The sequence below is a fragment of the Pelodiscus sinensis genome, chromosome 6 (assembly GCF_049634645.1).
Source record: "Pelodiscus sinensis isolate JC-2024 chromosome 6, ASM4963464v1, whole genome shotgun sequence".
NCBI lineage: Eukaryota > Metazoa > Chordata > Testudines > Trionychidae > Pelodiscus > Pelodiscus sinensis.
The window spans coordinates 109709582-109997939 of NC_134716.1; the positions used below are offsets into that span (position 1 = coordinate 109709582).

At 43.1% G+C, this 288358-nt stretch overlaps 2 protein-coding genes and 2 long non-coding RNA genes across 15 annotated transcripts; 2 read left to right on the forward strand and 2 right to left on the reverse strand.

The window, feature by feature from the left end:
- Positions 1–45148: 45148 nt before the first annotated feature.
- Positions 45149–159271, reverse strand: MALT1 (MALT1 paracaspase). Of its 9 annotated transcripts, XM_075932620.1 has the most exons (18): positions 137538–137798; positions 131159–131325; positions 105794–105915; positions 104766–104916; positions 95730–95908; positions 95053–95155; positions 94275–94307; positions 92108–92134; positions 81503–81538; positions 75685–75888; positions 62550–62727; positions 59576–59650; positions 57977–58104; positions 55042–55191; positions 52080–52237; positions 50425–50550; positions 48553–48691; positions 45149–48456 (listed from the first exon to the last, which is right to left on the reverse strand). In XM_075932620.1, exons 1-18 carry the CDS (start codon positions 137675–137677, stop codon positions 48245–48247), a joined length of 2328 nt encoding a protein of 775 aa, XP_075788735.1. In that variant the 5' UTR covers positions 137678–137798; the 3' UTR covers positions 45149–48244. The 9 variants fall into 9 exon arrangements, with proteins under 9 accessions (XP_075788735.1, XP_006116610.3, XP_075788727.1 ...); XM_006116548.3 differs by lacking the exon at positions 137538–137798 and adding an exon at positions 159193–159271 and having other exon boundaries at positions 45149–48691; XM_075932612.1 differs by having other exon boundaries at positions 45149–48691; positions 137538–137793.
- Positions 64792–68217, forward strand: LOC142829982 (uncharacterized). The gene is made up of 3 exons (XR_012904971.1): positions 64792–64902; positions 65581–65638; positions 68081–68217. It is a non-coding gene; the product is annotated as an uncharacterized LOC142829982 (long non-coding RNA).
- Positions 143747–225282, forward strand: ALPK2 (alpha kinase 2). 4 transcript variants are annotated; one of them, XR_012904970.1, is made up of 13 exons: positions 143747–144052; positions 160144–161844; positions 186608–186830; positions 187617–190163; positions 191789–191936; positions 194892–195019; positions 195118–195153; positions 200548–200822; positions 200945–201033; positions 205116–205333; positions 207423–207533; positions 210676–210724; positions 223626–223693. XR_012904970.1 is itself a non-coding variant. In XM_075932611.1 (13 exons), the coding sequence occupies exons 3-13, from the start codon at positions 160504–160506 to the stop codon at positions 223840–223842; spliced, it is 5271 nt and encodes a 1756-aa protein (XP_075788726.1). In that variant the 5' UTR covers positions 143748–144052; positions 152305–152418; positions 160144–160503; the 3' UTR covers positions 223843–225282. The 4 variants fall into 4 exon arrangements, 3 of the variants coding, with proteins under 3 accessions (XP_006116612.1, XP_075788726.1, XP_006116611.1); XM_075932611.1 differs by lacking the exon at positions 207423–207533 and adding an exon at positions 152305–152418 and having other exon boundaries at positions 143748–144052; positions 223626–225282; XM_006116549.4 differs by lacking the exon at positions 207423–207533 and having other exon boundaries at positions 143748–144052; positions 223626–225282.
- A 21484-nt stretch (positions 225283–246766) lies between these two features.
- LOC102458974 (uncharacterized) lies at positions 246767–259589 on the reverse strand. Its single transcript, XR_331582.3, has 3 exons — positions 259326–259589; positions 254925–255031; positions 246767–250227 (listed from the first exon to the last, which is right to left on the reverse strand). It is a non-coding gene; the product is annotated as an uncharacterized LOC102458974 (long non-coding RNA).
- Positions 259590–288358: the final 28769 nt, after the last annotated feature.

A 288358-nucleotide genomic window follows, 5' to 3' on the forward strand; every position in this document is an offset into this window, starting at 1 on the left:
AGCTGGTAATCCTCATTCCAGGAGGATATTTAAATCCTGTGCTTCATTTTCAATTTCAGTCGCCCTCATTAGCCTCCCTAGATCGAACTAGGGGGCTAGTGTAGACATACCCTAAAATATTTGAAATACTTATAAATTCACCTTTAAGTCACTTGAAAAATGTTAAAGCTTTTATATTGCAAGCACCAAGTTTTTCCTAATGGGTTAAAAAAAAATAGGTTAAAAGACATCTACATTGTTTCAGCTAATGAGAGTTCCTTCTAAATCATCACATGCTATATTGGGCGTAAAACCTATTCTCTCCCTAGCAGTAGTATTTCAGAAAATCCCTCCCCACCATTTACATTTCTTTTTAAAAAAATCCATACACTGCCTTTATCATTCTTGATTCTTTTTGTGATCTTTTCAGAGTTTAAAATGGACTTCTGAAATTACAAAATTTTCATTCACTGAGACAACAAGAATGGACTGGACAACAAGAGTACATTTCAAACTGGAAATTAACTAAGGCCCAGCTGTTTCAGTAACATCTGTATTGGTTATGAGAACTACTAATACCACAGAATAATGCACCAGAGAGTCTAGTAACGGGGTGTATAGAACCCACACAGCAGCAAGTTAATGAAGAGAGCTATCTCTCCTCCAGCTGTGGCTGAATGGCTGGTTAGCAACCATTCAAAAAAGCTGCAACACAGAGAAATGAGGCAGTTTCTGGAGCAGCTACAAGTCTTCCCACATGTGGAAATTAAACAACCCTGACACAGAGAAGGGGAGATTCTTGCCCCAAACTCTGTGGAAGGAAACCACACAGGAAGTTCACAACTGCCCATAAGTCTCCACCCTACCCCAAACAGAACCGATATTCAATGAAGTAATCTTTAAACTGTACAAACCATTCCCCAAGCCCTGGATGATCCCCAGAGCTGAGATACAAACCACCTTGTCAGCTAGGGCAGACTCAGAGAAGATAGTCTGCTTCCATGAAGGAAAGGAGGGCCATAACAGGCAAGACTTCCAGAAGCGGCATGACATTATGCCACTCGCTAAGTTAGGATTGTAATCCATCCCCATGCATGCCCCAAAAAGAAGATGACCAGAAACCTCATAGGACCCCAGTCCCGGCCCCCGATGACTCTGGTTGTGCATAGACACTGATATATATGGGATCCTAGAATCCAGCAAGATTCACTCAGTTAATGTACTGCCACTAGCCTGCTGCCACAGGGATGTAATGAAATAACCATGCATGTAAATCCAGTTAGCAACAGGTGGCCCAAATGAATCATGTCACCGTCATAACAGTGACATGCTGACAATAGTCATGCATATCGGAAAATATAGTCTCAAGTATACATGCAAAATATGGAATCTAAATTAGCTTTTACCACTCAAGAAACAGATCTTGGAGTCCTCATTGGCAGTTCTTAACATGCAGTGTCAGTCAAAAAACATAACTGAATGTTAGGAGCCATTAGGCAAAGGGTAGATAATGAGACAGTAAATATTATAATGCTACAAAATGAATCCAGGGTACAGTCTCTTATTGAATACTGAGTGCAGTTCTGGTCTCTCCATCTCAAAAAGATATATTACAAATGGAAAAGGTACAGCGAAGGGCAACAATTATTAAGGCTATGGAACAGCTTTCATATGAAGAGGGATTAAAAAGACTGAGACTGTTCCACTTAGGAAAGAGATGAATAAGGAAGGATATGATTGAGGGTCTATAAAATCATAAATGGGATGGGAAGTATTATTTGTCCCTTTACATAATACTAAATCCAGAGGATACCCAAGGAAATTAATAGCAGCTTTAAAATAATCACAAGGAAGCCGTTCTTCACACAATACAAAGTCAACCTGTGGGACTAATTGACCAGCATGTTGTGAAGGTTGAAAGTATACCTGGGTTCAAAAAAGAATTAGATATGTTCATGGAGGATAGGTCCATCAATGGCTATTCGTCAAGATGGTCAGGGACAACTTAATCTCTGACCGCTAGTTGCTGGCACTGGATGACAGGGGATGTATAACTTGATTGCCCTATGCTGTTCATTGCCTTAGAAGCATCTGGCATTGCCATTGTTGGAAGACAGGACTTTGGGTTAGATGGATCACTGGTCTGGCCCATTATGGCCGTTCTTATGTTCAATCGCCAAGAAAGACCATACTTAGCTCTGACAGCTTGAGGCTGGCTGGATTTCTCACATCTGGTACAAAAACTGATGGAAGAAATCAGGGAAGCTCCGTCTAAGATGGAGGAGACCCTAGGAGAACATTCTGCATTTACAAATGAAAATTTGGATAAAATCCAGTAAAGTCAAATGGGAAAGAAGAGTCACCAGGCATGAAGACAAGGACCAAGAGTGGGCAAACACTGTCTTCTGCATGTGAGAAAGTGTTAGTCTGACACAGATGGAAGACAATCTGTCCTGTCCTGACATCTGTGTTGGGAAAAGGATCCCATCTGTGTTTCCAGACAACCTGGTTGGGAAAAGGATCCCATATATGCAGGGAAATTGCTGGATCCCTCTAATTTCAGCATAAAGCAACAACAACGTGAGGTCTTCTGTAGGGTGTACAAAGAAGGAATATCGCTTATAGAGAGTGAAGTGAATCAGCTTGGCTGGGCAGAAAACCCATTCTGAGCTCCAGGGAAATGTTTTACATCAGGTGGCCAAGGAGACTTAAAAGGCAAATTTTACACTCAGTTTATAGTACCTAGGTTGATGGACTTCCCAGGTTCCCTATAACAATGAGTGCTACATGCATGCTCCCTTTTACCTCCGATTTACCCAGTTCCACCTGGTCATGCCTGCCAGCTCAGTAGGTCTTGTAAGGATCAGCAATATTGGATTGGTTACATAAAGCCTTTGCTGTTTCCTGCGGTAGGGGAATTCTCCCACTGAGTTTCCCTTACACCACCAGAGCTGTGTTCTGTGAATACTATAGAGGCTGGAGCCAGGGCCAGAATCCAGTATGCAATGGTTTGTTCTCCCTACAGCAACACGTATAATTAGATTTCTAAAGAGAACTAAGCAAAAGAAAATGAAACAACCCCTCACGCCCCAATCTCAAAAAGAAATATTATAGCCCAAATTAATCATATGCTTTCAAATTGATTTTTAGACTGATTAAGATCTTTTTGACTTTCCCATGAGGATGCATAATCACTCCATTAATATTTGGTGTGTTGCCATGACTCTGAAAGAGATGAGCAGTTTCACCGTTCGGGGTATATTTCAGCTGACATTCCTCTTGATCAGACTGTCCAACAAACTGATGGGTTAATGCCACAGTTGTGCCAACATCATCCACAGAGCCACTGCAAAAATTAGAGAAGATAGTCAGTCTTGCAACTTTTCGGAGAATGTTCAAATAGCCTGTAAGGGGGGCACCAGCTAAAGAAGCCAGCATGACTTTTGAAGCAGGCTTGATAGGTGCTGAAAGGTGCAAGAAGGGCCCAATATGTTGCAAAGATGTTAGACTTAGCACAACACTGGCTGCACACCCACAAGCAGCTGCATTCAAGGTCCCATCCATTTCTTAGTACAGTAACAGAAATATTCTTCCAAGTGTAATTTAATTCCTGGCAAGATTCAAAGGAAGACTGGACCTTTATATTGTTAACAAGAATTGCCAGATTTATAAGGGTATGTGCCAAATAAAAATTTTGGAAGGGAAATAAAACCCCATGTTTTGGGTTTTAACCAATCTCAAGATTATCTCACAACTGCCTGCTGTGGAGTTTTTATCCCTTTCTCTGAAGCTTCTGATGCTGATCAGTGTTGGAGATAGTGGACTAGCTAATCTATGTGCCTGATCTAGTCTGGCATTTCCTGTGTTCTGCCAAAAAACTGGATTTTCAAAAGTGCTTAAGGGCATTTGATGCCCAATATCCACTGAACACAAATGGGAGCTGGGCAGCTAATTTCCCATGATTTTGAAAAACCTCACCATAAAGTCTTTGGATCAGAGCAAGCACCTGAGGGTATGTCTACACTACTCCGCTAGTTCGAACTAGGACTCATTTCACGAGGAGTAACGGTAGTTCGAACTAGGAAGCCTAGTTCGAACTACTTAGTTCGTGCCCCGCTGCACGGGGTTCGAACCAGCGGGGTTTTAAAAATGGCGGCTCCCCGCTTATGCAAACGAAGCCCGGGAAATTCAAATCCCGGGCTTCATTTGCAAGTGCGGTATGCCTACATTACCCTCCTAGTTCGAACTAGGAGGGTAATGTAGACATACCCTGAGTCTGGTACTCAGCCACCTACACAGCCAGGCTATTTAGCAGAAGAAAGCAAAGAAAACCTCACTGAATTAATACATCACTTAGCCTCTATCTTAAACACAAGGCATGTCTACACAGCGGATATGTCTATACAGCGGTTCTATTCCAGGATAACGTCTGTTATCCCAAAATAGCATTCTGTGCGTCCTAACAGCACACCTGTTATTTCAAAATACATTCAAAATAATGGACTTCTTATTCCAGCTCCTGTAAACCTCATTGAATGAGGATTAAGGAAAACGCCGGAATAGCAATATATTTCAAAATTAGTGCTGTGTAGAAAGCACCAAATTTCAAAATAAGCAATTTTGATATAAGCTGTGCCATTCACGTTGCTCTAACTGAGTATCTTATTTTGAGGTACGTGCTATTGGGTAGACATACTAAAAATTTCAGCTGGCTTCTTGATGGCCCATCAAGTTAAACCTCATCTATTCTTCTCCTGGATGAGTCCCTCCCATTACTGAGCATGAATAACTTTGACAATATTGGCATATTGGGAAGAAAGGGAATTTGCTTACATTTTGCAATCCCATATGAACACATATGAAGAAAATCTATACTGGTCATTTCCACCATGCTATCTTTATGCTATCACTTTCTCTTTATGCTATCACTGTAGCCAAGTCTGTTCTACATACACAGTGCAATAGATTGGATTCCCTTGTTTGCCATGTTTGCTTTGTATTGCTTGTATCACACAAAGAGAACCTAAAGCAGCTGAATTCCTTGTATGGAATGGGAATTGCCATTGGTGTGGGTGGAGTGGCTACTCCCCCTCTTACACTGGTACCTCTTCCCTCCAGGTCAGCATGAGAGGAGGGAGAAGGTGTGTCAGGCAGTGGGGAATAAATAAAAGAGCACTGGGAATGTGAATAAGAGCGTATGCAGGGGCCCAGTGGAGAATCAAGTGTAGAACAATTTAAAAAGTCCAGAGACAACAAATTTTACAGCTCCTTCAGTCCTTTATCAGACAGTTTTAGAACTCTGTGGCGTTTTGTCTTCACTGCCACCAGCTAGTGGTGATATTACTTTTAATCAAGGAGATATCGACTATAAAATCCTTTTGGAGACACAGTACTTGCAGTGTTTACCATGAAGTAGCTCAGCAAGGTCAGCTCTACACATCCCACCCTTGACTGACCTCACTAGTTTACCCCACAGTAAAATTACTATGCCTTTCCTCCACAATGTTTTTACAAAGGAATAGCAAATGTACATTAGTTATTCTCTGGTAAAAACACACCATTATTGTCAGTGAAGACAACGTTTGTAGCTGAAGATCTGCTGTGTTAGTAATCAGATTGTGCGTAATGTCAGGCTGTCTTTGGGGAACTATTGGCATACTGTGGAGATTGGTTCTTCTAACGCACGTACACGCTTCATGTTGGTGGCCAGTCCCCTGTTCCTCACAACAGGTCTCATGTCCCCTTGCCCCTTTCTGCTCCCAAGAACCTCTCCATCAGAAGCTCTTTTCCATTCTCAGCCATTGATTCCTGACCACCCAACCTCCTCACTATACTTTACTGCTCAGTTAGCTGATTTTCATTGAATCCTTAAAAAACCCTACTATTTTCCTTCTTGCACCTTCTTTTTGTCTTGCAGAACTCTCTACAATTTCATTACCTGCCAAGACTACAAGAAACAGACAGGCAAATGCCACCATCTTTTTCTAGGTCACCACACAAGCACAAGTTAACCTTCCAAGGATTTGATTTCATTAGAAAACGTTGAAGGCATAGGGGCTGGAACTAGAGATGCTGGGGGAGTTCTGCTGCACCCCCTAACTTAAAGTGGCTTCCACAGTATAAAGGGTTTACAGTTTGGTTTAATGTCTCTCACTATTCAAATTGTTCCAGAACCCCAGTTGAATCCTTAATTTGTGAGTGGATTTGAAATACCTGCAAACACTCGTCTACAGCCCATAACACTGGACTATTGAAGAACTTCTATTTCTACCCACACAGAGGTAGGAAAAGAAAAACCATCAGTTATCCCAAATTGCTTTATTCAGATGGATATTAACTTCTCGCCCCTGCATCTCTATAGAACAGTGACACCTAATGGCCAGTTAAGCCCAGTGTACATGTGATGATTTTGGACACTTTAAAACTAGGACTGGATGGAAATAGAAAAACCCTGTTGAGTTTCTAATAATCATTGGAGAGTCAAATGCTGTGCTCCTGACTTACTGAGGTTGCATTTCAAAGGAAGTTTTACTTAACTCCCTCTTGGCCAAAGATTGCAGGATATGGCATCTAAAGAATTTAATCACTAGAACAAAGTCTCTAAAATAAGAATGTTTAAATATTAGCTGTGTGCGAGTGCACACACATGCTTTGAAAGAATGTTGGAGATGGAGATACAGTTTCTCGCAAACAGCTTTGGGCCCACTCAGACAAAACTCACACTAATATCAAAGGCCTGAAATGACCCTCCTCCCCTACAGCTCTGATCTAATTACCTTTGAGAATGTTACTTCAGAATTTCTTCCCAGTGAAAAGTATCTCTTACCCCTTTTGAACTTCTTGGTTTCCTTTAATAAATTTGTCCACAGTGTACCCACACTGATGGGAAAGAGATCTGAACAGGAAACAATTCATTCCCAAGAGACAGCATACTACTGTACCTTAAAAGAAACCAAAGAAAATGTAAGATGATGAACAAGAGAGCCAAATCAGGTGTCTGTTTGCAGGTATTCACATACCAAGTTGCACTGTTGTATTTTCGGGATTTGCTTGAACTTAACCATCAATGCCCCTATACAAGAAGGGATCTTTATGTTGCTTTCTTATTCCTACCAGCTACTTAAAGGCTCCCATTTGAAAATGGGAGACAATCAGATTCTATGTAGACAAATATTATAGAAGTATATGATCAGGTTAAGATTAGAATTACTGTAAATAGATTAAGGTAATTATTATTATTTTGGTTATGCTAGCATGCCGAAATCCTGAGCAAGACTGAATCCTTCATGTGTTAGGACTATACAAACACATGTTAGGAGACAGTCCTGGAGACAAAGAGTGTACAGTCTAAAAAGACAATACAAAGAAAGGACAGGAGGAAAAGCAAAAGCCGAGAGAAGTGGAGTGGTTTTCCAACATCACAAACAGGTTAGAGGCAGAGCCAGAAATACAGTATCCCCTAGAATCTAGTCCCATAGCTAACCCACTAGAGCACACTGCCCTTCTGAAAACACAGAGATCTTTGCAGCCTACCTCATCTTTGCATGTTATTTGCTACCAGAAATACAGCAACTAAACTTGGGGGATATAGAACACAATAAAATGTCCTACACTATAGTTTTACTTTGATTTGTGTTTTTATTCTGTTGGTTTTTGCTAATATCCAATTACTTTTTTGGATTAAAGATAAAGGTGAAAAAATGTAACTTACTAAAATCATATGAACTCTGTGAGATTCAAAAGCTTGTACTTCCCACCCACAGAAGTTGGGCCAATAAAATACATTACTTCACCCACCTGGTCTCTCTAAATTCACATTAATCAGTTTGCTTTCAATATATAAATATATAATATAAAATAAACTGACAATTTCACCCCTAAAGGTCAAATGCTTTTTGACATGTAACATTTAAAGATTCATTGTACAATTATATAAAAAAATCTGGAGGGCGCTGTGTAGAACTAGCACTATGTAATAGGAGAGTAATCACCTTGTCACTTGGTACAGACTGCATTTGTTTCTCAACATTCAAAAATGTCAATTACATTTAAAAAGCATGAATCTAAGCTTAGAAACCATACAGTTATTTATATATTTATTTTAAAAACCTTATTCAGAGCATTTTTTACGATTAAACATAGGTGAATTATCGAATTAGTGAGTTATTCAACTATACCAATAAAATGGTAAATTGCAGAGCTTATCATATCTGCAGAAACACATTTAAATGCCATAATATAAGTTTTTGCCTCCAGAAAAAAATTGGTTTGACCCCTTGTAAAATCAATTTCCTCTTACACTTTTCATAACAGGCAATAAAAATTATGACACAGAATACAAGGAAGAGCTTAGTTTCAGATAATGCAAATTTGACAGCCCCTCTTATCTCACCTACTTGTAAGCAATAATGTTTGTAACAAAACTAATCATGTGTCCTTATAATTGCCCTGTGCCACATTTCTGATCACCATATTTTTACAGTTTCTTACTACAGCTGCTTAACATTATTTTAGCACTTTAAAATGCCTTACCTAATTAACATAAACATTGCTATGTGTTGTATTGAAATTCTAATGATGCTTTTTATATATCATAAAGATTATTACCCTAGAGTCTAGACATCTTCAGATATAGTAGGCTGATGGAGTCTGATAAAAAATATATTAACATAGATTAAAATAAATTAGCCCTGTTACCTAAGTAGCTTTGTTTAGTTTGGGAATAAATTGTGAAGGCATGAAAACATCTTCTTACTGAGCCACCATTTGCTAATGTGAGCAATAATGTTCATTGATGTCATAGTATCATTTGGATAGATAAAAATATAGTTGACAAATTTCCTTAATATATCTTTGTATAAATACAGGAATCATCATCACAAATGACTGTCAAGAAGACAGTAAGAGTTTAAAAAGTTTGCATTTAGCTGTTTTTAAAAGAAAATGCATTTAAACTATTGCTGGTTGAAAAATGGCCATAATTTTTCATGGAAATTTTTGAGAAAAAAAAAGTGGTTTCAAAATTCCCCAGGAAGAATAATTGCTATTTTTCAACCAGTGCTAGTTTTAGTTTTTAAGCAAGAGATCACTTTTTGAATTTAAATTCAATCCAGGATCTACTTTAAACCCAAACAACCTTGTCCCACTCACTCCATCTTCCCTCCCGCCTCCCATCCTCACTCACTTTTATCAGGCTGGGGGCAGATGGTTCTGGGGAGGGGATGCAGATGCTAATCTTGTGTTAAAGGATTTGGAGTGCCGGAGTGGTTCTGAGCTGAGCCTGGAGCAGGAAGTTGAGGGGGAGGAGGGGTGCAGGCTCTGGGAGGGAGTTCGGATGCAGGGGGACTCAGGGCTAGTGCAGGGGTTTGGGGTGCAGGAGGGGTTCAGGACTGAGGCTGGAGTTTGGAATGCAGGTTCCAGCTGGGTACTGCTTTTCACAGGTGGCTTCTGGGTGGTGGTGCAGTGGGGCTAAGGCAGGCCCTGCCCTGGCCCTGCACCATTCCCCAAAACAGCTCCATCCCTGACCCCTTTGCTCTGTGGAGATGGGGTACAAGGAAGGGGAGGGGCATCTTGACATTAGCACACACACCCCTTTTTCCTGTGCCATGCACAGCAAGCAGGAGACTCCCAGGCATGGGGAGCAGTTCCAAGGCAAAGGGCAGGAGAGGGGCAGCTGAAGTGCTGGCACTGGATAGCCTCCCAGCCAAACCTGTCAGGATCCCCTGTCAAAGGTTCTAGGATCTACCAGTAGTTCCCGATCTACTGGTTGGTGACCACTGCTATATATGTTTGTTTGCATAATTTATTATAAGACATTTTATGATTTGATTATCAACAGATTACAATGATAGGTGAATAATCTCAATTTTCTATTTTTGAAAAATCCACTAAACGTTTCTAAATATATTATGGGGGGGGGGGGGGTAGCAGTGTTTCAAACAAACAAAAAAGCACTGAGGCCAACACTGGGCTGAAATCTTGGTTCCATTGAAATCCATGGCAAAACTCCCATTGACTTCAGTGGGGACAGGATTCCAAATTGGGTCTTCTCCTGGTCACATCTCAGTCAGTTATTTGACTGTAATTGATGAGGCCTGAGAAGGCCTTACACTCATCTTGATGGCATTTCTCTGGTTGGGTGTCACATGATCATTTTTGAACACTGCATTTGTTGATTCAAAAATTTCATGGAATCTTCCAGACCTTTTGGCAAAACCCTGTTGATTTTTTGTGAATGTTAGAAAAACCCAAGGGGGGGAAATGGAGCCTTGGTATCTGGTTAGTAGAGCCAGCAGCTTCAACCATCTCTGTAATTCACTGGAGAGCAAATAAACAGTGGAGCTTCAAATGTTGGCATCCTGGAAAATAAAACAATGGTGGGGGAGCAGAATAGGAAGACTTGAGGGAAAGGGAGGAGAGTAGGACACACAGAATGGAGGGAGAATGTGAGACCCTGGTATGAGGGGGGAATGAGGAGGCTCTGGCATGGGTGAGGAAATTGGGATCCCTAGGGCCCTTGGCATGATGAATAGAGTATTGCAGTGAGTCCTTGAGGTGCAGTGAGCTTGACCTGCAGAAGCAAGGACGTGAGTGACACCATACTGCAAGGATGACATTCCCCAAATTCCATCCCAATCTCAGGACTCTTTAAGTTTCCATAGCCTGTCCTGCATGCTTCCAGATGACACTCCAAGGCTTGATTCCTTACAAACAACTACCTACATCTACCCTCCCACTTGTGAGACTTGCAAGAAAAATATCAGGAAATCGAGGATGCATTTGATACGATAACATGGACCATTCAGAAGTTGCATGTTCATACTAATGGCAGTAGCGCTACTGCACAGGCAGTGGAACCTGCAGCAGAACCTGGACTAACTGAGTAGCTCAAAAGACATGACTTTGCAAACAGCAATCTGGGGCCCAATCTGTCAAACACTCACTCTCACAAGTAATCCTTACTCCCTTGAAGTCAATGGGGCTACTCACAGGAGTAAGGCCTGCTCATGAGTGAGGATTTGCAGGAGCAAGTCCTGCATGAGGGCACTCACATGGCTTCTGGATGACTCCACTGGAGGGGGGATAACCACGCCAGATGGATGTGAATTCAGGAGCTACCATTTCTCTTGCAGCAGCTGCAGCACATGAGATAGCAAGCTCATTCAGCAGCCTCAGCAAGCAGTGGACACACTGATGGGGAAACCAGGGACAGTGCTGGGGACTATGGAAGCAATGGTGGAGCTCCACAAGGAAACAGCCAGCTGGCCCCTCTCCATTTTAACATGGATGCTCCTCAAACCTTGGACCACTAAAATGCTTAGGGCTAACATGGCCACAAACTAGAAACAGAGGGTTAACCAGCTCAAATCCTGACTCCTCTTTTCTAAATGTCATCCTCTAGTTTTGCCACCGCGAATAGCCCCTCATCTTGAAGGTTACACCTTCCACTATTTGTTGTGACCCTCCATTTTATCTCTATGTGGGTACACTTGCAAATCATTAAAAAGCAGGAAAGATAAGCCATTCATTGAAAAATCAGATTAGACAATGTAGATGGAGTCAGCTCATGTCAGTTTGGTTTCTGTGTCCCCACACTGATAAATTGGCCTTTTAATTATTGAAAGCCGTAGACAGATTCACTAACCCTGGTAGTGACAAGTTCTTGCAGTATGCTGTTCATCTGGACATGAGTAAGAGTTCTCTGTGTTAGATCTGTACCCACTGGAATAGGGGTTTGAAAGTCAGTGTTTTAATCTGTGAATTTAAATGGCAAGTCCTTGTGCAAATGATCGAACTCATTAAAAAGTGTTTGCACAACATTTATTTAATGAGAAGAAACAAACAATAAAAGAAAAGAGGGCATGTTAAAAAGCAGCGAAGATGAATCAATACCCAGAGACTGCCGCCATGGGTTCCATATTCTATAGCAGTGATAGAGTGATGATGCATACAGCAAATGAAGAGGGCTGTCACTGAACAGAAATAAGGGCTGTTTATTTCCTGTGAGCATCTGCAGATAAATCTCCAGCCTGGGGGAAAATAATAAAGTGAGTGTCATATCCCACGCAAAAGGGAGCTGTCCTCAGGGCAATGCACCAGAGAGGTTAAACGAACACAAATGACATTTCCAGGGACTTGACCGGGTGATATTTATCAAACACTGCAGGGCATACACCTGCCATTCAGGCTCAAAATGTTTTTTTCCCCTTTCGGAAGTCAGTCTTGTTGCTTTCCACACTAACTATGGCATTGGTGCAAGAAAAGAACATTTTAGTTTTTAGAAAAGGGGAAAAATGGTTCAGATTATGTAGAATTAGAGATGGTCAGGCATTTTTCATCAGAAAAAACCAGTTGACCAAAACTCAAATAAGGAGAGAGGGAGAGACCCATATCCAGAATATCCTGATGGATGTGGGGAGATGCCTAATTTGGAGCAAGAACTTGAACCTGGTCTCTCTCAGTCCAGGTGACTTTCCTCACCAGGAGGCTATCTTAGGTTAGAAATGGGGGGGAAGGGAGGAAAGGGGTTCTCTCTCAGGCTATGTCTACACAATCCATGGAAATGAGCCACTCAGGCTGAAACAATATACTTGGACCAGTGGTGCTTGCACTAGTGCTCTAAAAATAGCTAAATAGGCAGTCCTCTGATGTTACAGCTTGTGCTGGGGTTCTGGCTTTGAAGTCCCAGACTTCAGATCCTGAACTGAATGACAAGACACTGTCTACACAGCTGCTCTTAGAGAGCCAGCAAGTCCTGTTAGCCTGACTCTTTCATCCTTAGCTAGCCGGCTGTCTGCCATGGGCTGTTCAGACATACCCCCTGGCTCTCCTCTTGGCACTACTCCACTTATGTATGAGTATCTTCATTGGGTGAGAGAGCATTCAACTGGGATGCAGTAAATGTAGGGACTTGAACCAGGTTATGGTTGGTAGGGCATGAGGAAGGGAATCTTTCAAAATTTTCACAGGATGGAAAATCGTTTACTACCCAGTTCTTTATGTAACAAATAATAGGCGTACGTCTTCCAAGGAGACCTTACCAAGGCAGCCATCACTAAGATTCTATAAAGGACATGAGGGGAAATTAGTATAGATATTTAGGTTGTTGGTTTGTTTTTAATCTGAATGCACTAGGAAAGCTGCACCTTAAAAGTGAATATCTTGTTTATCTATTTGGGTTACTGATAAGCCCCCACCCTGGTATCCGGGCATTTCAAAATCCTTTAAACTATCTATCTGCGCAACCCCTGGGGAGGTAGGGTAGTGCTACTATCCCATTATACAGACAGGAAACTGAGGCACATAAAGACTGACTTGCCCCCAGTCATACAGGAAGTCTAGGGTTTAGCAAGGAACAGAACCCAGGTCTCTCAAGAAATGCCACTGCATGGCCCCCTGAGAAAAAATAGTTAACTTTCAATGGGAGACTGGTGGAGCAAGGACTGTGTAAAATCTGAGTAAGGATTTCAGGATTTAAATCACAGAACATAAAGTCATCAGGCCACAGAGTGTGTCTCTCTCAGTTAGAAAATGCCATGCTCAGTTATATATCATGATATCAATGGGGAGGAGGTGAAGGCACCAAGTTCCTCCTTATCACATGGTTGATCTGCAGTGGGGTTTTAAAAACAAATGGAAAGGAGATTACCTTAGGGGAAGGGCTCTTCTTGTACCAGGCTGACACAGGAAAGACCTCAAGTGGGCCTTACTCCATAGTTCAATTTAATTCGTAGTGATCAAGAACTTTGTTTTTGGAAATAAACAAGCCTCAAAGAAAGGGATGGGGAAAGATTCATAAAGAGGATTTTTTTTGTGTGTGCGCGCAAATTGGCTTACAGTCAGAATAACAGAACCATTGAAATCCAGTCATCCCTAGGATGGAAGGCAGTTAAGAGCTGGTATACAACACACTGCTACAGGAAGAAGTAGGGAGAGGTACGAGGGGAGACTATGACCAAGAACACTGGGACAAAGCCAATCAGAAAAGGACTATGGGATGTTATGGCCACACATAGCAGAGAACCACAGGCAGAAGATTTTCATTCACACACAGGGCTGGCTCACAACATTTTGGCACCTGAGGCAGGGAGCTCAAATGACGCCCCCATGCCTCCTTGCCTGCCTGTTATGTCTCTTGTGCCCTCCTTCCTCCAGCACAGCTCTCCACCATCTCTGTGCATCTAGAGCAGAGAGAATACATATGCACCCGCAGCAGACACAATTTTCTACATTCTGGGTCCTAGTGGCGTCCCTCCCCTCCCCCCCTAGTCTGGCACCTGAGGCGGCTGCCTCAGTTCGCCTCATAGTAAGACCATCTCTGTTCACACAGTAAACAGCTTAGAATTTAGTTTTGTGTCGGATTTTCGAAAGAGGAGAAGCTGGGCTGACCTTGCAGCGGGTGATGGGTGTCTAGGTATTTCAACCCTGAGGCTTAGATTATTTAGCTACCGCTCTCCAGCTGGGGAAAATCTATGCTCAAAAGGGAAAACAAGATTTATTGCATTAAATAAACAGTCCAAGCCAAACTCTATCAAGGTTTATTTTGTTTAAAAATACGAGCTGAGTACATATTAAATGCTCACCGAATCCATGCTCTCTGGATCAAGCTACACTGTTCCTTTGTTTCAGGGTCTAAAAACATTAGTTTTCTAAAAAGGCATCCCTCCTTCCCCTTCCCTACTAGGTTAGCCAGGCCCTTCAGCCTTAGATGGAGGGAAGAGAGAGCCTGTTGGGAGCAGAAAGGGGCATGGCAGAGCAAAGTTAGGGTTTCCAACTCTCCTGATCAGGCTCCAATTGCAGCAAATGCTTCTAGTCCTTCCGGTCATGAGGGTTCGCAGCCTTAAGCAAAATGCCATTACCTGATCCTCAGTGATGGTAAATGCCGTGTGTGTGTGCGCGCGTGCGCACGCACACAATCGCCTCTCAGAAATCCTCTTGGTTAACAAGAAGCATCTTCAACACATTTCAGGGGGGAAACAATATGAAATTTGACACTAACCACAGCTGTAATGCCAAACTGAAATCAGCCAAATAGCATGCAAAAATAACACTGGTATGACAACCTGCTGTGCTTTTTAGATAACCCACAGATTTACAGAGACATACTGAAAGGTTCACAGCCCAGCTAGGCAAATTATATGAATGTACTGCCCTCTTGTGAACAACTAGGAAATACAATTCCAAAATTATTTTGAAAGAGCATCTTCCTTACACACTATTCCTTACACAGTATTTCAAAATACTCAGCAACATTAAATGAAATACTGGATATTTGCTTGACTTTCCCTCTTCAAGACCCAGCTGGGCCTTGAAGATTCTGGAACATTCTTCTTCCCTCAGGTATATGGGGTGACAAGATATACCAAATAGTCCAAAGATGTTACAAGTTTAAAATTCTAACTTTTAGCAAGAAGTTTTTAAAAAGAATTAGATTGGCATTGTTTTAGCCTTCTCTGCATTAGTGGTTTGATAACAAGGTATGGATCATACATGGACAGAGGACATGCAGTGACTCACTGGCAGTCAAGAAACAGAACCCAAATCTTCTGTCTCCCAATCTTGCGCTCTAAACATTAGACTACACTTTCTACATGGGCTGTTGAATTTCTTTTTCTTGGAACCAAAGAAACAAATTATTATGCTAAACAATAAACCCTGGTTGCATCAGTGACTATCTAAACTAAAGGTAGGCTCCTTAGTCTATATTCAGACATCTGGTCTTATTTTCAAATGATCTTGGAATTGAATGGGAACTTGAGTTTAGTAGTTTTGAAAAAGCTGACCAGTTATTTAAGAGTCTAACTTTAGGCAGACAGTTTTTAACGTCTTAGCTCAAATCTTCTCAGCAGCTTGAGGGTACGTCTACACTGCATGGTATTTCAAAATAATTAGCACTACTCCGAAATAATTTAGTCCGTGTCTACACAGCAGGCAGTTATTTCGAAATAGTTTTGACATGCTGTCAAGCTGGAGGACTTCTTAATCCGACTCCTGTAACCCTCATTGTACGAGGAATAAGGGAAGTCGGAGGAAGAGTGCTCTATTTTGAAGTGCTGTGTAGACGCTCCCTATTTCAAAATAAACTATTTTGAAATAAGCTACGCACCCTGAATGAGAAGAGCATATATGAGAATTTAGACCTTATTCAGACCTTATATAAACTTTTACTTTTTTTTCTTAAATGGGTTTAATCTTAAGAATAATTGTTTCTTCTCAAGGTGAAGAATACCAGAGATAAGCAGTTTGTCTTATATCCCAGTTTCAAATTAGAAAAATGTAAAAAACAACAAATAGTCTTGCATTACCTTGGAAACTAACAAAACATGTAGATGGTATCCTGAGCTTTCGTGGGCACAACCCACTTATTCAGATGAATGGAGTTATTAAAGGTCCAGTTTCTAAATAAATAGGGGATGGGGGAAGGGTGAGGAGGAGAAAAGGAGAAAAAAAGGGAAAGAAATTAATGTTAATGCTAATTGTTCTTGAGTACCCATTGTTTGTTTTTATGTCATTAGGATGTGGAATGGAGTGTGCCATCTAGCCAATTCATACCTCTTTTATAGGAAAAAAACTTGTAAATGAAGTTAAGTTCTAAGGCTTCCCTGTGGAGTTGGCTTGTGAAATTGGCCTGAAACAATACAGTGACTCTTGATAGCCATTAATGAGTTCCCTGGGCAAGTTAAAATATTCCCCAACAGGACTTGCGGGACAGGCTAATCCTTGCCTACAGACAACCCCCCCCCTCCCAACCTCAAACAAATTGGGGTGAAGCAACCACAGTGCATATCTTTCTTTCATTGAAAAAGGGGTTTGATATCTTTAAGAGCTTTCTCTGTATAAAAACAAAAAAAATGTTGTGCAACACTTCAGGGTGTGTCTACACTTGCTCCCTAGTCCGAACTAGGGATGCAAATGAAGCATACCGAAGTTGCTAATGAAGCGCGGGATTTAAATATCCCATGCTTGATTAGCATATTTGCGTCTGGTCGCCATTTTAAAAATCCACTAGTCCGAATAACTCGCTGTATGTTGACGCGGTATTCCAAAAGAAACCCTTTCCCTTGGATTAACTGTTATTCCTCATGCAACGAGTAACAGTTAATCCGACGTAAGGGGTTTCTTTCGGAATACACGTGGCAAGTTAATTTGGACTAGTGGATTTTTAAAATGGCGACCGGACACAAATATGCTAATCAAGCACGGGATATTTAAATCCCACGCTTCATTAGCAACTTCAGTATGCTACATTTGCATCCCTAGGTCGGACTAGGGAGAAAGTGTAGACATACCCTTAGAGACTAATAAAATGTATAAAACTTGTGCACAGGGTAAGACAGATTTATTTGGAGTTCTGGTTCCATTTTGGGATTCAGTTCCTGTGTACTATCAATGGCCTTATAGCTGAGCCCTCCCAGAACTGAGCTACTTCAGTGTCTGTGTTGCTCTGCAAGGAGGCGGTAACCCCAACTCTGTGCCTTGGATGGGGGAGACCAGAGCTTCTGACCCAGCAGGATAGGGTGGTGCGGAGCTCCGAAGGGCAAGAAGGTGGGTATTAGTGGCTAGATCAGCATACAGGGTGACAGCCCCCAGGGGGACCATTGACACCATGCAAGGCACTGCATTTAGCCGTATGGAGTGGAAATCCACCAACCTCATAAAAAAAGACACAGGACTCCTCATCACTTTTGCAGATTCAGACTAACACTGCCACCTCTCTGATACTTAGCTCTAAGGGGATTTCTGTGATCCAACTCATCCCAGAGGTAAGGTTGCCAGCCCTCCAGGTTTGCCCTGCTGTCTCCAGGAGTTAAAGATTAATTTTAAAGGCTGTGTCATTTGATGGGATCTCCAGGGATACATCTGACCAAAACTAGCAACCCTACTCTAGGAGGAGAGGGTCACAGGCTTGGGATCTGTAGTGTTCACAGCAAATATTTTTAAAATTGCAGACATAAGGGAGAATTTCCAAGTTAGTGCAAATTAAGGATGATCCCATTCAAACCTGACTGGACAAAATTGCATGGCTGCAAGCTAGGCTTCATGCTTCATTTGTCTGAAGGTCTGATCTTGAAGGTCAACAAATTACCTGAGGGAAGAATAATGTTCCTGAATCTCCAGGGCCTTCTGGGCTTTGAGGAGGGAAGTCAAGCCATCAATAAATAGTTATAGCCGACAGTCATGTGTTTTACTTGATTTTATTTTTGCTTGTTATTAATAGATTTAGCGTAATTTATAGAATGGATCGTGAGGCACATTTCTTTCAATAAATAATGGTGGGTAAGAGACCTTTGAGAATCTCTGTGAATATTAAAGGCTCAGCCCAAAAGCCTGACCTGCTCCCACTAATTAGCCTTTGATTTTTTTAACTACCAAAGAAAGAAAATTCATAAACTGCAGGGACTCTGAGATGAACTGTACCATAATTCTTATGCATCTGTCATGGAAGAGTTGGGCACAAACCAGTGTTACATTTGTATGCCTCTAAATTGGCCCCAATGTACATGTAAATGTATATGCAAATTAGACAACCCACAGGCTTCTGGCAAGAGGCCAACTCAGCCTGTGGAGGCAAAATGCATGTGCTGCTGGAGTGAATAGCCACCTACTGTGCTTTTTAGACAGGTTTCAATACAACCGTTTTCCCCGTCTTATTCTTCAGGAGGTAGAGGATGCAGCTGCATGCTCACACTGATATAACTATTGAGTTCTATGGGGTAGGTAAAGGCAGATGCAGATTCAACATTTCTACTGTTCATATCACTTATACCCCTTTCTGCCCCTGGTTTCCATTCAGAGATTTTCTATCTTTACCTCCCTCTCCTCTTAAGAAGCTTTAAATAATCAGTGATGTCAATATCTAGTCTGGATCATAGCTCAGGTTTGCTTTGAGATACACTGAATGCCCTCATCAATTGGACTCAACACCTTCATAGAGGCACCTTACAGGATCAGACCCTTTGTTAGTAAAACTGCTTCTGTTTAGTCACTACAGGGAATATGAATGCACAAAATCTCTGTCCTACACACACAAATCAAAAATGGCTATTTTTAAAGGGTGTTTACAGATTTGTCCAGGGTTACATGGAAAATGTGTGAGAGAAATAGGAACAGAATTCAGATCTCTTGATTCCCAGAATTGTTCTCCTATTTTTGGCTTGAGTGTTAAAATTCTCAAATTTAATATTGGACTTAATAGACCTTTTTTGCTAAAGAGCTGCTTCAAACAATGAGGCTAGAAAATTCTAGCTTTCGGTGCATAATCTTGATATTGGAATAATTGGGCATATGACAATGGGAGGCAGTGTTGCATCAAAATTATGTTATGGTGGCTTGCAACACGGTGAGGCGGAATAGTGAAATCTAAAGTTAATATGTATCTAAATTTGCTGCATATAATATCTATGCTATTTGCATCTAATTTCCTTCTAATTTGCATATATGCATACAAAAATATGCAGCCCTCACTGACATTAACAGCAATAGCAGTAGGTGAAAATTAGATTTTTCAGATGACAAATGCCAAGGAAAAGGACGAGCTGTTAAATTATACATTAGATGAGATGGAACAAAATAAATCCTTTAGAGGGAGTTTTTTTGGTGCATGTGAAGCATGTCAGATTGGCAGAAGGAAAAGAATGTGCTTCGTTTAAACCCTCTGCAGATTAGAGAGCAGCATGAACTCTCCTGTGCTGATTTGCCCTTAACTTTGACCTGGATGGATCTAGTCTCCACTTCCATTCACTCCTTTCCCGGTGTGCTAATTGTACATTCTATGATAGAGAAGCCACTCAATTAGGAACTGAAGAGAGGTCACTAACATTTCAAACAACCCATCTTTCGAGCTGTCAGATGATGACTTCTGATGGCTAGCTCCATGAACCAGAGGCCAGAAGTTCTGTGTATATGTGCGAGAGGTCCCAGGTTCAAATCCTGGACGAACCCCACTTGTAACTACCACCAAGGCACATTTGAACTTGGGACCTGACTGTAGGAGTCTCTACCCTCTGAGCTAAAAGCGAGCTGGCTCCCAGCCCATGCAGTAGAGGTCTCTTGATCTTAACTGTTGCAGTGGTCTAGGTGCCACTTGCAGTACTCAGTAACCACATTAGGTGTGTGGGTTACAAATGCACCAGTGCCAGTCCACAGAAAACAGAGGATTCTGGTATGGTAGTTCTTGTGTTCTTTCTATTCCTTGCAGCACACTGTGTTCAATGGCCCAGGTCTGCATCAATTCCCCACTATGTCTTTTAGGCTGTACAGACACTCAGGAAGACATGATTGTTGCTTTAAAGAATTAACCTAGACATCCAACACTCTGGTCATCTGAAGAAGTGGACTGTGCCCACGAAAGATCATGATACCATCTACATGTTTTGTTAGTCTTTAAAGTGCTACCAGACATTTGTTGTTTCTAAATAGCTCAGTGCACTATTACAGCGTGCGTGTTACACAAGTTGCTATATCACCTACTCATCTTGCATTCCAGATTGATAGAATCATTACATGTGTTTTTCTTCAGCAACCATAGCCTGGGAAGCCAGTACTTTTTTGGGTAAGATGCCAACTTGTTCTCGGGGAATCTCAGTGTTCACTGAGGAGAGGAACAAATGTTCAGTACTAGGTTTTCCTCCATGAACATGCTGTTAGAGCACAAGGGGCCTGCAAGGAGTTAGTGGTGCACCAGTTGGCCCAGAGATAAGTTGGAGCAGTCATTGGAGAGCAGGCCCTGTTGTGTTCTCTTATGCCACGCATGGGGGGAATTGCAGCTGGCACAGGAAAGGGATGGCAGGTCTTCTCAGTTTTACTCCACCTGAGAGTTTCCTCCACAAGGAGAATTCTGTGTTGGCCACAATACAACTACTTAGCACTGTCTATAGTATACAAATCTAATTGCCACCGGGCAGAGTTGAACCTGGGACCTCTAGAGCTAGTGCAAGAGCCTCTACAGCTTGATATATGAAGCCAACAGGCTTGCAGCTTAAGCTGTAGAGCTCCCTTGTTCTTATCTCACTGTAAATGGTCTAAGGGCCACTACATGGGACAGTGAACCACACTAGATGTGTGGGTTACATAAGCACCCATAGCTGACTAGAAAAATACAGCCCTTAGCCTCTGGAACTGCAAACAAACCTGATCTGTGTGCAGATGATGCAGTAATAACTTGCAGCAGCATCTCAATAGAGGCCAAGAACAGTCATTTAAACCTCAATATTGTGAACTATTTCATTCCTGTCTGAAGTGCGAGAGGCACGAGGAAAGATCAGATTATGAAAATCTGCCTAATTTGCTAAGTGCTGTGTCTTGTTTGGGTGCCACAAGTGGATGGAGCTTGCAATACACAGAGCCCTTGTGAGAGCATCACAATTCCCCTGCTCCACTCCACAGAGTGACCATTAGAGCCAGCAAGTCACAGGAGAGGAACAGAGCTCTTGGAGGGCATCTAAAGTCACCACTGGATAGCAAAGCCCAAAGCACCCAGCCAAGCAAGGGAAGCAATCAAGCCTCACCAAGATGGAGCAGAGCCCAAGTTGCCTACTGGAGCCAAGGGTGCATATCTGAGTCCCACTGCATGGGAGCCAATCTCAAAGAGCCCAACAGAACAGGTATGGCCCTATTTATGATAGCTGCATAATCTTCATGCCCAATGCAGTGCAGTTCATGCAGGCAGGGCTTTGATAAGCACCATTGGGGTTTTTAAGTCCGATCCATGGACACCAGCTTTATGCTTGCTAGAACTGATCAGATTTTTATACTCTGAGCTCTCTCCATCCCATCACACTTGTTTCTATTGCTTCTAGAGGACTTTATAGATGCAGATTACTCTCCTTCTCTCTCACAGACAGTCTCTCTCTCTCCCAATTGATTTTGAGTATTTGTTGTGAATTTTAATAAACATTTCAATTGCATTTAAAAAATACCTATGGTGAACTCCTCACTTTATAAAAGAGTGTACTAGGCCATGTGAGGTCCCGTGCCCCAAATTCAAATTACACCTTCCTCCAGAAAGGAGCAGTGAAAGGAAGTTCTCCAGGCCTGACTAGAGAGGCTGCACAGAAGCAGCCAATCCAAGCCCAGTAAAAAGGAGTTTCAGGGCCTTAACAGGTCATTTTCTACCTGGGACCAGAGGAACAAGGAATGATGCCCCTGCCTGGCCAAAGGGACAACCAGAGATAGATTCTGGCAGAACTTGCTGAAGCTGGGAGATCAAGTACCTGAGAATGAGGTAAGGGATGACAGTAAAGGGGCCATGTGGGTAGAGGCCCAGAGAAGCAGCAATCCACGGGAGGGCATGGTATATATGACTATTGTGTACAATGTCTCTGGGTTGAAACCTGGAGAAATGGGCAAAACTGGGTCCCCACACTGGCGAAGTGGTATAAAACTCAAGTCTAGTTTGGAAGCAAGGGCTGAATTTAAAGGACCCAGGGCTGGAGAAGAAGACCCTGGTCAGGGGAGATAGTTTTGTTGGACTCTTTGCTACTCTGAAAGCATTGTTGCATGACCTGGTTGGAGGGATGAGTCACTGAAGGCCCCCCAAACAAGACTGGCAATGTAAGGGAGGACCAAGAGCTAGAAGAGGCCTGCAGAACTGCATGCAGCAGCAAGAGGTGCTCAAGAGGTGACTGTCACCTGTAACTTACCTGAAGACACAAGAAAAAACTGTTCATCAAAGACATGGCAAACAGCATATACAACTGTGTGAATTAGCCAACAAATTTAATAAAGCAGAGGGGAAAATATAGACACCTTATATTGTTAAGGAATTAAGTTCCCTTCCATTATCATCCACCAAGGAAAGAAAATGGACTGCCAACATCTCTATTACACAGAGCACAAAGGGATGAATTTAATCTACAGCAGCTCCCTTGGAAGAAACAAACAGCCCTCCTTGCAGTTCAGAAATGAAGCATGCTAAGAACAAACACAAAAGTGATGGATGTTAAGGGACGTATTCTTTTCAAGCAAGATAAAATTGTAGACAGGATATTAAAGGTTAAAATGTCCTGCCCATGTAACTGAACACCATGTTGTTGACATCTTCCAGCAGTTGTGTTCATGGATCAAGACTAGTTGGCTGGCAGTTGTTCCTGTTGAGTTTGAAATGTAATTTTAAACAGATAGTGCGAACCTTGGGCCATGATGCACCATTTGAGAGAACAAGTTGCCAGGCACATACACTCTGCACGTTACTGCTACGTGATTTTCCTCTTATTAATTTTAGTCAGCCACATGGAATTTTTTTAAACACTCACAGGTGGGTCATTTATCTTCACTTCTAAATGAAAACTTACAAACTTACAAAAATCCTAAGCAATGTCAGTATCATACTGTGATAAATGTGGGGCTACCTAGGCCTTCTTGACATCTTGCTGCACAGCAAGTAACTCACATCAGCAATGAGGCTGGAACTCAAGTTTTTCCGTTCTAAGAACACAGGCCCTTATGACAAGCTAAAAGAGAATCTCCCATTAGCTGTGTAGGGGCTATGAGAGACGGATTCACAGGTCCCATTCCCTCCATATACACTGCCTAGCTCATTTCAATACAGAAAGTTAAGCACCACATTTTCAAAAGATTTGAATGTGAAACTTTGATGCAACTTCAAATTCTGGAAGGTCAGAGCAAGCAATAGCTCAGAGCAGCAAAGAACTTTAATTTAAAAGATCTTTTTAGATTTGTACTCCTGGAAGGTCTGACAACTCTGTCCCCTACTGTCCACTGCCAAAACCAATGTCACAGTCATTAAAGCAACACAGCGTCCTTGGAAATAGGAGGCTAACATTGCTACCTCTTTGACGGTCTCTTGAAAAGCAGAGAAAGAATGTGCTTTAGCCATAGCAAGTGTAACATATACAACAATTTACTTTTAGACCAGTTGGGGCACTACAACACAACTCAAAAGTTTCTCATTCCACTCATGCTCTAGATTAGAGAGCACTCACTACATTTTGGGAGAGAGTGACTGAATATAAGACAAATGTCTCATGATAGGTTAAATTCCTCCCTTTGCCCTACCCCATATGTTTTAATAACTAAGAACCTACGTACATGTAAGATTCTATAGCTGCAGTCACAGCAGTATCTCTGGACATAATTATGCTGTAACTAACACCATCTTGAGACACACATGCCTTGCTGTCACCACACAATGTTTCAAACAGCCCCATCTTGGGCCATAAAGGGGGATCAAATTGTATGTAATCATGTTCCTAAATCATGCTACAGACTTACTAAAAGACAATGCGAACAATTCAGAAACATGGTTAATTTGTCATTCACACCTGTTTACACCCTCAGAGCAGACTGTGTTAACATGTCAGTGCCTGCCATGTTGTAGCCACAAGTACAGCTATTTTCTAATCAATTATTTCCACTCCGACCAGGTCTGCTAATCAAAGAGCTCTTTCGAGCTAATTTCTTTGTAGATGCAGTGTGGAAGCAGAGGTTACAATAGTCTTTCATATAGCACACAGATGGGTATAAAGCAAAATCTGTCAGGCTCTGAGGGTCAGCCAATCTCTGTTTAATGGGCTGTAGAGTACTGCCTAGGGGGCTGTAATTAACAGTCCTTATAAAACAGGTGTAGCATATGCTGATAATCTCAAAACACTCTTCCTGCATCATTCGACTAAGCCCTGGGAGGGAAGGTGTATTTTGTAGATTTCTCACATTTCACAGAGGGGAAACCAAAGCATGAGAAATAAAGGTCAACATTTTCCCATATGGCCTCTGCTTTTGGGTCCTTTGATGTTTTGGTGCCAGTGGTAGTCTTTCGAGGGCTGTTTTTCAGAGGTGCAAAGTACAGCTGCCACTGCCTTCAGCTGAAAGTAGAGCTGGTTGAGCACTTCTGAAAATCCGGCCCTGGGTGTCTAAAACTGAGCATCCAAAAACCGAGGTCCTTTTTTAAGACTTTGCCTTAAATGACTTGCCCAAGATCACACATTAACTCAATAACAAAGCTCCTGCCTCCTATTCCCATGATGTTTTTCCTAAACATAGGTGGGCCTCTAATAAGCAGAGGTTTCTATTACCTTGGAAACAATACATCATATAGGAACATAAGCCAAACAACAGCTAGATGTTACAAATGGTGCAAATGTGTACTCTGGGAGTTACTTAATGATGAACGAGTCTATACGCCAAACAGATCATGTTCAATTTTTATTCATAACTGTAGCTAAACTAACAAGAGTGTCAGAGGTTTCAGAGGGGTAGCCGTGTTAATCTTTAACTGGAAAAACTTAAAAACCAACAAAGAGTCTCTAAGGTGCTGCCGGACTAACAAAAAATGTAGATGGTATCATGAGCTTTCGTGGGCACAACCCACTTATTCAGATGGAGTGTGTCTGGCAGATTCTGTCATGAGGTAGGTAGCCTGTCCCCCCATGGGAGATTGGGCAGGGTGCCTCACCCCATAATCTGGCCCCGGCTATAGCCTCTATCAGCCAGATGTTATGACTCAGGGGCCTGGTCTCTAGTGCCCTCAGTCAGTAAGGCCCTATGCTTAGTCTCTAGTAACCCCCATCAGCGGGGCCGTAAGACCAAGTGGCCAAGTTTATAGCACCCTGGTCTGCAGGGCGGTAAGGCACAGTGGCCAAGTCTCTATTACAATAGATTCACCCCTCTCTGGGGATCAAGTGAGGTGGGGGTAGGGAGGTCCAGGCCATCCCTCTCTACTGGGCCCCAGCCCAGGGCCCTGTCAGTAATAGGTGTATCCCACCACTGGCTCAGTGGGAAATCTGCCTGAAACATGCCAAGCTCATCGGGAGGCCTCCAGCTCCCTGCCCTGGGCTCTTCCTACCCTGGCTGCTGGCCAGCATGTTCCCTACCTGTGTCCTCCTGGTTAGTTGCTCTCCTGGTCACCTGTTTGCCATGATAGCTGCTGTTGTTGTGGTGGCAGTGGCTGTTGCGGAGGTGGTGGCGATGGTTGCTGATGCTGCTGCTGCAGCGGCGGCGGCAGTGATTGCTCCTGGGTTTGGGCAGGAGTTCCTTCCCCTCCCATGGTCAACCCTGACTGAGCTGCTCCCCTGGCTTTTATACTAGGCCAGTAGTTGGAGCATGTCCAGCAGAGCTGTGGGGGAGGGGCGTTCTCAGCCCAGCAGGCCTGGTTAATCCCTCCCCGGCCAGTGCGGAGTTGGTACACCCCGTCACAGACTCCAATTGTGTGGTCACCAGGATTCCATAATTTTATCTTCATTTCTCCTGCCAGAATTGTATGGGACTTGGGCATTGAAGTTAATGGATCCAAATCTGTTCTTGATACATCACAACTGAAGTTAGGAGTTTTACAACAGGGATTAATCTGGATCATTGAGACAGCAGCCTGGGCAGTACCTTCCAAAACTTAGCTCATGTAAAGGCAGTCACTTGAGTGAGGTTAAAAAAAAAAATTATGCGTGCTGAGATGCAGTCAAATTTTGCACCCAATTTCACTTAGTGGCAGCGTGACTAATTCAAAGGGGCTGCATGAAATTCAAGTCCATATAAAATATGATCCAGAAACAGAAGCATTGATGTTTGAAAATGAAGTACTAACAAGTATTTAAACTGCTCTTGCAATCACGGCCAGGCCAAGGCCAAATGGCACCCTACGCAAGGAACACCTTCAGCGCCTCCCTCCATTTGTTAAGCTTTTGAACACCTTATTTTGTATTGCATTTGTAATTCACTTCATGAATTTCATACACAATTTATCCCTGTCATATAAGAAGGTACATTTTCAGGCTAGTATCTGTATATCTGTATTCATGGGAAATATAAACAAATAAAAAGCAATAATTTTCTCGAAGCTCATAGAAACTTTTTAAGAATAACAGAAATGTACTAACATCAAGAAGTTGTACAGTGTACCAACATTGGTGGGACCAATATTAAATAGCATAACAGTAGGTGACAGCCTTCAAATGTTAATCCTAATGCTTTAGTTCAAAAGGTCTCTTTTCTTGGTTTTGCCCTTGCGAACTGAAGTACAACATCAGAGAGCTCCAAAGCCTGGCCAATGGCATTTTCAAGTGACAAAATGAATCCATATACAGAATACCTGAAACATTTTACTTCAAACATTTTATTTTCCTCACTCCCACCAAGCTTGGCACTGCAGAATGTTACATGGGTCGCCTGCCCTGAATCTAACCCGCTTGCACTGGGAGTTCTGCCATGCAGCCCAGCAATATATATTGTTAAATTTTAATAAAACAATAATACATAATCTAAGAACATTGTGGACTACTGGGGGCGGAGCGGGAGAGTCAGGGGAATGGAAGAATACCTGTTGAAACTCAATCAACTCTATTGACTATTCCCCACACCTAGTTAAATACAGACATAGACCACATTGCTGGAATAAGTACAGAACTCCTTGGATTATGTGATGAAACCAAGTAGAGGTACATATTACTAAGAGATTCTTCCTCCCTCTGGCAAGCTTCCCTCCATTTTGGGCTCAAAAGCAGACACTATATATCATGGCAATCTTGAAAGACATCATGACTTCAGACAGCACTTTCATTGGTTAACAAGGGAGCTGGTCCCAGTATGCCCAGTGTTACATTTTCCACACTCATCAAATAGCAGCCACACAGTTTCCATTATTATTATTTTAGACTAAAGGAAAACAACTGAGAAATTCAAACTCTAATGGATCGGGAATTCTTTGTGCACATCTCCTCTGTCTGAGGCTGCCTCAAAACAGCACAGAAAGTGGAGGCCAAGGCGTAGAGAGAAGCCTAGTGGAAATTTAAAAGTGCAGTACACAGAAAAACACTTATATCACAGTGTCAGTTTCACACTCCACACCCAAAAAGGAATTAGGATTCTGAGAAATATAGCTGGGCAAGACATGGTCAACAACACCTTGAGTAACTGAGCCTAATTCACTTCTGTAACCCCATTCTATGCTGGCCTAGCCCCACTGATGCAATGCAATTCTTCCTCATAATGAACCAGAGCCATCCCTGGGGGGCACAGGGCAACTCCCCAGTGCCTCAACTACGGGGCACAGGCCAAGCCACCCTACTGCAGGTCCTCTCCCCACCTCTGCTCCACTCTTGCCCTTGGTTCAGACCTTCCCACGAGCTCCGTCCTTGCTCTGCCCCAGCTCCATCCTCTTACCCACTCTCCCCAAGCAACGCGAGCTGGGCATTACTTGGGGGAGCCTGGGACAGGGCAGCAGCAGGGTTCAACCCCTCCCCCTGCTCTAATCATGGGAGCAGGAGAAACCCTACAGCTGGCTCCTCTCCCAGTCCACTGCACTTCACTTCACTGTGGTGGCAGGAAGCAGAGCATCCTGGGGCCCGGGCCGGCACGTTCTGCTTTCTGTTGCCATGGTGAAGACAAATGCAGCAGGCCAGGAAAGGGCTGCGCGGTGGAGCAGAGCAGAGCAGGCTGCTGGGTGGCTCCATCTCCAGCCACTGTGGTGGGGAGGCGGCCCCTACTGCTATCCCCCACCAGGCCCTCAGGTTATCCCTTAGGTCCCATCCACTGGATGGTTGAGATGGCAATCTGCGCCCCCCCCCCCCCAAGCCTAGGGTCTGGGGTAGACACCCTGGACCATCCTTTCGATGGGACAGCTCTGTAGAGAACTATTTGAAGCATTAGCAAACCCCATTGGTGAATGCAGAGAATATTCAGCTCATCAAAACTCAGCTAAGGAAAGAAGTTAAAGTATGTAGGTTCAAACACCAATATAACCTTCCAATATAGCGAAAGAAAAAGTGAAAGAAGATTGAATTATACAGATGCCGTCATCACTGCCTTTCACACTTCTTGAAATGAAATGTTCCTCTTTTTTTAAAAAAAGTTCCTTTTTGTTAAAGTAATTATTTTCCCTTCCACCTGTTCTGCCTTATAACCATCTTGCTTGTTCCTTAGAGCTTGTTTGCACTTGAAATTCTGTGATGTACCAGTGTCGCTCTCAGCTGCAAACCCTACCTGCGCCTTTGGGGGGTGTTCTCTTGTCAGTGCAGATCATCCATCTTCCTGAGAAATAATAGCCGTGATTCAGAACCTTGAAGGAAGGGATAACAATGAGGGCAATCTTGTAGAAAAGGTGCCACTTCTCATCAGAGCTTACAGGTAACTCTACCCAGCTTCATATTTCATGCATGTCTTTCCCACCTACGTTTGTGGCTTGGCCCATTTCCCAGCATCAAGAATAAATGTACAAAATCTGTTTATTGGAACTATGACTTTTACCGGCTAAGGGTTTCCCTCTCAGTGCAGTGGGTGTAGCTCTAATTCTGCATAACAATAAGCAATAATAATGATAATTTGCTCCATTACAGCATCTTTTATCTGAACATCTCAGGCTCTTGTGGAGTAGAGAAATATTTACAGATATTCTGTGGGAGAAAGAGAAACAATTTGTTCCTGGGAATGAAATCAGTATCATAGCTGGGGACAGATCCCAGAAATCCAACACCTGCTGTACCAAAAATAATCACTGTATCATAAAAGTGCCTCTTCTTCCACAAACCATTTGCAGTTAAGATACAATGATGACTTTCACAGGCAAGTCAAAAGGGGCTTTGATACTGGATATCAAAATTATATCACTATTGTTGGTGCATATTAATTAATTAATTATATTATATTTTTTATTTCATTTATTTTTTATTTTATCATATCATATCATATCATATCATATCATACATTTAGATTATTTAAATACTTAGTATCTGGAAGCACATTTTATAAGTCAGCTTAGTATCAGGAGGTATGTACAGTGTCATATATTAGATACGTGTCATACTTGTTTCAAATGATAAGAAAATCACAAAGTTGCCAATATGATGAGTAAATTATTTCTAAGTAAAATCGGAAAAGGAAGTCATAGTCATTTCCTCCCACATACTTTTGTTGCTTCTCTGTGTAACAAAAGTATGTGTGGAGAATGGTTGCTGTGGTAACACAAACCCCACACTAAGAGCGGTTGCTCATGTTGGCTGTGCATGGAAACAGAAATGATGGGAAAGGGTTGTGGGTTTTTTAAAATGGTTTTTAAAATAAACCTAGTGCAGATAAACTGGGGGCAGCAATACAATATAAATAAAAGCCATTTAATACAACGAATGTAGAAAGATGCTTACTGTATCCATAGTCAACTGCACTTAAACTGAAATAGCTAGCAAACTAAGTAAAAAAACCAGAATATCAAAAATTAATAAATAATCCCTCCAAAACCTACCATCATTCAGAGACAAACTATCATTGTTTGCAATGTATTCTAGGAAATAGATAGAGTTGACTTTGTACTATTTGAAACTGGGGTTTTGCATTGAAAGACAATATGCCCATAATATTCAGTAATTAGTGACAATGTAAAAGAAGTTCTGATGCCTAATATATGGAAATTGCTACAAAATTTAACTGGCTGAACAAGATGAACGAAAACGGTGACAGCTATGCAGTGGAACCTGGCTGAGGCAACCACTGAGGGATTGCTGAACAGAGGCAGCCCACTAAAAGGGAAGACAAAATTGTACTCGTATCGGAGGAGATTTTGGGGCAGTCTCTAAAAGAAGGAGGTAGATTAATAGCAGTGGTTGCTTGCAGAAATACATAGAGAGTAACTGTGAAATGTACATGGGGGTGAGGTTTTTGCAGAGATTCAGATGATCTCTCGTTAAGTAGGGAGAGCACGTGGGTTGTGTAGTAACACCTTGATGTTGCAGGAAATAATATCAGTGATTCAGCAGGTGTAACTCTGTCCTCTGACTCAGTGCAGTACCAACACCCCACAGTGCGGGAAGTGCCATCTTTTGTCTTGAAATGAAACTGACGTCTGTTTGCCTGAGGCCATTAAAAACCCACAATATCAAGGAGGCTCAGCTGGGAAGAGAATCATTTTCTGTATTCCAGTAACTCCAATATTAATTCATACCTACTGGCTCTGTGGCTGTGTCCTACACTAACTGGTGCTTTACGTAAGAAGCCTCCCAGTCTGCATTAAACCAAAGGTGAGATTAAAGCAATTCTTTACCCAGTCCCTACAACCAGACTTAACCTCTAACCAGACTCCACCTGTTTTGAGTTCCAATCAGACGTTAATGACATTTGGTGCCTTTGCTAGGTGGCAATTGTTTTGCCATCTCTCCTGGTGTTAAATAGTTACAAACACCATAGGAGAGATCAGTGATGGGCAGCAAGAATCTTTCCTGTTAAATCTTCCTATAGCACCATAACCTTAGATGCCATTCTATGGAGGATTCAAAATGACACATATCCTACCCCTGCCCCAGAACACATGTCTAAATTAGAGAAACCAGGAACACTGAGCAAAGTAACAGCGAAAGAGGTGTACATAGTCCTAGCAATGACAGGCTAATTCATTGCTGGTGCTCTAAGTTATTGTGCTTCCCATTGGCTACTTCTCTCCTGTACTAAGGTATACAGAAGGAGGCAGGGAAAGCAGGACTAAGCACCAGCATTAACATATGTGGATAAGACAGGGATAAGCTAAGGCTGAGGGTACCTACAACTAAAGATCCGAACTCCATGATTCCCAAGCCATCCACTTCCAGGAAGGAAAGGAAGTAATAAATATTCTGAGAGATTGGTCTTGCAGAGTTTATGAACTCTGTCAGCTTTGCCCAAACAAGCTTGAATTAATTTATTAAACCCCCTATTTTAAAACTCTAAGGCTATGTCTACACTGCAGGCTTTTTGTGCAAGAATGGCTGTTCTTGTGCAAAAACTTGTAGAACGTCTACACTGCACGTGCATGCTTGCACAAGTAAATGTACAGTACAGTGTCAGAACAGAGGGCTTCTTGCGCAAGAGTTATTCCTCTCCCCATGAGGAATAAGCCCTCTTGTGCAAGAAGGCAGTGAGGATGGGCAACAAGGGTTTCTTGCACAAGAAACCCCTATGGCTAAAATGGCCATCAGAGCTTTCTTGCACAAGATAGCGTCCACACTACCATGGACACTCTTGCACAAAAGCACATCTCTTGCGCAAAAGCACATGGCAATGTGGATATGCTCTTGTGCAAGATCTTTTGCGCAGGAACTCTTGTGCAAAACAGTTCTTTTGCAAGAAGCCTGCAGTGTAAACATAGCCTAAGTGCTTTCAGAAACACATAACATACATGCTTTTAAAATAAAAAAGCAAATGCTATGACAAAAAATCAGCTCCAACTGTAGTATAAAATTCTATTGTAGCTATATTTAAGTTAGGATAATGTTGTAATAGTGGGGGAGGTTTACACTTCCGATATTAGGAAAAACTATTTCACTAGGAGGGTATGTCTACACTACAAAGTTAATTCGAACTAACAGGCGTTAGTTCGAATGAACTTTAATAGAGGCTATACATACAAACCACTAGTTGGAATTTAAATCAAACTAGCGGAGTGCTTAATTCGAAGTAGGTAAACCTCATTCTACGAGGAGTAACGCCTAGTTCAAATTAAGTAGTTCGAATTAAGGGCTGTGTAGCCACTTAATTCGAATTAGTTGGAGGCTAGCCCTTCACAGGTTGTCCTGGTGGCCACTCTGGGCACCACCAGGGAAACTCTTCTGCCCCCCTCCTGGCCCCAGAGTCCTTAAAGGGGCACGGTCTGGCTACAGTGCTTGTGCCAGGTGCAAGCCTGTCAGCACCCAGCCAGCAGACCCTGCACCTGGCACGGCATGAGCCAGCCACCTGCTGCCACTCAGCCCTCCGCCTCTTCCCAGGACCAGGCTGGCGGCTCGCAGAAGTCTGCCCAGGGCTGCAAGAGGCAGGTGCCCGCCTGGCCTACTGAGGAGATCGTGGACCTCATCGAGGTTTGGGGGGAGGCCTCCAATGTCCACAATCTCTGCACCAGGCACAGGAAAGTGGCCGTCTAGGGCAGGATAGCTGCCAGCCTGGCCACCAAAGGCCACATGCGAACCCAGGAACAGGTTTGCTTGAAAATCAAGTTGGTCTAGTGAGACCCCCCTGCCCCTGAACCCTGAGCTTAGAACATAAGAACATAAGAATGGCCGTACTGAGTCAGACCAAAGGTCCATCTAGCCCAGTAGCCTGTCTGCCGAGAGCGGCCAACACCAGGTACCCCAGAGGGGATGGACCGAAGACACTGACCAAGCAATTTGTCTCGTGCCATCCATCTCCAGCCTTCCACAAACAGAGGCCAGGGACACCATTCTTACCACATGGCTAATAGCACTCCATGGACCCAACCTCCATGAATTTATCTAACTTCTCTTTAAACTCTGTTATAGTTCTAGCCTTCACAGCCTCCTGTGGCAAGGAGTTCCACAGGTTGACTATGCGCTGTGTGAAGAAGAACTTCTTTTATTAGTTTTAAGCCTGCTACCCATTAATTGCATTTGGTGTCCTCTAGTCCTTATATTATGGGAACTAGTGAAGAACTAATGAAGAACTTTTCTCCACACCACTCATGATTTTATAGACCTCTATCATATCCCCCCTCAGTCTCCTCTTTTCTAAACTGAAAAGTCCCAGTCTCTTTAGCCTCTCTTCATATGGGACCTGTTCCAAACCCCTAATAATTTTAGTTGCCCTTTTCTGAACCCTTTCCAAAGCCAAAATATCTTTTTTGAGGTGAGGAGACCACATCTGTACACAGTACTGAAGATATGGCGTACCGTAGTTTTATACTTCCCCTCCTCCTTCTTCCCCTGGCTTCCCCCTTCCAGCTCCCTCCTCCCAGGTTTCCCCCTCCCCTCTCCCACCCTCTCTCTTCCCCTCTCCCACCTCCTTTTCCCAGTCTCCCCAGAGGTTAATCCCCTCCCCCCCAGTTTTGGTAAATAAAGAGAGTTTCTATTTTTGAACACACGTATCCTTTATTTTTTGCATCAGGAAGGGGGGCTAGGGAGGGGTAAGTGGAAGGAGGTGAGGGAGGAATGGGGCACGAGCCCCCAATGGGGAGGACTGGAGTGGCTCTGCAGGCTGCTCGGGGTGGAAGCTCTCCTGCAGGGCCTCCTGGATCCTGACAGCCCCCCGATTGACCCCCCTGGATGGCAGCCTGCAACAAGTGCAGCCGGGCTGATGGCCGAGTGCTGTGATGTGCCGAGTGTGGGCACTCTGGGCACTCCAAACCAGGACTGCTTTGCTGTCCCTCATTGAGGTAGACAAGCAAGCGGGGAACCCCTGAGAACTGTCTGTCCGGGGTGGGAGTCGGGTCCCTTTAAGCACAGCCCTCGGCTAGCCTGAGGCAGCAGCTCCACGCTCTAAGTCCTAACCTGATGCCCTGCTGGCACTGTTTCCAGCCAGCCTTAACTTCGGTTCAGGGTCCGCTCAATGTGGACATTCTATTTCGAATTAGCAAAACACTCATTCGAATTAGTTTTTAGGTCTAGATGCACTAATTCGAATTAGCTTATTTCAAATTAACTAATTCGAATTAAGTTAGTTCGAATTAGTGCTGTAGTGTAGACATACCCAGAGAGTGGTGAAGTACTGGAATGGGTTACCTAGGAAGGTGATGGAATCTCCATCCCTAGAGGTTTTTAAGTCTCAGCTTGACAAAGCCCTGAGTGGGTTGATTTAGTTGGGATTGGTCCTGTCTTGGACAGGGGGTTGGACTTGATGACCTCCTGAGGTCTCTTCCAGCCCTACGATTCTATGATTCTGTTATTCTAAATTGCTTATATTTGTATCTGTCATTAAGGACAAGAACAGACCCCTATGATTATTATTTTAACTCAGACTTGACATGACTATTGTGCAAAAAGATAAGCATCTGTTAAAACTGTAACTTGATGTCCTTGCCCAAAGGTTTATATTGTTTCTATGTTAATGAACGCTCCCTGTTGTATGAATGTGGAATGTGTGTGTTAGGAGATAAGCAGGAAAGCCATCACCAGATATTCTAGGGAAGGACCAGGACAGATGAGTTGCCTCATCAAAACATGAGAAGGGGAAATATTGACGACTCTGAAGGAAGAAGGCAGGCAGGAAAGCTACGCTCAAAACCAGCAAAATGGGTTGATTTAGTTAGGATTGGTCTTGCTTTGGGCGGGGGACTGGACTCGATGACCTCCTGAGGTCTCTTCCCGCCCTAGAATTCTATGATTCTATAATAGATGAAGGATGAGAAGAACAACTTGAGAAAACACGCACTCATCAAGACAGCATGATGATGCAAAATCCACTGGTACCAATGGAAAAAAACAGCTATAAGAAAGGGCTACACTGCCACAGACTATATCTGCCACTTCCACTGGGATCTCAGCCCATGCTGAAAGGAACCCGCTCCTGATCCTTGTACTTCCTTAGCTTGGGCGACTAGTGAAGGCAAGCAATAGATGGGTACAGTAGACTTACGATAATCCGGAACCTACAGGATTTAGGTGGTGGCTGGATTATCATATATGCCGGACTATCAGGAGGTGCTATAAACTGGTTATATATATACTGTATACATTATATACTGTATATAAAGTGTTCTTAACCCTTTTTATTGTACATACTGTATACAGTATACTGTAATGTTTTAGTTTTTTTAAGCCTTTTTTACCCTTTTTGCTCAGTTCAGCTGCTGCCGCTGTTACCTTGTGACTCTTTTTTTGCTGAAGCTCACTCACTAGGCTCTTGCCATTTTGATGCCAGACTATCAGGAGTGCCGGACTATTGGAATTTTACTGTAATTATAAACATCAGCTGCTGAGAGAGAAAGAGAGAGGCTTTTCTATTGTATTCTTAATAAACTCGGCATATAGCCTTTTCCCCTGAAAAAGATCCCAAGTGCTTCTTATAAGCAGGGCTCACCAAGTGGCGGTGAGTCCCACTCGCCAGCCACGCAGTTTCGCGCGGTTCTGCATTCGGCGCATGCGCAGATCGTTCTATCCTCTTGCCATAATCACCAGATAGCTTCTACCCCATAGTCAGGGGGGCAAAAACTACACATTGTCACCAACCAGAAATCCCCCTTCAGGAAGACATTCCTATTCAGGAAGTGGACTTAGGCACATGGTTCACATTGTGTGTATACTTCACTCCCAATTAAGTCATTGTGACTTAAGCTTGGGTTTATAGTTAAGTATATGTTGAGGAGGGGTTGCTGTTTGGTTTTGTTTAGCTATTTATTTAGGAAGTATTAATAGGTTTGCAAATCTTTGACATGCAAATATGAGATACAAAATAATCATTGCAACAGTAACTTTTGTTTTAAAGATATTATACAGGAATAGAGTCATCAGATATCTCTTTAGCAGAGTATTACCATATTACAACATGAGTACCATTACCACACCTATGAAATCAAACGTTAAGATATTGAAAAAATGGGCAGATGTTGTAGTATAAGTATACAATTAACGCTACCTTATTGATTAAGGAAATATTTGTGTGTTGCAAAGAAAGGCCCTGATGAGCAAACAGAGTGAAGGCCTTGAAAATAAGTAATAAGGCCAGAAGGAATAAAGGAGGGAGGATATCTGCTTCAAAGAATAACTAATGAAATAAGGGGAAGTTTCTAAAAAGAGTGCCTCTGACCAATAGGGATGACTATCAAAGAGAATCTATTTTTAAATGAGCCCACATTGCTCTTTCTGAGCCCACACACCAGTGATAAAGTCTATGTGAACTCAGGTACTCTTCAAGGACAGGGTCCGGTTGCGGCCCCACCCTGCCTTCCGAAGGTGGTGTCTCACTTTCATGTGTTTTTCACCCCATTCCCACGCTTCAGGTAAGGAACAGGTGTTACACATGTTAGATATCAGGAGAGTCTTAGCCTTTTATGTGAAAAAAACAAAGCCCTTCTTCTGTAGGTCTCCACAGCTCTTTGTAGCAACTGCAGAACAGCTGAAGGGGTAGCTGGTCTCTGCACAGAGGTTTTCCTCATGAATTATGTCCTGTATCAAGGAGAGGCATGGTCTGGCTGGGGTGCCAGGGCCTTCCCTCACAGCCCACTCTACTAGGACCCAGGCCTTCGTAGCTCAGGTCCTGATCCTGGACATCGGCAGGGCTGCCATGGGGATCTTTGATCCACACCTTTGCCAATCATTATGCACTGGCCCACCAGGCTACGGAGGACAGAGCCCTGGGTAGGGCTGTCCTCCACTCAGCTGAAGGTTAGAACTCTGACCCCACCTCCTGTGGTTTCTGCTTTGGAGTCACCTACATGGAATGGACATGAGCAATCACCTCTGTAACTGTTGTTCTTTGAAATATGTTGGCTCATGTCCATTCCAAATCCTTCTTGCCTCCCATTCTTCGGAATAGTCTGGTAAGAAGGAACCTAGAGGGTGGAGGGCCATCAGGGGCATATATTAGCCGATATAGTGGCACCACTCTAGGGGAAAAGACTCTAGGGGTCTTAGGGGAAAAGACTTCTGATGACATGTGCACACAGCTTGTGCACACCTGGAATGGACATGAGCAACACCTCTTGAAGAACAACAGTTACAGAAGTAAGTAACTATTTTTTATTTTTATGAAGATAATTTTTATTTTGGATTTCTTAAAAGAGGGATTGTTAAAATGTATCTGTTTAATTTTTTTTAGTAATTTTTATAAATGGGAATTCCATCAAGTGTATATTTTTTCTTCCAGCCCTATGAATTCTTAGCATTTCCTATGTTTTAACAAAAAAGGGATATAAGTCAATATGGTTTCCAATCTCATTATCTTCTAGTTTTCAAGTTTTATGCATTGATTTAGCTGTGCCAAAATAGAGCACTACTCCAAATTTCCCCATTTTATCACTTTTCTGAGAAGCAATCCTATCCTAGGTTCTTCCTCTTTTCCTGGCTCATCTTGGTTCAGTCTTCCAACACTCACACAATTAGGTCAGTTTTGAGGACTGTACTTGATTTTGTCTCTTTTCTGTTTATTTTTATAAGAGGAAGCTGAATACCAAATTTGGTGTTCCCTCTTACTGTTTAGGAGTTCTTGATCAAACAGACAAACTCTCCAAAATATATAGCAGATCAGGGCTACTCAACTTTGGAAGCCCTGGGGACCACAATGATACTCACAACACATACTGGGGGCTGCAACTTAAGTGTGGGTGCATATACATGCAAATATATATGGAAATATATACAAATAGCTTCTTTCACACTGATGGGCATGTGAATATAAAGCTGTGGTCCCCAACGCGGTGCCTGCGGGCGCCATGGCACCCGCCAGGGGATTTCTGTGCGCCCGCTGAAACATCTGGGCTGGCCCCACCCCTGGCGCGCGGCACATGCATGGTGCCGGCTCCAGGCACGGGACGCATGGGCGGCCCCTCCCCTGGGCGCGCGGCACATGCGCAGGGCCGGCCCGGGGCGCATGGGCGGCCCCAGCCCTGGCCCCAGGGCACATGTGCGGTGCCAGCCTGGGGCGCGTGGCTCGTGGGCGGCCCCGGGCGCGCAGCACATGCGCAGTGCCGACCCCGGGCGCATGGCTCGTGGGTGGCCCCACCCTTGGGTGCGCGGCGCATGTGTGGCTCTGCCCCCGTGTGCCCGGCAAGTGAGTGGCTCTGCCCCCGGGCGCCCGACAGCCACGCAACGTTGGGGACCACTGATATAAAGCATTTCCCACAATGCCCCGGCACTCCCTGGGGCTAGAAATGCTGACACCCTGTACCCATCTGTCCCAGCCAGCCTGTCTGCTTGTGTCTTTCAATGCTCACCCTGCCTGGGAGACACCGCACCATTGTGGAGCATGTTCCCAGAGGAGGCCATGTTTAAAAGATCCCCCTGCGGGCCGCGTGTTGAGCCCCCCCTTAAACCCAAAGTGCACCACGCGCTGCAAATAAATGGGCCATGGACCGCAGCCCTGTACTAGATGAATGATCCCTTTAAGACATAGCTGTTTATATCTTTTAACAAACAAGCAATGTCGTTGCCAATTACTGACTTCACCACCTCCTCCCGGGTCCACCAGTCCAGGGATTGAAGAACGCGTGGAGGGACTGTCAGCACCTGTCCCAGGAGAACCTGTTCTTAAATGAGTCCAGATTGCTCTTTCTGAGCCCACACATCAGTGGTAAAGTCTATGTGAGCTCAGGTGCAATGGGAAAACTATCTAAGAGAATAGTCTTAATCCAGATAAGATTTACCACCACCCTTTTCCCCACAAGACCTTTCCTCCCCTTCTTGCTGTCCCAGGAGTGGAGGGAGGGGCTGAGAGCCCACGCCAGCCACAGCTACAGAGGGCACATACGGAGTCTGGTGTGCTGAATCACGTGTGTGCGGGCGGCTATGAACCCCAAGAGGTGCGTGCAGATTCTGGCTGTGGTCATAGGGAATGCCCTTAAGGCCAGGATGGCTTCCCTGATAGTCAGGAAATGGGATCTGGGTAAAGAGGTACCAACATAGAGTCCAGACGAGCGCCCACAAAGTATGTCCTGAGTGGGGACAAGGGAGACTTAGCCACATGCAGGAGGAGGCCCAGCTCCGAGAAAAGTTCCTGCACCAAAGCAATGTGTGCTAGCACTTGATTCAAGCATAAGGCCTGCACCACCCAGGTCTCCATTTCTTCTGAGGCACTGGTGACTGGGACCAGTGCTGAGGCCTCCACAGCACTGGAGAGGCATGTGAATGGGTTGGTGCTTCTTGCACCGAAGCTGGTGCACTGCGGGTTGTCAGTGCCAGGTCTGATGCCAATGCTGGGCAGAGAGCAGTTTCTATGAGTATGATCTTCAAGCGGGACTCTCTTTCTTGCTTGGTTCATGGTTCCAGATTTTGCAGGACTCCGACGCATGGGCTTCTCCGAGGCACTCATGGCAGGCTTTTGGGGGGTCTCCACAGGGCATAGGCTTCTGACATTTAACGCAGGGCTTGAAGCCTTGGGGCCCAGGCATTCCCTCCTGAACCTGCTGGCACAAAGCAAAATTCCCACCTAAGTAAACTACTAAAACTTAGCAGCTACTTAAACTATTTACAACTGAATGAAGGACTAGAAAGCTAACTAACAACAGAACTATAAAGGGGTGAGTACTGCAAGGAGTTCTTGCTAAGCAAGAGCAGAGCAGGTTCCAAGGACTGTCAGGAGCAGAAAGAAGGAACTAAGGGGGTGGAGGGCCAGCAGGGGTATATATTATCTGATATAGTGGCGCCACTCCTGGACGTTCCCCTGCTGGCCTAAGGGGGGTTGCTAATGGAAAAAACATCCGATGATGCGTGCACACCCACATGGAAGGGACATGTGCAATCACTTGAGGAACACTGCATTTTTTAAAAGTAAAATTATATAAACCAAGTATGTACATTTTCTTGTTATTTTCCAAAAGAGCCCTTAATTGAACAAAGGACCTGAGCAACACCAGGTAAATATTCTAAGTATTTAGGTATTTACTGATACCTGCCTGACCACGTTGAAGCCGACCAATATGGTTCTAAACACCCCAGGGGTTAGTTATTTCTTGGTCAAATGCATGTAAATGTTTGGTTAGTGTCTGGATGTGGTACATTGCCTATTATTGAAGCTTTTTAGGAATGTTTAGAGCAACCGTATGAAGTAGCATTTTGACTTAGGATTTAATAAAAGAATTGATGGTTAAATTGGTGATTCCCCATATTAGTAATTTCAAATATTAACAAGGGGGCTATGGCCCCTGCTCACTATGCTCTCCAACGTCCCTCTCTCAGGAGGTAGGCAACCCTGGCTCTCCCCCCAGCCATTGGGTAGGGTTGGGTTGTGGCCGCTCTGGCCCTTTCTCTCCCTCCCCCCCGGCTGTGCCAACATGGTCCCTTTCTCTCTCTCCCCCCCCCCCACCCTCCTAGACCCTTTCCCTTCCCCTCGGCCCAGGTCCTTTCTCTCCCCCTCCCCACACCCGCCCCGGCCCTCCACCCCGGCCTAATGCAACCCCCCACTCTGTATGGGGAGATTTCAGCAAATCCAGTAATGTGCCTGAACCACTATTGCTTACTGCTTGAACTTTAGCAACTAAGCTAACAGGCCCAAAATAGGCCTAGATATCATGACCAAGTCAGGGAGGGGGAAGAAGGGAGAGTTTGGGTGCCACAGAGGCAGCAGCTTGACCCAGTGTCCTTCCTTAGGCCCAAATCTCTAGTGAAATCGCTGAGCTTTACATTAAGAAAAACAGGAAGTTTATCTAAATGCCCTAAGACATATATCTGTCAGGGCCCCCAAGCATGGAGTCTCTGAAAAAGAAAAAAATACATCTGGTTAAAATGATGATCAGAAGAAAACCTCTTGCCTAACCTCTAAAAAGTGCTTGCCTAACAAGTTTTTGAGTGACATGTTATTGTAATATTAATGGATAAATAGGGAAGGAAAGTTTGAGTTAGGGGGGACAATTTTGGGAACACTTGGAGGGACGCCTCGAGGACTCTTCACATCTGGATGCATCTTTGTCCCCACTGGCAGATGGAAGACTGGCCATCGGAAGCCTGCTCGGTGTCACTCGAAAGCCAAAATCAACTTAGGTAATTATCGAGGGTGGGAGTGTTTTACTAACCTGTTGAGGACGTGTGTAAGTGCTTGAGACTAAGTAAAGTTTAGCTTTAAGTGAAAGCACTCTTGTGTTGTCATGTTTGTACCATCCATCCATCGGTTGGACGACCGTATCTCCCCTGAATTATTTCCTGACACCACCTCACAGAGAGTAAAAGTTACCAAGAGGTTTGGGTTGAAAGAACGCTGGGTAACAACTCCTGCCCCCCGGCTGAGGCCACGCCAGGCTCAGCTCTGCCCCCAGTGGCCGGAGAAGACCAAGGCTGCAGCACCCCAGCCCCAGCTCTGCCCCTGGCAGCCAGAGAAGGCTGAGGCTGCAGCACCCAAGCCCCAGCTCTCCTTGTGGCTGCCAGAGAGGGCTGGGCTGGCACTGAGTGAGGCTTGGCTCCAAGGACAAAGGAGAAGGGTTGGGGGCTGAGCTTTCCCCGGCCATGCCCATCCACCAGCCTGTGGATGCTGTGACGTGATATCACTCTGTCATCCCACAGGAAAATTTTTTTCATCTAGAGAGAGATTACAACAGATGCCCTTTTAAAAACTTTGCAGGTGAATGAATTTAGATGTCTAAGTAATCGTACCTTAGACTTTATTTCCTTCTGTGCTGTTGACACATTGGACAGTCCAGTTCCGTCAGAGATTAGTCACTTATTCATTGTAGTACTTCCTAGGTGGAGCAAGCATCTGTCAGTTCTTCCTTGAGTTTCCTCGCAAACTCTTTCCTCCCTTAAGTACCCAATTCAAGGCTTTCTTATCATGTCTCTCATCTTCCATAGTGTTTGTCCCACCCCCCTGAGAGCCCACCTCAGTGATTTAAAGGTAGCATGTACATTTTCATTTTCCAAACAAAACCATTAAGGACATGAGCAAAGTCGGGCAAATCTTCTAGTACTGAATAAATGGCAACCAACTATGTGTCTATGAGTCTTCTGTCTGTTTTGCAGAATATGTAATTAATGCATAACTACCATCTCCTCCATTCATTGAACCATTCCTCTACAGTTGAACTACTTGCAAGATGCCCTTTGCAAATCAAATAATCTTGCTCTGTGGGACCAAATAGGTCATTTTCTCAGTGAATCCTCCATCTGGAGACTCTCTTAACTCTTCCTCGATCTATTACAAGGCCCTCCTCTCTCAACTCAGGATGAGTAGACTGCAGCATATCACGCGAGGGAAGTGCTGGTCTACCAAGCAGGTCTACCAAGCAGAAGGACTTAAACCAGCTAGAGCTTGTAAATTCTTTGATCAGGAGGCATAATGAAGCCAAATGACCCTAACTCCAGTCTCCATAACCCATTAGAGTTTCAGTGATGTACCACAACCTGAATAAATTTTTCAAACAATTTGAGGGTTTTACGCTTCTTGGGCACTAGAGTGAGTTAACAGCTTCAGTTTAGACTGATTACAAATTAATGGATGACAGTTTGGAAAGTGGTAAAGATCAGATCTTTAAAGATATTTAGTTGTTATTCTGCCCAGCACTGCAGAGCCTAACTGATTTAAGAGCCTAAATATAATTTCTTCAAAGGATTTAGGTACTTGAACCACAGTTCCATCAACTTCCAATGGGATTTTGGCTTCTAAGGCTGTGTCTAGACTACATGCCTCTGTTGGCAGAGGCATGTAGATTAGACACATAGGCAAAGGCAAATGAAGCCGCGATTTAAATGATCGCGGCTTCATTTACATTTACATGGCTGCCACGCTGAGCCGACAAACAGCTCATCAGCTGTTTGTCGGCTCGCGCGCTAGTCTGGACACTCCCCTGCCGACATCAAAGCCCTTTATCGGCAGCCCCGTTATTCCTCGTGGAATGAGGTTTACCGGGGCTGCCGACAAAGGGCTTTGATGTCGACAGGGGGAACGTCCAGACTAGCGTGCGAGCCAACAAACAGCTGATCAGCTGTTTGTCGGCTCAGCGCGGCAGCCATGTAAATGTAAATGAAGCCGGGATCATTTAAATCGCGGCTTCATTTGCCTTTGCCAAAACAACAAATCTACATGGCTCCGTCGACGGAGCCATGTAGTCTAGATGTACCCTAAGTGTCTAAATCACTTTTGGAAACTGTATTTAAGTCTAGTCAGTTGAATATTGCAATGCTGAGTACAATAATAGATAAATACTTAGACCTGGTTGGAGGTTTCCCAGTGGAATATTTTCCCTTTGGATAATGCCCATTTGAAGTCAAAATGCTGTGTAGGAAGATGCCAAATTCAATGAGCCTTCTGATACATTTCTGTCAGGTTTCCATCTAGCTTACCCAGCTGCCCACTGCCCTCCCCAACAGCTATAGCTGTGCTCCTGGAGGGGAAGCTTGAGAGGCATCCAGGGAGCTTGGGATAGCATATTTCATTTCAGAAACACCGAAAAGCATCCCCCTGCAGCAGCATTTTCATGGTTTTTAAAAAATATTGTAGAATTTCACTTCTGAAATATCTCTCTCCCCGTCTGGATTTCCCCATGTTCTTTACTCCTTGTCCTTATTAAGGATACAATGTTTTCCAAAATATCAGGTTTTTTTTTCAAATAGAAGTGAAATTCAATTTCCAGCTAGTTCTAAAGGTAGTTAGTTACCTTTCCTCCCCACATTTCCCTAGTGCAAGGAAGGATCAGAAAATGAGGCATTTCCTGTGGAGAATTTAGACTTTTTGTTCAAAACCTGGCAAACAATCTTCTAGCTTTTGTGAATAAAAAACCAAATTTCCATGGAAAGCTGACATTTTCCTCCAACATTTTCATTGAGTTAAAAATCCAAGTTTCCGTTCAGCTCCACAAGTTACTACCCTTGTTTTAAAGAGGTGGAAACTGAGGCTCAGAGAGATTATCTCACCTGTCCAAAGTCATACAATACCCACAAATAGCTGGGAATAAGACCCAGAACTTGACAATCAGTTCTACTTTTACATTGCTAACTGGCACAACCTCTAAAGTGGAAGAAGCAAATTAATTCTGTACCTAATCCAAAATACACATAAGATGTTAAAAAAAGTCAACATTTAGAAGTTGAAGCTAGACAAAGTCAGACTAGAAACAAGATGTAAACTTTTAAACAATGAGGGCAATTAACTATTGAAATAATTGATCGAAGTTATGGTAGATTCTCCAGTATAGACATTTTGCTCCCCATCTTCCACTTGTGGCTGCTCGTCAATGGTCAGTTTCACCTCAAGCAGACGGATCTGCCTTTCGAGACCATTCCTGTCATGAGCTAGCTTATCTTGTAAATGTGTATAAGTATGCATGTGTGCGCGCACACGTATTCATACGGGTTTTGTCTAGTTCTGACCAATTTAATAAGTTTTATTAAATAATAATTTGAACATCTCTAGCACCTTTTATTCAAATATCTTAACCAACTTTATAGGTATCAATTAAGCTGACAGGAAGTCAAGAACTTTCATTCTCATTGTAGATAGGGGAATTGAGGTACAAAGATGATAAAGTCTAAGTGTGCAAACATGGTCTCCAGTTTTGGGTGTCCAACTTGAGATACCTGTAGGGGCCTGATTTTCAGGAGGTACCGATCACATACAACTCCAGCTGAAACTAAGGGGAGTTTCATTCCGATAGTCAGGCTCTCCCCCTCTCTAAAGTTGACCAAAACCAGACATCCAAAAATACTTGTTAATTTTGCAGAATTGGAAATGAGCCGTGAAGGAACAGACAGAGTTCCTCTTATTTGTATGACTGTTACCAGAAGATACAGCTGCTTTTCTTAATATTAAGTTCTCTTTTTAAATTACTATTCCATTATCTATGATTTGCACTGTCTTTAAGTTCAAAAGGAAGAGAAAAGGAACACAAGTTACTAATGAATCTTTTTGTGAATTACATTTTATTGCAACAGTAGCAAACAATTAAAAATTGTAATAGGAACAATAAAACAATGACAGACTTTTAACTAAGTACCCTATTAAACTAGATCATTTGCAAGCTATGATTTTCATTTAAAATTTAGTTTATACAATATATACACAAGTATATTTCAAAAATATTTTTTTCACTGTTTTATACTCCTCCAGAGAAGACTAAAAGTGCAAGTCCATTTGCATTTATGTTAAAGTTACTTGTCATCTAGTAAATAAATACATTAATACAGAGGTAACTAACATGAGGGAATAGCCATCTATCAACACAGATGAATTTATAGATTTCCATTTCTTTTTCATTAAACTCCTTCACATAATAATGCTATGTATCATTTTCATGTGGGATTAGAAACATTAATATTTCTACCTTCACGTAGAATTATCATATATAGAGTCTACTCAATATTCCAGACAAAATATCAGATGGAATTTGTTTTATAGAATTACAGATCTTGTAACTCCTCCCTTCTAAATTATTTCTTTATTCAATGACATCTTATCTGAAAAGCTTGGCTGTATTTCACCTAAACCTGTGCAGCATTTTAAACCGAATTTTAAAGTAGCTTCTCAAGAGCAATAAGCATTTATTCTTACCAATGGGCCAGCCTTTATTTTTTCCTACCTTTTCATTTATTGTGAAGGTCTGCAAAAATTTTACCAATGCAGAAACTATTTCATAATTGCATACAGTGTATAAAGGAAAAAACCGAAAGGCACAGTTACTCAACCTGATAGCATCATTCCTCTCCAGTAAAATGATGTTAATTTATGACTATAGATAAGAATCCACTTGAACAGTGATATCATGCTTTTTTTCAGAGCACCAAGATATTTTATGACATCTTTAAAAACCTCTCCCTTATTGCTTTGACACTAGTTTCCAGTCACACACATTAAATTATGGCTAAGTCCCTGAAGCTTTAGTTCTAGTACTGAACATGAAACGTGTTGTCGTGCAGTTTACTGAAGCAGGACAATTTTGTTGACATCAACAAAATACACACAGGTGTGCTGGTGCACTGTAAATTTCAAGGTTGGTACCTAAGATGGAATGTTTGTGCAACCGTGACTCTGCATCTCGCACCTTTTGAAGCCAGAGTTGGATGAGATTCTTATCCTTCAAAACACTTAGATGAGTTTGCCTTAGTTAGCTGGGAACTGCACATTTGTGCAGAATGGTTTTATTTGGAAAATAGAATGGAATTAGTTCTGGCCTGGAGGGGATTGTGCAGAGCTCCTTCTGTAACAGCATGGCATGTGCATGTATGATTCCAGAGCAGAGCCTGGTATCCAGGAGCATCATTCATATATTTTAGTGCAAGTCTTTACCCAGCCATCAGACATAAGGCACAAAGTGCTCCTGCTTTTACCAGGTCTTACCAGACTGATGGCAGGCCTCTACGTTTTATGTGTGCGCTCATATTAATGCTAAACAAACTTAGGACTTAAATTTATCCTCATATCTCTACTCTAAAATAAATAAGGTAATGCTTATTTAAAAAAACTACTTGGTACTCTTGGAGAGGAAATGACCATCTCTTCAGAAATCAGTTGGAAACAAAGTTGTAACACTTTGGAAGAGCGTCAAAATATTTGATCAAAAAATGAAAGAAAGAGTTTCTCAGCACTGCAAAAATCTGTAGTGAGGCATCCATCATGATTTTGTAGTTTCATTTTACCTCAATGATTTGTGGTGCAGTGTCCTTAATAATTGGTGATATTACTTTATCTGCCCATTTCCCCCTTTCCGACCAATTCTGCTTTTTATATTTCTTGCACTGAGCTTGGGACTACTGCTCTTCTGTCATTTGCTGGATTCTTCCAAGCACTGGACATCAAGGTTCCACAGAAGGCTGCTGATAAATAGCAGAAGGTTCACAAAAGAACGTGAAAATGATTAAAGCAGTATTTGAAAACATGCCTTAGAGTGAGAGACTCAAAGAGCTTGATTTATTCAGTTTAACAAAGAGAAGGTTAAGGGATTACTTCATCACAGTTTATAAGTATCTGTATGGGAAACAAATATTTGACAATGGGCTTTTCAGTTAAGCATTTATAACAAGATCTAACATATTCTGTTTCAAATAAGAATGATTTTGGGGAAGTTCTATGTATCATATTATAAAGGAGGTTAGACTCGATGATCACAGTATTACCTACCAGTCTTGGAATCTATAAATGGTATTAAATGCCCAGCTTGCACACTTTTTAAAGAAATGGAAGTTTCCATTTTTAAATAAGTAGAAAATTGGAATGTTAAACTCAACTAATGATGCAGGTTAGAACAGGAAAATCTAAAAAACCTATTTAACATTTAGTGATTGCTATGCTATTTTAATTCTCTGTATATATAAATATAGCTTAGTTTCATTAATGTGAATATTCTGTTTACTGCTTTCCTTCATTACTGCTTATCCCTTTCTCTCTCTCCTCCTCTAACTACTATTTTTTCCATTTTGTTTTTGCACAGCTAAACCAATCTCTTTGTCAACTATAAATAAAGATTAGAAAGAGGTATATCATGCAAGACTTTTAAGACTGGAATGTCATTAGACACACACATCAAGATTAGCTGAGGAGATTGAGGCTTCAGTATTCTTAGAGAGCCTGTGATACAAGAACAAAGCCCATCTACTCCCTACCACAAACATGCAACTTCCTCTCAATGTTCCACACTTGTTGCTCTCTTCTTTTGCAGCCATAATAAGGTGCCTGCTGGTTAGCTCCTAGGGGGCTCCCATGGACCCAGTTCATGCTTCTCTTCACTCCATCTCTCTTGCCACCAGCTCCCCATGATAACCCCACACTGCCCTCACCACTGAAATCAATTCAGGGATAAAGAAGTTGTTTATATTCCATTCTCATCTCTTTGGATCCACAAAGTTTCCCAGGAGAGAACACCAACCCACACCCAATCCACAATTCCCAGCACTACCTTTGTACTTGTTAAGCCCCTTCTCTCCAAACAAACACATTGTTGAGAATGTACAGCCAGTGCTTTAGCTCAGGACTGATGCTACTGTACATTCTGCAGAGATCACAGCTATTGCTTTTTAGACAATCTGAGGCTGTTGGAGAAGCTGAGTCCCAGGTCAACAGTGTCATCAGTCGTCTCTACTGGTATATTATTCTCTCTTATGTGGGATGAGTTATTCCATGCTTCTCGTCTTGAAGTTATATTCAAAGCCATAATGCAATGGCATGCTTCTGGCTGCCTGAGATGGTCTGAATGAGCAGAGTTTGGATGGTGAACACCTGGATAGGAATTTGATTGACAGTGATTGGGTGAGAGGTAGTATTCAGCTGCCACTGGAGTGGATGCTTGGGCAAGGAAAGGTCTGTCAGACATACAACAATTTTTCTTGAATCCATGATGAATGCCTAATTTAGCAATAAGAGGCTTCCCAACATTAACCTCCTTCCTTTCATCAAGGGAATCCTCTATTCCAGGATATTCATAATGCAGACAAACTGTGAAGATCAAGTGCTCCTATGAATGACAGACAATAAAATTACTTCTTCTCTCAAAAAGGCAGTGAAATAAATTTTTTAAAAAGTGATTCTCTGAGGTGGCAATTAACACATTTTAAGTAAAATCACAAAGACATAAGTACAATTGTATAAGTGCTAATAGCTTTGCAGTTACATGTATGCTACACACACCGGGCCAAATTCTGCACTGATTTACATTCTCACTGGAATCAATGAGGCTGAAAAAGATGTAAACAAACTCATTGCAAAATTTTGCACACTCATTTCATAGTATACCTAACTATACCTAAGTATAACCACCCTGGGATTTCTTGTCCCCAAATCTTCCTCCTGTGCTCTTCAAGATTTCCCTCATCCTATTCTCTCCCCTCAACCATGTGCACTAACTGTTTCTTTAGCAGAACACACTTTACCCATCCACAGTATGGGTGAAATTCTGTTAATGAAACAACTGTAAAAGCACTGGGGCTACATCTACACTGCAGCCTTTTGTTGGCAGAGACAATGCAAATGAAGCACTCATTAGCATTTGTTGAGCTGTAATTTGCATATTCTCTGCTGATGCTTTTTGCAGAAGAGGTTTTTGGCAAAACCAAGTAGGATAGACGGGGCCATTTTGTGCACAAAACCCCTTTCGCGCAAGATCTCTGATGCCTCAAAAAAGGAGGTATAAAGGATCTTGTGCAAAAGGGGTTTTTTTTTCCCCACAAAACAGCCGCATCTACATTGCTTGGTTTTGCACAAAAACCTCTTCTGCGAAAAGTATTGGCAGAGAATATGCAAATGATGCTGCAACGAATGATAATGAGCACTGGCTGCAGTGTAGACGTAGCCCCAGTGGACCCTGGGAGGAGTATTACAGATACATTCACTTTCTTCCCCTCCAAACTTCATTTGAATTTTAGGTAACCCAATTCAGCAATATCTTTCCACCACAAAAGAAATAAGAGCGTACAGTGCCATGTGCACCTTGCTTGAAATGAATATGGGTTACTGGGGTAACTATCTCATGGGTTATCCTGATTTATAAACCTGCTGGCAGCAGGATAAGAAGGTACTCATCACTATGGCACTCTTCATCCCATCCACCTGCACAAACACTCCAATATTTTTCTGTTTCTAAAAGTGTTTGTGCTACGCTCTGGTAGATCATATACAGTAGAAATGCTCAAGTCATGAAAATCCTATAGTCCACTTCTAATCTTTTAACAGCAACAATTAACTATGCAGAGTAAGAGTACTTTTAAAACACAATGGTTTAAGGGCATAGGTTAGGATGCAAAGAGGTTATATATAACATTTCTACTTTTTATTAATAACTTCAATTTATGTCTCTTCTTTATGGCATAAGTTTGCTTAGTGATCAAACAGACATGGAAACATGATATGTACAAGGTGCTGTGATTCCTCCAGAGAAGTCAATTTATCATTCAACCTATAGGGAACATTTTCCAGAGTTGTGTTTAAAAGGGACATGTGGAATAATATGATTTCACATTCTCTGGCTTGCTCTCTCTCTAAAGTAGAACCAAGTCACTGAAGTGTGCTCTTAGCCATTCTCTTTCTAAGCAGCTAGAATGAATGTTTGAGTGAGTATGCTTTGGACAATTATTGAAAATATTCAGTATATGTTATATCAATTACATATAGAATCTAGCTCTTTTACTAGAGTTGTGCAGCAACTGTACTTTATAAACAAATGGGTGAAACGAGAAATAACACATTAGCCACCTTTAGTTTCTGCAGTGAACTTAGTCTAGTGTAGAGACAGTGTTTGGGAAGATCCTTTGATACTAAATAGCTGCCAGTTTCCTCAGGAGTCCCTTTATTTGCCTCTTTAGGATCTACATCCAGGTCCTGTTACAAAAAAAAAAGTGAGAACTAAGTTGCAGGTATAAAAACTAGTAGAACATTGTGAAAAGGAAAATAAAAAGGAACGTTTAGATTTTATGTGAAATAGCTTAAGATTTTAGTTCAACTTGCAACTTTTATTTCTACACAATTTATTAAAATTTAAAACAAACGTAGTATTTTCTTTTTCTTAACAAAAAATTTCACATACAATATTCAACTGATATTAGAAACAGTCACCGAGGCTGCATAATACGCCAGTCACATGGAGGAGTGCTTGTTTGTGTTTCATCTCTTGCATTTCTAAATTACAACTCGAGGTAGATTCCTGCCCCATGTCTTACAATTTTAAAAAAAGGGCAAGTTTTGTTTTCCTCCCTTTTCTTCTCCCATCACGTATTTCCTCCTCTCTCTAGTCATCACTGTTACACGTCAAACTAAGAGGTCAAAACTCAGTGTATTGTCAAAAGCAGCTGGACTGCTACCTATTACCACAGCTAATAGCATAAACAACAGAGCTTTCGTCTTCTAGATTTGAGTATAGTAAGGTAGCATTAGAAGAATTTATTAGTTTCCCTTAAATGTGTCATTTTCAGAGTACAATTGTTCTAGTAAATTTTGATAAATTCAAATTAAAACACCATTTCTTGCACGATGCCCTGGTGTTCTTGTGCCTATTTCAGGGAAGTAACAATAATCTTGGCATAATGAAATAAACAAGTCAAAACAAAAAATGTGGTGTCCAATAAGATATAGAATAAACTTGATCACTTAAAATCTTGGCTTTGTCTATTAAGGCCTGATCTATCTTTGGATATAAAACGGCAGACCCCAATACTAAGGTTCAGCCATTGATCTGTATGGGGCTCTGATCATGAGCTTCTTATTGCAGGATCAATCTGCAATAAGAAACTTATCTGCATACTCTTAATACCAGGTGTGCTGAACACTTTACAATATTATATATGATAGCACTATAGTAATAGTACCATAGGAGAGAAAGACACTTAATATGTTAATTCACAAATAGGTAATTCTCTTTACAATCACTATTTAGACAACACCAAGAGCAAGCCAGGCACTTTGAAAGAATAAGAAAACACGGCTAGAGAGTTTATAATTTAAAAGTTCGAATCCTGCAATTCACTGTACTCTAGCTACAGTGACTAGTGGGGATCTGTGAGGATAGTAGTGCACTTGTAGGTAGTGACTTGTAGGAGCGTGGCCTAAGAGATCGATTCTTTGAGGTAGTGAGTGTTCTCAGCTCCCATTGATTTCAACAGGCACTACAGGCATTTAGTTCCATGTAGGACCCAGCCTAATTTAGATCTAGCAAATAAGAGAAATCAGAATGTGATGGGAAGGGGAAGAATAGATTTTCAGCAAGATAACAGGATTTGTTTTATATATGCAACCTGCTTGGTTCAGAATTAAATCCCAAACCCCAAAAGGCATAGTCTGGCACAAGAGCAGAAGCAGATAGCCACTAAGTTAAATACAGAGCAATCACTGAAACAGAAATAGGAAACACTTACAAGCGGGAAGTCTGTAACATATGCTTTGCAAAGTGATATTTCAGGAGGTTTCTTTACTATCCTTGTGTAGATGATCATGACGTTGGAAAATTCGGCTGCAAACCCCAGCTGAATTTGAACACCGCATTTAAATTCAAGATACATACTTTCTGGGAGTTCTGCAAATAAATATTTTGGAGGAACAGATTTAAAATATTCTGATGGAGGCCTAACATGCATCTGCCATTGTTTTAGCAATCTAAAATTATGTTTTCTTCCCTTCCTATTACTAACAAACAAACAGTAAATTGCTGACGCTGTGCTGTAGAGCTACCTCTTCAACTCACCTTACAGCAGTGGTCTCCAACCTTTTTACACCCAAGATCTCTTTTTAAATGCCAGGGCAAGCCAGGATCTACCCCATCCCTTTCTTGACCCCCCCCCCCCCACCCTCTCCAAAACTTTCCACAGACTACCCATTACTAATGGAAACTCACCATTAATTACATAATTATACCTGAGCCATTTTGCTAGTGCTGCAGCTGGGGAGAACGATTTAATTTAAATTATTAAACAAATTAAGCATTTTAACTTTCTCATGATAGTTGATCAAACTTCATCTTAAATAAAGTAAAACATCACGTCCAACACAAAAACTTCCTATGTTTTCTTTATTTATGGCAGGTGTGGGGAACCTTTTTTGGGTTGGGGGCCATTGACCCACAGAAAAATCAGTGAGGGACCACACAAGTGAGAAGCAAAAAAACTCCTCCCCAAACCCTCAACCCTCACTGATGTGGCCCCCAACTGAGACACCTCACTCTTCTGGCATTCCAGCCCCCAGAGGTGAGAGGAAGGGGCAGGGAGGACTGAGGTTCAGGGCTTCCCGTAGGCCAGATTTACGTTTCTGGGGTTCCAAAGTTAATGGATTTTATGGAGCCCCACAGGCTCTGGGGTGGAAACAAAAAGGAGGGGCTCAATATGTGGGACAGGGCTGCCAGCGAGTGGGATAGGGAGGTGGGGTGCAGGGTCCGGGAGGGAGGTTAGTGGCAGGAGAGGGTATGGGATGGGGGTACGAGAAGGAGTTTGGGGGCGAGAGGGGGTTGGGGCAGTAACGCAGAAAAGCTGAAAGGGTGAAAATGCAACCAAAAGCTATTTGGGGAAGGAGGCAAAGAGGCTGTATCAATAGAAGAGGCTTTTGTCCAGGTCAGGCACAGAGGGGTGGCCCAAGGCTGGCTTCAGCCAGGCCAGGCACAGCGGGGCACTGGGGAAGGGGCTCCCTGAACCTGCACACAGCGTGGCCGGGTGCAGCAGGGCACTGGGAAGGTGGCTCTCTGACCCCATACACAGCCTGCAGAGAACAGCGTGGCCTAGCCCTGTCTCCAAGGCACTACATGTGCCAACCGCCCAGCCCTCTCCCAGAGCAGGAGGCAAGAGCGGGGATGCACAGCACACCTCTTCCCCTCTTCCAGCTTGCAAGTTAAAAGAGGGGCAGCCACTCTTTGACCCAGCTCAGCTGGAGTACGGCGCATCCTCGTGGGCCACAGCTTTCAGCCTGCCGAGGCTGTACCATGATCCAGCTGGGCTGGATCAAAGAAGGGCAGCCACCCGGGCAGCAGCCATGCGGCCACTTGGTCGGGCGGCTACCCCTCTATGATCCAGCCCAGCTGGAGTGCGGCGTAACCTCAGCAGGCTGAACGCCGTGGCCAGCTGGGCTGGAGCAAACAAGGGCAGCCACCCGGGCTGGTGACCACTGCTGTACAAGCACCTTTCCAAATGGGATACAACTAGAGTAACATTTTGCATGGCTAGAATAAGAACATAGCTATATAATACTGATGTAGCTAGGTTGACAGAGCCCGGTAACAGGGATGCAGGTCATGCTGACAGAAAGGTTTTTAGTGTCAGTGTAGAAATGTTACCTCCCCATACCATGTTGACGAAAGCTCTTCTACTGATATAGCTATATCTACGAGACGTGCTGCTGACACAGTTATATGAGTCGCACAGCTATGCTGATTTAGCCTGTATACTGAAAGTACTTGATCCAGTCAAGTTAGCTTAGGGGCTTATCTTAGAAAGTAACACTGTACCACTTCAACTATGCCTTTATAATTACAGTGGCCTTAGTCTGTACACAGTTACACTTTGCACACAGGAACAGAAATAGAAATTGTAGGGGTATAGAAATATATCAATAAAACAAAAACAAACAAACAAAAATCCTGTTTACATTATGTCTGTGTCTTTGGTGGCCCACAAAGGTTTGTGGATTTTTTTTCCTATGCATGAAGCAAGGCCTACAATAAAAAGGAAAAATTTCAGAGAATCGAGTAGTGCCTATGAAAAACCGCCGGCATTCCTAGTTTTAACAGCAGAACCAGCACATTTCTCTATTCTGTGCCGATTTTAAAAATAGGCACAAGGATGAAATCACTAAACCACATAAGTATAAAGTGCAAATTGGGGGTACATGTTCAAATTCCACTGACTTTCAATAGATATTGGATACGATATAATCTGCAAGTTTGTAATAGTGGCAAAGGGTTTAGTAGTCTGATCATTTTTCTTTCCTCTCCAATTTTCTCAAATACATTACAAATAATTCAGTTCCACATTCAAACCTATCAGGAAAAATATTTAAAAATTCTTGTTTTTTAAAAAAGGGAAGTCAGGGATAATGTCTGGTATGCTGCTCTTGAAGTTAACTCACCTGAAGTGAATTTGGCATCTCTTGTTTCTCATAAAAATTTCATCCAGAAATTGACCCAAGCAAAAACCTCCCAGAGCCTCAAAACTCTGTATCTTGGGAACATTTCTATTCCATATAATATAGCCAATGAAAAAAACCCAACACTAAGGACTAGACACTATGCCCAAATATATTTTCAATTGAATTATTGATGCATATCAAGTGAGACAAAGGACTATTAATGAAATTAATATTTTGGAAGGTGTTTTTTGGAAGAGATGTTTACTGTACCATGAGCTTTGGCCCACTGTAAGTTTCGTGCCAGGGACTCTGCAGATGATCCTGTTTGCTGAATGGGATCAGTTAATGCTCTCTTCTCAGATAAACTGCTGCGAATCTCCAAAGCCTGCTTGCCTTTGGTAAGATGACATTTACCCATATCTGAAGATAAAATGCAAATAGTTTTCTAGGAATCAAAGCTGCTAAAATTATAATGAAAGCAGTTACATAATTAGTGAAAGCTGAAAGTTAGCATGAAAGATTCCTCAGGGAAATGTTTTTTGTTTTCTGTTTTTCAGCATGTCTCCACATTTAAGAATGTGACTAATGTTAACCTTATTAAGTCATATTCTTCAGCAGTGTGCTGAATGGAAACCTTTAAAGATCAATGAAACAACGTAAGCTCACTTTTTCTTTTTCAGCTGTTTTTGCTGTGTTTAAAATTAAATCTAATGGGTAAAGAGTGATTTGAATTAAAATCAAGCTTTATAATTATGAATTTATATATGTGGATGACTATTCAAGTTTGGGATTAAATATTATATCTATTATTGAACAATGGCCTATGTATTTTCCTCTGGAATGTAATATTTCCATACACGATGAATATATCAATTCACCTAGTCCAATACGTTGTCTCTGACAATAATTAATTATTCTATCACATTACGTGTTGTGACCCATACATAATCTGAACTAAAACATCTTCAAGCTAAGAAGATGTGCTTCATTCTCTTCTCATGTACATGGGTATGAACACATTACTTTCACCACAGTTATTTTAAAATTCCAGCCAGCATGAGAGGAGAAAAAGACCCTGCATCTTCATTCTGTGCACTGTGTCTTCCTTTGAAACTACGTAAGTGTTAAAATAGTAAGTAAGAATCAGCTTAAATCCTGAAGTCGGTAATCATCATTTTAAGATATATAATAGCTAAATCTCTTATTTGTCTAAAATACAGGTCAAGATTTTCTTATGATGACAGTCCTGTGCATGTACAAAGCTTGCCAATAAACTTAAAAAAAATATTAAAACAGTGCCCTACCATTCCATATTTTCATATCTAATTAAACAGAAGATAAGCCATGTGGGAAAAAAATGTAAAATAGGTGATGAACTAACAATTGAGAAGTAACTATCATCTATAGATCCACACTTTAGTGGCATGGGTAAGTCATACGCCAATTGGCAGTGACAACATTGTTTATCATGCAGCATATGTGCACTTCATGTGCTTCTGCTGCAGCTAGTGACACAATCATCATTTCCTTTTTCTCCCTGTATTGCTGGTACATTCAAACTGAATTGTGTCAACTCTGGTAACATTTTCTACAGTCTGTCTTGTCCATGGCATACCAATTTGGATGTATATTTGATATCTGGTTTGGACATTTCTGATTTATGAATCCTTGTCACATATGGACACTGAGCCAAATTGTGTATTCACTTACAATCCTGGTGCCTCACTGAGTTCAATATGCAGGTGGAACTGATAGCAAAATGTGACCCATTATCCAGATTGTAAATGTCTAGCTGTTGGGAGATCTGGACATTTTTATTGAGAAGCCAGAGGATTTTTGTTAAAAAAAATCTGTGCATATAATCCAACATGTAAATGCACTTGTCTATCCTATGCTTTAAGAGAATGCTCACAACTAAGACAGTCTCTTCAGTGCTCGTCACTCAGGCAATATTCCCATCAACAACCAAAGGCTATTAGCCAGGGGATAAAATGGTGTCCTTGGCCTCTGTTTGTCAGAGGTTGGAGAGGGATGGCAGGAGACAAATCGCTTGATCATTGTCTTCGGTCAACCCTCTCTGGGGTACCTGGTGCTGGCCACTGTCGGTAGACAGGATACTGGGCTAGATGGACCTTTGGTCTGACCCAGTACGGCCGTTCTTATGTTCTTATGTTCTAACTAGAGAGCTTTGCTTCAGTGACAAAAGCTGAATAGGGTCCTTCATTGTAGTCTAGTCATAAATAATGGTTATGTCAACAAATGTGGCACTGATACGATATGTGGCACATAGGATTCAAGCATAATTAGTCTGTCTTCAGGTTAAGTTAATTGGGATAGCGGTCACATCCTGAGACCACATGACCCAGGAGAATTATTTTCAGTGACACTCATCTGTAAAATCTGATGAGAGTTGTATACTCACAAAAATTCAGAGTAAGAACAAGCAATGGGCTTAAATTACAGCAAGAAAAGTTTAGGTCTAGGTTGAACATTAGGAAAAAACTTTTTTTAACTGTCATGGTGGTTAAGCATTGGAATAAGTTGATTAGGGAGCTGGTGGGAGGCTCTCCATTATTGGAGATTTTTAAGAGCAGATTAGGCACACACATGTTAGGGATGGAATAGATAGATGGCTCTTGGTCCACCCATGAGTGCAAGATAGTGGACCTGATTACATCTCTAGTTTCTTTCCAGTTCTATGATTCATATTATAGTTGCTCATCAATAGCAGAGTTATTATGGTAAGGGCTGCTTCTGAAATGCTTCAAAGTTAAATATATGCCATTTCTGTCTCACTTTGTAAAAATGAAAGCCCTTTTTTGCATAATAAATCCTAGTCACATTCAGAAATATTGGATATTAAACATACTTTATCCTTTATGCACTTAAAGATTTTCCTGCAGGGAAAGCCTTAAACATGCTTCAATAACAAGATTTGAAGCAACAATTGAAATATAAACTCATACAACAAACTACCTTTGAATGGATAGCACCTTGTGTCCCACAGGAGCAGGTCAGTTTACAGACAGGGATTTTATTACACAAGAGATAACTGCATTTTGATGGTGTGTTTACACAATGCAGTAATAAGAATTTAGAGAAGTGAAGAACACTCAGTGTAGAAGAGAAGATTTAGATAAGAAAGAAAAAAGGATTTTTGTATAAACTGGAACTTAAGGAAAGCTTAAATTCAAGTTGCTTTTACCTTCTGCAACTTCATCAAGAAGCACAGTAATCTTCTTGTCTTCCAACATGCGTTCCTTCAAGAACTTCATGAAAATCCCATTGGCTAACCCAGAGTGCTGAATTTCAAAAGCTTCTGCTCCTTGGCATCTTTAAAGTATAATAAATATAAGTAAGAGTCGTAAAATGAGACAGACAGTGATAAATTAATAATATTAATTAATAATAAATTATGTATCAATGTGAAAAGAATGCTAAATGTGAAATAAGAAACTGCTGTATGAAGACTAGTCTGGTTTTAGAACCTAATCAGTCTGGTCGTCACAGAAATGTAATATATATTTACAAACTATTCATTTGTGAAGAGTTCAGAATCACCACCATATCACAGGAATGAGGCAAGATCAACCTAAAGTACAATATTATTCCTCCTTCAACAAATTATCTTGGAGGACAGTCCCAAAGCTGTGCCTGAAAAATGTTAACAGTGCAAATTCCATCAATACCTACCATCGTGTGCAACACTTTGGCAAAACTCTTGGCCACTTACCAGCTGAATACTTTTGTATTTGCCATATTAAATCAACAATATAATCACTTCAGAATACTAGAATTACAGAATTAACTTTGGGTATGTCTACACTTGCCCCCTAGTTCGGACTAGGGAGGCAAATTTAAATATCCCGCGCTTGATTAGCATATTTGCAGCTGGTTGCCATTTTAAAATGCTGGTAGCCTGAATTAACTCACCGTGTGTGGTAGTCCGATCCAAAACCCTTCCCTCAAATTAACTGTTACTCCTCATTGCATAACATACTATCTGTAACCGGACCATTTTCTATTCATGATAGAAGCAAGCTTTTGAGCTCCACAGAGTTGTTTTTAGCTCAACAGAATTTGGTCCAAAAAAAGATACTTGTCTTTCTTATGTCCACCTTGTCTTTCTTATGTCCTGAGACCAACATGGCTACAGTATGACATGAGACATATGTCATAGTTCAGGGCAACTGCATCTGTATTCTCCCTGTATAGTTCAGAAAAGGTCATCACGCTCAGCTTCAGGTTTCTTTGGGCATCTCCTCTTTTAAGTGGATATATGCATCTCCCTTCCTCCCGACTAAGCTAGTTCCAGGTTGCACAGCTCTCTGATTATACTGTGATTTCCCCAGCAAAGTCAAAATAAAGCACTTCAGTGTACATACAAACTACAGCAACCGGAGAGTTTCTCCCATTTCTATAATTAATCCACTTGCCTCAGAGACAATAGGTAGGTCAAAAGAAGAATCTGTCCATCAATCTTGAATCATCTAACCAGGAGTTAAGTCATCTTAGCAATGGTCACTCAAGGAGGTAGATTTGCCATACATCTGAGTGACACACTTTGGTCGATCTAACTTGTTTAGACCTGACCATAGCCAGTACATTTCTAACATATCAAGATAGAATTAAGGGCAATTTTAATCATTCATGTAAACAGCCCAGTGATAGCATAAGAATACATATTAGAGATGCGTTACTGGTGCTCTTACTCTACAGAATAGGCTATTTTTTAGAAAAGGTCAACTAAATGACCACAACAGTTCCTTCTGGTCTTGAAATGTGGTGGGAGAAGCTTCCTTACGTTGCATATCCAAAAACGATGTTAGCTGTAACCTTCAGGGCATCCAAGATTAGAATGGTATCATCATACTCATTTCTATAACAAATGGAAACAAAAGTTTAGAACGTGAATCCGACACCACAGTCACACAAGTATTGCAGTATATATTTCATGGAAAGCAGTTAACTTTCCAAAACCGGGACTGAATCCACCAATGGAACAGGTCCTATATGAAGAAAGATTAAAAAGACTGAAACCTTTCAGCTTAGAAAAGAGAAGACTAAAGGAGAGCTATGATAGAGGTCTATAAAATCATGACTGGTGTGGAAAAAGTGAATAAGGAAAAGTTACTTACTTGTTCCCATAAAAAAAGAACTAGGGGTCACCAAATGAAATTAACAGGTAACAGGTTTAAAACAAACAAAAGGAAGTTTTTCTTCACACAGCGCATGATCAGCCTGTGGAACTCCTTGCCACAGGAGGCTGTGAAGACCAGGACTTTAACAGGGTTGAAGAAAGAACTAGATAAATTTAAGGAGGTTAGATCCATCACTGCTTATTAGCCAGGATGGGTAGGAATGGTGTTCTGTTAGAGGCTAGGAATGGGTGATGAGAAAGGGATTGCTGGGAGATCCCCTTTTCTGTTCCCTTCCTCTGGGGCATCTGGCATTGTCCACTGTCGGAAGACAGGATACTGGGCTAGATGGACCTTTGGTCTGACCCAGTATGGTCATTCTTATGTTCTTATGTTAATGAAAAAACAGACAGAATTAACTGCATTAACATTTTCATGAAAACAATACTGAGACACAGCCAAATACGATACATTGGCAAGATGATAGCACCTCATATTAATTGCTGTTGAATTTGGCCTCAGTCTAGCAAGAAGAGTCTTTGAAACAACTGAAAACTGCCAGTCATTTTAGGCTAATGGAAACTTGATGAGTTTTCCTTTCATAATGCAACATCAGCAAGGCTGAGATGTGAAAATCTGCCATAGTTCTTAGAGACATATTTTTAGTTCAGTCAGTAGAATGTGATGTTTAATTGAGTTATTAATGTTGCATTAATAATGAAATTCACAGGCTCTGGAATCACTGTAGCAGTCACGAGGAGTAATCTCTCTGGTAATAAGTCACCAGGACCAGATGATACTCCCTCAAGAGTTCTGAAGGCACTCAGATTTGAAATTGCAAAAATACCAACTGTGATATGTAGCCAGATGACTGGATGACAGCTAATGTAACACCAATATTTGAAAATAATTTTAGAGGTGATCCTGGAAATTACAGGCCAGTAAACCTAACTTCATTATCAAACAAACTGGCTGAAACTATCTCTGTGTTTTGATCATTCTGTTATTTACTATAAACGCAATATGCTGGCAAAGAATCAACCCAGCCTTTGTAAAGGGAAATCACACCTGAGGGTATCAACAAACATATGGACAAGAGTGATTTTGTGGCTATAGTGTGGGATATTTTTTGAAAGCCTTTGACAAGGTTCCTTATCAAAGGCTCTTAAGCAAACTGTATAGTCATGGGATAAAGAGCAACATGTTGCCTATCTTTTAACCTATGGTGGGAATAGAGTATCAGTTTCAAAATGGAGAAAGCTAAATAGAGGGGTCCTCCCAGGATCCATATTTGGGCTAGTGATGTTCACCATATCGATCAGTGATCTGTAAAAGCAGGTAAAAAGTGAAGTGGGAAAGTTTGCAGACAATACAGAATTATTCAAGACAGTTAAACCCAAATCAATATTTATCATCTCGCTGTTTCACAAAACTGGGTGATTGGGTGTTGATAAACACACAGTAATTGACACTGGAAAACATGAAATAGTGTGACCTAAATTAGCTGTTACCACTCAAAAATGATCTCCAAGTCATCATGGATAGTTCTCTGAAAATATCGGCTCAACATGCAATGGCAGTAAAAAAACAAAAACACCTCCCCCCGCAAACCCTTGCCGAAGGTTAGGACCAATCGGGAAAAGTGAATGGTGAGGCAGAAAATATCATACAGTAACTATGTAAATCCAAGCTACACCCACACCCCGAATATCACATGCCTTTCTGGTCACCCCATCTCAACAAAGACAGTAGAATTGAAAAAAGTACAGAAAGGCAACAAAAAGTATCAGGAGTATGAAACAACTTCCATATCAAAAGATATTAAAAAGAGTTGCACTGTTCAGATTAGAAGAGAGATGACTAAAGTGGAAGGGGATATATTAAAGGTCTATATTAAAGGTCATGAATGGTGTGAAGAAAGTGAATAAGGAATAAGGAAGCATTATTTACCCCTTCGTGTAACACAGGAACCAGGGGTTACCTAAGTCAACATAATGAAGTACTTCTTCACATAATGCACAGGCGACCATCCTACTAATTATCAGGGGATGTTGTGAAGGCAACCTCTGCTGACTTCACTCTCTTCTTCTAAATTTTACCTAGCTAGTCTGATGTTTTAGTATGTTTCTCTTTAACCTGTTGAACTTTATGCAAAAATACATAGTAAGCTGAATTACCAACTTTATGTTTTCACATGGGGTCTGATACAAACCACAATTCAGTCAACTGAAAGATTCCAATGACTTCAATAGGATCTCTCAAATCTCTCAGAACTCATTGGCACTAGAAAGTCTCTGTAACTTCCATCCACTTAATTACAGTACTTTCAAAAATATTTATAGTATGAAGTTTCACATGTGGTTCTAGCTTCCTCTCTGTCCCTTATGATTATTTGGTGTTGGTTTATTGGGTTTTTTTGGGGGGAAGGTGGCTGGATTTTGTTGTTTTTAAGTAGACTCCCCCCTTCTCTATTGGCAATTTACTGTTGCTATGGAAAAGCTAATGAAAAAGAAGACAGTTTCACACTTTGTGTCTGAAAGCAATGAGTTCTATGGTCACCCTAGCCTTCCTCACCCTCCCAGGGAACTGATTAATCCACAGTTACAATTTACAGTGATAATTTCAAACTAGAAATCTTACCTTTTTCTGCACATATCCAGTAAAAAGACATTGAGCCCGGTCTCTTTTTCCTGCATAAGTTTGAGTATATTCTGCACACACAAACAGTTTGCAGACCGATAGGGATTTGGGGCATCAACAGGAACCATAAAACTGTTTCCATAGTTTTCATAGCCATGGCCAGCATAATATAATAAACCTATAAGGAAAAAGCCAAAATGATTATATGGCATATGTACACACACATTTGAAAGCCACCACTGAGTGCTGAAGCCAGAATTTTATCCACTACATCTACAGTATGTGAAAAAAAATCTCAGAGGAGTAGCCATGTAAGTCTGTAACTTTAAAAACGAGTGGTCCTGTGGCACCTTAGAGACTAACCAAAATATACAGAATCATGAGCTTTCGTGGGCAACACCCACTTCATCAGATGAACTGGAGTACAAATAAACAGAAACCAAGAGATATATGTAACAGCAGCAGAAATACCCGCCAACTGTAGGACCTGTGTTAATAAGGCTAATTAAGTGGGCTGGATGTGTCCCATACACAACTTTTGATATGGAAATGCAGATGTTAATGGCAGGAGAAACTGGCTTTGAAATGCGCCAGCCAATTATTGTATTTGTTTAAACCCAGTGTATTGGTGTCAAATCTGTAGATAAATTCCTGGGAATCTGCTTCCCCGGGATTCCAGGGATGGGGATGCTCAGGCCCAACTCGGCGAAAAGCACCATGCTGCGGGTGGGGAGACTGCTCCAGCCAGCCTAGGTGGAGCACTTCTTGCCTGCACCGTGGTGCTCTGGGCCTGGTGGGGCTGCAGCTCACTCCTCATCCGCCACATGCGACACGATATAGCTGGAGGGCTGCTCCAGCCTGGCCAGGCCTCCAGTTAACTAGTTACCCCAGTAAGCATGCCAGTAAGGCTGATGCTTACCATTAACCCTTTACATCTCTACATCTGATATCAAATGTTGAAGGGATGCTTCAAGGGCGTCTTTGTGTGGTTTAGGAAAGAATACCAATAAAACTCTATGGACTCATTAACGTGGAACACATAAGTCGCTTTTAGCAAAAATTTCCAGTGTGGACATAATGTGACTCCATCCTTTCTGAAGATAGTGTTTGCCATAAGGCCTGCTATTTCTCCCACCTACCTGGCCAACATGATGCTACCAGGAATGCTACCTTTATGGATATGTGGAGAAAGGAGCACAAGGCAAAGGGTTCAAATAGAGTTCTCAAGGCAGTTAAGGTCCTAGTGTGGTGTAGGGTTCTGGATATCTGTAAGAAAATATTTGGTGATCATATGGGAAAAGATGGATGAGCCATCTACCAGTTTGTGAAAGGCTGTGATAGCCTCTAGGTGAACTTTAAGGAAACTTAGGGATAAGCCAGATTTGTGAGAGCCAGCATGTAGTCAAGTATTGTAGAGAGGGGTGCCATGGTAGAAGACAGTTGGTATTGCTAGCACCATGTGAAGAATCTTTCCCATTTATATAGGTAACTATATCTCACTGTGGAATTACAACTATTGAGTAATATTTGTTTTACTCTGTTGGAACAGGTTTCTTCTCCAGGTCAGAACTACAAAGCAGCCATGCTTTGATCAAGAGTTGCTGGATTTGGGTGCAATGTGTAGCCCCAGTGTTGTGATAAGAGAGCCAATAGTTGGAATAGTCTACATGGATTGCACAACACAAGTCGTATTAAGTAAAGAAACCAGGTCTGTTTGGGTCTTCTTGGTGTGATGAGGATAACGTATGCCTGGTCTGTGCCTATCTTTTGTATGACTCATGGGATCAGAGGTAGGGTGGAAAGGCATTGAAGAGGTTCTTTCATGTAATAAGAAAAGTGACCCTGGTTTGGATCCCTCTCTGAAACAGAATTACCAACATATGCTGTTCTTTCAAGTTGTGAAAAGGTCAATCTGAGGGTAACCCCATTTATGGAATATTGCCTCGAGGATGATGGGATTGATCTCCCATTTGTGTTGCTCTAAGACAGCTGAGGTTGTCTGCTGTGGTATTTTGGGAGCCTGGAAGATAGGACATAGCCAGGGCTACTTTGGGGGTGGATATACCAATTCCATAGTGTGAGGGCTTTGCTACACAGGGAATGAGACCGGGCACTCCTGTGTCGATTAATACAGACATGCATGCAATGTTTTCTGTGAAAATTCTTATTGTTTTGTATTAATGGTAGGAAGTGATGGCATGCATTCCACACCTTGCCGAGTTCTTGGAGGCTGACGTGCAGCCGGGACTCCTGTAAGAAACATTTGCCCTCGATGACATGGTGGTCTAGGGGAACATCCCAACCTATAAGGGAGGAGCCTGTGATAACACACACTAGAGGAACCCGTTGGAAGGTGATGCCCACCAGCAAGTTTCAAGGTTGTGTCCACCAGTATAGGGAAGTGAGTACATAGGGGAAGGGAGCGAGAAGCATGAGACTCTTGCACAGGTTGTAGTGGGCAGGCATACATACTGTAGCGAGCCAACTCTGGAGGCAGTGCATGTGAAGTCTGCCATATTTTACTATGTAGGTAGCTACCATATGTCCTAAGATTGGAAGCAAGTTCTTGCTACTGTGTAAGCGCTGTGTGTAACTGTAGTTATGAGTGTTGTCACTGCATCGAATCTGTCTGGGGAGTATTGTTCTGGCTGCTGTGAAATATAGGAGTGTTCCTATGAATTCAAGGGTTCATGTGGGCTTCAGAGTCAATTTCTGTGTGTTGATCTGGAAGCTGAGACCCTGGAAGAGGTCCATAGTTGTGTGCACCATGTGTCTTATGCTGTGTGGTGCCCTTGATTAAGCAATGATTAAGGTAGGGAAATAGTATTATGCCTTGTTGTCGAAGGCATGCCACCATCACTTCAAGTGTCTTTGAGAAGACTCATAGGGGAGTGAATAGGCCAAATGGTAATACCCCATATTGGTAGTGTTTAGGGCCTACCATGAACATGTGGAAATATCTATGTGCAGGATAGATTGTGATGTGGGGTTCTGTGCTTTTGGGAATAATATTTTTCCCTTTTGTCCACAGGTTGTTGCTGTTGTGCATTGAAGGAAGTGTCACAAGGTCTCTGGTACAGTGTGTAGAGGTATGTCTTGTTTGATGGGGTGTAAATGACCAGAATGCACAGTATGGCTTAGGAGGGCTTCATCTGTTTATGGAACAAATGTGTTTTATCAAAGGGAACATCTTCCACCTTCATCTGTAACTCCTTAGTGATCCCAGAGGCCTGTAGCCAGGATGCTCAGTACATGACAGCAGCTGTAGCAGTGAGCCACTGTGACCACAAAATCTGTGGCCGCTTGAAGGGTAATTCACGCTATTGTTTGGCCCTCTTGAATGATGGTTTGTAGTTTAGTGTGTTTCTGTGTTCTGGCAAGTGGTCAAGGAGTTCCTGCAGTTTAGCATAATTGAAGTGGTCATAATTCACTAAGGGTATGTCTACACTACCCTCCTATTTCGAAGTAGGAGGGTAATGTAGGCATACCGCACTTGCAAATGAAGCCTGGGATTTGAATTTCCCGGGCTTCATTTGCATAAACCGGGAGCCGCCATTTTTAAATCCTGGCTAGTTCAAACCCCGTGCCGCGCGGCTACACGCGGCACGGAGTAGCTAGTTCGGATTAGGCTTCCTAATCCGAACTAGCTGTACTCATTCCACGAGGAGTACAGCTAGTTCGGATTAGGAAGCCTAATCCGAACTAGCTACTCCGTGCCGCGTGTAGCCGCGCGGCACGGGGTTCGAACTAGCCGGGATTTAAAAATGGCGGCTCCCAGTTTATGCAAATGAAGCCCGGGAAATTCAAATCCCGGGTTTCATTTGCAAGTGCGGTATGCCTACATTACCCTCCTACTTCGAAATAGGAGGGTAGTGTAGACGTACCCTAAGAGTACTGAGTACTTGGCAACCTGGAATTGGAAGGTAGCCAATTAATGTATTTTACATCTGAATAGATCGAGATGTTTGTGGTCTTTATTCTGGGGAGAAGGGAATTGTGGTTGCTTTGCTTGGTGGTGGACAACATCAACCATGAGGGAGTTTGGTGTGGAAGTGGGTGTTTGCCTCCTCTATTTGGAGGGTGATCTTGGTGGTGACACATGGTTGGAGGATCTGCAGGAGTTTGTGTTGTTTTTCTTGCTCTTCTTGTAATGTGACTTCCTGTGCTGTAGCCACTTTCTTGAACAGTTCTTCAAATTGTTTTAGGTCATCCACTGGTGTTGGCATAGACGAGATGATTGCTTCATCCAGTGAAGAAGCGTTGCTGGCCAGAGACACCTCCTTACTGTTTGTAGATTCCAGCTCCTTGTCATCAGGGAGTTCCTCATCCCCTATGTCAGAGATCATCTCATGGGTCTGAAGGGGAAGGCACCGGATTGCCAGATTGGGCTGGTGTAGACTGAGCCATGTAGCACTGTCTTTAGTTCACCAAGGGATCCCATGGTGGCCAGTGTATGGAGGTAAGGTGGTGATAGATACGACAATGATTGTCCCTAAAAGGATTGCATCAGGCCCCCCGTGCCATCTTTCTATGGCTAGGTTCCAGGGGAAGTCTCCTTTAAGTAAGTGACGAGTGTTGGCATGAGAACCTGCAGTGTTGGCAGGTCTTGTTTCACTTTGTGTGAGGGAGGGGACAGGAGATGGAAGTGAATGGTCTGCTCTTTGGGTTAGTGAATGATCCATGCCAAGGAGCAGAGATTGTGGTACTGATGTGATCTCTATATCCTTATGACGGAGGAATTGCTGACTGTCATTTGGGCATTTATGTTTCTGTACTACCTTATTGGTGTCAGTCAGTGCCAGATGGGATTTCTCTACCAGTACTAAAGTCTGGGTTGTTTCTGGTGGAGGCGGTACGTCTGTGCACTTTGGCTTTGGTACCGAATTCTGAGTCTGTATCGATGGTGCCACAGAAGGGACATTGCATCTTGGCTCCAATTCACCATGTTTTGGTACCAACAATGTCCATGCCAAAGGTACCCACTGCGTCAGTGGTGCTGACTCTTGAAGAGCTTGGCACTGAGAGCAGGAATCTCGCTGGAGAAGTTCTTGTCTTGTGGGAGACCCAGTTTGGAGATGAAGAGGCTTGCTTCCTGAAACTACTTGAGGGTTAAGCCTTGTCTCTGCTGGAGCTTTCAATGGGAGTCTGTGGAGGGAGTCTCTTCAGAGGGCTATAATGACTTCTCCGGTATTATCATTTTGAGGCAAAGCTCTCTATTACGCCTCGCTCTCGGTTTAAGATTGTTACAGTGCAACACTTATGAGGGATATGGGCTTCTCCTAGGCACTAGACATAGGAAGAGTGTCCATTGGAGACTGGCATGGTGTCTCGACAAGTATCGCTTTTTTTTTTAAACTGGCATGATGACCAGAGCTGAATGGAGTTGTCAGGTGGGAGAGAAAGTTTCAGATAATAAAGGATTTTTAGTTAAGTAAGGAAGTTTTTAATGAAGTTTTTTAATAAGGAAGCTAGGGTCACAGTTAAGTGAAAGAAATTTTAAGTGGTTTTAAAGTTGTTTTCTTGATTTTCAGAGAGAAGAAGTCAGCACTGCTGAGTACAGCAAAGAAGGAGCTGAGGGAGCACATCACACATGTAAAAAGCAGGCACCAATGGTACCATGAGACAATGAGCGAACATGCGTAGCTTGGCCAGCACTGTGAGGGAAAATCACCAATCACTGGTGCTAGGACACACAGATATCTACAGTGGAGCACCCACAGGGACGGCACTCAAAGAACTATTTAATTTCAGTATCAAAGATGAAAATTACAACAGTGTATTTGATTTCTGCCTCTTGTAAATCTTTATGGTATATCAATCCTTTATATAACTCATGGTCACAGCCTCATATACTATTGAAATTTTCCCACTGCCTCTTCCTGGTATTTCCTTAGCTTATCTATTGCAGAATTGCTTTTAAAAGGGCCTTTAGTCAGCAGCACATTCTAATTGCCAAGGTAGGTCCTGAGTTGATGAAAGTTATTATAGGTCAATTGAAGTCATTGGAATTATGACAATATATGCCAGCTATGGATGTTCCTCGTAGTCTGTATGACTGCGGTTCTATGCAAATAAAATAAATAATTGTAATAATGAATAATTTTTGGAGAAGAGTTGGAAAGGAATCTTCTTCCACCAGCTCATCCCCAAATCTGCTAGAACTCCATCTCATCCTGATTCATCTAGTGACATTGAGGTATGGGGAGTCACCAGGCCCTGCACCCCCATCCGCAGTCAGATGTGACTCAGCCAACACGCATAACAGAAGGTTTATTAGTCCACAGGGATACAGCATAGAACTGACTTGTCATCTTAGAAACCTTCAGCAGTCAATAAAATCCACGTTGGGGAGAAGGGGCTCAGAGTCAAGGGCCCTGCCCCCCATCTCTGTACACCAAGCCAGTAAGACTAACACACACACGCTCAGAAGCCTGGCCCAGCCCTGTCTCCCACCTTTTTCCAGCTTCCTGGGCAAAAGAAGTCATCCAATTGCACTCACTCCCAGGCTCAGGTTACAGAAAGCATCAGCCACTGTGTACATGGGTAAGGCTATCACACCGAAATTTCCATCACCATCTAGATATTGGTGTAGTGCCTAGGGAAACCGTGGCCCACACCCGGGGTAACTATAGGACAGTAGAAATCACATGCAACATAACAAGTGAACAGAGCTAATACAATCCCCACTTCATAACACAATGACTTTCTTCCTGAGAGGAAAGCCAGCTGGCCGTGCACTTGTTTGTTTTGAAGACTGTTTATTATTACTCTATTATGACACACAATCCTCGCAAATGAAAATAAAGTCCCTTAAACAAGAGCAAACCCAGATAGCCACTCTCTCAGGAAGAATGTCTTTTATATGAGTTGAGGTGAGCTGCAGGGATGAGCTGGAGGGGGGAAGATTCCTTTTCTCCCTCCTTTCCCCAAGTCTTTTTTTAAAAAAACTTGAAACAGAATCAAGATGGGTGGCATATTTTAACATCATTACATTGTCCACTATTTTGTCATAATTCCTTCTTCTTTCCTCATCAGCATACAGAAATAGCCACTCTAGATCAGACCATGTGTCAATCTATTTCATACGTTCTCTAACAGCGGCCAGCCCCAGATACACAGGATGATGTAAGAACTCTGCAGTAGGTAGATGTGGGATAATCTCTCTCTCTCATGTATCTCATCCTTGTCTCTAATAAGGAGACTGGCTTAAACCAGGGGTGGGCAATAATTTTAGAAGGGGGTCCACTTTCTCAAAATTTTGAAGTGGCCCCAGGCTCCCCGGAAGGGGCAGGGCCTTGGGCGGAAGGGGTGGGGCCAGGCTGTTCCTGTGCTCCCCTGTCTACAGACCCTGATTTGCCTGAAGGTGGGAGAGCATGTGAAGTCTTTGTCTCCATGTCCCCCAGAGCCCAGAGAGAACCACCAGCTGTTCTGAACAGCTGGCGGTTCACTTTAGGCACCATGCGCCCATTACAGGGCAGACTTTGCACGCTCCGCTGTCCCCAGGTCTCGACTGGCCTGGAGCAGGGAAGCGGCAGGGCAGCCATGGACCATATCAACCAGATTGGCAGGCTGAATCCAGCCCACAGAGGCTCTCTTGCCAACCTTGGATTAAACTCTGAAGGATGAGGTTTAATATTCCTTATTAATTTAATTAATTAATTACCTTACCCATTACAAAGATAGCTTCCCCAATTATCACCTCTAATATCATTAGCTCACAGACATTTACCTCCCCCCCCATCCCCCTTCTGTTCTGAAATTTGATTTGTGCTTTTCATATGTGTTCATTTTTTTAAATTGTATCCTTTGGTATATATGGTTGTGACAATTTTCTTCCACTATTTGATCTGAGGAAGTGGGTCTGGCCCATGAAAGCTCATCACCTAATAAACCATCTTGTTAGTCTTTAAAGTGCTACATAGTCCTGTTTTTGTTCCTTTCAAAACCAACCACTAATTATGACAACTCGGGATATTCTTAATAATAAATACCTAACCTTCCTATTGCCGCACATGTGTATTTCAAGAACTGACAACAGTTTTATTCTCATTGTGCCTTTATTAAGGTTGCTAGATTTCAAAAAACAAAATTTTACAACAACTCTGGACAAATAAACCCTGTTGTTCCATAATAGCTAGAAACATGGCAGCTAAGCTTTGGGAGTTTATGGAACTTTTTTTTCAGGATGAGTATATAGAAACAGTAAATTAGGGTTTCTGTCAAGGAAGACTGGCTCTAATTTTATATTATGATATGTAAATCATCATCTATACATTGCAGATGTTTCCAAAATTTCCAAACAGCAAAGTAGGACCAGTGAGCCAATCTGAGCCTCACACTCTATAAAACATACATAAAATGTACCACATTCATCAGCTTTATATTTCTGGAAAATAGTTTATTGCAGAAGTTCCCAAGTTTTTATATCATTACTCCATTTTGATGAAATGTATCCTTCCAGGACTCCAGACAGCCTGGAGGATGCCACTTTGAAGACCAAAAGAGAGTCCTCTACAGTCACAGTGTGACCTCTCACACATGATATACGAGAGGTCATGTCCCATGGGGGATGCCATTTCACTCTTCAAACTGGCAACTTCTGCATTCTGTGGTAATGTATGATGCATGTAAAGTCATGCTTTGCAGAGCAAAAGGATTTCTATTGCACACTAGGTATTGCCATAACCCCATCTGCTGATAACATGACTCCATGCAGGGTTATCCCAGTATGGGAACCACTGCCTTGTCATCTCTTGATACTTGGATTTGTTTGAAGGATTTGCTGAAAAAGCACTCAAAATGCCTATGCAACTTTGATGCAAACCCCAGCATGTATGCATAATAGTAGCCTTTAATTACATGATCACAAACAATGTTTTCCATAAGGAAAAAGTAACAAAATCAGTGGAAAAGTGACTGGGCTAAGGCTATCTGATGAGAAGTCAGCACAAGTATTTAAGATACAATGGTCACAAATAGTTATTGTACTATTTAGTACAATAGGATCAGAAGTGAAGATCTTCCCAGAAATCAACATTTTAAATGATCTTAAGAGTTTTTACTAAGAAAACAGCCAGATTACTTTCGGTTTTTAAAATATATGCTTCTACATCTCTTATCTCATTAATATATGATAAGTACAATAATTCTGCATTGCATATAACAACAAATATATTGAGGAACTAAAGTACCAAGACTACCATCACCAATTTGTTTATCAGTTCTGCTTTTAGGGAACAGTATCTGAAATGCCACATTCCTGGCAGCAAGCAGTAATTACACAATGTCATGGTAAGCATCATGAATATCTGTAACAAGATCTAAATGGGGATAGCAGCTGTGCCTCTTATGTTTGGAGCTGTGCCCACTAAAATGCAATAAATCACTAGCAATTTATATTTTGGCCTGACAGCATATTTTATATTGCTTCTGAGACACTACTAGCCACTATCCAGAATGATAATTTAAATGATAAAGTAGTTTATAAAGATTTATGCTAAACTTTTCAGGGAGATGTCATGCTTGGCTTTCACAGGTATCAGCTAGATGGTAAAATGAAGGTTAAAATTGTAAAAACACACTTTGCAAGAGCTCTCACATGGAGCCAACATGAATTACATCAAAGCCTCTGGTCACTAAATTTTTTAAATTTGTGTTAACAGCTAAGGTAAACAGAAAGCCTTAAACAGGAGCCCCAAACACACAAGAAACAACATAAGTATTTTACAGAGAGGAAAATGGAAGTTATACCATTAGAAAGTCTGGTGAATTTTATAGCCATCATTTCAATGGGATTGTGAGTCTTTGCTCTGATATAGAAATATTGTGAATTTCAGATTGGCCAGTCCTACATTTATCAAGCATCAGTTATCACACGAGTGTGAAAACCACACTAAGAAATATCTTCATGTGGGCCTGGCACCTGTTGTTTTAGTAAAATACCAGTTTAAGCAGTTTCTTGGCTGAGTTTAGCTAGGGGAGGCAGTGGGACAGACAACCACTACAGGCCTGGAGGCAAGGTGCAGGGTGGCCCAGCTCTGCACCCCTGGAAGAGGCAGAGGGAGTGGGGCAAAGGGCAGTCAGCTCTTAGTGCTGCCCGGACTGTGGTGCTGAGCTTCCCCTCCAGCCCTCAAAGCTGCGTGGAGTGGCACTATGGTGCTTCTGCGGCAATTCAAAGGTGCCCAAAGGTCCCAGCTGCTGCCATTGCTGCAGTAGCAGTGTTGGCAGCCAGGAATTCTGGGGTTCTTTGAAAAACCATGCCACAGGGTAAGTGCCTCTTTTGCATCCCCTGTCAGCAGGCCTGGGAGAGGGGTAAGGGGAAAGAATTCTAGAGCTATTCGTATAGGACTCATAAGTTTAGTATTCTAGCCTCTGTCCTAAATAATTATTTTAAAAGTCATTTATACAAATCTAGCTAGTCAGAAGCAGATCTCTCTTTATACTCTGCATCAAAAACTCCAGGATGGCCTGTTCCCTAATAAAGAAGCAAATTTTACGCTGAACTGGCCGATTACACTTTCAAAATAGCAGTAACAGTAACTCAACTTTCCCCATCAAGATGAGATTTAGTAAAGACGGATCTATTTTCCAGATGTGGTTGCCTCATCTCAAAAAAGATATACTGGCATTGGAAAAGGTTCAGAAAAGGGCAACAAAAACTATTAGGGATTTGGAAGGGGTCCCATAGGAAGTGAGATTAAAAAGACTTGGACTTTTCAGCTTAGAAAAGAGGAGACTAAAGAGGGAATATGATAGAGGTCTATAAAATCATGACTGGTATGGAAAAAGTGAATAGGAAACGTTATTTACTTATTCCCACAATATAAGGACTAGGGGTCACCAAGTCAAATTAATAGGCAACAGGTTTAAAACAAACAAAAGGAAGTTTTTCGTCACTCAGCAGACAGTCAACCTGTGGATCTCCTTGCCAGAGGATGTGGAGAAAGCTAGAACTTTAACAGGGTTCAAAAAAGAGCTAGATAGATTCATGGAGGTTAGGTCCATCAATGGCTAGTAGACAGGATGTGTAGGAATGGTGTCCCTAGCCTCTGTTTCTCTGGAGGTGGGTGACAGTGGAGGGATCACCTGATGATTACCTGTTGTGATCCCTCCCTGTGGGGCCTCTGGTATTGGCCATTGTCGGCAGACAGGATACTGCACTAGATGGACTTTTGGTCTGACCCAGTATACCTGTCCTTACGTTCTTATGCCACACTCTTTTGAGAAAACTGCTAATATATTTTGCCAGTATAGCTTAATCGTCATCTCTTGCCAATAATCTCAGTAGTGGGCAATGAACATTTTTATGACCAAAAAGTATACCAGAAACTAGCATGCAGTTAATATGTGACTTACATCATAAACCGGTCAAGGGGGAAAGGAGAAATTTAAGCTCAATGTGACACTAAATGTGCAATATTCATCTTGCAAACTAGCATGCACATCCATGATTTGTCAATATCTAGAGACATCATAATAGATTTTGTGTTTCAAAGTATACTTTTACCTCAGTCCTGAAAGAGCTTTCAGTTGACATTTCTAACTTATTTCTTCCTGTCACTACCCTACACAATTTGTGAAGATATTCCAAGGGGCCAATCCTGCAATTTTTATTCGGAGAGGGGCGCCACCAGAAGTTTTCACTAACAGTTCTCTTTGAGTTCTGCCTGAATTGGAACCTTAACATTTAATCCTATTTGATGAACCCTAGGCCACCTGAAGTTGCATACAAGTAACAAAATCAGGAGTTCATGGCATACTTCTCACTAGAGTTCTTTGCTTCTTCCACTATAATCTGGAGGTTACTTATAAAGACAAACAAATTGAGTTAATATCCTTTTTGTTTGTATACAGAAAGCCTATAATAGTGGTGGTTGCTTTAAAAAAACCAGCGTATCAGCTTGTTTTTCAACATTAGAAATTCAGATTTATTTTCCATTTCCCGGCCCGGCCCTCCTCCCAACCAAGAACTACTGAAAAACTAGAAGGGCAATATCACAAGTACCAAGGAAGTGAAAACCATCACAACTGGGGGAATGGAGAGGGAATTTTTATTGGCAGCTATTTAATCTAAAAGCTTTACAAAAAGTTGGGACGAAAGATCTTTGCTAAAGGTTCAACACCCTGTTCCATTTATAAACATTTGGATAATCTTTATTTTCCCAATCCTAATCTTGTTTATTTAGATTGAAAGTCTTCAGGGCAGGGATTGTTTTTTAGTCTGAGGACGTACAGCACTTGGCTTAACAGGGTAAACAGCTGGATTCAGGCTTCTAGACATTACTGTAATACAAATTAAAAAATATTATTACCCTGTAAAGCTCCCTCCTTCAGTTTCCTGGTTTTCCAGAGATCCTCAGCAAAAAAGGGAAAACAGGACCTCATAGTCCCAAGATAAACAAACACACTGAAAAGGAACTTATTTTTAGGTCTTACAGTCTTTTTGCATCTTCTTCTCCATTTGCACATTCTCTTTAAATTGTAGTACAAAGTTAACAAAATACAGGGAGTGTAAAGTTGCACATATATACAACACAGTGACTCAAAAGGCTCATTTGTGATTTTATAACCAGTTAATGGCAGACACCTCTAACCAGTTACAAGTAATATTGTTTCTTCACAGCTTCTTTCCTGCCTTTGCAAGTAGGTTTGTGCATTTACATTTGCTACACTTCCTAACTGTTCTGGTGCATTCTGGAAAACGCTACACACCACCGACTCTCGCGTGTTTTTTCCATTCAATCATAAAACGTATTATGCATGACCCACTGCCAAAACAAGCATATAAATGCAGCAATCTTTAGCAAATAATAACCTTTTAAGCAAATATTAAAGTACAAAGCAATATTTAGCAGAACAGTATATATACATTTAGTGTGGTTAAAAGAGGCTCAAAGATTGCATCTGTTCAAATAATAAAAGCAACAGTACCTTTTAGCCAAAGCCACAGGATGTGTTGGTGGGTGTTTAACTCACTTCCCTCCCACCCCCAACTCCATGTATAAGTTATTTACAGTAAAGTCTGCTTTACTATCAAGCAGTACTTAATGATCTGGAAGAGAAGTTTAAGTTTATGTCTGAGTATTAATGACTCTTTTTTTTATTAAATTAGTTGGTCATATCATGACTTTCTTACCATAAACTCCTTTGTCCAAAAGAAGTAAAAATTCATCCACTGCATTCCGCATCTCAGATTCAGTAAGATCCAGCAAAGAAACAACTTTGAAATCCAGCTGTCTCAGCAAGTTGGTCAATTCATAGACATCCACCATTGGAGCTTTCAGCTGAGGGTGATTCCAATAACTCATGTTTCCTATCAACAGAGCTACCTTGTCAATTGCTGCAAAGAAATTAACACATTTATGTACATTCTTCAGTCAAATATAATCAGTTTTTTTAAAAAAAGATTAGCTATTTTCAAACCTAAGTGCATGTGTAATATTTAGTATATTTTTAAAAAAATCAAAAATTGCTTCTGTGCCAAAGGACTCCCCGAAGTGCTTGATTTAAAACTTCTTTTTTTTTCCAGTCACTTGTTTTCCCAGGCCCTGGTTCCAGAGAGTGGAGGGCTGGCAGCTGGGAGCCAGTGTGCTCAGAGCTGGCTTGTACTGAAGAGCCCTTAGTGCAGGACAGCCAACTTCCTGGGAGCAGGACTGGCAGTTGCATGTTGTTGCACACCAGGAGCTGACACGCACCTGCACAGTCTGCAGTGCAGGGCAGCCGTCTCCCCCAGAGTGAGGCCAGTGCCCTGCGAGTGGGGCTGGCAAAGCCTGCAGCATGGGGCAGCCAGCTCCCCTGAAGGGCAGAGTTTAACCTGAAACAGAAACCGATAAGCATCAGCTTATCGGTTAATCGTTAATCAGTTAAGCTCATACATCCCTAAAACAAATAGGTTTTGCGGTTTGTCCTGAGGGCAAACAAAGCTAGGTTCTAATGCATCCAAAGCTTCTTAAACTGGCTGTTCTGTCTAAGTTAGTCACTATTGTATCTATGATTCTCTGCCTTCCTCCCCAATGAATGAGCATCTCTCTTGAAATGCAAGAAAGTATTTCACCCTCCAGAACAGTGATCAAATGTATCTGAATCAGTATTTTAGTGCCTGTGCCTGCATGCAAATAGCATGCTAAAATTTCAGATACAACTATTCACAAACAAGTAAGTTCCCAAAATATTCCCCCCTTAAATCTTCCATGCTTGATCTCCCCCCAAAATGTTAAATTTGGAAGCTTGAGTAAGAGTTGCTTCAGCATTTTTGGAGAATTAGGGAGACTGAGTGAGAAAGGAGCCCCTTCTTCCCCATCAATCGCTTGCATTCTTTAGACCAAAACTACATTAAAAACAGCATATCCTATCTTAAAGGCCTATGATGCTGTGTCCATGCATGTGCAGCTTGGGAAAATGCACACCTTCAAAAGTGCTTTGGAAGCAACTGTCTAGTTTTGTCTGACTACTACTGCTTATTAACTTGTACCCTTTCACTCCTCCCAAAAAAAGATTCACAACATTTTTATCTTTGAAATATTTTTTGCAGCTGAAAAGCCTCCAAGGCCTTGAATAAGCATGACCTATTCTAAAGCAACAAAGAAGCAGTCACTCAATCTGCTTAACAGCCTCCAGAACAGAAAAGTGTTCATTTGTGTCCACATTTCACCACATTTGTTCTGCATACTGATAAGACAAATGTCAAATTTTCAAATGTGTGAATAAAAATCAATGAAGGCTCTGTAGATAACTGCTCAAATGGCAGAAAATATTAAGCTATTTGCTACAAATTTGATTTACTGTTGGAGCTGTCCATATAGTTTTGGTGTGAGAGAAACAGGTCATTTATAAAAGTGATGAGGAGTCCTGTGGCACCTTATAGACTAACTGAAGTGTAGGAGCATAAGCTTTCGTGGGCAAAGACCCACTTCGTCAGATGCATGTAGTGGAAATTTCCAGAGGCAGGAATAAATATGCAGGCCAGGATCAGGCTGGAGATGACGAGGTGCCTCGTCATCTCCAGCCTGATCCTGTCCTGCATATTTATTCCTGCCTCTGGAAATTTCCACTACATGCAGAAGTGGGTCTTTGCCCACGAAAGCTTATGCTCCTACACTTCAGTTAGTCTATAAGGTGCCACAGGACTCCTCATCGCTTTTGCAGATTCAGACTAACACGGCTACCGCTCTGATACTTGAGGTCATTTATAGACGGTGATATAATAAGACAGGTACAATGAAAGCCATTTTAGATAGACACTTAGCATTGGAAAAAGCTCAGAAAAAGACAACAAAATGATCACAGGTTTGGAACAGGTCTCATGTGAAGAGAGATTAAAAAGATTGGGACTTTTCAGCATAGAAAAAAGGAGACTAAGGGGGGATATGATAGAGATCTATAAAATCATGACTGGTGTGGAAAAAGCAAATAAGGAAAAGTTATTTACCTGTTCCCATAAGAACTAGAGGTCACCAAATGAAATTAATAGGTAGCAGGCTTTAAACAAACAAAAGGAAATACGTCTTCATGCTACACACACAGTCAATCTATGGAACTCTTTGTCAGATGATGTTGTGAAGGCCAGGACTTTAAAAGGGTTCAAAAAGATAACTAAATAAATTCATGGAGAATAGGTCCATTAATGGCCATTAGCCAGCATGTTCTGGAATACTGTCCCTAGCTTCTGTTTGTCAGAGGCTGGCAATGGGTGACAGGATTGGTTGATGATTACTTGTTCTGTTCATTCCTTTGGGGGCACCTTGTATTGGCCACTGTCGGAAGACAGGATACTGGGCTAGATGGACCAGTATGGCCATTCCTATGTTCTTAAAAATTTCACATTTCTACAACTGCAATGACCTCCTATTGATATGTTCTGTACAATGCTGTATCATTAACTCATACTTATTTATGTTGACAATGCTGAATCTTGGATTATTCTTACTTAATTCAAATTAGGAGCCATGAAACAACAAAACAATGTGCATGTCATCAAGTTTAATTAAATTGCTTAAACATACACAAGTTCAATTTCCATTTGCTATGCTCATGGTAAGAGACTGAAAGGTACTAGTCTATTATGGCAGTAGGGTTTATGAATATCTTGGAAATGAACTCAATGCTTTTTCTAGAAAGGGTTTAGTGCAAGGATGTTTGAGTTAATCCATGCAAAGAGCTTCTACTTGGGTCATAGAAGCACTGTCTCAACTGTGATTTTATTTGCAGAAGAGGTTTTACCCCGATTTTGTATATTAGTTACTAGTAAACTGGCTCTGAAAAATAATCATACACAATTTAATATCCGTAATCGTGACATGCTAAACTTTGGTAATAAGCTTATTAACTGTGGTCAGTGATCATTCAATACTGCTGATAAGAAAGACTTAAAAAAAGACTGGATTGCATGATTGATCACACAATTTCTGCCCGATATCTATGATACTGGCAGAGGTACTGGTAACAAGGAAAACCACAATATTTTAATGAGGTACTAAGTTTCAACTTGCGCTGGGTGTCAAGAGGTTTCAGATCCATTTTATTTCTACACTGTTGATTCTTCTGTATAAACACAACTGAATTGTCTCAGGCATAAACTGCAATCTACTTCTCTGTAGTGCTTTATTGTGGCATAGAAGCCTGTCATTAAGTACACAGCTTGTATCTTGTCGCATCAACAAAATGCTCTGACCTTTTGTTGTTAGAGTCTATGTTTATTCCCTTTCACAAGGAAGGTTCTGAGCCAAAGCATCCAATTTCAGTGAAAGTTTTCTAGCATTGGTTCAAGCTACCTCAAGTCTAAATCCCATAAAATGGACAATGGAGTAAGAATTTCCCCTTGTCTAAGGATACGTCTAGACTACATGCCTCTGTCGCCAGAGGCATGTAGATTAGGGTACCGGACATAGTAAATAATCGCCGCTTCATTTAAATTTACATGGCTGCCGTGCTGAGCCAACAAACAGCTGATCAGCTGTTTGTCGGCTCAGCGCGATAGTCTGGAGACTCCCCTGCCGACATCAAAGGTATTTGTTGACCACCCAGGTAAACCTCATCCCAGGAGGCATACCTGGGTGGTCGACAAATACCTTTGATGTCAGCAGGGGAGAGTACAGACTATCGCGCTGAGCCGACAAACAGCTGATTAGCTGTTTGTCGGCTCAGCGCGGCAGCCATGTAAATTTAAATGAAGCGGCGATTATTTAAATCGCCGCTTCATTTTACTATGTCCGGTACCCTAATCTACATGCCTCTGGCGACAGAGGCATGTAGTCTAGACGTACCCTCAAATAAACTCAGCATCAAAGTTGTTGTTTAACTTAAACATTAGTAATTCCATCACTAGGCACATGGTACGAGTTCCTTTTAATTGTCTGTTTATAGACTTTATGATTTCTAAGAATCAAATGCTCAGATCAGGTTGAATAGGCATATATTCTTTACCTGCCATTCAGGACGCCTATTGATCAAAGACAGACTACCAAAGCAAACAGACTGTCAAAATTATATAATGTAGAATGTTTGTAATCAAGATGTAACATGTTCTTGCTCTCTCTCTCTCTCTCTCTCTCTCTTTTTCTGTGCTGATCAGAGATTTCCAGCCCAAATACGAGTCCACACACAAATTAGAGTACCGAATAAAGCCAAATAGCATTGTTGTTAGAAAGACAGTTTTTTCAAGGAGGAGGAAGTTCAGATGTGCTAACAGAACTGTTTCAAATTAATAAAAAAGATATATCCCAATTAAATAGGTCCCTTATAATGTTTAGAGATGTCCTTTCACTCTCTCTCCCCACATCACCTTTATTTTATCTTCGAAGAACAATCTCTACTTACAAGGTTAAAAATTACACAATAAAGTTAGCAAATGTATTACAACTTTAGTAACGCATGGCAGGATTCATCTAATAAGTGTATTGAAGCACATAACGGTGACACACACATGCATTTCTAGTAGAAAGCAGTTATTGCAGCCAACATGTTCATGTAATGACTGAGGAACAGCTATTATTTACTATGCTGTTTGTTTTTATTTAATAAAAATAATCTTTGCATCTTAATCTGCAGGAAGTGATCATGTAACACAGAGGAGGTATGAGGCAATGAAAGGAGTTTCACACAATACGCCCTTTGGTGCTTGTAAACAGATTTATAACTCAGGTGTCCCATGCTAAGAAAAAAACCAGGGAAAGTGACATAAGTTTTCACTTACTGGACAAACTACAAACACATTGGCTGTGTCTACATTGGCACCCCTTTCCGGAAAAGGGATGCTAATGAGACACTTCGGAATTGCAAATGCCACGGGGGATTTAAATATCCCCCACAGCATTTGCATGAACATGGCTGCCGCTTTTTTCCGACTCGGGGTTTTGCCGGAGAAAAGCGCCAGTCTAGACGGGATCTTGCAGAAAATAAGCCCTTTTCCGGAAGATCCCTTATTCCTACTTTCAAGGGCTTATTTTCCGCAAGATCCCGTCTAGACTGGCGCTTTTCTCCGGCAAAACCCCGAGCCAGAAAAAAGCGGCAGCCATGTTCATGCAAATGCCGCGGGGGATATTTAAATCCCCCGCGGCATTTGCAATTCTGAAGTGTCTCATTAGCATCCCTTTTCCGGAAAGGAGTGCCAATGTAGACACAGCCATTGTATGTGAAACAATTCTAATATTACCATCTTAGATTTTCAAACCATTCAAATACTGCACCAGCATTCATGATGAGACCACACACAGGAATTAGAAATTATGAGAATTAAAAGGCAATTTTCTATCAAATCATTTTAAATACTTAAAGTTTGCAAACAAAAGCACCAAAAGGTTACAACGATTATTATGCCTTTCTGAATATAGCCATTAAGTATACTGCAGACCATTGCCCTAGTATTGGTAGAAAAAGGTCACAATAACCAATTTAGATTCAGATGTACATTTCTTGTTCAGGGTATACATATTTATAATGGATATGAAATGACTCACCAGAAGGCCTGTCAACTGATTGTTCTTCAAGGTCTACTTAAAAGAGAGGAAAAACATGGATCATCAGTAGTTTCAAAAGTAGTTGTGTACACCAGAGAAACAACTTATGCATTTGTTTACTTTAAAACAGCCCCTTATTTCAGCTAGTTCTTTCTGTAGTTTGGTGTACTCTATTTCTTTTTTCAGTTTGCAGCACAAGTTTTCACTTTTAATGCTTAGCAATATGAGTTATTTGCAGATATCCTAATGATCCACCCTCCAGTGCTCTAGTAGGCTATGAGTATGATGGGGGGGAGGGGAATTATACCCTGGACTTGAAATGGCAAGGAAGTGTGGATTGTGATCTTACAAACTACATGTTCAAATTTTCAATAAAATCTGAAATACAGTATAGCCTCTCTGATCAGATGTATTACAGGGAATCACACAGATCATGAGTTGGGGCCACTGTTCCCTGTAAGCTGAGTACTTGGGTGGCCACACAGAAGAGATTAAAATGCTATCCAGCTGATTAGCAGAGCACCATGGTGCCCATATCTGGCAGCTTGTGTTTTACTGGTGGTTCATGTAAATTTATTTTGCACATGAATGGAAAAAATTAGAGGCAACATTGGTTGGGGACATGTCCTATATTCAACAAGGTTGAGAATTTACTTTGTTAGACATTCTTTTATTTTTATTTCACCACTCACAGTGTTATGGCAGCACTAATAACAACATTTAATGTTGAGTAACAGGTGGGTGAAATGCCTATCCCTTTCGTTGACAGGGTTGTTGTGATGCATACATGTTAATAGAGTTTCTTTGAATGTAAATTAACTCTTGGCAAAAGTAAACATGTCTTCAGTGTCCAGCACAGGAATTACATGGCCTTTATATGACACAACGTTTTTGGGACATCAGTGCCTGAGATAATCTCTAATAGAGTAATATTTGAATCTCCAACACAAACAACAAATGTGTATCAAATTACATTAGATGATCTCCAACCAGATTGACACGATAACATTGCAAACATTTTTGTTTGGCAGCTAGACACCTCAATTCAATAAGACTTAACTGAAACCACACAATCTGCTAAAAACAGCATCACATTCAAACCTCTCAGGAACAAAGATCACATATAGGAAGCCAAAAAACATTTATTTTTTAACATTAAGCGTATTGCTGCAATTTTGCAACAATATACATAGACTTGCTGCATTATCTTCAAATTATATTACAGGTTGCACCTCTATAAATTGAAACTCTCTGGTCTGGCAATGGATCATGGATGTTCCAGGACGAGAGAGTCTCCCTGATGGGGGGAGGCCGGGAGCCCAGTACAATGCAGTGGGAGGGGACGATGTGTAGCCCAGCTGGGCTGCAGGGGAGAGGGAAGGAGGTGGGAGATGGGAAGCTGGGCACACAGCTTAGTTGGCTGCGGGTGTCCAGGAGCCAGTGTGTAGCTCAACTGGGCTTCAGGGAAAGGGAGGCTGAGAGCCGGGAAGTTCAGCAGGCAGATCAGCTGGACTGAGGGGGTCTGGGATCAGCATGTGGCCCAGTTGGGCTGCAAGGAGGTGGGAGGGTGGAGACCAGAGCTGGAGGGCAGCTCAGCTAGGCTGGGGGGGGGGGGGAGACCAGGAAGCCCAGTAGGAGGGTGGGACAGGGGATGGGGCTAGCAGCAGGGAGGCTAGAAAAGACCTTCCCTAGTCCAGCAAAATCCCTCATCTGGAACCAGTTTTATCCTGAGGTTGCCAGACCAGGGAGGTCCAACCTGTAATTTATTTTAGTGTCCTTGACATGACAGCTAACATTTTCAATAGATATACATGTAATACTGGTAAAGAAGGTGCCAGTTTATGACAAGGTCCCCATGACACACTTGAATATTAACAAACAAATCACTGAAATCAGTCTGGGTCACCTGTGTATTAGCATTGGTAAACTAGATTCAGGTTGAATCTCTCTAGTCTAGAACCCTTGCACCAGTGCCAAAACAGAGAGTTTGCTGAACAATAGGAGGCCAATGGTGTCTAGCAGCATTACCAACATTTCCACTGATTACTGGGCACTTAGAAGACATTTAGGGGTAAATTAGACCTAAATAATAGCACAGAACACTGAAAACCAGGACTGGTGGCTGTAAACAAACTTTATGGGACTATGGGAAACTTGGCTATAACCATGATGAGTGGACATCCAGCTAATCATACCCAACCATGGATATTGCGGGATTGGAGTGTGCTGGTTTAGAGAGGTTCAACCTGTATTAGAGAATTATAAAAATATAAGTAGTGTTTAGACTTTATTGAATTCTTATAAACTGCTGCATCCATTAATCTTACTTATAGCATCATCATCTGTATCTCATACTGCAAGGTAATACAGTAAAACTCCAATTGTCCGCCATCCAGTGGTCCGGCACTCCCGATAGTCCAGCACCAACTGGAACCCGGAAATGCTCCGGCCAGCCTAACAATTGGAGTGGGCTGTGAGCCCCATGGGTGCTCACGGCTGGGAAAGGGAAGGAGAGAAGAGGGGAAGGAGATTATATCCCTGTGACGGGTCTGCCGGGACCCGCACTGCAACTGGCCAGGGGGTGGGCACGGAACAGCGCAGCGAGGGGCGAACCCTCCGCCGTTTTGCAGGAAGGCGAGGGAAGCCCCGCGCCACTGCCAAAAGTTTCCAGGAGGGGAGCGGGCTCCCCACCCCCCAGACTGCAGTACTGTAGTTATCGCGGAGCAGCAGGGTGAGGGGCGGCGCTGCGGGACCAACCAGCAGCACCCCAGCTGCTCTGCTCCGTGCCACTTCCCCAAGTCCGCCGCTGCTGCTCTGAAACTGATGAGCAGCAGACTTGGGGAAACTGCAGAGTAGAGCAGCTGGGGTGCTGCTGGCTGGTCCCGCAGCGCCGCCCCTCACCCCCCTGCTTGGTGATAACTATAGTACTGCAGTCTGGGGGGTGGGGAGCCTGCTCCCCTCCCGGAAACTCTCGGTAGCTGCGCACGGCTTCCCCTGCTTCTGCAAAATGGCGGAGGGTTTGTCTCTCGCCGCACCATTCCCGGCCCGCTCCCAGACGCAGTGCGGATCCTGGCAGGCCCGTCACAGTCCCCCGCCAGAGTACCTCCTGATACTCTGGCATATCCAATAATCTGGCACCACCTAGGTCCCAAAGGTGCCGGATTATCAGAAGTCTACTGTATTTGAGCATTTGCATTGCAAGCCTCTATAATTGTGTAAATCATCAGACAGGAGAGAAACATTAACTAATGTGAAATACTAGTCTCCAATCATAATGTTATCTACCCCCTCACAAAGAATACCATCAACATAAAGGAACTATTAAGGAACAAAGGACAAAAACCATTGTTGATTGTTCCCCTCTCACTCCTTTCCCCAGGAAAAGGAGAGGTGCAAGTGAATACCTTCCACCTTCTAAGTTTGCAACTCAGATCACATGGGGAGAGGGAAGGATGGGAAAGTTACTCATCTGGTGCAGTAACTGTAGTTCTTTGAGATGGTTGTCCCTGTGGGTGCTCCACTTTTAGGTCCACCAGTGCCACTGCACCTCTGATCAGAGATTTGTAACAGCAGTGCTCATGGCCAGCTGCACATGCAGAGTGCCAGTACATGTGATCTGAAGAGGTTACTGCATATGTGCAGCCGGCCACCTCCTCAGTTCCTTCTTTGACCTGGACATTTTTTAGTCCAAAGCTGAAGGGAGAAGGGAGGGTGGTGAAGCATCCATGAGGACAACCATCTTGAAGAACTCCAGTTACTGCACCAGGTGAGTAACTTTCCCATCTTCTTTGAGGAGTGTCCCCATGGGTGCTTCCTCTTTAGGTGATTACAGAGCAGTAGTCATAGTAGGAGGTGGGAGCTTTTAAAGGTGAGAGTCTGTGACCAAAAGTATTGTTTGGCCGAATCTCATTTCTGCTTCTGAGAATGTCTGGACGGCATAGTGCTGCATGAAGGTATACATTGACACCCATGTGGTGGCCAGGTGAATGTGTTCTGTCAGAACACCACATAGGAATGTTGTTGTGGCCACCATGGCTCTTGTACAGTCAGCTTATATGCCAGGTGTGAGCTTTCTCTGTGCTAAGGTATACGCTAGTTATATGCAGCCAGATACCCATTTCACTTGTCTTTGTTTTGATATGGGTAACCTCTGTGATCTCTCTGTAGATGAAAAGAACAATTGTGGAGTTTAGCGAAAGGGCTTCTGCTGTAGGTAGAAGGTGAGTGCCCTGCAGACATGCAAAGTATGGAGAGCCACTTCCTTGTTGTCCTTATGTGCCTTCAGGAAGAAGACGGGTAAGAATACGGGTTCACTGCAGTGGAATGAGTTAAGAGCTTTAAGGAAGTAGGGATGTGTCCACAGAATCACCTTGTGTTTATGAAATATTGTGTATAGGGATGGGGGAGCCAAGGGTGCCATTTCGGGCATGCAGGAGCAGCTGTGCACTCTGGGCAACGGCTAGCTTTTCATCCCCTTCCCCGGATGCTAAGGGAGTGAGGGAAAAGTGTTTTCATTCCGTGCATTCCTCTCACACTTGGCTGGTGAAGGGAGCTCACCAGTCAGATGTTAGAGGAATGCGCGGAATGCAAGCACTTTGCCCTCACCCCCTTAGTGTCCAGGGAATGGGATGAAAAGCTAGCCACATCCCGGAGAACACAGCTGCTGCTCCTACCCCTACACACCTGAAATAGTGCCCTTGGGGTGCGTCTGCCATTAGAGCTCCCATTTCCCTGATTTGTCTGGCAGAGGTAATTACGACAAGAAAGACCAGCTTTATGGATAGATGTAATAAGCAGGGCTCGCCAAGTGGCGACGAGCTCCACTCGCCAGCCGTGCGGTTCTGCGCATGCGCAGATTGCTCTGTGCCGGCTCTTCCGGGTTGCAATCTACTCACCACAGGCAAGTAGATTACATTATTTGTCGAGCCCTGGTAATGAGTATGTGGCTAAAGGCTCGAATGATTTACCCATGAGAGCTTTTAACACTAGGTTCAGGTCCCATGCTGGAATTGGGTCCTTGAGCTGCAGAAACATGTTTTGTAGCCCCCATATGAACCATTAGATGGAAGCGTGTGTAAAGATTGAGTGTCCTTGTATGGGAGCATGGAGATCAGAGATGGAAGCAAGTGTAACAGGTATTGCAATATCTGTGATAGCCCCATGTGGGTCGTACACCACTAGACACCCAAAGGTGGTGGGAAAGTGGGGGTTCAGCTAGGTTCAGCATTAATCTCTTGGTCACCAGGCCGTGCACCAGACCAAGAAATGCTTCCATTTCTGCAGCTGTATCTTTCTCGATGTAGGTCTTCTGGAATTTGTGAGGATGATCTGCACTGATTCTGGGAAAGTCCTTTCCATGGTGTTCAACCAACCAGCATCCACACTTGGAGATGCAACATGTGGATAGGAGGATGAGGTATCTGACTGTTGCACTGCATGAGCAGAGATGGAACAGGTGGGAATTGATGCAGTGGCCAAGTACTCATCTGTAAGAGGTACAGGTACCATGTTTGTCTGGGCCAGTTGGGTGATACTAGGATTACTCTGGCCCTGTCCTGTCTGATTTTAAGGATCACTCGTTGTATCAGAGGAAACAGTGGAAATGCATATGCTGAAGGCGTCCCCCAGGGAGTGGGGGTCTATGCCTACTCTGTAATAGTATTGTGGGCAACAAGCATTTTTGTGTGTGGCGAATAGGTCCACTGTTGGGAACCCCCACTTCTTGAAAAGGTAAGTCAGCACTGATTGGTTTATTTCCCACTCGTGCTTTTGTGGGAATTGCCTGCTTAAGATGTACATTGTCCCTGCGTGGGAGGTAAGTTGTGACCAGGTGTATGTTCCATGGGATACACTATTCCCACAGATGGATTGCCTCTTGGCAGAGCTAGTATGAGCGTGCTCCTCCCTGCTTGTTGATGTAATACATTGTGGTGACATTGTCCATGAGAATTTGGACTGTTCTGTTTTGGATCAGGGGAAGAAAGTGTAGGCATGCATTTCTTACAGGCCTTAGTTCTAGCAAGTTGATGTGCTACCTGGTATCGTTGTGAGTCCATTGACCCTATATCACCCTGTGGTCCAGGCGTGCCTCCCAACCCAACAGTAAGGCATCTGTCATGATCGTTGTTGATGGTGAGTTGCATTGGAAAGGGACATCTATGCATATGTTGTCATGTAGGGTCCACCATGTAAGAGAGGATTTTATCTTGTTCGGCAAGGTAAGTTGTTTGTTTAGAGGATGAATGTGTGGCCAGTAGCTTGTGGGTAGCCATGATTGTAATGGCCTCATATAAGCAAGTATGGGGGACCAAGAATGTGGCTCCCGCCATGTGCCCCAATATTTGTAGGCATAGGTGTGCCGTTATGACTGGGCTGGTCTACGCTGTTGCTATGAGGTCCTTAATTGTGGCCTATCTGTGGCTCGGTAATTGAACGGTAGTACTCTGTACTGGAAGTGCCTGTCCTTTATTGTAAAACGGAGAAATCTTCTGTGTGACGGGTGTATTGATATATGAAAGTAAGCCTCCTGAAGGTCAAGGGTAAACAACCATGCTCCTTTTTCCAAGGCAGGTAATCATGGCAAGCGTCACCATCTTGAAGCATTGGTACCTGACAAAACCGTTGAGCTTGCAGAGGTCTGAAACGGGTCTCCAATCGCCCAACTTCTTGGTGATGAGGAAATAACGGGAGTAAAAACCCCTGCCTCTGAGATGCTAGGGTACCTCTTCTATGGATCCCAGACTAGATGTTCCGCCTCTTGTACGAGCACATGCTCGTGAGATGGGTCCCTGAAGAGGAACAGGCAAGGGCAGTAGGTGGGGGGGGGGGGCACTAAAAATGGGATGCAGTAACCGGTTCTCTCAATTTCCAGCACCCACTTGTCGGTGGCAATGGCATGCCAAACTGGATAAAATGCAGCTAGTCTGTTGCCAAATATTGTGGATGGTTCGGATTGCTGCCTCAGAAATTTCAGGGTTGTCAGACCCTTGACCAGGACTTCAAAATGTTATCTGGATGTTGAGGGCTGTTGAGCTGATGACTGGTCGGAGGCCTGTCTACGCTTATTTTGGTGTGGTCTGTTGTCACAGTGTCATTGCTGTTGGCTGAATAGTTTTGGTCTGTACATTTGGGTGAATGATATGTCTTGTTTTCTTTTTGTGACAGGTATGTGAATGCCTAGAGTCTTCAGTGTGGCCCTTGAATCCTTTAAGGTATGCAGAGAAGTGTTTGTGGACTCCGGAAAGAGCTTTGTGCCCTCAAACAGTAGGTCCTCAACCACCAAATGGAAGCTCATCTCATTACCACTGCCAAGGCCAAGGATTTGGCTGCTATCTGCTCAGGCTTCCACTACAAGGGAGTTTGGTGTCATGTGAGAGAACAGGAATTCTGCTCACTTTGTGGACAACATAATATTTTCTATCTGCTCGTTTGCCTGTTGGTGAGATTGTGACAGGCATTTGCCAGATATTCCTGGTGAGATCCATAAAAACCTCATTCATGGAGATAGCCAATTTCGCATGGAGAGATGTATGTAATATGTTTATCAGCTTATGTTGTGTCTGAGGCATATCTGACAGGGAAATCTCTAAGGTGTCTGAAACGCTCTTGAAAAATTCCTGGAACAATTTAAAATCATCCCCTGAGGTTGGTGGTAGGGACATGATCTCTTGTCAGGAGGTGAATATGAGGTGTGGGTGGATATCTGTTCCTCCTCTGTAATATCCACATCCTGCTCCTCTGCGTCTGAACTATAACACTCCAAAGACTGCACTGTTGGTGCATGGGACTGAGGTGCCGGAGGTGGCTGTTGTGGCTGTTGCACCTGCTGTAGTCTATAAGCTGCCCATGGGTCCCAGTATGGCCAGTTAGGCAGAATAGGTAGTGAAACCACTGTAGAGGCTGCCATTGTTGCATTTATTGTAGATGCTTAGGTGAGGAGTGTCCCGGTAAATATGCTTGATTAGACATCTCCTCCTTGTCATCGCTGAACATTGGGGCATCTGAAGTGACTGAAATGAATGAGAAGCTCTATCTTGCGGTGTTCAGGGTATCATCCGTGCCAAATAGAGAAGTCCCTGGTTCTGAGTTTACAGAGAGCTCCGCTGCTGTTGTCAAGCGTGGTATAAGCAGGGAGGAGGTAGTAATAGAGGCTGAGAGACATGTGAAGTATGCAGCGGTGTAATTTTGAGTGTCAACTGCTTTTTGTGTGAGGTCAGTACTGAGTGTTTTGGTGGTGCTAACGCTGACGCCTCAGGCAGAGCGCTCGTGTTCGGTGCTGCTTGGGGGCGCTGTTTATTATGCACCGTGGCTCATGCTGAGGGTGTTTTAGCCAGTGCCAACAAGGAGGCTTTGTGTTTTGCCTCTGTTGGTGCCTTAGCTGAAGCACACTATTTGTGCTTGGGGTCACGGCTCCTTACATTGCTGGCCCCACTTATAGGCTACTTGTCCGACCCTTTTTGTGCTGGTGGTGGGCGTGCAGCATTTTTGTGGAGAGGAGACTTCCTTAGGGAAGAGTCAGTCTCTGAGGAAGAATAGGACCTTTTCTTTGGGTAAGTATTATCCTGGTCCTTTGGACTCAACCCGATGGCAGCCTCTCTCTCTGACCCCATCCCAGGTGATTTCTGTCTGGGAGAGGTAGATTGCTCAGGGTCAGAAGCCAACCGGGTCTTTTTCTCCAGCTGGAACATTTTTAGTTGCAAGTCTCTTGATTTCCTTGTACATGCTGTCAGTTTCTGACAATGAAGGTGGTGTTCTGTGCAGTGCTCTTCCCCCAGACAGTGGACGCATTGTTCATATCTGTCTGAGATAGAAATGGACAGCCTGCAGCCTGTACACTTTTTGAAGCTGTGTGAACCAGGCATGTCCCAGATACCCGTCCAGTTTGCGCGGAGCTGCTATGTCCGCTTAACTGCTTATTAAAAAAAAAATTAGTGACAGTTTAAAAAAAAAATCTTTAAGTCTAAGGGAAAGTTTAATGAATTACAGCTAGGAAAGGATTTCTGAGGTACTAACTATTTAAAAAACCTGACTAACTATATAATTTGTCAATGAGGTAACAGGTGACTGCTGAACTGTGACCAAAGCTGGTGGCTACTGAGAGGAACTAAGGAGGCAGCCAGCTGCACATATGGCGTATCCTCTTCAGATCACACACACCAGCACTCCACATCCACAACTGGCCACAGGCACTGCTGTCACAAATCTCCAATCAGAAGCGCAGTGGTGCGGGCACACCTAAAGGTGAAGCATCTGTGGGGATACTCCTCATGGAAGAACAAAAAAGTCCTGAAGAGGAACTGTATCTCTTTGCAGCTTCAAATCCAAGGGATTGAGATGCAAGATTTCTAGGGATGCAAGAAATCTTAGGGATGCAAGATTTCTAGGCATAAGTAAGGAATCCCCTGCTGCGTAGCTTGGATTAGCCTTAAGGGACATATAGAGCTTGCTTATTATAGAAGCTTCTATTACTCTTTGAAATTTAAGATAAGAACTCATTGGGTATACCTGGTTTAGACTTGTAAATAACACTTATTTCCTTTTCAACATTAGTAAATCTTTAGATAGTTTATTATAGGATTGGCTACAAGGATTGTCTTTGGTGGGAAAGCTAAAGTGCAATTGACCTGAATAACTGACTTGTCCTTTGGGAGTAACCTAAATATTATTGTGATTTTGATGTAAGAAACCATCTATAACAAAGGCAAGCTTATCTGTGTGGCAAGATAAATCAGAGCACCCAAGGGGACTGTTTGGGATTCCATGTTAAGGTTGTTGTTATGCCTGGGAGTTTATACTTAATAAATGGTTGGTGAAATTTAAGTATACAACTCTTAGTCAGTTTTGGGTTTGTGCCCTGTTTCTTTTCAGTCTGACCACAGGTTCATACCAGGGATGTTAAATATTAGTTAATTGAATAATCAAGTAACTTCATGAATTTTTATCTGTTAGTCGAGTATTCTATAGTCCCAGAGGGTGGGGCTGGCAGCCGCTGTATCAGAGGCAGCAGCGCGGGGTGTCAGGCAAGAGCTGGTGCTCAAGGGGAGCCAGTTTAAAACCAGATTCCTTTGTGGACCAACTGCCTGTTGCCCAGTGCTACTGCCTCTGATAAAGAAGCAGCAGTGTGGGTGGCAGCAGTCCCTGTCTAAGGTGGGTCTGAGCTCTTGGATCCAGAACAAGCTGGAACTGATCCAGGCTGCCTGCCTGCCTGCCTGGCTCCTAATACACTTTAAATGCAAAGCTGCAGCAGGGGTAGGTTCTGGACCTGATGCAAGCCCAAACTGAGCTGGGCTGTTGACCAGCCTGCTAAAAAATTTACTGGCGGGGGGGAGGGGAGGGAGAGAGGACAGAAATGCGTATAGTCTATTGCATTAACCTATACGATTTTGCTTTTCGGTTAATCTACCATACTATTACATCCCAAGCTGATACTCATGCTCTTGAGTGGCTGCAGCACAACTTGACAGTGTGACTGAATCAAAACTCCAGATATAATATACCTCGACTATGCAAATGAATTTTTTTTCTGCAGCTTAGAGCTATTTAGTTTTTAATGTACATTTCAAATCTGAAATTAAAGCTGTTTATTTCAAAGTGTGTGCTACTTACCAAGCTTTCCAAGAGTACTAAACTCTTCTGTGAAGAATACATAAAAATAATGAAATTACAATTTTGACACACAAAAAGGAAAAGAAACACTGACCTTAAAAAGATCAGCTATTGTATTCTGTATTTAACAGAAGCTGAGGGCTAGAAAAGCAGGCTCTAAAACTTGGACAAACTATAAAAAAAAAAATCTATTTTTTTTATAGCTTAGTAAATATATCCCTTCACAAGCTTCCTCCACAACACACACACAAAACAAAAAACTACAAGTTGATTTACAAGAAAATAGGAGATATCATTAGAAATGGTACTCGGATTTTATTATAATTTGTATAGCAAAGAATAGACACAACAGAAACACTAATGGGAAAATATATAGTATATACTTCACCCAATTAATCCATGAAGCAGCTTTAATGACAAGTGAGAAAAAACACACATTTGAAGATATTGTTTTTTATGAACGATATTAGTTTTATGAAAATGTCAACATCCTAAACAAGAATTTATTTATTTAACAAAGATAAATTAAGATATTTCTGGGATGATTTTCAGAAATGTCATATATTCACAGGATACATGGATTTTTCATTTCTGGAATTTCAATGGGAGCTAAGGGAAAATATATTTCAAATGTTATGGAGAGAGAAAAGCCTTCACGACATTTTGGTGAAACTCACACCAGGCCTATCGAACTATTTTTTTTAAAAACAGTGACAGTTAAACAATAATAGAATACAAATTTAAATTTAGCATGAAAGTATGCCCTCTGGAATGGTGACTGAAACATGAAGGGGCATATATGTGTAACACAGCTAACACATATACCTTGCAACATTGACTACAAAAGTACATTGCAAATGTCAGTTTTCATTTTCAAGTGACATTGTAAATAAGCAGCAGATATCTCCCATAAATGTAAACAAATGTGACTGTTTTAGCAATTGGCTGAATTGCTCCAAATTTATATGTTGATTAGATTTTGGGTGTACATATATAAAAAAATTATTTCTACATTTGTAAGTTGCACTTTTATGATAAAGAAATTGCCCTACAGTACTTGTAGGAGGAGAAATATTTCATTTATCTTTTCAATAAAGTAAAAATATTTGTAATAAAAAATAATATCAGGTGAACACTATACATTTTGTATTCTCTGTTGTAAATGAAATCAATATATTTGAAAGTATAGGCAAAAAATCTGAAAATATTTACTATTCATTTAACATGGCATTCTTTTATTGTTTAACAGTGTGATTAAAACTTTGATTCTTTGTGACTTTTTTAATCTAGTTATTTTGTTGTTAATCTAGTTAATCACTGGCATTAACTGCAATTATTCAACAACCTTAGTTACTATATATATATATATATATATATATATATATATATATATATATATATATATATATATATATATATAAAAATTATGCTATGCCTGGTTTGATTGGAAAAGGCTAAATAAAATCTCCTAAAATCTCTAAGTAAATTTCCTTTTTGTACAGAAGCATACCATAAATAATGGATAGTTTAAGCAGTCAGTGTATGATACAGACATTAAGGGCCTGATCCTTGGCTTTCAGTACATCTCCTCTATACCACAGAGTAATACAAAGAGGAAGTAAAGCTACCGTAACAGAACAGATGGGGATACCCCTTGTGTGGACATAAAGCTGGTGTAGAACTGGCAGAACCATAGCAATAGCATCCTCAACACAGAGGGCAGAACAGTCTCTGACAGCACAAACCATTGCCAACCAACATAAATGGTGGGAGTACTGACTTACACTAGGTCTGAATCAGCAGCCACTAGGAGCTATGCTTTTCCCAAGGATGTTACACCTTTGCCTAGCTGAAGACATCCCAGCACCCTCAAGTTTCATAAGAATCTGGTAACGTTTTCAAGCTTTGCAAATGGGGATAGTACAGAACCAAAATATTTTTGATGCACAAATGAAAAAATAATTTTGTTTAAAATGATAGCACCAGATGCAAAGAAAAAATGGAAAGCGCATGCAAAAGTATTAATTAATGTTGCAAATCAATATGCTAAAGCACATTAAAAGCCTGTAATTGCACAGATTATTAAAATGATAGCTCCAGCAATTTCTATAATTCCCAGCATCCAGGATTATTGTTAAAGTCACCAACAACCAAAGATTTACTTTACCTTCAGTGCATTCCACTGCCATAGCTTTTCTTCCTTGTATTTTAAGAGAAAAGTCTGAGTATAATTCATGCACTCAATTAGCATTAACTGCCAGAAGACAACAAAGGTTACTGGCAAACTGTATTGCTAAATATGGATAAATATTCATATTTTAAAACAGCTCCATGTTGGTATTAGCATGGAAAAAATATGGTTGCACAGTTTAGATATATACAATAATAGAGTGAAAAAACCCACAAATGAACAGTTATATGTCTAAATTCATATTTATAATTCAATGTTTAAAAAGACCAGTCTAAACATTATTAAAATATATTTTCCCTCTCCAGGTTTCTTGTGCGTATGTACCCACACACACACACCATTTACACATTCATTTGCCTTTACTGTGATTAATTTCATTTGGCGCTATTTGTGATTATAAAGAAGTGATTATTAAATCACCACAACCATTAAAATTTAGAGATGAAATCTCAATAGTCAGACAAATCATTCTCTTGTCAAAGCACTGGCCCTCTCTTCTGTTCACAAACTGGATGAACTGAGTGACTTTTCACTAGCATTTTCAGAAAAGTAAATTGCACAGAGATGCCAGCAGAGATTCTCTAAACACTTTCAAAATGTTAGGTTTCTAAACATTTCTGTGTGCTGGCAAGTATAAATATTTTATAACTAATGTACAAATTGGAGCAACAGAAAGGTTAAGTGTTTTTTCTATGGTCATGCACTGAGCGCTTCAAATAGGAATTCTAATACTAAGTCATATGGTAATATTTACCAGCTTTTATTATGACTTCTATCTTCTTGCTTTCTTGATTGTCTTGGTCATTAAATACACGACACCAATAGGTCCCCTGATGTTCCATGTCCACATAAGACACCTATATAAATATCAGAACCACAGATCACAAAATACATAAAATGCATAAAAAATAAGTCTAAACATCCGTTACAGGACTTGAAATACAAAGGCCCTGATCCTGCAGCATAGGGTTCTGTTTACATGAAGCACTAATTTGAGCTGAATTAACAAGAATGGCATACTACATCTGAGATAAGTTTAGAAAAAAAAAGCCATATACAATATTCTTTGGCAGGAAATACAGAGAAGGTGCTGCAAACATTTAGTAAAAAATACAGTCACACCTCATCTTTTTGTAGCCTTCTGTTAAGTTGATGTCACTCTAGACTGGCATATAAAAGGATCTTCCATTGCCTCCAACCTGTTAATATCACCAGGGACCTGGTTCTCCTAACTAAACTTACATTAGAACTTTGCACTTCAAAGGGACTCAAAACCACTGTGGAAATACTAGCAATGGGACCCCAGAAAACAGAAAGGATTATTTATGTTATCTCAAGGTTACAATGATTTTTATAATTTAAAGTCTGTTTTATAACTAAGATAAAAGTGGTCAGGTTAGTGTGAGAAGTCAGCATCCCTCAATGACTTACCGTATATACTTTTCTGTTCCCATTTGTCAATGGAAATCCATTTCTGAACCACTGGTAATGAGGAACTGGGTTTCCAATAGCACCACACTCTAGAACTAATGTATCCCCTACCATCAGGTTTTGTGATTGGGGTTGACTGTAGATATGTATCTTGTTTTCAGGCAAACCAACCAAGCTTCCTTAAAATTTAAAAGACAAGGGGAAAAAAAAGAATTCACTGATTTTTTTTTAAAACACTGAGAAGCAAGCCTAAGAGTTTTTACTGTTCTGCCTTAAATAGGGGGGAGTCTGACAAAGGCCTTGTCTACACTACTAGTTTAGGTTGAACTTGGCCATATTAGGTCAAATTTATAAACAAAGCATCCAAACCACCAAGCCCGTTCTGCTGACTTTAAGGGCTGTTAAAATCGATTCAGGTACTCCTGGTTGTCAATTTGACCTTGCATGGTCGACTTTAGGGTAGTGCTGTCATAGTGCTGTGAAAGCCGACATTCTTGGACACCGGGAGGTATCCTACAGTACTTCAGTGTGGTCACTTTGACTATCACTTTCAACTCTATTGCTCTCCAGAAGCAATAGAAAAAGGTCTGGAAATTTGAATTTTGTTTTCTGTTTGGCCAGCGTGGCGAGCTGAGTAAGCAGCAGCACATCTAACCATGAATCCCCAGGGTAAATGAGCTCCAGCATGGAGTGTGCAGGAGACTCTGGACCTAATTGCTATGAGGGGAGAAGAATCTGTGCAGGCAGAACTCTAATCATCAGAAGAAATGCTGATATCTATCCCAAAATTGCATGGGGCGTGGTGGAAAAAGGATATGCCAGGGACACCCAGTGGTGTTACATGAAAAAAAGGAGCTGAGGCAGGTGAACCAGAAGAAAAAGAAGGCAAACAGACAGTCTGGTTCAGCGCTGCAAAAATGCCACTTCTATGAGCAGTTCCATAGGATTCTAGAGGAAAAGCCCAACCAGTGTCCCACAGTAATCCATGGATACTTCTCAAAATATTCTTCAGGTAGCCACAGGCAACAGCCCCCTATAAGTTTACTTGAATGTTTAACACTATATTTTAATAGTGTTAGTTGACAACTCCCAATAATATCAAAAGCCCCATTTTTTATATAAGACAGTAATTCTACCACTGAATATTTAAGGCTGAATGTTCTTCTGTAGGAACCTCCTTCAATGTTATGAACCTGAATGCTCATGATATACTGCTCTCACAGTATATAGGGATCAGCACCGTAACTGAAAATTTGACCACTACTGCTACTGAACCAGAAGTACAACTATGTGCCATAGACTCCCAACTGCATTTATATTCTGACACTTTTAGATGCCCCCAAAGTATTTCTTCAGTGCAGTGGAGCATAAGATATGCTACTGTTGACTTTATTTGCTGATTTTGACTTTTAATGAAACAAGAGTAAGTATTACCAATGTAAAATATTTTGATTTCAGATAAATCAAACATGAGATTTTGTTTTTACTTTTAAAAAATAAACAACAACATTATTCCCCACAACTCCAATGCAGGACACAACTTGCTTGCTTGCCTATATTCTTGAAGTTCAGGAAAAATGAAAACAAGATTCAAACAACTCTTGGATTGTTTTTACAAGACCCCAAAGCTTAACTGATTATAGTTTTGTATAACCAAAATCAAGTCTTCTTGTTTCATCTTCAAAACTTAATTGACAATATTTATAAAACAGATGCTTTTTAGCTTAAAGCTATAATCTGCAAGACATTTAAAACTGAAAAGAGGGATCTTAAAAATAAATGATTAACTGCTTGGTACCTAAGAAATGTATTCCATGTTAGAGATTCAAATATAAAGCAATAGAAATTACACACTTGGACTATTTACTTGCACCCTTTCACCCTCTCAATGGAGGCTTGTCATTCAAGTTGCAGCTCTATACACACACAACAAAAGTCAATCCAACAGCTGGTATACTAAAAAGTAAGTCATTTTATCCCTTGAGCAGAACTGCTAGATTATACTATCATTAAGTTTTAATGAAAATTAAATTTCAAAACTGTCTGATAGTGGGACTCAATACACAGTAATAGCTACTAAAAATGGTGATTGTGAAGAAATGTATAGCATTTCTGCCTTCAGGGATGTGCATGCATGAATTAAATTCCTAGCACCTCTAGTTTACATTACTGCAGATGGCTGGAAGTGAAATTTTTAGAGGGTTAGAATGAAACAACATTATTGTCACCAAGTTTAGTGTGTCAATATTTCTTCAATTCAAATAGTCAAATCTGACACTGAATCTATTAACTACAACAACAGAAATAATGTGCTCTTCTATAGTACTAGAAGTGCTTTATAAACATCAGTCACCTCTTCGTTCTAACTCATAGATAAAACTTCTTCCTAAACATGACTGTGTCCACAAATGTATTAAAATAGAAACTGCTAAAATATAGAGATTAAATATATTTCTACTGTACACACAGAAGCAACTTCATTGTGAGGAATTCAAACTTGCATGGAATAGATAGTAAAATTTTTAAAAATGATAGCAAGTGCAGACTTCCCTAAAAATAATATATAATGAAGCTTTGAGCTCAGCTGTTGTAGTCACTCATGTCAGAGCGTTTAGATTAAAGGTCCATAATATGTAGACACACGTTGGCATCTAACCTGTCAATCACTTGTGGATTAAGGGCTCATAACAATATGTATTGTATTCACTGACTCCATTTGGTTTCTCTTTGTCTCATTATACAATGTCTGAGCAACACAGCACGTACAGCATGGTGTATTTCAGGGATCATACAACACAGTTCCTCAAGGCAGAGATAGGAGAGTTAAAGACTAACACAACTGGAAATTTCAACTACATTTCACATTTTTGGAGGAATTAAGTTAGACCCTCTAATTTATTTCCTTAAGGTGATTTGCAATGGCAAACAAAACTTGCCCTCTTTGAATAGAGATTGAAATCTTTTATGGGCATCCCAGAAACAGGACTGAAAGAAAGATCCAAGTCCTAGTACTGTATTCTACATTAGAAAGTAAGATCTCATCTACTCTAGTTATTCTTCAGCCTTCTGGAAAATCAGAGAGCAAGCAGAATTATGGCTTCCTGAGTACAAAGGAAACAGCACTGGCTGAAAATTGACTAACAACTATTTTCCATCATAAAGTGTTGATCTGATAAAACTGAAACATTTCTGGAAGTCTGAAGGGGCACATTCACTTTGGTAGGGGGACCAACAAGACTAATTCAGTCCTAACAAAGCACACCTGTAAGGCTTGCTCTGCATGAACAGAGAGGGGTGGAAGTTTAAAAAAGGGAAACCTGCCAAAAGAAGGCTGCTATACCTCAAAGATTGCTGATCATAGACACAGATCAGCTGAGAGAAAGAGATACTTGCAGGCCACAGAAACCTCTGAAACTGCATGGACCTGCTGTCAAGCAAGGTGCCCCAAGAGGGAGTACTGGAGGTAGACCCTACTTAAAGACAGTAGACCAGAAAACTGCCTGGCTAGACAGAGAAAAAAACAGGAACTGTGTAGCACTTTAAAGACTAACAAGATGGTTTAATAGGTGATGAGCATTCGTGGGCCAGACCCACTTCCTCAGATCAAATAGTGGAAGAAAACTGTTTTTTGTTTCAGCTGCACCAGACTAACACGGCTACATTTCTACCACTGACTAGAGAGAGATCACCTTTGCCTTTTTTTCGCTTATTTCCCTCTCTCACAAGAGGAGAAAGAAAAGCACCTTTTTAGATTTGGGGAGGACATTATGAACAACACGGATCAAGATTTGGTTGAGAGTCAGACACTCTCCAGCACCTCCCACCCCCAGAAATGTATTAACTTCCCATGACATTTTTGATGAAATTATCACATTTTCATTTGACTTACTATTTTGACTTAATATAAACAAAAGATTAACATGTTTCATTTGGATAAGGTTAAAATGAAATATTTTGGTAATATTTAATTCCATAGCAAATTCAAACATAGACTTGAATCGTCCTGATTTGGGACAAAACAAAAGTTTAAAAACCTCAGAATTACATACAGAACAGAAATTCAATTGAGCAGCTCTAAAAGGAGGCGAAACTTGACCAATTATGATGAGTAGGGATTTTCAGGCAAATTATTTGTATTAATTCCTCAGATGCCTGACAATCAGTTAAAGGCCAAGAAAACTCCCTATAGTGCTCTTACAACTCCAGTAAAAAGACAAGGTAGGACTGACTATTACAGAAACATGATAGAAAAGATTTTTATCCCTTTAAAAGTCACACACATCTTCAGCCCTTCTTAATATGTCAGAAGGAAATAAAGAGACACAAAGAAGGCTGTGATGGTGAACAGCCCCTGCCTGTAGCAGGCCAGGGCACTCCATAGGCAGGGGATGCTTTGGTGTCCTGGCTGGAGCAGCCCTTGTCCACGGAGAAGCACCCTGAACATGACTGGTGAGGAGCTGCTCCAGCTCCCACCAGCTGACCTTAATTGGTAAGCCTCATCCATTAAGGTTAAACATTCATATCTCTATGCCTAACATCCAAATCTCAACATTGGTCAACTTTAAAACCTAGGCAGACACTTGCTAACATAGTTGCTAGTGTTACTGAAGTATAGAAACACACACCCATTTAAGGAAGTCACACTGACAATTTAGCATTTGCTATCAACTTGCAGCTTCTTATTGCTTCATACACTTTGTAGAATTTTCATCTCTTGGCCTAACAGACGTGTATGTTTTCAAGTTCTTTGGCTTGGTACAGATTTAAATTGTGGTCTCCCTGTCTGTGGATAATGTGAGGCAAAACAGTGGTACCCCACATGCTACAAGGCATGTTCTAGGCAATCATAATCAGAGTTCATTTCCTGAAATAATTACCATTTATCCAATATCCCACAAATTCCAAGACAAACTACTTCTCTAACTAGACAAAGAATTAGTAAGAACATAAGAATGGCCATACTAGGTCGAACCAAAGGTCCATCTAGCCCAGTATCCTGTCTTCCAACAGTGGCCAATGCCAGATGCCCCAAAGGGAGTGAACAGAACAGGTAATCATAATGTGATCCCTCTTCTGTCATCAATTTCCAGCCTCTGACAAACAGAGGCCAGGACATCATTCCTACCCATTCTGGATAATAGCCACTGATGGACCTAATCTCCATGAATCTAGAGGAATTGGCATGGGTTGCAGACAGAGAGGTTCAAAGCCTCTGAGCATTTATGTCCTGACTGCTCCAGAAACAAAACAAGTCTGAATGTAGCAAAGGAGTTGCTGCCTCCTCCTTTGGCTTCATTATTTCTTATTTAAATTTCATCAGAATAACTGGATAGCACTTCAGTTGCTTAGCTTAAGTCATAGAAATGGTAAAAAGTTTGTCCTTTCTGTGCTAGGGATGGGTGGAACACATTTCTTAGGTAAAGTCGTGAGCAGAGATTTTCAAAAAGGCCTGAAGAAATCAGTTGTCCACTACCCATTAGCCTTTGAAAATGCCAGCTGGCAAATATAAAAACCAATCACATATTCAATAAACTCAAGCACATAGTATTATGTAAAGCTGAATAAATATCCTACTGGATTAACACAGTATTTCCAATCTCAAAAGATTTCTTCCCTGCCCCTAGGCTCAGTTTGTCCTCTCATTGTATCTTACAATATCTGGAAATACTAAAAGCTACCTATCATCTCCCTTCCTGCACAGGTTTCTTGCTTTAACTATGGTTTTAATTTCAGGGGGTAAGATGAAGAATGTGAATGTTTTGTTGCCAATGTGATACAGTGCATTACTTTCTATTTGTATATATTCAGGCTAGGCAAAATTCAACTTTTTTAATAGTTTCAATGGATATAAATGTTTTTGTTATCTTAGTTTTCACATTTGGGCAAAATATTATAGGTTTTTAAATGCACATTTTTTATTCATTTAAATGTTCTCTGTGTCACCAGGAAGCTGAGGGAAGTGAAATACTGTTTAATTACAGAAGATGTTGAGATTCAAAAAGTAAAAGCTTTATAACCACTCAAACACAATTTGTCAACATCAATTCTCAGTATCATATGTCAAAACATATAAAGTAAATACCCTTAAATCGACTTCTAATTTCTCAAGCAGCATTATTATTACTTTGTGTATCTATAAATTTCTGTGATCAATGGAAACCTTGTGTAAAATGAAATAAATGTTTACAGACATTTACTGATAACAATCTAATCTCTCAATCCTAAATAGATCCATTGCTGTTTAATTATCAGAACTTGTGCCACTTAGAAACACTTTTTGTTTGTTTCTCTCCATAGTATTACTAAATAGCCATGAGCCAATCCACTATGGGAGCCAATGTTACAATATGGTTGATTTAAGACTGTTAAAATACAGCTACACTTTGGTGAGGAGAGATAAGTTCAGGTAATATCAAATTGAGTAATTCCTTAATTTTCAGACGTGAAAAAGGTTGTTTTAGCATTATTCCTGGCAACATTAGTGAAAGTTTGATCACTGTTCCTTGCACCCTTATCTTGCCTGTAGTAATATTATAAGCAGAACACTATAGTAGTTCAAAAAGTCTATAGAAAAGCACCACCTATCAGATATGTGATAATGTAAAATAAGATATCTTTTTAAAATAAGACAATTTGCTTGCTTTTTTTAACTTTGCACATTTCATCTCTTACCAGAACGTCAGTGAATGCCAAAATTTCCAAAAACTTAAAAAACTACAAATAGTCTTGCAGCACCTTAAAGATTAACAAAACATGTAGATGGTATCATGAGCTTTTGTGAGCACAACCCACTTCTTTCATCTGAAAAAACCATGAAAGCTCATGATACCATCTACATGTTCTGTTAGTCTTTAAGGTGCTGCAAGACTATTTGTTGGTTTTTAAGTTTTTCCAGTTACAGACTAACTTGGCTAAACTTCTGCAAAATTTCCAAGCAATGGAGTTAAGGAACAGTAAAAATGTGACTATTAGTTGTTCATCTGTAACATTCATTTAAAAAGTCCTGTGGATTATCCTGCCAAAATAACCACCAAAACCACACAGCCTCTGAAACAGGGAGAAATAAATAGTGTTAAAACAATAAGACCTAAGAAGTGGACTGCAAACTCTACTTAACTTTGGTGCTAACTAGATGGATTCAAGTGAGCAGATTTACTAAACTCTGAGAGGCTACTAAACTCTGAGAGGCTCTGGGAGACAGACCCATAGTCTCCTATAGACAACCACCTAACCTCAAGATGATTCTTACCAACAACCACAGGACATACCACACTAATACCAACGCTGGTACCTTCCCTTGCAACAAACTCTGTTGCCAGCTTTGTCTACATATTCACTCTGCTGATACCATTATTGGACCTAACCAAGTGAGTTATAAGATCAAGAGCACATATTCCTGCGCATCTAGAAATATAATTTATGCTCTCATGTGCCGAAAGTGTCCGTCTGCTATATACATTGGACAAACGTCTCAGACACTTTGCCAAAGGATCAATGCCCACAAGACAGATATTAGACAGGATCACAAAGAAAAAACAGTTTCTTGCCATTTCAACCAGAAAGGACATTGTCTCAATGACTTGATTACCTGCACCCTGCTTCAAAGGCCTTTTAAGAATACACTTGAAAGAGAATCCTCTGAACTGTCATTCATGCTAAAATTCGACACTTTACACTTAAGTTTGAAAAACACTCTAATTATCTTACCCATTACAAAGATAGCTTCCCCAATTATCACCTCTAATATCATTATCTCACAGACATTTACCTCCCCCCCGGCATTCCCCTTCTGTTCTGAAATTTGATTTGTCCTTTTCATATGTGTTCATTTTTTTTAATTGTATCCTTTGGTATATATGGTTGTAACAATTTTCTTCCACTATTTGATCTGAGGAAGTGGGTCTGACCCACGAAAGCTCATCACCTAATAAACCATCTTGTTAGTCTTTAAAGTGCTACATAGTCCTGTTTTTTTGTTTTAGTATCATTAACTGTGTAGTTGTAAACTTACAAGAATTCTAGTCACACAGAAAGCATTATTTCACTCAGTTTATAAAACAAACACTGGATGCAAAAAGTACTTGTCTACATAAAGTCACTTTTTTTTTAACCTATTGCTCAACACATATATAGTGGTTTATATTCTCAAAGTGCTGTGTATTAGGGCTAGTTCACAAGTTAATCTCCTCTCAATTTGCTTGGTGCAGCATATGTCTGTTGATGTGCCACCACAGCTATGCTGAATCATGGCAGGCATATTAGGAGCAATGGAGTCAAGGCTACACCATTAATTCCCACATTCCCACTTACTTGGGGGACAGGAGGACAACAATACATAGCAAGCTCTGCAGAACCTGTTTTCCCTCTCTCTACCTCTCTGTATGTCATAATGGCTGTGTCTAGACTGCATCCCTTTTCTGTAAAAGGGATGCAAATTAGACACATCGCAATTGCAAATGAAGCGGGGATTTAAACCCCCCCCCCCCCCGCCCCGCTTCATTTGCATAAAAATGGCTGCCGCTTTTTCCTGGCTCGGAGCTTTGCCGGAAAAAAGCGCCAGTCTAGACGCGGATCTTTCGGAAAATAAAGCCTTTTCCGAAAGATCCCTTATTCCTTATTCTAGACTGGCGCTTTTTTCCGGCAAAGCTCCGAGCCGGAAAAAAGTGGCAGCCATGTTTATGCAAATGAAGCGGGGGGGATTAAATCCCCGCTTCATTTGCAATTGCGATGTGTCTAATTTGCATCCCTTTTACAGAAAAGGGATGCAGTCTAGACACGGCCAATATGTATGGGTAGCCAGCTCAAGGCAGAGAGGCATAAAACACCCCCTTCACTAATGTGTGTAATTATGAATACTGGCAGACAATCTAGGCTTGAGCTAGTTAAGTCATTACAGCAAGTGAAAGACTCTCCACAGCAGACTGAATTTAGCAGATGCATATTTACATTATGCCTACTGAATGATGAGCTAGTTCATCTTTCCCACCCCAAAATCTGCACAGAGGGGACCCATTGTGAAAGCCATTTTCAACTTACCATAAGACATTCCCTGGATATCACAAACGTCGAGTTGTGCCCACCGACTGAACACAAAGGAAGAATCGCTGTTCACTCGACAGATGTAAAACCCAGAATCACTTACACTCACTGGGTTAAATATCAACTCTGGGGAATTCCCATGTGGAACCTGTATTACATATGAGCCACAGAAAAATTTAACTGAAACTGACTGGTGCTGCTTTGGAGAAAACATTAGAATATTTATTTCTAGCAATGACAATATGGACTACTATCACATTTTCTTAAAGTCTATTTCAAACTAGTTTTGTCCTCAGCCTTTAATGTTTTAAAGACAAATTTTGATTCAAGGACAGATTGGTGTTGCTGCTATTAAATAAAAAGGGACATTAGAAATTTTCTTAGAGTGCATGTTCTTTCAGGAACTTCAATTCTCAATCTTTATATCTTTTCCACAAATAACTAGATGAGATTCCCAAAGCATTATTTCAGTTAGCATTTATGTCATATCAGTACTGTCATAAGCAGACATAATCAAATCTGAACTGGAAACTGTTAGGCTACGTCTACACTGGCCCCTTTTCCGGAAGGGGTATGTTAATTTCAGAAGCCGTAATAGGGAAATCCGCGGGGGATTTAAATATCCCCCGGGGCATTTAAATAAAAATGTCCGCCGCTTTTTTCCGGCTTTTAGAAAAGCCGGAAAAGAGCGTCTACACTGGCCCCGATCCTCCAGAAAAAAAGCCCTTTTCCGGAGGATCTTATTCCTACTTTGAATTCCTTTGAAGGACTTTAATATCATTGCTAATATAAAGGTTCATTAATAGGCATTCCTATTACAGGAAAATATGCCTAGATAAAAGATTGTGCTCTGCTTTAACTGGGGAGTGCTACTCAGGCTCTAGAAATATGGAGCATATGCAGCAACTTTGAGCCAGTTGTAGAAGGATGGATGACAGTTTTTTGGTAAGGATTTATATTCTGCAGACTGACTTTTACCCAATACCTCTGTCAAATCCCTGAGATTTCCTATATTTGGTTATTACCTCTTTTTCCTGTTTGAACCACTGATAGTGCACAAATGGAAGTCCAGTTGCCCAACAACATAGCTTGACCGTTTGTCCAGATAGTACCGCCTTAGGGTCTGGCTGTACAACAATCTTTATTCCTTAAAAAAAAAAAGAGAGAGAGAAAGTTAAGACATCACAAGAATGAGCTTTCTTCTACTTATATTCTGAAAGTTAAATATTGTTGCACAATTAGAACGACACTGCTGTACTTTTGCAGTCAATCTACCTACTACGTGTACCTTACAATTGTCTGACTTGTTTAACTACAGTAATTAAGATTAGTTGTAAAAGGTACATTGATGGTTACATACTTTTTTAATATTAAAAATTATTACTTTATTTCACTTTTTAACTGCCACAGCACTTTTTAACTGCTCAACTGAAGGTTGAGGGTCTGTTGCCAGAGAAAGGATTTAACTTTTTGTAGACTAGACAAGTTCTTTCAAAATATGTATTAAATACAAATTCACAAATCACATTTAAGGCCCCAATACACAGCCACAGTGGAATGTAGGGGACTCAGTGTGAACAAGAATAAGGCCTTTTAAATGTTTTGTTCTGTTCTTGATATGTTGCTGTTTGATATCTCATTTTTATTACCCATTCTTGAATTTATCCAATAAAATTATTGTAGCCAAACAGGGGCATTTCTAAACTCATTTCTTCATAGAGACTTGTTTTTTTCCCCAAAAATTGTTTTTCCATTTTTGACAGAAATGGGTGATCCTTACTGGGTACCCAGATTACCACCTGTAGCCCATCACCTTGGGGGAGGAGGCGGGAGCAGGAGTCGGCCACCCCACACTTGGGGCAGCCAGCTCCAGCTGCTGGCCCCCTTTGTGCAGGATCCTGCTTACTCAGTTAACCAGTTAAGTCTAAGGTTTAACTGATTAGGGATGTAAAATCCTGGTTAATCAGTTAAAGTGAACATCTATTTATTCTAGGGATGTAAGTTGAGTAGTTGACCCCAGTAAGCCTAGACTTATCAGGTAATCAAGTCACGACTCGACCACTTGCTACTCCTCACCTTGCTGCCTCTATATCAGGAAAGTGGGGGAAGAAGGAGCTGGTGCTTGGGGGAGCCAGCTTAAAAACCGGTTCCTCCCCAGCACCATCTCCGCACTGCATGGACAGGGGAGGCAGACAGCAGCTCTTACTACATTTAAAACACAGAGGCACAGCAGAAACTGGGACTGCTCAGTCCTGGATTTTACCAGGTCCCAGACCTACCTTGCTGCAGCTCTGCATTTTAAATACAGGAAGAGATGAGCTGCCTGCCTGCATGGCTCCTACTGCATTTAAACTTCAGAGCTACAGCGGGGGTAGCTCTGTCTTGCACCTCTCCTTTGATACAAATTATATCAACTACACTATTAGTCAATTACCTGCTTCTCAACATACTTAATTCATTCACCTGTTGGTTTTTCTATGAACATGTGTGTTTACGGCCTTTTCCCCTATTTTGATTGATCATCTGGTGGGAATTTTTTCCAGATGAGGAAACTAGACATGAAGAAAAGTCCAGTGTTTAGGGCACTAGCCTAAGATTTGGGAGACCAGCACATAGTTTCCTGCTCTACCATACTTAGTGTGATCTTGGACAACTCACTGACAACTTGTTTTCATGGAGAAATTGACTAGAATAGTTACTATGGAATAAACTATTCTGCAGTAATTCCCCATCTGGATACTCTTAAACAAACACAGAAGTCCTCTGGGGAGTTACTGTGGAAAAGCTATACCACTCTAACTTCACACTAACTTATCATAAAATAACCTCCCCATGTAGACAAGTCTCCCATCTGTAAAAATGCACTTCCCTCCCTTACAGGAGCATTGTGTATTGAGTATACGAGGCATTGGTGAGACCCCATTTGGAATACTGTGTGCAGTTCTGGTCTCCCATGTTTAAGAAGGATGAATTCAAACTGGAACAGGTACAAAGAAGGGCCACTAGGATGATCCGAGGAATGGAAAACCTGTCTTATGAAAGGAGACTCAGAGAGCTTGGCTTGTTTACCTTAACCAAAAGAAGGCTGAGGGGAGACATGATTGCTCTCTTTAAATATATTAGAGGGATAAATACCAGGGAGGGAGAGGAATTATTTAAGCTTAATACCAATGTGGACACAAGAACAAATGGATATTAGCTGGCTAGTAGGAAGTTTAGACAGATTAGAAGAAAGGTTTCTAATCATTAGAGGAGTGAGGTTCTGGAACGGCCTTCCAAGGGAAGTAGTGGGGGCAAAAGATCTATCTGGCTTCAAGACTGAACTAGATGGGTTTATGAAGGGGATGGTTTGATGAGATAACATGATCTTGGTAATTAATTGACCATTCATTATCAGTGGTAAATAGGTCAATGGAGGGATGATAGGAGTTACTATAGAGAACTTTCTGGGTGTCTGGCTGGTGAATCTTGCCCACATGCTCAGGGTTTAGCTGATCGCCATATTTGGGGTCGGGAAAGAATTTTCCTCCAGGGTAGATTGGCAGAGGCCCTGGAGATTTTTCGCCTTCCTCTGTAGCATGGGGTACAGATCACTGATGGAGGATTCTCTGCATCTTGGGGTCTTCAAACTATTTGAAGGCTTCAATATCTGAGATATAGGTGAGAGGATTATTCTAGGAGAGGGTGGATGAGATTCTGTGACCTGCATTATGCAGGGGATCAGACTAGATCCGTGGTCCCCAACCCGGCGCCCGCCGGGCCCTTTACGTGCGCCCGCGGAACAATCTGGGCTGGCCCCGCCCCCGGGCGTGCGGCAGGTGCCAGCCTCAGGCGCATGGCCGGCCCCGGCCCCGGGTGCGCCACGCGTGCCCTTGTCGGCCCTGGCCCTGCCCCCCGGTGCGCCGCGCGTGCCCTGACCCTGGCCCTGGCCCCAGCCGTGCGTGCCCTTGCCGGCCCCGGCCCTGGGGGCGCCGCGCATGCCCGCACCGGCCCCAGCCGCGCAGAACCTGGGCGGCCCCTGCCGGGGATTGCAGCACATGCTGCTGCCAGCCTCGGACGTGCGGCGCATGCTTGGCCCCACCCCAGTCACGTGGCCGGTGAGCGGCCCCGCCCCCTTACGCACAGCACGTGAGCGGCCCCACCCCCAAGCGCCCAGCAGCCCCAAAAGGTTGGGGACCACTGGACTAGATGATCATAATGGTCCCTTCTGACCTTAAAGTCTATGAGTATTGTGTATCACAGAATAATAGAAATTAAAGGCAGGAAAAAACCCTGATAAGTCACCGAGTTCAGCCCAAGCATTGAGAAAGGGCCAGCTAAACCAAGACAACCCTTGACAACTCTTTATCTAACCCGTTCTTAACAAACTGCCAATGATAAGTATTGCACAACTTCCCTTGGAAACCTATTCCAGAGCTTAACTAATCTTATAGTAAGAAAGCTTTTCCTAATATCTAACCTAAATCTCCCTTCTGCCAATTACTTCTTGATCTATCTTCAGTGGATATGAAAGAAAATTGATTCCTCTATTCTTTATAACAGCCATTAACCTATTTGAAAATGTATCAGGTTTCCACCAAGTTTTTTCTAAAGACTATATATTTCCATTATTTTAAATCTTCAGGTTCCCTAATCATTTTATCGTTTCTGTTATTCCCTTCTGGACTCTTTCCAATTTGTCCATACCTCTCCTCATTCAAGCTGAGGCCTTCTAAGCACTGAGTAGAGCATGCCATATTTTACTTACAACACATCTGGTAATACACCCCAAAATAATAACTTTTTAACGACTGCATTACATTGTGGTGTATTATAACCTCAGAGTACTACCACAAAATGGTTACTTACCTTCTCATAACTATTGTTCATAACCATTCCAAATCAGGTGTTCATGTGCACGTTAGCTGGAAGATTTTCCCCTAGCAGCTAGCAGTAGGGTTAGCCTGGGTGCCCTCTGGAGTTGGGGCTCCATGATGAGCAATATGGTGCCCCACAGATTCCTACCTCCTTCCATTACTTCCTGTTGGTTGCTCCTATAGAGGGATAGGAGGGAAGGTACCGGAATAGACATGAACAATACATCTAGAAGAACAACAGTTATGAGAAGGTAAGTAACCATCTTCTTTGTGTATTTGTTCATGTGCATTCCAAATCAAGTGATTCCAAAGCCAAGATTCAGGCAGTGGTGTTAATGCAGCATACTCTTCCAAAGGCTCTCATATCCTTGGACTGCTGGGTAATCACATAATGGCCTGTAAAAGTGTGGATAGAAGACTATGTTGCAGCTCTGCAGATTTCTTGAGTGGGAATGAGAGCCAGAAAAGCTGCTAATGAGGCATGTGCCATGGGAGAGTGTGCTGAGAGTGGTGGCAAAGATAGGCTCACTCGGTTATAATAGTCCTTAATACAGGCTACTGCATTAATCCACGATGAAATGCATTGGGACGACACAAGATGACCTTTCTTTTTTGGCCACTGCTATGAATAATTGAGGGGACTGTCTAAGGATTTCATTTGGTCAGTATAAAAAACTAGCACTCTGTGCATGTCCAGAGAGTATAGCCTCTGCTCATGGTGATTAGCATGAGGTTGAGGCTAAAACACGGGAAGAAAAGTCCTAGTTCACATGGAACGGGGAGATCACCTTTGGTAAGAATGCCAGATGAGGTTGGAGCTAGCTGTACCTTGTCCTTATAAAAACAGTATTGGGGGGTTCTGAGGTGAGAGCTCTAAGCTTTGATACTCTTCTGGCAGAAGTTATAGCTATGAAGAATGCTGCCTTGAATGACAAGAAAAACAGCGTGCAAGTGTTGAGTAGTTTACATAGAGGACACACAAGTTTGGATAGGATTAAGTTAAGGTTCCAGGGAGGAACCAGTTTACGGACTTGAGTGTTGTCTGTCTTGACCCTTTAAGAAGAGGTTAACCAATGGGTTTGTGAACATTGAGATCCATGATTAAAAGTCAATATGGCAGCTAAATGTAATCTGATAGAAGAGAATGAGAGCTTCTGTTGCTTAAAATGGCAAAAAATAATCCAAAATGAAGGGTACTGGGACATGCAGCAGGGAGAAACCATGTTGACTGGACCAGACTAAAACTCTCTTCCACTTTGCAGTGTAAATAACTCCAGTGGAGGGTTTCCTGCTGCCCAGAATAACTTGTCTAAGCTTGTCCAAACATAATAGCCTCAAGGGGTTTTGCCAGGGAGTTTCCACATATAGAGGTGGAGAGACTCAAGGTTCAGGGGGCATAAACAGCCGTGGTCCTGTGTGAGAAAGTCTGGGAATATTGGAATATGTCAGAACCTCCACTGACATATCTATAGAGAAGTATGCCAATGCTGACAGGCCAAAGCTGGGGCTACGAGGATGACCTGTGCTTGGTGCTGTCTGATTTTTAACTGCACTCTATAAACAGTCGTAGCGGTGGAAAAGCATACAGGAGATGCTGTACCCAGTGGAGGAGAAATTCTGGAACTGAATAGAATTGGTGACACTTTCTGTTGTGATGAATTATAAAGAGGTCTATCTGGGGAAGTCCCCACCTCTGGAAGATTGAATGAGCCACTTCCAGATGAAGGGACCATTTGTGAGACTGGAAGAAGCAGCTGAGACTGTCTGCTAAATCATTCTGTGTACCTGGTAGATACACAACCTACAGATGTATTGAGTGATCTGCACAGAAGTCCCATAACCTAAGGGCTTCATGACACAACAGAGAAGAGCATGGACCACCTTGTTTGTTGATATAAAACATTGCCATTGTGTTGTCTGTATATGACCTGACAAGTGGGGCCTGAATGTCTGGCAGTACTGCTGTATTGTGAAAGGGACCCCAGAGCAGACTTGCTATTGGTTAAGCTACCACAGGAGGGAATCTTCAGGAGTAGCATTAATAGCCTATCCCAACGGTAAGTTGATGCTAGCCATAGCTGAAATAGTCTGAGTCTTAGCCTCATGTACCTTACCACATACGTGCATGAGACCATGTGGCCCAAAAGTTTGAGGCAGATCCTGGCCGTGGTTGTGGGGAAAAGTTCTGAGAGTCTGAACGATGGAGGCCATGGCCTGAGACCATTCCACGGGCGGTAGGATCTTGCATAGGTCAAATCCAGAACTGCTCCGATAAACTCTGTTCTCTGAACCGGGAGGAGAGTAGATTTGGATTCACTGAGCAGGAGGCCTATCTTGTCAAAAGTGCTTCTGATGAATGTCACATAGGCATCTTCCTGAGTCCTGGACCAACCTTTGATGAGCCAGTCACCCAGGTACAAAAAAACCTGCACCCCATATCTGTGGAGAAAGGTGGAAACCAAAGCCATACGTTTCATAAATACCTAAGGGGCTGAGGAGAGTCTGAAGAGGAACACTGTGAATTAGTAATGCTTGTTGACTACTACGAATCTCAAGTATTTCCTGTGAGTTTGATAAATCAAGATGTGGAAGTATGCCTCCCTCAAGTCGAGAGGGAAGTATCAGTCGTTTTTCAGAGAAGAAACTATGGATGCCAGGGAAAAAATTTGGAATTTGAGCTGAAGAATTTGTTGAGCTCCTGCAGGTCCAAAATGGAATGAAGTTTGCCTTTGGCTTTTGTAATTAGGAAGCAGTGGGAGTAAAACCCCTGCTCTCTGCTTTCTGAAGGAACCTCTTCTATTGCCCCCAGAGATAGAAGCACATGCACTTTCTGAATTAGGAGTTGCTCATAGGAATGGTTCCTAAAGAGGGATGGGGAGTGGGAGGCCGAAAACTAGATGGAATGCCCCCTGTCTACCATGCACATTGGTCTGAAGCAGTTTGGGACCACGCACGGTAGAAAGGGGATAGTCAGGAAGAGAAGGTAAGATGGGGTGGATCCAAAGAAATAACCAGGACTCTGTCCTCAATCAGACCAACAAAATTGCTGCTAATGGTTAGATGAAGGTATGAGCTGACCAGAGTCTTGCCCTGATGATGGCTGTTGGAGTCTCCTTCTAGGCCCCTATTGATGGCCCTGAGGTGGGTAAGAGTGGGACTGTACCTGAGGCGTAAAGTGTCTATGCTGAGTAGCAGGGGCATAGACTCCTAAGGATCTAAGAATCATTCTTGAGTCTGCTAGACTGTGCAGCCTCTTGTCCATTTTCTCAGAAAAAAAAAAGGGATGTACCCTTGAAGGAAAGTTCCTGAATAGCATCCTGGACCTCATAAGGCAGTTCCAAGATTGTACCCTGGTTCCCCTTCTCATGGCTGTGTCAGGGGCCATGACCCTCATAGCGGCATCTGCCATATCTAAAGCACCCAGCAAGGATACCCTAGAAACTAGCTTTCCTTCCTCTAGAGCAGTGGTCTCTAACCTTTTTAACCACAAGATCACTTTTTCAATTGAAGTGCAATGTAAGATCTACCTCAAACCCAAATAGCCTTACCCCGCTTCCTTTCCGCCCCTTCTCTGAGGCCCCCACCCCTGCTCCACCCCTTCTCCGAGGCCTCATCCTGCTCATTCCATCCCTCTTCCTCCCCGATCCTCACTCACTTTCACCAGGCTGGGGTAGAAGCTTGGGGTGCAGGCTCTGGTCTTGGGCCAATATGTTTGGAGTGTGGGAGGGGCTCCGGGCTTAGCTCAGGGTAGAGGAGTAGGGCTCAGGAGGAGTTTCAGGGTGCAAGCTTTGTGAAGGAGTTTGGGTGCAGGGGTCTTATGTCTGGGGCAGGAGGTTGGGTGCAGAAAGAAGTTCAGGAAGCAGGCTCTGGCTGGGCACTGTATAACTGAGATGGCTTCCGGGTAGTGGAGCAGTGTTGTTAAGGCAGGCTTACTCCTGCCTTGGCCTTGCACCACTCCTGAAAGCAGCTGGCATGTACAGCAATGGCTCCATGCACCATGTGCTGCCTCTCATCTATAGGCACTGAGCCCACAGCTTCCAGGAAAGGACAGCACCCCCTGCTCTGTCTTTCTCAGGGGCTGCAGGGACATGCCAGCCACTTCCAGGAGCAGCAATTTCCATAGGGTTAAGTACTCCAGCCACAGCATGTTGGGCATTTTAGAACTTACTACTCAAATAATTAAATTTAAGAGTAAGAAAGAAATTAAAATTATGAAATGCATAGACCAGTCAAAACCCAAAACTAACCCACTTGGCAAGCAATAAAAGTAGTAACAAGAACCCCCAACGTACGTGTTGGGTCAGGAGAGGAGAGGGAAAGACTGTGTGTGTTGGTGAAAATGACAGAGTGTGAGAGTGACAGAGATTTGCATTGCCACGCTCGCTCCATCCCCTTCACTCTGTGTGGAGATAGGGTACAGAAGTGGGGGGAGGAGGGACACCCTGACTTAGGGCCCCCCTTCTCCGTCCCACATCCTGCACAACAAGCAGGAGGTTCCCAGGGGGGCAGCTCCAAGGCAGAGGGCAGGAGCAGCAGGACAGAGGTTGGAGAGGCAACTGAAGTGCCAGCTCTTGATAGCTTCCAGGCCAAACCAGTCAGGATCCCCTGTCAGAGGCTCCAAGATCTACCTGGTTGGTGACTGCTGCTCTAGAGTTGTCAAAAATTTGACATAGGAGTCTTGGGAGAGTAGCTCCATAAATTTTGATAAGGTGCTGCAGGTATTGAAATTTTATCTGCTAACTGGTGCTTGCTGGTTAGAAATATGGAATTGAAGACCCCTCACAAAGTAGACCTTCCTGCTGTACAGGTCCAAGCATTTCACCTCCCTGTTCTTTGGGGATGGGCTGTAGAGACACATGACATTCCCAGTGGTTCACTGCATCCACCACTAAGGAATCTGGGTGAGTGTGACAATAGAGATGTTCAGACCCTCTCAATGGATCAACAACATCTCTTGTTACACTTGGCAGTAGGAAGCAAGGAGGTTGGTGTCATAATGTGTTAGTAGTATTCGAAATGGACCCAATGAGGGGCAAGGCAATGCAGCCAGGGGTCAAGGAAGACAGAATATCTACAAAAGGGTCAACATCCTCTCTACCACCTTCTCCACTTGTATGTTGAGACTCTGAGCCACCCTTCTAAGGAGTTATTGAAGGGCTTTATAGTCTTCCAGAGCTGGGGATGGAGCCAAGCCTATACGCACCTTATCAGGAGAGGAGGGGGAGGAGAAGGTGCCTGTCAGTGGCTGGAGCTTGTGTTATATTGGACCTGTTGGGATAGGTGGTTGAATTCCCATGCCGGCATACACTAAAAGCATCAAAGGTGGTGCTGACATCGGCAGCAGTTCTGGGGCTGGTGTTGGTGCCAGTGGTACTGGTATTGTCATTGTCGGTACTGAAGAGGGAGGTATCGGTGCTGGTGCCGTTATCAGTATCGATGCCAATGTCAAAACTATCTGCAGTGCCAGGCCTGGCAATAGAATGGAAGCCAAGACAGTTATGTGCACTGAAAATGTTGGTAGCTCCGCCCTGCACACTGTCAGTGAGGCTGTCAGCACCTGTGGTGGGACAAAGGTGGCTGATGCTACTGATGATGCCTTTGAGTATCGGCCTTGGCTCTGACTCCAGCCTTAGTGAAAACCTCAGGGAGTCCAAAAGGGCCATTGGGTTTGGGGTTGCCACTGAAGCTATGTCTAGACTGCAGGCTTCTTTCAGAAAAAGCTTTTCCAGAAGAGATCTTCCGAAAAAACTTCTTCCGAAAGAAAGTGTTCACACTACCAAAGCGCATCGAAAAAGCAGTCTTCTTTTTCGAAAGATAGAGTATGTCTATACTACATGGCTCCATTAACAGAGCCATGTAGATTACCTTTGTAGACATAGGAAAATGAAGTGGCAATTTAAATAATCACTGCTTCGTTTAAATTAAAATGGCTGCCGTGCTGTGACGATCAGCTGTTTGTCGGCACAGTGCTGTAATCTGGACGCTCCACGGTTGACATCAAAGGTATTTGTCAACCTCCCCGGTATGCCTCGTAGGATGAGTTTTACTGGGGAGGTCAACAAATGCCTTTGATGTCGACTGCGGAGCATCCAGACTACAGTGCTGTGCCAACAAACAGCTGATCGGCACAGCGCGGCAGCCATTTGTAACGCAGAATTATGTAACTAACCTCAATGCCCATGTGTTATCAATGTTGCAAATGATTATGTAGCGACAAGTTATGTAACCATATGATTGGATATAACTGTAACCACTGTGTAAGGAAGAGTGTAATGTCACTTGTGTATCCTTGGGAAAAAGGAACTGTGTAAAGATCAAGAAAAGTCTGTATGCCCAGTATATTTGATATATGTCAATCAACTGTCTTATATCTGTAAAGGTGATCTCTCAAAATGGCTGCCAAAACTCCATTTTGGATTAATTCTATTATCTGGCATCCATCACTGGTCTGGTTTGTGGCACGTACCACACGTCCCACAGGTATGCCAGTTACCTGTTAAGATTTGAATATAATGGGATGTGTGGTATGATGTGTCAACCAATTAACTTAAAAGTATGCTAATATAGCATCCTTTAATAACCGATCACCTGTATTTGTTTTCTGAGCTGTTATCCAATCAGTTTAAAGAAGCATCATCCTGCAACCAATCGGTTTAAACCACGGAACTCATGAATATTCGCGAACCCAGGCTATTTAAGCCTCTGCCACGCAGCAGTTGTGGTTGCGTCGGGCTGCTCCGGGTTCGTCGGGTTCCGTCGGCTCTTAGGCTAGGCTAGGGAGTGAATGAGGTCCAAGTCTCTGTCCTAGGTTTTGGTATGAGAGAGGTCTAATTAGTCTTTTAGGCATAGCTGGGTGGAAGGCTCATGCTATCCTACTACTTAGGCTTAAATTAGTGTAGTTAGCATAGGTTTTAGATTAGATTTAGATATCGTCGTCGTGTCTGTCCGGCAGGCTGCGTCGGTTCGAAGCATTTTGGCCGTCTTCGAGTCTGTTTGGCAGGTGCATCACGATTAGTTTAGGTTATATTTTAGAATAGCTTAGAATAGGAACAGAGTCTACTACCGCCAATCCTGCCGTTCCGAAGTGCGGAGAAGAGGAGCCGAAGGCCAGAGGCTTCGTGGAAGACGAACCAACCGCCGCCGCACTCAACCTACACTTCGAGGGATCTCCTTGGTAGATCTTCGCCCGAGGCTCTAAAACAGCCAAAGGCTAGAAGGTCACTAAGCGTCAGGATCGTCCGCCGAGGGACGCCTAGCTGTTCCTCACCCGAGGCCCTAAAGGACCAACGGCTCGAGGTCGCTAGCACCACCACCATCATCCTAGCGCCAATAGACTCTGTAAGTAGGTATAGGGACCTTGGAGGGACTGCCCCTCAAGGTCCACGTAGTATAAATTGGGACTGCCCCCTATAAGTTTAATTGAGGTATATACTGTTAAATTTGTTGTAAATAATATAGTCTTGTGGTTTAAATTTAATTATCGTGTTAAGTTTTTATTGGTGCGATGCCCTCTGATAAACAATCTCCAGGTGATTAGATACTGGTGGACACCTCGCACCTGAGATACCATCCCGTAGCAGATGAGCCCAGTTACTATGTAACTGTCCGGAGAGCTAGTTTTCATAGCTTCTCTGAATCTGTTAAATTTGGTAACACATTTTAATTTAAATGAAGCGGCGATTATTTAAATCGCCCCTTCATTTTCCTATGTCTACAAAAGTAATCTACATGGCTCCGTCGACAGGGCCATGTAGTGTAGACATACCCCTAGTGTCCACACTGAATGGACGCTATCTTGCATTTAAGCTGTGATTACTATGGATGGAGTGGCCACCATGGCACCGTGCTTTCTCCTCTTTTCTTTTCTTTCGAAAGAACTCCCATCCACACATGCCTTTTTCCAAAAGAGCTCTTTTGGAAAAAGGTATCTTCCTCGTAGAAAGAGGTTTACCAATGTCAGAAAAACCCCTCTGTTCTTTCAATTATTTTTGAAAGTACGCAATTGCAGTGTGGGTGTAAACTGGAGTTTTTTTGGAAAAACGGCCATTTTTCAGAAAAAAATCTGCAGTGTAGACATACCCTGAGTGGGCCATGGTGCCATGTACCAGTACCAATCCCAAATGGAAGTTGCTGGTACTCTGATAGGATGTGTCGGAGGTATCTGTGCACAACCAAGGAAGAGCTATGCTTGCAGGCAATGAGCCCTAGTATGAAGATTCACTTCTCAGATCCTGTTGTGATGTAGGGGAGTGGTGTATCCATGAGTGTTGAACTATCATTAGGGTCATGCTATACATCAAGTCCTGAGCTGCTTGGAAGGCCTTAGGCATTGAAAGGCACAACAATATCCTTTGGTGGCTCCAGATATCAGGCTGGATGTGGAGTGTTCAGCCCCTGGGATCTTCCCCCCCAATTCAGGTGCCTCTGCTGATGCCTGGTGGCCTGACTTGGGTCTCACTCCTGGCATGTCCTTGGATTTATACTTGCATGTGGGAGATCTCCCTCTGTCTGGCCTTTTTCTTCTGTGGCACTGGTGACTGTGAATGGTGCTGCAAGTCCTTAGACACTGTCTTAGGCTGAGTTGACTGCACTGGGGCATTACACACCACGGAGGAAGGACTTGGCATCAAGTCTGGGACTGGAGTACTGCTTTCATGAGCAATATCTTCAGTTGTTGATCTCTATCCGTGAAGGTATGGGTAAAAAGGTTTTGCAGATCGCACAACTGTCTTTCTGATGATCCTCTCCCAAACTCTTCAAGCAGGAAGTGTGGGGGTTGCTTCTGGGCATGCACTTACCAACAGAGTCACAGGCTTTGAAGCCTGGAGACCCAGGCATGCCCTGGTGCTGAGGCACAAGGGAGGAAAAAACAAACCTCCCCACTAAAACTTAACTATGAATAAATTACAACTCAAACTATTTTATTATGAACTACCAACTATTTAACTATTAAATAAATATATGAAACAACAGAGAAGCTACTGCCCTTCCAAGCACTGGGGAGTTCCAGCTAACCATCACTAGCAGAAAGAAGGAAATGAAGAGGGAGGCAGGATGTTATGTTGCACACCATGGAGGGGTGACTCCAGGGGGTGTTCAGGCTTACTCTACGGCTAGCTACTAGGGGAAAAATCTTCCAGCTAATGTGCACGTGCATGCACAAAACACCTGATCTGGAATGCATATGAACAAATGATCAAAGAACTAGTAGTTATTCCCCATTTTTTGTAACTGTGCATTTGATTTGTTCTTCGTAAGTGAAATACTTTGCACTTGTCTTTATTGAATTTTATCTTGTTGATTTCAGACTAATTATCCAATTTATCAAGGTAATTTTAAATTCTAATCCTATGCTCCAAAGTGCTTGAGTCCTCTATCAACTTGCTGTCTTTGACAAACTTTATAAGCATGTTTTTTACTCCATTACCCAAGTCATTAATGAAAATCTTGAATAGTACTAGACCTAGGTACTGACCACTCTAGTATCCTAGTTTGACAGGAAACACTTGCTAACTGCTCCTTAGTATGGTCTTTCAACTATTGGTACACCTACTTTCTAGTAATTTCATCTAGACCACATTTTCCTAGTTCTCTTATAAGACTGTCATGTGAGACTGTATCAAAAGTTTTACTAAAATCAAGATATAATCACATCTACTGCTTCTCCCCATCCAGGAAGCCAGTAATTCTCTTTAAAATGGAACTTAGAAAATTTGTTTGATATGATTTATTTTTGACAAATCCATGCTGACTATTTCCTATACATCTATTATCTTCTAAGTGATTACAAAGTAGTCACTCACATTAATGGATTGTGAGACACTTAGATACAGCAGTGATGAGGTTCTTATCATATATGGAAGAAGTAAAACATTTTACAAATATAAAATTTGAAAAAGAATTTTTTTTAAAAGTCAATACTTCTACAGAAAAATTTAAATGTACACAAACATTAAAAAAAGTTTCAAAAATGTTCAGGAATTTCTTTTAAATCAGCACCAGTTTTTGCTGACATATGACAAAATATGTAAGAAAACCAAATTCTCTGAAAGACTAGCGTTTCCCATTCTGTGGAGATATTACAGTAACACTAGCAAGTTCTGAGAAAACTAATTTAAACATTTTTCAGAAATTAGTTTGTTTTCCTGTAAAATGTCTATAACTTCACCTTTAAGTAAATATTTTAGCATAATATAATTGCCTCTTACTACAAGAAAATTGTTAAGATGCAAATTTTTGGTTCTATAGGTTGGATATCCATAGACTAGCACCCTCAGGACCTGACAAGTCCCAGCCAAGGGAGCTTGTTGGACCAGGGGAAGACAGGGTTCTCCCAGGAGCTCTGGCCTCCCAGATGGCTCTCCTCCTGGCTGTTGCTACTCCTGGCCCCCGGTGGCAGCTGGGCTGGCCCTCCTATCCCCCAGTGGCTACTGAGCTGCCAGCCCCCAAGGGCTGCCAACTGCCAGCTCCTTGCTAGACATCCAGATGACAGCCACTGGAGCTCTCTAGTCCAGCAACATCTGTATTGCAACTGAACCACAGATGTCGCCAGACCAGAGAGTCCTAAACCAGAGAGATTCAATTTGACTTTGTAATAGATTACAAATGGGTGTTACAGATTCTTGAATTTCCTTTGAAAGAGGACATGCAGAAGTCTTAAGGTGTGGTTTTACCCAGAAAAGTGGCTAATAGTGATATGTGTCATGGTTTCTGTTTGTCATCTTTTACTCATTTCTATGTAGTTTACAAGTGAAAAGATGATTTGACCCTAAGTGTCCGTTCTATGTAAACTTGACTTACCACTGACCTGTCTACATTTCCAAGGGAAAAGGGGCAATCACCTTGAAGAGGCAATCACTCTTCCTAAATTTCAAAAGTATGGCTCACTAAGGTTGCAGAAGGTTGAGCAGTATTACTGCAGACAGTCTGCCAGTTTAGGCCTTCTGGATAGGAGGTTAGCAAACCAAGGGAGATTGGGAAGGGAGCTTCTTCGGATCCGGTTTGCTTTTGATGATTTTACCGCAGAACTCTGGGAGAGAGAACTGACAAATGAATTACATAGGAAAGGAAGTTACTGTTTGGATTTTTTTTGTTATCCCAAAAGGGGAAGGTTAGTATTTTTTAGTTTAGCTGGGGAAAACAGAGGCAATGGGCAGGTAATCCATTACTACAAGCATGTGTAACAGCATTTTATACATATGAACATGATAGATAAACCCGCCTATCTTCTTGGGCATCATCCCCAGTAAGAAGATTTTGCCAGCAAAATTCTGCCCTCAGTTACCCATGTAACTCCATTGTCTTCATTGTATAGGTGCATCACTTTCAAAGAGATTTTCCCCCATAGTATTAATATTTACATATTATTTAGATGATGTGAATGTTCAGGAAAAATGCTTAGGATAAAACTAGGATTAGCAAAAACAATTTATAGCAACATCTATGATAACGTAAAGACATCTGTCACAACTGAGAAATGATCCAGCCACAAATTTTAAAGAAAGAAACATAGAAAACATTCAAGTAAATGTGTAAAATCAATCTTACTGGGTCATCAGATCAAAATGGCGATATTACCAATACATTTTGACCTCAAAGTTCAGTGCCAATCCAAGTTTCTGCAAACCTGAATAATTAACAGTTATTTTTTCTTTAAAACAACAAAATAATCCAATCCAGGCAAATTCTACCATTTTAAAAAGCTATTTTGTTATATTCAGTCTTACCACAGACTTTGTCATTATCAAAACCTTATGGTCTGAATTATCAGGGTAACTCTAAGCCAGCAGACCTAGCCTTAGTTAAACAAGATAGAGGAGGTTTCCTTTTTGATGTATCATACTGTCCTCACTCTGGTCTGGAATATGCTACATATTGTTATAGGCTGACATATCAGCAGAACTGTGTGTGGGTCCTGGAAAGTTATATTAATTTGGCTGTACTGCCTCACATGGAATCATAGAATCATAGAATAATAGGACTGGAAGGGACCTCAAGAGGTCATCGAGTCCAGCCCCCCGCCCTCAAGGCAGGACCAAGCTCAGTCTACACCATCCCTGACAGATGTCTATCTAACCTGGTCTTAAATATCTCCAGAGAGGGAGATTCCACCACCTCCCTTGGCAATTTATTCCAATATTTGACCACCCTGACAGTTAGGAATTTTTTCCTAATGTCCAATCTAAACCTCCCCTGCTGCACTTTAAGCCCATTACTCCTTGTCCTGTCCTCAGAAACCAAGAGGAACAAATTTTCTCCTTCCTCCTTGTGACACCCTTTTAGATATTTGAAAACCGCTATCATGTCCCCCCTTAATCTTCTTTTTTCCAAACTAAACAAGCCCAGTTCATGAAGCCTGGCTTCATAGGTCATGTTCTCTAAACCTTTAATCATTCTTGTCGCTCTTCTCTGTACCCTTTCTAATTTCTCCACATCTTTCTTGAAATGTGGCGCCCAGAACTGGACACAGTACTCCAGCTGAGGCCTAACTAGTGCAGAGTAGAGTGGCAGAATGACTTTACGAGTTTTGCTTACAACACACCTGTTGATACAACCTAGAATCATATTTGCTTTTTTTGCAACAGCATCACACTGTTGACTCATATTCAACTTGTGGTCCACTATGACCCCTAGATCCCTTTCCGCCATGCTCCTTCCTAGACAGTCGCTTCCCATCTTGTATGTATGGAACTGATTGTTCCTTCCTAAGTGGAGCACTTTGCATTTCTCTTTATTAAACCTCATCCTGTTTACCTCTGACCATTTCTCTAACTTGCTAAGGTCATTTTGAATTATGTCCCTATCCTCCAAAGAAGTCGCAATCCCACCCAGTTTGGTATCATCTGCAAACTTAATAAGCGTACTTTCTATCCCAATATCTACATCATTGATGAAGATATTGAACAGTACGGGTCCCAAAACAGACCCTTGAGGAACTCCACTTGTTATCCCTTTCCAGCAGGATTTAGAACCGTTAACAACAACTCTCTGACTACGGTTATCCAGCCAATTATGCACCCACCTTATCGTGGCCCTATCTAAGTTATATTTGCCTAGTTTATCAATAAGAATATCATGCGAGTCCGTATCAAATGCCTTACTAAAGTCTAGGTATATGACATCCACCGCTTCTCCCTTATCCGCAAGGCTCGTTATCTTATCAAAGAAAGCTATCAGATTAGTTTGGCATGACTTGTTCTTCACAAACCCATGCTGGCTATTCCCTATCACTTTATTACCTTCCAAGTGTTTGCATATGATTTCCTTAATTACCTGCTCCATTATCTTCCCTGGGACAGACGTTAAACTGACCGGTCTGTAGTTTCCTGGGTTGTTCTTATTCCCCTTTTTATAGATGGGCACAATATTTGCCCTTTTCCAGTCTTCTGGAATCTCCCCTGTCTGCCATGATTGGAGATGCATTCACTCTAGCTTCATGTCCCCTTTCTGACTCAGATCCAACGCCTACACTGAGTAGTTATTTACAGCCAGGAGATGCAATAGGGATCAGATTGCTAAAGCTGTCACTGCACTTTCCAGACTCAGAGACTGTCTCCAATGCACAGTTAACTTGAGTGTTGCCCCATTTTGACTTGTGCACACATTCAACGTCTCAGCTTTAAGTCCTGCTCTACACTACAAAGTTTTGCCAGCACAGGTATAGGCTAAGAACATTTGGGAGGTGAGAGGGGACAACAAACCACACAGTTGTGAACACTTGTGAAAACGGGTCTGATATTCCCCTGCTCCTGGAAGCATCCCAGCAAAGAAGTTCCTAGCTGTGAGTCCCTACTGGACTAGAAGAGACAGGACTTGTCCTTCCCTTGCATGGTATCTGGGGAGGTGAGAAAAAAGGAAGGGGAGATCAGACCTTCTTCCAAGTACCTTTTGAGTTAGCCCATGGTTAGAACACTGTGAAATTTCAGATGTAAACAGCTAAAAATGAGAAACTGATCGCTGGTTGTGAAATGTATCAAAATGGACCATGAATTTAGTAGAACCTTCCTCATATGGCTAGCATTCCATCCCTTTAATCATCTTTGCCATCTGGTCAGTGAGGAGGGAGAAACAGCAACAAGAAACTTGGAAACGGCAGAGATGCTTAATGACTTCTTTGTTTCAGTCTTCACCGAGAAGTCTGAAGGAATGCCTAACATAGTGAATGCTAGTGGGAAGGGGGGAGGTTTAGAAGATAAAATAAAAAAGGAACAAGTTAAAAATCACCTAGAAAAGTTAGATGCCCGCAAGTCACCAGGGCCTGATGAAATGTATCCTAGAACACTCAAGGAGCTGATAGAGGAGGTATCTGAGCCTCTAGCTTGGAAAATCATGGGAGACAGGAGAGATTCCTGAGGACTGGAAAAGGACAAGTATAGTGCCCATTTATAAAAAGGGAAATAAGAACAACCCAGGAAACTACAGACCAGTTAGTTTAACTTCTGAGCCAGGGAAGATAATGGAGCAAGTAATTAAGGAAATCATCTGTAAACACTTGGAAGATGGCAAGATAGGAAACAGCCAGCATGGATTTGTAAAGAACAAATAATGTCAAGCCAATCTGATAGCTTTCTTTGATAGGATAACGAGTCTTGTGGATAAGGGAGAAGCGGTGGATGTGGTATACCTAGACTTTACTAAGGCATTTGATACAGTCCAGCATGATATTCTTATCGATAAACTAGGCAAATACAACTTAGATAGGGCTACTATAAGGTGAGTGCATAACTGGCTGGGTAACCGTACTCAGAGAGTAGTTATTAATGGTTCACAATCTCGCTGGAAAGGTATAACAAGTGGGATTCCGCAGGAATCTGTTCTGGGACCAGCTCTGTTCAATATCTTCATCAACAATTTAGATATTGGCATAGAGAGTACACTTATTAAGTTTGCAGAAGGATAGGGTCATAATTCAAAATTATCTGGACAAATTTGAGAAATGGTCTGAGGTAAACAGGATGAAGTTTAATAAAGACAAATGCAAAGTGCTCCACTTAGGAAGGAACAATCAGTGTCATACATACAGAATGGGAAGCGACTGTCTAGAAAGGAATACGGCAGAAAGGGATCTAGGGGTTATAGTGGACCACAAGCTGAATATGAGTCAGCAGTGTGATGCTGTTACAAAAAAAGCAAACATGATTCTGGGATGCATTAACAGGTGTGTTGTGAGCAAGACACAAGAAGTCATTCTTCCGCTCTACTCTGCACTAGTTAGACCTCGGAGTATTGTGTCCAGTTCTGAGCACCGCATTTCAAGAAAGATATGGAGAAATTGGACAGAGTCCAGAGAAGAACAACAAGAATGAATAACGGTCTAGAGAACATGACCTATGAAGGAAGGCTGTAAGAACTGGGTTTGTTTAGTTTAGAAAAGAGAAGATTGAGGGGGGACATGATAGCAGTTTTCAGGTCTCTAAAAGGGTGTCATAAGAAGGAGGGAGAAAACTTGTTCATCTTGGCCTCCGAGGATAGAAGAAATTGTTACTCACCTTGAGCATTAGCATCTCTTCGAGATGTGTGTCCCCGTGGGTGCTCTACTATAGGTGATGTCCCCATGGGTGCTCCACTATAGGTGTTGGGCTCATTCCGGCGCCGCAATCTGGAAAGTTTTCACCAGCAGTAGCCCCCTCCGGAGGACAGCGCATGCGCAGAGATGTCTTGCGCTGTTCGCGCCTTTTCTGCGTCACTCAGTCCGACGCACCAGTTCCTCCTAGCTGGAACATGTGAAATACAGAAAGACAAGAGCTCTGAAGCAGGGAGGAGGGCAGGTCGTGGAGCACTCATGGGGACACACATCTTGAAGAACAGATGTTAGTGCACAAGGTGAGTAACAATTTCTTCTTCTTTGAGTGATGTCCCCGTGGGTGAGTATGAGTAACCCAAATGGCGGATCGTGCTTCGGAATTATCTGTGCACAGAAGAAAGAACTGCTTGAGCGACTGCTACATCCGTAGCTCTGACATGATCAAGGGCATAATGCCTAGCAAACGTGGATGACGACAACAAGGTTGCCGTGCGGCACATGTCTCGTAGCGGGACGTTCTTCAGGAATGCTGTGGAAGTAGCCATGCTCCTGGTCGTGTGCGCTGTTGGTGTACAGGGCAGGGGCCTGCCCCTAAGGGTGTAGCAGCAAGTGATGCAGTTCACGATATACGATGATATACGTTGTGACAACAGTTGTTGACCTTTAGAACAGGTTGCCACTGATGATAGTAATCGTGGGGACTTCTGGAAGGGACGCATTCTGTCCAAGTAGAATGCAAGCACCCTTCTGATGTCTAATGTATGTAAACGCGTCTCCTCGGGCGTAGCATGTGGTTTGGGATAAAAAAATAGGAAAAACCATAGGCTCATTGACGTGGAATGACAAATTAACTTTTGGCACAAAGGCTAGGTGACATCTCAACGTGACACCTTGTTGAGTGAATAATGTGTAGGGAGGATCGGCAGAGAGTGCAGCGAGTTCGAAAACTCAGAGGGCTGACGTGATCGCCAGGAGAAAGGCGACTTTAGTGGTGAGAGTCTGTAAGTCACAAGTTGCGAGTGGTTCCAACAGTGGATGAGTAAGAGTGTCCAGTACAAAGGTAAGGTCCCATGGTTCTGAGGTAGGCCTGTGTGGTGGGTAGAGATTGGAAATATCTTTAAAGAACCTCTTCGCAAGTGGATGTGCGAAGACAGAAGAGCCCTCTATCGGAGGGTGAAAGGCCGAAAACGCTGCCAAATGGACTCTTAGGGAAGCGACCGCCAAGCCTTGCGAATGCAAGTGGAGTATAGTCTAGGATGTATTGGATAGTCGCCTGGAGAGGGTCAATGCCCTGTGAATGGCACCAGGCGTGGAAGCGGCGCCACTTGTAGAGATAAGATCTCTGAGTGGTCTGACGCCTGCTTTGTACCAACACGTCTCTGACTGCTTGGGAGCAGGTTAGTTCTGGCCCTTAGAGCCAGTTAGGAGCCACGCTGTTAGATGCAAATGGGCGATGTTTGGATGGAGAAGATTGCCGCGTTGCTGCGAGAGCAAGTTGTGCAGTTGTGGAAGTCGTTGAGGTCGGGATAGCGACATCTTCATAAGCTGTGGCAGCCAGGTCTGACGAGGCCAGAAGGGAGCGACCAGGATTACTGTTGCTGCATTGGCTAGTATCTTTCTTATCACTCTGGGTATCAGTGGAATTGGGGAAAGGCGTAGAGGAGACGGTATGTCCCCCAATTGAGCAGGAAGGCATCTCCCTTCAATCGGCTGCCTATGCCAGCTCTCGAGCAGTAATAGCGGCATTTCTTGTTGTTGTGGGTGGCAAAAGTCCACTTCTGAGTAGCCCCATAGCTGAAAAAGATTGCGGGCTACACAGTCGAGGAGTTCCCATTCGTGCTGGGAGTGGAAGGATCTGCTGAGTGCATCTGCAATGATATTGTTCCTGCTGGGGAGGTAGGAGGCTGTGAGCGTGACGCCATGGCAAATCACCCAGTTCCAAAGGCGTATTGATTCCACACAAAGTTCTGGATCTGGCCCCGCATTGGCGATTGATGTAGTATACAGTGCATATGTTGTCCGTGAGAACATGTAGTGTGGTTCCCTGGATCTGGTGGACGAAGTGGCGGCAAGCATTGAAAACTTCCCTGAGCTCCAGGAAGTTTATATGGAGTAGGGATTCCTGGTGGGACCACAAGCCGTGGACCTGATGCTGTCGCATATGTGCTCCCCAGCCTACAAGGGACGCGTCTGTGGTAAACTGGATTGACAGGGCTTGAGCGCAGAAGAGAACACCCGCGAGAGTATTGGCAGGGTCGAGCCACCATGTGAGCGAGTCTTTGACGCGGGCAGGAATAGACGTGAGCTTGTGGATATTTGTCATACCGGGTCTGTAGACTGCCAGAAGCCAATGTTGCAGGCACCACATGCGAAGACAAGCGTGTGTGATGACATACGTTGTAGACGCCATAAGGCCTAACAACTTCAGGCAGGTAAGGTAAGAAACTGCCAGAGCAGTAAGCAGGATGATCGATAGGTCTCAGATGGAGTGAACTCTGTCTGTGGGTAGGTATGCCACAGAGGTCATAGAATCCAGTCTGGCGCCAATGAATTCGATGGACTGGGCCAGGCCCAGAGAAGATTTTGGAAGATCGTTGATTAGTCCAAGAGTCTCGAAAATACCTCTCGTAACGGTAACTGCGGTCTCAGACCCCAGGCTTCTTTTGGGTGAGGAAGTACCAGGATTAGAAGCCTTTCACTCTGAATTGATCCGGTACCCTCTCTACTGCCCCAATGGTAAGTAGGCACGAGACCTCTTGGTGCAGAAGAGGTTCATGAGAGGGGTCTCTGAAGAGGGACAGAAAGGAGGGGAGGGAGGGGGCCGAGTAGAGAAAGGGATGGTGAAGCCTGACGTGAGGATCTCTCAGACCCAACGGTCTGTGGTTATAGCGAACCAGCGCAGGTGGTATGGTCTCAACTGGTGATGGAATAAACTGGCCATGACATGTGGCACCTCTGTAAGGGAGATGGCACGCAGTCCCTTAATCGACACGTCAAACCTGCTGCCGAGCGTGCTGCTGGCTGGAAGCTTTGCTGGGCTGTGATTGGCGTTTCTGTGGTCGTTGCCTCTGTCTAGGCTGATCGTATGGCCTGAAGCGAGGCGTGGCATAAGAGAATGGTCTCTGTTTGTTGTAGGGCCCAAATCTCTTGCGTCTGTATGGTGGAGTGTACGTCCCGAGCGTCCTCAGTGTCATGCAAGAGTCTTTGCTAGAATGGAAGACTTGATTGATATTTTTGGCGAAAAGCAGCTGATGATCAAAAGGTAAGTCCTCCACTTTTGATTGAAGGTCCTTTGGGACAAATGCCAGGTGGAGCCAGGAGGCACAGCGCATGACCACTAATGTCGCTGTGGTCCTAGAGGCTGTGTCAGCAATATCAAGGGTGATTTCTAGTGCTGTGAGGGCTGCTCTGTAGCCCTCCTGCACTACAGCCTCAGGTAAGTATTCCAGGATCTCAAGATCTGCCTCTTGGTCTCAGATAAGTATTCCAGGAGAGTGACCAGCTTGGTATAATTGTCAAAATCATGATTAGTGAGGAGAGCCGCGTAATTTGCCATCCTGAGGGTTGCCGTGGCAGAGGAATAAATTTCTGCCCGACAGATCCAAACATTTTGCGTCCTTATCAGTGGTCACGTTTCTACCCTGTGCTATCTTTTCTCTCTGTTGTGGGGCATCCATGACGATGGAATTGGGCTGAGGGTGCGTAACCAAGAACTCCGTATCCTTAGACGATAAGAAATATTTCTTATCAGCCCACTTGTTCGTGGGCAGTGCAAAGGCTAGAATTTTCCAGATGTCGCTGGCAATCTCCAGGATGACCTAGTCAAAGGGGAGTGCTATCTTGGATCTTTGAGACGTGGTCTGCTATTCCTGGGACTGGGTTACTCTCTTAAAGAGTTCCTGGAACTGTTTGTAGTCGTCTGGAGGGGAAGAATCACCCTGAAATACTACATTGTCTAGTAAAGAGGATGACTGATCTGTGGGGTAGTCCATGTGCTGCTGCTCACGGTCGGAGGGCAGATTATCATCTCTCTCATCTTGACTAGAGGTCGAGGGCGCATCACCTGTGGGCGTTGAAGGAGCCTGCCGAAGAGGTGGGATGTCCTGGGCCGGATGCTGCGGAGACTGTGATTGTCTGCGCCTCGGCGATCTGCAGGAAGAGTAAACTGCGCTATGCAAGCGTGGATATTCACACCGGTAGTAGGTGTAATGGTGGCTGTGACAGTGATATGTGTGATGGGAGTACCTTGGGGGAATAGGTACTTGCACTCCTATAGTGACGAGAGTACCGAGAAGGAGTTGGAGACCTGAGTGACCTTGATCGCACTGTACAGTGCAAAGGCGAGCGGGAGCGGTAGGATTGATAGTAAAGCCATGGTGAGTGGGATTGACGCGGAGATCTGAGATACCACTCTTGATGGCTTCCTGAACGATAAGAAGCTGGAGGAAAAGGTTCAGGAGAGAAGACAGCTATCTCAGGGCTCAGTGTCAGTGTGCGTACGTATCTAGACTTTCGTTGTGCCTTGGTAGGTATCAAAGAGGCACGCAAAGGAGGTGGAGCCATGCCCAAAGGGCTAGTCGGTGCAGAGGTAAAATCTCTTGGTTCTGACATCTCCCAACAGCAAGATGGAGTTAACAGCGTCGGTGTTGGCGATGTCGGTGCTGCCGTTATCGCTGGTGCCGGCAACTGCGCTGGCGTCGGTGCCGAGGACATCGGCGCCTATGGTTGTTGATGTGGCGCTGTCGGCTGTTGATGCAGTGCTGTTGGCGCCGATGGTTGTTGATGCGGTGCCGATCGTTTCGGTGCCGGAGGTATCGATGCTGAGGCTGGAGGTCTTGAAATGGCACGAGGCTCTCTCGGTGCTGCCGCCGGTGCCGATTCTGGTTGCAGCACCGCGCAGACCGTCAGTGCCGGGTCAGTCAGAATGGCGGGGCTCAGAGCTGATGTGCTACAGTTCTTGCATGTGCTGCCAGTAGCATGTCTCAGTGGCAGACCCAAGGTGCCCGGTGCATTGCCCGCACTGACACTCCTGGAAGGAGCGGAACTCCTCTTTTCATGGGACTTACGCAGCCCAGAAGTCTCATCTGCTGGCTTCTCCGTGGTCAGCAGCTGTAACGCTCTATTAAAAAGCAGCATTTTGAGCCGCATCTCTCTATCCCGCTTGGTGCGGGCGGTTAATTTGGAGCACTGCGTGCACTTTTGGGAGATACAACCATCCTCAAGGCACTTGAAACAGTGCAAATGGCTGTCTGACGCAGGCAAGGCGTCTTGGCATGTCGCGTACTTCTTGAACCCGGGGGAACCAGGCATGGTGGCACTGGAGGAGTCTGTCAGGCACAGTCTTTCTTAATAATAAGGTGGGTTTTTTTTAAACTGGCAACGTTGAACTGTTGAAACTCTAAATACCTATATACATGAACTTCTTCTTTTTTTTAAGAGAACGATATAAACTAGAACTATGACTACCGGGAAGGGGCTAAACTGGAATGAATAACAACACTTTATATCTTTTTAGTAATTTTGTGTTTCTCCTCAGAACGAAGGAGGAGCTCATCCGGATTCCGTCTGCAGCCATGGACGGTTAGGAGGAACTGGCGGGGCTGGACCGTGCTATGCGAAAGGGTGCAAACAGTGCGAGGCAGCATCTGCGCATGCACAGTCTGGCGGGGCTACTGCTACAGAAAACTTTCCAAGCTGCGGTGCCGAGACGAGCCTGACACCTTCAGTGGAGCTCCCCCGAGGACACTACTCAACGAAGAATCTTCTGTTCCTAACACTTTATATATTTTGAGCCTTTAAAAAAAAATAATAAAAAGCTCACACGCACACACTACACTTCAATACTTCTGTAGGAAGAGGAAAGACATTGATTATGGACATTTATTCAGTTTCCAAATTGGAAGTGTAGAATTACTAGCTTTTAATTATAAATTCTTTTATCAACTATAGGATCCTCCCTCTGGTAAATTTCCAGAAAAAAATATACATTATAAATAAAAATGAAAATTAACCTGGTGGACTGAGGCACTGAAGAGCTTCTGTGTGTTCCAGGGCCTGTAAGAATTCCATCAGTTCTATCACAGTACAGCCTCTTTCACCCATTAGTCTCAAGAGACTCCAACTGGGGCTTCCTTCTGGCTCCAGTACTTTGAGAGAACATTGTTCCAATTCCAGAGAACTGCAAAAAATTAAAATAAAACAAATATGTTAAGTGCATTTGTATACATACTACATGATGTGATCAATTTAAAATGGAGAAAGAGAAACCCAATCTTTGTGCAATACTCATGTCTAATTTTGCCCACAATGAGATTGTCTTTTAAGGAAATATCAGTAAAGCTAAATATATGAAAATAAATAATCATTTTACTTATAGGAATCTGGTGTTCATTGCTACAAATACAAAGTCTTCTGAATGTACATTTCTGATTCCCATTAAGCAGTGGATTTACATATACGACTCTAGAAGAAATTACTCCACCTATGTGAAGTATGTTCCCAGTTCTATGTTATATTGTTTCCTAGAAGTATTTAAAATATCTTACACACATGCAGCATGTCTTTCAAAAGGATTTCAAAACACATGACAACTGTATAGAAAGCATACACTATTACTTTTATTAAGCTGCCTGAAATGAAGATGAACTGCATATCACATAACAGAGGTATTTGTGTGCATGACAATTCTAATCAAGACACTGGGCGGACACCTATCCTTATAAGTCGGACTTTACTTTTCACAATTTCCACTGAAAACCAAATACAGAGCACCTTTCCATTTAAGGGATGCCAATTAAAGAAACAATAAACAATGAGTCACCAATGGCAGGATTCAAACTGTGGTTCCAGGAAGACTGTGTTTCAGAAGTGATGCTTTTCATCACTGATGTACTGCTATATTTTAAGAAAGATTGTCTGGTGAATCTTGCCCACATACTCAGGGTCTAAATGATCACCATATTTAGGTCAGGAAAGAACTTCCCCACTCAGGGTTAGACTGGGTGAGGGCCGGGGCAAAGATGATTCACCTTCCTTTAGGTATGTTAAATAGCATGTAATTGAATAGTCGTGTAACTGCATGACACTTTATCTGTTACACGATTATTCGATAGTCCCTAGAGGCGAGGTCAGCAGCCAGTGTGCTCCTGGACCCACATCCAGGGAGACTTCTGCCATCCTGTGCTGCTGCCAGTCTGCAAGGGGAGCCAATTTAAAAACTGGCTTCCCGTGCAGATCAGCTCCCACATGTGGCCCCATGCTGCTGCCTTTGATACAGAGGCAGCAGCAGCCTCTGTCCGCAGGGGGTCCGAGGTCCCCATGGACAGAGGCTGCTCCCATGAACAAGGGCTGCTTCTGCACTAGTTAGGCCTCAGCTGGAGTACTGTGTCCAGTTCTGGGTGCCACATTTCAAGAAAGATGTGGAGAAATTGGAAAGGGTACAGAGAAGAGCAACAAGAATGATTAAAGGTCTAGAGAACATGACCTATGAAGCCAGGCTTCATGAACTGGGCTTGTTTAGTTTGGAAAAAAGAAGATTAAGGGGGGACATGATAGCGGTTTTCAAATATCTAAAAGGGTGTCACAAGGAGGAAGGAGAAAATTTGTTCCTCTTGGTTTCTGAGGACAGGACAAGGAGTAATGGGCTTAAAGTGCAGCAGGGGAGGTTTAGATTGGACATTAGGAAAAAATTCCTAACTGTCAGGGTGGTCAAATATTGGAATAAATTGCCTAGGGAGGTGGTGGAATCTCCCTCTCTGGAGATATTTAAGAACAGGTTAGATAGACATCTGTCAGGGATGGTGTAGACGGAGTTTGGTCCTGCCCTGAGGGCGGGGGGCTGGACTCGATGACCTCTCAAGGTCCCTTCCAGTCCTATGATTCTATGTGACAGCCTTCCCTTCACCCACGCAGCTGCCTCTGATACAGAGGCATTGGGAGGGAGGGGCCCATGGGTCCGTGGAGCCAGTGAGTCCATGGAGCAGGCACACATGGTGCTTGAAAGCCAGTTCCCCATGCTGCTGCCTACCCACCTCACCTTCCGCACTGCTGACTCTTTTTCAGAGGCAGCAGCACAAGTGTGGGAGTGGGCAGGCGGATCCAGTGATCATAGGGAGCCGGCTTTTAAGCCAGCTACTCATGGGCACTGGCTTCTCCCCTTGCTGCTTTCGATACAGGGGCAGCCGGCGGGGAGGAATGCATGTAGTTGAGAAGATGAACCGATAAGCCCAGGCTTAATTATGCAGTTGTCTACACCGGGGTTCCCAACCTTTTTATACTGCAGACCAGCAAATCCATTCACAAACTTTTGGCAGACTGGTAGCATTTTATTTGTATATTTGTTATGCATATAATTAATATGAAAATATGAAAATAAAATGTTACTGGGTCGCCAAAAGCCCTGGCCCCCAGAGCTACCGCAAACAGACAACTTCAGCTCCAGCAGTTGCCACATGGGGGGCAGCTGCTGCAGCTGAAGCCAGCTGTTTGCAGCGGCTCTGGAGCACACCCCAGCACCCTGAGCCCCCCAAATGTCAGCCCTAACCCCTAGGGCCCCCCACCTCTACACAACCCCATGCACTAGCCACTGGCCCCAGAGCCCCCTGCACATAACCCCTGGTGCCAGTCTCCCACTCTCAAAGCCCCCTTGCCATTTCCCACCCCAAATGCCTCAATGCCAGTCCCCCACCCCTAAGAGCCTCCCATCAACAGACCCCCCAGTGCTAGCCTCTTGTTTCCAGAGCACCCCACTGCACCCAACCCCTCAGTCCTTCCCACTGCCAAACCCCAGACCCCAATATTAGCTCTGCCCCCCCCAGTGCCAGCCCTGCCCCCATAATCTCCCACTAGCTCTACCCCAGAGCCCTCAAGTGCCAGTTTCCCACCCCAGATGTCAAAGTGACCCCCCAGTGACAGCCCCTCTTTTTAGAGCCCCTCACCCCTTAGAGCTCCCAAATACTAGCCCTGCCTCTAGAGCCCCCCAGCACTAGTCCCCCACCACCTCCACCTAGCCCTGTGCTGCCTCCCAGATGCCAGCTTAGCACTACTGCCCAGGTTGTGGCTACTCTAAGGCAGCTGTGCCACGAACTGCTTTTCAGCATCCAGGAGGAGACCCCACCTCTGCTTGGCACTTGTTGGCTGAGAGGCAGGGCAGGCCATTCCCCTCTCAATAACAGCAGTGGGAAAGGAGGCAGTGTACCCTAACCCCAGCCCACAGAGCCTCTACAGCCTGGCCACCAACAATTCGTGGCCTGGCGCCAGTCCACAGACCAGTGGTTGGGAACCACTGATCTACATATTGACATCCCTACCTTCCTCTGGAGCATGGGGCACGGGACACTTCCAGGTTTAAACTAACACAAATGGTGCATTCTCTGTAACTTGAAATCTTTAAACCCTGAGTTGAGGACTTCAGTAACTCAGCCAAAGTTTAGGGGTCTGTTTCAGGAGTGGGTGAGATTCAGTGGTCTACAAAATGCAGGAGATCAGACTAGATGATCATAATGGTCCCTTCTGACCTTAAACTCTACGGCAATGAAATGTAAATACAGTGGTCCCCAACCTTTTGGAGCTGCCGGGCACCCAGGGGCGGAGCCGCACATGCACTGCATGCCCAGGGGCAGCGACCCCATGCGCCGTGGGGGCGGGGCTGCTAATTTGCCACGCACCCGGGGACGACGCTCCTCATAGCTGCACGCCCGGGGCCAGTGCTCCCTGTGGGGACCACTGTGTAAATAGATTCAATCTGTAATTCCAGATGTACAGATCCATGCATTTAAACTTCAGAATTAAGCTCTTGGAGTCACCTTTAATCACAGAGTACTATAACTTTTTCTGGTTAGTCTAAAAATGTGAAGAATTAGGAGAAAACTAAAGTTATGGAAATATTATATGAAACCATGTCACCACAACAAATTTGTGTTTAGAAATTCTTTATTTAATTAGCATGTACTTGCTATACATTAATTGAGAAGATTATGATGGGAAAGGATTTTATACTCAGGGGAGGAGGAAGGGACAGACGCTAATGTGACCTAAAATCCAATAAACTTCAGCAGCAGATGAGTGTAAAGACATCCTGGCAAGACTACAAAGCACACCAATTTGTACTAGTATCTTTTTCCCTAACAACAATTTTCATGTTTGTCTTCCTGTTTGGTCTAGGGTTAGTTATCCTGCACATCAGTTACATTATTAAACTTCTCCACCAAACTGCAGAGGGTGCAGCCAAAAGAATAATTCATCCACCTTACAGAATAACAACAGGCATTTTAGCCACAAGAATGAAACCAATAAGACAGTACAGCCCATCACAACTGATTTTCATATTTTACATACAACACATCTGTTGGTCACAAAGGCCACTTGCCCCAAGTGACTTATGCCTCTCAAGCCTCGCATGGTACTTGAACAGCTATCCACCCCTGCACTCAGCTAGGAAGCTAATGAGAATCTGCACCTGTCACTATGGAAGCACCACCCAAATGTCCATGCCAGGTACTCCTTGCCCAAGCACTCACCTAAGCATACAGGCAGTCGCCGGGTTACGTACAAGATAGGGACTGTAGGTTTGTTCTTAAGTTGAATTTGTATGTAAGTCGGAACTGGTACATATTGTAGGGGAAGCTCTGGAGAAATGTTTGGCTAGAGTTCAGTTTTATTCTCCTACACCTCACTTCCCTCAGTCCTTTATTCTCAAGCTGAGGTGTCTGCTGAGAAAAGCCACTCCATGACTCCCTGGTATGCTGGGGGGGGGCACTAGCTTCGCGTCTCCCTAGTCTGCTGGGGGGAAGCAGCTAGTGTGGGATTGCCTCACCCCGTTTGTAAGTAGGGATCCGATGTAAGTCGGATCCATGTAACCCGGGGACTGCCTGTACTGTAGTTTCCTCACTACATGTTCCAAAGTCTAAGAGTTGCAGCTCTCCCACTGCTTGTGCCAGAACTCCCCTGCCTCCAGCCACACTTTCACCTAACCCCCATGGCTCTCCCTCTGCCTGCGCCAGTCTCCCCAGCCACTCCCTCACCTAATACCCCCATGGCTCTCAAATTGCTTCTGCCAGCCCCCAGCCACTCCCTCACCTGAGCCTCCTCCCCCCATGGCTCTCATATTGCTTCTGCCAGCCCCCAGCCACTCCCTAACCTGACCCCCCCCCATGGCTCTCAAATTGCTTCTGCCAGCCCCCAGCCACTCCCTCACCTGAGCCTCCCCCCCATGGCTCTCAAATTGCTTCTGCCAGCCCCCAGCCACTCCCTCACCTGAGCCTCCCCCCCCCATGGCTCTCAAATTGCTTCTGCCAGCCCCCAGCCACTCCCTCACCTGAGCCTCCCCCCCCCCCATGGCTCTCATATTGCTTCTGCCAGCCCCCAGCCACTCCCTCACCTGAGCCTCCCCCCCATGGCTCTCATATTGCTTCTGCCAGCCCCCAGCCACTCCCTCACCTGAGCCTCCCCCCCCCATGGCTCTCATATTGCTTCTGCCAGCCCCCAGCCACTCCCTCACCTGAGCCTCCCCCCTTCCCCCCCATGGCTCTCATATTGCTTCTGCCAGCCCCCAGCCACTCCCTCACCTGAGCCTCCCCCCCCCCATGGCTCTCATATTGCTTCTGCCAGCCCCCAGCCACTCCCTCACCTGAGCCTCCCCCCCCCATGGCTCTCATATTGCTTCTGCCAGCCCCCAGCCACTCCCTCACCTGAGCCTCCCCCCCCCCATGGCTCTCATATTGCTTCTGCCAGCCCCCAGCCACTCCCTCACCTGAGCCTCCCCCCTTCCCCCCCATGGCTCTCATATTGCTTCTGCCAGCCCCCAGCCACTCCCTCACCTGAGCCTCCCCCCCCCCCATGGCTCTCATATTGCTTCTGCCAGCCCCCAGCCACTCCCTCACCTGAGCCTCCCCCCTTCCCCCCCATGGCTCTCATATTGCTTCTGCCAGCCCCCAGCCACTCCCTCACCTGAGCCTCCCCCCTTCCCCCCCATGGCTCTCATATTGCTTCTGCCAGCCCCCAGCCACTCCCTCACCTGAGCCTCCCCCCTCCCCCCCATGGCTCTCAAATTGCTTCTGCCAGCCCCCAGCCACTCCCTCACCTGAGCCTCCCCCCTCCCCCCCATGGCTCTCAAATTGCTTCTGCCAGCCCCCAGCCACTCCCTCACCTGAGCCTCCCCCCTCCCCCCCATGGCTCTCAAATTGCTTCTGCCAGCCCCCAGCCACTCCCTCACCTGGCCCCCCTCCAGGGCTCTTCCCTCTCCGTGCCAGGCTCCCCGCGGCAGCTCGTTTCACTGAAGCCTGCTCCCCTGTGCCTCCTCCCCGCCCAATCCAGCGCCAGCCCCTGCGACCCGGCTCGTCCCGAGTCCCCCGCTCCCGCCGGTGCCTCGGCGCCCCCCGGGGCTGCCCTCACCTCAGCTTGACCCTGCCGTGGCTCCCGGCTCGCTGCGCCAGGTCTCTCCAGCCCCGGCCCGGATCTGCGCGGTCCAGCACGCCACTGAGCCGCCGGAGCAGCGGCTCCCCCAGCAGGTTAATGGGCAGCGACCCCGCCATCGTGGGGAGCAGAGCGCTGCCGTGCGAGCTCCCCCGCCGCCGAGCCTCCCACTCCGGGCACCGAGCGGAGGCGGCGCCTGAACCCGGAAGCAGCGAGCCGGGGATTCCCGCCCCAACAACAACTTTCTGGGCGCGCAGGGAGGGGCTGGGGCGTCTCTGTCCCCGACCCCCGCCCGCCCACTCTCGCCCCGCGGGGCCCGCCAGCCCCTCTCCTCACTTAAATCTGCCCGGCCGAGGCCTCGCTTTTCTGTCAGCCCCTTAGGCTCTGCCCCAGCCTCACCCGATTCTAGCTCCCACAGCGTCACCTAAAGCTGAGGCGCCCCTGTAGCGAGCAAAACACTAACTTCTCAGAATTTGCTACTTTGGGCAAATTGAGAGATTTTTCTACCAAAAAACACAGTTCCTCTGAATTTGTGACCCATGGACCAGGAGCAAAAGGCCCCCGCCCAAGGCAAAACACCAGCATCCCCTGAGTCCGTTAGCAAGGAGGTAGCAAATTGAGAGATTTTTCTACCAAAAAACACAGTTCCTCTGAATTTGCAACCAGCCAGCAAAGGTAGCAATTCCTGAGCAGTTATACCGAATGTCATGTTTGTTTGACAGAAACTGTGACCGTCACAAAAACGGAGCGGTTTCACTTTTTGCCTATACACCCCCCCTATTTGCGCCTTTCCCAAGCCTGCCCTCATGGGAGCCTGATCCTATCCTAGTTCTTCCTGGCGCTCTGTGACAACTCCCGCCATCCTTTCATCTCACCTCTGTTTGAGCTGCTCGTCCTTCCACTCACTGTGCCAGTCCTGCCTCAGCACTTGCCCTCCTCTCCCTTTCCCTGAATGACCACCTCCTCTGTGTGCCAGTCCCCAAAGGACAGTGTCGTGATCCTCACCCACATATACTGCACCAGCTCCCCACAGCCTCCTTCAGTCTAATCATGCCATGCCATAACTGCCCCCACTCTTTCAACCTGTCCTGACCTGTTCTAGCTCTGCTATGGCTCCCCTCACAACTACTCACCTCAATTCCGCCAGGTGCTGGAATGGCTTCCCACTCCTTCTACCATTTTCACCTCTGGCTGATCCTGATCTTTGCTTCTCACTCCAGATCCGAATACCTCTCAGAACTAAACTGGCTAGCAAGTTGCTAAATTGTAGTCGTTGCTAATTAGTAGACGGAGACACACTCTTCCCTCCCCCCAGGTGGGTATGGGTGAGACTTCTTCACCAAACAGTAGAGGGTGCCAGCCAAAAGAATAATTAATATCCATGCAGAATAAGAACATCAGGCATTTTAGCCACAAGAATGACACCAATAAGAGTGCAACCCAACACAACTGATCATTACCACGTGTTGTATACACCAGATCTTGTTCAAGAATGCTGTTTGCTCCAAATGACTTATATCTCTGTCAAGCTTGCATAGATCCTGTATCTTAGCAGCTACCCACCATCCACACCCTCACCTGACCCTCTATGGCTCTCAGACCAGCTTCAGGGAGAGCTTTGAAATGCTATGAAAGAACATTGCCCTACATCTGGGTGGGGTGGAACATACATAAATATCCATATGTAAGTTTTTTGATACTAGAAAGAGGCTATAACTTCAATCTGTGAAGAAAACTTCAGCTGTTCAAACAAATTAAAGAGAAGTGATGAAACCAGAAGAGTTTTTGTTATGTTTCTCAGGAAACAACAAAAGCCTAAAGCAAATTTTAAAGGTGGGAGTCATAAATATCCTAATTCCTGTTCTGTTTAGGCCTGCTATGAGTACAAGCAGCTCCTGGCCCTGCCATTTGTCATGATGGGGTTGAAACCTACCTAGACTTGGGTCACAGGCTTTGGCAAGAAAAGAGAAAGGGGAGAGTCAGCCTGATCTTTAAAATAAACTGCATTACATTTATATTTCTGGCAACACTAACCATTTATACTCTTGGGCCTTCAGTTTTATGACAGATGACTAGCAGTTAAACATGAGTTTAGCCACACTAAGTTGAATTCTGGATGCCATGTGAGAATCACTGCCAGAGGCTGCCCTAATGTATTTCAATGTAGATTGCCAATAATTTGTTTCAAGCACTTAAAATGAATTCTCTGTATTTTACCATCTATTTTAATTAACCACCAGTTTTTCAAAGTTGGGAGTTGGTTACATAAATAAATGACCTGGTTTTCAAAGATGCCAAGCACCTGCAACTCTCATGGACTTTAATGGATATTGAACACCTGTGAAACCAGGCTACCTGTTGAGGTGCCTAAATATGTAGGTAGGCCTCTACATGTAGGAACTCAAATTGGATGATTTTAACCAATATCATGTACTCTGGTTCTCATTTGTTTTCTTTGAAACACTACAGCCGTGTCTACATTGGCAAGATTTTGCGCAAAAGTGAATGCTTTTGCACAAAAACTTGCCGCCTGTCTACACTGGCCGCGAGTTCTTGCGCAAGAACACTGATGTTCTGATGTAAGAAATCAGTGCTTCTTGCGCAAAAACTCTGATGCTCCCACTCAGGAATAAGCCCTCTTGCACAAGTGTTCTTGTGCAAGAGGGCAGTATAGACAAGCAACATGAATTTCCTGCGCAAGAAAGCCTGATGGCTAAAATGGTCATCAGAGCTTTCTTGCGCAAGAGGGCGTCTACACTGGCACAGATGCTTTTGCACAAAAGCACATCTCTTGCACAAAAGCACATGCCAGTGTAGACACTCTCTTGCGCAAATACTTTAGCGCAAAAACTCTTGCGTTAAAAGTATTTGCGCAAAATCTTGCCAATGTAGACGTAGCCTACAGGTTGAACATCTCTGAACCAAGACTCCCTGATCTGGAAGGATCATGGATTTTGCTGAACCAGAGAAAGCTAGTGGAGGGCCAGGAGCCAGGAACCCAGCCAGGCTGCCTGTGGGTAGGCCAGCAGATGGGAGCCCTGCTGCTGAATTTGGACTGAGCCTGTGGCAGAGTGGCTGGAATGCCAGCAGGCTCTGGCAGGGCAGCAGTCTTCTGTGGTGTGGCCATGAGCCCCGGTTGGGCTGGTGCTGCCCCAGTAGGACTAGCTTGGTCGGGAACCCCGGCTGCTGAGGAGCAGTGTGTCACAAGGGGCGGGAGGGCAACAGGGCAGGTGCATCAAGATTGAAAGCTGGCGGGGCTGGTGCTGTTGCAACAGGGCTGGCAGGGCAGGGAGTACCAGCAGAGGGACAGTGGTTTGCCATGGTGAAGCTGAGGGTGTGTCTAGACTAAAGAGTTTTGTTGACAAAAGTGGACTTTTGTCGACAAAACTATACCTGCGTCTACACTACCGCTGAATTCTGTCGACATAACGTCGACAGAACTCAGCAGTTTTGTCGACGCTGGTAAACCTCATTTTACGAGGCATAACGCCTTCTGTCGACAGAGTTCTGTCGACAGAAGGCGTTATTGAATGTAAACTGTCCTTGCGTCTACACTGCCATGTCGACAAAGCAGCTTGCTTTGTCGACAGAACTGAATGTAGTGTAGATGCTCTTTGTCGACAGAAGCTTTGTTGACAGTATCTGTCGACAAAACTTCTGTCGACAAAACTCTGTAGTCTAGACGTACCCTGAAAGCCCCAGTGGCGGGATCGCAGGGCTGGTCACACATGGGGAGCCTATTAGGAAGCCAGGCAAGGAGTAGAGCCAGGCTGGGGGGCCGGTGGGAGGGGGGCAGAAATTACCTCCCCTAGTTCAGCAAAATCCCTCCTTTGGGACCATTCAGGTCGGGAGGTTCAACCTGTACTAATCTGAAAGCAAGAAAATTTAGTGGTTGAACAGCAATACAGGTTGGCCTCACCAGGGCTGTCACCCTGGGGACCTGCCTGGCCCTAGACAGGGGAGTTTGCAGGACCAGGGGAGGTCAGGGTTCTCCCGAGGGCACTGGCCTCCTGGCTGGCTCCCTTCTAGCCACTGGCCTGCTCCCGGCCCCAGCAGCTGCCCAGCTGGCCAGACTCCGCTCCCAGCCTCGAACCTATACTATGTTCTTCAATATTACTTTCTGTCTCTACCTTCTGGAAACCCAGATTCCTCCTTGTATAGTGTCAAGGTCACAGCAGACATTTAAAAATACATACTTTTAAAAAGACCTTTTAAAGACAGCCCCCCTCCTTGTTAACTTCTAGATTGTCAGATGGTTGGAATCTTTCCTGCATGTTGTTTTACTGAATATTGGCATTTCTCCCCATCTTGGTGTTTGTGTGCTCTTTAACAGTAGCATGTGCAATAATGACCGCTCCTAGAAAGGATGAGAATTATAATAAAGCACTTTTCATAAACACGGCAGGGTACCCATACCTGTGACTGGCTGTTATAGGGTGTGTAGTGCTAGCAGTTTAGGTTTTGATTGGTTTCAGTGGTTCACTTCCAGGTGTGTCCTTTGTTCCCTCACTACTACTGCAAAAGAAGTTTTAGCAAAAGTTGCACACCTTAGGCAGTTTTTAGAGCCTTTTTTTCTCTTCTAATAAAGACATTATGGGTTGAAATCCTAACCATATTAAGGTTAATGAAGCCTAGATTTCATCCCTGATATTAAGTTACATTAATATGCAAATATCTGCATAGGAGGAAGACTTCATTATACTTTGTGGTTAATTACATTCCATATGATTAATATTTACATTAGATGTCTTTCAAAGTAGTTTTATGTTAGCCCTACAGTAGACACTTCATCTATAAATTATTTTTTCTAAATTGTCAATCTGCAGACAACATGCTATAAAATATAGTTAAGGAAGGGCAGTGTATGAAAGTCTAACACCTCAGTGGCCTTGAAAAGAGTTTGATAGGTCTCAGTCCAGTTTCTGCTGAGCAATGACTGACTTGATCACAAAAACTGCCTCAGTCAATACTAATTAGTAGTCTTGATGGCAGTGGTTAGTTCCAGTGAATAGTCTGTTTAGACTATGCTTATGGAACAACCAAGAAAAAGATTATCAGAGACTCCCATCTAGGTTTTATATAAGAACTAGCCATCCTGAGACAGGACTAGAGATATACTTAGCCACTACTTATGACTATACTGTGGTGGAAAGTCGACCTAAGGAGTGCAACTCCAGCTTCGTGAATAACGTAGCTGGAGTTGACATACCTTAGCTTGAGTTACTGTGGGTCTACACCATAGGGGAGGTGATGGGAGGAAACCCTTGTGTCTACTTACTCTTCTTGTCAGGGGGTGACTGCGAAGTGATCTGCAGTTAATTGGCAGGGTTTTCACTAGACCTAGTGATCAGGCTAGTGATAGACTAGATCAGGGATCTCAGACTCATGGCCCAGAGACTATCAACGGCCAGAGCATTTTTGCAATCTGGCCCAGGAGTACTGGTGGCCTAGGGGAGGACATGTGTCCCTCCCCATCCCCCAAACCTCACCCTTTCCCTCCTATTGCACACTGTTCCCTCTGCAAAAGTACTCTAGCCATAGAGGAGTTTGAGACCCCTATACCAAATTGATCGCCAGCGAATCAATCTCAGAGTGTCAAACTCAGCTGCTGTGTGGCTGTTGTCTAGGAGTCATAGCAGTAGTCTCAGCAGATTAGTCAAGAATAAAATGATCACAGAAACAAGCCTCTCAACTCTGTACAGAGCCCTAAGGCAATGTGGACATTCATCAACTTTCACTGGGTTTCCCCTATGGACAGGGTCTTCCTTTGAGGCACTCATTGCAGGACTGGAGCCAAAATCACAAAATAATGAATCTGTTAATCATTTTGTTAAAAAAGTGTGAATTTTCTGTGACTGTTAAAATTCACCGGATACCCTTTGCTTTCTTTAGCCCACTTGCTACCGGTAAATCTGTAGATGTTCACTATTAAATAGATGTGAACACTTGCAGTTGTTTTGTCCTTTGTAACTTGAAACAGCAAGTCCCTGGAGCTCTCAATTTACTAACATTTCCAATTTAGTCTACCTCAGTTTCTTAGTGAGCTCATTGACATTACTGCCATTTACTTCACACAAAACCCTCTATGGATTCATCAGAGACTAGTGACGCCTTCATGGTTCAGCAAAGCATATAAGTAGTATGTAATAACTTTTAACATCCCTACTTAGCAAAGCACTTCAGCATGTGCTTAGGAGACTCAAAGCAACTCAGTACCTTAGTATGAAAACTTAAGATCAACTCTTGCTCCCACAGAAGCCACAGGGAAATTACTTGCCTTGCCAATACACTCCTTCCAAAATTACCCTTGGAAGAGGCACCTGCTGCAGTGTGATGAAATAGACTCTCTTTAAAAGACTCACTGTACTATGATCAGACCCAGCCAACGAACACTGAAATATTCAACTACACACAGCACTGTGGATTGAACAGACACCATATTTGTCAATTTTTCTTTCAAGCCACTAGCCTGACCCTGTAATAGCATTCCAAGTGTAAGTACAAACATTTACAGTTTCAGACATTAGATTAATTACCTGAAGTTGCTAAAATAGAGCATATGGTCAAAAAAGAAAAAAATCCAGAGAAGTGGAGCATATTTATTCTTTTTGGAATCCATCTGTAGTTTATATTGCTTAAATATAGGAACTGTTGTTTGCTTGTGCTAATATTTAATCATTTCTTTTTAGCTTGGTACATTTTGCTAGCACTTTTGTTTTTCCCAGTATTTTGGGCCAATTCCTGAAATCCTGACCTGAGTAAAATTTCCTTTGATTTCAATGGGACAAAGGAGCTTTCCAAATGCATAAAAAACAAGGTGCATGCCCTGAAAAGCTTCTGATCTATCCTAGATGGGCAGATATTCAATAACTCTTTTCAAATAAATATTGTGTTGTTTGCTTACTACTTTGTTCCTACTCACCGTGTGAAAACTTTGGGGAAATAATATGAACATTTTGTTACCATGTTTATAACACTAGCCTCGAAAAATTGCATGTGTTTAGAGTGTCAGATACTGTTACTTGATAAACCTTTAAAAATAGATTAAGACAGAATCAGCAGTAAGGCTGCTGCTGTGGTTGCTTACTTTACATTAGTTCTTCTTTAGTTAAAGCAGACAATCATGTATTCCTGTCAAAACTAAGCAATTAATCATAGTTCTGGTGATTCCCTTGTACTAGGTCAGTGTTTCTTAAACTTTTTAAGACTGAGGAACACCAAACAATATTTTTTTTATGAGGAACACCAAGGATTTTTTGTAGAGGAAAAAAAAAGTTGGGGGGGGAGGAAGGGTCGGGGGAAAGTTACTGAAGAAGAAAAAAAGGGTTGGGGGAAAAGTTATTGTGGAAAAAAAGGGTGCCTGTTCTTTTAAGGGTGGCCATTTTGAATTCTGTTCTCTGTGGCACACCTCCGATGCCATGGAACATAGTTTAAAAAACACTGTACTAGGTGCTGTCTGGAACACAGACACTGTAGGAAAGGGTTTGCTGGAAAATGATTTATATGCCACAAGCATTACTAATTAAAATACAGAATAATTGTCTGTATTAAGTGCTATACATGTATGAAATTAACATGATTATCAGGGCCATATGCAGGAATTTCTGTGGGGGGCTGAGAGCTGTGGGAAGGGTCCACGGCCTCACCCCAGTCTTGCTCCTGGTGGGGAGAAGGAATCAACCCCAGACTTTCCCTGGCCAACCAGAGCACGGTGGGAGGGAGGCTGGGGCAACACACCACCCCAGCCTCACACTTACTTGGAGGACCATGTGGGGGGGAAAGTTTGCACCCTTCACACCTCCCCTGTGTACAGGCCTGACTATGGAGGTAAACACTGGTGCAAATGTTAGCCATTTAAAAGCAAGTGTCTGGAACACATTTCATTGACTTAGTAAAATATTAATGTAGTGAGTAGTAAGCATTTTCAAAATATACTACCTTGCAATTAGTTTGCTCACAATCCCATTAAGATAATAGTGTGATTTATTATTTGTATTACGGTAGTGCCTAAGAACCCAATTGTAGACCAGGATCAATTATGTTAGGCAATATACACACATGCAAGCATAGAAGTGTTAACTCCTAGAGGCAGGAACTACCTAAACTTTGAATTTAACCCATCTAAGATGAGTCTGCAAACTGCCATATAATCTGTGGTTTAATAAAATTATTTATTTTATTTGAATTCAGTTTAGAAAATTCAGGATAAAGTTTAAATGTATCCTGTCAGGAGTCTAGATTCCAGCAGTCTGGTTTAGTGGTTAGAATCAGACCCAGGGGGAATCCAATCCAAGAGTCAGAAACCAGGAAGGGAATAGGACTGAGGGGGAGCAAGGGAATCCAATGACTGCAGTTGCAAGCAAAAATATCAAGGAATTAGCAATCCACTGCTTCTGCCGAGCTTAAAAGTAGGTCTGCTGTCTCCCTTCAGCACATCAGGCAGTCCTATGACAATCCAGATGAGCTCATCTATCGATATGATGGCTAACCTTGCTAGTCCGCTGGTTTAGTTGAATGTGATCCATCATGACAGATCCTACAAAATTCTAGTTTTTGTTTCCTGGGAGATCTTACCACTTCAAAGGTGATCGCTCTGAGGAATGCATAGATACTTCTATATTCTGGAGGTAAAATCTTCTTGTGCTGATGAATACAGCAGGTAGGAAATTTTCCATGGAACATTTATCAGTTGGAAAATACTGATCAAAGATGAAAATATTCTTTTCCAACCTTTTTTCCAATGGAACTTTTAAAATATCCTGTTTCAAAATGATTTTACATTTACAATGATTTTACATTTCAATTCTGTATTATACATTACTAGAAGACTTGCCTGGGTCCTTCAGGGCAGGGGCTGGCAGTGTGTGTATGGCAGGGGCGGTTGTTGCAGGAGTCAGAGCAGGGCCTTGATGATGTGGGAGATTCAGGGCAGAAGGCCATTGGCTAGCAAGATGGCATCCCCATGTCCCAGCTAGCCACTGTCTTGGTGGAGTGGCTGTCTCCAGTGGTCACTCTGCAGTATAGGTGTCCCCCACATTCACTGCGACCAATGGTCACTATGCAGTATAGCTGTCCCTCCAATCAGCCCCCTCCATTTCCCTGTTAGAGAAAACAATCCCATTCCAGGCAGATCCCATTTTCCTGGTGCAATCAAACTCAGGAAAAGTTAGGAGAAGGGAAACACTCATACCAAATTTGGTGGTCCTAGCTTTTACCATTTATGAGGCATTCTTGAACAAATGGACTCACAGACAGATACACATTTCTAAAATATATAGTTATTATATAATAACAAGTTAAAATCAGAATGAAACTTTTTGACTGTGTTGAAACAAAGCTTCTTGATTGACCCACAACTAATCGGGTTTTTTTTAAGTTTGTTTAGTGAGAAATTTTAAAGCATTTTGCTTTTCTTCCATTTCAGATTGAGAACAAATTTCAAAATTGTGGAATTTCCCATAAATTGAAAAATCAATTTCTCACACACGTTGTTTTCTTTTTTTCATAGTTCCGAATCTCTTTCAGCCAGCACTCTACCCAAAAGCATTCCCTCTTAACTTTTCAGAATCATACTACTGATGTTTCTCAAGCTATTGCTGGGGCTCCCTTAATGTTTGTTTTGTGTGTTTCTATAGTATTTTTCCTGCTTCTTTGTCTCACACACATCACTTTAAACAATACCTAACTAACCCATAGTGAAAATCCCTTCACCTCTATCCAAATAGCTTACATCACTGACTGCTCCTGCATGACCTGTATTTTGGGTGGTGGCTCCTGTCTATTATATAGAGGAGGTTAATTGTTTTGTTTTGTTTTGTTTTACATTTATCAGAATGAAGGGTGGTGGTTATGTTCTCCAGCTTCAAAGAGGGTTATCCCAATCCCCAGCATAACATCTCTAACAAAAAGATGCACAAAATTCTACTTCATGATCAGCTGACTATAGAACAATTAGTTCTTACTAGCAATGATCTAGTAGTAAACCGCAGTTTCCTCCTATTTTCCTATGACCAAATTTTGTTTCATGAGCGTAGCCTGAGGAAATGGATGGAGTGAAAGGGAACTACACAGAAGGCTGAAGAAGCTGAAATCATAGCCTCTCAAAATAACAAAGAGCTTGGCTACACTGCAAGCCATTATTTCAAAATAATGGTGAGCTGTAGGACTTCTTATTCTGACTTCTGCAATCCTCATTTTACAAGGAGTAAGGAAGTCGAAGGAAGTGTTCTTCTTTCAATTTCTTGCTGTGTAGACAGTGCCAAAAACCAAATTAAGCTATTTTGACTTAAGCTATGCAATTCACGTAGCACAAGTTGTGTAGCTTAATTCAATTTTATCCCTGCTGTATAGAGGTACCCAATGTGGGAAGGGAGGAAGCAAGCTGTTTCTCTCTCTCTCTGATTGTGTTTCCTGGTAATATATCTCCCTACTCTCCCTTTGGGAAGTGGTTTTCTGGCCAGATGTGTATTAAAAGAACCATCTTTTCAGCAAAATCACACACAAAAAATTAAAGCCTTTCATCATGACAATGACACTTTGAAAACTGACAGACATAACCTTCCTATACCTAAATCCTTACCAAAACCAGAGGAAATTATTTTTTTAAAAATCCCCAAACCAAAAACCTACACTAAGCAATGTTTTTACCCCAAAATGGTAGAATCCTGATTTTGCTTGCTTTGTGAAGGATAAAAGGCAAAACACAGTTTGTGGGGGAGGGTTTACAGTTATATGAAAAATGTTGCTTTATGTAAAGAGGAATAGCAGATTTACATTTAAATTACCTATTCCTTTATTCCTGGCTATGAAAATTATGCTGGGGAGAATTCTAAATAGTTTAATTAGGGTTATCATATTGGGATATATAATGTTTTCTTTTAGCTGATTTTGCTGGTTATTTGCATTCTATTGTTTAATATAAATCATTCTGACAGAATGGCATAATCAGCATCTGTCCTGTTATAAGGAGACACTCGTTATGTTGCTGCCATGATTGCCTTCTAGCACTTTAGCATATAATATGTTTAAATAAAAGTTCTAGTCTTAAAATAACAATTTTAGAAGTAATTTTTTTCAAAGGAAGAATTTATAAAATATAAATGTATAAATGTATATGAACTGGTATCATTTGACTATTCTCCCATTGTAAGCACACAAAAAGAATCACTTAACTGATGAGTACCTGAAGCAAGATCCATTGAAGTCAATGGAAAGAATTGATTTTAATGGGGTTTTGATCAGGCCTTGAGAAATGCAAATGTGCACCTCATAAAAATAACTGTGCTGTTTCCCTAAAACAACTTAGCATCTTAATTTACCTTCTTCCATACTGCCCAAATCACTGGATAAACTTTCCTTACATGGTAGGTCTACTAACCACTCTAGTCAATTCATATCTTAAAACTCACTTCTATCATCAGTCTTATCCATTGTAATTTTCTGTAACGTTAAATATACAGTAGTTTATTGCAATAGCCTGATCAGGCACAGTGCTATAGCCTACTGCAAGATACTGGACACCCTCAGTTCTCAGTATCTTGCAGGATGGTTTCTTATCAAACCTCACCAAGAAAAATAGAAGTACAAGTTGCACCTCTATAACTAGGATTCTCTGTTTCAGCAACATCCAGGATCAAATTGTCCTGGTGCACTGTGGGGCGGGGGGCAGAAGGCAGACGGGAGCCCAGCGCCATGCAGAGGGGATGGGAGCTGGGAAGCCCAGCATGCAACTCAGCTGCAGGGGGAGGGAAGAGGCCTGGGAAGCCCAGTGGGGGAGGGGAGAGAAACAACAAGGAGGCCAGAAATGACCTCCCCTGGTCCAGAAAAATCCCTCATCTGGGACCAGTCAGGACCTAAGGGTGCTGATCAGGGAGGTCCAACCTGTACTAAAAGGACAGTCCTACATTCACCCATTTGTCTTCTCTATGTTTTGCTCTAAATTGCCTTTGAACACGTACATTCAAGTCATCCCTTTGTAGTCAGTGAGGCAACAAATGTACTTAAATTAAGTGTGTGCTTGTTCCTTCCTAAGTAGAATACTTTGAATTTGTTCTTATTGAATTTCATCCTAATTACTTTACATCCTATTTACTTTTCCAGTTTGTCCAGATCATTTTAAATTTTCATCTTATCCTTCAAAGTACTTGCAGCCCCTCCCAGCTTGGTATCATCTGCAAACATTATAACAGGTGTCTCGAATTCCTGGCCCACAGGCCATCTTACTGGAGCAATTGCACAATCTGCCTGGGACTCCCAGAGCACAGTGGAGTCAGTGAATTTACCCATTGCACTCTGCTTCCCTGAGGTACCTACTGCCACAGGAAGTATGATGGCAGGGGGGAACACAGCTGCTGCACCATGCCAGGCCTCCCTGGTGATTCCCTGAAGCTGTGTCCTCAGGGATGGGGTGCCATGGGGGGAGAAGGCGTAGCACTGTTGGGAAAGGGTAGGGTTTGGGGGCCAGACAGCCCCTCCTCGCAGCCCACAGGGAGTCCCAGTCTGACTTGCACAATCACTCCAGCTGGGGATAGCCTGTGGACCAGGAGTTTGAGACACCTGTTTAATAAGCATACTCCCTATGCCATTATCTAAATAATTGATGAAGACATTGAACAGAACAACATCCAGTACGGACCCCTGAGGAACTCTACTCGTTACGCCTAGGGTTACCAGATGGCTTAAAAAAAATACCGGGCACTCTTGATCTCAGATCAGGGAGGGGGACTGCCTGGGAGGGGAGCGGGGCTGGCCAGGAGGAGGTCGGGGAGAGCAGAGCTGGCCAGGTGAGATTGGGGGCAGGGGGAGAACCAGCTGGCGGAAAGCTGGGCTGGCCAGGAGGAGGTCGGGGGGAGCGGAGCTGGCTGGGGGAAATAGGGGGGAACCAGACGACAGGAAGCAGGGCTGGCCGCGGGGTTGAGCGAGGGGAAAGAATCAAGCACAGATCCCAGGGTGCTGCCCGTCCTGCGCACAGTCCTGGCGGGGTGCACTGGCGAGTCCAGCCCCAGAGATTCCATCTTGCCCCGGCCTCAGCCCCGGCCCCGGCCCCTCCTTTCTACTGAGTAGTTCACACTAGAAAAGTGTGAGCGTGTCTACCAGCTGGGCAGTGCGTAACTACGTACTGATGCTCATAATAATAAAACTAACTTAATTAGAAAATACCAGACATTTATATGTTTGTTTGCCAGACAGAAAGCTATTTCTCTATTTGTTTCCCGGACAGAAAGCTCAAATACCAGACTGTCTGGTTCAAAACTGGACATCTGGCAACCCTAGTTATGCCCTTCCAGCATGACTGCGAACCATTTATAACTACTTTCTGGAAATGATTAACAAACCACTTATGTACCCACTTAATAGTAATCCATCTAGGTGGCATTGCCCTGATTTTTAATGAGATGGTCATGCAGGACTGTATCAAAAGCTTTATTAAAATCTAGATATACCACATCTACTGCTTCTCCGCTAACCACAAGATCTGTTACTCTGTCAAAAAACCCCTACAGGGTTGGTTTAATATGATTTGTTCTTGACACATCCATGCTGTTATATATCACCTTATTATCATCCTGATGTTTGCAAACTGATTCCTTATTTGCTCCATTGTATTTCCTGACACCGAAGTTAACCTGATTGGTCTGTAATTACCTGAGTTGTCCTTATTCTCCTTTTTCACAGATTGGCACTATTTTTCCCTTTTCCAGTCTTCTAGAATCTCTCCCTTTTTCCATTACCTTTCAAAGATAACAGCTAATGGCTCAGATATCTCCTCTATCAGCTCTTGGAATATTCAAGGTCAGTGTTTCTGAAAGTGCTCCATGAAACCACTTTGAGAAACACATTAACTGGCCTCCCTGGTTTGTTTATTTATTGGTGTCACGGCCACCGAGCCTCTTGGCTCCCATTGGCTCTGTTTCATCCTTTGCAGCAAAGAGGGCCAAGCCACTGCTTCCCGCTGCTCCAATTGGCTGCAAAGGGAGAAATGGAGTCAATGGGAGCTGCGAGGCTCCTTGGCCATGGGATCTTACCTATAAACTCTGAAATAAAGCTTGCCTTCTTGAAATCCATTATCTTTACTTTGCTAATTTCCCTCCTATCATTTCTTAAAATCATGATAATTTCATGATCACTTTTATGCAAGGTGCCTTCCATTTTCAAATTCTCAACCAGTTCCTCCATATTTGTCAAATTTAGAAGAGCCTTTCCCTTCCTTTGTAGCATTCTCCACCTTCTGTAATAAAAAATAGTTTCCAATATACATTTTCTAGCTTTCACCACAGTTCTGAAATGTGTGTGGCGTTGTTTTTAATACAACCTGATATTTCAGATAAGAACATGAGTCTAGGAATTTAAACCCTATCCAAAAACAAATATCATGAGACTTGCAATAAAATCACAAGAGTTATGGAACCAACTACTGTTCATAAATTCCGTGATAGAAAAATCCATATGGAACACAAAGATCTAATCACCAGTTTTGTGCTGTTGATGAGAAAATCATCAATAAAAAATGTTCCTATATTGCACATGTGGCTATTTGAGTCTTTTATGCATTTTCATGTTTAGTGTAGATAATTCATTACCAAGGGATCCAAGGCCCATTTGACACACTTTGTATATACTCATACATGTAGATAGCAGCAGGCAGGTTTACTTATAATAAAGTCTGCATTGTCCATCTTCTGCCATGATTACAAACCATTCTACTATTATCCACATTTTCATTCACTTCTTTAATCCACACTTCCAGGTAATCCCAAATCAGAGGTAACTTGTTATAAGAATGGCCAAGATATTAGAAGGCTGACATTTCTAAATATGAACCACTGGAGGAAAACCTGGTTCACACCTTATATTTGTTTAGGTAAGATAACTCACTGTGTGGTATAGTGCAGCTTCTTCTTTTTTAGAACTTAATTTCTTGAATTTCTTTGGACATGTGTGGTTATAGGTCAACCAAAAGAAGTTATTTGTGTTGCTATACGGAAGTTCATGATATAGTGTGTCAATCCTTTGGCTATCAACATTTTTTAAAAAAAAATTATTATCCTTCCCTTTTACATCAAATCCAGAACAATTTTCTGCTTGGGTAAATCAGTGAGCTTTGAAAACATTTTGTTTCCATTGTAACCTTTTAAAAAAAACCTACAATTTTTAAACAAAAAGTCATTTTGAACCTGAAAACTAAATTTTTATTTTGAATATGGTCAAGCTGGGACACTTACAAAATTTCTAAACTTTTTTTCAAAGGATTTTTGAATTGAGAAATTTGTTGAAATCAACCTTTTCTATGAACAGTTTCAGTTTTGACAAATCAACATTTTCCAACAAAAAATGTAAACATTAACAGAGTTTAATGAGAAGCTAGATAAATTCATGGAGGTTAGGTCCATAAAAGGCTATTAGCCAGGGGGGTAGGAATGGTGTCCCTGGCCTCTGTTTGTCAGAGGCTGGAGATGGATGGCATAAGACAAATCGCTTGATCACTGTCTTCGGTCCACCCCCTCCGGGGCACCTGGTGCTGGCCACCATCAGCAGACAGGCTACTGGGCTAGATGGACCTTTGGTCTGACTCAGTATGGCCATTCTTATGTTCTAACATTCCCAATCAGTTCATTGTCTGAATCACCAAATGAGTCAGTCTCTTGCCATTCACTGCAGTGCTACACATCCATCCCAAATAATTTCTAATAATTGTTCTCATCATGGCTTTTTCATATTCATATCCCCAGTTCCATGGAATTAAGCTTTAGCTCCCAATGCCAACAGTATGATAACTGACAGAGAAACACTGCAGTAATATATAGCACAAAGTAGGCAGTGAGCAGTGGTGCTGGAACGATGGGTACTGCTGCACCAGCTGGCATGAAGTAGTAATAACAAAACACCAAATACTTCAGCAGCATCCCCACTATAAATGTTGTTCCAATTCTCCTGGCAGGGAAGGTAAAGCGTTAGAGCTATGTAAACAAAGCAATTGACAGTCACAAGCCTTCTTTCTTGACCCTTTATTATACATTTTGTTTCTGAAGATTGTTTCTGATTATTTTTTCTTGTTTAATCTTTTGTGCTTTATAATAAAAAATCAAATCTGTTTGTAGGCAAGAGACAAAATCAGTTATTAGTCATGGGGTCTGCTTAGATTAAGCAGCACACCAGGGGAGAGTCATTATTTTAAAAAGGAGCTTGATGAGAAAATACAGTTTAGCTAGCAGAATTTTTATGCATCAAAGGAACAAAAACAGGACGCATATTATTTTTCCTTAGCAGATTAAGAGTGTTGTTTATTCCTACTGGTCAGGGCCACTGGAAACATAGGGTCAGAAATAGCACAATGACAGTGGGTAGTATTTTACTCACAAGTAGCCACATTAATTTCCAAACCAGAATTTAAGACAAGCCAAATTCTTCAAATGACAAAACCCTGTATACATTTTAATCAAGTTAGTATTACCACTGCTGAAAGCATTTTTCAGCACAAAATATACTAAGCTTATTAGGAGGATAGGGTTGGATGTGAGGTTAGAGGTGGATAGTTAGTTTCTTTATTGGTCAGTAACTTGTAAATGACCACAATTTATCTTTCTTCTGCAGCTCAAATTCTTGTACTGTTACCTAGCTTATTACACATATACTCTCCTTTTCTTTAGAAGCTAAGAATGCAGATATTTTTGCTTAAAAGCTTTTTTCCAATATAGCTGGAAATTTAGTACCATTGAAATTTTGAGACTGTCTAATATATTCCATTTTACTCCACAAATGGAGGGAAAAAATGCCGTGTCTTGATGTCTGAAATTATATGCCGTTTTCTGAGTGGCACATAAGTATTTTTCTTGTAATAAAAAATTCCATTGTTGAATCTGACAAAATGTGCAGCAGTCCAATTTATATGTATATCATAACTCTGACAGCTTTCCCCATAAATGGTGAGATGAAGCTGCAATGCAGTATTATGAACTAAGATTATGATAACTGTATAATAAACCTGCTTTTGGTTAAAAAAAATCATGAGTTTATTCTGCATCAAAAGTAGTTTCTGGAGCTCTGTTCAGCTGGGAAAATTACTAGGTATTTAAAAACTTAAATCCTCCTAAGGAAATTCAATGCAGCTGATCTTTTGTACAGCAAAAAAAAGACAGATTCAAGAGAATTTTGCAGGGAGTTTGAGATGAATCAGTTCAGCATAGGGGTGGGTGAGTATATGTATGTGGTGTGCATGTTTACATTTCCAGAATACTGTTACAAATTTATCAAGAAGGTATTCAACTTTCCATTAATATATTAACTTGCTAGGGTTTAGTCTTTCCAAAGATGAAACTGAAAGGAAAATGCATTCCTAGACCTATATGTCTCAGGATAAGGTTATAAATGCTTTCCTCTAGGTTATTGGTTCAGGTTGCCAAGGCCAAAAAATTCATTATTGTGCAATGGTCTATGTGACATGAGTGTTAAGTCTTGACTGGTTTACTAGTGAGCAGGTCATCACTTCATTAAACCCCACACCATCCACAATAATCATCAGTCAGCACCTTGCTATCATACTCAGGAGAGATCCCAAGAACTCAAGGGGTTTTGAACTCAACTCCCTTCTTAGAATTAGATGAAGGCACTCCAGAACAAAGGAGAAGCAGCTGACAGAGGCAGTGTGTGGAATCTTTCATTCAAACTGCCTGGACTGTATCTATTGTATTATCAAGTTGAAAATACAACATGACCTTCCCCCTCCCCCTTACAATTCTCCCCTCCAATCTCTTGTCACAGATGAAGACAGTTCTCTGACAGTTGGGACCTCCCTGCAGACAGGGGCGGCTGCTGGAGGAGCCCCTGTTCATGGCCAGCCCCAGCCACTGCAGACAGGGGCTGCATCACAGGATGCAGAGCAGCCGCTGCTCACAAAGAGCCTGGGTGTGCTATGGGCAGAGGCTGCTTTGCAGCAGCCTGTCCTACCCCCCCCCCCCCCCCCCCAACTACAATGCTGCCTGGGGGAACAGGCTGTACTGCAGAGATGGAGCTGGGGGGAATTTAGCAAGAGAAGGAATGCAAGTAATCAACTAGTCCTACATTTCTATGATTCTCACTAACTTTGTCAAATGCAAGCTTACTGTGCTCAGATTCATTCATAATGCTGCTGCACAGTTCATTGTCGTAGCCCATTGCTTTTACCATGGCATCCCTTACTCAGTATCTGTTCAACTGGCTTTTCCTTCTCTTTTGCATGAGACATAAGCTGCTTATCTTCATTTTCATGGTCCTTCATAATCTTCCCTCATCTTTCTTATCTCGTTTACTTTCAAGATCATAGATTCATGGAAAACTAGAACTGGAAGAGACCTTGAGAGGTCATCGAGTTCAGTCCCCTGGCCTCATGGCAGGACCAAGCATCTAGACCAGTGTTTCTTAAACTTTTTGAGACCACAGAACACCAAACAATAATATTTATTTATGTGGAACACCTATGAAAATTTTCTTCAAAAACAATTGTTGTCAAACCAAAAAAGACAAAAACAAAGAAGTAACAAAAACAAAGAAGAGGTCACTGCACACCTGCGAGTTGTTCACGGAACACCAGTGTTCTGCAGAACATAGTTTAAGAAACACTGGTCTAAACCATCCCTGATAGATGTCTCTCTAACCTGTTCTTAAATATCGCCAGAGATGGAGATTCCACAACCTCCATAGGGAATTTATTCCAGTGTTTAACCATCCTGACATTTAGGAAGTTTTTTTCTAATGTCCTATCTAAACCTCCCTTGCTGCAGTTTAAGACCATTGCTCCTTGTCCTATCCTCAGATGCCAAGGGGAACAATTTTTCTCCCTCCTGCTTGTAACACTCCTTTAGGTACTTGAAAACCACTATCATGTATCCCCTGTGTCTTCTCTTTCCTAAACGAAACAAGCCCAATTCTTTCAGTCTTTCCTCATAGCTTATGTTCTCTAGACCTTTAATCATTCTTGTTGCACTTCTCTGGACCTTCTCCAGTTTCTCCATATCTTTCTCGAAATGTGATGATCAGAACTGGACAGAATACTCCAATTGAGGCCTAATCAGCGCAGCACAGAGCAGAAGAATGACTTCTCATGTCTTCATAGAATCATAGAATAATAGGACTGGAAGGGACCTCAAGAGGTCATCGAGTCCAGCCCAACCGCCCTCAAGGCAGGACCAAGCTCCGTCTACACCATCCCTGACAGATGTCTATCTAACCTGGTCTTAAATATCTCCAGAGAGGGAGATTCCACCACCTCCCTTGGCAACTTATTCCAATATTTGACCACCCTGACAGTTAGGAATTTTTTCCTAATGTCCAATCTAAACCTCCCCTGCTGCACTTTAAGCCCATTACTCCTTGTCCTGTCCTCAGAAACCAAGAGGAACAAATTTTCTCCTTCCTCCTTGTGACACCCTTTTAGATATTTGAAAACCGCTATCATGTCCCCCCTTAATCTTCTTTTTTCCAAACTAAACAAGCCCAGTTCATGAAGCCTGGCTTCATAGGTCATGTTCTCTAGACCTTTAATCATTCTTGTCGCTCTTCTCTGTACCCTTTCTAATTTCTCCACATCTTTCTTGAAATGTGGCGCCCAGAACTGGACACAGTACTCCAGCTGAGGCCTAACTAGTGCAGAGTAGAGCGGCAGAATGACTTCACGAGTTTTGCTGACAACACACCTGTTGATACAACCTAGAATCATATTTGCTTTTTTTGCAACAGCATCACACTGTTGACTCATATTAAACTTGTGGTCCACTATGACCCCTAGATCCCTTTCCGCCATGCTCCTTCCTAGACAGTCGCTTCCCATCTTGTATGTATGGAACTGATTGTTCCTTCCTAAGTGGAGCACTTTGCATTTCTCTTTTTTAAACCTCATCCTGTTTACCTCTGACCATTTCTCTAACTTGCTAAGGTCATTTTGAATTATGTCCCTATCCTCCAAAGAAGTTGCAACCCCACCCAGTTTGGTATCATCTGCAAACTTAATAAGCGTACTCTCTATCCCAATATCTACATCATTGATGAAGATATTGAACAGTACGGGTCCCAAAACAGACCCTTGAGGAACTCCACTTGTTATCCCTTTCCAGCAGGATTTAGAACCTTACTTACAACAGCAGGATTTAGAATCTTGCTTACAACATTCCTGTTAATGCATCCCAGAATCACATTTTCTTTTTTTTTTTTTCAAATGTCACACTGTTGACTCATATTTAGCTTGTGGTCCACTATGACCCCAAGATTCCTTTCTGAAGTACTACCTCCTAGACAGTCGCTTCCCATTTTGTATGTATGAAACTGATTGTTCTTTCCTAAGTGCAGTACTTTGCATTTGTCCCTATTAAACTTCATCCTATTTACTTCAGACCATTTCTCCAGTTTGTCCAGATCATTTTGAATTATGACCCTATCCTCCAAAGCAGTTGCAACCCCTCCCAGTTTGGTATCATCTGTAAACTTAATAAGCATACTCTCTTTGCCAATATCTAAATCGTTGATGAAGCTATTGAACAGAACCAGTTTGAAAACAGACCCTGAAGAGGAACTTCACTTGTTATGCCTTTCCATCATGATTGTGAACCGTTAATAACTGCTCTCTGATGTAGTGATGTTGACTTCCACCTCTAATCAGCCCATTAGGCCAGCCTCCTGTGCCCACTTGTTAATTTTTTAAATAAGCACCTTTATGCTTTCTTCAGTGACATCCCTCATATTTAGGAGGCGCTACCTTTTAACATCTTCACAGCTCTTTATCTTCCTTGAAATCCTTCCCTCAAAATTCTTCATTATGATGCCTAAAAACATGGCCAGCAGAAGGCAGCTGATACCCTGAGACCACTGCCTATCAGTCTAACCAGTACTCCCCCATTTTTAATTTGCACTCCCCCATTTGTCTATCTATCTGTTGTCACCTAATCTCATTCTGAGTTCTTTGGGGCAGAGACTGTCTTTTTTGTACTGCACCTAGCACAATGGAGTCCTGGTGCATGAGGGGGCTCTTAGGCACTATGATATTATAAAATAAAATAAAATAAAATAAAATAAAATAAAATAAAATAAAATAAAATAAAATAAAGCAGGAGAAAGAGCATGTGGCAATGTTATAAGGACATGTGAAGTTTTCTGTGACTATGCTATGAATGAGGGTGTGTCTAGACTACATCCCTCTGTCAGCAGAGGGATGTAAAATGAAGCACTTCGAAAGTGCAAATGAAGCAGGGATTTAACTATCCCAAGCTTCATTTGCATAATCACGTAATGGTGCTCTTTTGAAAAATGAGGTTTACAGGATCTTTCAAAAAACCACCCCATTTTCAAAAGAACAGCATATAAACTGCGGTTTCAATTTCAAAATAGCCCATACACATCTCTTGCTACAGACCCACTAGACATTAATCTAGCTCATCCTGTGTCTTCATGCTGACTGACTTTGATCAGTTCCTACAATGGGACATGGCACAGATGGCAGCTGACAGTACTACTGACTGCTCTGCTTAAGTCCCCATTACAGCAACTGAAAGAGCTTGTAGGGACAGCAGGGAAGTTTGCATGCAAAGAACATAAGAGATCAGAAGGTTTGGGAATCTACAGCACGTAGTTCAGAGAATGAAGGAAGATATTTTAACTGAAAAGGACTCACCGGTTGGGGAGCTGTGCATCCTCAGAGTCATTCATCAGATCATACAGTAATCATACAGACAGGGCTCAGACACATTAGGAAAATAGTGTGAGTAAGATTTCATTTCAGCTCTGCATGCCACACCTGTTCTGAGAATAAATATAGTACTTTATTTTTCAGGGCTATTAATCTTGTTCCTTTCTTGAGCCCTACATTCAATGAGCTCAAATCTGCCACCATTTTTTATTCTGGTTAGTAAGTACCTTACTCTCACAGTAGTGCCACTGAAAACAGAGGGGGGCTGCTCAGGCATATAATAGCACTGCTCTGAGTGCCTGTTTTTTAACAGAATGATACAACCCAAAGATTGGGGTTGAGCTTGGTTTATTTGTTTTGTATTTTTCACATGCCCACGAGGATGTATTTTTGCTGCTGGAAACGACTAACGCAAAGCAAACAGTATTGTTTTAGACACTGTCCAGCAACTAAATGTAAAATTTAGAAGTGTTTTCTAAAAGCCCAAAAGGAATAAATGTTTCATATTTTTTTTCAATTTTAAATTATAAGAAACTTTTGAGTATTTTGTTTTTCTTTTAGCTATTTTTAAAAACTTTGTCTATGAAGCTACACACTGTTGTACTGTTTGTGCATGACAGTAAAAAAGTAAAATGTAATATAAACAGGAAATTGAAACTAAGTGTCATTTCAGTGTTTCAGCTGCATCAAGCAAACAAGAAATAAAAACATAAAACATTAAAAAAATCATTTAAAATCCCTTCAGACTGATCATTTCAAAGTGCTACTAGTAATGGGTTTATGGAAATTTCACTCAGACATTGCAATTTCAAAGAATAATGATTATTGCCTCTGAATAATTGACAAAATAGCAAAAATGTGTACACATGCAAAAACTCACATGTATATCCTATTTACACATGGATATTATAAATTACAGATTTATTTTATTTACAGATTAACAAAGCAAGATGATGCATTTTGTCCAATCGTGGCTAGAAATTACTTCCAAATGATTCACCGTTAAGAATTTGTTGCAGCGAAATCAGACACAAAATTCACCAAAAATTATTCTTATACCAAAATGATGATGTAGGAGAAAGAAGAAAGAAATAAGCCAATGCATTCAGTGTGAAGGTTCAGATCAAGCCAGGCAAACTGAGAAAACTTTACCTGGGAAAAGGAATTGCTCCAGTTGAATTTCACCTGGGTCAGCCTCTACAAAAATCAATAGTTTGTCACTAGAGCAACCTATAGAAATAGATGTCATCCTCATAGGAGAATCAGTACAGAATCATACATATCTTGGAAGACAATATGAATGATAAAAAAGTATTTAAACCCCCAAAAAATGATGGTTGCACAATGTGTGTGTCAAAAAATGCAAATGAGTTTGTTTACTTGAACACTGTAGCTAGTGAAATAGCTGGAAAAGCAGCCAAATACTGCAGCAAACAAGTGTATTCCAAACCAACAAGTCTAGTCAGTAATCATACAGACAACTGTTGCCTTAATGCTGAAGTTTCTAGTCACACCGCTGAAGATGCCAAGGCGTATGAACAGAGTAGCCTCAATAAACTTCTGACTGAGAATACCCAGTCCAGTTATCAGGCCAACATTCCCACAGAAAATCAGCATAATGTTGTAGCAGATACCTCTCAGATCTGTGACACTAACTTTGAGCTTTATCCAGGTAAAACTCTAATCACAGCTGATGAGTTTTCTAATGACCTTGAGTTCCTGGAATGTTCTGATGTGAAGACAGACCTTGTAAATGAAATTTGGGGAAAGAAATTACAATTTTTATTAGAAAGTGATGATGAAGATGATATGAAGTTGGGCAAAGATTGTGATGGGTGTGATTATTTCCTCAGAGGAATGCCTTGCCTGTTTCAAGTGTCAGATAACACTGTGCCTATGGATACCACCATTGGCTTCTGTGGTCATCACTCAAAATCCAAAGAAGAAGCTGTAAGAAGAGATCTCTCCACAAACAGTCAGTCAACCTTGCAAACAGGAATGACTCTTACTGTTGGGCACCATCAAGATAAAACCACTACAATGAAAAACAAGGAAAAGTATAAATTGCCCATCGCTTCTACAGTGATTGAAAACGATTATCCTAGACTTGAAGAAAACAGCGCAAGTAACCACTCGGTGGCAGATTTCCCTCTTGACAAATCATCACAGAACATGGATGGCGTACTTGCAGAAGTCGATTGTGGCTTAGATAGTTTTCTAACAAATCAAGCCTCGGAGACAATGATAGTAAATAGTATGTCAAATCAGAGTTCACAGCAGTTTAATGGGATAAGGAGAAAACTGGCAGAAGAAAAATCTAAAGATGCTGTTGTCAATTTGATAGAGAGGCTTAGAAGAGACCTTTTAAATCTATTAGACCCCAAAGAACTTTGGAAACCTTTAAGAAACACAAGAGACTCTGTTCAAACGGGAACAAATGTAATGGATACCAGTGCACTGTTTCATGGTCCAGGAGGTGCCATTTCAACACAAATGCACCAGGTGACAGAAAGCTTTCTAATCCAAGCTGGTTTATGTCATAGACAAGAGACGGATAAAACCTGTCATTGGGAAAGGAAATGGACTAGTGGCCTGTCTGAGAAAAATCAGCTGCCAAATGAAAGTGTGTCACCCAGGGTAAGTAAAGCATTTTACAATTTAACATAAAGAGCTTGTCTAACACCTTAAATGTACTTTATTCCTCTTTGTTGCATAATAATGCAAAATGTTAATTCCTTTAAAAGATATCGTTCAAACCCTTGTGAATGACAGCTACTGCTGTGAAGGAAATCTGGTTTTGAAAAAAGTCCAGATAAACCAGAAGCTGTCCTAATTATAGAGAGAGACAGATAATAGTAAAAGGCATTAATGGACAGCTGGATAGGGAAATCTGATATTTAATCTATTGCATGTGTCTTATCCAAGAAATGTCTCTCTTTGCTTAGAAAGTTTCTCAGTTGATGAATGTTGCAAGTGGAGAATACCATCAGTTACTTTGAGCATAATTTGAAAAGTTCCACAGAAGGTATTTAAGAGTTATTCTGTATTTACCCTAGTGTAACTGAGATGGGAATTTGATCCAAAGGGTTTATGTTAGAAAGAGAGACAGATTTTTTTTCTTAATAAAAAAGTGAAAGATTTAAATGTTCTAGGGTAAAGAGGCTTATTTCCCTTTTGCGAAGAGAGTATAACACCAAGACTTCTCCTCATGCTGCTGTATTAATTGGGTAAGATATTCAACATAGATCCCTTGATTTACAAGGAGGTACACCAATTTTTCCAGTAGAGGGTTTGGCACATTCTTTTTATTTCATGTAGTTAATACTGAAGGAAAACATTAACACAACAGTTTGGGCAGTTTGTGTTCCTTTATCAATCGCTTAGGGAAATGATTTTAAAATGGGTGGCAAAATGCACAGGAAATCTTACTTATGAGAAATGCATATTTTAATTCACAAAAACATACCCTACTCGTGTATACATGATTGTGCATCCTACTGGGTTCAATGAGAGCTGCATGAGTTTACCTCAAAACCTACTTTGCTAATCTTAGACTTTTGAAAATGAAACCATGAATAAAGCAAGAAGTGATGCAACATTCTGCATCTCAAAGGTAGGAAATGGAAAACACTCTTTAGGTGGATTATTCTTTTCACCCTTTTGAGTGAAATTGATTATGAGGGGTAAGCAGCACTACGCCTCGGTGTTAGCCAAACATTTTTAAAATGTGGGTGTCCTTCAAGCGTCCCATTATTCATATATTTGGACCTCAGAATACAACTCCTGACTACCTAAATATCCACACTCTTCTTCTCCTTCTCTCTCTCCTCCTTCCCTATAACTATCTGCTATCACAGCTGTGAGACTTCTTTCCTTGCTTTCACAAGGTATCCTCTGGCATGTCATTCAGACACCCCCATGACATTTGATTTAAATTTACTCATTTCCCAGTACATTTTGGCATGCATGCATTCTCTCTCTCTCTCTCTCTCAGACACACACGCACACACACATTTACACAGGAGGGAGTATTTTTAACTGAACATACTTTTCTTCTCATATTTTTTTCTAACGAAAAAGAAAACTGCCATTTCAAAGCAATAGCTTAATTTTGAGTTCAGTCATTGGTATTTCTCAAACAATCAAAAATAGTCAGATTATTTCACTTGGAAAAGCAGCTATAGTGCCTACCCTACAATCTGTATTCCTGGTGTTCCTTCATTACACTTTGTGTATAAAAGGTTCAGTAACATTTTAAAAGTGAATCATACTCCTATGATGTAAAACACCCCATTAAGAATATCTACAAACAATGTAATGGCATTATGCATAGTCATTATTTGGCGGAGACATTAAATCTAAGCCCTGATGATCTGCAGTCACTAAGATCCCATGACACTTTTCTCAAAAGCAGATTGTTAAGTTGAATGTCAGGGCCAGATTCTAAATTAGCTAGTTATATTTTCAATACGTGCACTTCTATAGTGTACGGGTGTGTGTTTTTCAAGGCTTTATTACATTTCACACAACATAAATAAGTAAAAATAAATAAAACAAAAACATACAGACAGACATCATAAATGAAGATAACCCAAAGCCCTAGACTCAAACTCCCTCCAACAGGAGTAAAGTTTGGGTCCACATTACTAATGGGCCAAATTAAAGCCTCAGATCTGAAGGCTATCAACTGTGGCTTTGGGGAAGTGTAGATTGGAGCTTTGTCCTAGAATTAATGAGCCATAGTCTCTCAAAGTAATGTAAAAAAGGAGAGTAAAAATCAGCAAGGGTTGGATTTAAGGAAAATAGAACCCTGGGTGAACTGTCTTTGGTGCCCTTTTAGTACTGGTCCCTAAGCATGGGGTTGCAGCTCGGAGGGCAGAGCAGCAGTAGCACTGCAGGTGTCATGCAGCCAGGAAGATAGAGAAAGGATACTTATGAGCTCCTGGCTGCTACCTGTAACCCCCTTTATCTCCTCTCTCTGTCTCCTGGGTGGGCACAGCCCTTCTGCAGCCCCTTGACCATGGCAACCCTGACCACAGTGCCCTTGATGGTCATCCATATTGCCACCTGTGGCTACATTGTAGCATTAGTTTCAGTCCTGCATTTAGGGTAGAAAAAAAATGATTGGGCACAGAAAAAAACATCATTGGGGAACTCCCCAGTTGAGCTGGTGGGAAAGAAATTTGCCATTTCAAAGGATTCGGATGGCAGGATCATAGTGGCATAATAACTGTGGCTCCACCTATCCTTTGTCTCTGGTATTGCCATTGTTATACTGCATGGACCTCACTTTCATGAGCCATGCCAGGTGAAAGGCTCCTTATTCTCTCCCACATTGCCTCAGGAAACGTATTTATTTAATTCATATTGATTAACAACACATAATGAAAGCCAGTGGCAGAACATTGCAGACAGTACTGAAAACTAGGGCACTTCAACTACACAATGTACTTACCTTCAAGAGGAAGCAGCGGGTTGTGTTGTGTGCTCCACCTGCTCTAAATTCTGCACCAGGTTTTTAGAGTGTTAGTGAAGTGCTTTTGCAACTGGTGAATGCACAGGGTTTGGGGGACATGAGCACTACACAACACTTGCCTTTTCATATTTTTTTAATTGTATCCTTTGGTATATATGGTTGTGACTATTTTCTTCCACTATTTGATCTGAGGAAGTGGGTCTGGCCCACGAAAGCTCATCATCTAATAAACCATCTTGTTAGTCTTTAAAGTGCTACATTGTCCTGCATTTTGCTTCAACTACCCCAGACTAACACGGCTACATTTCTATCACTTGCCTTTTCATAGTTCTGTAAAGGTTAAGGACAGAAGGGACCGTTACATCGTCTAGTCTGACCTCTTGTATATCGGAGGCCATGAATTTTCACCCAAACACCCTTATGTCAAGCCCAGCAACACTCTCTAGACTAAAGCATTTTAGTCCATGGGAAATTAAGTTGTTTGCCACAGGAAAAGAACAGGAGAGACCAAAGTGTAGAAGCAACATATAGAGGGAACATAGGGTCATTTCTGCCAGACTTCAAACCAGAACCTTTACATTGTGCATGCACCCACCCCGAAGCTATGTGTCACCTCTGCCTAGCAGAAATCAGTGAGGTCTGAGGCATGGGTGGTTTCCAAGGCTGGTTCACAAGGCTTATCTCCCCAGTGCCGCAATCAGCTTGCTCTGCTCCAGCAGCATCTCTCCCCAAGAGTCACAAAGCACTTTAACATGGAGCCAGAAATAGAGCCTTTGGGGGCTGGGATCCTGCATCCAATGATCAGAAAGGACCAGGAGCCTGTGGATAAAGGTGGGGCTGGCCAGGAGCTAGCTCTAAGCTGGGAGGTGCAGGGAAGTTGCTCGGCTTTGCATTGAAGGCGGCACAGCGAGAGACTGTGAGCCTATGCTGCAGCTCACAAGGTCATATTACATGCTGTCCTACATTCTGCTGCCAGAGTTCACACCAGAACCTTTAAACTGTGCCCCCCCATACACACACAATCAACAGTTATGCATCACCTCTGCCAACGTGCCACCAACGCACACATGGAAACTAGATCAAATTGCAATGGATGAATATAAACAAACAGAAGCATGTAGCAAACAATTAGGAAGGCCAAGTCACAACAGGAGATTAAACTAACTAAAGACTTAAAGAGTAACAAGAAAAATTCCAGAAATATATTAGAAGCAAGGGGAAGACCAGGGAAAGGATAGGCCTCTTATTCAAGGGAGGGAGGGGTGAACAATAGCAGAAAATGTGGAAATGTCAGAACTGCTAAATAATATTTTTGTTTCAGTTTTCACCAAAACTGGATATCTAACTTAGTGAACACCAATCAATTGAAGTAGGGTCAGAGGCTAAAATGGGGAAAGAACAAATTAAAAGTTACTTAGACAAGTTAGATGTCATCAAGTCACCAGGGCCTGATGAAATGCATCCTAGAATATTCAGGGAACAGACTGAGGAGATATCTGAGCCATTAGTGATTAGCTCTGAAAAGTCATGGGAGACAGGAGAGATGCCAAAAGACTAGAAAAGGGCAAAGTTAGTGCCAATCTATAAAACGGAGAATAAGGACAACTCAGGGAATTTACAGATGAGTCAGGTTAACTTCTGTACTTAGAAAAATACTGGAGCAAATATTCAAGCAACCAATTTGCAAATATCTAGAAGAAAATAAGGTTATAAGTCACAGTCAGCATGGATTTGTCAAAGTCTGTCAAACTAACCTAATAGCTTTCTTTGACAGGGTAACATTAACAAGCCTTGTGGAGAGGGGGTGAAATGGTAGAAGTAGTATACATAGACTTTAGTAAGGCCTTTGATACTGTTTCTCATAAACAAACTAGGGAAATACAACCTAAACAGAACTGCTGTAAGGTGACTGGTTGGATAACCGTCACCCATCAAGATGGAAGGGTATATCAAGCAGTGTTCGGTCCTGAGTCCAGTTCTATTCAATATCTTTATAAATGATTTAATTAAGGCATAGAGAATGCATTTACAAAGTTTGCAGCTGACACTTCGCTGGGAGAAGAGGTTTCAAGTGCTTTGGAGGATGGATTAAAATGCAAAATGATCTGGGCAAACTGGAGAAATAATTTGAAGTAAATAGGATGAAATTCATTAGGACGAATGCAAAGTACTCCACCTAGGAAGGAAATATCAGTTGCACACACATAAAATATGAAATGACTGTCTAGGAAGGAGTATTATGGAAAGGGATCTGGGGGACATAATAAATGCAAGCTATCAACAGTGTAACATGACTGCAAAAAAAAAATAAAAAAGCAAACATAATTCTGGTATATATTAGCAAGAGTGTTGTAAGCAAGACACAAGGGCTGTGTCTAGACTGCATCCCTTTTCCGTAAAAGGGATGCAAATTAGACACATCGCAATTGCAAATGAAGCGGGGATTTAAATCCACCCCGCTTCATTTGCATAAACATGGCTGCCATTTTTTTCCGGCTCGGAGCTTTGCCGGAAAAAAGCGCCAGTCTAGACGCGGATCTTTCGGAAAATAAAGCCTTTTCCGAAAGATCCCTTATTCCTCTTAAAATAAGGAATAAGGGATCTTTCGGAAAAGGCTTTATTTTCCGAAAGATCCGCATCTAGACTGGCGCTTTTTTCCGGCAAAGCTCCGAGCCGGAAAAAAATGGCAGCCATGTTTATACAAATGAAGAGGGGTGGATTTAAATCCCCGCTTCATTTGCAATTGCGATATGTCTAATTTGCATCCCTTTTACGGAAAAAGGATGCAGTCTAGACACAGCCTAGAAGTAATTCTTCCACTGTGCTCCACGATGATATAATCTGAAGTATGTGTGTCCTGTTCTCTCGCCCCAGCCCCTCCCTCCCCATCTGTGGACAAACTGGAGAATGTCCAGAGGAGAGCAACAAAAATAATTAGTGGTCTAGATCGGGGTGGGCAAAATATGGCCCAGGGGCTGGACCTGGCACATGACCTACTGGGTCCGTGCCTGCCACAGCCCCATACTGGTCAAAGCCCCAGCAGCCAGCCATTATGTGTCTCCATGCACTGGGCCCCTTTGCTGGGGATGGGAGCAGCATGCAAACTCTTCTTCCCACCCCAGCAGAGTGAGACACATAGCTCCAGCAGCCAGCTGCTTTGAGCAGCCTCGGGCTGTGGCAGGCAAGGAACCTTCCTGAGGATCCCACTGGGCTGCTGGCTGGGAGCTGCTGAGGTAAGCACTTCCTGGCTGAAGCCTGCATCTGGCACTGCACCCCCTCCCACATCCTAACTCCCTGCTCTAGGTCACCACCAAAACCTTCTGCACCCATCTTCCCACTCTGCACCAGATCACAACTTCCTCCCAGGCCCTCTACCCACTTCTTCATCCCTCCCACAGATCCTCTTCTGTATCTATACTCCCTCCCGGACCCTGCACTCCCTGCTGTACCCCAATCCCCTGCTGCAAGTCTGTACCTCCTCCTTCACCCCTCCACCAGGCCAGAATCCTCTCCTGCAGCCAGACTCCCTCCTGGATCCTCCACCCAATCCCCTGCCCCAGGTCACAACCCCCTCCTTCACCCAAACTCCCTCCTAGACCCCACACCATCTCCTATGCCCCAGTCCTCTACCCTGAGTTCCCTTCTGCACCCAACCTCCATCCCAGACCCCAATCCTCTCCATAGAAAAGTGCGGCCCTTTGCCACTGACAAAAATCTTAAAGTGACCTCCCCCTGTCAAAAATTATTGCCCGCCCCAGTCTAGATAATGTGACCCATGAGGAAAGATGGAAAAAATTCAGTTTGCTTAGTCTACAGAAGAGAAAACCAAGGGGGTACATAACAGTTTTAAGTACATAAAAGGTTGCTACAAGAAGGAGGGAGAAAAATTGGTCTCTTTAACCTCTGAAGGTAGGGGAAAAAACAATGGGCATACACTGTAGCAAGGAAGACTGAGGTTGGACATTAGGAAAACATTCCTAATTGTCAGGAGGGTTAAACATTGCAATAAATTGCCTGGCATGACTATGGGATCTCTATCACTGGAGGCTTTTAAGGGCTGATTAGACAATCACCTGCCAAGGATGATCTGGATAATACTTAATTCTTCCATGAGTACAGGGAACTCTCCAGTCCCTTCCTGTCCTATGTTTCTATTCCAGTGCAATGGCCAGGAATTAAGTGTGATATGCCCAGATGATTGCAAGAAAGGTGAAAAATTCCCAACATCTCAGACAATCTGATGTAGGGGAAGGTTCATTCCCAACCCCAAATCTGGCAATCATTATAACCATGTGAACAAGACTCACTATTCAGATATCTAGAAAGAGGATTCTGTGCATCCCATCTCCTACTGTGGTCAATCTCTGACACTTCAGAGTAAGGTGGGGGGAAGAAAACATACATATCTGGCCAATTTGTGCACTGGGGAGAAAAGTTCCTTGCGGATCTGGACAGGCAACTGGCTGAATTTCTGAAGCACTCGAATTGATTATAATCATTATCTTCATGCAATGCTGCAGGTGTTGATGAGTATGCTGAAGGCAATGCATTAGAGGCTGTTTTCCCCAGGCCTAGGAAAGGAGGGAATGAACAAGGAGATTCACATATATTCAGAGTCCAAGGTCAGAACAGACTGTCACTATCATTCAAACCAAACCAATTTCAACTCCCCTCACCCCAAACATACAGACCATAAAATTCCTCCCAGAAGCTGTATATAAGCATCTCTCTTAAGAAGAGACCTATTCTCATTTTACAGACTCCAGGCAATGATGAGTCCATCTCCCCCCTGGCAAGCTATTCCAATGTTTAATTACCTCCACAGCTTGCTGACAAAACTATGTCTTATTTCAAGGTTGAATTTTTCAAACGTCACGTTCCAGCCATGATTTTGTCAGCAAGGTTGAATCCGTGCCACACTATCAGATATCTTTTCCACATATGATCAAATCACTTCTCAACCTTCTTTCCAATAAGCTGAATAAACTGACCTCTGTAAGCCTCACATTACAAGGATTGAGGCAGGGGCAGAAAAACATTTTTATGGGCTCCTCTTTGAACTCTCTCCAATATTTTTACATGCTTCTTGAAATGCGGGCATGAGAACTGGACACAGTATTGCATTAGTGGTCTTACCAAGGTTTTGTATGGAGGCAAGATCACTTCTCTGCTTCTACTGAAAATTCTCCTTTTGCGTTAAATATTCCCTAAAAAATGCAATGTGTAACTATGAAACATTTTCCTTATGGGTAGGATCCACAGCTTATGCCATCTGAGGGGCATGCATTTCAGAAGGACTATTAATTACTAGGAAAAGTCAGAGATTTTCTAACAAAATGAAATTTTGTCAGAAAATGCCACATTGGCTGGTCCCAAATGTTTCACCATATGTATTGCAGATTCAACAAAACTTGTTTCAAACACAGTTAGATTTCCTTTGAAAACCCACAAGTGGTTCCTTCCCTAGAAGGAAGCCTGACGGCCCCCAGACCATAGCTGGATCTCTCTGGGCTGCTAGACTCACAGGGCACGTCTAGACTACGTTTTACTTTCTAAAGAAGATACGCAAATTCGGTGGGAATTTGCATATCTTCTTCTCATCGCTTTTTCAAAAGAGGTTTGTTTTTTGTTTTTGTTCTTTTTAAAAAGCAAGCAATCTAGAGGCAGAAAGAACCTTCTTTCTCAAAAATTGAGCCAGGTTTCTCAGGAATGGTAGGCTCCTTGCTGCAAGGCAGAACCACCATATGGACAGCCCCAGGGACAAGGACCCCAGTGCTTCCCAGGTCTGCAGCTCTTGGGCAGACTGCCCAACTGGACTGCCCCAGGGCTGGGAACCCTGCTCCCCCACATCCCCCCAAAAAAGTATTTGCTGAGCTCTGTTTCTTCCTCCATTGTGACTAGGACCTTGTTTATCCTGTTCTTGAACACTTTCACTGACACTTGCATTGACTTTCTTCACTTGTATTCACACCATTTCTCTTTGTCACAACAAAAGGGGCATGTCGCACTCTGGGCGGTATGGAGGGCTGGCTGCCCTGGCCCTGTTCCTTCTGCTTGAGGCCCCACCCCTTCTAGGAGCACAGAACTGCCCTCCCACCATGCCTGGGGGCCCTTTGAGGCTGTCGGCTCCCCTGGTCATGAGCAAAATTGATGGGCAGTGTAGAGTAGTGGGCTGCATTGCTCCTGCTAAGCTGCTGGTATGGGATCAGTTCTCACCTGGAGACCAGCTGGACCTAGTCCTATTTCCAACAATCCATGTCCTTTCTTAGGGATGGGGATTGGTTCTGTATCTGGCTGGAAAGTGAGGGCTGGGCATGGCACAAACTCATCAGGCCAGGTGATGGACCCAGCTCATTAACAACTGCTAGTGGGTCAGAACTTTCTGGGGGTCTTCTGGGTGGTACTAAACACATTTGGGAGGAAAGAAGGGTCACCACACTGTGGCAATGAATATTTTTTCTTTACATGGAATCTCTGTTGCTAGAGAAAGGCATTGACCAAAACTCAGATCCATACACTCCTTTGCTTGGAGGAAGGTCTGTTCTGGATACAGATCTAAGTGTTACTGTATTAATTATGTTTATTTATTATTTATTATTATTATTATTATTTACTAACTGCCACTTTATGCTAGACTCTGTCCACCCAAACAGGATGGCACAGTCTCTGTCCTAACGAGCTAACAATCTAAGTCTTTATTGAGACTAATAGAGAGAAATTACATTAATTGTTCCCTCTGCAATCCATTGAACAGCACTTTGTATTTACACACACAAGTGGTTTAGTCAGTTTTTGGGGAAGCAGCAATCAGTGTAACTTAACCCAGAATTTTACATGGGTAAGAACAGGCATCACTTTTATTATAAAATGCTCAAGCTATAATGTGGCTGGGTGAACGCACTGTCGACTCTGACAGCTGCCTTCCATGACAGCTGTTGAAGCTGACAGTTCCTCCAGCTAATGAATGTCCCAGTTTACTAGCTGAGAGTCCCTATCTGTTGTTGTCCTTCCACTTCTCCCTCCCCAGATATGTTCCCTAGCCATTGTACTTCCCATGCCCTCCAAATTACCTCCCACACCCACACCCACACCCACAGCCAGCTTCTGCTACATGGCTCCAAATCCCAGTCACCTGCAATTGCTTTGTCTCCCTCCCATCCCACTGGCCCCTGTAGGAATGCCCTTACTCTGGAAGCTGCACTCCTCCTCCTCAGAGAAAGCCCAGTACATTTTGGGGAAAGAAAGAAGCATCTTTGTCCTACCCACAAGAACTCTCAGAAGGTCTTCCAAGTAAATGGGAGCTGGCTCCAAGGTGTTATGTGGGAGGGGTCTGGGGTCAGGACTGGGCACCAGTTGTTCTCTTCAGTATCATTCCCTGCTACTCACATGGATACTCATGTGAAAATCTCATAAGGAATTAGTTCTGCTTTCTGCTTCTCTGTTGGTCACTTTTTCTTCATCAGCCCAACTGACCAGCATGTAACATACACCATTATTTACACCACCCCCTGAATCTTGGTCATAGGGTAGTGTGATAGTTTATATTTGGATATTACATAAAATGTTTTATGATACTGTCAGAAAATAGTGTGGTGACTGGCACCATGGGAATTCAGGTAGCAGTGAACACGTGTACCAGGTGAATCATGGACACTGCAAGCTGTTTGCAAGCTGTTAAAACTTTTCCATTGGCAAACACCTAATCTACAATGTATTTGTACCCAGCGATGGTAGCTTTGGGCAAACAACACACAGGTAACTAAGGAAACCATAGTTTACAGAGAAATTGATGCATTTTTTGTTTCCTTCATTTGTTTGGAAGCACCAAATTAGGCAGCACCACTCATGCTATGGAGCTGAAAAAGGAATATCTTGGAATAGAATGACCCAATATGATGGAACTACATGAATAGAGCACCTTTCATCTGCAAGTGTAAGAACATTTTGCCAACAGTAATTAATCCTTTCAACAGTCCCATGAAGTAGATAAATAAGTACTATCATATCACTTTTACAGATAGGGAAAATGAGGCATGGAAAAGTTAAGTTAACTGCCCAAGTTTACACCGTAATTGAATGGTAGAGCAGCAATTGGAAACCATGAAGTCATCAACATCAACCTCTGGACCACTCACACAAGCTGAGAAAATTAAAGTGTATAATATATTGGACTATATAAAACCATTTGTAAATGCATCCAATTTGTATGATAAGTCTTCCCATGGATGACTGACATAGCTATGTGTTTTTGAAGCAGCTCTATTTATTGGTATGTACAGGTTTCTCACATTACTCTCATTATAATGGGCTAGAAGGGTTTCATCTGGAACAAGTGCGTCAGTTTTTTTCATAGATCTGTCTCTAAGATGAGAACATGTTGAGAACACGTAGTTAAATGAGGGAAAAGTCATGTCACAAACATTGTAGGTCAAAGGACAAGTTGCAAGAGTGGGAAGAGCTGCAACAGGATAGACTGTTTCCTCAAGGTTTTGAAAACCTAGAAACATTGCTTAATTCTGCACTGCTCTGTCTGATCAATTCAGCAAAATAAGTTATTTGGGAGGATCTATGTAGAGACAACAGTAACAAACAGAAAGACTTCCTAATACAACAAAGTGTCCATTTTAAATGCTATAGCAAACATTTTCAAAAGCCAGACCTTTCAATTCCTGTTTAGGTAGCTGCATGAAATTAAACTGATTTTTCACAGCAGCTCAACACCAGGCAACTCCACATTAACTTCCCCTGGAATCATGAATGCTTATCATCTCTCAAGTGTCCAGCACTGAGGTGCCTACCTGTGGCTTTAAATGTCTAACTTTAGGCACCCACATTTGAATATTTGTGCCTATATTTTGTGATTTGAGAAAAATATATCAGGAAACATCCTGGTCCTACTGGAGTCAATAGGAAAACTCCTGTTGACTACAACAAAGGCAGGAGATTTCTCTCTCTTCCCCAACTCTCTAATTTTATTTATCATCTGTTCCTTTGGTATACATTCTACTCCAGCACCCTTGGGACCAAATCAGAGACTTGCTGAACCATGGGATGTCAATATTGTCTAGCAGCATTACCACACTTCTACTGCTTACTGGGCTAATAGAAGACATTTTGGGATAAATTAGAGCTAAATAACAGCACAGAAGACTGAGAGCCAGGACTGATGGCTGTCAGCAAAATTTATGCGGCCATGGGAAACTTGGCTAATCCATGATAACCGGACATCCAGGTAACTAAAATCATGCTGGACCATGGATGTTGCCAGACCAGAGTGTGCCAGATTAGAGAGGTTCAACCTGTAATATGAACTTATCGCTGTTTTGCACTCTTTTCAATATTGACACTGACAATAGGCCTGAATACTTCCAAATTTCGCTGGCATTCAGCTCCAGATGCAAACTTATCTGCTGATACCATGAGTCAAACCATTACCTCATTTCCTAGTTTGAATAAAGCTTGGGGAAGTTTGAGTCCAAATATGAGCTTTGTGCTCAATCCCCCCTCCGATTAAAATATGGAATACAGCTGTGCAACAGGCAATATTTTCCACATTTTAAAAATAATTGCAGTTTTTAAAACAATAAAGCCATCTCTGTTAAATTGTCAAATTATCACGTGGGACCCTATGCAGCTCTTTTTTCAGTGCCATAGAGAAAAGAACTGTTCCAGAAAGTTATACCCTATAAGGCCTATTGCAAAGAACAAGCAACAAGTGAATATGATGCTATGTAAAAAAGGCAATGTACGTAGTGGCACCAATAGGGTTGGAAGGTAAAGGGAAAAATGCATCATTCATAAGTGTATAGTTATTTCCACAGTGTCAGAGTGGAGTTAAGGTTTGGGTGCTTTAAGTGTGCGATTCCATAAATTAAGCCTAGGATTTCTTGTCAATTTTATCTGAGTTCATTTCCTGGGTTTATAATACTGATTTGGGGAACAATTATAATATCCCTGTAATAGGTTTATTTTAGCCTGAATTACTTATATATACTTTCAACCTCCATCTTCACATCATTATTATCTGGAATAATATATTTAGTTTATTTGATCATTCTTTATGAATCAGTGTCACCAGCCACTTCCTATTTTTGTGACATCACAGTTATATAGAGAGGAAATATTACTTCCCTGCCTCATGACAGTATGCCTTCAAATTATATTGGTTTGTCTTACTTCCTTGAACACACAAGTCTAATGTGCTTTTCACTAATATCTGTAAGTCTCTTTTAGTATTGTGGCTTTCCAGGAACCTTCTTCTCTTACTTTGGTGTACTCAGGATTACTTTTGCTCCAGGGCTATGTCTACACTGGCATGAATTTCCGAAAATGCTTTTAACAGAAAAGTTTTCCGTTAAAAGCATTTTCGGAAAAGTGCGTCTAGATTGGCAGGATGCTTTTCCGCAAAAGCACTTTTTGCAGAAAAGCGTCCGTGGCCAATCTAGATGCGGTTTTCCGCAAAAAAGCCCCGATTGCCTTTTTCACAATCGGGGCTTTTTTGCGGAAAACAGTACTATGCTGTCTACATTGGCCCTTTTGCGCAAATGTCTTTTGGAAAAAGACTTTTGCCCAAACGGGAGCAGCATAGTTTTTCCAGAAAAGCACTGATGATTTTACATGAGATCGTCAGTGCTTTTCCGGAAATTCAAGTGGCCAGTGTAGACAGCTGGCAAGTTTTTCCGGAAAAGCAGATGATTTTCCGGAAAAACTTGCCAGTCTAGACACAGCCCAGTTGTATTGGCTTGTATTTTTCAAAGTTGAGTCTGATTTTATTTGCTGCTCATATTTCTAGTCTCTGATCCCTTTTGTACATTTTTCTGGCCTCAAAGGTGTTCCCAATATAGCATCTGTTGTCAGTGTCATAAATGTGCTGCCTACTCTTTCCAGATCAGTGATGAAGTTAAATAAGATCAAAGCTCCACAGAAGCCTACTTGTCACCTCCTCCTACTTGATATATTGAAGAAACCCCCTAAGAGTCATGCATCCACATCATAAAACCAGTAGATTTGGCATTAATTTTGTTCTATTCTATTCTGCATAGGTTCTTATACTGTCCTCATTACCATAGTGTCATTCTTTGTGCATTCTTGTGTGAATTTTCATTAGAGAGATCAAACATATACGGGTAATTAACTAAACTACCCTTCAGCCCCATACCAGCAATCCCTCCTTAACACTGCTGCTTCCTCTTTTTTGTGAATACAGGACATCAGAGCCCAAAGATGTTAATCCAGCATTTTTCACAAACATTAATATTTGCTATTTAAAACCCCACTCTACATGCAGTAACCAAGTGACATTTACTTTTATGAAACATGTAACTGAAGTCTCTTCTTGGGCAATCCTAATGTACACACAACAAGTCTAGAATACCTGTCAGCATCGTTCTTCATGTATTATTAACCACTCCTATTTTTGCCAATGCACTCATTCCATAGAGATAAATATTACTAATATCTGCCACAGCGTGATCCATATACACAGGTTTTTCTATGCTAGGAACACCAGTGTCCACAAATAAGTTTTTTGTTATTGTATGTTTCCACACCAAGAAATTGAATAAATGTGTATTTGCAATTGCAGGTATATTTATTATTATTCCATGCCAGCTAGTAAAAATGTGGCATTGCTCTGTTCTTTAGACTCAGAACATAACCAAGCAATCAAGCTGAAGTCCTGACCTAAGCAGAACTAAAAGACACTATAGACTGAGCCAAGTGATTTATCAAAATAAAGGTATCCATCCAAAAAAAAACCAAGGATAAAAAGATGGTAGAAAATGCAAATATCAAAAACATAGAAGAGGTCCAAAACCCACCTATCAACATAAATGGGATTCGTATTTGACCATAAGGCAGAGAGGAGCCTCATAACCATAAAATCAGGGGTATACGGGAAAAACTCTGCTGCGTCCAGGGAACGTACCTACTCTTCTGACTTTTTTTTTGGAAGAGAATCCCTGTAAACCTCGTTTTACGAGGAAGAAGAGATATTCCGAAGAAGGGTTTTTTTTCTGATGGTTCACAATTGCGGTTTGCAATTTGTGCAGCCTTTTCCGGAAGAACAGTGTAGTGTAGGCATAGTCTAAGAGACCCTCAGAAATTTGGGGACAGCTGGTTTAGGGCATATTATGCTGCTTAGGTCAGCTGCTGGGCATGGACAAGTGTATAGTCTATATCTTTTCCTCTCCTGATATCTTTCCTTGAGGAAGGAAACACATTTCTTCCACAGTGCATGAAGTCATTTCTGGTCAAAAGTCTCAGACCTCTTATTTTCTTTGCTGGACTTTGCTACCTTGTATGGCAGTGGAGCACACTTGCTATTACATATGGAGCAGGCTCCACACTGTCTCTGGTACAACAACATGCGATGGTGTCAGTTCCCACACTGCCTATCAGGCTGCAGAGTGCTCTGTCTCCAATATGTAGTCTGAAGAAGGCAAACATGCTCCAGCTGCCTTTGAAAACAGGAGGAGGTTGTTAGTATTCTCACTCTGCCCCATCCAGATTTTGTTTGATCTCAGCGTCTGTGTCTGTGGTGCACAGACAGGCTGACTGTTTTGGATACATTTTAAAACTTCTTTTTATGAATACTGAGTTCAGTTGTGAGTAAAACCCCTGCGATTCAGTGTGTTAGCATTCATTTTCTTTAGGATAGATTTGGCATTTGGCTCTGTGAGTACCGTAACAAAGTTCTGTGCCCTACTGTAGTATCACAAATTATCACTGAGATAAAACAATGTGTGCAGTTGCCTTTAAGAAAGGGGAATGAATACAGATGGCTATGTTTCAAATGACCACAAGAGAATCTCAGAGTTACAAACACCAGTTAGACAGTTACAAACTGTTACAAACTGACCATCTCATTTGGAACTGGAAGTACACAGCCAAGCATCATCAGAGACATACCCACACAAAAAGCAAATACAATACTATGCTTGTTGTAGTGATGTGTTCAATGTAAACTACTAAAACAAAGGGAATTGTTTTTAAAGATTTGACAAGCTAAACAAACTGTTTCTGAGTGTTTCATTTAAATCAAGATGGTTAAAGCAACATTTTTCTTCTGCATAGGAAAGTTTCAAAGTTGTATTAAGTCAAGTTTCAGCTGTAAATTTTGAGAGGACAACCATAATGATTTCAGACTTATGAACATTTCAGAGTTACAAACAACCTCACTTCCTGAGGTGCTCATAACTCTGAGGTTCTTCTGTTTTTTGAAAATTCACAGGAAACAGAAATATTGTATGAGATAGGGACACATTGCATTTTTATAAGGTGGGAGAGCAGTACCCTTAGACAATTTCCATTTCTCCTTTAAGTCCTTTGATGAGTCCTGCTAGAGTCAGTTCTTACGTGTTCTGGGATGCAACATAGGGCGAGGTATATCTAGAGACAGAACACGTGAGAATTGACATTCTCATCTGCCTACATCATGACAGACAGATAACCATCATGCAGCAGATCTTCCAAAATTATGGCATGATTTTAATGTTCAGCAGGGCAGACAGTGCAATCAGCAGAAGTTGTCACTGGAGATTGGATGAACTTGCTGGTTTAAGAGAAATACCCTTTAAAAATAAAACACAAGAGCATCCATAAGTTCAGAAGCCATCTGGCAAAAGCATCTATTCCAGACTACAAGTGCTTGATGCCTGTGTTCTTCAAGATGTTCTTTAAATCATTGATATGGCATAAGCATTCCACTCACTATAAATTACCTACCTATGATATAGAGCATATCGTATTCTACCTCAAATGCTGTAGGGTCTAAGTGCAGCCCTGTAGCAAAGGATAAAAGATGGATATATTTAGAATATAATGGTGCAATATAAATATTAATTAACATTTTAACATAGACCTATAGTACCCTTTGGTTTTTCAGTGGAAAGAATACCCCAACCAATGGAAGAATGTGGATGGAACACCCACACACCTCTTTTACAGGTTATCATCATGGGAGAGAATAATCTGAAACGTACTGCTTATGCATGTGTAGAAGGGAATAGGTATCTACAAACACTATCCCACCAGCATCTCCTCAACACACTATCAAACATGCATAAACATTGCAACAGTAAACAAAACAAGTAGTCTTCCTTATGCTACCTTTCTCCTTTACAGTAAAGGATAATTGATTATCAGAAACAAAAGTCAAAGTGATGCTACTTTTTAAAGCTTGAGCTAGTGCAAAACTGAATGGCTGTGGAATAACATAGTTATCCTTTCACTTCTAGCACTAAGATTAGCATCCAACCCTAGTTAGTAGGGATTGAATATTATTACCATCTGATGGTCATTTAGTGGTCTATATGAAATGAATGTGAGTCACAGCTGAGGCCCCAATGTGCAGATGCTCAGATACCATGCAGACGGACACGGTATTAATACCAGAATAGACAGGGTTAGAAAATAATCACCATCACACTTGACACTAATTGGCAGGTTCATCTAAGAAGCCAAGGATTTAATGAATAGGACAAGAAGCAATGGGCTTAAACTGCAGCAAGGAAGGTTTAGGTTGGACATTAGGAAAAACTTCCTAACTGTCAGGGTGGTTAAACACTGGAATAAATTATCTAGGGAGGTTAAGAGCCAATTAGATAAACTCCTGACAAGGATGGTCTAGATGGTGCTTGGTCCTGCCATGAGTGCAGGGGACTGAACTTGATGACCTTTTACATTAGGTTCTTTCCAGTTCTGTTATTGTATGATGTTGACTTGTCCCTTCATCCCTAGCCATGATGCCCTTATTTCACAGCCAGGGACATCCCTAGGGGCATGTGGAGTTCGGGAAACTGTGGTAAATACATTACTTTGAGGATTGCTATTCTGGCCAATCATGCCACCCACAGCACCCTCCCGCAATCACAGGGCCCAGAACAGGCATCCTGATTCTCCCTACCCTAGTGGTGGCTCAGGTCAGAACTGACAAGCTTCAAATTTTCCTTGTTTCAGGGAACACTTATGGAATAGAGGACTTTTTTTCCTTTATTTCTCTTCATTGTACTCTTCAATGGCCCCAGCCATTTTGCTCGTCAGGGTGGAAAATGTTTTCAGTTCCCCTATGAGTGGTCAAGCAAGAAAAAAAACCCAACCAGACAGCCTAGCAGAGCAAAAACGGCTGGCCAATCACAACAAAGAAAAGCAGCCATTAGCAGTACAGGCCTCCTTGGAAATGACCTCTTTGCTAGCTCACTCCATCAACTAGCCAGACCTCTAGCTTCTTCCCTAATTTGAAAGTAAGTAGAACAGACAGACCATGCACACACTTTCCACTTTCATTTAAGTGTTTCTGTCTGGCCTTTGGTCCAGACAGGATTTGTCAATAATGTGGCAAAGCTAGAGAACTGCTGACATGCCTCTGACTTGAAATTATCGGGTCTGAGGTACACCTAGGGAAGACACTTTGGCTGCTTTGTGAGTGGTTGAATCCATCTCTTTTTTGTGTCATTACTGTGTCACTCACTAGACAAGAACTATGTATTTCAGAAGAGAGTCAGAATACAGAATTATCGTTTACCTTCTATCTACCATCTCATCCCAGGCAGTATCTCTCTCTCTCACACACACACACACACACACACACACACACACACACACACACACACACACACACAAATTGAAATAACTTGTATTGCGGGGGGCACATAAATAAAAATTGTACTGTTTTTAGTGCTTTTTTGATCTTCCGAAACTCAGTGCGGTAATTGAAGGAATTATTGACATCTATCGCAGGCAATAAAGCATAGTAGTTTCCTACCAGAAGGGGGGAGAGGAGAATTAAACCATGATTAACAGTTCCAGAACTATGCTACGTGAAATGACTTGTTACAAAAAATATGTCAAGTGGCAACATTGAAATGCTCCAAGTTTGTTACAAAAACTTGATTTAAATACTCAAAAGTATAAAGAGCTCAGGTTTCTTAGTCAGACACAACTGGGATCATCACATTCATAACCAATCAATAAATCCTCAGTGTGGCCAGCACAAGACTGAAAACAATTTTCCACAACCAGGTTTTTTACTTGAGGTCCTTAGTTACAAGATCTTTTATATTATTATTGCATTATTTACTGGCAATCAAGGGATGTGTTGGTGCCTGGATACTACAATAATGAAAACTTATAGACACTCGAGGCAGACACCCACAAAAACAAATACACTAGATAGGCAGAAAGGAAAGTTCTCTAAATAACTTGTTGTTTGCTTGTAAGCTTCTAGTGGCCAAGAAACCACGGTCTGTTTTCAGTTTCACATGTGCAAGAAGCAGGGACTGACTGATCACATGATGCCAGACTTTCCTAGCAAGAACTCAGCAGACATTGGTGAAAGATCAGCTGTGATTTAGGCTGTAGTGGCTGTAAGTCTGGGGTGGGGAAATTTTTTTGGATTGGGGACCACTGAACCAGAGAAAAATGAGCTTTCCCACCCTGCTGTATGTCTACACTACAGCGTTATTTCGAAATATTTTATTTTGAAATAGTTAATTCGAAATAAGTTATTTTGAAATAACGCGTCTACACACAAAATGCATTTCGAAATAGTGTTTTGCTATTTCAAAATAGCTCGTCCACACTGATTGGACGCTGAATCGCATTTAAGGACAGCAGGGCATCAGGTCAATAGTTGCTTTGTGTGGCTGCTGCCTGAGGCTATCTGAGGCTTGTGCTTAAAGGGACCCCCCTGGACAGCTGCTTCTCAGCTTTCCCTGCTTGCTTGCCTACCTCGCTGAGGAACAGCAAAGCATTTTTCTCTCTGTCTGCTTTGGTTGCCCTAATTCAGGACACCACAGCACTCAGCAACATAGAGACGGAGCTGCCCCTGGGCACCCTTGTGCTCATTTTGGATGCGTTGCTGCGAGCCTGGCTGCAATTGCTGGAGACTGCCTGGCAGCATCTGCTGCAGCCCGACTGCCAAGCCCTCTTCCTGACCCCCCTGGGGGCTGGGGAGGAGCAGCAGCAGTGCCCTGCTGCCAGCGTGCCCCGCCGCATCTGGACACCATCAGTGACTGGTGGGAACACATCATTCTGGAGCGCTGGGGAGACCAACAATGGACCCAGAACTTCAGGATGAAGAAGGACACCTTCCTTGAGTTCTGTGAGTGGCTCGCCCCTGCTCTGCAGCAACGGGACATGAACACAAGGCCTACCCTTCCCCTCCACAACAGTGTGGCCATCGCCCTCTGGAAGCTCTCCACGCCGGGAATGAGGGTGGGAGAGGTGAGGGATAAACCTGGGAGGAGGGAGCTGGAAGGGGGTGGAGAAGCTCAGGGTTGTGGGTCTTGCTGGTCCACCTGTCTCCCAGCACTAAGGGTGTGGGGGCCTTGGCGTCCCTGGGGGGGAGCGGGTATGGAGGATGGGAGGGGTGTGGGAGAGGATGAAATGGGAGGGAGAGCAGGAGTGGAAAGAGGAGCGATAGCTGGGGCAGCCACCGGGGCTGGAGCAGCAGCAGGCAGCAATCTCTGCACCAGGGTCTGCAGGTGGTTGCAGATGGCATGCCCCTGGTCAACCAGCTCCCACAAGCTCTCCCACCACAGCTGCAGGTCTTCCTGCAGCCAGTGCTCCTGGCAGTGGACCTGCCTTTGCAGTAACCCCAGGTGCTGCCACTGGTACTCCTCCTGGTTCCGGGTGAGCCTGCTGAGGGCCAGGGTGCAGGAGGATGTCCTGGGAGCAGTGGTGCGCCCTGCACTCGCAGCTGCTGCGGCTGTGGAGAAACACGAGAAGTAGTCAGTTCTCCCTGGAGACACAGTGGGTGAAGCCCAGCCCCCCTCTGCAAGGCGAGGATGACAGGTCTCCACCATCATGTCCTGCTATCCCCAGAGTGTGAGCTGGCCCCTGTGCTGTATATAGTGTGGGTGTGGGGGGGAAGGGGAAATGTGCCCTGCCTCTGTGTAGAGGAGGCTTGTGGAGAGAGGGCATCGTGCAGTGTCCCTCCCCGGGGTCAGGAGTATGTCATGTGCCTTCATACATACACGCATGTGGGTAACAGGTCAGGGTCCCTGTGTGGCAGCCAGCTGGGGCCACATGCCCAGGGTGGCACGGCACATGCACAAATTGCTGCGTGCTCTGTGGTCAGCAATGACCACAGGCACGGTCCCTGGTCTCCTTTTCCCTCCCCGCCCCCCATCCCGCATAAGGGGACAGTGATGGCACTCACATGTCAAGGCCTCCCTGGCCTCAAATGACACAGGTGACAGGCTTGCTGGGATGGTTCGAGGGTCCTGGGTGCGAGGCATGCTCCCTCAGGCTCCTGCAGCTCCTGGCCATCCTCCTCCTCCCTCCTGGGTATCATGGCCAGGGCCCTCTGCCCCAGGGTCAATGACCACCTGGGGGCACAAACCATCTGACCCCCCCAGGATGTGGTCGAGGGCATCATAATAGGGGTAGGAGTCTGGGTCAGCCCCTGGTTGGGAGCTGCCCCCTGAGGACCTGGCGTAGACCTGCCGCAGCTCTTTTATTTTTATGCGCACCTGCTCCTGGGTGTGCATGTGGCCTTTGGTGGCCAGGCTGTCAGCCTTCCACCTGTAGATGGCCGTGTTCTTGTGTCTAGTGTGGAGATTGTGGACTTTGAAGGCCTCCCCCCAAACCTCAATGAGGTCCATGATCTCCACACTAGACCACAAAGGTGCCCGCCTTTTGTGGCCCCTGGCAGGCTCCTGGGAGCTGCCAGCCTGCTCCTGGGGAGTGGGAGGCGGCTGAGTGCCAGTGGGTTGCTGGCTCATGCTGGGCCAGGTACACGGACTGCTGGCTCTGGGCTGGCAGGCTTGCAGTTGGCACAGGCACTGTGGCCTGAGTCTGCCCCTTTAAGGGCTCCGGAGCTAGTGTGGGAGCAGAAGAGTTTTCCTGGTTTGGTCCAGAGTGGCCACCAGGGCACCCCGGGAAGGGCTGGAGGCCCCATATTTCGAAATAAGCATCTACACAGTGCTTATTTCGATTTAGCTATTTCGATTTTGACGTTATTCCTCATGGAATGTGGTTTACCAAAATCAAAATAAGTGCTCCACTATTTCGAATTAATTTTGAAATAGCGGTTTGGCTGTGTAGATGCTAGGAAAGTTATTTCGAAATAATGGCTGTTATTTTGAAATAACTTTGCTGTGTAGACATACCCAAACTGAGCAAACTTTAAGCTTATAGGTGGTAATGAGAAAAAATAAGGTGTTGGAGGTAAAACTCTAAATGGATGGAGTGCTCAGGAGTGGCTGAGAAGTAACAGAGGGTTGGGAAATGAAACCTATACTTAGAAGTGGGCCCAAGCCCAAACCCTAGATTAAAATCCCCTGAATGGTTAGGAAGGTTTAGAATCAGAGACAAAGTGTGAGACTAGCACCTCTCTCTGTAGAGGACATAACAGACTATCAAGTGAGAGCAGGAGTGGGGCTGGCTATGTGTGGGGGAGCTGAGGGTTCCAGGTTCTGTAGAGTGCAGGGTCACTAGGAGCTTGATGAGAGATGTGAAGTTTGCTAGGTGCTGCTGGGAGATGAGGGTCAAGGCCATGAAGCCTGAGACAAAAACCTTCCTCTCCTGTCTTCAAATTATACAGACTTCTAGGAAGTAGGTGGAGGAGAAAACACTTCCCTCCCTTACTTCTCTCAGCACGCTGTCAATTCCATATCCTACTGAAGCAGAGCTTCTTTGAAGCTGAGTAAAGAAATAGGAGGGAAAAAGCTACTGCAGTAGAAACTGCATGGCAACAGTAGAAGGGATTCCACCCCCCATCTCTGACACCCTGAAACTCCTGTCCCAATTCCCTGACAGTCCCAGTTAAACAAGGGATATCAAATTTTGATTATTTGGCTAATCAAATAGTCGATTCAATTAGTTAATAAGGGCACTTCTGCCTTTGAAGTGTAGCAGGGTTGTTGCTACACTTCAAAGGCGAAAGTGCCGCAGAGAACCCGGGAGGCAGTGGGGGACTCAAGCAGTCCCTGTGCTCCCCGCAGCATTTCAAAACAGCAGCACCATATGGAGCCTGAGGTCAGCAGGGGAGTCCCCAGCTGACCCCAGGCATCAAGCAGTGCTGCTGCTTTGAAACACCTTCTTGAAACATCATCTGGGTCCAGCTGGGGACCCCAGGCTGCATATGGTGTTTCAAAGCGGCAGACCACAGGCTCCACACAGCGCTGCCACTTTGCTGCACATAGCATTTCAAAGCAGCAGCGCCACATAGAGCCCGGAGTCTGGCCCCAGGCTTCACATGGCGCTACCACTTTGAACCCCCTCCCCCAGTTCCTGCCTCTTTCTGATAGCAGCAGCAATGTGGGGGGAGCAACCAGTTAATTAGCCTGTCGACTATCTGATAAACATTTGCTTATCGGATTGTCGACTAGTCATTCACATCCCTAAGTCAAGCACCAAGCAACTAATCCAGGATAGGTCTGGACCTACCTGTTCCCCACTAAACAGATGCAACGCTGATCTATTTTCAGAAATCTTTACTCTGCACCACCTGCTTATTTATCAGCACCTACTTCTGATCAGCCCTAACCCAGAGACCCCACACCACTATGCTTCCTCAGCTCCCAGCTCTATCCACCCTGCCCCTGCACACATACCAAACACAGGTTAGAAATCACCTGTTGCAAAGAACAGTAGGTTGGATTGAATGAGGTTATGCGAGGACACTGTGGCATATTTTGAGTTCATGGGAAGAGAAAAATTGATTCAAATACTCAGAAGTTCAAGTGAACTTAAAATTCCAGTCTGATTTTTGCACATCCACCATCATAACCAGAAAGTTATCGCATATTAATAAAACCTAGGGGTGGCAGAGGCTTACAGAAACATAGCAGGATATCCGGAAGTATATCAAAGGAAACACTTGGGGATATTTTGGTGGGGGGTGGAATTTCCTGGGAATGTGATTTTTTGCCTGTATATCAACCAATGAAGTCCTCAAGATTTCAGTGACCTTTTCATTGGCAAAAGATTGGATATGCCCCTCTCTACAGAGCCATTCAGTGCCACTCTAAAGAATAAGAAGCGAGCCTATAAGTGACATAAGGCACTCCCTTTCCTGTAAGGCTGAGCATGCTGCCTCCACCATGCCCAGCCTTGGATGAGGACTAAAGCTCAGAATGTCGTGAGTTTCCAAGGTGGCTGACTACTCAGCTAGATAGGGAGTGTTGCTCTAAGTGCTCTCAGCAGGGCCTTTGTGTGGGAAGCTAGTTCTTCCTTTGATGCTTTTCACGACTGACTTGTCAGTGCTGAGGAAACATGATATTTATGTAAGAGTAAGATGCAAGGCCCACAATAGAAAGGAAAAAGAAGCACGGCCCTAGAGAAGTACTTGATGGGGGCGTGAGAAAATGTTGTTTACGCTCTATTGATACTCTACTACTCGTTTGTTATGTTTAGAAATTGTTAGAGACGTGTCAGAGCCACAGGCTCCTCCATAATTATGTTTCAGGGATTCTTGTACCTCCTTCCAAAGCATATCGATTCTATCTATGCATTCGTTTTATATTGCCACCCATCACCGGAGAATCTGACCAGTTTAAATGTAAAGTAGATTGGCAACAATGAAGTCGCTAGTGGATTTCATGGAGTCTCTGGCTCATCTCTATTAAAAGTTATTTGGGTCAAGTTAAACTGTGTGTGATTGATTTGTTAGTATATGACAGGGAAGAGGGTTGGGGTTTGCTTGTTTGTTTTCAAGGTGCTGATCTTTGATCTGCTCCAGTATCACAATTCTTATATTCCACAATGTTTGAATCCAGATCTAAATTTCACCTGAATTCAGGGTTGTTTATATCAAGAGATTTTATTTTGCCCAGAACAGAAATAGGTATAAACCAGGAAATTGAGATATTGACCAAAATTTGTCCAAAGATCAGGGCCATTTGGATCCTGGATTCTGGTTCAGGTCTCTCTGGCAGTTATGTTAATATTTTGTGTTTCTCTTGCCCCTATATTTCCTAGATAAATAAACAAGAAACAAACACAGAAAGCTTCATTTTCACAACTTCTCCAATAAGGGACATCGCAACAACCAGACTTCCAGTCCTGGAAATGATCAGCAGTGAACATGGATTACAAGCAGAACATGTGACTTTACAAAGCTGCACTGCTCACGATGTGCTCCATGATCAGAAAGAGAGAAATCAGCAACCACCATGCTGGGAACAAAGAGTTAATATTACAAGTAACAACTTTTTTTTAAAAAAAAGTCTTTCGAAGCATCAGGGCTGGAGCTAGGACTTGGGATGCAGGGAGCCAGAGCAATTACATGGTACCAAGCACTCTCTCACTCTCTCATGTGCTTGGCTAACTGGTTCTTGCTCACATGCCCACAGTCTAACTGATCACCATATGTGAGTCAGGAAGGGATTTTTCCCCAGATCAGACTGGCAGTAATCTTCCATGGGGATCAGGGAGAGGGCTCACGTTTCTCTGCAGCATGTGGGTTCAGGACACTCGCCATGATTGTCTAGGTACCATGTAATCATTTTCCTGCTATGGTGGGAGCCTCATGCCAATGCCATAAGTAGGTATTTTTGCACCAGGGGCAAAATATTAATCACCTGAGGTTAGCATGCATTACGCTCATTGCTTTTGCAGCTTATTATTTTTACTTATTGAGTATTTGCGCCCATGATTATGATGCATCCAGGGTGAGCACCCCACTTGCCCCACCCTTGTTAAAGCCCTTCCATAAGCACTTGTGCACCTCCGTCCTTCCTATTCTCTGCCCATGGCACACTAGTCTCATCTCCAGTGGGCTGCAATGTTATGTTCTTGTTTGGTGGTTGGGTTTAACGTGCGGGTGCTGGGCGGTGTTAGTGGCCTGTGAGATTACAGAAGGTCAGACTAGAGGATCTAGTCCAGTCTGATCTTAAACTCTATAAGCTTGATCCATTAGCTTGTTTTCTTCAGGCTGTTGCTATTACTCATAAGTAAGATCTTTTATATGCTGTTCTGACCACAACAGAGCTAAGTGACGGACAAGGGGACAGAGAAAAAACGCGTGGTGCTCATGAAAAGAGTGGTACAGATACCATCTGTGATGAGCCTCAGTGCGGAATCTCTGATTCATCTTCAGCCCATGACAAGCTACTGAAAGCTCTTTCTGAAGAGGATTCAGAATGTCACCTCACCTGTGAAAATAGGGAGCTCAAAAGCTTAGAAATCAGTCCTGGTGTGGTCAAAGCCACAGTACTGACTTTTAAGGCAGAGGCCTGTACTGAATATCCTGTGGCGGTGAATATAACAGAAGACAATGAATCTGTGTCAACACCAGCAACTGAACTAAAAACAGCAATGGAGAGTTGCAGTGATTCTGGCAGCCTATTAAAAACAGATGAAGCATATAATGGTACATCCATAAGAGACACTGCTGTCAGACAAACTCTAGAAACAGGTGGCATGTACCCATGCTCTAGCACTGGAAATAAAATAGAAGAACCATCCACTCCTATTTTAAAAAATGATATCTTAAAAGCTGAGGAGAGGCTGGAACAGAAGCCAAACAAACCATTAACTGATGATAACGGAGCTATTCAAATGACTACTGCCCAGGGAGGAAAGCTTGCTTCTAATAATTCTTCTGAATCTCATAATGCAGAATCTCCTCTCAGATTAAAAAAGGCTCAAAATAGTCATTTAGAACAAGACCAAGAACACTTAACTTACATACCAGATAGCTATATTGGTCAATTACCTTATACAAAACAGAATATGAGAATAAAAGATCAGATCATTAAATGTGGAGATGAACTCCCTACTAAAGACTCTCATGTTATACACAGCTACCCAGATTCTATTTATCTCCACGATCTTGTGCAAAAAGTGGATTTATCCAGTAATTCTTCCTGTGAAAATATCAATCACTTTACAGGTAAAAAGTACTTTTCTGCTGAAGAAGTTAGTAAAAGTTCTGAAGAGAATTTTCGGGGAAAAGGAAATGAGTCAGATCTAAATGCACAAAATGACAGTAACTGTAGCACTTACTATCTTACATTATCTCTTACAAAAGATAACAATAGTAAAGATTTCCATTGTGTATCTGATGCACAGGACTGCAGTTACATTAGACAGCTAAATAATTTAATTAGGAGCCCTGAAACTGTAATATATGAAGACAGACTGAAAAATCCAGATCAAAACAACAATAGGGCAGAGATAGATATGCAGCAGGTAGGGGTCAACTCATTGTCTGAGGAGCAGTTTTTAACGGAAATGTTGTTAGGAAATCCCAGAGATAAAGAAAACACAATGGGTAGAGAAAAGAGAGATGTTGGAATAGATGAGGGACAAAATATTACAACTTTAAGTGTCCCAGAATTGGACAGTATTTCAGAAATTCAGCCTCTAAATTCTCAGCAGGGAGCATCAGAAGGAAACACAATTATCCTTGACCATGGCTGCAAGATTGTGAGAAAGTTAAGAATGGATTCTTCAGCAGGCTCCACTTATGAATCTGTGTCTGTAGCACCAGCTAGCATCTTTCAGCCTGTAACTAGTGTTGGGAATGGAAATAATAGTACTGCAAGTCAAGACTGTGGAGATGTTGCTGACAAGGTGGCTAGTTCCATCCTTTGCACCCAACAAAAAAAATTACAAGAAACTTTAACTGTCTCTATAGAACCCATGAGCCAAACAGAAGGATCTACTATTAATGCACTGGTAAAGGGATACTCAAGCGTAGAAAGCCTAGTGCCGTCTGAATCCTTGCAAATGGTTATTAAGGGAAATGAACATTTGAACCAGCTGGAAAGAACAACTGAACTATTGCAGGGCCAATGTCATACAACAGTCAAAGAAAACAAGGATGAAACAATCTTGTATGGAAGGAAAACAGAACAAATTCAAGAAGCCGTTGAATATAGCCTAGATGAAGGTGAAGTGGAGCCTTATATGCGTGCTTTGATTACTCCAGAGGAAGAGGAACATATTATCAGTTATAATAGTGGACAGTCTGATCCACCCCTGCCTCCTTCTGATCAGCAAACTGGAACACCCTGTCATGCATATGGGAATGAAAATACAATTAATGCCACTGAACATCACAAAACCAAACAATTCAAAGGTGATGGGAGTCGAAACAGGATTTCATCAGATGCTGTAACAGAAAACTTAGTTAGTATCCCAAGATATGCCTCAGAGAATAGCCAACATTTTCAAGAGGAGCTGCCAGAGAGCAAATCTCAGCAATTCTCTTTAGCATCGACCAAAGCTGATCCATTCACAGCAAGAGAAGTGGAGACAAAAACTCAAGAGGCACAAAAACCCTGCAAGCCCTTACTTGTCAAGCCTGAGTATGGTAAGTGTCAGCAAGAAACAGAAAACAGTGAACATTCCACTGATGGGGATAAGAAGAAAATGTTGTCAAAGGTGCTGTCTAAGAAACCTCATCTAGAAGCCAAGGAAAACCCACTCAGCAAGAACTCCAATTGCACTAAAAAGGCCTGGAAAGCCAATGCAGGCATAATTCACAGGGAAGAGCAAAGAAAACTACCTGCTAAAAAATACAGCAAAGGTAGGAGGGAACTGTCTCTCTATTGTTTTCCCCGTTCACATCCCTCAGGCTACAATATGAATGTCAAAGAGATTTCCAACGCACCACAAGACTCCTTCAGCTAAACTAAATCAACTAGAGACGTCGTGCATGAATTTATGAAAAATTCCATTCTCAGAAGTAATAACCACTGCTATCCCAGGCTGCAAATTTGCTCAGTCCCTGGCTACCCTTAGTTGACAAATGTATCTCATTTTATGAATTGATTATATATGATGATTATTCAAACAGAATCCTTGCAATATGATACCAAACAAAGTAGTATCCTGTTATTCTATCCTGCAGCGGGTTGGTTTCACAATTGTGCCACCACCCTGTGGCTCTCCAGTGAAATTACACTGTATTATGGACCTAAATTGCTTATATTGCTGGTACACTGTTCCTGTTAGTTATGTATTGCTGTGCATATACATAACAATTTGCAGAAAAGTAAGATGAAAAAAGGTCGAGTTCTGCGCTTGCTTACAATGAATATAAATCCTGAGTGATTCTGCTGAGTTAATGAAATTAAACTGGCATTAAATCAGTGTAAATAAAACGAGGCCCAGTTTCTGACCCAAAGAGCTTACAGTCTGGAAAGATAAAACACAAAGAGCCAGCAGCATAAAAATAACACAATTAAGCATTTATGGTTTGCATAAGACTTTGCTAGGTCCTTTTCATTTTTTAAAATTACATTTCACATTCATGTTGTTAACCCAAACTAAACATAAATCATTAATAGGTCAGGCATGGGACCAGGAATGGAGAGTGACTGAAAAGAGGCTAACAAGCCATTCAAAGACTCTAAACAAACTAGTAATCTATCTGAAAGCTCTATAACTAAGATGGAAGTCGACCTAGCCAAAGTGCTCAGGGCTGTAACAAATTTCAGAGTCTGTATGATGTACCTAGGTTGGCCTACTCTTCAGTGTAGATGCAGCTAGTTTGATGGAGGAACTCTTCTGTCGACTTAGCTACTGCCTCTCAAAGAGGCCAGTTATCTGCACTGATGGAAAAATCCCTTCACTCAGTGAAGAATGGGCCATTTAAGTCTCTGCCAGAGCACTACGCCATGCACTCTGAGGACAGGTTGCCCTTGCACCTTCGGCCCTACCTCTTCTGGGTGCACAGAGCCACCTCTTGCCTTGCCCAAGAGGACATGGAGGCTGTTGGCTTCACTGATAATAAACCAAAATAGAGAAACCTGGTCCATTCCACTTTGCAGGCTTAGGCAGAACATTAGCATTCACCCTTTGTTTGTTATGTTTCCACATGAATGTTAATAGTGAGTCCTGAACATGTTTTTAATGTCATTTCAGGGATATCAACAGGGAGGCTCTGAAACAAAAATAATAACTTTGGGAGAACATTCATCTTTATCAGGGCTACTCTACCTAGCCAAGAAATTTCATATTTGTTCCATTCCTCCATTCCTCTTATTATTTTAGTCCACATTGGAGGGTAATTTGCCTTAATATTTATTCTTAATATTTTAGATTCTTTTACCCATTTATATGTATGTAGCTGACATTTTAGGTCCCTTTAAAATGGCAAGGTAGTAATATTATTTTCTGATCCTAAACTGTCAATATTTAATTTTTAAGCCCCCACGTTACTGAAGAAAATCCATGCCGAGCTGTTCTCTGATTGTTCTGGAAATATTAAATTATGCTGTCAGTTTGGGGAAATTCATGAAGACTCCATCATTACATGGACTAAAAATTCAAAGTTAATAGCTCGAGTGTATAAAAGGTAAGAAGGGATCTTAACTGGAACTTCCTAAAATATTTTGAGATTATAATTTGAGGGGAAAAAATTAAATGGTCTAATGATAGGCTCTTGGTGAGAGAACTGAAGTGATAAGGTGGGGAAAATATACGGAAAACCCCCCACAAAGTAAGCAGATTTTACAGAGCGTATTGATATCAAACATTATTTCCCTCCTTCGAGGTAGTTCCTGTCTGTTCACATTAGCTGTTTTATATTTGTTCCATTACACTGTCAGCTACTGTGCAAGAACGTGCTAAGGTGAAATTCCAGCAGCTAGGCCAAATGATATAAACAAGTCTGGCAAAGATATGAGAAACTGGAAGATATGAATCTCTGAGTTCTAATAAAAGCAGCTAATAGGCAAGGAGCAGCTTTGAGGAACAGGAGAGGTTACATCTCTTAAACTTTTAGTTCTGTTTAAATGAACCTTTAAGCTGACAGGTACTGGATATGAGCGAAAATTGTCTCACTCCTTAACACAGCCAATTATATTATATCTGGGTGGCTGAGCAGCAGTGCAGTGAGAAGAGTAGAAAATAAAAGTTTTATCTATGCAGGAGAGTTAGATACCTGCCCCCTTTTGAAGATACCACTAAGGCCAGATCTATATTGGGGGGAGATAAGCAAGTATGAGCATAGCTGGAGTTGACGTACCTTAAACTGAATTTCTGCAGCAGCCCCACAGAGGGAGAAACTCTCCCATTGACTTCCCATACTCCTCATGACCCCTTGGAGTACCGGGATTGATGGGGGACACCATCAGCATTCTATTTAACGGGTCGTTACTAGACCCACTAAATTGAACTCCAGAAGATTGATCTCTGCTGCATCAATCTCTGGGTAAATATAGACATGGTCTAAGCATATGTAGGCACCTAAATACCTTTCCAAATATGGCCCTTCGTCCCCAATGAGACTTAGACTCCTTAGTGCTTATGTGACTTGAAAATAGAACTTAGGATGGGCTCTTCTGGAATTTTTACTCCCTGTCTTCCCATCCCTTCAGCCTTTTCATTATGCCCTTTCAATCCACCTCTCTGGTCAGTCAGAGTACATCTACACTGCAATAAAAGGCCCACGGTGCAGCTGCAGCTGGCCCAGGTCAGCTGACTGAGGCTTTACAGCACAGGCTGTGGCGCTATAAAACTGCAGTGTTGACATTTGTACTTGAGCTCTAGACCTTCACCTTACACCAGGTCTCAGAGCCAGGAGTCCAGCACTTTTATAGCTCCACAGACTGAGCGCCACAAGCATGAGTCAGCAGACCCAGCTCTCTGAGACTTGGTGCCATGGTTTCTTTTTAAGAGCCATGTAAACATATCCATAAAATCACAGAAATGCAAGAACGGAAGATACCTTGTGAGATCATTTAGCCTAGTCCCCTGCACTGGGATATAACTAAGTAAATCTAGAACTTGTACACCTAGTCTCGTTGCCATATAGATAGTATGTTCTTCCGTTTACAGATTGTCATAGACTACAAAATGGAGCCCTACGTGGATACAACATTTGTATCTGCATCCATATCCACAAAAAATGAGCCACAGATATCCACATCCATCTCCATGGATGCAGATACAAAACAATTTTTCGGGGTTCTAGTTACAAAATTTGTATCTGCATCTACAAAAATGAGCCATGGATATCCTCATTCATATCCGTGGATGCAGATATCTGAGGATATAAAGCAGATAGCCACAGATTTGCAGAACTATAATTATACATTAATATAATACCCAGTACAAAGGACCCACAATACTAATGGGGCTTCTTTGGACACCATCGTAATACAATTGGTGAATAGCAAATAGTGACATTATCTGATGCCTGTTCCTGAAGGCAGCCCTTCCAAAAATAGCATTGCGGCACTGGATCAACAGTGATCCAAGAGTGGCATAAAACTGGTGAGCATAACTGAGGGCATGTATGAGAACATGAACTCATCAAATCACAACTGATGTGCCATTCTTAGCTCCTCCTTTGAAAATGATGCTGTGGAGTGACAAATATATAATACAAATGAAAAGTTGAAAGGGAGAATAGCTGATAACATATTATAATAAAGCTTTGTTACCCTGTATGTTGGAGGATTTGTTTCTAAGTATACCGAAAAATATAGTTTTGGGGTATGTCTACACTACAAGGGAAATAAGTTATTTCAGAATAATAACTCACGATATAACTATTTTGAAATAGCATGTCCACACTACAGGGAAGCCTCAAAATTAGTCTGAGGCAGTCTCTCCTAATGTGGATGCGCTACCTTGACTTAGAGCCCTACGAGGCACTGGGGAGTAATTACTGTGAATGCCCCCCTGGGAAGGAGCTATCTCAAAATAGCAGCAGTAGAGCATACACGCTACCACTATTTCGAAATAGCTATTTCAAAATAGGCCTTATTCCTCATGAAATGAGAGTTTATTATTCTGAAAAAGAAGCTTGTTATTTCAAAATAATGGGCTTGCTGTATGGATGCTTACTTTGTTATTTCAAAATAATGTGAGTATTTCAGAATAACTCTGTAGTGTAGACGTGCCCTTTAAGAGACTACATAAAACATTCCGTCTTATGACTGCTAGTGCCATGTTCCTCAATACACAGGCCTTGCCTACCTTGGCATGTTTCTCTGAAAATAATATGAATGTTAGAAACTGACACACATTTATAATCTTTGTTATAAAATCAAGTTTGTGTAGGTTTGGTAAAGTATTATTTTCTCTTGGAATACGATCAAAAGAATCTACTTGGCAATACAAAAACAAGCTGAATGCTTCCAAGTAGGGTTTGAAACGTCATATCAAATCTATCTACATCCCCTCTGAATTGCACTCTTTGCAGCAACTGTTAGTCCAAAATATTGGATGGTACTGAGCATGTTGGTTAGAAAAAAATATTTCAAAATACTAAAAATGTAAATGTTAACAACTTCTATTCCAGTGCAGGGGATGATTCGCCAGTGTCTTTAGCAATAGTTCAAACTAGTATAAAAGACCACGGATTTTATTATTGCTGCTTGAAGAATATTTATGGAAAAGTGACTGCTGAATTTAACCTGACCTCGGAAGGTAAATCCCAGCACTCTGACTTTTAAATTATAAGAACAATGACAGATGCCATTTACATTCTATATTGCTACAGTGTCTTCCCTTTCATTCCCTTGCAGTAGTGAAACATCTTTCAAGTTACCAGGATATCGAAGGTAAATACATGTAATGTTTGTTACAACTTGGCACATTTTTGTCAATAAAATATAAATAAAAGCAACAATAAATTCATAAGTAAAAAGGTTATCAGAATTCTCATGATAAAAAAACAGGTTTGTTAGTTCTTTACATTGATCTGGTGATGCAAAGCAGCTGTAAAATGATAACCAGCTAGTTAAACCAAGATGACAGATGCTTGCAACATCAAAGTGGTGTAAAGCAGCCAGACTGTTCCAGTGAATCTGGCCCAACATATTTTATTTCTCTTAATGTGACAATAAATGAGCAAAACTGCCACTTTATTGATGATCCCAGAGATAAACCTATTGAACAAATTGTCAAACAAGAAAAACCAAAAATGTACAATTGCAGAGGTTTCATATATAAGTCAGATTGCACCTGCAAATCATAGAATACTAGGACTGGGAGGGACCTCGAGAGGTCATCGAGTCCAGTCCCCTGCTGTCATGGCAGGACCCAATACTGTCTAGACCATCCCTGATAGACATTTATCTAACCTACTCTTAAATATCTCCAGAGATGGAGATTCCACAACAACTTTAGGCAATTTATTCCAGTGTTTAACCACCCTGACAGTTAGGAATTTTTTCCTAATGTCCAACCTAAACCTCCCTTGCTGCAGTTTAAGCCCATTGCTTCTTGTTCTATCTTCGGAGGCCAGGAAAAACAAGTTTTCTCCCTCCTCCTTGTGACACCCTTTCAGATACTTGAAAACCGCTATCATGGCCCCTCTCAATCTTCTCTTTTCCAAACTAAACAAGCCCAATTCTTTCGATCTTCCTTCATAGTTCATGTTCTCTAGGCCTTTTATCATTCTTCTTGCTCTTCTCTGGACCTTCTCCAATTTCTCCACATGTTTCTTGAAATGTGGTGCCCAGAACTAGACACAATACTCCAATGAGGCCTAATCAGCCCAGAGTAGAGCAGAGGAATGCCTTCTTGTGTCTTGCTCACAACACTCTTGTTAATGCATCCAAGAATCACATTTGCTTTTTTTGCAACAGCGTCACACTGTTGACTCATATTTAGCTTGTGGTCCACTATAACCCCTAGATCCCTTTCTGCTGTACTCTTTACTAGACAGTCACTTCCCATTCTGTATGCGTGAAACTGATTGTTCCTTCCTAAGTGGAGCACTTTGCATTTGTCCTTATTAAACTTCATCCTGTTTACTTCAGACCATTTCTCCAATTTGTCTTGATCCTTTTGAATTATGATCCTATCCTCCTAAGCAGTTGCAACGCCTCCAAGCTTGGTATCATCCGGAAACTTAATAAGCCTACTCTGTATGCCGATATCTAAATCTTTGATGAAGATATTGAACAGAGCCGGTTCCAAAACAGATTCCTGCGGAACCCCACTTGTTATTCCCTTCCAGCAGAGTTGTGAACCATTAATAACTACTCTCTGGGAATGGTTATCCACCCACTTTATAGTAGCCCCATCTAAGTTGTATTTGCCTAATTTACTAATAAGAATATCAAATGCCTTACTAAAGTCTAGGTATATCACGTCCACCACGTCTTATCCACAAGACACAGCTTCTCCTTTATCCACAAGACTCATTATCCTATCAAAGAAAGTTATCAGATTGGTTTGACATGATTGTTCTTTACAAATCCATGCTGGCTGTTCCCTATCACCTTAAATGGTATATTAGGTGCCTGAACAGCTATGTTCAGACATTCAGTCACGATTCTAACAGTTCTCTCCCCCTTGATCAGAGGAATGAGCTGTTCTGTGTGATGCTGGGTGTTCTAGATTTAGGAACAGAATCAATCTTTTCACCACATCCTTTCAGTAAGAAAGTTATTTTTTTTAAATTAAAATCAGAGCATCCACAACAACTTGCACTCATCTCTGACATCCCAGAATCCCTTCATTTACGCACACCTGTCAAGATTGCAGTGGATGCAGTAGGAGTAGAAACATTTCAGTAAGCATACCCTTTAAAGCCAGCTACAAAAATGTGAGCCTTTTGTCTGTACTTACGATGAGCTTATGCTTTCAGTAAAAGCTACATGGGAGGAGAAAAACCTGAATATTTTAAAAATACGAGGCTTGTTTGGGTTACTAACACTCAGATTTACAATTTTTATAATACTATAGAAAAGCAGAGGTGGAAGGAACCTGGAGAGCTTACCAAGTTACCTAATCATACAGCAAAATCATCATAATAGATATTCCAATACATATTTAAAATGTCACACAGCTTGCTTTTCAAAAACTTTGATTAACAGAGGTAGGGTTTTTTGATCATATAGGCACATACTCTAATAATCCAAGATACACAAAGCATTTTACATTATCTTGGTGAATGCAGTAAATGTTCTTATCAGTAAAATTCAGGTCTGGAGTTTAAACATACCAGTATTCAGTAGCAGCTGAGCAGAGAATTTAGCCCATTTAGCCAGTTACAACAGTCTGATCGGGTTTGGGATTTTTTTCAAACTTCAGAGGTGTTCAGCACCAAAACTGTGACTTGGGTACTAACAGTTGCATAACTATAGGTTTGACAGTTCTCCTTAACCACTGAAGATAGGACAAGAAGCAAGGGGCTTAAATTGCAGCAAAGGTGGATATTAGGAAAAGCTTCCTAACTTTCATAGTAGTTAAGCACTGTAATAAGTTGCCCAGGGAGGTTGTGGAATCTCCATCCTTGAAGATATTTAGCAGCAGATTAAACAATTAACTTCCAGGGATAGACTAGATAATACTTAGACCTGCCATGAGTGCAAGGGACTCATAGATGTGCTAGGAATCTATGCTAGTGTTTCAAGGTGCAGCCAGACACACAGCACTCAGATTAGATTATTTTTGACCCTGAATCCTCTTTCATTGTACCATCAATACATGACAAATCATATTTTCCTCTTGTGCCAGAAATGTCTTCAGACCTTATAGATCAGTCAGCAGTACAACATTCCTTGATAACATTGCCCCTTGCTGTCCTAATAAAGGCAAAATTCCCCTTAAAGCTAATGGGAGTGTGCAGAATTGTGCCTTTTATGGAATTCCTGTAGTAGAAAACAGTTGGAGTTAATGCACAGATACTTTTGATGCATATCACTTCACACACAGTAAATAGTGAAATACCACTGCAATGTGTCATAGTAATAAAGATGAAGAAAAGAGGAGCAATAAAATATTCAGGCATAAAATTTTCCAGTGCTATTTGAACACATGGTATTTGCATTGCAAGTTGTCTGCTGTGTAACTTTACCCAAGGAGAAGGGCAAGGATTGAGATCTGGAATATTTTCCCCATGTGTTATCTTTTATTTAATCAGACCGGCACATCTTGCTATGCATGTGCTAAAGATAGACAACACTTTGCAAATTGGTTTATCATTTCTGAACATACTGTACTAGTCATCTACTTCATTAAGATGGTTGATTTTGTCTTGTTTCTCTTTGAAGAGAAATCTTTCACTTCCTCATTAAAACAAATGCAGAGCTTTTCATCTAGCAGTGCTGTATAACTTGATAAAACAACGGTAACTGGAGATAAGGAGCTCTTTTTATAACACAGTATATTTACCTACACTATTCATTCTTTGTTTCAAAGGAAGCCAAAGGTTTACATAGTCTAAATCAGAGATAACCACTATTTCTAAGTGGAAAGTCTGTACTGCACACTTTAGGTTTTCCTCTCTCACTTTTCTTCACATCAGGATAATTTGTACACACAGAGAGATGAGAGTAGTCCTCATTTTGCACAACTCTGCAGTAGGGTGACCAGAAAGCAAGCATGAAAAAATAAGCCTTTTTTCCCCAGGGAGTAAGGAGTATAATTGCCTACACATCCACTCCCCGTCTTATGAACACACCGACTTACGACCAACCTCCCGTTAACCCCATTATAATATTTTTGAGTTGAGAACCATGTACGTCAAGTTTTTTGAGCAGTCCAGGCAGCGCATTTAAGGGTATTTCCTACTTATGACCAAACCGAGTTACGACCAGGTATTCAGAACGTAACCTGTTTGTAAGTCAGGGACTGCCTGTATAAGATAAACCCCCTAATATCAGGACAGACCCTATAAGATTGGGAAAGTTCAAATAAAATTGAGACATCTAGGTCACCCTACTTGGCAGATCTGAAATCCAGGTCAAATTTTTAGTTCATTTTCCTCTACAGTCTTGCCCCTTCCCCCCATTTCAGTTTTTTTCTTCTACTTTTTTTTTATTATTATTATTATTATTTCCCTGCTTCTTCTTCCTTCTTTCTACATTTTGTCTGTATTTTCATGGTAATATTATTCCAGACATTTAGAAATTAAAGTCAGTAACTCTGTGATTTTATTCAATTTTAACAAACACTAAGCAGATGTTCATCATCTTGTTATGACCTCTAAAATCCAGAGGTGACTGTAAAAGAAATCAAGGCTCTGATTTATGCCTAGTGAAGTCAATTGCGTTACCGTATGGATAAATGTGACAATATTTTATGGAAACCTGAGTCTACACAAAACCACCTGTAGAATATAAGTCACAGAACCATGGAAATGTGGGACTGGAAGGAACTTGATAGGGTCATTAAGTCCAGTCCCCTGCACTGAGGCATAACTAAGTATTACCTACTCGACCATCCCTCTAGTCCTTTTTTTATCTTCTCTCATTTCTAATCAATCCTTTAATCTGCTGCTTATCAGCTATAAAACATAGCTACTCAAGAGACATGATTTAGCATGTAACTTTACAACTCTGGGACTATATTGTAACTTTACAACTCTGGGACTCTGAAAAAATATTATTGATGTTCTAATTATTTATATTATGGTAATACTTGGTCAGATTTGGGGCTTCCTTGAACCAAGTGCTGTATAAACACACACACACGGATAACTATGGTCTCTGCACTGAAGAAATCTGAAAGCTAAAATTAATATTTAAACATTGTTTTTCAAATTGTAAAATAAGCTAACGCAGAATTGAGAACTCCCACCTGACTTCAGACTTTTCTAAAAAAATTAGGCCCGATTGCCAGGCAGGCAGGGTGTGCAGTAACCCTGGCATACAGTTAGGCATGTGTGTCTGTTTTGTATATTAAGGTTCTCAAGCAACCCTAGTAGCTTCACAGACATTTGAAGATCTAGTTCAAAATTGCTTTTTAAAAATCCATTGTGGATTTGCTCCAGCCTACATCATAGAACTTGTAGCTCTCTCCTGCCCTCTCAACTCCATATGACTCCCTCTCTGTCCCTTCACTGTATCTCAGCATTGCTTTTCTTCTGTCTCTCTCAATCAAAATAGCCTTTTTCCCACCTCTTTCCCCTTTTTTGTCCTCACTCTTCACAGTCTCTTGCTTTGCAATTTACTTTGTATGTGGAAAGATGTTGTGCAGAACACAGTTTCCTTGTGATTTAGGTTTGGAAGAGATTGAGTTCATTCAGCTCATATTCAGAGAAGACTTCATCACTGATAGCTATTTTGGTGGCAACCTGCATGGAAGAATAGCAACAGAAGAGTTACATTTTGGCGAAGGAGTGCACCGGAAAGCATTTCGAAGTAAAGTGATGCAAGGCCTTGTGCCTATCTTCAGCCCTGGTCATCCCTGTGTTCTTAAAGTGCACACTGCTATTTCATACGGGACCAAAACCAAAGATGAACTTGTTCAGAAGAACTACAAACTAGCAATGCAGGTAAAGTCCATTTTCCTCTGTCAACCAATGTTGTGGGAAGAGCTGGCTTTGAAATTTTCAAACAGCTGGCTGTGTTAAATGTTTTCAGTAATACTTTGCTGGCATTCCTGTTTGTAATTTAGGAATGCTATGTTCAAAATACTGCAAGAGAGTACGCCAAGATATATGCAGCAGAAGCAAAGGCTCTGGAAGGCTTTGGAGAAGTGCCTGAGTATGTATATTATTCTGAGCTATACTGGCCATCTGGGGAAATTTTGCTGGGGAAGAAAAAAAAAAACAGGCATGCTGAGAACATATGGGGTACCACTGCAGTCATATCTTAGATCGTGCGTGGTAACAATGAAATGGTAAGAATGATTCTTTCTTCTATGGAGAAAAGGAGTAAAATCCAATGAGTGGTGGAGATTTAGAAGCAAAGTGCCCAGTTCTGATCTCACACTAATATAAAGAGCAGTCCATTGCAAGTATCCCAGTGTAAACATGGTGGAGATGAGAGTCAGACCTCAAAGATTTCAATTAAAAATGAAACCTAGCAAAAAAAATGTAGCAATTCTGAAAGCCCGTGTTAAGTTCTTCTTCTTAGTCAAGTCACCTGAGCTCATCTCTGCTTAAGCAAAAAAGTTTAGCTCTGGTTATGGAACATCCCAGGATTGTGATGTTCATGTGGAAGGGTTGCCCCAGCGTAGAGAGAGAGTTTGTCTCTGTATACAGATCGGAGGAGTAGTTCTAATAAAGACCCATCTCTGTACCTGAGGCTGTAAAGTGACACCTCATAACTCAGATCTTTTGCAAAGGATTTGCTGTTCCTGTGTGTTGCTACCATACATAGTCAGATGCCCTGAGGATGGTTGAAATTCCACCTGTCCATGACTCATCTCAAGGATAAACCCCACATGCCTGTGAACAGCCTAAGTCCACATTTCCTTCTAGATGATATAAGATATCTGCTTCAGCTGCGTCTGAATCACTGAAAAAGATTAGCATGGATGAGAGAACTATTTTCCTGGTAGCCTCTCTATATAGAGGGAGATGATTCCATTTGGACCCCAATCCAGAAAACAGTGAAATGAACCATATCTATATTAGGGGTGTAAAATCTGATCAATCAGTTATCTGGTTAAACATTAGCTCCAGCTGCCAGCTGCATGGGGCTAGCTGCCAGCTCTTGGCCCTGTATGGGGCTCAGTGGGTCTGGAGCAGCTTTCTGCCCACAGCAAGCTGCAAGCAGGGAGCTGATCCTGAGGAATGGGTTAACTGTTACCTGGTAAGCATCACCTGGTATGGGTGATGCTTAGCAGATAATGAGTCACATCCCTAATCTATATGCTGCCCTGAAGTGAGCTAAACATAAAACCAATGCTTTATCTAAAACAGCAGGTGGTTTTGGATTCACAGCACCTCTTTCATCTTTACTAATTAGAACCATTTATATACATGCCATTGCCTGTGTATATATGTCAACTATTTCATACAGCACCAGAAGGAAAGATAAAGGCTGGACTGCTTTCTTTTGGTCACTGTGTGTGCAGTATGTGTGCTGCGCATGACTGGTTTTTATATTCTTCATAGCTCCTAGATAAAAACAGTCAATGCTGGGTTTTTGTGGGGAATGAACAGCAAAAAAGGGGCTCTCGCATGGAGTGTAAAGGGAGCTACAGGTGTGAGACTGCCTTAAAGAGGATTTTCCAGTGGAACCTTTTGGAATCATGCAGTAACAAAGGACTATAAGCCTTGTGGTTTTTACTGCAAGCTGCTGCCGCTGTTACTACTTTGGCCCCTATAGTTTTCCAGCTGGTGCTGCACAAATTGCAGCCTCTGTAATTCTCTGCTAAATCATCTTGTTCAGTACTACATGCTTTCCTTAGAACATGCTCCACAGAAGGGTTTTTATCCATTTAACTACATTGGTTAAAACACACACACACACACATACACACACACAAATTAAGTGTAGACTAGGCCTGAAAGAGCAATAAGGAAAAGTTGCTGCATGACCAGTGCCTGATCTCCAAACCATTTCAGGCCTCTGTATCTCTTCGGTAATATGGGCAACAGTGCAATTCATTTCAATAGGAGCTCTGTGCACCCAAATTATGCTGGAAATCAGGCCCCTTAAACACTGCTGTTTCTAGAAGGACTGAAGTGTCCTTGACCGTTGTACTTCTGGGTGAGACCACTACCATTTTGGCAGGGTTGCTTTAAGGCAGGGATGGGCAATAATTTTTGACTGGGGGCCACTTCAGAAATGTTTGAAGTGGGCCCAGGCCACCCCAGAAGGGGCAGGGCCTCAGATAAAAGGGGTGGGGCCAGGACACTTCCCCACCTGCAGACCTTGATTGTGTTGGTGGTGGGGGAGCATGCAAAGTCACCCCACCCACCCCACCCCAGAGAGAACCTCCAGCTCCCTGCCCCCACCCTGCAAGGAAGCACTGTGTTTAGAGTCAACCGCCAGCTGAGTAGCAGCTGGCAGTTGACTTTAAACGCTGAGCCTCTTGCAGGGCAGGAGGAAACTTCACATGTTCTCCGCACCCCCAACCCCTGATTGGCCTGAGGGTGGGGGAAGCGCAAAGTCTCCTCCCTCTCTGCCCCCGTCCTGCCTGGAATGTGTGGTTCTTAGAAGTGCCATGTCCCTTGCAGAGCTGGAAGAGACTTCACGCACTCCCCCCACCCCAGGCCAATCAGGGCTTGGGGGCCAGGGGAGTGCACAAAATTCCTTCTGCACCACACACTCCTTTCAGGGTGGGGCTGGGCAAGAGGAGACTTTGTGCACTTCCCCCCACGGCCAGGCCCTTATTGGTCTGGGGGTGGATAGAGTGGCAGGGCCTCTACGGGCCAGATCCAGTTCACAGAGGCCCTTTTGCCCACCCTTGCTTTAAGGGATGATGGTGGATCATGCAGTAAAATATAGAGGACCATACTTTTCTGGGGTTTGCAATATATTCCTGTAAATTGGTTATCACTGGCCAGGAGATCTTGTGAGCTATATAATAAAAACATGGCGATTCTTTGATAAACTCCACCTGACTTAATAGTTTTCAAATTGCATTAGCACAATGAGATACTGGGGCTTGATTCCATTCAACTTTGCATCACTGTCATTCAACAGACTAAAGTGGAATTATGCTTAGGGCTTATCCTGCTGCCCTTCACTGTAGTAGCAGGGCACTCCTCCTGAGCATGCCTATGTTACTACAGTTTATATGTGAACAGGATCAGGCGCACCGTGAGGTTTCAATGCACTTCTCAGAGTCTGAGATTCATCAGCAATGAATTCTGGTAACCAAGAAGTTTGTGTTGACAACAAGACAAGTAGTTTCTCTAGATCATCACCACCCTTAGCAAATTCAAATATGTGCAAGCTAGACATGCAAAGTTCATCAGTTTCACTTTATATTCAATATACGCCCTCGTTGTTTCTTTGAGAAGACTCTCAAGCTCAAAGTGAAACTGCTGCAGTTTGCATGGTTTTAGATTGTAGTCAGTTTCATATCTATTCTATTTTCATCCCTTACCATAAATAAGCCCAGGGTCTGGAAAATCCAACCCAGGTTCATGGAAGGCTTTGCAAACCTTTTAAGGAAAATTAGTTCAAGTTCTGAGTTTGAAAAAACTAATTTTGAATTTCCATACAAAACGTCAGCTGGAGCTGGCTGACAAGTTCTGAACTAGATACAAACTTCACCACAATTTTATGGATTTTTTATATCCAAGGCTTTAGTTTGAGCCATTCTATACGAAGAATCTAAGGATCCTCTAAAAAGAAATTTTTGTATTGCATCCTCTTATTACCTGGAAAAACAGTTATTTTAGTCTAAATTTTCAAATGTGTTAACTACCTGGATGCTTCAGGCTTTAGATGTGTGGCTTGAGAAATCAAGCCATGAAGTGTATCAAACACTGATCACAAATAACGCTCCCCTGGAAGTCACTGGGAGATAAAGGGCCTCAGCAACTCTAAAAATCAGGCCTTTGGCTGCCAAAATTGACACCATAAAAATAATGCACCCAAAATTAGTTAAGATTTTTAAAATGTAGACCTTCATTTTCAGAATGTACAAGGGCGGCATAAAACTTAATGCAGAGGGGTTTAGAATTGACCCAAGCGAATCAACATAATTTCTAGATCATTGCATAGAAAAGGATCCAATTCCTACTAAAATGATTTATGGTATCTAACTTGACTCAGCCCTATTATTTTTTCTATTGACTGTCTGAAACTGCATGTTGCTGGACAAAAAGTCTCTCTCTTCACTTTCCCTGAAATCATTAAGGTTTTTGGGGGTTTAATTTCAGGATAATTCCTATTTTCCTTGTGCATCGTCCTGAGAATAATATCCCTTATGCAACCGTGGAAGAGGAACTGATTGGAGAATTTGTGAAGTATTCTGTCCGGGATGGCAAGGAAATCAATTTCAAGAGAAGAGACTCAGAAGCTGGTCAGAAATGTTGCACCTTTCAGCACTGGCTATATGAGAAGACCAACGGAAACTTGCTTGTTACAGATTTCCAAGGTGAGAGCTCTGATCCTTACATGAGAACTGCCATACTAGGTCAAAGCAATGGTCCATCTAACCCAGTATCCTGTCTTCTGACAGCAACCAATGTTAGATGCCCCAAGTATGTCACAGTTACACCATGCTATCACTCTGACAGCCAATCACTCTGTATCTCAGTAGCTGGACAGATGTTCATAGTAGATCTATGCAACTAGCAGCAGTGAGCCTCACAGCCTCGTCTGAAAAAATTGCGGGGGAGGAGGGGTGGCATGTTTGCACAGCTGAGCCAACAGCCTCCACCGGCCTCTGGGCAAGGTGGGGAGGACCAGTCCTGTACTCCCAGAAGATGCAGAAGGGGCGGAGCCGAGGGCAACCATAACTCACTGCTGCCTGGGGCGCAGCATAACCCTCCCAGAACACGTAGCATTCCAGTGACAATTTAAAGGGCCCAAGGCACCAGCTGCTGAATTGCCCCCTTTTTGCCCTCCCCCCCCCATCGGTGAGCCTGCGTTTGCACTCTAAAAATAGCTATAGCCATAGTCTGATCTGAAGTTGCAAAGTGGGCACAGCTCAGACTCTGAAGCCTGTGGATGAAGGTAGTGCACTCTGAAGTGTTGTCCACATAGACATTTTAGCGCTAGCACAAGCCTTGCGAGCCCATGTCTGTTGACCCAGGCTGGGAGTCTCGCTGCCACAAGCTGTGGAAATATACCTTCAGGGCCTCATTCCAGCACAACTCTCTTCTTTGCTCTCCTCAATATGCTGAACTTCCAAGTGTGTTCACATAACACCGACAGACCCCAGTTGTCACTGGCCAACACAAGCTTCCCCTGGGGGAGGCTAGCTCCCTGTCTCACCTCTTCCACCCTACCCTCATTCCACCTCAGGCCCCTTGACTGTTCCATCCTGCTTCTACTTCAACCCTCCTCTCCTCCGCACCTGTCCACCATGTCCTCCTTCTCTTAGGATCCTCTCCCCCATGGTGGCAGGAGGGTGAGGAAGGATGCAATGGGGTGGGGAGGTGTCACAGAGGAGGGGTGTGGAGAAGAGGAGGGACAATGCAGGCAGAAGATGGGGGAGTGTCTTGTGAAGAAGGGGGTGGAGGAAGGACTCCGTGGACAGGCAGTCTTGTGGGAGGACTGAGGAGGGACATGGCAAGTGGGGAAGCCTCACGGAATGGGTTGGAGAAGAAGAGGGATGTGGTGAGCAGTGGAAATCTCTGAGGAGGTTGGAATGGAGGAGAGGAGCAAACGATCCTCTATTCATGAGCTATAAGACACGTCTATTAGCTAAGACTGTAGCAGTCCCATCAATCCCTAGCTAGTCTAGCCACCACTAACAGGGGAGAGAATGCCACATTAAGCGGGCACAGGTTATCCTCCCTCGCTAACCCTACCACGTAAAATGACTTCTCGTAGGCAGGGACCAGAGAGATTGCTGTTGAACAGATCATGTCCAGTGCCCTGGCTGCACACCTGCTAGCACACTTAGGCTATGTTTAGACTACATCCCTCTTTCAAAAGAGAGATGTAAATTAGACATATCGAAATTGCAAATGAAGCCAGGATTTGAATTTCCCATGCTTCATTTCATAGTATCATAGAATACTAGGACTGGAAGGGACCACGAGAGGTCATCGAGTCCAGTCTCCTGCCCTCATGGCAGGACCAAATACTGTCTAGACCATCCCTGATAGACATTTATCTAACATCCTCTTAAATATCTCCAGAGATGGAGATTCCACAACCTCCCTGGGCAATTTATTCCAGTGTTTGACTACCCTGACAGTTAGGAACTTTTAGCCTGAGCCATTCCCACTGGAGTCAAAGGAGTTTTGCTATGGGTTCAGTGGGAGCAAGAGAAAAATGTAGGGCATGAGGAACTCTTTGATCACACAGAACCCATCCATTCAATCGACTGTACATTATCTAGGAGCAGGAGGACAAAAGGGACAAGCTGTATTAGTAACCATAGGGTGAAATAGCATGAAGCCTACTGCACCACTTAAATATTACTATAGGCTTGGAAGTCAGACTTCAATGGTGCACAGTCTGTGCTGCTCCTCTACACAAGGAAGAATTTCACTTTCAATGATTTGTCCTAGGCTATAGATGGAGACCCACTTTCAGCTCCCCATTACGCTGATGTCTGGCGGGACTGAAAGAATCTACCACTCCAGGATCTGGCCCCCCCCATACAGCATGTGTTTTGATATGTGAGTTCTGAATGGCCCCAAGATATGTTTCCATGACTGCTCTCAACCATTTCCTTGTCCTACTTGGAGCTCTAAACTGGGTCTCAGAGAGGAGTTTATTCCTGGGAGCCCTAGGCAGCACTTCTCCTCACTCTGCCAGATGTTCAGCCTTGTTTTTATACTTTCTCCAGACCATTCTGGACAAAAAGAACCATATGGTACTCTCACCTGAGTCTACCTGTATCATTCCTGACATGCTCCCCTTGCTGTGCTGGTCTCCTTGCAATGCTGCTGGCCTCAGTAGTGAGAGACTGGAACCAGGAATCACACCTGAACCTCTCAGGCAAACCAGGAAATCACATGCCTCTGGCTTCCAATGAATATGTTTGTACAGTGTCTCAGACAATGGGGCCCTGGTTCATGATTCCTATGCTTTATTTCAGTACAAGTAAAGAACAATAACATCATTCACAAGAATTAGCTAATTAGATGATACCCTATCAGTATAAACATGTCTGTAAATTACTGTTATCAAAAACTAATTGTAATAGGCTTTCCTCCCCTTAAATAGCAATTCAAACAAGTATTATGCCCCAGGACCTCAGACAAATTATTAAATAGGGACATAGAATTTTTTAAAGTATATTCTTTACAGTCTAATTGAAGCACTGAGATCCACCTAGTTATTACAAAAATATCAAAAGTAATTATAAGCGCCTTTGACAAAGTGACTGGAGAATGATACAAATATGGGTTTAGAACAATTAAAATGCACAGCCTTTTGATATGGCATCTCACATGGGACAGAATAAAAGCTTTGCAGAGAGGTTTCCAATTTTTTCTTTTCTGATCTCTAACGCAGGCCCTGTAAGCGGGTGCTCTGTTGGCCGTGTGTTCTCCACACTCACAGAAAAGAAAAGAATTAGCTGCTTGCTGTGCAAAGTACTTTAAATAGGCTCATTGGCACCCATGGTGTGGTACTGTGTTCAACTGAAGGAGCTGAGGGAAGGGACATTCATGCCTGTGTTTCTGGAAATAAACAGCTTGGGAAGAAAAAAAATAGTCTCACCATCTTAATAAGAGATTTAATTTTACCACAAATGCACCTTAGTAAATCAAAACACTCATTGCAAGGCTGACTATTGTCTGCTTGTCACCTCACACTGGGATTTATGAATTGCTTTGTGAATTAAAAGACTAAAAACAGCACCCTGTGCCCTCACTTTGCCTTACATTTCAATATCTGACACCTGTCTTCAAAACCAATGGAAATATTCACACCCAGGCGCCTGACCCTGTCTGAAGAAATGCCCTCCTTACATCCAGAGAATGCTGCCATGACACTATTATGTGCCTCGCTCACCCGCAAATATTTGGCCTTAAAAGAAGCACAGTCTGTCTTCACTACGTTGATGAGGGAATAAATAGAGCAACAGCCCTGGCTTGTGTTCTGCAAGGAAAGGTGGAATATTTTAAACAGCACCATGCTCTACCCTTTAAAATTAGAAAGCTGGAAAAAATGCAAATGAATTAAGAGGTAAAAGCCTATAGGGCAGGTCGGAGCAAAATACAGTTCATGGGCCAGATCCAGCCTGACCAGCCACAGGATCCTGTCCACAGACATAGCAGGGAGCCCCTGGCAGATTCCCTTGCTTGTCCCACACACCGCTCAGTGTCATGGCAGCAGGGCCGTTTGTCTTTCAAAATGGTGATCCCGGAAGCAAGGGGGGGGGGGGGAAGGCTTCGGGTGCTGCCCCTGCCCCCAGCACAATACCATTGGCCAGTTTCTGGCCATAAACTGGCCAATGGGAGTTGCCTGTTTAAACAACAAGCAGCACACAAAGCACCATGCCCACCTCCCCTTTGGCTCAGTTATTCACGCAAGCACATGGCCCTGCAGGCTGTGCAGGCGTGGGGCAGGTGAGTGGGTGGGCGGGCAGGCAGGCAGGCTGAGAAACGTTTTAAACTCTGCAAGCATTTAGCTCTGCATGAAGGCAGGCTGGTTAGTTTGCTGGCCAGCACTTGCCTCTGGCACCCTAGCCAATGGGGGTTGGTGCATTGGAGAGCTATTTCTCATCATAACTTTAGGAGAAAAACAATCACAATGTGACTTCTGTTAACCTCCACCTGCTCAGAGGAAGAAGGAGGCTCTCTGTGTCACCATCTCTGCACAAGACAAGTGCACAACACAGGGACAGGACAATAGCCAAGTGGGGTAAAGTAGGAGGTGGAAGGGCTTTTTTGGAAACACTGAGCAAAGAGTTTAATTTAGTTCCAAGTGTCACTCAAAAGACTAAACAGAGCAAAGATTGATGGACCATTTTGATATTCAAAGAGATTTCTCTACCGGAATACATGGTCTCTTTCCCTCCTCTCTCCTCCCACTTGCAAACATCCAAATACCAAAATCCAAGCACACTAAATGACCCACATTTGTCTCTTTGCAGATGTAAATATTCTGATGCTGGATTTAGATGTCCTCTTAAGGGTACATCTAGACTACACACTTCTTTCGAAAGAAGCTTTTTCAAAGGAATATTTCGAAAAATCTTCTTTCAAAAGAGATCATCTAGAAAGCCACAACTTTTTTCAAAAAAGCGAACCATTTTTTGAAAGAGAGCACTCAGGCAATCTGGATGCTCTCTTTCAAAAAAGCCTTGTTTGCAGTCAAGAACGCCTTTTTTCGAAAGATCTCTTTAAAAAAAAAGGTGTTCTTCCTCGTAAAATGAGATTTACCCTGTCGAAAAAAACCACTGCATTCTTTCAATTTAATTTCGAAAGAAAGAGGCAGCAGTCTAGACACAGATGACGTTTTTTCAAAAAAAGGCCACTTTTTTCGAAAAATCCTGTAGTCTAGACATAGCCTGTGAGGCCACAGTTAAAGTGACACTCTCAGCTACCGTCCAGTATAGGAAACACTCCAAAGCCTTAGGACTCCACTTATCACCCTGTTTGTGAATCACTGGAATGCTACTGACTGCTACTAGAACCACAGACCAAAAACACTGTGTGTGAGGGGAGAATGTTAAAATATTGTCACTACACAGAGATGACTGAAACAATCAATCAATAAAGAATAACTAGCTGTATATACAAGACTATATGTCTGAAGGCAATCCTAGAAAGCCTGGTTTAATGAAAGCTCCCTATTTTTGTTTTGTAGGTGTAGGAATGAAGTTAACTGACGTTGGCATAGCAACGTTGGCCAAAGGGTGAGTGAAAGACATTTCTTAATGGAATATATTTGCATTGTGCTTCAAATTCCTCATAGTGTAAACCCAATGGGGGTTGGTGCATTGGAGAGCTATTTCTCATCATAACTTTAGGAGAAAAACAATCACAATGTGACTTCTGTTAACCTCCTCATGTTCATAAAATATTAATGGGAACTTTCCTATCAGGAAAATAAATGTGTTTTATTCTATGAAGGAAAGCAAACATACTTGAAGTTTTGCTCTGTTGAATTTTTTCATAAACACTTTATCTTGGAAGAAATAAGATGTCATTGGTATTCCCCACACAAATAATGTGGTCAAGATTTTATTTTCTATTTGTTTTTCTCTCCAACGCAATACAAATAAATAGAATTGTCAATATTTAATGTTTTAGTTCCTATCTTACCCATTATACAAAATTATTTGAAAAATCCAGGAGATGTAATGATTCAGGGAATAGGTAATGGGATACAGACCTACATTTTCAAAAGTGATTTTGGGTACCCATTTTGGGATATTTTGAGATATCGATTTTTGAGATATTGATTTTCAGAAGTGCTGAAGAATCACCTTCTGAAGATCATGCCCCATAAGGCACATCAGTTTGAGCATCTGTGCATCTGTGTCCAGGGCCGGCTTTAGGAAGTGCGGGGCCCAATTCAAACCAAATTTTGATTGAGCAAAAAAAAAAAAAAAAAAACCACCCCCAGCACACAACTAACACACAACTAACAGCTCCTTTAAATCCCCAGCTACAGGGCAGAGTCCCGCCTTCCAGCCAAACTTCCCCTCCCGTCCTTCCACAGCGCACAGAAGCCGCTGTGCTCTTCCTCCCGCAGCACGCCCGGCATGCCAGCACACTTCCGGGGTTAGGGTGCTGGGCCCTCTGGCTTTAGGGTGCGGGGCCCTTTTAGGTGTGGGGTCCAATTCGGGGGAATCAGGCAAATCGGCCTAAAGCCGGTCCTGTCTGTGTCTGTATCTATGTGTCCAATGCAGCTATATATAGGATAGTAACTTGATGCACAAAAGAAACTCATTTAAGGGTTTACTAACATTTATTTCATTGCAAAGCATCCCCCCCTTCTGGAAGACAAAAATTTCTTGAAACAGTCAAACAGTATCCATGGCAATCAAAAGCAACCTGTCTCCTAGTGACTCTGAAATTATTCTAGCTGTTCTTAAGAAACAAATATAGGGAATCCCACAACAGCAATAAAAAGCTTAACCCATTTATGTTATAATTCTTTTCAACGTCTCCCAAAGTCCTTCTCTGTGTATTTTGCTTGTGGAATTTGCCTGAAACAAAATGGTGATATGGAGATCCATTAATGAGTGTCCAGGTAGATTAAACTGTTCTCCAACAGTGTATTGCCTTTTCGGACATCTGATTTGTGTCCATTAATTCTTTTCCATAGAGACTAACCAGTTTGGCCAATATACATGGCAGTGGGGTATTGTTGGCATTTGATGGCATAGATCACATTAGTGGATGTGCAGTTAAATGAGCCTCTGATTTGGTACTGATGTGGTTGGGTCCAGTGATGTACATGTGTGGGCAGAGTTGGCACCGGGGCTGATTGCAGGGGTGGGTTCTTGGATGATTTTGATGGAGGTATGTTGTGTGGTTATTGGAAAGAATTTGTTTAAGGTTAGGGGGTTGTCTGTAAGCAAGGATTGGCCTTTCCCCTAAGGTCTCAGGTAAGGGATCATTTTCCAAGATAGGTTGCTGATTGTGTATAATGCGTTGGAGGGGTTTGAGCTGTAGACTGTAGGTAATGATAAGAGGACTTCTGTTATTTTCTCTTTTGGGCCTGTCTTGAAGTAGTTCATATCTGGGTACTTTTTTGGCTCTATCAATCTGTTTTTTCACAACTACTTCCATATGTGTTTCACCCACAACTACTTCAAGTCAGCAGCACAGCCATAGGCACCCGCATGGCACCACAATATGCCAACTTCTTTATGGTTGACCTTGAACGTTTCCTCAGCTCTCATCCCCTAGTACTCTTACTCTGCTTACACTACATTGATGACATCTTCATCATATGGACCCACGGGAAAGAAACCCATGAAGAATTTCACAGGGATTTTAACTACCTCCACCCCACCATCAACCTCAGCCTGGATCAGTCCACATGAGAAATCCACTTCATTGACACTACAGTACAATTAAATAATGGACAAATTTCCACCACCCCATACAGGAAACCTACTGACCACTACATTTACCTTCATGCCTCTAGCTTCTATCCCAGACACATTTTTCAGTCTATTGTATACAGCCAAGTCCTAAGATACAACTATATTTGCTCCAAACCCACAGACAGAGACAAACACCTACAGGATCTATATAGAGTATTCATAAAACTGAAATACCTACCCAGAGAAGTGAAAAAACAGATTGATAGAGCCAAAAAAGTACCCAAGGCATGGAGTATATTTGCTTCCCTTGGACGGTAAGTGGTCATGCTTTACCACCATGATATCACTTGATGCTAAATCATGATGCTTCAGGGCACTTCATCCTCTAGAGTCCACTTCCTTAGTCCTACAAAGACTTTTAAATTCTGCCCATTTCCTGAATAAGGAAAGTTCTGAGTGTAAATCTCAGTACTTTCAAATGAATAATTCTGCTCACCTCAGGCTACCGTGACATTTTCTGCATCTTAGCACCTATTCCTGGGCTCTGCAGAGATTCTATTATGCTGCTTCCTCCCAGCAGACTTTCCCTCATTGCCGCCCCTCCCTAGGGCTTCTCACAGCTTCCCTCAGAGAGATCCCTGGACCTGAAAGGCCCTATTTCAGTGCTCCTCCATAAGGGCCTAACTTGTTGGCTATGGATAGGCTGCTTCCCACCCATGCTCCTCTCTCCTGGGTCTCTTCCCCAAAGTGAGTTCACAACTCTGTTTAAGTTGTCCTCTCCCTGCTCCCTAGCAGCTGAGGTGAGTCAGTATAATTAAGTCTCCATCAGCCTTAGATAGAGGATAGATGTCTGGTCACTGGCAAGTCTGAGCCTGGGTTGCTTTAAGGGGTGGAGCAGCCTGTGGCAGTGGCTTAAGAGCATTCCAGAGTTGCAGCATCTTGCCTTCTGTCCTGTTCAGATTATATCAAGGAGCACACAAGCAGTCATACCAGGTCAGAGCTATGATCCATCAAATCTTGCATCCCATTTCAGATACTGGCATACACCAGATGCTCCACAGGAAATTATAATAGCCCCATAATGAACAACATAGGTATCTGCTGCAGGCAGTTAGTTGATGACTCATCTCCAGAAGCCTGGATGTTGTTATCCCTTATACACAATATCTTGGGGTACATCCAGAGCTGGACCGAGACATTCCGGCACCCCGGGCAGACAGGTTAATTGTGCCCCGGGTTGGGGGAAGGCGCATCATAGGGGACAGCGCATGCGCGGCCCCGCCCCTGCGCCAGTGTGTGGGGAGGGCGCATACACAGCCCCGCCCCCATGCTTGTGCATGGGGGAGGGCGCATGCGCTGCCCTGCCCCTGCCCGGTGCGCGGTGCAGGGTGAGCGGAGCTGGCGGCAGCAGGACGCACGTGCCTATCCCAGCGCCGCCCGGCTACCGCCGCTGGCGTGCAGCCTGGGGCCGCCCAGGGCGGGCCAAGCCTGGCCGTGAAGATCCCTGCAGCTGTGGGGGGAAGGGCGTTGCTGGCCGGCACTGCGGGGGTTAACGCGGCCCCCACCCTGGGTGGCCACTGCAGGATTGCCGCTGGGAGCTGCTGCAGCCCACGATCGAGGAGCTGGGCGCATGGTGCCTGATGGCAACTATAAGGGGCACTGTGCACCCCTTACAGCTGCCATCAGGCCCCCCCCAATAGGTTGGAGCCCGGCTAGCCCATGCCTTAATCCGGCCCTGGGTAGGTCTATGCTGCACAACCATTTCAGGATACCAGAAGTATCCCAAAATAACTGCCCCACATTTTACCAAGCCACTCATTAATTCCAAATATTTTTCGAAATGTGGGTCTGCTATTTTGGCATCCCTGTATCCCTCATTTCACGAGGGTTAAGGGATGTCTCGAAATAGTGTGTTATTTTGAAATTTGGCACTGTGTATACATGCCAAATTTCAAAATAAGCCATTTTGAAACAGAATCAAAATAAGATATGCAATTTGCTTAGCATATCTTATTTTGAGTTTAGGGTACTATGTAGATGCACCCTTGCAGAAGTGAGTTGTGCAGATTAACCATACATGGAGAAAACACAAATTTCCTTGTATCTGTTTTTAAATGTCATTCATCTGCTGAGATATTTAGCAATTCCAACCCTGCCTCCCATAACTGCTGTGAAATTTTGCACCAGAGAGAAAAGAACACTCCTTTCAATATTATTTTAACAAGCCCGTTGTTTCCTCAATTAATGCATACTATTATTTTCTCTGACTTTATTGTGTGTTGTCATAGTTCTGTTCCCTTGCATTCTTCTTGGATAGATGATTGTGACAACCCATTTAAGTTGGGTTCTTCTTTGAGAAATCTGTACAAAAAATAGTCTTTGTACATATTGCTGAGATAAGTTCTATGTGGTTCTCTATATGCCAGAGGCACAGAAAAAAGAACAATGCTTTTACTCCTCCTCCACCTCCTTTGTAATATCCCAGAATATTCTGGGAAACCCCTTGACATTTTGAGCCTGGCACTTTTTCAAATTTTAAATTGATTTTTTTTTTTTTTTTGCATTGGCTCCAAAGCGAAATTATTTGAATTAGTCTCTCATCATCGAGCTAGGAAATAAAGAACTCATAAAAGTTTTAATTATGTAAGACTGTGCTCTGGAACCTGATGATTTATAGGAAGGTTTTAATGAATGTTATTATACGACACACTATGGGAAATTATGCTGATGAAAACACATCTGGGACAAAGAGACAGGAAGATGAGGTCAGACAAAGAATGTACAGTAAAGTCTGAACTAAGAATTACCACAAACAGACACTCTTTGTCTTAAGCAACCACCTCTTCAATTTCTAGTGCCTTTTGTTTTACTCATGTTATTTCTACAAGGCACCAGATTTTTGCTAGTCCTGTAGGTGGATGCCTCTGACTTAATTTTTGCCAAGCTGATTTTAAACCACGTTGGGCTATACAGAGAAAAACAAATAAATAGGTAGAAATTGATCCACATTACAGCTTACTGCTAATGGCAATACAATGCAAACAAAAGAGGTGCTAAATCCAATATGTCTGAGAGAATGCACACAGTCATAGTGGGTTATAATTCTAATAATGATTCTATTTTTTGTGACTGTAAGACAGAAATGAAATGAAACTAATGTATCAGTGTAATAGCCAATGCAAATGGCATTAGAGGCATTAACCTGTCTTTGCAGGGGAGACAGACTCATTAATCAAATAGGTGTTTGGCACATCTAATTCCTTTATACATATAACTTTGGAAAATTTTACCAGCACCATGGCTGAATGGAGACTGTTTAATGGAGTTTCTATTTAATTCCGGTAGTAAATAAAAAGCTAAATTCACTCTGACAACACTATGATTATGATTAGCAAAAAAATAAAACCTGCATTCTAATGCTGATATTAAGTTAAAAATACTCTAATGTCATGCTATAAAGTGTTATTGATGAATTTACAAAAGCTGCTATGGCAACCATCAGGAATTATTTATGTTCATTTAATTTTTGCCCCTAGTATTACTTTTAAAATAAGCATACAATACCTCTAGCAAGAGACAGCCCAGATTAATATTCTGCATAACATTTCTAGCATTGCCCAGTGCCATTAATCTTTTTAGAAGCCAGTGTGTAGGAATCCAAGCAGTTAAGGTCTGAACCACAAAATGTGATGTCCAAATTTCTTTCTCTGTTCTCCTCTTGAAATCCCTGTCCCCTTCCCATTTTTTTTATTGGTTATTAAAGAGATTATTAGCTCAGGAGTCCCCAAAATATCAGCTGCCAGGGCCATATTATTCAGCCTTGCTGTTATGGTGGGCTGGCACAGGACAATTATAGAAAATAATATATACATTTTGTACATAAAATTTCTCAACAGGAGAAAATACATATTTTCAAGGGTATTATTAATTTTAGAGGAAGAAAATTAGTAATCATCAGATCGATATACAAAAACAAGCACTGAAAATTATTTTTTCTTCAATTGTCTTCTCCGAGCCACTGTATTTTATATGAAGCCCTAATAGTGCAATTGTGGGCAACATGTGGCTCATCAGGCTAATCTGCTGGCAGGCCATGAGAGTTTGTTACATTGAGCGTTTGCAGATATAGCTGGCCACCGCTTTCAGTCACCGCCGTTTACCATTCTCCTGACAATGGGAGCTGTGAGAAGCAGTGGCCAGCACATTCTTGATGCCTGCACTGCTTCCCGCAGCCTGGCTGTTGCTTTCTGCTTCTCCCATTGGCCAGGGAGAGCAAACCTTGGCCACTAGGAGCTGCAGGCAGCTTTGCCTGCGAATGCTCTATATAAGCAAACTCTCATGGCCTGCCAATGGATTACCCTGATGTAATACAACTGGATTCAGCAAGCTGGTCAAAATGTATCGATAGGCCTGATTTGGCCTGCGGAAAGTGTTCTCTGTAAACTGAGCGCTTGAGTGACTCACCCAGGAGAAATTAAAACGCCGCCTGGCGGATTAGCAGAGAACCCACAGTTGGCAGCATGCATTTCTACTGGTGGTGCACACTCACACATGCCTCAGCGTACATAGCAAAAATTATTCTGCACATGGATGGGAATATTGCCCATGGGCCATAGCTTGCAAAACCCTGGGTTAGATGCTTATGATATATAAACACATGTCTGATTAGTTATTGTTTTGTGCATCTCATATACTTGTTTTATCAGCGGAGTGAAAAGTCACAAAAGCACAAAGTTATTACAGGTTGAACCTCTCTAAACTGGGCCTCTCTAGTCCGACAGTATCCATGGTCAGAAGCATCATGGATGTTCCAACGGCGAGCTGGTGGCTGAGAGCCCTGCATGCTGACAGGGCAGCAGGCTTCCCCCAGCAATCTGCCAACCGGGCCAGGAGCCCAGCGCACAGCACTGAGGCTGCTCAGTAGGGCCGGGAAGCCTGGTGGGGCTGGTAGGGTAACTGGGCCAGCTGCAGGGGGAAACCAGTTGGGAGGCTGGCAGCTGGGCCAGGACTTGCGGGGGGTTGGAAGGAGGTGGAGGTGGGCCAGGTATGACCTCTCCTGGTCCAACAAAATTCCTCATCCAGGACCAGTCAGGTACTGAGGGTGCGAGACCAGGAAGTTGCTGTATAATCGGTGTGCAATAGTAATGGCTGTGATACATTTTCTACCACTAGAGGGCAAGGCTTTACTAGAAATAGAAAACCAGACCTTGAAAACATTTGTAATTTAACCATTGGGGAGCACCAAAGTCATAACTTAAACTTTGTAAATATGATAGCTGAGTCAATTCTTCCTTATATTTAAACCAGAAAAAAGGTGAAATACAATGATCTGCTTTCTAAGAGCTTTGCAACAATCAACCCAAATTTTAGATTAGATTTTAATTACCAAGGAGTATCCAGGGTGTGTAAAAACCATGAGGGAAATGAGAGTGTAATATGTTTTTTTTACCCCCATAGCCATTATAATTTAAAATGCCTCCAGATACCAAATGTGGAATCTAAAAATTCCCTCCGTGTTTTGAAGCATGGAGAGCTATGGGATAGCCCTCTGTGGAGAGAGAAGGCACCACAAAGTTTGAATTTGTATCCAAATCCCAACTCCTCTAGATTTCAGGAATTTTGGTTCGGGCTTCTCCCTGAACTTGAAGGCATTTTGTCATACCCTGCCATTCATCAGTAATCTACGCGTTAACTAACAACACATCACATGTTAAATAACAGATTACACATTCTTTCAGGAGGCTGGAAAGGTCATTTGGTGCTATTGAACACAGAACCTATGAAAGCAGCATGAGGACATTTCCCATTTAGAATCCATTTGCTGAAACAGGCCTCCTCCCCCGTTACATATACCCACAAGATGTAACAGCAGCAGAATGTTTGAATTAGCCTCACTTGTCCTGCCAAGCTCCAGTTAGACTATAGAACAAATTATACATTCTAGATGTGTAAGTGAAGGAAGGCTTTAGACAAGCACTGAGGTACAAACTGTTTTTTGAATATCCCAAAGGTTGGGACTGCTCAGATGAAAGGATTTAATTCTCTGATCCTATGGTGATGGATACAGTAGAAAGGGGTAAATAGGTAGCTTTCGATTACCTGCTGTAAAGATAGGAACCATTTATAACATTCAAATCCCTCCAGAGATTCTGAAGCCTTTCAAATCCAGTGGTGTTTGGATCAGAGGGGAAAAGTTGGTTTCATATCATCTCTACATACAAAAGCAATCAAAAGCCAATTGTGATAGAAGAAGGGAAATGGGGATGATTTTATTTGTGAATAAAATTGGTGGAATAGTATTAATCAACTTTTTAAACTCCACAATATGTTGGCCTCATTTTTCATCCATGAGCCATTGAAAGCCCAATCCCATTTGCTGTCAATAGGTAGGGGCTGAATATACTTTCACAAAACTAGACACTCATTTGCTGTCACTGAGTTTCTGGGCCTCATTTTAATGAATGCTGAGTACCCAAAACTCCAGTTGAACTCAGTGGAAACTCAGAGTGCTCCGAACCTGTGAAAATCAGGCCCCAAAGGTCTCAGGCTGGGCCCCCAAAGTTTGAAGAATCAGTCATCAAAGATGAAAATAAATAATGTCCTGGTTGATTCCTTCCAATATGTCCCCTGGGATCATTGGTTAATGGAGGTATGTACTGATCCTGCAGAGACATTATTGACATAAAAGTTAATAATTTATTGCCATACACTGGATAATTTTTCTAGTTTCATGAGAAGAGAGGATAGATTTTTAAACGTTACCTTTTTGTGCCAAAACTATTTCCAACTGTTAAACTATTGGTCTCAGTTCTATAGAGTGAATAAACTTCTTGCAAAGCAAGTGTGCAGGAAAAAGCATGTGAAAAATTCCTACCAGCAGCAACACAATTTCCAGTAATGTGGCATCCATGGAAAAGGAAATGGTTTTCCCCTCTCAATTTGAAAAATAGGCAATGTCTGCCAGAAGGAAAACCCACTACATTCATGCCTTGAAAATGGTCATTTTGCACAGACCTACAAGAGCAATCACAAAGGAAAACAACTATCATTCATGGCAGTGAAAGCTGTCAAATCACTAATGGCCCTGGAGATTCCTAAGCATTTACATTTTGCTGAATAGAACAGCAGCCCACTTCAGAGTGGAGGAGAAATGTGGCCCCTCTTTCAGTCCTGCAACGGAAACAAGATATTTTAAATATTAAAGCAAGCAGATGTTATCCAAAGGCCCTCTGCATCACAGAGGCTCATTATTCACTCAGACATTGGCACCTGATTCTCTTGACACATACAGTGCTGCAAGCATGCAGGATAGTAACACAAAACCACTATAGAGTGAAGGGGTTTTAACTAAAGCTCATTGAATTATTTGTAGTGAGTAATAGTCCCAGTGAATTTGGCCTTTATTTCCCACAAACACCCAGTGATTGGTTGAATATTCATGATTAAACCTCTATTGGAAGGTGAAAGAAGACTGGCCTTCAGGCACAAACAAAACACAACAAAAGGAGGAACAAAGTGCTGTTTCTTTAAGGCCTGCCCTTTGGAATGAGGAGTTGCACTGCCCTGACCAATTTCCAGTCAAACCCAAAGTTCTCCTCAGCTTGATCCAAAGGGGAAGCTCTTGTCAATGTCAGGCAGGCTTGCTGGTGAGAACAATTCTCTCAGGGGGTCTTCATGCTCCCAGGTTTGGGATTTGGTCTGGGAGTCTCCTTGGCTGTATATCATCTATAGACTTAATTTCTGCCCCCTCTGGTAGAAGGAGCTGGGCTGAGGCTAGCCTTCCCCAGGCATCCCCGCCCCCAAGAAGCAGGAGAACATTTTGTCATTCCATCCCCGAGCTACTTTGCCTTTCTGTTTACAACCTGCCTATGGGCTTGATTGAGAGTACAGAGCCAGGGAGTATAAACGAGTGAAGGCACAATGTCAGGCTACCCTAAACATGAGTCAGGACCAGGGGAAGAGCACAGACTTTGTGCCTGATGATGATGCTCGGAGCCAGCAAAAGGACAAGGCAAGCTGCCAGGCTCCATCCTTACACACCAGTCAGTCACACAGGCTGGCAGAGATGAAAGCAGGGTGAAGTACATATGATGTCCACCCCCCACCTAGAACTGAATTGAACCAGAGGCCTTCTGCCTAGAACCATGTTTCTCTACAGCATGAGCTGGAGAGCCAGCTGCAGCTGAGACCAGAAATAGACACATCCTCTTGGGACTGGGTGCAGATACACACACAACTAGTGGATTACATATGCTGAATGAGATTATGGTCAAATGCAACATACTCCTGGTATGCAAGAAGGCATTGTGAAGCAATTGTAATTCAGAGGGAGAGTCTGAGTTGCATTTCATTCAGGGAACTCCTCCTGGAGCTGCTCAGTGATATATCATTGCTTAGTTGGGGATGGGAATACACTCATACTCTTGGCCCTTAAAGAGTCAAGCAGGTGATTTCTCTTCTTCCAGCAGACAGGCTAACTAGGCCAGGGCAGGCCCACCACCTAGTTCACTTGTCAGGCAGATAAGCCCTTTCCCACATGGCTCCGCTGTGGTATGTTCACACCACTAATAAAAGCAACCTCTGTGTAGAGCTATTATTCACTAAAATTGCTGCAAAAGATTTTTTTTTTTTTAATATTCAGGCAGCTCCAACTTTAAGGAAGGAGCTGAGATTGTACAGTCATCACGACAGAAGTGGCCAAACCCCACCAAAAATTAAAAGGCTGACTTCAGTACTTCTCTTGCCTCTTGAAGCGGATCACCATAAAGGTGATCACTTACAAGCTGAAGAGAGCTTGTTATCTTTTATCCACATACTTTCCAGACTGCAATGATTTGCTTAAAATCATTTAAGTCAAATGTGTTTGTGTGTGTGTGTTTAAATGAAGCAACAAAGTCTATAGATGATATATGTATGTCCCTAAGGAAGCAAGGGAGCCTGCCATTATAAATGTGTGGGTATGCAGAAAAGCGTGACTTAATTTTTTCGGTATGTTTGAGAAACGGTAGGATTTGTGTGATCCATCAAAGAGTTTTTTTCCACCCTACAGTGAAACCATGTGTTCCATCATGATCTGACACATGGGAGTTCCCGGGAGGCCTTTTCATCTCATATGAGATTATTGCTGTTAGGAAAGCAAATAGCCTGACATTTTAACCTCCCTGTTCTGTCACCTTAAAGTAACAATAGAGATGCAAAAATGAAGCTGTTAGATGTAAACTGAAAAAAAGATATTGTCACCCTGCCTTAAGAGAGAGTTTTTGGTTTCTCTGCCACCTGCTTATCTCCTTCGGTGAATTTTATTCTACGGAGCACGTTAGAACGGACAGGTCCATCCATCATATGGAGATTGGGTTTTTCTCCTTATAGCAGGCAGCATCTTCATTAGCATTAGGTTGCCTGGGAGAAAAATGAATTGGCCACATTAGAACTGTACAGTATGTTGCCGCTCAGATATTTTCATTTTAATGCTGCCAGCTATATTTGTTCATGCACAGCTCCCACTGGAGACTGTTTGCTGACTTGGATAACAGGACAAAGATCATACTCCTGTTACTGTTACTCACAAAGTAAAAAGATGATCCCTGCCCGTGGAGTTTACGATCTAAGCCAAGCAACAACAGATAGATACAGAGAGCCAGGGAGACCACAAGACAGCTTCACAGGTGGGCAGCCCCCGTCCCTAGCTCTGCATGTGAGCAGTAGGGACACTGCTTCAGAGAAATAATGATGATACTTGCCCACTTCTGTATCTTCTTCTATCTGAGGTGCCCTAAGCATTTTACATAGATTACTCTGAAGTTTTTCTTCATTTACAAATTTCTCTAACTAAGAAGATTAATGGACACTTATATTAGCCAGTCATTGAAATTATAGATGGAAGAGGAATAGTTGGAACACAGGGCTGAAAGCCAGATTCCTAAACCATATTTTCCTCTCTACAGCTTTTTGATTGGCCTTGGGCAAGACATTTAACCTCTTTGTGCCTTGATTTATCACATATAAAATGGGGATAATACCTCTCTCCTTCAAGCTGTCTACACAGCAGCATTATTTCAGAATAACTGACCTTATTCCAAAATGACATAATCTGTGTCTACACATAAGCAGTTATTTCAACATCATGTTGAGCTGGAGGACTGCTTACTCCGACTCCTGGAACCCTCGTAGTATGAGGATAAGGGGAGTCGGGGAAAGATGCTCACTCTCGAAATAACTGCTGTGTAGACAGAGCCAAAAGTCAAGTTTAGCCCGGCTATGTAGACGTGCCCTCAGAGAGGTGATGAGAAGCTTATTAAATGTTGTAGTGTTATCAGGGGGACCAACAGACTAGGCCGGGCCCCTGGGCAATGTGAGTGTGTGTGGGGAGGAGGTGGCTTCACAACCCTGGAATGAGTGGGTTCTTGGGCAGAAGGGGTGGGGCCGAGGCTAGCCTCCCCCTGACAGACTTCTGTGATGCCCAGAATGTGCCGCGTCTCCACTAGCCAGCCCTCAGCACTGCCCTCAGCATGCTGCATGGAGCTCTGGCAGTGATTTAAAGTTCCCAGGGCTCCAGCCACTGCTGCTGCAGCAGTAGCAACATCCAGGAGCCCCAGGCTCTTTTGAATAACCCGGCCCCAGGCCAGTTCCCCTGCACTGCCTCTCTTCTCCCCCATCAGCAGTCCCAAGTGTTAGTCATGAATCCAAAGTCATACTGTAAACCTGTTTTGAAAAATAAAGGTTGAAAGCTCTTTTTTGTTCTTCTTCACTGCTGCAGATACAAAGGGTTTAAAGGCAACTGTGCCATTTCCTTCATTGACCAGTTTAAAGCTCTCCACCAGTGCAATAAGTATTGCGAGATGTTGGGGCTGAAATCCCTCCCAGGCCAGCGTCAAAAGCAGAGGAAACCAACAGCCGTGAAAAGCAAAGTCCCTCCCAACTCACCTCATGTGCAGAACGGAGCGGGCATCACCCAGGCCACCAAGACAACATAGGCTTCCTGTCTTCCAAGCACCGGTAACACTGTACTACTTAGCACGAGCTCCGCTCCAGAAGTGCACAGGTACTGAATGACATGACTGCGGAGTTAGCTGGCGCCTTCTGCAGTGTGCCATAGTTTTGAAGCCAGTGCTTTGGTAACAGCCACAAGGGAACCAGCTGTCTCTGTGGCTAAGCAAGCTACAATCAAGAAACAATGGAGAGTTTTCAGAGCCAAACAAAGCTCTATCAGTGTCTCACTTGACTTTCAAGCATTTTTACATATGTCACCGTGTCTGTGTGTATCTGTGTATTTGCACATCTTGTGTCTTGATCTTTGTGCAGCAGATGGGTCACTACTGGAACATTTCTGTCCTCCCATCACAACTCCAAGATCCTTCCACCAGTGATACTGTGGCAGTCAGCAATTATTTAAGCCGTCACTTACTAAAGTTTTTGGACTAGAACTGAATACTGACAATGGGGTCAAGGATGTACGGGAATGACGGCTTTATTTCCTAACTCTTTGCACAGTTATAATCCTTACTAGACTCAGAGTCCTTGTATTTTTCCAATTAAATTCCTTTTAAAACAAGAGTAAGCCACATAGTTATTTGGATCATTGTACACCCCAAGGACAAACTCTAGGAGTTAGCAACCACCTATGTTGCTTTCCTCATAAAGTTTGGTCACCCACCTGGAAAAATCCTATAACTGGTATTCTTATCCATAGAATTTGTTTTCTTTCTGAAACTCATCCTGTGCCCAGTCAGATCTGGTTGCAAGATGGCCCTGAGGATCCAAGCTGTAGGATGCTGACCCCGATGCATACTGAATTCACTGGAAGCTGAGCATGGGCGGCAGATAACATAGGCTGGGGAAGGCTGAGCCTCTTTAAACTGCTTGACGTGGCCCTGTGCACACTCCACTCCCAGACTCCCTTCTGCCTGCATCCAGTTCCCGTTCCTCTCTTCCATGTCAGAGACTAGGGCGAGAGTCTCTGCTGCTAGGGCAGGCAGGCTCAGGGGGCTGGAGCCACACTGTACCACCTACCTGCCCGACACAGGTAGAGCACATTGCCTGCCTGCTTACCAGTCCACCACCCACCCGACACATTGGCCTGGGGGCACTCTGGGGCTGAGTGCACATGGGGGGTGGGAGTGGCAGTGGGGTAGGTGTGCTGTGGGCACTGGTGCACTTGGAGGGGGCAGCTGAAGGACAGGGGAAAGTCCTCAGACAGAGGAGGAAGGACTGGGAACTGCCCCTTCCCCTTAGGTCCTGCCTCTGTGCTGCAACTTACTCCCTAGAGCCTGTGATAGAAATGTAGCCGTGTTAGTCTGGTGTAGCTAAAACAAAATACAGGACTATGTAGCACTTTAAAGACTAACAAGATGGTTTATTAGATGATGAGCTTTAGTGGAAGAAAATAGTCACAGCCATATATATACCAAAGGATACAATTTAAAAAAATGAACACATATGAAAAGGACAAATCACATTTCAGAACAGAAGGGGGATGTGTGTGTGTGGGGGGAAGGAAGGTCCCCCTGCATCCTCCTTCTGTTCTAAAATGTGATTTGTCCTTTTCATATGTGTTCATTTTTTAAAATTGTATCCTTTGGTATATATGGCTGTGACTATTTTCTTCCACTATTTGATCTGAGGAAGTAGGTCTGGCCCACGAAAGCTCATCATCTAATAAACCATCTTGTTAGTCTTTAAAGTGCTACATAGTCCTGTATTTTGTTTTCCCTAGAGCCTGTTCCTCTTCCCCTCCCCCTCCCAGAGTGTTTTTTCGCCCCTACAGCCAGCAAAAAGTGGAAGGTCATTTTCTCTCCTCCTCTGACAGTAACTACGATAAAGTTAAATTTCATTTTAATTTAATAGAGACAATTCCAGGAAAACCTACCACTGTAGCATTTAACTTCAAAAGGGAGAGCTATACAAAAACGAAGACATAAACTAGAAGGTAAAAGAATAGAATACAGCTTTCATATGTTTATATTAAAACACCATAATTAAGGTACAAACTACAGGTTTACCCTACATTAAAACAAAACAAAAAAACACAGTAAGAGGACAAAACATGCCACCATGGCTAAATAGCAGAGCAAAAGAGATTGTAAAAACATCTTTTAAAAATTGGAAGTCAAATCCTGGAGAAGATATCAGAAAGGATTACAAACACTGTGAGCCAAGCATACAGAGTAATTCAGCAAGGCAAAAATGAATTGAATGAGCAATTAGCCAAAGACACACAAACTAACAGTAACAAATAATTTCAAGCACATTAGAAGCAGGAAATCTTCCAAACAATCAGCAGGGCCACTGGACAAGTGCTAAATTAGCACTGGTAATTGAATTATTTTCACCTGCCATCCTTATTGCCCAGGATGTGAGCATGGGCGGCGGGCAAAAGCCCAGCTGGAGAACCCAAGGTTTTGCCCCTGGAGCCAAGCCCTGCATACCCCCAGCCCAATCCTTCCTGGCCATGTGGAGAGTCAGGGATGCCATGCTGCAGCCCCAGTCCCTTTCCTCCCCAGCAGCAGGGGGAAGCCAGGCTACCACGCCACAACCACATCCCTCCCAGGCAGCTGTGCAAAACTGGGCTGCAATCCCTCAGCCCTAGCCTTCTCTGGCAGCACCCCCAACCTTAGGAAGTCCGGCGTGTAGGCAGTTTTAGGAAGGCTGTGCCTTCCCTTGCCTACATTACCGACCTCCCGTGGATGTGAGGGAGATTCCCAGATAAGAATCATTTCTTTTAATTCATCAGAACCAGATAGTATTCACTCAAGGATTCTGAAGGAATTCAAATATGAAATTGCAGAACAACTAACTGTGGTATATAACCTATTGCTTAAATCAGCCTCTGTACTAAATGACTAGAAAGCAGCTAATATTTAAAAGGGCTCCAGAGATGGATCCTCACGATTACCAGTAAACCTAACTTCAGTACCAGGAAAATTGTTAGAAATTATAGTAAAAAACAGAATTATTAGAACCAAAGAAGATCATGATATTTTGAGGAAAAATCAACACTACTTTTGTAGAAATCATGCCTCAGCAATCAACTATAATTCTTTGAGAGTGTCAACAAACATGGGGGCAAGTTGATAGAGCTGATGAATTGCACTTGGACTTTCAGAAAGTCTTTGACAAGGTTCCACACCAAAGGCTCTTAAACAAACTAACCTGTCTTGGGATGAGAGGGAAGGCCCCCTGGTAAAAAATAAATGGTTGGTTTTCACAATGGAGAGAGGTAAAAAGAAGGGTCCCACAAGCATCTTTACTGGACTTCAAATATCATAATTGATCCGAAAAAGGGGACAAACAGTGTTGTGGCAAAGTTTGCAGAATATATAAAATTACTTAGTTCAATCCAGAGATGACTGTGAAGAGTTACAAAGGGAATTCACAGAACTGGGTAAGCGGGCAACAAAGTGGCAGATGAAATTTAATTCCACGTAGTGAAAATTAGGAAAAAATAATCCCAAATATACATACAAAATGGAAGGGGTCTCAATTAGTTGTTACCACTCAAGAAAAAGATCTTGGAGTCATTCTGGATAATTCTCTGAAAGCATTCACTTCAAGCCAGCAGCAGTCCTAAAAACGAACACAATGTTAGGAACTGTTAGGAAAGAGAGAGCATGACAGAACACATCATAATGCACTATAGAAGTTTTGGTTTGCTCACTGCTTGAGTGCTGCAGGCAGTTCTAATTGCTTCATCTCAAATAATACTAGACTAGGAAAAGATACAGAGAAGGGCAACGAAAATGGATAGGGGTATGGGACATCTTTTGCATTCAAGAAGAGATTAAAAAAAACTAGAACTGTTCACCTTAGAAAAGAGATAGCTAAATTGGGATTGGATAGAGGTTTATAATATCATGAATAGTGTGAACAGACTTGCCAACAGCAATGCTGGGTCCAGGACAGGATAGTCAATGGGCCCCCATGCAGTCCACCTGTCATTTGGGTAGTGCTGTACCTCTGCTGGCTGGTGCCCAGAGAGCTGCCGGTTGAACTGCTAGAAGCACTCTTCTGGCACATCCAGGGCTTCCATATGCCGACTCAGTAGGGTTGCCAACCGTCTAATCAGGCAAACCCTTGCTCTGCCTCTTCCCTGAGGCCTTACCCCTGTTCCCACCCCTTCTCCAATGCCTCACCTCCCTAATCACTCCATCCCCCTCTCCCTCCATTGTTTGCTCTCCCCCACCCTCACTCATTTTAAGGAGTCCAGGACTTAAGGAGTCCAGGACAGCTGGCAGGATTTTAAAGAAGCCTTATTGAAGGCACAGAAAGAAACCATCCCGACGCATAGCAAGAGAGGCAAACATGGTAGGAGACCGGACTGGCTTACAGGGGAAATCCTTGGTGAACTTAAGCACAAAAAGGAAGCTTACAAAGAGTGGAAATTGGACGAAAGACCAGGGAGGAGTTTAAAGGTATAGCTCGAGAATGCCGGGGGGTTATCAGGAAGGCGAAAGCGCAAATGGAGTTGCGACTGGCTAAGGATGTGAAGGATAACAAGAAAGGTTTCTACAGGCATGTTAACAAGAAGAAGGTGATCAGAGAGGGTATGCGGCCCCTAATGGATGAAGGAGGTAACCTAGTGACAGATGATGTGGGGAAAGCTGAAGTAGTCAATGCTTTCTTTGCCTCTGTATTCACGGACAAGGTCAGCTCCTGGACTTCTGCGCCAAGTGACACAAGATGGGATGAAGATGGACAGCCAGTGGTGGGTAAAGAACAGGTTAGGAACTATTTAGAAAAGCTAAATGTACATAAATCCATGGGTCCGGACTTAGTGCATCCGAGGGTACTGTGGGAGTTGGCAAATGTCATTGTGGAGCCTTTGGCTATTATCTTTGAAAAGTTGTGGAGATCGGGAGAAATCCCGGATGACTGGAAAAAAGCAAATCATAGAATCATAGAATAATAGGACTGGAAGGGACCTCAAGTGGTCATCGAGTCCAGCCCCCCGCCCTCAAGGCAGGACCAAGCTCCACCTACACCATCCCTGACAGATGTCTATCTAACTTGTTCTTAAATATCTCCAGAGAGGGAGATTCCACCACCTCCCTTGGCAATTTATTCCAATATTTGACCACCCTGACAGTTAGGAATTTTTTCCTAATGTCCAATCTAAACCTCCCCTGCTGCACTTTAAGCCCATTACTCCTTGTCCTGTCCTCAGAAACCAAGAGGAACAAATTTTCTCCTTCCTCCTTGTGACACCCTTTTAGATATTTGAAAACCGCTATCATGTCCCCCCTTAATCTTCTTTTTTCCAAACTAAACAAGCCCAGTTCATGAAGCCTGGCTTCATAGGTCATGTTCTCTAGACCTTTAATCATTCTTGTCGCTCTTCTCTGTACCCTTTCCAATTTCTCCACATCTTTCTTGAAATGTGGCGCCCAGAACTGGACACAGTACTCCAGCTGAGGCCTAACTAGTGCAGAGTAGAGCGGCAGAATGACTTCACGAGTTTTGCTTACAACACACCTGTTGATACAACCTAGAATCATATTTGCTTTTTTTGCAACAGCATCACACTGTTGACTCATATTCAACTTGTGGTCCACTATGACCCCTAGATCCCTTTCTGCCATGCTCCTTCCTAGACAGTCGCTTCCCATCTTGTATGTATGGAACTGATTGTTCCTTCCTAAGTGGAGCACTTTGCATTTCTCTTTATTAAACCTCATCCTGTTTACCTCTGACCATTTCTCTAACTTGCTACGGTCATTTTGAATTATGTCCCTATCCTCCAAAGAAGTCGCAACCCCACCCAGTTTGGTATCATCTGCAAACTTAATAAGCGTACTCTCTATCCCAATATCTACATCATTGATGAAGATATTGAACAGTACGGGTCCCAAAACAGACCCTTGAGGAATTCCACTTGTTATCCCTTTCCAGCAGGATTTAGAACCGTTAACAACAACTCTCTGACTACGGTTATCCAGCCAATTATGCACCCACCTTATCGTGGCCCTATCTAAGTTATATTTGCCTAGTTTATCAATAAGAATATCATGCGAGACCGTATCAAATGCCTTACTAAAGTCTAGGTATATGACATCCACCGCTTCTCCCTTATCCACAAGGCTCGTTATCTTATCAAAGAAAGCTATCAGATTAGTTTGGCATGACTTGTTCTTCACAAACCCATGCTGGCTATTCCCTATCACTTTATTACCTTCCAAGTGTTTGCATAGGATTTCCTTAATTACCTGCTCCATTATCTTCCCTGGGACAGACGTTAAACTGACCGGTCTATAGTTTCCTGGGTTGTTCTTATTCCCCTTTTTATAGATGGGCACAATATTTGCCCTTTTCCAGTCTTCTGGAATCTCCCCTGTCTGCCATGATTTTTCAAAGATCATAGCTAAAGGCTCAGATACCTCCTCTATCAGCTCCTTGAGTATCCTGGGATGCATTTCATCAGGACCTGGTGACTTGCTGACATCTAACTTTCCTAAGTGACTTTTAACTTGTTCTTTGTGTATCCTATCTTCTAAACTTACCCTCTCTCTGCTTGTATTCACTACGTTAGGCACACCTCCAGACTTCTTGGTGAAGACCGAAACAAAGAAGTCATTGAGCATCTCCGCCATTTCCAAGTTTCCGGTTACTGCTTCTCCCTCCTCACTAAGCAGTGGGCCTACCCTGTCCTTGGTCTTCCTCTTGCTTTTAATGTATTTATAAAAGGTCTTCTTGTTTCCCTTTATGCCTGTAGCTAGTTTGTAGTGCCCATCTTCAAAAAAGGGAAGAAGGATGATCCAGGGAACTATAGGCCGGTCAGTCTTACCTCGGTTCCTGGAAAAATCATGGAAGGGATCCTTAAGGAATCCATATTGAGGCATTTGGAAGAGAGGAAAGTAATTAGGAATAGTCAGCATGGATTCACAAAGGGCAAGTCGTGCCTGACCAATCTGATTAGCTTCTATGATGAGGTAACTGGCTCGGTGGACATGGGGAAGTCAGTGGATGTTATATACCTTGACTTTAGCAAGGCTTTTGATACGGTCTCCCACAGTATTCTTGCCAGCAAGTTAAGGGATTGTGGATTGGATAAATGGACGGTAAGATGGATAGAAAGATGGCTAGAAGGCCGGGCCCAGTGGGTAGTGATCAATGGCTCGATGTCAGGATGGCGGTCGGTTTCTAGCGGAGTGCCCCAAGGTTTGGTTCTAGGACCAGTTTTGTTCAATATCTTTATTAATGACCTGGATGAGGGGATAGATTGCACCCTTAGCAAGTTTGCGGATGACACTAAGCTGGGGGGAGAGGTAGATACGCTTAAGGGCAGAGATAGGGTACAGAATGACTTAGACAAATTGGAGGATTGGGCCACAAGAAATCTGATGAGGTTCAACAAGGACAAGTGTAGAGTCCTGCACTTGGGACGGAAGAATCCCAAGCATAGTTACAAGCTGGGGACCAACTGGTTAAGTAGTAGTTCTGCAGAAAAGGACCTAGGGGTTACAGTGGATGAGAAGCTAGATATGAGTCAACAGTGTGCCCTTGTAGCCAAGAAGGCTAATGGCATATTAGGTTGCATTAAGAGGAGCATTGCCAGCAGATCCAGAGATGTCATCATTCCCCTTTATTTGGCTTTGGTGAGGCCGCATCTGGAGTATTGTGTCCAGTTCTGGGCCCCCCACTACAAAAAGGATGTGGACACATTGGAAAGGGTCCAGCGGAGGGCAACCAAAATGATTAGGGGGCTGGAGCATATGACTTATGAGGAGAGGCTGAGGGATTTGGGTCTGTTTAGTCTGCAGAAGCGAAGAGTGAGGGGGGATTTGATAGCAGCCTTCAACTTCCTGAAGGGAGGTTCCAAAGAGGATGGAGAGAGGCTGTTCTCAGTAGTGACAGATGGCAGAACAAGGAGCAATGGTCTCAAGTTGTGGTGGGAGAGGTCCAGGTTGGATATTAGGAAAAACTATTTCACTAGGAGGGTGGTGAAGCACTGGAATGGGTTACCTAGGGAAGTAGTGGAGTCTCCATCCCTAGAGGTGTTTAAGTCTCAGCTTGACAAAGCCCTGGCCGGGTTGATTTAGTTGGAATTGGTCCTGCCTAGAGCAGGGGGCTGGACTTGATGACCTTCTGAGGTCTCTTCCAGTTCTATGATTCTATGATTTTCATCAGGCTGGGGAAGGGGGTTGGATACAGGAGGTACGTGCAGGGTGCAGGCTCTGGGCGGGAGTTTGGGTGCAGGAGGGGGTTGGGTTCTAGGCTGGGGCAGGGGGATGGAGTGCAGGAGTGGGTGTAGGTTCTAGGCTGGGGCAGGGGATGGAGTGCAGGAGGGAGTGTGGGTTCTAAGACAGAGCAGGGGTGGAGTGAAGGAGTGGGTGTGGGTTCTAGGCTGGGGCAGGGGGGTGGAGTGCAGGAGGGGGTGTGGGTTCTGGGTAGGGGGATGGAGTGAGTGCAGGAGGGCATGTGGGTTCTAGGTTGGGGCAGAGGGCTGGAGTGAAGGAGAGGGTATGGGTTCTAGGCTGTGGCAAGCAGATGAGGTGCAGGAGGGGGTGTGAGGTGACGGCTCTACGAGAAAATTGGTGTATGGGCTCTGGACTAGGCCAGGAACAGGTGTGTGGGGTGGCACCTATCTGGGGCAGCTCCTGAAAGTACTGGCACACTGTCTGGCAGTGGCTCCTTGGTGGAAGGGCCAGGGTGTCTCCACACGATGCTGCCTGCAGGCACTGCAGCTGCAGTTCCTGACCAATGGGAGCTGCAGAGTTTGCAGTTGAAGTGGGGGCAGCATGTGAGGACACACACAGGCCGCAGAAACATGCTGGATGCTTGCAGGAGTGGCACAGAACAATGGCAGGTGGGAAGCCTGCCTTCGTCCTGCTGCAACATCAGCAGCCATGGGGCTCTGGGCCCTTTTATATCACTTGGGCCTCTGGTCAGTTACCCTCTTTGCACACACACACGATCAGCAGGCCTGGATTTGGAGAAAGAGAACAAGGAACTGTTGTTTTACCTCGTCACATAACACAGGAACTAGGCGCCACAAAATAAAATTAATAGGCAGCAGATTTAAAAGCAACATAAGGAAATACTTCTTCCCATATTGCACGTCAATCTGTGGAATTCATTGCCAGAAGATGACGTGAAAGCCAAAAGTATAAATGGATTTTAAAAAAAAAGAATTGGGTAAGTTCAGAGGAGAGGCCTATCAATAGCCTTAGCCAAGCAGCTTTTGGGAGACTGGTTACTAGGTGAGGTGGATCACCGGTCTGACCCAATCTGGCCACTGTTTTGTTTTTAAGTGTTGACTCTCTAAGATTTTGCTATGAAAACTGTGCCTGGTTTCTGCCTCAGTCCTCCCAAAAATGAGGAAGCTTATCTAGGGAATATTGTTTGATCCAGATGGTGAGTATGTGTAGGTTCATATACATCCAGGGCATACTCACTTCTGTGAAGGCCATGCCCTCTTATATCCCTTCGGACTGAAGCAGATGCCTGAGCAAGTTAGCTTTGCCAGGTGCCTTATGGCACGAGGCCCAAGCATTTGCCCTGTTTTCTACCCATTTGTGCTGGCCTTGGCTTTTATAGACATAAAGCCAATTGCTATGGCACAGGTGGGCCATGCAGTTTCTATAGCATGTGGGGAGTGGATCTCAGACAGAGAGAGAATGAGAGAACTCATGTGCTAGCAGGACATTTGTATCCTTCTGCTTTTCCCCTACCTGTTTCTGGTACCTCACATGTCAAGGTGGGGTAGAGTTGGGAAGAAAAAAATATTAGTTTTATTGACACTTGATATCCTCCTAAAAAATTTCAGTTCCCCATTACACTTACCTGGTGCGCTCACTTCTGATCAGAGACTGATGCAGACGACTCCATATGGCTAGGCTCGATCCCTGCAGAGCTAATTGAAGAATTTGCCCTTATCTCTTGAAAGCAGGATTGTCTTGTATGTTCTGTCCTTGCCCATGCCTGGGTCTCATAGGCATTATAATAATGCAAACCCCACAATATTGTTTTTTCTTATGAAATAATCAATCTTAGCATATGTTGTTATCCAACTATTTGATCAATAAGTGGAAGGGATTTGAACCACAAATCTGGTTTAGTTGAGATGTGCACATGGAACACAATACCTTGAAAGTCTCTTTGTGAAAGATTTTTCCCCAAAGAAGAAAGCACATTCTCCCCACCAGCAAGCATCCAAAGGGAGTTTTATAAAATATTCTCTCCTGGGGGGATTAACATTATCAAAGTCCATTGATGGATGGTTAGTCAATGGCTCTAAAGAGTCAGAGCCTGTTCTGGCTGGGTATGGGCATTTTGATGGGTTGATAATTTTCAGTTGCCTGTTCAACCAAGTACTGACATCACTACTCAAAGACTAAGTATGATTTTCTTATTATTGATCTTGCAGAACAAAAGTGCGTGTGAAGCACTGTGCAGTAATGATCCACATTAAGGTTAAATTAACATGTGCATCCTTCACAGCTATTAAAACATTTTGCTTGTCTATTGCCCAAGACTTTATTGATTTTTATCATTCTTCCCAATTATTAAGCACATTAGAGAAAACATACAGCGGTAATACATTCACAATGTAAGGCATGTAACAAATCTTAAAGTATTTGTAGTGTGCCCATTGGTTCTTCCCCTCCACCCTCCTCCACTTAGGTAGGAAAATTCAGCAGTACACTCATTCTATAAAATGATCTACCTGCAACAGAACACAAACTAGTTAAAAATCAATGACTGTTTCCTAACAGAGATTTTTTTTAAATCTTTTGTGGCATTTAAATTCAGTTTGACATGCAAGCACATTGAAATAATTACTCCTTGACAGTTTCCCACAGGGGGGAAAAATCAATTTTCTTAACTTGTTCTTAGCTGAAAACTATTCTGATTAGGTTTTTTTAAAGTATCTCTGCCATGATGCCTACAAATCATTACCATCTGGAATTGGCTAGGCAATGGGCGAGCAGAGATTTCTGCTTTTTTTTAACTCAACTCTGTCTTATTATCTGAGCCTCTACCTCTCCCCAACCTGCTTGTCTGTTTCAGCCACCTGTTTACTGTGATACAGATTACTCTGGGGCACTGTCAGCCGACGGTCAGGGCAGTGAGTCCCTTATGACCGGCTGAAGTTCTTTTAAATTGTGCTTGGTTCTGTTACAGCAACTGAAGGAGTCAGGTTAAAGCTTAAACAGTTACTATTTATTGTTACAGGGTAAACTTAGTTGTTAGATGCTACTACTGTGTTACAGATAACACAGACACTACAAAGGACAGGACAGAAATTACACTAATAAGTCACTTACAGGTACCATGAAACCCTTTGGTTCTCTGAGCTCTTATTAAATGCATGCAAAATAGACACATAGCAGGTATATATTCTCACCCCTGCGTTCCAGACTTGGCGTGGCCAGCGTCTTTCTCTCAATCCCTCGGGAAGAAGTAGGGCGAGGTTGGGCGTCCCACAGACCTCGGGAGACAATCAATACCTGCCAGCAGGTATAGATGATTGGAGCTCAAATGGGGTGGGCTGCTGAACCTCTTTTATACCCCTTGGGTCATGCAGGCTTCTTCCTGATCTCAAGTGGCCAATTAGGAAAAATGGCTTTGAACGCCAAGTTTCCCACGAAGGGTGCAAAGCATAATTTACACCTGGGAAAATGCAGACAATGGGCACCTCTGGTATGTGATGGGCGAAGATTCCTCTCCTGGGACAGTGCAGGCGTGTCAATTACTGGTACTAGCCATCAGGGCGACGGGAGGCCCCGGGTCGTCAGCTAGCCCATTTACTGTCTGGTTTCTGTTTATGGTAGAGTCAGGGACAGGCAGCAAACCTGTGTTCCCAGGGCATCAAAGGCTGACTGCCTTTCTCTTGCTCTGTGGGGGGGGGGGGGGGGGGGGGGAAACAAGATGGGGTTTTGTGTCTGGCTACAGGCACTTCACACTATCTTTTTCTGTTACCATTTTATACAGTGTCTAGCACAATAGGGCCCTGTTCTTTGGGGTTACTAGGCATTAGCATAATATTAATAGCAACTTTAAAAATTGTGAACCTATGATCCATGCTGACAGAGTGTACACCTTCATACAGTGTGAAGAGACTGTCTACTATATATCTGAGACTTAAATATATAGATTTTCATTCACTGAATACCGGCTAATCTAGCATTTCTCAAATTTGGCCCCCAGCGATTTTTTTCTCTCAGCCACAGCCTCCTGACTATGAATGGGGAGAAGGGGTAGCAAAGCAGCAGCTTTGGACTACATCCCTGAACTCTCTCCCTGCCCTCACCTAGCAGCCTCCTCCAGACCCCCATTGCCTCTTTACCTATCTCCTCGTCTGGGGCTAAATTTGTTTCCAAGCATGCTAAGGCTGAACAAGACTCTTGTGAAAAGTGATATTAAATATACAAATACCATTTTTTCACAGTAGCAAACCTACTAACTAGCAATCTAAAAACAATCAGAACATGCAAACATTTTCATTTGCATTCTGTTTAAGTCCCATAAAGAACAGAGACAATTTTATATATTATTTTTATTACCGAGTCTGCAAAAAACCCGCCATAAGTAAATTACAATGATTTGGACATGTATATGTCCATATTCAGTTATTTATTCTCTTGAAGTTACATATTTAGGAAAAATTCTCAGAGCAGCCACCAGCAAGAGTTGGTGGCTGCATGCTGAGGCCACCAAAAGTATGCTGTGAAAACCCCTGAATTAAACACACTGTGCATGAGCTAATAGTTTTCACCACATGGCCACATAAGGAGAAAAGAAGGGGTGACACTCTATTTAACGGTTCCAGGGTAGTGCAAATGCTAAAATAATAATCAGTGAAACCATTAGGAATGCTGATATTGTATGTTTCATTGCTAGGCTTCAGAGTGAACATCTTGCTTAGATTATCATTTTAAAATATGAGTTTAAATTCTGCATAATCTGCCAGGGTCACTTAGGGAAGTCTCAGCATGGAATCCTAATACATATTGGTGGCTTGGTTTCATCCCCAAATTTCACATCACAGAAGCAAAACAAATACCTAAGCATTCATCAGATGTATCTGTTTTCTAATCCCAGCAAATATATCACATGCTTAAGAATGCACTTTCTGAACGGGATTTGTGTCAGGTGAAATCTCACCAGTGACTATGTCTCCAAAGCAGAAAACAGCATCTTGTGTATCTGCTAAGAGTGGACACCCAGTATTACACTCATCGACATTCTCAGGAACATGCACAACGAGCGAGCTGCACTGTACCCTATGAATGATTTTGCAAAGTTACGCTATTTGCTTTCCATAAATTTCAAAGCCAGAAGCAACCACTGTGATAATCTAGTTTGACCTCCTACATAAGAGAGAGGCCACCAACCTTCCCCAAAGTCATTCCTAGAGCAAAACTTGTGAAGAAACATCCACTCTGAATTTTAAAAATGAACAGTGATGGAGACTCTCGCATGACCACCAGGATCTTAGCTGCAATTTAGGTTGAGGTACTATTGTTTCATGATTTACATTCTTATCACAGACATTAAGAGAGATAAAATATTTAGGCATGGATGATCAATGAGGCCACTCCCGGATGTTTCCTTTTGTTATTCATAAAGTAATTAATCACATGGCCAAGACACAGAATTGAAGTTAGAGGTGTACATGTAACTTCTAAGCAGATACCTATTGTTAATGAAAGCTCATGATAAAGTCACAGACTAACACAGATACTCCTCTGAGACTTTTTACCATACAAGGCATTGCATTTAGCTAAATGAAGTGGAAATCCATCAACTTCGTGAAGAAACGCACACAGGTACAAACAGACATCTTCCTCTCCAAGTGCAAACAGTTGAACATCATACCCATTGGATAGAAAGTGAATCTATTACAATCAACATACTGTAGATTACAATAAGAGATTGTGCCACACACTCGCCAAGAAACTGAAGAACCACCTAATCAGGATCCTATGCAACAAATAGGACAAAATAAAAAATGAGCTCCCAAAACTAGAGACTCATAAAAAACCCAAGCTTTCACCCAAAATTCCATGTGACTGGACTTTACAAAAACAAGATAAGCCATTTACAATGCTCACTCAAAGAGGCTGACAAAAGGGATGCAGTAGTTAACAGGAATAGGTCAGATTAAGAACATGAGACCACCAGACAACTCACCAACGCCTCTTTCTAGAGGCCACTGTCATATTATTGGATTTTAATGGAAGCAGACAGATCACTGCTGCACCCACGGGGAGGTGTTTGCCCCAAAGTCAAGGGGGCCATGTGAGGTGTCAAATAAAAGCTTAAGTTCTACTGATTCTATGTATGCTATTCATGTACTTATGCGATATCTGTATGTAGAGTTATGAATATGGATTCTGTGCTTATACTGGGAATGTTCTCTGCCTGAGACAGAGCAATAGGCTCTGGACTGCCTGTTGTGAAGAGCAATTGTTCAGTCAATGACTATGCTAATTAGCAAGGCTCCAGGAATAATGGCTCTCAAGGTGCCCAATACACACCTAAGGGATATGTCTGGAGACCTGCAAACCCAATGTCATGGCTGTTGACATGGGACATAGGTATAGGTCACTTGGCCATGTGACCCACTCCAGCTTGGAAGGTACCAGGGATGGATATAAAGTGCCATGGAGTGGACTCCATCTTGTCTTCAATTCTACTACTGATCCTAGATGCAGCCTTGCGAGGGACAGAGAGCCAGGAAGGATTGTTGGCCTATCCTAACATAGGATGTACACCAGAGACTTTTAAGCTAGCGGTTTATAACATCTCTGCTGAGAGCCTTCATCAAGAACTTGGTGATTGATGCATGTAATGTATTTTCCTTAACAACCTTACTCTCAACCTTTTCTTTCTTTTATTAATAAAACTTTAGATTTTAGATTCTAAAGGATTGGCCCAGCGTGTTCTTGTGGATAAGATCCAAAGTGTAAACTGACCAGGGATTTGTGGCTGATTCTTTGGAGGACCCGTTCAGGGTAGGTGAGATTGCGTTCTATAATCCTCACCTGTGTGTAAAGCCCAGAGCTGATTGTGGCACAGGGAGAGCTGGAGTGTCTGAGAGGTTTTGCTCGTGAGGCTTCCTGCTGGCCCAATTGGCAGCTGAAGCACTCGGTGTGACTGGTTTGTGGCCTATTTGGGAAAGGTCTCCAGTCAGTTGCTGTAAGGAGCCCTAGTTTTGAGCAATTCGCCCTGAGCGGACACCCTCAGCTATGCCCAGAGCCGGCCCGGTCTGTCACAGCCACTTTCCCCTGATCCCACGGAGAAATACCAAAAGAAACGACACCATCTACTCAAGCAATTCCCTGCTATAGCTCAGGATCAAATCTACACAAATACACCCTCAGGGTGCATCAACACAGCACCCTAAACTCGAAATAAGATACGCAATTTGCGCTATGCAAATTGCATATCATATTTTGATTGAATTTCAAAATAGGCTATTTTGAAATTTGGTGCGTCTACACAGTGCCAGATTTCAAAATAACACTATTTTGAGACATCCCTTAACCCTCATGGAATGAGGGTTACCAGGATGCCGAAATAGCGCACTACAACCTGGAAAATGATCTCTCACTCTCACAGACCTTGGAAGACAGCCATCTAACTCCCAACCTTAAGCAAATTCTTACCAGCAGCCACATACCACAGCACAGATACACTCACCCAGGAACCTACTCCTGCAACAAATCCCGTTGCCAACTCTATCCACTTATCTATTCAAGCAACACCATCACAGGACCTAACCACATAAGCCACAACATCAGGGGCTCAATACAATTTGCACATCCTTTAATGTGATACATGCCATCAAGTGCTAACAATGCCTCCCTTCCATATATATTAGCCAAACCGGACAGTCTCTATGACAAAAGATAAATGGACACAAATCAGATATCAGAAATGGTAACACACATAAACCTGTAGGGGAACATTTCAACCTACCTAGACATTCAGTAATGGATTTAAAAATAGCCATTTGTCTATAAAGGAATTTTATAATTACAGAAGGTGACTGTTGAACTGGAATTCATTTACAAGTTTAACGCTATCAACTTGGACTTGAATAAAGATACTAATTGGTTTAATGCACAACAAAGGCAATTTCCCCTACCTTTGATATTCACAAGCTATGAATGGGACACATCCAGCCTGACACGATTAACTTCACTAACACTGGTCCTACAATGATAGGTAACTGTTATATATACCCTGGATTCTGTAATTTCCACTCCAACTGTGATGAAGTGGGCTTTGCTCATGATATAATATATTTGTTAGTGTCTAAGGTGCCACAGGACCACTCGTTGTTTTTAAAGTTAAAGAGTAACATAGCTATCCCGCTAAGACTGTTTTTTCCAATCCGTTTCCTACAAATTTTTAAGAACCAGAGTGGGTATGATTAAGAGAAACCCAAGTTTTCAAGGCTTTAGTTACTTTTCAAAAGCTCCTTAAGACCCAGACATTTAGGGCATTATTTCAAAATAACAAAAGTTATTTTGAAATAACAAAGTGAGTGTCTATACAGCAAACCCATTATTTTGAAATAGTGTGCGTTGAGACAGCACAGTTGAGGTTATTTCAAAATAAGTTACCTCCAGGGCTTCCCATAGGTGCCCTGCTGGCCACTCTGACCACACTCATCAGGACTCTAAAGTTCCCCATTCCCCTGCAGGCTTTAAAGGTGAAGCCTCAGGGGAAACAGTGTGTGGCACACAGCAGGCCCTGCTCGCACTGTGCCACACATCAGTGCCCAGATTGTGTGCCTTCACTTACCATCCAATGTTGATGTCCATGAACCGGCCTTGGTGGTCCCCGAGGGCCTTCAGCGTGATTGAAAAGTACCCCTTGCAGTTGATGTATTCGGAGGCCCAGTGGTTGGGGGCCCAGATGGTGATATGGGTGCCATCAAAGGCTTCCCCACATTTGGAGAAGCCCAGGGCAGCAAAGCCAGCGATGATGGGGTCCCTGTTACCTTGGAGGATGAGCTAGCAGAGCAGGACGGTGTTGATGACCCTCAGGACCTGTAGAAAGAGACAATCAGAGAATCACAGCCCCCACGCTCCTCAGACACACCAGGACCAACCCCCGGACTTACCTGATCTCCCGTTAGGGCTTTGCGAAAGCAAGACTGAAAACCCTTCCAGGGAGGGAGCCTCCACCACCCCCTCCTCTTTCCTAGGGAACTGTTCCCAGTTCACCACCCTCCTGGGACAATCGTGCCATACCTGCATGACCACGACCCTGACGGTCGATTTCCCCATGCTGAACTGGTTCCCGACAGAGCAGTAGCTGTCTGGTGCGGTGAGCTTCCAGATAGCGATGGTGGCCCACTTCTAGAGGGGGATGGTGGGTCGCACGTGGGTGTCCTGTCACCTGAGGGCCGGGGTGAGCCTCTCAGAGAGCTCAATGAAGGTGTCCCTCCGCATGTGAAAATTCTGGAGCCACTGCTGGTTGTCCCACCACTCCATGACAATCCGGTGCCACCAATTGGAACTGGTGTCCAGTCACCAGAAGCGGTGGTGCACGATGCACAAGGAAGGGTAGGAGCAGTGCGAAGAAAGAGGAGAGGAAGTACCCCATGATGAATGGGGGATCCTGTTCCTGCAGCGCCACCAGGGCAGTCTGCAGTAATTGCAACAGGAAGCTCAGGATGGGGTCTAAGAGCCATTGACTGCTTGGAGACAGATCTGGCTCCATAGCTAGAGTGCTGTGGTGTCTGAAAGGGCAATCAGAGTAGGCAGTGAAAAGACTTTGCTATCCCTCAAAAAGGTAGGCAAAGGAGAGGAGCCTGAGACATGGCTGTACAGGGGGACCCTTTAAGCTCGAGCCTCAGGTACCTCCTGGAGCTGCTTCCTGAGGTTAAGTGCTGTCCTGATGCCCTGCCGGCAGTGCTTCTGGGAGGCCTTATATATGATTGACCATCCAATGGGTGTGGATGCTCTATTTCTAAATAGCTCAGTACTATTTGAAAGGGCATTTGCTGTGTAGACATGCTATTTCGAAATAAGCTATTTCGGAGTATTTTCTCTGAAATAGCTTATTCCGAAATAAGCATGCAGTGAAGACATACCCTTAGGCTCTCAGCTAAGGCTTTAGAGCACACTTCACTCTCCCTTTCTCAGTGGTCTAAGTACCTCTGGGTTACACAATGATAGGCTCTGAAAAATTCACTGTTCAAGTTCAGATTTCAAGGCGGGGAAATAGACGTTTCAGGAGTTTCCAGAATCCAGGGCCAAACTAATCTCTAGCACTAGTCTAGTATGGGTAGGATGATGGATACCAGGGTGCTAGCCCCAATAATCCCACTCACCTGCTTTGTAAGTCATTCAGTCACATGGCGGAAATATGGATGGGACTTAGATAAGTAAAGTGATGTCCCCATCTGCTGTGCTTGGAATGCTACTGGTCTATTTCTTTTCCATTCGATAGGAGAGGTGGCAAGAAAAGTAATGTCGTTAGGAAACAGGCAGCAGGTTTTCTAGAACACTCCTCATAGATGACTTAACCAAAGAAAATGCACTTTTGATTAGGGTCTTTTTTTGTATTCCTTTGGTATTGGGAGAGCTGTTAATAGAGCTCCGGTTGCTCAGCATCCCCTGACCTAAGAATGATTTGCAAAGCTCCATCTCTATTGTTCCTCCTCAATTCTTTTTTGCTCTTCAAGAAACTTCAGCAAATGTAGCTCTTGTGTGGGTGTTGGAAAGGTCACGTAGCTCTGTAATGAAGGCCTCCATAAATGACTTTTCATCTGGCGTTTTCCCAGTGCTACAGTAACAAAAGAGAAAATTTAATCTATACAGTTATTATTCCATACCACAGGGGTGGAGAAGTGTGTGTGTGTGTGTGTGTGTGTGTGTGTGTGTGTGTGTGTGTGTGTGTGTGTGTAAAATGCTTTTCCTTGAATGGGGCTGTGTATATAAGCCAGATCAGCCCTTTGCATCCCCAAAACATAGGCATCGGTGCCCCCTATTATGCATCCCAGTGTTCTGGAAAGGACAAGGAACTATGAGAATGTTGTGACTGCAAGAGCTTATTCCAGGATGACAGGCTTTTAGTTTTCTGCTGGTACTGTCGTTATGGCAGGGCTATCGTGTTCTGGCAGGTATCATACTGGGCTCTGGGAGCAGCAGGAGAAAAATAGCATAAAATGTTCCTCACACACAAAGAATCATCTCCTCTATAATGAGGCAGGATAAGCAACATTGCCATTAACTCCCTAGACAGCACTGCAGGAATGGAGGGTGGGGCTGCTATTTTCTTCTCCCCTCTCAATCAAAGGAGGAGAAGCCAAGCAGCTGCTGCTGAAGTTATCACCCCCGGGGCTTGGCAGAAGGGAAGGAGCCACTATGCTCTCTCATAGCATAGGTGAGGAGAGAAAGCAGGATTGTCCCTCTCACTAGCCTCTAGATATCTTTCTCTCCCCACTACCAGTTTGTTCTCATAAAAGGCTTTTTGAAAAATAAACCATAATTATCAGCAGTTACGTTGATTCCACTTCAAGATTTTGCTGTACAATATTGTGGGTGTGAAATTATTGTGATTAGTGACTCTTAGGAGAAAGGAGAATATTTGCTTTGTGAGCCTTTCTGCAGTGGCGGCTGCTGCGTGGAAGCAATTTCCCTTGAAGTGAGCTGAGGTTGCAGTTATGTAACGGATTCAGGTCCCTGGTGAGTGATTGGTGTTGCTAAGTGGAGTTAGAAAACAGGGTGGCTGTTCTCAAGCACATAGGAAATGCTCTCAAGAACATAGGAAGAATCACAGCAGATCTATCGATCCATTACTGTCCGTGGCACTTGATGTTCAGTCAGGAAACTTATTCTACAGTCCTTGCTTAGGCAAAATGCCCATCAAAGTCAAGGTGTAAAGCAGGGATATTCAACTTTGGAAGCCCCAGGGGCCACTATGATACTCACAGCACATGCTGAGGGCCGCAACTTAAGTGTGGTTGCATATACATGCAAATATATGCAAATAGCTTCTTTGACACAATACCCAGGCGCTCTAGGCATCTCCTCCCTGGGTGCTAGAAACACGGACCCATCTGTTCTAGTCAGCTTGTCCACTTGTGTCTTTCAATGCTCACTCTGCCTGGGAGACGCCTCGCCGTTGTGGAGCGTGTTCCTCGTGGAGGCCATGTTCAAAGGATCCCACCAGCAGGGCATGTGTTGAGTCCCATGTAAACCCAAACTGCACCATGGACCGCAAACAAACAGGCCGTAGACTGCATGCAGCCCACGGGCAATGTGTTGAGTAGCCCTGGTGTAAAGACTGCAGGAGGTAATAGGAGGTGGTGTGTGCTGGATACATAGCCCAAGAGGTGAAATGAGGGGAAGTGGATGAGCAAGGGGGCAGCAGTGAGAGAGAGGACGTGTAGCACAGCGGAATGAAAGATATTTATAGATGTCAAGAACTGGATGCTAGCGAGTGTGAGTCAGAGAGTGGAATTAAATAAACGCAGAGCTGTGGGAGGAAGCTGCGCACTGAGCAAATCTCTGATGACTCTGAAAGGAGGAGACTCAGGGAGGCCTTTTGTCAATGAGCCAACTGACAGATGTATTAAAACATTTGTTTTCCATAAGGAAAAAATAGAGGCAATGCAGAGGGAATTTACCGGTTAGTCAGAAAAGTCAGAGCTGCTGCTGGTGCAGTGCTTGCTAACCTAAAAGATAATGGAAAACACCCGCCCCTTCCACTGCATGGTTGCGTGACAGAAGCCATGAGAAAATCCCAGCCATACCCCCTTCCCTCTACAAGTCCAGCCAGAATTGCAGCACAAAGCATTAAAGGGTAGTAAGTTGAGGACCTGTCCCCTAACCCCCAGCGACATTCAGGGCATGCACTGTGGTGTTATGCAGGCAGGAGGGAGCCATAATACACACCCCACCAGGTGTTTCCCAGCCTCCCTGGGCCATTCTGCTCTGTGTTCAGTGGCAACCACAGCTATACTTCCATTATACATAATACATACCACTGGCAGGTGCAATGCCACCCACAGGAAGATGGGAAGAGACAATTTGACTTGGGCCCCCTTACTGGGCCCCCAGACCTACCTGACCCAGGTCACAGTGTTATTCATGTGGCCTGGTATCCCCTTCATCACAACAGAGGGGGGGTCACCGTGCCAAACCTGAATGATGCTACAAAGTGAGTGTAGCTCTGTTGTGCTATATGAAAAAGTCCTAGGTGCCCTTGTCTGCATCATGTTTCAGGCCCCGGAGGAAGGGTAGTCTGCCAACTCCAGGCATGCTGTACATCCCCTAATCACCTTGATCCATCCAGCACTGCTTCAGCAGGGTGGCTCTAGTGCTGGCCTTACCTGCCGCTCGATTGTGCCAGACCTCACAAAGGGCTAACAATGCCAGTTTAACACCTCCACGAGACACGGCCTCTGGCTACAGCTCTAACCAATCAGTTGCCATTGGCAGCTGGAGGTGGCTGGTAGCAACAGTAGGGTTGTAGGAAGAGGATTTACTAATGTTGTGGGTCAGGTTACGTTACACCTTGATTTTGTGAGTCAGAAACAACCAATGAGTTTTCATTCAAGAGAAATGTAAAGAAGCCATTGTAACGACGCGGTTGAAACAATGGCAGTAGCACCCAAGCATAGACACATGAAAAATGTGAGTCCACACTGACCCATGTGGCTGAAGGGATTTTAAAATCAGAGACTCTGGTTTAGGCTGTGTCTATACTGGGAATGTTTAGCAACAAAAGTGCTGTCAACATGCAAAAACTGCCAAGCGTGAAAAGCAGTCAGGCCTCCCACTGTCGACATTTCATGGCCATATTGCTAGCACCCTGTCAACAGATAGAGCAAAGCTATGTGGGTAAGCATCCCACAGTGCAGTGTTGTGGGAAGGCAGAGCTGCTTTGTGAATTCTCCATGCTAAGGAATGTCAAAGCAGCACAGTGTCCATTGATTCTTTCACGTAGAGAACATCCAGTTTGACCAATATATATAGTAGAGGGCACTGTTGGCATTTGATGGCATAGATCAAATCACTAGATGAGCAGTCAAATGACCCTTTGATTTTGTGGCTAGTGTTGTTTGCTCCAGTGATGAATTCGTCATTGTAGATATGTGGGCAGAGTTGGCATCTTTTATGGTTGCAGGGCTGGGTTACTGGATGCTTGTGATGTGGTTGTGTGGCATGGTTATCAGAAAGAATACGTTTCAGGTTAAGGAGTTTTCTGTAAGCAAGAATAGGTTTTTCTCCCAAGGCCTCTGACAGTGAGGGATCATTTTCCAGGATGGGTTGTAGATTGCATATGATGTATTGGAGGGGTCTGAGTTCTGGACTGTAAGTAACAACAAGAGGAGTTCTGTTATTTTCTCTTTTGGGTCTGTCTTGAAGTAGTTCATGTCTGGGTACTTTTTTGGCTTTGTCAATTTGTTTTTTCACTTCCCCAGGTGGGTGTCTCATATTTATGAATGGTATCCTTCCGGCCTTATCCAGCCACTGGCTTTAATCTTTATCTCTTTAGGTTTAGCACCCTTTCTCCTGATACTTTATGAATAAAGGTAGGGAGGTGTGTGACAGAACATCTTTCTTCCCCCCCCCCCCTTCTCTTCTCCTATTTATTTCAAGTTTCCTTATCCTCTAATCATAACTCCAGTCATTTGAAGAAGTGGGCTTTGCTCACGGAAGCTCATGATACCATCTACATGTTTTGTTAGTCTATAACGTGCTACCAGACCATTTGCTTGCTGTTTTTTTCCTCTAACAGACTAACTCGGCTTCCCCCTGAAGGTAATAGAAAGTAATAGAAACTTTCAAACTTACACAAAATTGTTTTTCAGATTACAATTTGCATCTAGCTAAACATCCGTACTTCCTTGAACATCCATAAACTTGGAGTCATCACTGACTGCACATCTAAAATATTGTAACTAATTTAAACTACAGGGAAAGCTTAAAATAGGTGCATGGATAGTGCTTTTTATTTTCAAAGTACAAGTCTCCATTAATTTCTTAATCATTTAACAGTAACCTGGTCACAGCGCTAGAGAATATACTTTAAGGAGAAACTTTGCAGGTGCTTTTCATAAGTAACATCCATGATTTTGTGATACAAAGCTCAAGAGCATTTGCCTCTCTTAAAACTGCTCACTTTGCCACCTTTACTGATTATATTTATCCCACAGGAAGTCAGCTTTCTCCACTCTTCCCTGCAAGAGCTGTTCCCACTTGAAACATCAGCTGGATCCCTGTTGACCAGAATCATCATCATCAGCCTCTAACTGCTGCCTCTAATACGGTTGGCACCAGGTGGCTATGGAAGTTTCCAGAATGCAAAAGAAATCAATAAGTGGAAAGGTTTCTGAACAAGCAGTTCTGACGAGGAAAAGCATAAAACTACAGGTAGTATTGATTTTATAGCATCCCTAGGGAAGCAGCCTGTGGTGGCACTATTAAGCTAGTTTGAAGTCTGGAGATTTATTTTATTGAATGATAGTGTAAGGTTATCTTTGTCTCTTCCCATTGCAAACCAATCCAATACGTTGTCATTAATCACTGTTTTACAGGAATACATTATGGACAATGGCCAGGATTAGTAATTTTCAATGCAAAAACTTCAGGAGCTTGTGAAAAATGTTGTGTTCAAAGAGGATGAACAATAGAAAAATTTGGTTGTAGATGGAAATACAATGTATTTTCTATTTCTAAATCACAAGTGTTGACCTATAATTTGTGTTAGAGATAAAGCTATACTTCTGTGAATGACAACTCAGGGAAATTCTCTTTTCTTGTGATCATTTGACTTTCAAAAGCATTGTAGGATGGTATTTTTAAGGGAGTGCAAGGGAAAGTACTTGTTTAATTTCCACTGCAAGCTAATGACAAAATTGTCAAACGTCCCTAGGGGCAGATCTAGACTGCAGATAATAGCCAGGACTGGCCCTTGTCAGTGGATGCAGGCTTGTGGGGCTCCAGCTGAAGGGCTGTAAAACAACCATATAGATTTTTGGACTCAGAGTGGGACCCAATTTTTCAGATCCTTTTCTAATCTCTGGTGTCCCCGAGATTAGACTCCAGTCCAAGACCAAACATTTACACTGTAATTTTGTGACCAGCAGCTGGGGCTGGATTAACTCTTCTGCAGTCTCTGGGCTAGATTTTGGAGGCCCCCTAGGCTCCAGGATGGGGCCAAAAATGAGAGGTTCAATGTGAGGGACAAAGCATTGGTTGGGGAGCAAGGTGGGGGTACAAGGTGTAGGTAGCAGGGAGGATGCTGGGAGGTGGAAGGAGGCAAAGGATTGGCATAGTTCTCGGTGGGACACAGGTGGCTCTGCACGGCCCTGCACTTACAGGCCCCACCCCTCCACTACTCCCATTGGTCGGGATTCCTGGCCAATGGAAGCAGAGAGGCTGGAGCCTGCAGGCAAGCACTGCTAACAGTGCCAGCCAGGGGATGGAGTGGGGAAATGGCAGCACTCAGAGCCACTTTCCCCGCTCCCTGCCAAGGAAAGCTGTAGAACCTGTAGCCCTTCTCTTGATCTGGCTCTGCCTGCAGCCCAAGCCCCATGAGCCCAAGCCAGATGACACAGGCCAGCTTTGGGTGCTTAACTGCAGTGTAGACATACCCTAAATGACTTAGGAGCCAAAGTTCCTACTTGAAAGTAGGAATAAGGGATCTTCTGGAAAAGAGCTTATTTTCCGCAAGATCCCGTCTAGACTGGCACTTTTCTCCGGCAAAACCCCGAGCTGGAAAAAAGCGGCAGATATTTAAATCCCCCGCGGCATTTGCAATTCCGACTGGTCTCATTAGCATCCCTTTTCCGGAAAGAGGTGCCAATGTAGACACAGCCTGGTAGTATAGGGCTGGAGATAGTTTCCTTTCCCTTGTTTGTGGAAAGCCTGATGCTGCATTCATAGTCACTCATTGCCTTGCAGGGTACTCTTCTTGCAAGGATCTTTACAGGCCATGCACGACCAGTCTTGCCTGAATACACCAATATGCAATCACATCTGGATGGAACACTTCTGGAATTCTGTGTTTTCTGATTATTCTGATTTAATTTTTCCTGCTTGTGTTTTCTCTGGAATGAGGGATGCATCCAGCAAGAGATAATCTACAAGCAGCACAATTTATTTTTCATTCTTATCCAACATGGGAGCATAGCCAGTTCTTAAGAGAAGCTGTCTTTGATCAAGGATGTGTAGTGCAGCTGCAGTGGCAGATTTATGTCATGTTTAAATAAAGGTAAGTCAAGTGTTAGATACAAAGTTTTCCATCTCCTAATAAGGAGAACCATATAGGTGCTATGAATGAAAGGTAATTGTTCTACTTAGGTCACCACTTACTAATCCAATGCTACAATACAGAAGCAGTGATTATCACTATCTGCTCTTTCCTGCATTGGTTTTACTTAGGGCCAAATGTTCAAACATAGGTGCATAAAGCCCAATGTTTCTAACTTGGGTACTTACAAATAGGCACATAAATAAGGGCCTGATCGTGACATCTTTAGTTATGTGAGGTAGCCCTGTCTTTCCCAAGTTAGGTTCAACAGGAATATGTGTGGGGACTATACAACACAAGTATGGGGCTCACATGCCGACCCAACATTTTGAAAGATATTAAGCACCCACGACTTTCATTGATTTACATGAGACCCACAAGCCCAAACACTATAAGGGCTGCAGGACGGGGATCCAGGTTTCTTCAATTGACCTAGATGAAGTTGCATAGCTTAAATTGACTTTTGGTCTACTGCGGAGAGGAAGAGGAAAAGGAAAAGGGAGAGGAAGAGGGGGAGGAGGAGGAAGAGAGAGAGAGAGGTCAAAATTCAGTGCCACAATGATCAAAATTCAGTGCCACAATGATATCATGGAAGAATATGCTCCAGACTAAAACATGTTAACTAAATGCATGAAATACTCACAACACTGCTTAAATAGATATTGCAGGTTACCAGTTATAATGTAACAGAAATATAAATAAGAGAAGAATGTACTGCCACTTGTATTGCTAAATAAAAACATTACAGTCCATGAATATAAGCATGACTCGGTAAGAGCAAATGGACAGTATTAAGTTCATTACAATGTGTACTTAAAGGAATTTTACAACTGGAATTATGTACAGCAGAGTATTTATTGTACATTATTTTAGCATTGCTTATAAAAGAACAGTCCTTATGACATATGAGAAAAAACTTCACTTATTCCCTCCTCACAGCCAGAATATTTATTGCTTAAAGCTCTTTTCCTTTGCTGACCTGATGGCTTATCTAACAGTAGCTATTTAGTGTGATAATGGCGTTTGATATATTGGACACAAACACCATTGTCACACTCCACAGCTCTGGCAGTAAACAGTCCACAGGAGTTGAAACACAGACAAGTCCTGAACTTCAGTGTTGAGACTGTGGGGATCTGCAACAAACAGAGAAAGGATCACAAATGAAATACGAAGGATGGCATCAAGTTTGAAGAATCAGTGATGAGCCACAGTCTACACTCACATTACAGTATAGTCTAGGCACACTACTATGTTAGAATGCTAAAGCGAGGTGATAATCCAGAATACCCGTAAGGTAAAAATGGCAACTCCTTTCTCCACACAGCTGCTCCCTGTGTGTGTATTTAGTGTTTAGTTCAAAGCTCAGTGTAGACAATAATGGACTTTGAATCAGGCCCTAAAGGCACAGTCCTATACCACTGAACCCAGTGGAAGTTTTGTCATTCACTTCAGTGGAGGCAGGATCCAGCCTTCAGTGATTAAAATATTTATTCTTCTTTTACACCTGTCAGCACCACAGATCTAAGACTGCCCAGGGAGATTGAATTGCGTTCTAGCCCTTCGCCTACATCACCAGAATTATCGCCCACCAGGTTGCTATTAGTTACAAGTGCTCAAACCCATTTCATTTTTATTATGATGTATGTGCATCACAGTTGCACCTAGAATCCCCTGCCGTGGGAAGGGCCCCACTGTACGAATACATAGTAAGAGGGAGTCCAAGTATCGAAGAGCTTACAAGCTAAATATACAACAGGCAAAGGGAATGGTGTGGGTGTGTATGTGGGGTGGAGCTGGTGAAATAAATGTCATTTCCCATTCCACCCCCTTTTGCAGATGGAGGATTGAGGCCAAGAGAGACTAAGCAATTTACCCAAGTCACAGTAATCTATAGCAAAACGGGGAAATGAACCCAGCTCTCCAGCCCTGTGCCTTAACCACAAGGCCATCCTTCCTCTCAAGGTAGGCTCGCATGCTACATGCATCACCATGGTAACGACTACACGCAGGCAACGGGGCTGCACAATTATAACAGCAAGCAAGGTTTGCCCTTCGGGACCTGAATCAATGTTGGTGATGCAGGAGAAGAAAAGACCTCAGATATTCTGTTCTATGCTTTGTACGTTTTTACATCACATTCATCACTGTAATATCTGAGTGTCTTCCCACAGCTCATTAAGCAACGTGACTAATCACTGTACTCTGTTTCTTCTCTTGGTGCCAGAAGTGTGAGCGCAAGAGAGCATTTTGTTTCGGTAAGGTGGCTTGGGGTTTGATTGTTTTTTTAATGCCCATGATGATATTTCAGGTCAAAGGTGGCAATATTAGGAAAGACTTTGCACTTGGAGCAGTACATGGTGGGCTGTGTGGTGGTCTTTAGCTACAGGGGGACTCATTCTACACCAGGCGTTCCCAACCTGGGGTACACGTCCCCCCAGGAGGTACGAGAAGCTTATCAAGGGGGTATCGGGGAATATTTGGTAAATAACTAGATTATCCTAATTGAAATATTCCAAAAGTAGTAGTGTTAGTGAAAAAGTTGTGGATTCTAGAGTCTAGAATTTATTTCCTTTCATATTGAATAGGGGGTATGGGAAGGTTTACTAAAAGCCAAGCGGGTACGGGGACCAAAAAAGGTTGGGAACCTCTGTTCTACACTTTCAAGATCTGGCTCTCTAAAGCTCTGTCTCCTACACGGACAAACTTTACACTTGTGCTTCAGATTCCAGACTGATAACAAAGCTGGACCTTAGAAAAATATCTTTCTACTTTTAAAATGAGTTCTTCTAGTGTGGAGTCACTGAGGCTACGTCTAGACTGCACACTTCTTGAGCAAGAAGCTTTTATCGGAAGAGATCTTCCACAAAAACATCTTGCGCAAGAGCGCATCCACACTGCATGGACGCTCTCTCGAAAGTAAGCTCTGATTGCTATGCACTGAATGGCCATCAGGGCACCTGTGGTTTTTTCTCTCTCCTCTTTCTGTGGAAAAAAATAACCCTCTTCTCCATCCACACACACCTTTCTGCAAAAGAGCTCTTTTGCAAAAAGGCTTTCTTTCTCATAGAATGAGAAATCCTTAAGCCAGAAAAAAACCTCTGTTCTTTTGATTTTTTTGTGCAAAAATGCACTTGCGGTGTGGACGCTCCGTGAGTTTTTTTTAGAAAAACAGCCATTTTTCCGAAAAAAAAACTCTGTAGTGTAGACATAGCTTGAGTCTTGGTCTGTACTAGGATGTTATTTCAAAATAACTTACTTTATTTTGAAAAACAAGTGGAGCATCCACATTATAAAGCCCATTATTTCAAAATAAGGAGCTGGTTATTTCAAAATAATAACTCCTGCTTTCCATGAGGAATAACGCTTATTGCAAAATAGTTATTTCAAAATAGCTGTAGTGTGGACACACCACTGCTACTTCAAAATAATTACTCTCCAGAGTCATGGAATCATAGAATACTAGAACTGGAAGGGACCTTGAGAGGTCATCGAGTCCAGTCCCCTGGCCTCAAGGCAGGACCAAGCACCATCTAGACCATCCCTGATAGATGTTTATTCAACCTGCTCTTAAATATCTCCTGAGATGGAGACTCCACAACCTCTCTAGGCAATTTATTCCACTCCGACAGGAAGTTTTTCCTATAGTCCAACCTAAACCTCCCTTGCTGCAAGTACTTTGTCATCCAAAGTAATTACTCCCCAGTGCTTCCTGGGGCTCTAATGCGCATCCACATTAAGGGAGCCTGCCTCGGACTAATTTCATGGCTTCCCTATAGTGTGGACACGCTACTTTGAAAGTTATTTCCAGAGTTGTTATTTCAAAATAAGTTCTTAGTGTAGACATGCCCTGAGAGCTTTTCCTTCATGCCCTACAGCAGGGCTACTCAACTTTGGAAGCCCTGGGGGCCACAATGACACTCACAACACATGCCAAGGGCCGCAACTTAAGTGAGATTGCATATACAGGCAGTCCCCGGGTTACGTACAAGATAGGGACTATAGGTTTGTTCTTAAGTTGAATTTGTACGTAAGTCGGAACTGGCTCCAGATTCAGCCGCTGCTGCTGAAACTGACCAGGGGCTGACTATAGGAAGCCCGAGGCAGAGTTGCTCTGCCCCCAGCTTCCTGGAATCAGCCACTGATCAGTTTCAACAGAGGCTGAATCTGGAGCCTGGGACAGAACAGCTGGGGCGCTGCCAGGTAGGTCCCCCCAGGACCAACCAGGCAGCACCCCAGCTGCTCTACCCCAGGCGTCCACAACAAAAGCCTGGTCTGCTGGGGGGGGTGCACTAGCTGCACCCCCCCCCCCCCCGCAGACCAGGGAGACCCGGAGCAAAGCCGCGGGGGCGGCGGGGTCCCGCGCCTCTGCGGCTTTGCTCCGGGTGTCCCTGGTCCGCTGGGGGTGTCCCTGGTCTGTTGGGAGGGGTCCCTAGCAGACCAGGGACACCTGGAGCAGCTTTTCTCGCCCCGGAGGATGCGGTGGTGGGACCACTGCGCGTCTGGGTGGTCCCACCGCCCGCGAGTTCCGGGGCGAGAAAAGCCCCGTTCGTAAGTGCGGATCTGACATAAGTCGGATCCGTGTAACTCGGGGACTGCCTGTACATGTAAATATATATGCAAATATATGCATATATCTTTTTTCACACTGACAGGAATGAATACAAATGCCCCGGTGCTCCTAGCACCTCCTCCCTGGGGGCTAGAAATGCTGACACCCTGTACCCGTCTGTTCCCCATCTGTTCCAGCCAGCCTGTCCATTTGCATCTTTCACCCTGCCTGGGATATGACTCACCATGTGGAGCGTGTTCCCAGTGGAGGCCATGTTCAAAGGATCCCACCCGTGGACTGCATGTTGTGCCCTGTGTAAACCCAAACTGCCTTGCGGGCTGCAAACAAACGGGCCGCATGTTGAGTAACCCTGCCCTATATGTTACCTTTAGAGACATTTTTGAGAGTGGAATCAAACTTTTCAATATTAGAATTTATTCCTGACAGGTCAAAATCATCTCTATTTCCTGTGACAAGATTCTGCAAAGTGCTAAGTGCCAGATCACAGGTGATTTCAGTGGGAATTGAGGATTCTCAACATCTTACAGGATTAAGATAGTTTTCATTCCTTCTTTTTTGCATGATAACAAAACAACAGTGTGCATTCAACTCCTAGAGAAGACTATAAGTGCTATTCCTGCACTGGAGAAGCAAGTGGCCAGTCAGCCTTACCTCCAAGAAAGTTAATCATATATATAGTAGCCCAATGTCTGTGACTCTAACATTGAAATGCTGGCTGTTCCCACTGGGCGGCGCTATTGTCTCCCTGGCTGTTCCCTCTGGGCAGCGCTGTTGCCTGAGTCACGTCCTTCGCCTCCCGCTCTGGTGCTCGGCTGACTTCTGCACTGCTCAGCCAGGCCGCTGCAGGGGAGCAAGCGGCGCAAGTGGCCGTTTGGGGTCCGCGCACCCCATGTAGCCCTGCCCCCTGGCCATGTACGTCACCGCCCCACCCCCCTTCGCCTCCCGCCATGGCGCTTGGCTGAGTTCTGTGCCGCTCAGCCGGGCCGCCGCAGGGGAGCAAGCAGTGCAAGCGTCCATTTGGGCTCCTGAATCTAGGCTGATCACTCAGCCCAAAGGGACAGCAATACTTTTGTAAATAGGGTCCAGTCTTGTTCAACGAATTCCAGGCCAGGCCCATCCTTACCATATGCCACACAGCTTTTGTGAGTGGTAAACATTCCCTTGAAAAGGATATAGCTGAGAGGTTTTGCAGTAGCTGTAGCAATAGCTACTACTCATTGAGTGGGTTACCTTTAGTGCTACAGTGCATGTCATACTTACTGTGCCCTCAGTCATCTAGTGAGCCAAAACTGATGTGTGTTCTTCTCACACACCCCTCAGGCAGAGAAGTTTAGTCTCCATCTTTTCTTGTTAGTCCTCTCTTTTTCCTGATTAAAACAGAAACCATCAATCCACATTTTGTAGAAGTGTTGTGTATATTAGATGTTTATAAATTGCAGAACTCCTCACATAACACATAACAGCAACATAATGATTTATTATTAATAAATAATAAAAATAAAAACAAAAACATTTCTCCCCACCCCAGTTTTTTTTTTTTTAAAGGGCAGTAAACTAGGAAGGAACAGGATATATTCTCAAGTTTCAATAGGATTCCTTTATCCCTTTAATAGAGAGGGCAGAAGGTTTTCAGGACCAGAACAGTATATGAAATTTTCTGTTTTGATCAGCACAGCATGGGTTTTGATACATGCTGGATACTGAAATAAGTTTTCCTAATAGTTTATTGCAGCTAAGGAGAACTTGAATTGTCTGGCTCCAAAAAATGCATCAGTTAGGTGCTGATCTCTATTCATGGAAGTTTATTTGTATGAAAGGATAAGACACAGACCACCTCTATAACAGATTTAATTTATCCATCTCTATTTAGACAAGTCCTACAAATGCATCCCGCTTGTATACATTTTTAACCATGTTCCACCCATAAGTAAGAAAGCTAGCAGTTTTCAAATTCTGCCAGAATCAACAGGCCAAGTGGGGTATTCTGATATATCTAGCACTAGGGTATATCATTTGCTCTATCTTATCTAATTCACCCATCGTTAAGGCACCCGGGTACAATTGCTGAGTGTTATATGAATTAAGGAGATCTGAGGGAGGGGTTCTGTAGATATTCAAGGAACTTTCTTTCTACCCTGAACGCAATGTCTACACAGTATGGTAATGCTCATTATTTGATTGTTAACGTGGTTCACTTTAGGACAGGTTAACACAAAAAGTGCTACATCAGCTCATCTGTCAGTGCAATTACTTCACCTCCACAAGAGGTAGAAGCTATGTTGGCAGGAGAGCCTCTCCCGCTGACATGGCATGAGTGTGGACAGCGCTGAGGTCATAGTAATTTTCATTGCTTGGGGGTGTCTTTTCACACTCCTGAGAGATGTAAGCTAGATTGACTTAAGCAGTAGTGTAGATCTGCCCTTTGTTGGCCCATGTAGAACCTGCTGATTCTCACGAAATGTTCCCTAATGCACTGTAACATAGCACTGTTTCAAAGAGCACTACATTAAAGCACACTAAAGGTGCTTACCGGCAGAGTCTACTGGGACTAATTAATGAGCAATATATTAGTGCACTTTAGAAATCACACCTGCATAGTGCACATATTACCCTTAAATTATTGCTAAAGTCATTTATTCTCCTTTAGTGGCTTTACATTTAAAGACAACACAGCACAAATCCTCATATACACAATATGCCACACAGTCACGTGCCACATCTCCCAGCCTCTCTGAGTCCATAGCACCAGCTGCCTGTGAAAACACAAACCCTCCACAAGTGTGTGCCCTATAAGAGACATGGAATATGGATACAGAAGAAACATCACATTCCACATGTTCCTACACAACATGGTTGCCATTTTAAATGTCAGCAGTTAGCAACAGTTGCCAAGCTGTGATAGCAGAGATCCAGTGGTTGTTTACTATTAAGGAGCTATGCAGTGTTTCCCAACCAGGGTCCCGCAGAACCCTGGGGTTCCACAGACCATTGTCAAGGGTTCCGTGAGAAATTGTGGAATAAATAAATAATTTTTTTTCTTACAATGTAAGCTGACATTATATATATATATATATATATATATATATATATATATATATAAAACAGCTCTTTACAAATACATTTTCTTGACAATAATTTAGCAGTCATTGAATTGCGCTCCCCGCTGTCAACTTTTTCTGGCCAAGCAAACATTTTCATAGGTAGGGGTTCCTCGGGATATGAAAAATTATATTAGGGGTTCTTCCATGGGAAAAAGGTTGGGAATCATTGAGCTATGGCATCACAGACCAGAGATGAAGTATATACATGGAAGAAACAAATTTTGAACCCTTCACTTGTTTTAATACACCTAACACATGAGAACCACAGATACATATTGTGAAAATAGCTCTAAGTGCCCACTTTGGATGATTGCTGTCATTTTTCTTGATAGTTATTCTAGCTTAACATCTGGATTTTACTGCAATTTCAGGGGAATTTAGTAGGTGAACATCTCAGAGTATTCATGACAGCCTAAACGGGGTGAAAAGTGCAATAGGCCTAAATTTAATTTTAGGACAAATGTATTCACTGGGGATTTTAAATAGTTGGTGGAAATATGAGATGTACTTGCTGGGCAAGTTTAAATGAATATGTTGCAGTAATTTAGAAAGAATCAGCAATTGTTAGATATGATAGGCCTGACTCTGCTCTCATTTAAGTTCAATGGCAAAACTCTCACTGGTTTCAATGGGAAGAGGAGCAGTTCTGGTTTCTTTTCTCTGAGAGAGATAATGATGGTACCATAATAATCCAGTCATGCCTGAGAAGACATAGGAGCACCAGGTCATAGAAGAGGGGAAAAACAGGACACTGTGAGATCCTCTGGATTCCGATAAAGCTTTTTCCACAATTGGCTTCATGGAAGAAGCCTGCCAACATTTCATCCACACAAATGGTGGATCTTTTCTCGAAATTATTTGTTTGAACAGCTTAAAAATTGATCTAGTGAAACTAATGCAAGCCCCTAATCTATATGCACTTCATTTGTTTTAATCCTTACTGAAATCAGTGAATTACCAAACTAAAATAAATTGATTTAAGCAAAGCTTAATTGAATCTAACCTTTGGGTTTTGTATCAGTTTAACTAGACTGATTTTTAAACTGATTTAATTAATCCAGAGCATATTTCTACTGAGAAGACTATTCAACTTCTGAACCAGTCCTTGGCAGATGGACAGCCCACAAGACAATCTAACCCTTCTGATTAATGTGCCAGAGCACCCTCTCTTTTTGTTGTATTAATATGACTATTATGTAATTTCTGATTTTGTGCACATATGAGATATGCAAATAGATTGGTGGGAATAGTTCCTTTCTCAATATGCTGATCATCCTTAGCTTATTTGTATCTATATGGAGTCTGCATGATCTGTAGTGGGAAACAGCTGTACAAGTGAATGGCAGCACATTGCTGTCAGGCAGGATAGCAGGTATGCCTAGCCTAATGGCTGAGAAGCAAGCAAGCTCTGGTACAAAGATGGGCCATAACACATACTGTGCATATCACCAGAAAGATGCTGTTTTTGTCATCACATGATGATCTAAGTTAATGAAGTGGCCTTAGTTTAGATGCCAGATTACCAGTTACAGCTAAACACATTTCACTTTGTCACAATACAAGTTTTCAGCTATGGAACTGAATTTTATTTTCCATGACCATTCTCACAGACAAACCTTCACTTGCACTATTAGTGAAAAATTAATACAAAAGAGATACAAACACTACACACTGAAATTTGGCTTCTAATTCACACATATATACAGTGTAGGTACTGTCATGTACTATATATATATATATATATGCAGTGCCTAACACAGTGGGATAGACCCAAGCACAGATGGCCTCTAGGCCCTACTGCAATGTAAAAGTTAAAATAACATTTCAGACAAGCAATGTGACTGAAAGTGAAGCATTCTCAAAGCCTCGTGACCCATGCAGAGGAACTCTCAGCAGTTCAGCAAAAATCTTTCAGGGAACAATAGGTAATGAAGCAGAAGAGAGAAGATAATTGATTCCTGAGAGGTTGGGATTGTTAAACTAGCAAAAGAGTGAAGGCAATGAGAGGGTGACACGTTGGCACAGGTAGAAGCAGAATATAGATGCTGTAGACCACCACAAACTTTCTGCTTTCAGTCTCTCTTCTGGTGGATTTGGGTTTAAAGCATAATAGAGCTTTTTAATGCAGAACATCATTGCCAGGAATAGTTTTAGAGCACTGCTTGTGAAGGAGAATCCCAAGATGTATCCTTTTCTAGTACATAAATTCAAGGTGTAGCTAATCCTTAAGACTAGTAAATTCTAACCAAGCACATTAGCATTATTATTTTTACAATAAGCATTTCGGACTTCTATTGGCTTGATCCTGTACCCACTGAGGTTACTGGCAAAAACCCTCATTGACTTAAAAGGTGTAGGAACAGATCCTAAGATTATAACACAACTTCCATTTAATCTGTGCAGAGAGGCAACAGACTTGTAAGAACATTTTAGAGTATCAGATGCATAAGAGCACTGGCATTTGAAATCATTTTCGTACTCAATTTTTATCAGTACATTCCCCCACCTGAAGAGTTTATTTCATTTTGCTCATGTGAAATATACCCAGGAAAGCACTTACCGTCCGGCATAATTGCTGGTTGTGCCTTGGTTGGAGGTGTGTTCTAATGTTTTGCTGGACACCACTTTATTCTGTTCATTTGAGTTTTAGGCTTCCTTGTTGTGACTTTACAGGTGCAGGCAGGTGTCCAGAACTTCTGTTTCCAGTGGACACTTTTCCCTCACCCTTTATGGAATCCTGAGTTTTTAAGTAAACAATTCATTCTCTTTCTGATAAGTCACATTAAAATATTGATCACTGAGTGAGGGAGGAGGTGGCCTTCTGACCACGTAACTGCAGTCACCTTTAGTCAAACACACTAGGGGGAAAAAAAAAACCTTGAAAATCCGGTTTTTTCTCCTCCTTTGGAATAGTGTAGTGTGTGTGTGTGTGTGTGTGTGTGTGTGTGTGTGTGTGTGTGTGTGTGTGTGTGTGTGTAGGATTGGTGGGAGGGAACAGTCGTATTAACCAGACTTGAAAGAGTGTTTCTTAAAAAGTGATATTGCAACCGTACATCAACAATAACAAAAAGTTGCTCTTCACCTGCCCTCTGTGTTTGCTTAACTTTTTCTCAGATCAAGAATATTTGTTTGGCCACCCTCAGTATCTACATTAGTTGTTTAGATCTGACCTCCAGAGAGTAGGGCCCACCTCAGACCTCCCGGCTGCAATGCTAATATTACCATTTCCTGCGGAGATCTTCCTGTGGTTTAAGTTCACTGCTCTGTGGAGGTATTTTTGTGACTCATCACCAAAGAACTCCTCAGTCCTTCATGGATTTTATTTCCTAACACTCCTACAAAGCAGAGAAATACCATCCCCATGTTACAGATGGGGAAACTAAGGCACACATTAACCTTATGCACATTCACACAAGAAGTAAGTAAGAGAACCAGGAACTGAACCCAGGTTTCCTGAATCTCAGTCTAGAAATTTAACCACTAGATCATCATACAAATCCCAAAAGTAAAAGTACCATGTATGTCACGTTCCTGAGGTTTTGCACCATAAGACAAAATAAGTTTGAGCAGCACCTCTCTCTTACTCTGGGTTTGTATAGCTGCTATATAATGGAGCCAGTGGGCCATTCTTGGTTGGGACCTCTAGGTGCCAGCCAGGTAATACAAAGAAGAAATAGTAAAGGAAATCACAGTACAAGTTTTCAAAATGGCACTTGTGCAAAAGTGTATATATGACTTTCAGGTACAGTTATCATAACTGCGTGTGCAAATTCTGTATGCAATTCTGAAAATTTGGACCCGTTTTTTAAGCTTATGAGAAGTCTCTGGTATGATGGAAAAAATTTGTACTTAACTGTAAAACAGCAGAGACGGAAGACAACCAAAAAGGAATCATTTATTTAGGATGTACTTTATGACCTGTAATTTCTCTAAACTCTGACAGATTTTTTAGTACAGGCAGTCCCCGACTTACGCGGATCCGACTTACGTCGGATCCGCACTTACGAACGGAGCTTTCTCGCCCCGGAAGTCGGGGCGAGAAAGCCCCGTTCATAAGCTGCTCCGGTGCCCCTGGTCTGCTGGAGACCGTCTCCAGCAGACCAGGGGCACCGGGCGAGTTCCCGCGCTTCTGAGGCTTTGCCCCTTGAGATCCGGTGCCTGTGGTCTGCTGTGGACGGTCCCCAGCAGACCACAGGCACCCTGACTGAAGCCGCAGCCGCGGGGGGGTCCCGCGCCTCTGAGGCTTTGCCAGAGCAAAGCCTCAGAGGCGCGGGGAACCGCCGCTGCTGCCGCTTTGACTGAAGCGGCAGCAGCGGCGGTTCCCCGCGCCTCTGAGGCTTTGCTCTGGCAAAGCCTCAGAGGCGCGGGACCCCCCCGCGGCTGCGGCTTCAGTCCGGGTGCCTGTGGTCTGCTGGGGACCGTCCCCAGCAGACCACAGGCACCCAGACTGGAGCGGCAGCAGCGGCGGTTCCCCGCGCCTCTGAGTCTTTGCTCTGGCACCCCGCTGCCGCTGCGGCTCTGCTCCCCGTGTGCCTGGTCTGCTGGGGGGGGGGGGGCGCACCTAGTGTGCTCCCCCCCCCCAGCAGACCAGGCTTTTGTTTTGGACTCTGGGGCAGAGCAGCTGGGGCGCTGCCGATTTGTCCTGCAGCGCCCGTGGGCGCTACTGGACCAACCCGGCAGCACCCCAGCTGCTCTGCCCGAGGTCCTGATTCAGCCGCTGCTGGTCAGTTTCAGCAGCGGCTGAATCAGGACGTCTGGGGCAGAGCAGATGGGGTGCTGCTGGGTTGGTCCAGTAGCACCCCAGCTGCTCTGCCCCAGGCGTCCCCAAGTCAGCTTCTGCTGAAACTGACCAGCGCTGACTACAGGAAGCCCCAGGCAGGGCTTCCTGGAATCAGCTGCTGATCAGTTTCAGCAGCAGCTGACTTGGGGACGCCTGGGGTTCTTAAGTTGATTCTGTATGTAAGTCAGAACTGGCGGTCAGTTTCAGCAGTGTCTGAATCTGGACGCCAGTTCCGACTTACATACAGATTCAACTTAAGAACAAACCTACAGTCCCTATCTTGTACGTAACCCGGGGACTGCCTGTATGCTGTTATTTTTCGAAGGGAAGTGTCACTAGGTAATGACTGCTGGGTTTGTGTGCATGAGGGAAAAGTTCCTTTCCCCAAATCTCTGTGGTACAATTTCAAATGAGCCACTACAGTTCACAGAGTCAGACTTTCACACTGCAGATCCTGAATGATCATTTGTAACAATTGCCACGGAGGACTAGCTGTTCCTGCTCCAGATCTTTGGAATAAAATGCCAAATTGCTGTGCAATTACTGACGAAAACTAATTAGATTGATTAAAGATCACTAAATGTGATCCAAGAGCAGGTAAGCATGATCAATACATAACATACACAAATATGTGGAACAAATTCTACTCTCAGATACAGAACAGATCTTACTGACTTTGGTCACTCTATAAGAAGCTTAAATTTGGCCTGCAGTTGGCCTTTTTTTTTTATTACTTACTTATGTAAAACTGGAACATATAACAAAAGAAACAGATGGACCTCAGGTCATATTCTGTGGGGAAAAGAGACGACAAAGGGTGAGGGAAAAATGTGGAAAACACTGCACTGGCTGAAGGAGTTAATAAACCACTACTAAGGCAGGAAACTGGCTTTTCACAGCACTTTGAAAGAGGTAAAGCAAAAAATAATGAAGCTGAAGATTTGGTTCTGCAATGAGGAGAACTGGACCAGCCCAAAGGCTGGCAAGGAGAGAGTTAAGCATTCTCTTTGGGTGCGTCTACACAGCAGGGCTTAACTTGAAATAAGCTATGCAAATTGAGCTACGTCAATTGCATAGCATACTTTGAAATTGGGAGCATCTACACAGCACTTATTTTGAAATAGAGCACTCTTCCTCCGACTTCCCTTACTCCTTGTACAATAAGGATTGTTGGAGTAAGAAGTCCTCCAGCCTGACAATATTTCAACGTTATTTCGAAGGAACTGCCTGCTGTGTAGACATGGACCAAGTTATTTCGAAATAACGCTAGTTATTTCAAAAGAATGTTGCAGTGTATATGTACCCTTACAGCCCTCAACTCCAAACTATATATGCAAGGTGAAGTGCCTGTGGCCAGTGATGATGTATTAAACAATTCTCCCAGTCCATGTAAAATGGATGTGACCCCCAAGGCAATAGTGGACAGGCACACTCTCCGGGTAGGGGGCGGGGAGAGGGAAATACTAACTGAAAAAGCCCCCAGGATGTGTGAGCTGGTTCAGACATTGTCTGCATAGAGCCACCTTGTGCAGAGTAAAGCTCAGTTCCAGGGCAACCTGGAGAAAGCTCAAAAATCACAATAGGAAACTGCTTTGTTTATGCCAAACTTTAGAAAGCTAGTTCAACCACTCAGTTCAACATTGAGTCCTTGGGGTAGTGCTCTCCTTCACGTCACTTAAATCAGGCTCACCTGGATTGTTTTTCATATACTTCCAGTCAGAATAATCTTCGTTAAACTGAACTGAACAAATAAACCCATAAGTGAAAGCGCAGTGTGCATGCTGTAGCTGAACACAAAATGGCAGCTGCCACCCCTCTCAGGAGAGAGGCTGCCTTCCATTTCAAAGTGCACTGTGCAGCCCCAACACACACAAGCTGCAGGCACTAAAACTGGCCTGCCACCACTGCAACTGAAGCCAACAGCAGTCAGTTGAGTGGACTGATTTGAGGATTGGGTCTTGAAAATTGAAAAGGGGGAGGAAGTGGGGAGCAAATATTCTTCACTGACACATTTGACACTAATTCGCAGTGTTTGCCAATGGAGACAGTGAACGTGCTAACACAGGAGGGGTTCAAGAAAGGCCTGATTCTGCAGTCCTTGTCAACATACATGTTTGAAGTCAAAGGGATTTTTTCCTACAGCATTTAGGAATTTCACTATTATGCCAATGGGAACAATGTAAGGAAATATCCTGCATTAATATACGTGAGTTTGATTAGTGCCTTTATGGTTTTATTCCATCTCTATCTTCTATTGTATGTGATGAAATAAACCTGGGACTAATTAAACCATGTCTGCCCTGGATGTTTTGCCTATGGAAAAAAACAACAATTGGGCTGAGGTTACTAATACTCACAATATCTGGGTCAAAATTATGGGCCAAATCCTCAGATTATGTGAAATAGGCATAGCTCCATTCAAGTAATCAAATCTAACTCGTTATGACCCACTGGTCTCCTTGGAGCTATGCTAATTTACATGAACTACAGTTTTGCATGAAAATTGTTAGAGATATTCTGAAACTTAAAACATCTGAAGCTTGATCATTTCAGATGATTTCTGTTTATTTGATTTGGATCTTTAAATGTATTATGCTATTCAAGAGTCATAAATGCACATGAACCAAGAAAATGGACTGTAGAATATCCTGTAAAGCAAAGCTATAATGTCACATAACTCTTTTAGCATGGTACGGACAAAGTCAATTCATATGCAGTATAAGCATAATAGTGATACTGACCTCCAAATACATACAGAAGGGAAAGTGCCTGTGACCTGCATGAGTCAGTGGCTAGAAGTTAAAAATTATCTATGACTGGGTGGTAATTCAGAGTAGTGGAAAGATAAAAATTAACAATTTTTTTTTTAAAGGATGAAATAGATCAAAGGTGGTTAACCTAGAAACCATGCTCTTTTCCACTGGAGCTTTCAGTAAACTACATTGATTTGAATTTCCCAATGATCAGCTCCCTTACATCAGCTCCTACATGCCAGGCTGGCATTCCTCATAGTGATTCATCACATTAATACACCAACCCCAGGCAACAAAGGGAGACGGTTGTCTGGAAATTAAAAATATAGCACCTGATTTTCAACCAAAACTTAACCAGACCTCCCTTTTACACCTTCAGAATAGTAGTGGGCAGATGGTGTAAGTAAAATTTGAGTAGTAATGAGGATCTATACCTTCATAGGACATCAGTATCATTATCACTACTTTACAGTTGGGGAAACTGAGGCACTGTACAACGGCATGATTTCCCTAAGGTCACGCAGCAAACTAGTGGCAGAACCTCAGTCTGAGGTTCTCAGTCCACAGTCCTAGCCATTAGGGCACTCTGTCTCTCAAGTAAACAGCCTTATATCAATCTGACCAAAATTATACTTGGACATGATTGCAGGTACAAAAAGGGAGGTTGCTGTTTAAAAATCTGGTCCATAAACAGTATTTTTCATTGTCACCCCCTAAATCTTCACAGTGTCAAAGAGAAAAGCAAGCAGCCTACATACTATAGCTGCAGGGAAACACTGTATATTATCTAGCAGTATTTTACATTATTCAGGTTCACTGAACATAAATTCTGGTGCAGATTTTGCTGTTGCTGCCAATGGCAACGGAGTGCAAATTAATTTGCTGGCATAATACCTTCAAGACCACTATTATTTTTCAGAGGGGCCCATGCAGATTAGAAAGCTGGTGGCCTAGGGCATGTGAACCCACATTCTGGCTGCTCACTAAGCCAGTCTTCAGGGACAAGGTAAAGCTGCCCCCCTCCAAAGATGGGAGTTCTATAACGCACACAGATGAACTTCCCTTAGCAGCAGGGTTCTTTTGTCTCCATCCCACCAGGATATAGGAATTACAACCCATAAGCTATGGCTGCCTCTCCTGTCTACTAGTGGTAGGGAAAGGAGAGGGCTTGGGGTCCATTTTTGTTTTTAGTAACCAATCAACCCTTTCAGCATGTGTTTCCCCTCCCCCCCACCATAACCTGCAGGTGGCAACTCGTGCTGACTATTTAGTATGTGGTGGGGATCTGTGCTAACATTGGAGGCCTGCTTGTCTTTTGCCTTACCCCAGGCTGGTCAGTTCAGTAGGTGTGGGTGTAAGTGTATGCGTGAGCCATAAATTTCACCCTCAGCCGCCTCCTCCTCTCTGAGATCCTTTCCGGGGTTCAGGAACCCCCGATGCCTTTACTTTCAATAAACCAGGGAACCCTCTTCCTACATGTCAGGTGATGTTCTAAGCATGCTCAGTTCAACTCCTCAGTCTCATGGGCTTAACTGCAGTCTACATTAATTTTGTGGGGAAGTGGTGGATTGATTAAGTGACTGTGCAAATGTATCTCTTCTGTGGAGCATGAAGTAAACATAAAGCAAATCCCCTCCGGGAAGCATTAACTAACGTCCTTTCTTGAAGGCAGGTTACCAAGTGTCAGTTCATTAAATTGCTGCCTTTCCCCTGAAGGGACAGTTGTTAAATACACTGCTATTGATTATTTCACTGTAACCGGTTCCCTGATCAGGGAATTCTCTTTCCACAATTTCTGATCTCATTAGCAACGTTACAATGCAGATTTTTCTTTTTGAGAGCATAAACTTTACTTACCATGGACATATTCAGCAGGTTAAATCAGACTAATAAATAGGAACATAGGTACTTTTGAGAATTTTACCCTAATGACTCAGTACTGAATGTTCAAAAGGATTAGTTAGTTGTGCCTAGGTCTGGTGTGCAGGGAGGTGCCTACCACTGCATGCCAGGAAGAACTCCTCTTTTGAGTGAGGGCACTAATACTGTTTTAGGAAGGAGGATGCCCTCCCTTGAAACTTTTAGTCCAGTGATTTGTGCACTCACTTGGGAGGCTGGACACCCCATTTCAAATAACCTGCACTTGCTTAAGGAGAGAAGGGATTTGACAATAGGCTCTCTCAGAGTATGTCTACACAGCAGTGTAATTTCGGAATAACTGACGTTATAGTCCATGTCTACACTACAAGCAGTTATTTCGGCAATGTCAAAATAATGTCAAGCTGGAAGACTTCTTACTCTGACTCCTGTAGACCTCATTTTACGAGGAGTAAGGGAAGTTGGAGGAAGAGTGATCTAGCTCGGACTTCCTGCTGTGTAGACAGCACCAAAAGCCAAAATAAGCTACTTCGACTTAAGCTACGCAATTGACGTACCTGATGTTGCGTAGTTTATTTTGGCTTTAGCCATGCTGTATAGACGTTCACTCAGGTAACTGCCCTAACCTTTTGGCTATGGGATATTCTGAAGTTGTCACTCTCTCAGTCCCAAATGACTCCTAAAAAGGAAGAGGGAGAGTGTAAATACAAGCAGAGGAATGAGTCTGTAGTTCAGGGCTTACAGCACTCACCCAGGAGATGAAAGATCCTGTCTCCCTGATCCAACAAGATTCTCCCCTGGAGAGTTGGAGGGGCTTCCTATATTGAAATATCCTTAGCTCAGTGTGTTAGCACTCACCCTGAGAAGTACTAGCAGATCCCTGTTCAAATCCCTTGTCCTCTTCTCCTCCTTCCCAGTGCCCAGAGTTCGTACAATGGTTTGGAGTATCCACCCAGCCTGTTCGGATTGAGGTCCTCCCAGGCTGTTTTGTAGAAGCCTGTTTATAGGGGTTTGATCCAGTAAGCAGCACCTTAACGATTGGGGCCCCTCAGGTGAATTAAGCAGACAAACACTTACCTTACCTGGTTTGCGAATCACTCTGGTTTTAGGTGGGAGATAGGAGTCTGCACGCCTACAGGGAGGCAGCAGTGTGCATCGTTTGAGACAAACACAGGTGCCGTGGAAACTTTTACTGTTAAAACTTAGGCGCTGAGTGAGTTCAACAGAAGTTTTGTGCATAAGAATGATTCCCAAACTGGGACACAGCTGCCTAAAACACAGACTCAGCAGTCTGTTCTTAGGAGTCAAATTTGGGACAGTTTTAACCTTAAGAATTGCCCTAGAGGATCAGACCTTTTCCCCATTTAATCTAGATAATCCAGACACTTCAGAGGAAGAGGTAATAAACTATTCAAGATTTTCCACCGAATCTGTTATATAGATTTATTCATTTTAAAATTTTTACTACATTCTGAACATAATCAAGGCTCTACCATGATACAGAGTCTGCTTCCCATACAAAAACTTGCCAGTATTACAATGCCAGAATGGATTTTTACTAAATTAGGCACCAGCTTTTGAAGCATGCATTATTTATTATAGATGGTACAGCTAATATTCATTAAATCTGCTCCCTTTTATATGGGGTTGCATACTGCGTGTAATAGAATAATTAGTTGGCTACAAACATAGGGAGGCAGTCTTTGATTTGAGATAAAATAAGCAACTTTACTTATTGTCAGTATTTGAACAATTTGCAGATAAAAGCCAATCTCAGCCCAACTCCAAGCACTTGTCAAAGGAAGAATCTGGACTTCAGATGATTTTGCTATGAGTCAGAATTAGACTCCAAATCAGTGAAAAGCCACCTAATTAATCAGAGAAAGCCTGACAAAAGGTGAGGAAATATATCAATAAAGTTGAGATACTGGAGTTATTTTGTTTAATAAAGGAAATTCATGCTAGTTTCCAAACCAAACAATCCTATTAAACAAGTACAGAGTAGAGTTGGATACCTTACTCAAGCTAAGTAGCACCTTACTCTACGAGCACTTCCACTGCAGTCAACAGGACAGCGTGTGGAGTAAAGTGCTATTTAACAACCCCGTAAGGGCATCAGAATCAGGCATTATTCTACAAAAGAGATTGAGTAGCCCAGCTGCAATGTATGAAAAATCCATGGCCAAATTAATCTGCAATTTTAAGACCATAAAAACAGTCATTCTCTACTAGATGAATGGCCCATCTAGCCCAATATTTTCTTCTGACAGTAGCCAGGGCCAGATGCTTTAGAGGGAATGAACAGAAAACGGGGCAATTTTGAGTGATCCATCATGTCATCCAGTCCCAGTTTCTGGCAGTTAGAGGGATACCCAGAGCATTGGAATTTTGGCTAATTAACATAGATGAATCTATGAACTTAGATGGACCATCATGAACTTACCAAATTCAGTTATACTTTTGGTCTTCACAACATCCCCCAACCAGGGTCAGATTAACTGTTCTGGAGGGTCAGGGCTATTAGATTTTGTAGAACCCCCTATGCTCCAGGGTGGGGCCAAAATGAGGAGTTCAGTACGAGGAAGGGGTCTGTGGGTTGAGGCAGAAAGGTGGTTATGAGAGGGGCTGAGGGCTGCAAGTATAGGTGCAGGCTCTGAGGTGAGGTTGGGGATGAGGCATTTGGAGTATAGGAGGGGGTTTCAGGCTGACAACAAGGAGTTTGGAGTGCATGGGTGGGCTCAGGGAAGGAGGTTAGGGTGGAGGTATGGGGTGTGGGCAGGAGTTAGAATACAGGAGGAAGCTCAGGGTTGGGGCGTGGGGTCAAGGAGGGAGCAAGGGTGCTGGAGCAGACTCTGGAATGAGGCTCTGGGTTGGGTGAGGGGCACTTACCTGAGGCAGCTCAGCTCCCAATTTGAAGGGGAAACAGGCGGTTCCATATGTCCCATGCTGCTCTGCAAATGCCTGCAAGCACCGCCACCACAACTCCCCTTGGCCTCGATTCCCAATCAATGGGAGATGCAGGGACAGAGCTTCCTGGCACTCAGTGATGTGGCTCCAGCCAGAGGGGAAGGGAAGTAAAGGCTGTGCCCCAAACTGCCTCCTTCTGCACCACCAGAAAGGGATGGTCCAGGACAATGGGACTGCAGCCTCTAAAGCCCCTTTCTTAATCTGGCCCTGCCCCCCAGGAATGAGTTCCACAGGTTGACTGAGCATTGTGTGATTAAAATACTTCCTTTTGTTTGTTCTAAACGTGCTGCTTATTAATTTCACCAGGTGACCCATAGTTCATTTTATTATTTACCTTCTATACATCATTCATGATTTTATAGACCTAATTATATGCCTACTTATCCATCTCTTTTCTAAGCTGAAAAACAATACTCTTTTTAGTTTCTCCTTACATGGAAGCTGTTCCATCCCCAAAATAATTTTTTGTCTTTCTCTTTACCCTTTCCAATTCTAATAAATCTTTTTTAGAGATTGGGTGACCAAAAATGCATGCAATATTCAATAAAATATCAATATCAATCTATATAGACTCATGGTCATAGCATCAATAAAATATCAATATGCCACTATGTAGAACCCATAGACCATAGGTCTACATTGTGGAATATTGTGATTTTGTGTCTTATTATTTATCTGAGTAGTTCTCATGCTGTGGGTTGTGACCCCCAAGTGTGTTGTAAACCCATTTTAATGGGGTCATGATGGTTGACTTGGACTTGCCCGAGGCTCAGGGCTAAAGCCAAATCCCATGCCCCATTGCCTGGGGCAAAAAGCTAAGGGTTTCAGTCCTGGGAGGCAGGGCTCAGGTAACAGGCACCCAGCCTAGAGTTGAAGCCCTTGGGCTTGTGTTGCTCCCTGCACCCCTGCCTGGGATGATGGGGCTCACAAGGTCTTAGGCCAGGAATGGGCAATAATTTTTGAACTAGGGCCACTTCACAATTTTAGGAAGTGGTTGTGGGCTGTCCCAGAAGGGGTGGGGCCTCCGGAAGAAAGGGCAGAGCCTCATGCAGAAGGAGTTGAAAGGGCTCGCGCCTACTCTGTGGCTCCCAAGCATCACATTAGCAGGGGACCGGAACTGCAAGCCCTTTCAATTCCTGCTATTGAAAGGGCTCACTGCTCTCAGCCTCACTGCTAATGTGTTGCCTGGGAGCTGGGGACACTAGAGCCCTTTCAACTGCTTCAGCCATGGGGAAGGGGTGAGACCTTTAAATAGAAGCAGCTGAAAGGGCTTGCACATCGCTGGCTCCCAGGCAACACACTAGCAGTGAGCAGGGGGCCCAGAGCTGCGAGCCCTTTCAATTGCTTCTATTTAAAGGATGTGCACCTGGTGGGTGGCTGCCAGGCAAAGCAGCTGCCCGGCAGGCGTGAACCCTTTAAATAGAAGCAGTTAAAAGGGCTCGTGTGTCTCTGACTTCAAAGCAACGCACTAGGAGCCAGGGCCCGGATCAAAGCCCTAGGCAGGCCGGATCTGGCCCGTTGAGAGGCTTCTGCCTGCCCTCAGACTTAGGCTTTTGGTCCCTTCTCTTGAGGTCGTGTAGTAATTTTTGTTGTCAGAGAGGGCTGCAATGTAATGAAGCCTGAGAACCCTGTCCCTTTCCTAATGGTTCCTAACCTTTTTTTTGGCTGCCAATGCTCACTGAGAAGATCTTTTCAGTGAAGAATCCACAACGATTACAACACCTCTTTTTATAGTAGTAACAGCTAATGCTGACCCCATCATTTTGTATGTATAGTTGGGATTATTTTTCTGATGTGCATTCTGATGTGTGACACTATAAAAGAATTCTAATAGACTAATGAGGCACGATTTTTTTTTCTTTTTACAAAAGCCACATAGATTCTTCCACTCAACTTGTGTTTATCTGTGTGTCTAATAACTCTGTTCTTTAATATAGTTTAAACAATTTTGCCTATAATTTCCAGGCCTGTGTGATGAATGGTAGGATGTAACATGGAATGACTCACCACCGCAGCGCTTCCTGCTGGTCACAAGGGAATTAGTTCAGTACTGGAGTGTCCCCTTCCCCGCGGTGTCTCACCTGTTTGTATGTTAATGGCTCTGCCACCTTACATCAGGGGACGCATATCCCTCCCAGACCATGGCACTTTTCCCTCAGATTACTGCCTTGCCACAGTGCCCCCCACTCTGGGGTCCTCCCCCTGAAAGAACCCCCAACCTGCCACTCCCTATACCCACTGTTTCTTATTGACCCTACTGCCAGTTATCAACGCAGGAGCAGAAAACTTGATTTTTGAAAGAATTCATTTTTGAGTGCTTCATTTCTTAATCTTTGCATTGCATCAAAGTTAATTTTCTCATTTGTAGGAGGGAAAGGATATTTGTCATAAGAGATTAGCTTGTTTATTAAATACATTTATTAAGGTTGGTTGAAAATCTCCCAGCAGAACTGATTTTTAATGGAAAACTGTTGTTTTCTTTTTTACTGAACAATTTTTGTGAAAAGTGTCTGCTTCCTACCGAAATTGGTTGTTCATTGAAAGGTAAACAAAGACCCCAAAACTGAACCATTTTAAAAGAAAAACACAGAGGATGAAAGAGAGAGCGAGACAGAAAGAGTTGGAAATGCTACCGCAGATGATTATAGGAATTGTAATTCACACTCCCTCCCGCCCCCATACTTCTCCATGGACTGGGTTCCCCATCCAGATTTCATCTCCCGTGGTGCACCACATAGGTTCTCCACTCCATGAGCCATTGCGGATCATCCTCAGAGTACCTGGCAATGGTGTATCATGGGAAATGTAGTCTGGCTGGGTAGCCCAGCTCACATAGGAGAATGTGGGCTTGAGGGACCCAAATTATGACTTTTATTTGGCAAATGGTGGTGATGCCAAAATAATGTTTTTGCTGTCAGAGAAAAAAGTTTTCAGCTTTACTCCAAAGATTTTTAATTTTTCACAGGATACAAAACCCCAGATATTTTCTAACCAGCTCTAAAGATTATTTTAAGTTGGGATCTAAATTAGTAAATGTAATGGAAGAAGTTTTTCAAAACAGAAAACAAGTTTATAATTTATGAAGGCACCAAACAATAATTCAGCTAGTTTCACCTCCAAACAAAAAGACTTCTGAAATTTACAAGCATTTCAACACTATTTGCTTACATGGCTTAGAGACTCAGAGATGACTTTTTCTGTTTTCTGCTTATTGATTTTTAAAGCTTGAAGATTAAACTCTATTAGTATGGAAACTCAGGACTAATCAGCTGCTCCAAGAATGCTCTTTAAAACATGATGTGTTCTTCTGAGGCATTTTATCATGCCTGGAAAAACACACAAAACCATCCAAAACTTAGCATTCTATTAAAAAAGAAATCTGAATCATTAACCCCAATGAAAAGTGAGTTATTTCTGCTGTGAAGTCTGTACTGAGCAGCAGCTTTTGAAACTGCATAGGATGTACCATGCTGCAGACATGTTGCACTACGACACTGCTGTAAACTATAACCTATATCTGCTGTGTGTATTCAACACTCACCTGTTTTCATGAATTCGGCTGTATTTAGAAACAATGCAATAAGAAACCAACTCATTGAGCCCAAGCCTTCTCCCAGACTTGATTTATCAGCTCCACGCTGTCGTTTTCTCTTTCCAAGGGGCTCACTTCCATGACGAGTGGTATTTGCAAGATACATATTTCACAGTGACTCAGCAAAAACCATCTGGCATCTCCGAGTCAAGTTCCAATACCTATCAACATTTTCAGTCAACAGAATAACCTTGACACTCAGTTACAGCTACATTTTGATTGCTAGGCCTCAAAACATGAGGCCAAATATAGGTATCTTCCATGCTCCCCCTAGATGAGCATTTTACATATCCTAGATACAGAAGCTCATTGAGCAAATAAACCATATGCCAATCTGGAGAACACTAATATCTATTCAGTCACTGACACTTTATGACATTCAAATATATGTTCACACTTGTAAACTTGCCTATGAAAAAATGCACATGCATTTTCAGCGTGTCTGGATAAATTAAACTACCATATTCATTTGGATGGCTTGTTTGAATCATTTTAGAATAGAGGCATTTACAAAACATGAACTTGAAAATGTTAAATATTAATCTCTCTTATCAGCTTTCTCCAGGCAGTAGTTCAGTCTCTTCCTGTAGTCCAGGAAAATGCACAAACATTCAGGAGCCTATTAGTTAAAGCAGCAAAGCAAGACTTGTTTTGCAAGTTACACTACAACCCCATGCATTTTTGTTACACTACAACCCCATGCATTTTGTATGAAATTTTCTCAAAGAAAATATGAATTGCACTCATATGTGAATGCCTACCAGGCTTATGTGGAATTTTACCCTGAGGGAATGTCCATGGAGAATTAAACACACTGGTCTGGGAATTACTTTGATACTCAACATGGACCTGAGCTACTCGTTCCTGTTCCTCCCCCCAAAAAAAGCCAATCATAAGAGTAGATGTAGTTTTTGTAAAGAAAGCAGATATCCTCTCTTCCTTTGTTCTTACAGCACTTAGTAAAATAGGGTTCCAGGACAACAAGTGGGGCTCTTAAGAACTACCACAATACAAATAATTAATAAATGATAGTAATGAACTGATAACTTCAGGAGCCATGACATTTAGCTAGACACTGAGGGTGTGTCTAGTCTACACGGTTTTTCCAAAACACTTCCCCTGCATCTAGACTGCTGCCGCGTTCTTTCAAAAGCAAATTGAAAGAGCGCTGCAGTTTTTTCGACTGCAGAAAACCTTGTTTTACAAGGAAGAATGGCTTTTTTCTAAAGTGTTTTCAAAAAAAGGTGCTATGTAATCCAAACTGTACTTTTTCAAAAGAGAGCATCCAGACTGCCTGGGTGTTCTCTTTCAAAAAAGCGGCTTGCTTTTTCGAAAGTACTGGTTGTCGTCTAGACGCTCTTTTTCAAAAGTATCTTTCCAAAAAGCCTCTTTCGAAAGAGGCTCGCAGTCTAGACGTAGCCTAAGTATAATGGCTTTATCACAACTGGCAGGATATTGGCCAGACTAGACCCAGGCTCTGGGTGACTGGAGATTTACAGTGGGACTATATATCGTCTTTTGGCTGTTTGTTCTGTTTGTTCTTGCCATCTGTTGATCAGTTATAACAGCAAACAGAACAAAGGCCCAGTTTTGCAAAAAGAGTGTGCCCAGGAGTGTTGATATGAGACACTGGGTGGCAGAGCTCAGGCTGCCCGCCCCAGCTCCAGCCCTAGCCCTGAATGCTACAAGACTCAGGTAGTCAGCCCTGTGTGTGGCATAGGAATCAGGCGATCAGCCTCAGTTCCAGCCCAGGGCAGTGTGGAACTGGGGTGATCAGCCTCAGGCGGTGCATGGCTCAGGTGGGGTGGGGTGGGGCTCAGGTGAGCGGCGACACCAGGTGGCTGGGGCCAGCCTCAACTGAGGGAAGGGGCACTCAGGCCAGCCATGTGCAGAGAGCATGGAGCGCCTCAGGCAAGCAGTGGTGCCAGGCAGCTCAGGCCAGCCCTATGCGGTGTCCCATTTTTAATTTGGGAAATAGGGTCACTCTATGGTGAAGCTCCAGTAGTCCAGCAAATTATAGCCCTATCTGGGATGGGCATGGTGGGTCCCCCTCTAACTGGTTGCCTTCCCCACTTGCCTGTGTGCTAGGGCAGACCAACCAATTCAAGCTGAGAAGAGAAGGGAGCTGAAGAGTCCAGCAGCTCCACTCCCTCCTCCACATCTATGGGCAATAGGGATGGCACCTTTGCTCCCCTCACCTGCAATACTCAGCCTGAGTAGAGGCATAAACAGGGTGAAGAGCACCTGGAGCCACACCCCCTCCACAACCTGGAAGGAAGAGAGTGGACCAGGTCTAGGAGAGAAGAAGAACAGAAGTGAGGCCGGCGGGGACTAATAGAGGGGGCTAAACTGGGAGAAAATGGGGCTGAATTGATTGGGGAAGAGTAGTGCAGACTGATTTGGGCATTGGGTGACATCCAGGGCTGGATTACCCAATAGGTAGACTAAGCACATGGTTGGGGCACCTTCAAAACGGGGGAAAAAGAAAAGATTTTATGGTATAGTATTGTTTTTATTTTGAATTACAATGGGGAGGGGGCACCATAATTTTTTTAGTGCTTAGGGCCTCTAAAGGTCTTAATCCGGCCCTGGTGACATCATTAACTACGTGGCAAGTGAGGGGCAGATATGGGGGGGGGGGGGTATGCAGGTATGTGTTTGTGTCAAAATCCCCTTACTGAAGAAATGTGAGTGAGTGGGCAGCTCTAGGTGTCACACACAGACATATGCTGGAGTTGGCAGAAGAAGTCCAAAAATCAAAAGACAGATTCACACCCTCCAGTATTACATTTTAAAAATTGTCATGATTTTTTGACGACCAGACTCAAGATTTTTGATCTCTTGATGTGTGCAGTACTGCCAATAACATGAGACTCGTGATAAAATTAAGCAACACCAAAAAGAATTGCTTTTCTTAAAGTTAACTGAACCCAGAAGAGATGGCAAATATAATACATCCTGGAGAATGCTAGTGGGAAGGAGCTTAGTCAAGGTAGCTTGGGAAGGACCAAGAGATAGTCCAGATGGTGAGCGCATTTTGGGGAATTTGCTTAAATAAAGAATTAATTTTAGCCCTACTGGCTGCTTGCATATTTCAACCAAACTACAACACAGAATAAAAGGGCGTGCATGAACAAATTCACTGTAGCATAGTCCGGCATGTGTGAGCATATGAGTGGAACTAGAAGAAGAGGGTCAGTTTTCAGGAGGGATCTAGTTTGGTGCATCACCAGAGTCCAGGAGCCTCTGAATGGAAGCTGTGTGCAATCTGCCACCAGACAAACTCAGGCCTCTCTTCAGCATGTATCTATAAATATGCTTCAAAATCTCTTTCTTAAAACTCCTCCTGCAGCATTTACTGCCACTGAAATATTGAGGACCATACCCTCGAGCCATTTAATTGGCAAGAAAGGTAAGAATTTGTACCTTAGCTACACTGGGTCTTGGCTAAGATAAGTGTGAAACTAGTAAATACTGAGCATTTTAACCCCCAGCTCAGACAGCTGGCATGCAACTCAAATCAGAAGCTGTGTGCACTTTCATGGAGAAACCCACAAACTCTGGGAATCATTTGCCTGTTTTCAGGACCACACACAAACATGAACTGATTTCCTTTACTTCTCAGACCTATACATGTTTCAGATGAACTAGAGGTAATACTTTTCATTGACTGGATAGAATATTATTTGTGGAGTGGCCATTTTTCATAATACCTGGACTACATGTGTGCTTGCCCCTAAGCACTTTACAATCTTAAAAATAAACTAACAAACAAAAATAAAACAATAGATAAGTATTCAGACAAAGGCCTATGTAACCAAGGACTGGATGCTTCATATCTTGATGCAGTGTTTTATGAGCGCAGCACTGCTTAAAAATTAGAAAAAAATAAGCTATTCTCCAGAATGAGAAAAATGTAGGGATTGAGAAAAAAAAATACAGGAGAGTGACTTTGAAATAGGAGTTTCCCTAGTTTGCTTCAAGAACATTAGGAAAGGCAGGGGGGAAGCGGGGGGGAATCCGTTGTATTTTAAGTACCATAATAAGTACTCTGGGTCCCTGACTAGTTCTTGAAAAAGCAAAGTTTTCCTTTTCATTAAAAGGTTTTTACTTAATCTCTTCCTCAATGAGTTCTTAAATGCGGTCTTCATGCCCCTCTGCAGCCTACCTGGCGTCTCCACAAGACTTGGAGGGCCAGCGACTGATATGTTTAGAAGCACTGTCTTTGTGCAGTTAGTCAATAACAGAGGGTTTGTTTTGTTTTTCACCCCTGTGGGGGTTCGGGGTGCGATCACCCCCTCTTGGTCCGAGAGGGGGGGTCGGCGAACCCTCGTGCCCCCTCTTGGTTTCCCTCCAACTCTCGGGTCCCCGCTATGGGGCCCACGATAATGGGTGCGATCACCCCCTCCCGGGAGGAAGGGGGAGTCAGCGAACCCGGCAATAGTTGCCCGTCTCTGCGGGGTGGGGCGAAAGGCCCCTGGTCTAGAGTTTCCCCTTGCGGGGTTGCACCTTGTGCTTTCCCTTCGACAAGGTCTTGGGGAGAGGGATGCTCCCTTCAGGGAGGGAGGGGGACCCGGTCCCACCCTCTCTCCGGGTCCCAGCCCAGGGCCCTAAGCGGCGGGGCGTGTTAATGCCCTGGCGCGGTGGACGAGGGAGTCATTCCCTCCGCAACTCGTCCACCCATGGCCGCCAAAAGCGCCCTGCCCCGGGCTCCTTCCTCCATCCGGGTGGCTCCTGCCGATCGCGCCCGTCGCCCCTGAACCTACCCTGGTTCGGTGTCCTGCGGTGTCCCGCTCCCGGGGGCGGCCTCCGGGGAGAGCTCTCAGTTCCCGATCCGCCTCTGGTTGTTCCGCTCCCTCCGGGTACGGCGTGGTGGGGTCCGCCCCCCGTCCGCCGAGGGGCTGAGCGACCGCCAAGGGCAGTGGCTGTCCCGGAGGCCTCAGGACCAGCGCCGGGCCGACAGCCGTGGGATGTGGCGCTCGGGCTCCGTCCTGCTGCCAGGGCTGCTCCCCCGCCTCCGCGTGGAGCCTGCGCCCTGCTCCGTCGGTGGCGGGCCCTTTTGAATTGGCCTGCCGCACCGGCCGCTACCTGGGGCCCCGCCCCTTCCGGGCACATCCCGGCGTGCAGCCCGGCCAACCAGCGGCGTTGCTCCGCCCCACCCCCGCTGTCTGGGGCCGCGGGGAACGGGCTGTGCTCCCGCAGCCGGCGCAGGCGCGGGGGTAGTGCCTCCGCCCGCCGCCTCCTACGGCTTGCGCTGGGGGAATGCTGGGGGGCCTGATCCTGGCCGTCAGCCCCCTGCCGGCGGGGGCTCCGGCCGCCCCGCCCCCCGACCAGTGACAGCCCGTCACAACCCCCAATAAAAATTTCCCTAGAGCCAGTGAAAATACACTTTTTTTTAAACAGATCAGGGTTCTGTGACTGTTGGCCCCAGACAACCACAGCAGCAGAAATTTAGCCCTATTTTTGACTCGGGGTGGGAAACCACTTTTCTTAACATCCTTCCCCCGCTCGAGCAGAAGAAACTGGGACAAACAGAAGAAGCATCAAGAAAACAGAATTCAACTCCTCAGAGAAGCTTACTCAGAATGCAAGCTCTTTGAGGCAGGGACTCTCTTCTTGTGTGTTTGTGCAGTGCCTAGCCCATTAGGATCCTGGTCCATATCTGGGGATTCCTGGTGCCACTACTGTACAATTAAGAGATAATAATGACACCATTTTTAAGGGGCCAGACAGGAAGACACCCTCTATAACAGAAAGAACAAGCTGACTGATCAGAAGAGAAGAAGGAAGAAGGACAAAAGCGATGGACATAGCAAGTTATTGTTTGAAATGCTCACTCAGTAGAAAGTTAGAAAAAAATAATACAATTAAATGCATTGTACGTTTGAATTGATAACAGGGTGGCGATTTCCCTAATTTGGGAGTTTTTATTTTTAAATGAGCTCTAATTTAGAATACATTAGACTGCCCCAAGAACATACCTGTGTACCGTCAACAGCAAAGTATTTTAGGGCAAGGGTTCTCATCCATTTCTTTCTGAGGCCCCTCCGAGCATGCTATAAAACTACATAGCCCAGCTTTGCGACAACTGTTTTTCTGCATATAAAAGCTGGGACTGGTGTCACGGGGTGGCAACTGCTCTAGGACCCCACACCATATAGCTAAGTGGTGGGGCCCCCAGTTCTATGTAGTAGGCCTTTCTGCCTTGGGGCCTTAGCAAGTTTTAACACCAGCCATTCCTGTTGGATCCCCTGAAACCTGTCTGCCATCCCCTGAGGCCTCCAGTTCCCTGCTTAAGAACAACTTTTCTAGAGGAGATGCTTTCAGGCCCAGAAAGGGCTACAAGAATTTTCACTCCCAAAGATTATTATGTATTTTGTAGTCTGCTCAAAAAATACTAATCACTCTGCCTTTACCATGTGGGGTAGAGGAGCAGGAGTGGGGGGGCAGAGGGTTAGAGGGAGGGAGATACTGGGGTACAGGTACCATGTGCGTCTGAATAGCTGCAAGCAGGAGAGGAGACAAACAGTAATGCTTTGCACTGCTGAATGTTCTTCAAACAGATAGCTCCCATTGGCCAGACTCTGTACCTCCTCCATTAATATCACGGAAGAGTGTGGCCCTTGACCACTTTCATTCTTTGAGTAGTTCCCCAATCAAAAATGATTGCCCACCCATGGCCTAACGAAAGGAGAGTCTAAGGCTTGATCAATACTTAAAACTTAGGTCGACACAAATATGCCACTTAGGTTTATGACAGATTCACACCTCTTGGAGATGTAGTTATGCCAACCTAAGCCCCGGTATAGACATTGCTAGGTTGATGGAAGAATTTTTGTCAACCTAGCTACTGCCTCTTGAAGGAGTCGATTTACTACATCAATGGAAAAACCTCTTTGATCACTGAACCTGTGGCACTGTAATGTAAATATAGCCTAAGTCTAAGTAAGTAAGGGAGCGCATGGCTATACTAGAGAGCTTACAGAAGCACAGCTGCACCAATGCATACTTGAACAGCTTAATCTGCCAGCTGTGTGAATGGTCTGTAAGACAAAAAGATTTAAGATGAAAATGTCACTTTCAAACATTTTTAGTAATTTATTTGTCAGCTTATGACTCATGTGAAGTGATCACGTGGGTTCAGTGTAGAGCAAGCAATTAGTGAAGAAGGCATTAACTTTGCTGCTAAGTCATTTTAAGAAGCAAATATCACGATTTCTCACTTAGGTTTAATTATGTAAATGTCTTGGTTTTCCTTTATGAAAGCCCAGCACACTTGCAAGGTGATTTAAATTTGACCTTCTCTTGCAGTTCATCTTACCACAACTTTATCATTCTTAGTGTATAATTGCTCATTATGGAGTCAAAATGCATTATAAACAAATTATTCTTCTAAAATCAGCACTATCCAATAATGGCCTCATCCATCTTTTTTTTTTTTTTTATCTAACCCTTCAGCCCCTTTACATTCCTTCCATAGCATGAAAGAGCCATACTGTGGCAAAAATAGCCCTTGAACAATATCCTTTGTGTAGAAGGGCTCCTCAGACTGTGTCTAAATTAAGAAAGTTTTGCTGCTATAGCCATACTGATATGTTTACACTGACAAATCCCTCTAGAGTTTCGGTGTAGACATAGTGGTATATACAAAGTGCTCATGTGGGTGTAGGTTATGTTGGTCCATGTTGGTGAAAAGATCAAATCCCTAATTGACACAGCTCTGGCAATCAAAACTTTTAATTGTGATTTTCCTTACAGTGTAGTATGTACAAATGATAATAGCCTGTACATTGGTGGTGTCCTTTAATTGAGGCCATTAAAGAGCTCTACAAATATTAAGGAAGTTAGTCCCAGTAACCTGGTAAAAGTTATGGTCTCATCATACAGATCAGGAAACAAACACAAAAAGGTTAAGTGTCTTACCTAAGGTCACATAGAATTCTTGTATCTCCGTTGGGAATAAAACAGAAATATTGTTACTCTATGCCCTTAACCACCAGATCAAAATAAACACAAAATCCTGACCCCTTATACCTCTGCAAAGTTAATGGGTTAATTCCTGAAATAAGGAAGGCAGAATCGGGCTACATTTTATAAATCAAACCATTTCCAACATAGAATAGTGCCCCATTTACATACAAGAATCAAATTGCACATAAAGGGCCTAATCTTGCATTTCCTACATACCCTACATACTAGTAGTTTCAATAGACATTTGCAGAATCAGACCCCCAAAATCACTCTGTGGGGTTTTATTGCGGAGTTAGCCCAAGACATTTGTCTTTTTTTGTTTTTGTTAAAAAACCGAGCACCTCAAAGCCAGAAATGGAATTTTTGAACATATTGTTGCACAATTAGAATACCGCTGAATCCCTGTTTTTCCAGAGATGAAGAAAGCTCTTTATTTGCTTTGTTTTTAGTCCACCACTGGAAACTGATAGTAGAGGGCATATATCAGCTTCCTGACTAGATGACCAGATAAACTGACCTTTCGGTCATCAGACTCCTGTCCTTTGGTGCATGGACAGATCAGTTCAAACAAAAACTATTTAAACAGATACTACCAGAGCAGATAAAAAGTAGCAGAGAAATGTATGTGCACATTGCTGTTTGGTACTGCGTTATCTCAGCCTTACTGTAAGTTTCCAACTGGCTTAGAGGGACGCTTACATGATATAATGGGCTGTAGTTTGAGAGGTTTGTTTTTTAGGGCCTCTAATGGTATAATGGAATATTATGAGAGCCTTTAATATGCATATCTGTCTGCAGTCTGGCTGAGGACATGAAAATCGGGGAACACACCTGGGGCATGTCTACACAGCAAGTTATTTCGGAATAACTGATGTTATTCCAAAATAACAAAAGCGTATTACATAGTAAGCCATTATTTTGAAATAATGTTGAGCTGGAGGACTTCTTACTCCGACTCCTGTAACTCTCATTTCACAAGGAGTAAGGGAAGTCAAAAGAAAAGTGTTCTTCTTTTGACTTCTTGCTGTGCAGACAGTGCCAAAAGCTGAATTGAACTATTTTAACGTCATTTGTGCAATTGACATAACTAAAGTTGCATAGGTTAATTCTATACTTGTCCTGCCATGTAGATATTCCTCTGGAGACTAACTGAGTCTCCATAATGTCACACCATTAAATGTCAATGAAACGACAAGTTTTCTATAGTCACAAAAGGGACTGTAACCTTAGGTTTTAAACAAGGCCTTTGAATTTTCACCCCCTAGTTAGATGTGTGCAGTAAGCAAGAAAGGACCTCTGGCCTCTCAAATGCTCTATTGTTTTTTTCCCCAGAAGTGCAGCTTGATATGGATGGCTGCTTATCTCAATACACTAAAATGGGTTCCTTTTACTACAGTACTTGAAAGCTGTCATTTTCCAACTAGTGCAATTTCCTGGTTTCTGTTTTGGGGAGGAGTAAATTAATGATCATATGTTAAAAGTAGGCATGTAGGAGCTACTGCACAGCAAGTTATTTATTTACTCTGTATCATACATAAACTTATTTTTGCAGCATGGACTATGATAAATAGGGAGTGCTTTGAGTTCCCTATTCACTGGGACTGGTGGTTCCCTGCTGGTTAGGGTCTGAGTGCCTGGGGCTCAGCTTTGGGAATGGTTCTCTGATGGTCAGACAGGAAAAGGGGACGTTGTGGTTTTTTTCTTAGACTTTGTGAATAAGGAACATAAATACAATTTTCCATCCCCGGTTTGAGTTCACCTACTCTGTGACCCTATTTTTGATAGAGGCCAAAAAGTTACACTTCAGAAAAAGGTAATAATACCCTTCACCCCTGCTTATTGCACTTGGCCTCTTGCGCAATAGTTCCTGACCTATGTTGGTAAATTTTAGCCTGAAACAAGAGAAGTGTAATTGAATCTTAAAAAGCTACAAACACAATATTATTGCTGGTGAAATAATTCAGCCCCCTGTTAAAATTTAGCTGCACACTTCGACCCTGTGGTCTCCTTTGGCAGCAAATTCCCCAGGCTCATGGCTTGCTGCACACAGAAGTACCTCCTTTCCTTTATTCCAGATAAACTCATCACTGATTCCCTGGAGTGAACTTTCATTCTCCCGTCATGACCCAGAGGGAAGGCACACTGCTTGCCTTTCATTTGAGATGAGTTTTTATTTAAATGTGAAATAAGTTTTCATTTAAAGATGCTAAAACATACACAACTCAGATCTAGATTTGAGCCTCAAAGTTCAATATTTTAAGCACTCTCTTCCTCTTTCACCCAACTTTTTTCTTTTTCTTTGCTCCCCTCTGTCCCAAATCTGGGGCCATTAAAACCCAGTGTTTTAATTTGGCGCTCTCTCTAGCTGTCACTTTACTTGTCCCAGTCTTAAAATCCTCAGCTCAGTTCCTTTCAATGCTCCTTTCCTGCCAAGGAATGTGAGTTCTTTATCTCCCTTCTGAAGCATGCATGTGTGCGCACGAAGGCTCACCCTTTCATTACTCTGTCTTTCCTGTAAATATCTTTGCCATCCTCTCTATATCTTTTTCAGTTTCAGCAATATCTTAAAGTGAGACAGACAAAATAACTGGACAGGGTACTCTACATATCTCAGGATCAAATGCCTTTGCATTTCCCCCATTGATTTCAACTAGAGTGATTGTACATCTAGTGAAACCCAATTTCTTGAGACACACCTGGAAGTTCTGTGGAATTAAGTAGAGTTACATTACTAGTACTTTTTGCTAGTTAGAGAATGCATTTAGCATTGGCCTGGAAAGATTTTCCTTGTTCTCTTTTTCCCACTCATCCAGTCTTATGAAAGGCATTGTAGAATAACAGTGACTGGATAAGGATATGAAAATTGGCTTCCTGACTTGAAGGAGCCTCTGACTGAGGTGGGAGCCGGTGCCTGCGAGGAGCTGGCTTTTAAGCCGGGTCCCCACAAGCACCGAATCCCATGAAGCCACCTGCCCCCTCCACCTCCACGCTCTAACCTCTGATAGAGAGGCAGCAGCGCAGGGTGGGGGTGGGGGAGCAGGTACACATGGGAAGCCAGCTTTCAAGCCAGCTGCCCATGGCCCCCACAGAGCTGCCTGCTCCCTCATACTGCTGCTTCTCTATCAGAGGCAGCAGCGTAGGGGTAGGGATGGAGATGGGGGGTGGGGCAAGCAGGAGGCCATACGTGTACAGAGCCAGCTTTTAAGCCAGTTCTCCACATGTGCTGGCTCCGCAGAACCACCTGCCCCCCTTGCTGCCTACCGCAGAGGTTGTGGGGGGGGGGGGGGAAGGAGGAAGGCAGGAGCTGGTGCTCGGTAGAGCCAGCTTCAAAGGCAGCTCCCCTCTAGCGCTGGTTCCACGTACCCTACCCCCATGCTGTTGCTTCTATCAGAGGAAGCAAGGGATGGGGCAAGAGGGCATGCCATGGAGCAGCCTTTGTCTATGGCAGCCCCAGACTCAACTCAGAAAGCAGCTGCTCTGTGGGATGCTGCACAGCCTCTGTCCGTAGATAGCTCAGGCCCCCTGCATACGGGATGGTAGGCAGCAACCGGTCTGCACAGGGACCTGTTTTTTAAGTCAATTACCCAATACTTAACATCCTTAATTCAGATTTGGCTGCACTAGCTTGGTTGGAGCTAGCCATTTGTCTAGCTATAACTGAATGTAAACAGGGAATACTAAAGGAGAAGAAACTTACATTTCCACTGATAGTAATTAACTGTGTTCTCACTGACCAAAGGGCTGAAAGGGACATAGGCTTCCCTCTGGACATGATAGAAAAATGTGTGTAGATAATTTTAAGTGATTGCAAGGTATCCCAATTTCCTCCTACAGAATTAAACAAAACAAACTTTCTAAAAACATCACTGAACTCTTAGCTGCTTAAAATTAATAGCAACTTTTTATTGCTTTATTCACAAAAATAAAGTACTAGCACAAAAAGAATGTTTGGAAAAACAGGCTACAGGAAATCAAAAGTCATTAGTATTGAGAACACAGTTCTGCAATGAGCTCTTAATGGACAGTCCTCAGAGAGAGCTCATTGTAAGATGAGTGCCGTAATGGGCAAGACATGAAACTTTACATAGTGCCTTCAGTTTTAAGAGTTTTAGTTTCTAGCAGTTTCAAAATTTTGCTCTTTTTCCTTCTAGGCCCTGTGATATTTAGAGATTGGAAATGTGAGGGTCTTTTTAAAAAATTACATGCCAGTCAGTTGCACACAGCTAATATTTGCCAGCTATTGATCTAGCATCCATCTCTGTTACTCTTTAACTTTGGCCCAAGGTTCAACGTTCTGTCTTTTGTTTAAAAACTGATTTCATTACTAGGGCAAGTCCTCTTGCTAATCTAAAGGTGCCAGAGGGCTATGGAGAGAGAGAGAATGAGAGCTTTTACTGTAATTTAAAGGACATTTTTGAAGTTGAGTTGGGAAACTCATTTTGCCCATGTGGAAGAGTTTTTAGCACACAGCTACTTGTGTGTACACATATGCATTACAGTATGTACATTTCCGGGGCTGTGAAAGATTTTAAAACATGGTTAACCCAATGAACAGAACTATTGGTTCAGAAATATACAAAGGCCTTAGCTCAGGTTTGGGCAAAATACAGCCGATAGGCCAGATCTGGCCCACCAAACCACAGGATCCAGTCCAGGGACACTGTGGGGAGCCCCAGGCAGGCTCCACGCTTGCCTTGCCCCACCCCACGCTGCTCAGAAACGTGGCTGCAGGACAGTTTTTCTTTACAAACTGTGAGTCCGGAGAGGAGAGGGGAAAGAAAGTTTTTCTTTATACTTGGAACTTTTCCTGCCCCCAGTACAATTCTATTGGCTAGTTTCTGGCCAGAAACTGGCCCATGGGAGTTACCGGTTTCAATAACAGGCACCCACAAAGCACAAGGGGCTCCAGAGCACATGACTGCAGCCTGTGTGGGGACAGGGCAGGCAACAGTGTTCCCTCTAAGGCTTAGAGTCTAAGCTGTGTGCATGGAGCTGACTGACTGGGCGGGGCTGATTAATCACCTGTGAAGCTATGTTGCCAAGCAGCTTAGAGGAAACACTGGCTGGCAGGGAGGCTGGTTCAGGAACAGGCTGCTGGCTGGTAAGTCTCATGGCCAGACCCTGCCTCTGGCACCCCAACCTCTCCCTTCCCCAACCCTTTTCCCAACCCATTCCTGATACCCAAATCCTCTGCTCCCCTCCTGTACCCATATCCCCTTTCCCAGATCACAGTCCCCTCCTGCCCTAGCTCACAATCCAAATCCCTGCAGCCCAATTCCCTGCCTTAGGTCACAATCCAACCCACTGCACCTCAGTTCAGTGACCCAGGTCACAACTGTCTCCTTCACCCAAACTCCCTCCCTTACCCCAAGCTACCTTCTGAACTCAACTTCCATCCCAGACCCCATACCTCCTCTATTAATATCATGGAAGAGTGCAGCCCTCAACCACTGTTCAAGTTTAGGAGTGCCCCCCTCTCATTAAAAAGTATTGCCCACCCCTGCTTTAGCTTCAGCTTTTATTTATCTAAACTAAGTCTGTACTCCTTGGTTCATGGCCAGAGAGCTCAGCACGTTGCCAAATTGAACCCTCTTTTTCTACCAAAAGTCAATCAGTGTTAAAAACCCATGTAATGACAAAGTTAAGGTTAAAACAACAAGGAGTTTGATGGCACCTTAAAGACTAACAATTTTATTATGGCATCTGCTTTTATGAGTTGACAGATGAATGAAAAAGAAAAAAGGTAGTAGGGATACAGAGACAGGAGTTACAGAGCTAATTCAATCAGGGTGGATGTGGATAAGGTGAGAATACCTGAAGTGGAAAATTACTTATTGTAATGAGAAAGCCATTCCCTGTCCCTATTCAGGCCCATTCTGATGGTGTCAAATTTGCATTGCAGCCTGTTTTTGCTTGAGGATGGCAACTTTCAAGTCTGTAACAGCATGCCCAAGGAGATTGAAATGTTTTCCCACTGGTTTTTGTATGTTGCCATTTTTTATGTCTGATTTGTGTACATTTATTCTGTTGCAGATGGGCATTGCTGGCACATGATGGCATATCACATTAGTAAATGTGCCAACCTGCAGATCCTTCTATTTCAGGATCTGTCACCTATGGAATAGCCAAACAAACAGTGGATTAGAAATAAAGAGGAGACAGCAGGTACAGCGCAAACAAGAGAACTGTATTAAGGGCAAAAATACAAAGTTGGGATGAAAGGGGGAAATAAACCAGCAGTGCATAGTGCCTGATTCTGAGTGTGAAGCTCAGTTCTCAACCAATAATGAAATCTTTTACTCGTTAAGCCTTTAGCAGATTCTTAATTACATAATGAACAGGTTTGAATATTTACCTCTAACATGGTTGAAAATGATGCCATATACAAAATACTAAAGTTGAAATATTCCAATCAAATTAAATGGGAAAGAGACACTAACATTTGGTATTGCAAGAGTATATTAATAAGGCTGTTATACACATATCATTACTGAACACAGTATTTTTTATTTTGCAACTAGTATATTCTGAACTTGTGCTGATGTTGTATTAGACTTTTTTTGAGATATACTATATGATCATGTACTTAAATGCATAGCTAGCATAGAGTTGAGGTTGTGCCAGGAAACTCTGGCATTTGCTGAATTTTTTGTGACATTGATGCAACTTTTATATACTACAACATAGGTTTGTGTGCAACATTTTGACTTGTGATGCCTACCTTCTACCTCTCCTTTCTTAGGAGCATAAGCTACAATGCTAATATCCCAGTTGTAAGCATCAACCAAGTTTTATTATATCTAACTAAATCTCCAGCTCTTTTAATGTTTATTCTCATACTCCTTGCAACTAATTATCAACAAGTGAGTTCCTGATTACTCCTTGTCTGGGCTTGTTAGTCCTGTTTGCTACAGTGCATGTGTCATCTCTTATTCTTCAAATTGAAAGCATTTGCTTGAGCTAATTCCTTGAGCTAATTGTAAGTATACCCTCTACCTCCTTCCTACATAGTTTAAAACTTGTATAATACATCCTGGCAATTATGAAACCTTTTCAAATAAGAGGCTATAAGACCTCTTATTAGGTGGTCTCTTAAGAGACCACCTAATTTAAACAGCCATTTCTCTTCACAGGAGGCATTTAGGTGCCTTTCAGAAGCCAGTCAGCAGTATCATTTGCCTTTTTCTTTCTTGGCTTTCGCACTTGGCACCAGGTATTTAAGTTCAGCATCTACATTAGCTCTAGGTTAAACTCACAAATGTTGCCAAACAAACATCTTCAGTGTGAAAAGGAGAGAAGTGTTTCCTATACAGGCAGTCCCCGGGTTACGTACAAGATAAGTCGAATTTGTACTTAAGTCGGAACTGGTGTCCAGATTCAGCCGCTGCTGAAACTGACCAGCGGCTGACTACAGGAAGCCCGAGACAGAGTTTCTCTGCCCCGGGCTTCCTGGAATCAGCCGCTGATCAGTTTCAACAGCAGCTGAATCTGGACGCCTGGGACAGAGCAGCTGGGGTGCTGCCGGGTAGGTCTCTGCAGCGCCGCACTTCAGCGCTGCAGGAACCAACCCGGCAGCATCCCAGGTGCTCTACCCCAGGTGTCCCCAAGTCAGCTGCTGCTGAAACTGATCAGCGGCTGATTCCAGGAAGCCC

Coding starts and splice junctions, on each gene's coding strand:
- MALT1 (XM_075932612.1), bottom strand. CDS start 137,677: ATGGCGGGGTCGCTGCCCATTAACCTGCTGGGGGAGCCGCTGCTCCGG. Junction 95,156..95,729: donor GGAACAGAAAAGTATATACG/GTAAGTCATTGA, acceptor ATATTTATATAG/GTGTCTTATGTGGACATGGA. Junction 48,692..50,424: donor GTTCACTGCAGAAACTAAAG/GTGGCTAATGTG, acceptor TGTCATTCATAG/GAGCACTTGATCTTCACAGT.
- ALPK2 (XM_075932611.1), top strand. CDS start 160,504: ATGAATGATAAAAAAGTATTTAAACCCCCAAAAAATGATGGTTGCACA. Junction 190,164..191,788: donor TGCTAAAAAATACAGCAAAG/GTAGGAGGGAAC, acceptor TTAATTTTTAAG/CCCCCACGTTACTGAAGAAA. Junction 191,937..194,891: donor ATAGCTCGAGTGTATAAAAG/GTAAGAAGGGAT, acceptor CTTCTATTCCAG/TGCAGGGGATGATTCGCCAG.